Source organism: Chaetodon trifascialis, chromosome 11, assembly GCF_039877785.1.
Source record: "Chaetodon trifascialis isolate fChaTrf1 chromosome 11, fChaTrf1.hap1, whole genome shotgun sequence".
Taxonomy (NCBI): Eukaryota; Metazoa; Chordata; class Actinopteri; order Chaetodontiformes; family Chaetodontidae; genus Chaetodon; species Chaetodon trifascialis.
In genome coordinates, this window is record NC_092066.1 from 9,900,047 (window position 1) to 10,136,313 (window position 236,267).

A 236,267-nucleotide genomic window follows, 5' to 3' on the forward strand; every position below is an offset into this window, starting at 1 on the left:
CTAGACTCTGCTCCATTGAAAAACAACGAGGGACTGTCTGAGTGGAGTCGTACTAAGTTATGGCAGTCACATTCACTTATTTTGTTTGTGTTTCAGCACTGCAAAGGAGGCTCCTCTCACCTCCCTCTTGTCCCAGACCTCAACCTCTCTGGTCAAGGTCTACAATATTTGTCCTGCATGAGGAGTTGTTGCATCAAAGCCAGAATCACACTTCATATCAAGGTTCAAACTCTGATTTTACATCTCAATGGGGTCTTTAGAAAACAGTAGTGCTTCTTTCAACCATATCGCCAGACAAGAATGTCAATAGACGGTTCTGCAAAAGCCTGGATTTTGTCCAGAGTGTTTAAAATAATTGCTTTTTGCATTTTGACACATGGCAGCTATGGTTAATGTCAGGACAGTGCTTATGACAAATATTATGGTTGATAAAAGAATAATAAGAAGAACTTATCACTTCAACTTAAAATAAATAAATAAATAAATAAAATATATTTGTTCATTCTTTTTTTGCTGTACTTTGGACATAAGCTGATTAACATCTATTTTCCATCCTCAGCACACATTGAGGCTTCATCCACAGGCATCAACAGGTATATCAGCAACGCACATTTTCATTCTACAGGCTCTCTCTCTCTCTCTCTCTCTCTCTCTCTCTCTCTCTCTCTCTCTCTCTCTCTCTCTCTCTCTCACTTCTCCACCTGAATGCTGCGACTTTTTCCCCATGAACAACCACGCCAGGTGCGCGGCAGGTGTGAAATGTCAGAGTGACAAAGCCCGTGATCTGGTCACTTCGGCGTGTCGGCCGTCGTTCACCGGGTTGCTGCAGCACGTGGACGGGTGAGCGATTGCGCGGCTCTGATTGGCTGGGCACGCGGATCCCAGCAGGAGCTCCGCGCTCTGTACTTGACGTTACTGTTGCTCTGATTCACAAGCCCGAGGACACCGCTGGGCTCAGTGTGCGCATCTCTCCTGTCGGACTTGGGATTAATCTGCGGTTACTGACAGCGGCGGGTCGCACCATGGATGCTACCATTTATCAGATCATATTCGGGGAGCTCGGGGACTTGAATTGTAGTTTGATAGATGCTTTCCAGGACACTTTTTTGGAAAACGCTTCATTGTCATTGCTGAGCACTGATGGTAAGATGGAATTGCTTCCTTTTTACATTGAATATTAAGAGGTCTCGGATAAGGGAAGAATAAGCGTCCACCTTTTTTCTTTAATTTATTATTATTATTTTAAGGTCTATATTGCAATGCCACAACCGATGAGATTGGAACCTGCTGGCCGCGGAGCAGCACCGGGAGGATAGTGGAGAGACCCTGCCCTGAGTACATCAATGGGGTGAAGTACAACACAACGAGTAAGACCTTTATGTGCCAAAAGTTCTTTCTCTTGCATTTATTTGGATTAAAACATTTTGTGCACAACAGGTATGTCAATTATGGAAATAAATAGAATAAACGCACAATGCAGCCAGATGTGCTGGCTTCAGGTAAAAGTCAAATATTAGGAGCAAACACATGCAATAATTTCATGTGTCTTCGTGCAGCCATTTCATATTTTTTTTGTCAGCTTGTATGAATTTTATTTAAGCTTCTGTTCCTAATAGCTGACTCTCAGTGATCATTGCACCTCCTGCCACTGGAACAGCTGCATGAGAGTGAGCCTGTGTGCTGTTCACTGGATGTCAAAGGACAGAGCTCTGCAAAATCAGTGCAACATCATTATGCTTCTTGACCTGTTCTGTTGCATAGTTTTGATTGTTCCATCACATACCAGCTGACCAAACCTGGACTATGTGACACGTTGAAATATTTGCATTTCAGCTGCAGTGGAGTTTTATAAAGAGAAAGAAAATATAGAAACCTTCAGTGTTGGTCAAGGGAATATGGATATGCAAGTAGAGGAATTCCATAAACAAAGAGAAGAAATTAATCACAAGCAGAGCTGTGGATTTACTCACTGACAAGAGCATCAGTACTGCAGAATGTCACCCAGGTAGCAACATTTTCTGGCCACCTGAATGTGGTGCACAGTTGAGTCTATGAGGTCTCCTCCAGTCACGTATGTTTTGCTGAATCTAACAGACGCCAGCTTCAGCAGGCTGAATTTATGACAATGCAGCTTCACCATACCAGATAAAGTTTTGGTTTAAAGTAAAATGTGCAGCTGTTTCACTTTTAATCAGCTTCACGTCTTCAAGTCTCAACATCAAGCTGCAGCCGATGTCACAGGCGATATCTGTACTTCTCTGCTCAACTCGATTTCAGCAATAAGCTGAAGGGATGGTTTTTATCTGCTGTCTTGAAAGCCTGTGTAACTCCAGTGCCAAACAGTATCTGCCAACAGTTTTACCGAGAGCTGAGAACAGCATATCACAGCTCTCACCACCAACACGTCACGTTATGTAACCCTTCTATTAATCATAAGACTGACCAAGTTGTTGTTGACACACTCAAGAAAAAGAAAATTGGCGTGTTTATTTCCCAGCATTACAGCAGAAACGAACTCCTGTGATGCAGCGAGGCACGTGTGTTTCAGGGTGACAGCGTAAAAGTTTCACAGGCTGGATTTTTCATTTAGCGCAGCTGTTATTTCTGTAACCCCACCAGCCCCTGCAAGACACACTCATTCACACACCTTGCTCTCTGCGTAGTCACCCCTCATTGCATTGATTCACCCTTTGCTCAGCTGGTGTCTCCGTATCAGCCTGCAGGTTTGATCCACTCCGTGTGAAAAGTGCAGTCATTTGCCATGACAGCACGTGCCAACACCCTCCCTGGCGTATCCTGTCATTGATATGCTGTTTTTTTGACCAGCTGAGGAGGCGATATTGTGGTGAGACTACAATGATTGAATATTTCTGTATAATTGATCTTCCAATCAAATAGGCCTGTCAAATACACTGGAGTATAATGACATTCTGTGTTTGCTGGACATAATGGTGTAATTGCCCTACTTTTGTTGCCTCCTGATATTAAAAGAGGTTGGTTGGGCGAATTAAATTGGAAAGAATTAGAGTCAAAGAGAAAACAAAGCCCGCAAATCACATTAAGTCACATTCTTCAACATATTGCATTTCTGATTGATTGAAACAGGTGACAGATTTCTTTTGTAGGGCCCTTGAGTAAGATGATTACATGCATCAGTCTTTCTGACAGCAGAATGTGTAGGTTTTATGCTTGCATCATCAACAACATTTATTATTAAAAGTGTGCATTTTTATCTCAGATTGGGCTGCTGATTACTGTTGATTTGCCACATGCAAGCCCTCTCTGAAGTGCATGACACCACATGTTAGCCAACCCTTTAATTTAGCTCATTTTGCACAGTATGGAAGGGCTTTCAGACAAGGAACAAGATGAGCGAATTTTACAGTTTCTGCACTTTGCAGTCGTAACGGAAAGTATTTTACAGCTTGTTTCACACATTGACTGCGTTGTCTTGGGACTTTTGGCTGTTTCCCTCCTCAAGTCTCACTGTAGTGGAAAATAATAGACTTTTGGATCATTGGATTTTGTATCAGAGCTACTGTGGCAGACTTGATTGGTAGCTGTCTGGGATCAATTGTCATATGTGAACAGACGCAGGAGTCAAACTGGAATTTTGATATGCTGTTGAGAATTTGCTGTATGGGACTTGTTCATGCTTGATCACGTGACAGAGCATGAGCATCTCTGTAGAATATGGTCACGATGCATGAGCATAGAGTTTGCCTCAAAAAGAGGCTTGATTTTGACAAATCTATGGCACTGTTCCTCAAGCTACAGGAGATTTTATTTATTTCTAATGAACAGAAACTTGGCTATTCCTCCTTTGCGATCAACTGAGCATCTATAGGGATGAAAGCCATGTTAGGTGGGTACATGAGGGAGGGTCAGAGACGGGGCAGAGTTCGTATTAAAGGAATAGTCGCTCAATTTATCCATTTAGCTCAAATTTGATGATGGCTTCAGTGTGTGTGTGTGTGTGTGTGTGTGTGTGTTGAATGTTAGGTATAGCTTTCTTTCATATACTGTATGCTGCAGTGTCACAGTGCACCATGAGGACCTGTTGACCTTTTATGTCAGTAGAGCTTCACATGCACATTACCAAAGCAAACTACTCACAATTCATTTCCCATTCATCTTTCAAGGACATCCAGTCAGTTCAATTTACTATATTAGTGCAAGTAGAGCAGGGAAGCCCTTACAAAACTCTTAATTGCATAATTGAATTGGATGCTGCCTGTTTCTACAACAAAGTGACACGTGTCCTGAGATGGGGGAGGTGTGGAGATGATTATCTTGATCCTGCCGGGTCACATTAGGCGCACCCATTTGCAGCCACGCAGAATTGCAAATTTGAAATCACAAAATAGGTCAGACTAAGAATAGAAGTAGGCCCCAACATCGCAGGAGCAGGTGTTAATTAACACATTGCCGTTGCACGTGGAGTCTGAAATAAAGTCGAATTAGAAGATTAATTTGATGTGAAGCGACAGCACGCTGTTTTGCAAACGAAACCCTTAACTGTGTGTGCAAGTCTCCCATACAGTATCTGACCTGTGGGACTAACAATAGATTCCCCTCCATGTGCCTGCTAGGAATGTCTCGGAGCTAAACATTTAATGTTACAGGCTTACATATGAGAAATGCGTGACCCAGGGTGGGCTGCTGCGATATTTTAAGGACATGCCCCTGTGCTTTATACTCCCCGTTGCTCAATCTCTGGAGGATATAAATGCGGTATCCCGTGTGTAAGCTTGTAGGTTTTCTGTAGTACTTTAAAAAATAAATGGTCGAGCAAGTCTAATGTCAGCAAAGTGTTGGAATTTTCTGGCAAAAATCAGAGGTTACACAGACTTAACAGGCCCGCTCAGGTAAGGGGCTATAAATTCTTTTCCATTTCTTCAAGCATATATAAATATTAATGCCTTTTCAGAGTGGCTTAAGAGGTTTATGCATTTTTAAACCTTCCCCTGTCCCGTTGTCATTTCTTTCTTTCTCTGCTGTGTTTATTCAGCTCTCTGGTTTACATGGAATGCACATCACCGCAGTTGGCGCAGAGTTGCGACTGTACATGTGGCTTAAAGTCATTCATTGTCTCTGCTTTGTCACTAGCGTGTGATGTGCTCTCTGTAGAGCCTCAGGCCAGACAAGATGTTCACAGCAGTAGAGATGAGTGATATCATCATCAACATGTCAGTTTTTCAAATCTGAGCTATGTCTTGGTGACTTTGCCTGCTCGGACTCTCAGAGTGTAACTGTAATTATTCAGTGAATCTTGCTTTGTCCTTTGGTAGCCTCACCTCATCCCTGCGTGTCCCCGCTCATTGTCACAGAGGAGACATTGTGTCAGCTCATAATGTACCTCCCCAGTCAACACAGTTCAAAGTCAGGATCGCTGTTTCTTCAATGGGACTTTATTGATTCTCTTATCAGGATTAATAAAGTCAGCGACGTATCAGCGGCGTGCTCTGTATCTGGTTTGTGGAGAACAGCGAAGACGCTGCAGCGTTGTGTGTTGGGAATACAGCTACATGCTTTATTTTAAATCAGAGATTAGTCTGTCCAACATTACCTGGTCTTTCGGAGGCAAACATGAAGCTGAAATAGAGCGGTGAATAAACAGAGACAGGTGTCATTGTTTAAATTGAAAATTGTTGCCCTTCTCCAACTCAGGAGGTTCATGCTAAAAGATGCTTTTTAAATTACGTGTCAGAAAGCCGCAACATAAACACCTGCATAAGAAGAAACAGTTGCAATCCCTTAGATGCTTTATTTCAAGGAAAAATCTCTTACTAAAATTGCTTAGGAGCCACAAGTGGCCTTGGAGGACAGGCTGTGTGTGGCTGTGTGGCTGATTTAAGAAGTTAGGGATATTGACTTAACCAGCATCCCTCAGCTTGTCAAAGGCTTAGTCACTGTACTGGCAGCATGCCCTAAAGCTAAAGTTTGCTTACAGTCTAAATGAGCATAATAATGCCTTGCATTTTCTGTCATGGCCCCACAGTTTCCCTGTGGAAGGGTAGTAAGAAACCCATAATTCTTCTTTCTTCATTAGGAAAGCCTGTGCAGACTTACAAACTGCACATTTAAAACTGTATTTATTGGTTTTAAATGGCCAAACTGCAGAGCATCTTGGATTAGACACTCAATCTGTTGAACCAAGTGACTTCCCACTTGCTGTTTCCCATGTGAGAATCACACACTTTTCACTGCCACAACTCATGCATTTTTCTTTGCTGGGTCTGATGATTGCTCCAAAGACCTCTGTAAAGAACCTCTCCTGCCGCGAATCCAGCCCCTTGAAACCTTTGATTCGCTTCTCCACGGTGAGACTGGGTAAGAGGTTAGTCAGTCAGCAAATTCAGGTCAGCGTGGGGAGCAAACATTTCACTAGCCACTGCGCACCAAGTCCCTCAGGGGGACCAATCAGCACCAGGCTCCACTGGCTCCACTCACCACTGCCCCAACATCCACACATACAAGAATACAGCCATCATACAATACTCCCAACCTTGGTTACTGCTGTGGAGAATGGAGCTCTTAGCTTTTAGTTTTGGATATTGGGTATGTTTATTGTGTTATTTTAATCTGTGATAATTTGGTGGTATTTAATAAATGATTACTTTTTATTTTTTAACACACATTAATTTGTTTCCTAAGAACATTTTGATTTTTAAATTCCTCCCTGGCTCTTAAAACTTCCATGAAATCAGTGGTGTCTTGGCAGGTGTTTTCCAATCTTCCACCATCCTTCCAAATTGACTTTTTCACACATCAAAACTCAGAGGATGGACCAGCTTGCTTGTTAAGAGCGCCTAAAATCTCAGCACAGAGGTAACTGTGGTCTCAGGGGTATAGATCAACAACACTTGTAAACCCCCGCAGTGCTGCAGCCATCACATCTTCTTCTCTGCCTGGAGATGCTTCTCCCTCTTGTTACTGACTGTCGCCGGTGTCGTCATCGTCAGACAAAAGAACCTTGAATTGCACAAGTCATGCACATGCACAATATGTACAATTTTTAAGAATACTGTTGCCAAAATGGATAATAAATGCAATATTATTGCACAGTTGAAAAAAAAATTGTTAAAATTTGCACCAGATGTAAGGGATAATGTGAGCATATATTAGCATAGATAACAATAGTGCAAAAAAAAAAAACATTAGGTTTATGATGTGGAAATGGGAAAAACAACATCAACACATGCTACATTAAATGCTGCTGGAGTTTAACAGTCTGACAGCTGTTGGGATGGAGGACCTGTGGTAGTGTTTGCTCTTACACAATGGATGCAGCAGTCTGTTATTGAAGGAGCTGCTTAAGGAGCTGTCTCATGCAGCGGGTGGGATGGGTTGTCCATGATCGATGCCAACTTGACTGACGTCCTCCTCTCACCCACCTTCTCGATGTTGTCCAGAGGGCAGTCGAGGACAGAGGCAGCGCCTTTACATACTTATATTTACAGTAAGTAAGGTTTTGATGGAGGACTTTTACTTGCGCTGAAGCCTTTTCACAGGGTGGTATTGCTGCTTCTACTTAAGTAAAGGATTGTAGGAAGGCATAAAAATATACCCTCAAGCTGAGGAGTGGGCACATACTGTAAACATGTATATACAGCATGACACCACTGACTCACACAACTAAAAATTCATTTGCAGCACATTCCTTTGTTTCACTGACAGCACCTGCAGCGTGTCTTGTTATTGCAGTAGCCTGCTGTAAATTACTTGAATAAAGTGCATGTAGATTCTGACAGCATATGCTTTTTAGCTTTAACGTAGTATAGTATGTTCTCATTATCCAAACAAGCTATTCTCCATGTTTGGTTTGCTGGTCTGCCTGAGGGCCACCCACTTGTAGCACGCGGCCTTTTGCTCATTTGCTTTCACCAGCTGACTTCATCGAGGTCTGAGGTGAGTTTGACAGCAATCTCACGGCCAAACGTTTGAATCTATGACTTTCAATTAGAGTTATTACTAACGTGTCATGGGGGCATGAAAAGAAAATCGGAAAGCTTAAGAGACACGGCTGTGAGTAAATGATTACCCAGCAACTCTTCCTCAGGCTGTGTTGGCCTGTCTGCTTCAATGATCATCACTCAAGGCACTGTGCTTTTTAAGAGAGTTTTTTCCGTGCTAAACACTGGACTGACAGTTACCCAAACTCTGTCCTTGCCATTGTTCATAGTGTGATACTTGGAGGTTGCGCAGTGAAGCTACTTGTCAACCTTTTATCAACCAGGATGTTGAAATAATCAAGCCAACAATTCTGATAATTAATCATTTTGATCGCAGCATGGGTGGTCATTCCAATACTTTAGCCCTGACTAACATATCACAGCAGTGTGATGATGACATGGCTTCTCCTCTATCAACACCATGAAATCTGCTAGATGGGTTGGCACCAAATGTTGTACACACAATGTCTGACTTTGGAGAGCCCCTGATGTTTCTTGTCTGTATCTCAGCAACTGTTGCCGTGAAACTTGTCACAGACATTCATTTACCCTGCAGGCTGTAATAACTTTGCTTACCATCGTTATGACATTTTACCCGCCTCTCGCCCGTTGACAGCCGAGATAGGCTCCGGCCCCCCCGCGACCCCGAAAGGGATAAGCGGCATAGAAAATGGATGGATGGATGGATTGTCTAGTACTTTGGTTTATGAACAAAACATATGCAGAACTAATGACATTGCATCAGCCTCAGCTGTACTTTGTAATTAGTGCTAATTAGCAAATGCTAGCATTTTAACACTACTACTGTACCTACAGTTATCATGGTGACATTAACTTTGTGAACATGATAGCTTGCTTGTAGCCCTGCAGCCTCACGTGACTGTAGACTGTTCGTCACGTTCATGAAAAAGTCTGAAGCATCCCTGGTTCCAGCTTCTCTGATGTGGATATCTGCTGGTTTCCTCAGATGTCTAATGTTTGACTGAATACTTTTGGGCTGAACACAGTAAGTCAACATGAGCTTTGGATAATGGACATTCTTCTCTATTTCCTTACACTTAATTGATCAAACTGATGAATGGATTGATCAAAGAAATAATCACCACCCAATAATTGGTAATGAAAATAATGTAGCTTATGCAAATATTAGCAGGATAATTAGCAACTCTTTTTTAATAGAAATGCAAACCATTTATTTATTAGAAATAATGATGCAGCAATAAATAGCCATAAAAATCCCCCCCTTGAACTGTGCATCATGCCTCTGACATGTTCTCCAGCTGGGGTCATAAATGCTGCAATGACCTCCACAACCTTTAAAATCTGCATATTCTGTTATAAAGATAAACAAACAACATATTTACTCACAGGAATAATAACAGTTGTATGCCGTACTCTCTCCTTTTGAAACCCAAACAAAGTTTGGCCCCTTCCTTTGAGTTCAATGCAGAAAAATTGCTTTCTGTTCCATTTAAATTCTCTTTTTATAGAAAATAATCACCCTATTAGACATCTGACTAATACTGAGCAAATTCAAAAAGAACATATTCCTTTCAGGTTCATTAATGTTTAACCGGAGGGGGTATTTCGATTCTCGGATGTCTCTAATGACAAAACAACCTTGCCATAGGGCATAAGCAAGTAATACATTAGAACTTATGTCAAGTATATATGTGTCGTGCTCCTTCTCTTACTTCATTTATGAAATTCAATGAACCATCTCGTGTAATGAGAGTACTATATTCATCCCTCCCTTCCCTCACAGGGGAAATAGTTCTTCAGTCCCATCTATGCAGTTGACATAATCAGGGGCAAAAAAAACAAAAAACAAAAAACAAAACATCACATCAATAAAAACATCACACATGTGTTCAGTAACCTCCACTTTCCTTCTCCAAGGTGCATTCAGATTTGAGCTATTCTTTGTAAAGTGGCATATTTTTCACAAGATTACTCAATTTGTCCCTTGAAATAGCCTCTGCAGCCTGGTGGAGCAGCCCCGCTCCCTGATCAAGCTGCCATGTCACACAGACAGATGTTTGTTCCCAGTTCTTCAGAAAATGTAAGACATCACTCCCGACACAACAATATGTGACAAGCCACAATGCCAAAATATGTATTTGTTTTTTCCACTCTTTTCCTGACAAGACAGATGCACTACTTGGCTTGCAGTTCTGTAAAATTATATCATGGTATGCTAACATGCTCTTGATGAAAATGCCAACATAATGTTGTTTAGTTGGTATAATGTTTACCACGTATACCATCTTAATTCAGCAAGCAAACATTAGGTAATTAGCTCAAAACACGAGCGTAGCAATCCATCTAATAGTTGAGACATTGTCAAAATGGTGGCATGTAAAAATGCTCAAACTTTCTCCAAAATCTCTCAAAATTGTCAATTTAAGTGAAGTGGCAAACAGAAGAAATTCAAATAATTATTACTGATGTATTTGCTTATATATGTTGAAGTGCTCATTGATCATCACAAGTAAGGTAATAAGCAAGTAAAGCTTTATGTATATTGCACCTTTTAAAACAATATAAAACACACCATAATAGAGACAGACCAGAAATAAAAGAACCAAAACTAAGACAGGGATAGGGATCTTTATAAATGCTTGCTAATAAAGACAGTTAAAAGATTCTGCATATCTGATAGATTTGGGAAAATGGTTCAAGAGGTTTGGGGCTAAAACAGCAAAGTCACGACCGTCTTTTGTTTTGCAGTTGGAGCGGCAGATGAATAAAAGGCAGAGATTTGAGGATTGGAGTGGTCCAGAAGTGGAATACAGGACATGGAGATCAAAAATGTAACTGGGGGCAGGCTTAATAACGTGTTGGTCAAAAGTCATATGCTGATCAAAGATAATACCATAGAGGTAGATTTGATGTTGGAGTGAAATCAATAAACTGTTGAAAAGTTGTCAGAACCAGCTGAAAGAATTTCTGTTTTGTTGGGGTTTAGATGGAGGAAATTTAGACATCCATTCTTTGATGGCAGCTAAGCAATCATGGAGGGAGGACTGTTGATTCAGGTTACAAGTGAGCCAGAGGAATCAAGTTCAGTACAATGAGAAGAGGATTGGTCCACGGATTGACCCTTGAGGGACACCACACGTTTTTTGGTACAGACATTGATCTGGTACGGACATCTATTTTTCAAAAAGGAATAAAACCATTTTAAAGCTGTACCAGAAATGATAACCCAGTCACGCAACCTATCAAGTAAAATGGCATGATCAATGGCATCAAAAGCCGTTGGAGTGTTGGAGTATTCATCTTTGTCTGCATGCATAAAACCGTCCTTGGATAGTTTTAACGTGGTCTCGGTGACGAAAGCCGGATTGAAACTTTTCAAAGATGTTAAGTAATTACACAGGCGTACTTAGCTCATGAGGAGTGCATTTGAGACTAAGCTCTTACTGTGATGCATGTAACCCCTGGTCTGTGATGAAACTGTCAGTTATTAAGATATTCTATGCTTGAATGACTTAGATTTCTTTAGTATACGACAAAGATTGCAAAGATTGTTGAATGACCTAATAGGTAAAGAACATCTGGAGAGTAAAACTTTCATGCTCCCCTTAATTTGCAATTACATAATTTAAATGGTTTTCGCGGTATTTTTAGTCATCTCAAAGCTCTTTATGTAGAAAATACAGAGATAAACAGTATGGAGCTACGACTTTGGAGCTGTCTTACTGTCATAAAATCTGCCTTTCAGAGAACAATAACACTTAGCAAAAGAAACATCCAAAAGCAGAGAAGCTGTTAACAACTTCCCTGCTGACCCAGCTGCACACTTGCTCTATTCTCAAGAGAAACTACATGAAAAAAAAAAAAAATTTCAAGCCACTGAAAGTCACCGAGTGTGGTCTGGTAAATACATTTATTTTTCGTTCGAGGACTTGCAATTTTCTGTCTTTATTTTTGTTAATGTGCTACTAACTTGCAAGAAAGACGCCCCTGCACTCTCTATGCATCATGGATGTTTTATAAATGTAGCAGGTTGTTCAGGCAAGCAGCCAAAGCTTTTAGACTGACCCCATATGTCTCTTGTTGATTGGCTCAGTGGAGGTAGACCTGAGCTTATGGGGTTTGGTAGTTTATGAGGGTGCTCTACTCCCTGGAAATGCCTCTGTTTAAACCTGCTGCAGCATTTCTGGAGCCACATCTCCCACTGTCATCTCAATTGTCAGGCGTAGGAGGAAGAGCATGACACAGAATCTTAGAGTCACTCTGAGAAAACAGTAAAACAGTGGGATTTCTACTCTGCCAGGTTTCCTGCTCTGAATTCTACCCTGTGTTTTTGTCTCCTGCAAGCACAATACAAATGATCTTTTTCTAAAATCTGCACTCATGTTAGCAATGTTCCCAGGATGCAATTTAAACTACAAGAAGCAGAAGAAGTGGGTGTGTAATTTTCAGCAAAAATAAGTCTTTTTTTTTTTTTTCCCAAAAGCTGCAAATGTGCATGACACAGAAAAAGCTTGAATGTTTTTTTTTTTTTTTTTTTGAGCTCCTCCTTCCCTTGGGCTGCTCCCTTTATAGAAGCCATGAGTGTGTGTCAAAGTGTCACAGGAGGAACAGATGACAGAACAAAGACGTTCAGCACAGTTTCTCGAATAAGTGTTTCATTTCTAAACTTTTAAACTTTGCATACACTGTCTAACATTCACTTCAAATGCAACTTTTTGCGACACCCCGATTTTCCAGGACCACCACAGAGGACGTAATTAGATGTAGAAATAATCCCTGAAAACACACGCAGGGCAGGTTATGAGTTAAAAGGCTTTTCTCTGTTTAAGTGCTAATTACTTGAGGAAGTCAACAGTCAAATGCATATCTGCATCTGAACAGAAAAGCTCAGAGTTAAACTGCAGCTACAGCACCGGAAAGCTTTTACCCAGTGGAATAAGTCTAATTACTTTGTGATGTATGAGTGACTTGTGTCCTAGCATAGTGTGGGCTTTCAGTAGCTCCTCCGGATAAACCTCCCAGAGACGTAGTTTAGTTAATCCATGTGCTGATAATGCCAGGGAGCCAGGGATTTTGTCTTGCTTTGAAAAAGTCAGCACCTGTGACAAAATGTATAACAGAACAAATGTGACAAGGACGGGACAGTATTATTATTTTATTTGTGAAGTGGTTTAGCTGCCATGTTGCGTTAGATCAAACTTAGGTCAATCAAGGCCTTGGGAATAGTTACACTTTAATGTTGTGATGTTGGTTTGTTAGTGTTGACAAGTTAGACTCATTGGAGACTAACACTTTCTGATCTGAACCACAGGTCATCTGATTCATATATGTGAGATATTTGGAAACTGGAGGCAGTCCAGTCATTTCTCTCCAGATACAGAGCAGTTTGACTTTTTCATTATACCACACAGAGGAAGTGCCTCATGTTTTATATTATGTGTTTGGACAAACACATCATCTAGGGCATTCTTTCTCCAGCTAGATGATAAATGCAGAAAACATGTGAGAAAAAAAAAAAAAAAAAGAGAGAGAGAGATTTGCCCTTTGAAAAGGACACTTTTGCATATGAGACAAAAAGGGCAGGGGGGGTCACTGACACACATAAAAAAGGCAAAAATAACAGACATGGAGATGAGAAGCAGGCACCAAAATGGGAAGAACCATCCTGACACTGTAAAAGAAAAGCATAACCCAGAAACTTTATTATAGAACAGCTTCAGACAAATGTCAAACAATTAGTTCAACTCACCTCTTTACTTCCAGTTATTGCTGAGGTTACACAAAATAGATCAAGGCTGGCTGATTGATTTTAGGTGTGAGTATTTCTTAACCGCATTTCTACAGACCCTCCTAAATTGTAACGCACTTTTCCCGAAGCAGCTCTTAAGAGTGAGTACATCTGCTTGCCATTAAGAGTGTCTGAATACAGCTGTCTGATTTGCTCAACAAGGATACTAAACACACTATAAAGTAAAGTGCCGTATAGCTGTGCTATATTAAGAACAAAGCATTAAGCATAGATGACACTAAGAAATCATTTATACTTTTACACTGATTCAGCATTGCACTCCTACAAACTTGATGGGCAGCTTAAAAACCTACATCACACACAATACAACTCAACTGCAAGCAGTCAGAAATTGTATGCCATGCTCGTAGCGAGTCGTCGCCTCGAGCTGCTTGCATCAAACAGAGATGAGAAACGGGCGACAGAGGTCTGATAAACTCCCTTCTTCCTATCACCACACTTTTTATTAACTCGTAGTCTTCACACCCAACTGATTCAAGTGACATTGCTTGAGGGAATGCTCCATATTTTCTCACATAAAAGGCTTTATGCAACTTGTGTTCACATACTCCCCAAGATCTGTAGTCAAATTTTGACGTGTGAAGTTAATGGACTTCCTCTTTAATGTACAGTCAAATTATGATTCATTCCTGGGTAGAGGGCTTTGATTAAAGCATTTTTAGTTTTCTGTTCATCCTGCAGTTGTTAAGACACTCTCTTCATTCTACAAGCGGGTACAGTTGCAGTCATCTAAAATTGCCCCTGGGTCGTGATGGAGCCCATGCTGATCTGTGGCTAATCTCCACGGGGTCCCTGCTCTGCCCTTGGTTGGTATGTGACGTAGTGAATGCCCCAGTGAACCCTGTGGAAACTTCAATTGGAACGTTTTATCAATCCAGCCGGAGGTCTAACAGTTTATCGCCATCGGACTGCTGTGTGTGAAGCACTTGTTACGCTGTGATCATTCACCATATGATGCTTCTGGGAAACACTTCTTGAACTTAAATGCATTCTATGCAGGAAGTGTCAGTTATGGTTTGTAAACAGTTTCTTGGTGCTGTGCCTCTTGGATGCATGCTGGAACCTGGTCGCTATCTTTTTATGAAGTCCCGACTTCACATGGGTCCTGATTGGCTGGAGGCTACACACCCGCTACCCAAAGTTTGCAGCTTTGAATCCCGACCACAGGGAAATGAGAGGAAAATAAGAAAATACGGACCAGAGGGCAGAGGCTCTGAAGATAAATACACCGCCACACACTTCTACTGAGTCATAAGATTGAGAGGGATTACTTTTGTGTGAGTCTATACTAGCTCTTTGAATCAAAGTCATAGCTGCAGGTTGATTTTGGGAAATGTTTGATTAAAGTGTTTCATATTTGTGATGCCTACATTATGTAATATGTAATTATATATGTATAATAATACTTTTGCTGTGATAATTGTCATGTGATTATTTATTGTTAAACAAATGTTTAAGATACTTTCCCGTCATCCTGAATCTAAATCCTGTGTTGTCATGTTGTATAGGCATCCTCTTGCCTTCACGTCCTCACTTGCCCTCTGATCTCTACATATGCAACATGACAGATTTGTTCCATTTCTTGCTGCGAAATGAAATAGCAAACTGCAATGAGCTGTGAGATCCCCATGCTGTTATGGTATGTCCTAGTTTGCTCGGTCCCCAGCTCACGAAATTACGTTTCAAATGGCTTGAAGGAAGAGCTTTCGTAACCGGCGGCTCAGGTGTTCGGCTCGGCATTGACATATTATAGCCTTTCATCTTTACTACAATCTGAAATCTGCCCAAATAGAAGGCTGTAGCTTTACTGGGTATTTTTCAAAGCAACTGAAACAAGAGGGTCATTTGTGACAAGCTGTGAGCTGCCGCGTGGTGCTTGGAAGAGGCGTCATGGGCATGTCGTTTTTCTTTTGTTGTTTGAGTCCATCCATCAGGAAACTGACCTACTGGCTCAGAAGTAACACAGAACTAAAGAGACCAATGGCGGACTAAAGCACTGAGCAATCAAACACCAGACAAAGGAAGCCGGCTTACACAAGCGTTAAGTGAAAAATGATGTACTGTAATCTTCCAGTGGCATTGATGCAGGTCTCATGGTTGGTAACACAGAAAAAATCAGCTGAAGGAAAGAGGTGAAGCTCAGCAGCAGTGAAGGGATGGTTTGTCCTCCTGTTAAGTTCTGAGAATTCATTATTAATTGATGTCACAATTAATGACAGAATGTTTGATGTGTTTTACCCCCTCATCGAAGAACCACTTCACAAACAAACAAACCACACTAAAAGTCTGAAAGTCAAAGCACATTTACTCATTTATCTCGAAAATCAAGCTTCTAAATCATCCAATCCTTGGACAGTCATATGGTGTTGTGTACGTATTTGTGCATCCAAGAAAAGCAAGAAAGTTGGCGCGGTGGATGGCGGAGGAGGCGGGCAGTGCTGGCACAGAGTAAGCCGGTAGGGAATTGCAAATTTCTATCGTCTCATGTGTCTTTACACCAGTGAAGTGTGGTCAGTGTTGTGCTGCTTGGAGCGTCACTAACACCTTCAGCTTTATCCCTTGCTCAAATTCAAGAGCTGTGGATTCTGTGATTTTAATTTTAACTGTGTGAAAATAATTCACGTGAAGAGAGTGGCTTTATCAAGCGTAATGCACAGATGGCTAGTCAGAAATGTGCTCTCCCTGCACCAGTGCCTTGAATTAGTCCTGCCTCAGTAGAACAGCTCACAGGGACAAAACTCACAACCTGCTTCCCCTCCTCTATTTCTGCACCATCATGAAGTGTTTCGCAAACACAGTGTGGTATTTGCCTGGAGAAACTGAGAAGTTTATCTGGAAAGCTCTGTGTGCTGCTCCTGTAATAATAGCTCAGACAAATTAAAGGTACTATAAAGGTATTTTATTGGCTTTCATGAGGTTGTTTGCAGATATAATATGTCTCAGGATAAGCAGGGTGATTGATTATGTATTGGCTTACAACATCCACCCTCTGACTGGCTTGGCTGTCACTTCAGATGGTGCAGACTGATCTGACTGGAGGGATTTTAGCTGTTGATGACTTAAAGTGATTCAAGCGTAAGGATATCAGCTGACCATTAATTGGTTAACCACGGAGAATATTTTTGAGATGTTTTGCATGTCGGTCAATAGGTTCATTTGCATAAACACATGTTCTCCACTAACGGCTTCGCTAGCTATCAGTCTTAGGTAATAATTAAGCGCGCTAAGCAAAGCTCTGTGTGGGAACATTTCCTCCAGGCAGGAATCCAAGTCACATGAACATCCTGTGATGCTTCTATCCAGTTTAGTAGCATTAGCACTATGCTGTACCACAATAAGAACAAGCTGACAGGCTGACATGTCTGGTGGGGGGTGGGGGTGGTGGTTTGATGCAAAACCTCACAGAGAATCGGACTGATGTGGTGGAGACATGGAGCTTGGTCGTGTTGTGCTGGTCAGTCAGTGGAGTGCTTGGCTGAAAGCACCTCTTGTATCTGGGTTTGTTACAGATTAATGGGTGTTAATTGGTTGTTTGAAAGCAAAATGAACCAACACTGAGATCTCTTGTCCAGCGTCCCATTGATGCTGTAATACTGACTCTATCTATCTATCTATCTATCTATCTATCTATCTATCTATCTATCTATCTATCTATCTATCTATCTATCTATCTATCTATCTATCTATCTATCTATCTATCTATCTATCTATCTATCTGACTCTTATCTAGAATGTACTTTGTTTTAATTACTGTGGTCTTTGCTTATTAGTGGGTGACTAATACCCTGAAAGGCGATTAAACAGGAACAAGATGAAATATTTTTATTTCAATCATGCTGAAGGATACTTTATTGGAAAATCAGAGCATATGTTCCACATTACCTGGTGTGTTTTGTTGACGGGTTTGTTGCTGTTATGGATAACTGATCACACATATAGACAACATGGTATCACCTTGAAATATTTCTTGTGCAGGAAAAATGGAATTTAATCAGAGAAAGAATTGCTGTGATTCATAATCACACCTTCACAGTTAAATTTAAACTGCTTCCTGTGCAGAGTCAAACGTTTGGAAGAAAGTTTGATTACTCATAAAGATACCCACACATTTGATGTTAATAACAGTGCCTGATATGGCAGCTTTTATAAAGCGTTTGTGAGCTGTGTAAATCGCTTACTTATATAGTATAGGTTAGTTATATGCCATTAATAAGAACTAATTTTGCTGAACTTGTGGGTTTCTCTCTTCAGTCTGCAAAAACAAATGTTCTAAAAGTCATTCACAGTCATTGATAGGATTAATTATAATGAGGTCAGAGGTCAAACAGTCCATTAGAGAATCTTCCTAATAATTAAAAGAGTAAGAAGAGACATGAAGTGCCATGCTTGTTAAGTAAAGGAGGTTTTCATAACCTGGCAATCCAAAAAGTTGTTCTTATTAATGACTATTAATAAATAACTATCTCCAAAGCATTTCGCAGACATTAAGTAACTACTAAGAAAGCCATTAGTTCTATCTTATAAACTGTGAGTGATACAAATATTTTGATACATGTGCAGTGCATACAAAGAAGAGAATGTAAATGCCTAACAACAAAGCTCATTATAGTCTCACAGAGCTCTTAATTTAGCTATTTTTTGAGACTAATATATGCTGTTTGTTTATTGAAATTCAAATGGGGCCATAACAACAGAAACAGCCTTGAAAATCCCCCGTGCAGTTGAACCAACACCTCCCTCACTGTATTTAACTACATTACAATATAGAGTTTCAACTTCCTCTCTTCACAAACTATTGCATAAAACACTTCAGACTAATCTCATTTGTCACTATTATGGAGATGAAAGAAGCGGCGTCCCTCCTGGAAATCACATGACGTCTTACAGCCTTCGCTCTGCACTTTATCTGCTTTAGTTTACGTTCATATCATGCATGAGACATTAGCTGCCATTTCTCGTTCGCCCGACTGCACAGGAGCTCTGTAAATGCTACATGGCAACTGATCAATGAGCACGTTGAGGCTGTTTTTTCAGGCAAACAAGCACTCAGTGTTTCAGAGTGAATTGCAATTGACTGTTTTACTGCATCTCAAGAGATTCACCTTCCAGTCAGTCAAGTGCTTTGGTAGTTTAAGCGACTTTGATTTACCACTGCAATAAATAGCTCCGACTGAAATGGCTGAAAGCTGGGATTTTTCTTCATCAACAGCACAAAGCTTTGTCTCGTCATATTATAGCAAGTAAGTCAACTAAAAGCACACGATGAGCCCGTTTTAAAGGACCTTTTTTTCTACCTCTCTGTTCCAAACTGCCACAAGCTGCTTCCTGCTCTCTGCTCTCCAAATACAAATGTCACATTACGTAACATTAATTCGAATGCAAAGGGTCTTACTCTGCTGCTGCCGCTGCTTCAAGAGTCGCCGTAGGCATTTCTTAGGTGGATGCTTTCCTCACTTTCTGCCTTATTGTTTTGGTGTTGACAAGAATTGTTGAGTCAGGATGGGTGAATTTAAACATTACTACTTACTTACTACTACATTACTCATCCCCAAAGGAAAATAACAAGTATCATGCACCTTTCTGAAAAGTGAGACAAACATCTGTAAAGCATTTATTTAGAGCCGAATACACACTGGAGGCCTTGACCTGTGAAGGTGGAATAGTAACAGAAGGTGGAATGAATCTATTATTTTTAATGTTTTTTAGAAAAGAGCATAAATCAGACTGTTCAAAAACCATAATTGACGTGTCATGCACAATAATAATAAAAAGTAATAAAAGACCTAAATAAACAATGTGTATCTTGCAGAGCAGAGTGGGTTGAATTATCGCTTTAAGTGGCTGGCCGTAATTGAATAGAAGAAAATAGACTTCATACATACTACATTGCCACTCTTTATACATTTTTCAGTGTTAAAGAGATAACATGAATGCATGGTGAGGAGCTGCAAAATGAAAAATTCAGTTCAAAGTTGATTGCGGAAAGCAGGTTTTAAAAGATATGCAAATAAAGCGACAGGGTAAGAGGCTTTGCATCTCCCCACCATGAATTGTGCTGCTGAATTGGTATTCTGCCAAAGACTCAGACAGATAGTAGCACTCAAGTCTGAACGGAGCTCCAAAGAAATTACGAGGATGTTATAGCTCACCTGCTTGGCACACACTTCACCATAACCCCACCGCAACAAACAACTGGCTCACACCGGTGCAACTCTGCCGGCTCCACCGCGTGACGCTGACTGCGCATGAGAGACTCGAACAGAGGAATCAGTTCAACAAGTATTTGAAAACATCAGCGATGTTTGCAACAATGCTGCAATTTCATTGTTTTCTTAACCATGCTCCTCACTCTTTTCTTGCAGGGAGTGCTTACAGGGAATGCATGGATAATGGGACGTGGGCGTTGAAGAGCAATTACTCCAATTGCGAGCCCATTTTGGAGGAGAAGGTTAGTGTGGCGTCGCAGGAGTAGCAATCCTGCTACGTCCATCGTTCTGCAAGCAATCTTAGATAAATGCTCATTATGGTTTCTCAGATTTACCCTAATGACACACAGAGAAATCCAATCAGAGGAAACGTGCTGCTTGGATTGCTTATCGAACTGCATTTTCTATTGTGCATGTATGTCATTCAAACTGTATTTTGTTTCCAGACGACTTAACAAATATATAAGTACAATCTTGTCAGTGACCCTATGAAGAATGCACGAGGCCAAACCATAACACTGATGTATGTAATGAGTTTTTGGCCTGATTACCTGACTTCGTGTCTCCTGATTGTGTGTATTTCTGGGTCTTGCTCTATTTTCTCAGATAATTTTAAGCCTGACAGTCTGAAGTGTGTCAATGACATTTGCTTTCTATTGCTGAAAGTTAATCCTCAAAACAATGAAGCCTGGACAGATAAATAGAGACATGCACCCTGCTTCTGCTGATGTTTTTATGTATTCCTCACCTCTTCTTTTTGCTCTCTTATCCAGCCCATTAAAGAAGTAATGTGTTGTCTTTACAGAGAAAATATCCAATGCATTATAAAATAGCGCTGATCATCAACTACCTAGGCCACTGTATCTCCGTGGGAGCTCTAGTCGTGGCCTTCATTCTCTTCTTGTGCTTAAGGCAAGTACAGAAATAGTAGCCATCTAAATGTGTCCCGTATGCATGAGACCTCAGAGTAGACAATCAGGGGAATTCACGTGACATCCTCGACTGCCTATCATTAACTTGCTTATGTCAAATGAACAGAACTCTGCAGCTCGGCTCAGACGGAGGCTGAGAAAGACATAAAGTGTATTTCATAACACATAACATACCTCGTTTCATGTCCTCGTTTGAACGCACACAGGCAGAAACACACACACACCTACATCTGCAGGGCAGATGCTAACCAGTCTCAGCTGGGTTGTTCACTATGGTTTGATCGATGTGGGCCTCTTGAGGCAAGTATTGATTTCTTTCTAGCCGAAGACCAAAATAGTCAGTATTTTGTTCCGAAATGAAATCTCTCTAGATTTCACGGAACAATCTACGACCGCTTGGTGTTCATACTTTATTCTTCACTTCGATCCCTGTGAGCTTCTAAGTGGTCGCTAGTCTTCCTGGGGTCCACACAAAACCAATTAAAAAAGACAGCATTTTAAAATCACAGCATCAAGAAGACCAGAAAATTCAACATAAGCTTAATATAAAGATCAACACATGAAACAAGAAATATAATAATAATGAAAACAAAAAATGTCACGTTACCCAAAAATAAATAAAAACAAGCAAAAACATTTTGAAACAGTAACAGCAAAGTAACATCTACATGTGTCATCTGTATGTGACATTCAGCAATTTGTGTTTTTGTGACCTTTTGAGGGAAATTCTGTTTGATGTAATGTTTCATGTTTTCATCACCGATGCTTTTTCCTGACATTGTTGACCGTCATCTGAACCTAAAACTGACAAAATAAATCATTCATCTGTTAGCAGCTCTTTAAAGCATGATGACCTACCACTTCTACAGTACAGTACAGCAGTACTTAAATCCCAATTTGCATGATAAACTCCTTCTTCTCTGAGTCATATCTCAGTCAGATTTGATCACGCAGACATGATACATGTATTTTTAGATTCAGTGTGACTTCTTTTTACATTGTGGATATCAACATCTCTGATGTCTATTGTCAATGAACGCCCATGTTTTATGCCTAGAAACTATAAGAAAGATGCTCCCTAGTCGTTCCAGAACTTGCTTTAAAAATCATCACATTTTCAAGTTTTCCTCTGCTTCAGAGTAATCCAGTGACATTTGTCTGCACATCCATGTACAAGCTGTACTGCCTCTGTGAAAAGTTAATAATAAAACCTTCAAACTTTCATTCGACTTGTGGTACAGGAGCATACGATGCCTTCGAAACATCATCCATTGGAATTTGATCACCACCTTCATCCTGAGGAATGTCATGTGGTTTTTGCTTCAGCTGATTGACCACAATATCCATGAGAGCAATGAGGTAACGGTGTTGTGTGCTGCACAATTGTAATATATACAGTAAATCAATTAGATCTTCAGTTTTAAACAAGGAAATTATTTGTATTTCTGTTGCAATTGAAACGTAACTTTCTGTATTTTCTTTTTCAGCCTTGGTGTCGGTTAATTACAACGATTTACAACTACTTTGTGGTGACAAACTTTTTCTGGATGTTCGTTGAAGGCTGTTACCTTCACACAGCCATTGTAATGACTTATTCAACTGATAAGCTCCGAAAGTGGGTCTTCCTTTTCATTGGCTGGTGTGAGTATGTTCATGCTGACAGTGCATTAATAACGCTTCACTCAGCTCTCGGTTGTGTGTGATACACAGGGTTCACAGTTCAGCACACTTACATTATTTTTCATTTTGAAATGTACGGACCCACCCTAAAGTCCTGTAAGGTGATTTTCATAAATGTTTATCTTGTGCAAACAAGTTATAATCTTGTGGTCTTTAAAGCATTGGCCTGTCATGGAATTGCTGTGCAGATGTTAACTTGCTTCCACAATAAAATTAGCTTGTGTGCACAAGATCTTTAATGTCTTCCATACATAATAAACCTTTGCAGACTTTTGGGGCTCCATAACTTAATCATGAAGATGTAACAACATTTTCCTAGTTGTTATAATAATTTTTCTTTTGGATTCGAAAATGAAAAATACTAGAACCTGAGTTGACCAGGCCACAAAACCCAATTTAAACTGGACATAGACTGCTATGTATTTTAGGTTCTATGATCCCGGTCAAGATTATGATTTATGAGTTCATTCTTGAACGTGAAACAGTAGATTTCAACAATTTCACCTCAAGGTCTCACTTAGTAGCCGTTGAACCATATCACATGATCTTCATCAGCTGTCAGGCTGTCATGAAAATGTTGACGCTCAACATTCCATTTTCCATCTTTTTTTGTCCATGTTGGCTTGAGAGTTGAGTTCCTTGGCAAGGCAATGCAAATTTATTTGTATAGCACAGTTCATACACCAGGCAATTCAAAGTGCTACAGAAGCATAAAAATACATTAAAATCATACATTTCAAAGAAATGAGAAGAAAGAAAGAAATTAGAAGAGAATATAAAAATAAAAATAAAATACATTTAAAGGAAAATTAAAAACAGAAGCCAGTAAAAGACAATAATTTAGCATTTAGAATTATTAAAATCATTGAGCAGATATATTTACTTTAAGTAAAGGCTGTAGCAAATAATAATGTTTTCAACCCTGATTTAAATGAGCTGACAGTTGTTGCAGACCTCAGGTGTGCAGGGAGAATGTTCCACAGGTGAGGAGCATAATAACTGAAAGCTGCTTCACTTTGTTCAGTTCTGATTCTGGGAACACACAATAGATCTGTCCCTGATGACCTGAAAGGTCTAGATATTTCATATGGGCTTAATAAATCTAGAATATATTTTGGTCCTAGACCATTTAATGCTTTGTAGACCAACAGTAAGATTTTAAAGTCTATTCTTTGACTCACAGGAAGCCAATGTAGTGATCTGAGAACTGGTGTGATATGGTCCATTTTTCTGGTGTTTGTAAGGACTCGTGCAGCAGCATTTTGGATCAGCAGTAGTTGCCTAATTGTTTTTTTGTTTAGGCCAGTAAAGACTCCATTGCAATAGTCCAACCTACTGAAAATGAATGCATGTCTTCTTTGGACAGACATCCCTTAATTCTGGTTATATTTTTCAGGTGGTAATAGGCTGATTTGGTGATAAGCTTTAAATGGTTGTTAAAATTCAGGTCAGAATCAATAATTACACCAAGATTTCTGGCTTTATCTGTTGTTGTCAGTGACATGGAGTTAAGGTGAGCACTGATCTTTGACCTTTCATTTTTGGGGCCAAATACCATCACTTCTGTTTTATCTGCATTAAGCTGAAGAAAATTCTGGCACATCCACTCATTGATTTGATGAATACACTCACTCAGTGAAAGTAAGGGACTGTAGTCATGTGATGACACAGAAATATAAAGTTGTGTATCATCCGCGTAAGTATGATAAGAAATATTATGATGCTCCATAATTTGAGCTAGGGGCAACATGTAGATATTGGAAAGAAGTGGTCCAAGAATGGCACCCCGCACATCATCTTTTCTCGTTCAGACAAATGCTCACCAATTGACACAAAGTAGTCTCTATCTTGTAAATAGGATTTGAACCAGTGTAATACAGTGCCAGTAAGTCCCACCCACCTTTCCAGTCTGTCAAGAAGTATGTCATGATCAACCGTATCAAAGTGGAAAAAGTTGCTGGAATAAAACAAAAATCCCACCTCAAATTACAATTAGTGGCTGTTCTAGACCTTCACATAATTTTGAATTATTATAAATGTTTTGCATTCGCTGCGAATATCCATCATGATTTGTGACAAAATACATGTTCACATCCTGTCCTTTAAACATATTTCCGTTGGTGCTGATGTCTGGTTGTCTGTCCAGAATGGTCAGTTTCAGTCACAGTGTGTTTCAATTTTTTAAATGAAAATCAGGCTGTGGAACAGATGGACCACAGTATTATAAGATATTTTTCCCCAATTGCAAAGGAAGATTTGCCTGAATGAAAGCACTTAAGTGAAGTCTGGTGAGCGAGTCAAGTGGAGGGAGGCCCTTCAGTGCTTCGAGGCATTGATTTCATAAGAGGACAGAGCTGCGGTGAAGTGTGCAAAATGTCATTTTTTTGTGCTTGACTTCCAGTGATAGAACGAGTTTTGAACATGTTGCAGTTGCCCCGTCATGACCACATGAATTATCAATGCTCACCTTGACTTACAGTGAGCTATTATAAAAGCATATTGTCAGTCTATTCCATCTGGAAGCAGAAAAACGCACATGGAAACATGCTGGTACGCTTCCCTGAGTCAGTCGGACATTTTCTCCTTTTCCTTTTTTTTAATGGACATTGTGTGTTCTTGCAGGAAGAAAAATAAACACATACTGCATTCTACACTTTGCTGCATCTAGGTCATGCCGCAGTGCTTTAAGTAATGAAAAATAAATAGATAACTAGCAGAAGAGAGATGACATATAATTGGTAATGACACATGGATGACATGATTGGGAAGCTCATATTGGATTTAAAATAGAAGTAACTGAAGGCAGATATCAGACAAATCAATCTCGTTTTGCTGACCTAATGTGATTCTTATGATGAGGAAATTATGAGGGCGGCTTCCTCTTTGAGGAAGGTCAACTCTACTTGAAACTCACTAAGCACTCCTGCAGGGCTGGATTAAACTTGGTTTTCGTTTTAATCAGATATATCTGAGCAGCCGCACAGCCTTTAGGGTGTATTTTCAATGAACACAATATCTTGAAAAATACTGTTTTCATTTTCTGTAGTGCATATCATCTGTGTTCCATCTGTATCATTTGCCTGTGGGGAAAATTCATTTCACAGCAGCAAAAGAAAGTAGACACAGGTGACTGTGGCGGATGGACTATTACATAACATCAATATAGGTAAAAAGGTATCAGGTATGACGAGGTATCAAGAACAATGTACACAAATTCCTTTTCTCCATTGTGAGAACCACGAGGCAGTAAAGTGGTCTGTCATGGTGCCGCTGATATAAGTCTTGAGAGATTGTTAATTAGAATTCATTAGCACCTGATGGAAGTGGGGCAGGTTAAATCCGTCTTCCACCAGAGGCCTGATGTTAGCTGGGATCGAAATAAGGTTAAACCTGTGTCCTTCCACCTCCATTTCAGGTCATTTCACTGATAATTTTACCTTTCCGATCCACTTTGTTTAGCTAATACAAAAAGTCACATCTGGTCGGCTTTGTTTAACATGCAGCAAAAAGCAGCACAAAGTCACAAAAACAAATGAAGTTTTGTAGATTTGAAAGTGAAAAAAAAAAAAATGTATTGCATAGAAAAACCTTAAAAATCTGTTTTGAGGAGAGGTTCACAGCATGCCAAGTCCAAATGGTTTTATTTTATCACTGATGTTTCGAGCACATTTGATCAAATAGACTCCCTGAAGCCAAGTATGTAGACGTCCTCTCCTCAAAACCGCAGTGACCAGCACACAGTATGTGAAGGATAGATCTATCCTTCATGGGCTGCTCTTTTTTTGAGATGATTTAAATTAAATTTGAAGTCATTTAAAGTGAATTTAATTGATTTGCACACATATGGCATCTGTTTAGTCACTCATTTTAATCATTCTCATATTATTTTAAAGGTGGGTTGAGTCATTCTGGAGAATATATACCAGTCAAAAAAACAACATCACATGGGGGAGTGAGAGGGAAGGTGAATGTGAAATACTGGCATGTAATCGCATTGTGAAATCTTTGTCCAGAATGACTCACCTCACCTTTAAGTGTTACTCAAAGTGTATAATTCACTTTGTCAAAGCTTCTGAGAAGACCAGTACCCATTACACAACACATATTTTTTAGTTATACCTACATGAATCCATTATTTCTCTGCTCGACCTCTATGAGGGCAGCAGCTGTGGCTCCTGAGTGATGTATCATATGACTGTGAAGCCCTGTTTCCTTTTGTCTAAGTTTGTACTTTGTAGCAGGAGTCTTGTTATTTTTCTCCATTTTGATCAAGCTGCACAGCGGTTTTGGTTATGTTAGTAAAAAACAAATGCATTCTGTGATTTTCCCCTTCATTATTCTGACCTACTCACTCCAGTGCCACTGAGAAAAAATGCATTTTACTGCGAATTACAACATTAAACAACACCTTGAATTCATGCTTATCATTTCTTGCAAACAGTATTGTAAAGGTACAGCATGTAAGTTATGGCCATCTTAAAACACACTTCATTCATACAGAAACTAAATAAAACTCACCGAAACCGTCATGTCTTTCAGCTGTTACAACAGTCACAAACTCTGGTTTGGCTCTCCGAGTGTGAAAATATTTCAGCTGCTTTTCCATGATGAGCGACCTTCCTCTCGACTCCTTCATCCTGGCCTGCTGTGTCTTCATCGTCCCTGGAGTCAGAGTCCTGGTTGGAGCTGCTGTAAATCACCTCGGCACTGTTTTAGCTGTCATCAAACTGACCTCCTTCTGTCTCAGAGGTTGTGTTGATCCGGCCGTGTTCACTTGGAGGCTGCTGAGCCCGGTTCTGTTGGCCGTGGTGTAAACACCAACAATCCCCCGGTTCTCTGAGCTCTCGGTAGGGGCAGACTCCAGCCAGCTAATCATTTGTTTGCTCATTGCACATTTTCACTTCCGGCCCTCCTTCCGAATTTATCAACACGTGACTGCAAACAACTTACATGACCACTAGCTGCACGACTAACTGAGCCAACTAGCTAACAGCAGCTAGCGGCTACAGCAATTAGCATAGCAGCAGTTAGCGTTTACTGTGGTGATATGCTTCCCCCCGTTTGTTTGGAGTGACCGAGAGGTGGCCAATTCTTACATGTTGTACCTTTGAGAGTATTATCTTGTAAATGTTTTAAGTTATTATTTATTTCTTATTTCTTTATTCTAGGTATTCCATGCCCTATAATAGTTGCCTGGGCCATAGGAAAGTTGTATTATGAAAATGAACAGTAAGTATCCCAAAAAGGATTCAAGCCCTTCTAATACAACCCGATAAACAGAATGTGACATATACTCAACACACGATTGGATAAAGGATATTACCTGTTAAACAGTTTGTTTACACGTAATTGAATCCTGATTTTATTGATGTTTTACACAGCGTGTCAACTTTTGTGGGATCGTGTTGTATTCTCTTAAATGTTTTCTTTATTCAGTGGTGTTGATTCTTTCTTCTGTCAACAGATGTTGGTTTGGTAAAGAACCGGGAAAATATATGGACTACATTTACCAGGGACCAGTTATTCTTGTGCTTCTGGTGAGCAACAACACAGGAAATCATTGCACTGTACATCTACTGCTGCTATCTTCACCCTGTTTGTAAACTCGTTCTACACTGACATAAGATTTATTACTAATGCCTGCTTGTAGGTGTAAACTGATTTTTTTTTTAAATCTGCCCTGCAAAGAAAATGGTTTTATAATGAAACTCATTTTAGATCCTGCATCCAGCTTGTTGGTGGAATTAATCTTCCTAATGGAAATTTCCACTCATAAGAATCCCGAAAAATAAGAAACTATTCATAGAAATGTATCCGCTAATGGTTATGTACAAGCTGTTGCCAGCATGCAGTCGTGCGGTGACCATTTTTTATTTCTGTGCTCATCTAACACTGTCTCGTTGAGAGAGGAGGTGGCTCTTACTTGCATTGCTACTCCTCCCACTCAGCATTTAATGAGCGGAGTCTGTTCTCAGCAGAAAATGGCACTATTTCAGAGTAAGCCATTTGAAAAGGGTTCAAAACTAATTATTTTGTGTGTCTTTTTTTCCTAGATTAACTTTGTTTTCCTCTTCAACATAGTAAGAATTCTTATGACCAAACTAAGAGCGTCAACCACATCTGAAACAATACAGTACAGGTGAGTTGATGATTGTGTACGACACAGAAATGACCCTCTTTCTTCTTCTGTTTGCTCCTTAGCTTGCAATGTTTTAAAGCTGTGAATGCATGTAATTTCAGCACCAAAGTGATCAATTTAGAAAGCAAATTTCAACCTTTATAATTAGAGTCAGCATTTAAATTCTGACTTAATTTCATACAAATTGGTGAGCTTGATCACCAAGATACCCTCTGAGAGAGAAGATATATTTGGGCATCAAGCTCGCAGATGCTCAGAGAGAAGATGTGTGAGGAGATATTGAAAATGACAATCAAATCGAATCACTGTCAAGTCCTGTAACACTCATTGGCACCATCTATGGAGGGGCGCTGGGTTTTATGGCCCCCAAAGTTAAAGATTGTCACTGCAATCTGAATGCAAGGCAGGAAAAATACCCTTATAAATTCCAGTCACAAAATACACCCCCCCTGTGCAGACAAGGCTCGTAGGCTATGCTATTTGCTTTTCATCTATTTGTATCACATCGATATACTGTGTTTTCATTTCTGATGAGAATTTGCTGGGTCAATGTCTGCTGCCATGGCCTTTCTCGCTGACCTGATTGTGCCTTAATTAGGCTCTCATGCTGTTCCCTTGGTCAGCTTGGCTATCAAAACAACAAGAGATGGCTTTTGCTGCACCTCTTGCAGGCTAAATATTGCCTGCAATTGCAATTATTCTTTGTAAACACCTAATTCTTTGACACTGACACTCCAAGCAAGTAAATCATCTTCTCAGACAGTGTAAATTGTCAGATCCTCTATAATCTTTTACATGCTTATTTAATCAATTTGACTTGCAATATTTTCTTCTAATATTATGTGTTGCATGCTTGGATTAATTTCGAGTGTTTCAGTAATCTGAACAGACATCAAGCTTTGAATTTAAAGATACAGAAGAAAGGATCCAGACCAACAAAATGACCTCAGAGAACACACAGTAGTTGCAGTTTTTCTTGGAAGTGGCCATTTCATTTAGCCCCAGCAGGAAGGTGGAAAACCTCTCACGTGTTTGACAAGACTTGATGAGTGACTAAATGCAGAGCTTTGCAATGGGATTGAGACAGGAGAGCTGTGTGCAATCCTGCTTCGTGCTGCTATGTTGTGCATCTGACCGCTAAATTGTGAGAGTGCTTTCCCACCTTTTACTTTAAGTGTATTTTTCTCCTTCGGGGATGATTTAGAGTACAGTATATGTGGTGTTTACAGTGTCACAGCTCAGACAACTTCAATTCAGGCTTCTCAGGCTTGAGCTGGATTTACGGTTGTTGTGTGACAGATATGTTGACATGAGCCACAGAGATTTAAGTGAGTGGAAAAACAAGAGCGTCAGGCATAAATTGTTGACCTAAAAATAGAGCTGAATATTTCCTTCAAAATGCTTTAGTTTTACCAGAATTAGATGAACAATATACAGCAGTGGGGCTAATGTGTCAAGGAAAGACGGGAATTTCTGTGATCTTTCCATTGCGTGCTTGACACAGTAGGAAACTTATGTTTTAAAGAATATCACCATCATGAAGTCCCTGATCTTTTTATCTCACTCTTTAGTTCATCAGGAAAAGCCCTCCACTGGACACTTCAACAACCTTTTCCCTTGAGGAGCCGCAGAAACTCTGGACCAAAACAGTTTATTATAACTTGTCAACATTTACATCTGCTGACTTTAAAGATAATTGTAAAAAAACAAAACAAAAACAATTTTAATTACTTATGAATTTTATTAACTGCACATTTGACGAACTACCAAAAGGGTTTCTTGAAACCTTGTCAACCCCCAATTTTTTTTTTCTTAATGGCAAACACTTCATCTATAAAGCATTAGTAAATTATTTATTCACCATTTACACAAGCATTAGTTACATCTTTGGGCTCCCCGCCTCCTCCTGTCCACATGTCCAAGTGTCCCTGGGCAAGACACCCTGGTGTGCCAGTGCCTGAATGAAAAGAAAAACCTTACAAAGCGCTTTGGATAAAAGCTCTGCATAAATGTAGCAGTCTAGCATTTATAAACCCTTAGCAGAAAGTGCCTTAAGAGAACCTGGTACCCATATGGCAAACTAGGATTCATCTCTAATAATGTGTTGCTATTTTGTGAAGCAAAGCGTTGGTGTGCGTGTGTTTTGCTAATGACACAGTCATGCTTTTTCCAAAGTCAACTCGGATGAAATCCAAATTCTTTTTAGAGTCATTTTAGAAATGAAGCAGCTGATGTTCCATATCTGTCTTCACAGGAAAGCCGTGAAAGCTACACTAGTCCTGCTACCTCTGCTGGGCATCACTTACATGCTCTTCTTTGTGAATCCGGGGGAGGACGACATCTCACAAATTGTTTTCATCTATTTTAACTCCTTTTTGCAGTCCTTTCAGGTGAGGATGAGGATAGTGATACAGTGTGACACTGGCTAACGCTCGAGAACCCACACGCACTGCATACAAAGTGAATCATGCGGATATCTTAATGCGAGTTATCGCAGGGCTGTGTCACTTCTGTCGAGCTGACTTTTCAGATTATGAGCCGTCTTATGGGAAGATGATTTGAAGCAGCATCCCGGCTGTGCTCGCACACAATATGGCCCTCTTGCCTCATGTTCAGAGCTCTCAGCTGACAGGATTAACAGGGACCATGTGGGCATGATTTCTCCTCTGTGGCCATTTTTTTCTTTTTTATCTTTCTATCTTCTGCGCTTAAAAGTGAGACTGAGTGGGAGGAAAAAAGGGATTTCATGCAGAGCGACTTTAGCGTCAAGAACTATATTTGGCATGACAAAATGTGTTCCTGAGATTGAGCGCTTCATTTCTTTTGCCTTTTCTTCTCATGACTGCAATGTCTGAATTCTCTGATGTCTGATTAAGGTGCTGTTACACAATACAACTGCACTGATGACTTCCAGTCATAGTAATGTGTCTTATTCTGCAGGGCTTCTTCGTGTCAGTGTTTTACTGCTTTCTAAATGGAGAGGTGAGTCACTGAAGTTTTGCAAAAGTCAGTATTCATGGATGCAATTCAATTGCCAACATGTTTTCTTGATATGCGATCTTAATAGAGCCCCACATGGATTTCTTTGATGAGTTTAATGCTTTTCTTTTTCTAACTACACTCCTGGTTACAATTTTTGCGAGCAGAGGAAGTATCAGGTAGCTTTCATAAAGGACAAAACACTACGTCAAAAGATTTTATGTTACTGTTGTGAAATTGTAGCATGTTGATGATGGGCCTTTCATCTAATTAAAATAGAAACTGCTGGAATTCCAGCTGTTTGAAAGTCATTAATGCCATTATAAGAATCACTTTGTCAGTAAGGGAAAAATGAAGGAACGTCTTGCTGCTTTATTCCGACCCTAGAAATAATTGAAACACTGCGGGAGAGAGACACTTAACTGGATGAGGAATTGTGAATCGCTCCTCTTGTACAATTAGTTAATACAATATCAAGACTGTCATTGGCATCAGTGGTTGCATGGCATTTAGATATGGTTTTTAATTTTGGGCATTCCGATTTTCCCACATAGATGAAGTTAAATGAGAAGATTGATGCCACACGCCAATCTGTTTGTTATGTTAGCTTAGCATAATGACTGGAAATAGGGGAGAACAGGTAGCCTAGCTCTGTCATAACTTGTTTTCATACTTTATTTTTTTGTTTGGATTAAACAAACTAGATGAAACATGTTCATTAGTGAGCTTTACAGATGTTGGTAGATAATTTCACCTTTGGACAGAGCCACCCTAGGTTCTTTCCAGTCTTCATGTCAAAGTCATTCACAAGTGCTACAGGTGTCTCTTCTGACGGCTTCCCGTGCTGAAAATTATATATAATACTGCTTCAATCAAGTAAGATTCAGCTTGTTCAGGGGTCCATGTCTGGAAAGAGCTTAGCAGTCTACTGGCTATAGCTTCATATTTAATGAGCAGATTTAAGAGGGATGATGATCTCAGTATATTATAAATATACTGAGATCATCAAATATTTCCCAAAATGTTGAAATATTCCTTCCTTAAGACAACCTTCATGTTATAACACTTGTTATTTTTTTGCATATATAAAGCAGTACAATGAGAGCAATAAGATTTACTATTTTTGAATGTTTTAGGTACGTTCGGCAGTGAGGAAACGGTGGCACCGCTGGCAGGACAACCACGCCCTTCGTGTGCGGGTGGCACGAGCCATGTCCATCCCGACATCTCCGACCAGGATCAGCTTCCACAGCATCAAACAGACCACAGCTGTGTGACCATGGCAACGGGCGCATAATCTCCACCACGACATCTAAAGGAACAGACTTAAATCTTTTTGTTCAGTAAAAAACAATGAAGCGATTTACAGAACAGACTCCTCTAACAAGGCCACAATGTGTCCAGGGGGACTGAAGAAGCAGGCAATTTCAGTTGTCTGGGGAGAACAAGTAATGGCATCTAACAGTACAATTTAACAGCACAGGAAGTTTGATTGGACACATATGAGGATTTGTCTGCCCTGACATACTGTACATGAGGAGCGGGGTTTGAGTTATTTAAAAGACATAAAAATGTCATCATCGTCAAACTGTTAGATCACAACAAGTCTTATCATTTCACTTTACTGTGATCTTATCGCTGTCATCTTACTGCTTAGTGGTTATTAGTGGAGCAAGATAATCCTACAGGATTTGCTGCTGCAGGATATTGCAACTGTTCACGCACTTGGAGGCATCTGCTCCTTCCTTACTTAGTGGGAGGCTGACAAAGAAAACTTTCAGTTTAATTAGATGCATCCAGGAGGATGCACTCAAAATGTTTTCCAGAAAAGCCATTTCTATTTAGTACGATGAATATCAAAATGTAAAAATGCTCTCTGATTTAACTGCTCTTTGCTGTCAACAGCTGCTTTTGACAGATAGGAAAGAGGCTCTGGGGGAGACGAGGGTTCACCTGAATTAAATATCAAACACTATACAATATAAAAGGCAAGAGATTCAAGAGAGGTGCTGCTCTCTCTTGTGAAAAGGGATTAAAAATAGGTTTGTGTGCAGCAAACAGTCGATATTCACCTTGAAACATGTGGTGTCGGTCCATGTGTGATGATGATTTTATACAAACAAGCCATTCTAGTGGAGCCTTTATAATGTGTCCCAAGAGCAGCCTTCGCCTTTAAGTCTGTGCTCTTTTATACAAAGTTGATTTTTTCTTTCTCATATATATTTTTTCTCATATCGCACTGTTGTAAACATTGTTAAAACATTTGTTCACAAGCTATGCTTCCTTCCTGTTCCAGCTGTTTGTTTCTACCACAATTTTTCGCTTCCCCTCTGTTATAGCTTGCTTTCTCTGCTCTCAGAAGGAAAATGTGAACATAAAGAGCAATTTAATGTGTTATGTGTTTGACCACCCTGAGGCTGACGGATGAGCAGTCCCAAATTAAAGCTCTCTTCCAAACGGATAAAGCTAAGATTATATATATGTGTGTGTGTGTGTGTGTGTGTGTGTGTGTGTGTGTGTATATATATATATATATATATATATATATATATATATATATATATATATATATATATATATATATATATATATATATATATATATATATATATATATATATATACACACACACACACACACACACACACACACACACACACATACATACATACATACATACATACATACATACATATATCTTCTGGCATAAGGAAAGTGATTCTAAGTCATTTATGTAATGTATATCTTACTGTAAGTGCCAGGCACGGACTTTCATGCAGGCACGGTTGAAGCAGATTAAATTCTTTTGGCTTTTGGCTTTATTAAATCCTTGCGGCTTTCTAGTAATCAGTGTCACAATTAAGCTGCTGGTTCAAGAGAAAAGATGCTTGATGAAGTCACCACCGTTTGCCTGTGAAGCCAACTCTTTCATCTGCTCAGGCTGCTCACAGAATAATGGGAACAACCATTGATCTGCACTGCCAAACTCCAGAAATACTTTTGCTTTCTGCAAAAAAAAAAAAAAGGTTGTCGAGGGGGCAGAAAATATTAGTTTTACGTAGAAATCAAAAGAGTTGCAGGCTTAAGTTCTGACACTCCCTTGTGTTTCCCTGCATTTGCTGCACAACATCAGAGGACTATTTCTGTCTCTCAGGTGGTACGATTGAGAATGTTTAAAGGAATAGTTTGACATTTTGGAAAATACGCTTATTTGCTGCCTTGCCGAGAGTTAGATGAGAAAATTGATAGCACTAGCTTAGCTTAGCACTTGAAACAAGGGGAAACAGCTAGCCTGCTGGTTGCTTCATGGAGATAACAAGAATAGTATTGCGTTTCCATAAAAATGCAAATTGTTTTTACACTTTTTGTAAATTAAACAAGCAAGATATAAAATGTTAGTAAGCGAGCTTTAGAGTTGCTGTTTCCATCGTCATGCTAAGCTAACAGGCTGCTGGCGGCAGTTTCATGTTTAATGGACAGTCATTACATGAGAATTGATTTTCTCATTGAACTCTCAGCAAGAAAGTAAGTACTCATATTTCCCCAAAACTCAAAGAAGTTTTATTTTTGTTTGGTTTGGATTTATTTGTTTGTTCGTTCATATTTCTGAAGTTATATTATGATGAATCCACTGGCTCTACTGTGAAGTTTGAATTTTTAAAAAGTAAAATAAGAGTTTCTGTGGTCAGCTTTCATTGAGGGATATTGTATAGAACATAAAATATTTCATCACGCCTTGTTCTGAAATGTGAATTTCGTCTTTGTATTTCGGGATTTTTTGCTACATTACAGAAATGTTTCGTTGATGTGCTGCTCGACTGGACTGATGTTAGCCATAATCTCCAATGTTGATCACGCAAAGTGATTTTGATGTAAATATCTGGTTGTAACGTTAAATGAATTTCTGTTTCCTGCATCGCAAATTAAGCAGCTGTAACACTACACACCCATCCACGACCTCATCGTATCATGTGAACAGAAAATGAACATTACCTAATAGTTGTGAAGTATTTTCATACAGACGTGAGAAAACAAACCATTTATTCAAACTCGCCAAAGAGAGAAACCATGTTTACCAGCATCCAGAGTTTTCATCGTCTGCATATTTCTATTGTTGCCACTGCACTTTGTAGACCAAATCCTGTTGATTTTATTTCCTACACCATTTGTTGTCCATGATGAAATGTATTCAATGCAGTGTGATGTCAGGTTTGTTAACTTATTGCTGTACATGAATACATTTGGCTGATTTTATGGAAAACTACTTGTCGAACCACCCATGTTGCCTTACAAACAAAAGGAAATGCATTTTTTTGTGAGAAGGAAGTTAATGTTACTGTGTAAATGATATACCATTGTGTTTCTGATATACATTTGTACATGCACATGTGAGAGGAAAACTATTGATTTGAATTAAAACGATGCTGTATATATGTTTGCTTTTCATGCTGACGGTCTTGTATTTTCCAGGGAGCTTGTAAACAAGTGTGATCCGTGTTGACAGAGTATATGATGCATCGTGTTTATTCAGTTACACTGGGCAATCTGACATTAGATTCAGATTGCACTAATGGGATCTGTTTAGTTGATTCATTTGCTATCTATCCCCCTCTGTCTCCAAGCACTGTGTGAAATAAATGCAGAAGTCTTTTAATGACTCAATCAAATAATCATTCTTATAATAGAGTAGACTCAGCGGCACTGTGGCATGTAATTGTCTTACTTGTAAATATAGTTTTCAGCGATGGAAGTGAAAAACCCTGAGAGAGTGCCTGCTAGGTTATGTAATAAAAATGTGGATACAGCTTCGTACATCTCAGGCTGGGCTGGAGTGAAGTGGAGCAGAAACTGCTGTCTGTGCCCAGAACCCTCAGGGCTCGATGAGTTATACATCCCCAAACAATTAGCTGAGCCTCTGATGCAGCCTAATAAAAGCTTATTGTGACAATTAATGCTGTTGATGGTTGACAACAGTCTGAAAGGCGGACAGCGGATGTGACATTCAGGAGCGCACCACTGCCAGAGGCAAGCAGCACATCTGCGCTTCATTGTGGATCGTTTGCCCCAACCTCCTTTGTCTCTATATTAAACTGCATTTCACCAGTCATTACCTCAACTACACTGAATGACAGGCACGCCAGCCTGAGCCACTGCAGTTTAACGCTGCATCATCCTTTATACTGATATGATGAGGTGTTTCCTATTAGTCACAACACAACAAGCAGAGTTACAGGGGAAACTGCACACGCCATGCTTAAGTGAAATTCTTTTCTCCGCTTTTAACCCATTCGGCAAGTCCTTCCTCTGCGGCAGACCAGGAGCGGTGGGCTGCCAGCAGACAGCGGCGCCCGGGGACCCAGTTCCTTTTGTCACCATTGGTCAGGTGGTGATCTTCTTGCATGTTTTTACTGGGGCTTTTTTATGGAGGATACCCCAGGTGAACACGGGGAGAACATGAAAAACTCCAGACAGAAAGGAGCAGCAGGCACCAAAGGCATGGTGGAGGACACTCCTCCAGGCACCCACAGCGCCCCAGGCAGGAATCGAACCCGGGACCTTCTAGCTGTGAGGTGATGGTGTTAACACAGTTCCACCGTGCCAGTTTATCTGTCAGTTTAAAGGTCATTTTATCTGTCATTGTGAGCACCATTGCTGCTTGTCGAATGTGTCTCTTGAGGAGCTTTGTCAAGTCTGACAACAAATATGAAACACTGCACATAAAATGATGAACTTGTCTTTTACTGGACTTGTAGACTAATTGAAAACAGCCAGCACTGATGGCCTGAGCCAGGATCCAAGAAATCCTGAGGTCTTGAGTCCCACCCCCCCAACCCCAGTGTCCTGCATTCCCACGCCAACCACAGACAATTCTGTCTAGACAACAGGAAATATTTAATTATTTAATATTCACATCTCATTTGTTCAGCTGTTCCTATTCAATCTCCTGTTTTTTCCCCCTTGACAACATCAAGCATGAAACATTGTTTACTCACTCTAAGAAATACAGTTTGGGTCAGTAAACATTGAATTATTTATGGATTTATTCATTTTGTTGGCTTAAAAGCAGTAAAATTTAATTATATTGTTTGTAATGGAAGGTAATGTCCCGTTAAGTTACTAAAACTTAAGGGTTGAGAGGGTTTCACAAAATATATTCTTGGTTGCATTATGGGAAATGTAGGATCCAGCATCCAGCTTGACCCAACAAATGCAGTAAAAGAATCAATCAAGAACCTCGTTAATTGCTGATTATTATCTTAAGAGTAAAATGAAAAGTAAGTCTTAAGTTTCTATTACGCATGTGCAGCACAACAGTCTTTAAGTTTACCAGTAACAACAGAGGTAAAATGTCACAATTGACTGACGATCACATCCTGATTAATAGACTTCTTCTTCTTCTTCTTCTTCTTCTTCTTCTTCTTCTTCTTCTTCTTCTTCTTCTTTTGAACACAAACTTATTGGACAGGAACTGAACATGCTTCATTAGTTGCATCAAAGCAACATGACTGCTCCACGAATCACCTGTCACCAACAAATCGTCCACTAATGACAAATATCATTAAACTGATGCTCAGTATGGAAGTGGAATGGACTTATTTTATGTCTGTGACACTGAAGCTGTGAGTCAGAGCGAATGTCATGAGAATAACATACCATAGCACAATCCTTAGGCTAATAAAATGCACGGTGAACGCTGTAATATATGTATCTAATTAATCAAATAAATCGAGTCTAACCCCAGCATGTAAAAGGAGAACTTTTCATTTTGACATTTATTTTTCCCCTGTAAGGATGAGCCTCTGGGAGCTGAGGTTGAGTGCGTTTAAAGTGCTCTTTAACAAGAACAGCAGTGCTGTTTTACCTGGAATCCCATTAAGGAAATGATTCCATTACGATACAGCTGGTTTGCTGTATTACTCGGGCTGTGCAGAGTCAAAATATCCCAGAAACCACAAACTGTTGGCATCCTGGAGGTCCGGTGGAAAATTGGCTGTGCACAAATAAAGGTTATATATTTAGCCTGCTGCCGAGGCTGGAAGAGGAGCGCTGACGGACAAAGATTATGTGGTCTGATGATGGTCAGCAGAAACGCGCTATTTGTGGTGAACATGAAAGTCATATTAATGTGAGAATTGGAGTGGATTTGTTTCCATATTAGTTTATTTCCTAACAAACTGGTAGGCCAGTCATCAAAAGCCCATGCCAAACATTGCTAGAACCCACAAAACTTCACAATAAATTTATTAAGTTTTAATCATAGTGTTGGCTATACCCTGCAATTCTGGGGATATGTGTGTAAAATGACTCACAAAACATCTAGAATATTGGTATTTTAAGGAGTGGTGCAGCTTAAAGACACTTAGCTTTGATAGTGTTAACATCATATAGCGACTGTAGCTTCAATAAAGAGTTGAAACAAGCTAATATGATAGTGGATTGACATCATTTTTTCAAGTCAAAGTGACTGAAAGGGGATGATGTGAGCAGCTAACTAGCCTCTAGTTTCATGTTACAAACCTGAACACACTGATATTTGTTGGTATGGTTAGTAGCTACCAGTCTGGCCTATAACAAAGAAAATGATATTTCACACAGCTGAGCTGTAGCATGAAACACCGAACAACTGTGAATAGCAAAAAGTTCCCGCAGCAGTAAAACAGCACAACATGAATAACATTAAACTGTGTTATATGTGGGTTTGAAAGACAGAGGCAGAAAGACAGTTATTTCACAGGAAGAAGAAAGTGAAGGCATGTTATTCATTTTTGAGGGAAAAGCCTCTAGCATTTATGGCTAATTGAGTCTTTGTGTTGGGTGTTGAAAGATGTAGGTTCAGCAGTGTGACCTCCACTGACCACTAGCTTGATCTAATGGAAATCTGAATTTAAGTGATGTTTTGTGGCACCAGTGGGATGGATGAGTTGTGACTGCAGCTTTGCATCTGTACCGAAGGAGTCAATAACCTAAATCAAACTTTCAGGATTCCTCATATATTCAGCAAAGGAATGACATGATGTTTTTGCTGAATCCCTGTTAGCAGAATGAAGAGTTATTATTTGAGCAACAACCCACCCTGCTGGTCAAAATGGGGAATTACTACTACAAATGCCCCTCAGATGACCGATCCATTAATTCAAATCTGTATATGAATGCATATATTGTTATTTGCTAAACTGTGGGTGAGACTTGCTGGAATTTATTGTTTGAACACAGAAAGTGGAGACGCTGATTCACTGTGTGTCTAAAGAAATCAACATAGTCCTTCTGTGAGATGTCTTTCTTTTTTTCTTTCTCTTCTTGTTTCCCTCTTTAATTTGACCTTTAATTTTGCCTCTCCTTATACCATTTATTGTTTCTAGTGATGTAAAAAAGGTAACAAAACAGGTGGACAGATGTGCACAAAAATGAAATCATGCAAAAGAAAAACTTTTCATGTCCACATCTTGTCGGCATAAAGGTCCATAATGAAAAAGTTGTTTTTCGAATGAACTCAGTGCCAGAATTCAACTTCCTCATAAAGTGTGTATAATTCTCTCTCTTTAAGCTATGGAGCAGATCAGTTACATAACTTTGCAAACTATCTCCCGTGGAGGATACAGACAACAAACCACAGCTAAAGAGCCATCAAAATGATTTCATTTATTTACCCTGATCTACAAGATGAACAGGGGTAATGTGCAACGTGTACACAGCATCAACACATGCGGTCTTAGAAAAACAAGATGAAATATTGATGAGATATAAATCCATCTGAGACGCATGGAAATGGGAAATATACAGGATGGGATTGACAGAAACATAAAGATATTGTGTGGTCAACAATCCAGGGACAAGTCATTCCTGACTCATAGATTTCCTGATGCAGAGAGATGTAGCAGCAGAATGTCAGAGGAATCCTTTTTACGATGCCATAATGTGTTTTACGAAAGCTTCATAATTTATGCACCCATTGGCATCCTCTTGGTTTTGCATTAGCTGCTCCACCTCGTCCTCCCTCAACTTCTCACCTGTAATCCATGAGGAAGAAACCAAGAGAGGTGTCAGCTCAGTGCTTTATTATGACAGCTTTATAACAGTTTGCAGTAAGACTCACCCAGCGTTGCCAGAACGTGTCTGAGCTCAGCTCCCATGACTGTGCCATTCCCCTCCTTGTCAAATACCCTTAGGCCCTCCACAAAGTCCTCGAATGTTCCACGATCCTTTGCCTTGCAAATGTGCTGGTGTATGGGCAGAAACTGGTCAAAGTCAAGCATCTTGGTCTGCATGTCTGTGGAAAATTCAGCATAGAGTATTAACACCAATCTGACGAGCACACAGACAACAGGGGAATCACCCCTCATACGGACTGTGCGTACAGCTCACCTTCAGCCTTGGGCTTTCCAAGGACATGCATGATCTCTGCCTGGGTAGGATTCTGGCCCAAAGCCCTGATCAAATCACCACACTGGGCGTAAGTGATCTTCATCTCGTTGGCTGGAGTCCTGTCAAACAGCTGGAAAGCATCCTTGAAGTCTGTGAACAAAAAGAAAAACAGGTAATTCTTTTTGATTTCTATTGACTTCACTGTTATTCATGTATGTATGCAGTCTTTGATAAAAACCTTGAAGATGATACGCAGCAATGAAGAGTCAGACCTTAAGGTGTTCCATTCCTGACTAACTTAGATGGATTCTTATGGTAAAATAATAGCATACCACTGTGTCATCAGCTGTTGCTGAACATTTTTTCCACACTAACGGAGAGCTTGATCACACAAACCATTCGTTCCCTCTATAAATAGCTTACAGTCTACGCAACACAAATGACAACTGTAACACCAACATTACCCTCAAGCTGCTCAGGGGTGAATTCCAGCTGAAAAGAGACAAAGCAAACAAGACGGTTAGACGCTGCTCATCACTCAGGAATCAGAACAGCTCACAAGGCAAGTGAATGGGTTGACAGCAGAAGAAATGAATTAAGAGAAATTAGAGTACAAGCCGTTGAGCATGACCCCTGACTCTGTATCAACCCTTATCGTGCCATTCCAGCAGATCAAGTTACAGTCTGCATCTGTTCCCATCACAGTGCAGTGTTTATCAGAGACCTTGGGTCTAACACCCCCTCCTTACACTATGTGTATTGTCTGCTACTGTCAGCTTCATTTGAGGTTATGTTTAGATGCATTATGTGCCAAACATTTGTTGATAGCCGTAAACACCAGCAGGATGTAACCAACAATCTCAGCGGCGTTGATAATTCACAAGCCAGTGACCATGCTGCATATATGCAAATGTGTTAAAATTAAGAAAAGATTTAATGAAGTTCTGCTCAGTTTGACGTAGAACACGAGCTGAACATGTGCTGCTAATTCATCAATCACTTGTTGAACAAAGCATGATGGTTCAAAAGTTTAACAGGGACCCTGTTGAGGACTTTCACTTTTACAGTATGATAGAGGCTTCGCAAGACCAACACGATTTTTTGAAATAGATATATTTCATTCTATAACGTTAGACGCAGGCCATGCCAAGTTGGTTTTACAACCTGCATTACACTACAGTTTAATGTGTTATTCTAAATCTAAAAATAAATCATTGCTAGATTGTCCACCCATCCACAAATGTTGCCTATTTATAGTCAGTGTGTATTTTGGACTCCTGTCAGATTGTGCCCTCAGTTTCTGTCTGATGTGTGGATATCTACAAACCCCAGCCCCTCCATGAAGCTTTGTAAAAATATTATCCAAACACTTATCTGAGCATGTTTAAAGATGGATGGCGATGGATATAATTATCTCTATTTTTCTTCCTCCCGGGTTTTCCACCCTTTTGCCCTCAGAGGAATGGTGCGGGTGGTCTGCTATTCACAGACATAATGAAAATCATATTTTGTGGCTTTAACCGCGCTCCATTGTAACATGGCGGCTCTCTCAACCAGGAAAACATTTATCCATTGAGAAGGGGCCAAGTCAGCAGAAGATCTTTCCATGATGTCTAGTATCAGCGAGTTTGCCCTTGAACCTCCGTCTAACTGTATGACACACTTTGTTCAAGCATGTTTGAAGTTTAATAAAGAGCTGAACAAACTGTAAATATAAAAATTGCCAGCATAACCGTGGCCCATTCAAACGGCTGTACAGTCCTGCTTTGCTTGCACTGCCAACTTTAGGTCACAGGGGGTCTCTGATGCTCTTTGAATGCCAGCTTGCCAGCTTGAGGTTATTATTAACAGTATATAGAAATGAGCACTTTACTGTTTCGTTTCCAGGGTGAGTAGTCATTGGTCCTTTAAAAGGTCTAAAAACACTAATCTGTCTCAATCTGCAAATGATTTACAGTTTCTCCATATTTCTGAACATTGTTTGTTTAGTTTTACCGTCACTGATGCGGGGTCAAACTCCGGGGTCTTGGGGCGCTCGGGCTCTGGGGGCTTGGGGGGTGCTGCTGCGGCAGGTTTTGGCTCTTCCTTCTTCTTAGGGGCCATTGTTTGAGGCTCTCAGAAGACAATGGGGTGGACTGACACAGCAGAGGGATCCAGCACGCTGCGGATGGAGGGGGCCCATTAGAGGCTTGGTCCCTTTATCCACTGTCCAGAGGTGTCATCTCCACCCCCCCTCCATGTCCAGCCACACTGCCAACAATAGGGGGAAGACTATAAAAGGATATGCCTTTGTGCTTCTATTTAAGACAAAGGTTGTTGTTGTGTGTGTGTACATCATCAGGATATGGATGATGCAAAACTGTATTGGCTGAAATCCCGGACCTGGAACCTTCTGTTAGTCTAGGACATCTCCATCAGCACAAGACCTCATGTAATGTCCCTTATCTTGCACTGCTGACCTTGTTCAGTGAAGTGTGGTGGTTATTAGTGAGGAGGGGAGGAAGAAAGGGTGATTGCTGGACAAGAGGGGCATGAGGTTGTTTAAATCACAACGCCATATGATGAACTGCAATTCCAATCCCTGATTGTTATTCAAAAATGCCACCGGTGAGAGCATGTTATTCACTGCTGTGCCAGGACAAGCCTTAATGATGACCATTTATCTGGTCTGATCAGAGGGATTTGCAGGGCATTAAACTAAAATCCTCCCCAAAATAGGATTCACAGAAACGTTCTTTCTGTCTGATCTCGCTCTTTCGAGTGTAGCTACATGTGAACAGGCCTCTTGTGAAGCTGAGCGTCAAGACGGCGGAAGTCAAGAAAGTAATCTGGGATGACACTAAATGCCACTTTATGATCCTGCCATTCACAATTGAATGGAGATGTAGGTTGTGGCAACCACGGTGATGTCTTTGGCGTTTGTACTGTTATGAAATAATGATGATAAGAGTGCATATATATTAGAATCACAATTGCTTTGATTTTTAGAATCTACAAATGCCAGTTAAGATGTTCATTCAGAGGTCTTCTAAATAACATTTTCTTTGCAATAACATCTGTTACACTTCATCAACTCTGTATCCTGCATAACTACCTAGAAAAACTATAACCCCCCCCCCCACACACACACACACACACAATAGAAGACAAAGAGCATAAAATACGGAACAGCCATCCTGGTGATTTTGTGATTTCTATTTTTAATGTGTTTCAATACATTTTTGTTCAGTTCCTCTTTTGCTTATTACTTTTTTCCTTGTTGTGTTGTTTCCGGTGTGTATTTATGTGTGTTTTATTCATCATGGTCTGCTTCTGTAGGAGGTTGCATTCAAAAATAAACTTGAACTTAATTTTATTGCAGTTAATCAAGCAAAATCCTAATCAGATATCAGAATGATACTTACATGATACCTTACATGCAATGCGTGTTGTTAAAAACATACAGTGAGTAAAACTGATAAAAAGAAACTAAATCAAAGCGCTGACAAACACGATGTGCTTCGTCTCTGTAAGAATGTGTCTTTTCTTTGGGTCACAGAAAGCTCATTTACATTTCATGACAGCAGGTAAGACTGAAGTCATAAATAATAATTATAATAACTGTAATTATGAAGCCTGAGTCACTTCGTCGACAGCCCACAGTCCTGGAAGACTAAACATGGCTTATATGAGTCAGTGAAATATTGTTCACTGTGGTTAAAGGCTCACAGTTTGAGTGCAGTAAGTGCAGTCTGGACTGAAAAGGGACTGATTTGTGTGCAGAGATCTATTTCGATTGTGTATCTCTGGACATACGCACAATGAAATATGACCCATCCATGAATAAATAAGAGTGAAAGCTAAAAATACAAAACAATTTTCCTCCTTCAACCTCAAAGGCTCAATCGAGCTGACGTGAGTGTCTGACTTTCAACATCCATTGACAATACAGTCATATAAATTTGTTCTTGAAATTTCTTTCTGGATATTTTGTTTTTCCCCTCAATGGATTCATCATCTATAACCGCACAGATTTCATTCCATCCTTTTGTCTTCGCATTGACACATGTTTCTGAACAGCTGCTCTGATCTTGTATTTAAAGTATGAGCTCCCACCCATCTCATGTGACAAGTGACAACCAATCAAATTAGACTTGGCAAATCCAAGTTTTAGCAAATCCATTACCATCATTAGTTGGGCTTGCAATGCGGCACTACATACATTTCTCTTCTGTCTACACTTATATGGCCAGAGACATGTGGACACACCCCAGAATCAATTCATCTCCTTCGAAAAAAAGCTGACTTTTTCCAGGCGAATGAGTACACACTAAAAACACTGGGCTAAAACTGACGCAGGATGGGTCAATATAGCACCGAAGCAACACTGGGTTAACCTAACCCAGTACCAGCGGGGTGTGTTGACCCAGTGCTGGTACTATTTTTGTGTTACTGCTTGCTTACTGGAGCAAAATTAGCCCTCTGTTGAGTGGTTTCCCACCCAGGTCCACCCATTTCTACCTGTGTCCATGGCTCGGGGTGGCCAATCAGATTTCAGGGGTAGCCAGTACCACCCAAGTGCCACCCCATTATCCTAGTGTATGATTGGCTGTCTGCCCTGTGAGAGGTGGACCTTAGTTGAAACCATGTGGCCAACATGGTTGTAGCCTCTAGCCTACTTTAGGAGGAAGGTAGTTTCTTTTTGAGGACTATAAGCTTTATATTATATGTTTATGGTGCCACCCTGTTGTCTGGTGGTAGGCAGGGCTATTTACTTAAGAATGTAAGAAACTGTACAATGCTGTAATGTTAGTCATTAAAGCAGATATGAGAAAATAAATAAGCTATACAGTAAATTAATTCTATTCCAACTGGTGCATTTGTTCACATGTATTACTCATGCTGTTTACACGGTCACATTGTGGGGACTCGCTTACATTATGGGGACAAAAGTCCCCATAATGTAAATCATTAAATTTCAGGGCGAAGACTTGAGTTAAGGTTAGGTTTAGATTAAGGTTAGCATAAGGGTTATGGTTAGGCAAGTAATGCTTATGGTTATGGTTTGGGTAAGTCTCCAGGAAATGTCTATGTAATATAAAATCTATGTAATGTCCCCAGAAATTATGTAAACACAACTGCGTGTGTGTGTGTGCGCGCATGTACATGTACTTCATGCCACCCCTGCATAAGTCAGTGGTCCACTTGGGCCACCCGATCAAAAAGTCTGGGCACACCACTGTTCCTGTTCAAAATGAAAAGCAAAGAGTTTGAAGTCAATATGAATAATGAATGAGCTGTGAGATCTCCTTTGCTCTGCTATGACAAGCTGGAAAAACCAACAACTGGAGCCTGAGGAGGAAAATTTCACTGTAGTGGTGATCACCCAGTTTATATGCATGATTAAAACAAAATCTATCCACGTCAATCAAGCGCAGATCTTTATGAGCCAGCTGGAGGATTGAATCAATATTTTTGGGACTAGTGTTAGACATGTCATGAGCTTTGGACCACAATAGCAGTTCACATCACTGTGACCTGTCAGTAACAATACGTAAAAAGGATTTGTGATTTTTGCTGATATGATCCATTGATGCAGGGGACGACACTAAATCTCATTCTTTGAATACAATTAAGAGAAACACGCAGAAACATAATTAAGCTCGCTCTGCTTCTCTTGCTCTGGCTCGTGGGCCTGGTTTGCTGTGGCAGAGATCGGACATCAGAGCATAAAATAATCACCGGATTAGTGTGTGCTGGACGAAAAAAAGTCATGGCTGCAGTTTGTTCCTCATTATTTTCAAACAGCTCATGACTGGAATACTCAGTGTTTGGCCAGAGCTAACCTACATAGAGACACAGACAGAAACTGTGTATGTCAGTCCGAGTATAAATGGATTCAGCACTGCATAGCTCTGCGCCAACCCCCCTTTCAGATCCCACCAGGTGATTGCCATTGACAGGCTGCGGCAACAATTCACAACATGACCAACCGCATAGAGCCAAGCTCTTAAAACATCCAAGACCTGTGCAGTTTGCTATTTTGGAGTTAGTCTCTTGTCTGACTGGTATGTACCTTGGAAAGCCTCCAATCTGTGTACAATGCCAATTGTTCCTTGGACCCACCAGATGACCTTCAGTGCAGCTGTGGCCTTTTGCTGTATGGTGCTTTCATAGACTGATAAAAGCAGGGTTGGTATAAAATTGTCCAGAAAAGAATGGTAGAGCAATTCAGATGTGCCACTAAAACAATATTACTGCTATTTAATCGGCTGAAAGACACAAAAGCAAGAAATTAAAATCAGTAATCAAGAGTCTAAAGTGTCACTGCTATTCAGCAAGTCAATATATCTCACCCAGCTGAATGGGCTTTAATGAGCAGCCAGTGTGATATCCAGTTAGGGAAAACACAGTGAACACGACCCTGAAAAGAAAGAGGTGGTTGATGAAGAGGACAAACACTATGGTGGCCTGCTCACTGGAAAACGTTGCATTTAGAAGGTTAAATCACTCAGATCTGACAAATTTCAATGCTGGATATGACCTTCCAGTGCTTGCATTATTTATGGTAATGAGAATAATTGCTCATTGCCACAGCTTTTTGAGCATATGCAATTTCATTCGGGCCTGCTTGTAAAATTAGGTGCTCATGAGTATTTAATTCCTCCTTTATTTGTCTTTTATTCGTTATATTACATTATATAATTTATATTATTTAATACATGTTTTGCCACTTGTGATTAATAGTAAAGATTAATAATAAGAAATGAAAACGGTCCTAGCTTCAGCCTGGTGCATTAGAATTAATCTAATTAAAGTAAATAAATGTCACACAGTGCAAGTATAGATGATCATAGATGAAAACGTAACCAAAATGGCAATTAATCTAGATATATTAACATTAAGCATTTGAATACCAATTAGATATGATATCTTGCAATGGTTTTCAGACTGAAAATGTTGACATACAGGACATATATTGACATGGAGGATTGAAAAATTTGAATTATGAATTTAAACTCAGCTGTTTGTGCGTTTCTCAGCTGATCGTTATTAAACCATAGGCTTGCTTCCATAAGCACCGGAATACTTTAGTATCACAGAGGCGGTTGTTATCTTGAACTCAAACATCAATTTAATGACCTGCCAATCAGTTTGGAAGTGGCAGCAGGTTCCAGTCTTTATATTTACATTTAGATTACTCTAAATTGCAGTGTTAAGTCCGTGCAGTGCTCTATGGCTGCATTAAAAGACAGAATCTCCCCTGTGGCTCTAGAGCTGGGGCCACACTGTGATCATTTACCAGCACTCAGGATATAGCGTGTCCAAGTGACATGTTCATTATCAAATCCACAAGGCGGTCAGTGAAGTGTGCAAGCATGTAATTATACTGTCCCCTGTCCAACTCAGTCCTCAGGTGGTATCCAGTTTAGTGTGTAGAGGTGGTGAAAGTGCCAGTCTGCGCAGGCTTCGCTCCAACATAGACTGCTGCCATGTTGTTTGGCTGAAACTTTTATTTAGTAAAGATAATATAAACACTGTTTTTTGGGGGGACTCACAGCAGGATTTCCGTGAAAACATTTTTATACCAAACAGTTCAGCTTCAGTAAACAACATTTATGCTTTTCCTGTTTGTGCGCGCATTCGTGTGACTGAGACAACATGCAATTTAGTGAAGGTTTAACAAGTGTTTGGTGCCTTTCTCTCACAATCAATTAAACAGCTGTGAGATCAACGTGTCCTCAGTGTTCATGTATTAAAGATTACACTCTGAAGGGCAATTTGGGTGAAGTATTATGTGTTCAGGGGCAGGGTGTCAGTCTACAGGCCTTATTTCTAAGTTGACAACGTTGTGGCGTCAAACACCAGCAGCTGAGCCAGCAGCTGAGCCACAGCGCCCTCTTTTGGCCACAGGGATTGAATGCTATCATGAAAATAAACCTTCCTTTAAATTTAATTTGCCTTCTTTTGATTTTCTCTCACCTTTTCCACCTTGGATGTTTTTTTGTTTTTTTTAAAATCTCAGTTAACATGAGTTTACACACAGAAATGGTGACGTCATTTGGACATTTGGATGCTGAGCCCTGCTGAGCAGCATCACTGAATCCCTCTGACGCTTGTGTAAAAGTATCCTCACGTTAGATAGATGACACATCCTGTTTATTTGATTGAAGCCTCATTCTCCCTGCTCTCTGCATTATTATCTGCCACTATGAGCTGCTCTGTTACAATCTGAATTACATTCAGATTGGTCCTCATGGGGACACTCATCTCCTGAATTTGAGTCTGTGGAGCAGCGGGCAGCCCCTCTCCAGCACACTGTGACCACCACAACGGCCTTGCCGCGAGGCGACAGCACTAACAAGCCACAAGTCCCTGTTGACGAGCACTCGTTTATTCTGTAAAGGCACACTGGGTCGTGACCTCCTCACAGTGCAGAGGCAGCATCGCGGACGGTCTTCACTGCCTCAACTCTGCCGCTGCTGTTTGTTATTGATCAGTTAAATGAGAAGCTCTGCTCAGTCCATATCATGTTTGCTTACCAGGCAGACCTCTGCTATGGTCAGATGCTCCTGTTTGGGTTGTTCAAGCTGATGGTTCTTGTGTTGATAATAAGAGACGCTACCTAAAACTTGAAATATCTGAGTTTGTCTCAGTATATTGCTGGCTAAGGTTGTGCAGATACTCTCTAACTCTACAATGTGTGTCATGTAAAAAATAAGTTGTTTGTATAATTTTCTTTGTCAGTTATTGCATGATTATTTTGTATTTGTGTTGGTGCCTGGGTGCCTGGGTTTGAGTCCAGCCCGGTCCCTATGCTCCCTGCCTTTCCTGTCTCTCTCTACTGTCTTGTCAAAATGAAGAGAAATGCCAAAAAAAAGAGACTTCAAGGACTCCAAAATGGACCTTGTGCTGAGACTGTCCTGTCAACTGCTCCTTTCAATCTGAACTCAGAAAAAGAGAATAAAACATCCACAAACGGATGGAGGTTGTGTGCTGTGATTGAAAGCTGAAGAACAGCTTCTGAATGGATAGACTCTTTTCCCGCTTGCTGGACTTTGACATTTGTTCCACTCTCCCCCAGCTCTGTTTCTCTGTGTGTGTTTTTTTATACCAGCGCTGTCGTATTGCAAAACACTTTGGTTACTTAGGAATCTGTTGACACTGTTGGACATCATTGACTGCCAAACATTACAGCACATTTTGTGCTTTATGTGAGCGCCCTGCTGCTGCATTTTCTCTATTTGTGTTTTCTTGTGCATTTCAGAACAATTTGTCTGACGTTGGCTGGTGAGTCTTGTGTGAAGTTCTTACTGAACATCCTTTGCAAGGCCCCTTGTTTGGGTTTTAAAAGGTTGACAATAACAACATGTGACATTAAATGACTAAATGTATAGTTCGCCAGATGGCAAAATTTCTGGTTTTCAAACCCCTCGTGGAAAAAACTACTACTGGTATTTGCGTTAATTCCAGGTCACAGGACAATGTGTCAGACCTGTTGATGTTATGGCAATTTCTCAGTTGTATCTGGAGGTCAGTGAAAGTCACGCTGCCTTCTGAGCCATACATTTGACCAAAATAGCCTGTATGAACACCAATGTGGAAGAATGAGTTTTGTAATTGTAATCATAATCCTCCTCAGTTGTGTGTATGTGTAGCCGGTGATCAGGGTGTCAGGAACAGAGTTTCTCTCACCAGATTTGTTCCTTTACTCTATTTCTGTGGTATTCCTTTGGGAGACCTGAGTGGGTGAGCTGTCAAGACAAGAGTCGCTTCAGAGAAGATGAGCTGACCCTGGTGTGGCTGGAAATAGATTCTTCTGGGGGATTTCACCAATTGTTTAGAGACAAAGGAAGAGTATTATTGGATGTGTTATATATGACGTTTATTATCTTGAAATCATGACTTCAGCAAATGGAAATGATTAAGAAAAAGATTGAAGAAGAAGAAGAAGAAGAAGTCATTCCACTTTCAATCCCAACTGCTTTTTCAAGGAATGGAGGATGGTTGTATGGAAATTCCCGTTTCACATGAACATGACCATATTTTCACCCTTGAGTCATATTTTTGCATGCAAAGCATTCACGTGCAGATTAAATATGCAAATACAGTTTTTAGGGTTGTGTGATGAGGTGAAAATGTGAAAACATAAAAAAAAGCTGTACATATGGAAATGATCAAACTGAAAGTATAAATAGACATCTTCACATGTGAAGTCATGCATGCTACATGAAACCATAAGTTAAAAAAAAAGAAAAAGAAATGCCCACACATGAAAACCATCGTGTGGCCAAAACATACATGTGCTTTGAGTTTATATGTGGTTTTTTTACACGACGTCTGGGAAATGCGTCACGCACATGTAACGTTTCAGTTTCCCCTTTTCTCGATTGTTGTAGATATTTAGGATACGTTATATTGCCTCAGTTGTTTTTAGTGAATATGTCAAGCCAACATAAATGTAATCATGAATAAAACAAGTAATAAATGTAATGTATGAGTGCTGGTGTCAAATATGGAACATCAGAGAAAGCCCATTGGGCGAGGTGGACAACAGCATCCAATGAAAAGCCACCATCTATAGCCAACATCTATAGTTAAAAATCAACACATGATGATGAGATATGAGTGTGTATGTATATATATCACTCTTTATGCAATGTTCTGTAGATTTGGTGCACACTGACGTGCACTAACGTGTCCAACTTCCTGGTGCAATTTTCTCACTTTCCTTAGAACATTTTCATTAACACTGACGTCTGACTCATGAAGAATGAGTGAATGAAAAGAAGCATCAACAAATGGATTCACTATTGGGTGAGACTCAGGCTAAAATGGCAGCCTGTCAAGCATTTTCGAAGAGAATGACACCATCATTCTGTACACTGCTAATGGCTCAGTGAATGAACACCACTTACACCACTTAATATTTGCCCCATGTTAATAAGCGCTCTTTTGTTTTGTTGCCTGCAATGGATGACATTTTGCCAGGCACTTGGGATACTTACAGGAGATGGATATTAATCATTCCAGATGGATGTCAAGGATCAGAAGATTTCCATAGCCAGCATGAGTACCATAACCATGGAAAGTGACATGGAGATATGCTAACTGGCTTAAAGGCACATTTAACCTTTCAGAGAGAACGCTTGGAAAAAGAAAAGCTTGTCCTGTTTTTCTTAGCTTGTCTCTTGTTTGAAAAGAGAGGACAGATTGAAAAAAAGAGACCTTGACGGATTGGAAGTGGAATGGAGACCATGAATATGTCATGAATATGGTCCCCCTGCTAATCTCCTGCAGCTTACAGTATGTTCAGTTTCCCGTGGAGACACAGTAGGGTGCAATCATCTGCATGGCAGATGAGTATATATATGGTCACATGTCTTATTGCTGGCTGTTTGTTGATGACAGCTTTCATATTGTTCATTGTCTTTCACCGCAGGAATAATCTATTCATGATGGGAATCAAGCCTAAAAGAAAATATGCACCAGTATTCTCATGCTGCACAAACACCTGTGTGTTTCACATGTGCTGTTCATGCACGAGTGTGTGACGCAGGTGCTGCTGTCAGGTTGGTACTGAATGAGTTAAAGAAAAATAATAAAGAACATCACAGTTTTGTTCAGTTTTTGCTTCAATCATCGATTTACTGAGCAAAGCAACACAGCAACAGACATCAATCACATGCACATATATACACAAATATAGAAAAAAAATGGCATTAATTGACTTGCAAACAATTTCTTGTATCTCTCTATGCTTGCTTTAATTTCAATCCAGAGGCGGATCTGGGACAAATTTATTTAGCAAAATGCATCATGTACGCATAGGTTTTTGAGTGCATAAAATAAACACTTATATCTTCTTACAGCTACATTATAGTGTGTTAAAAAACATTTTTCAGTGTATACTAATATTTAAATACAGATCAAGTGTACAGCTTGAGGTCCACATGTCAAGTTATTTATTCATATATCCTGCAGTATCAGAACTCACTATTTGCCTCAAGGGGCTTTACAATCTGTACAGCATATGAAAGCTTCTGCACTTGGACGCTCAATTTGTATAAGAAAAAGCTCCCCAAAAAAGTGCTTTAAAGGGGAGAAAAAGGAAGAAGCCTCAGGAAGAGCAACAGAAGAGGGAGTGTGCATACTGTAGTGTAGCTGCACAGGTATTAAGTGCAGGCAAATCAAAATTTGATGGTGGTGCCATGTGACGATACTGTCAACAACTTGAGATTCCACAAGAGGATAACTGCCTCTTAAGTGTGGTTTCCTTTGTGCCAGATCTCTGCTCTTTGTGTGGCGGTAACATATGGTAGTGAGTGGCTCCGTTGCTGAAACATTATTCTCTCTGTTGGATAATGCATAATGTTTCTCCGTCCAAGACGGCCGTCCATCGCTGGGAGTCAGCGGTGAAAGCTTTAACACAAGACCTATTTTCAGTGTTTGTTTGCTGCTCGGTGTTACAAACAGTGGAACAGAAGAGTGAGGTGACTACTGAATTACACAATTATTCCACTATCATGGCTGTGGCCCTGCAAGGTTTAATAGATGGAACATTTCACTCACATCGCCACAGTTAAGTGCTTGTTCACTATTGAGACCACACATGCAAAAAGCCGTATTGCACCCTCAGCTGTTGGAGTGTAATAGCTACTAGAATGAGCAGAACTGGTTATGCACAATGCTATTTTCGCATTGTATTGTCACTATTTTTATAACAAACAGCTGTGATCGTAAACTGCAGAATTCATTAAGAGCATGTTTCTGTGCTCTCCTTGACAAAAGGCTGTTTTCTGCTGCAGAAGAGACCCCAGCTGTGAAAGTTTGATTTCCACATGTTCTGTGATTGGTGTTGACAGTACTTTTTAAGCTGCACCCATTGTTAGAAGAGGCATTCAGAGTCTTTATCTAAAGGAGCAGTGCGTAGCATTAGTGGCATCCAGAGTCAAGATTGCAGACAACAATCAACTGAATACCCCTCACGTCACCCCTCCTTCTTCAAACCTGTGGGAGAACTTACAGTGGCTGTGAAACTTGAGAAAATATTATATTATATATACATTATATTCTATTTCTGCCAATAGATCCCCTAAGACCTTACACACTGGTCCTTGAAATCCTGTTTTTAAATTACTACTCGAGCAAAAGAAGAAGTATTACTGGGAAAATGTTACTCATCAAAAGTAAAAATACTGGTTCTGTAGCACATTGTCTCCTGTGACTGACATTTTATCATACATGAGATTATTTGATTGTTAACACTGATGCAGAATCTTACTGCTGTGGCTCGTCAAGGTGTACAGTAGCTTGTTTTAACTCTGCCAGGTTTAGTTAAGTGGAACAGATTGGGCCCTAGATATCTAATCTTGGCTGTTTTATGTGAAATATTGATCTTTCACCTCGTCTCTAACTTAAACCATCCATCCATCCATTTTCTATACCGCCTATGCGGGGGGCTGGAGCCTATCCCAGCTGTCAACGGGCGAGAGGTGGGGTACACCCTGGACCGGTCGCCAGTCGATCGCAGGGCAACACACAAGACAAACAACCATTCACACTCACACCTAGGGGCAATTTTTTTTTTTTTTTTTAGAGTCACCAATTAACCTAATGAGCATGTTTTTGGTCTGTGGGAGGACCTTCTTGCTGTGAGGCACGCGCACTACCTGCTTCGCCACCATGCCGCCTAACTTAAACCATCTAAGAAATTTAGACAGGAAATCAAATTACACACACACACACACACACACACACACACACACACACACACACACACTTGGGTGCATATGAGGTCTAAAAGGAAGCTAGACTTCCTCAAACGTAAGTAATGTTACTGTGTATAACAAGATGCTTCTTTGTCTGTGAATGACTTTTTGGCAAATAAAATGACTAAATATAATGGTTCATGAATAGCCTGTTAGTCATTTGCGCATTATTTCTTTATTTAGAGCAACAACAAAGCTTATGGCTTTAACTTTTCTTAACACTTTTCATATTGGGTTGAATAAAGTCAGGAGGAAATATTCTGTGTGCAGTGTTGAATCACTTAATAATGTTGTGTTTTCATTCTTTGTATCTACAGAGGGAGCGTGTCCTCTTTCACAGAGTCCACCAAGATTCTACAGTAGCCCAGAACAGACAGACCAAACACTGGCTCAGGAGAGTGTCTTTTCACAAGTTTCGTGGCCACCGTAGATTCTCCTACAAGCTTCAAGAGGGAGGGGTGAGGTGAGCTGCAATCTGCAACCTCACCACTAGATGCCACTAAATCCCACACACTGGTCCTTTAAATCTGAAGTGAAAACTGGCTGCTTTTGCAATTATTATTATTGTTATTATAATTAAGGATGCAGCAGAGGGACCTGTTGGACCTCAATAAGGAAGTAAACTAATGTCAGTAACACATGAGTTAAATAAAACAGGCCAGGATCAGAAATGTCAGAAAATATGTATTTTAATTTATGTATTTATTTATTTATTTACGTCCATTTGAATGTTCATACATTCAATGCAGCAGGCAAAAATCACCCAGTAGTTAATTTCCAAACATAAGTTAGAGAGAATAGTTAACCAAGAGCTCTCAGTGATTTCAAATAAATCACAGTAAAGCAGCAGATAAAAACGGACATCTCCTGCATTATGTCTCGGTAATCCAATCCTACTAGATGCAACTTTTGAGAGACTGCAGGGGGAAAAAAGCGGTTTGGCGAAGGCCCCGCGATCTGTTGAATGTAGAGTTTGTTTGAGGGGTGAGAAAATATGTCATTTCGGAGTCGTGGTTTATTCCGACGTAAGAGAGCGCGCACCAATGAGAGGCCGTTACGCTCCACCCTACCTGCCTCCTTTCCGCCCCCCCTTTTCCATCCACATACTCACTACTGAACACGACCTGCCGCCTGCCACATCTGGAGCCGCTGCCCAACACCAGAAACTTCAACTTTTGCGTTCACAGCGCAGAAACACTCAGGCGTTTGCGATCTGTCTGTCCGCCAGGCTTTCTCATGATAGTAAGTAGAGATTCTTGAAGTGAAGTTGGCGTCTCTCTCTGCCTCTCAGCTTTTTTAACATCACCGCTGGTAATCAGAGCCCGTTTTGGGACTTTCATACATTCAGTTGCTGCACAGCTGCCACGCTAGATTCTGTTACAGCTGAACGCGATTTCTGGAAACAACATAAACGCCACATTTCCACGTTATGTCTCCGCTGCGCGTCAAAAAACACCCGTAAACAAGCACAGTGAAGCGCGGCAGTGCGTGGATTGAGCGGATTCGCGCAAAGCAAGTAGACCAATTTATGAAAAGTTTAATTTCACCCTCTGCTGTGTCACAAGTTTTTATTGGTTAACGCTAGAAGGAAACCCTGTCTGAGAGCCTGCTGCTTCCACAGAGGGCTGCGTTGATGGTGACATGAGTCAGAGGGAATCAAATTGTGAAATTCAACATCGACTGGTGATGGAGTGATACATCTCGGGCTTATTTTTTTGTCCAGCACTGATCTAACGTTTGGAGGAGAAGCTTGGAATAAGCCATAAGGCGCGCAGCTCCATACTGAAGTGTTTAAGTTAGTCTGAGGGGAAATTTAAAAGACCTAAAAATACAGCGTTGGTTTCTTCCCTACAAAGAATCATTTGAACTTCCCACCGCAGAGCGAGAGCGACATAAATAGTTCTGACATGTGGATGTAATTTCAGAAGAGGAAAAAAGACAGATGCAGAGAAATAAAGAGAGCGGGCTGAGCCTGGGCATATAGTAGATTATCGGAAATTAAATCGAGGGCAGAGCGGGGCGATTACAGAGTTATGATTTCACAAGCAGCCGCGAGCATCGAGAGGCCAGATGGAGTGAAAAAAACACAACTCGCTCCACTTTGAAGAGTGTTAAGTAGCTGAAATCATTTCATCTGAGCATCAGCAGCGTCTGTTTGAGCCCCGCAAGGACTCTTGGAGGTAGAGTTGCCTCAGGTCAGGGATGGGATCCGCTCTGCTGCTCCACAATCTGGACTTTCTTCTCATCTCGCTACTCAGCAGTTTATGTCTGGTAAGTCTTTTTTTAATTTTTTTTTTTTTACATAACCAGTGTACTCACATGCAGCCATACACCCTGTGTAATAACTGAAATGCTGATCTGATGTTGCACTGTAGAGGTCCTCCTCTGTGCCTCCTCCGTGCACAGATCACTGACAGCATGTCAGAGAGCAGGCAGAGGAGCAGCTATTACTGCAGCTGTTCACTGCTGGAAAGTCTTTTGCATGAGGAAATGTCGAGGAAACTGCAACGACATCTGATTTTTTAATCAGGCAAATCGTGCACCTTCATCACACCTGCACAGTTTCCCCTCAGCTTTAGATTTCTATTAAATCTGCTCATTGCATCTCAGCATCAAGGTGGTGCGTGTTCAAGCTGAGGGAAAGATGCTGACCTTCAGAGTAAAAAGGCAGAAAGGGAACCAGAGTCGACATCACAGACTTTGTGCTCAGGTCACCTCCACACTTTAATTGCTTCTGCGCTGCTAATCACACACTTCTTCTGACATCGGTGTGTTGTCAGTGAACACAGGCTGCCTTGCAAACAGATTGCATGTCAGCGTAAATTGTTGAAGACACAGTTTTGTATTGGCGCACAGTATTGCCACTTTTAACTGGACTGTAAAGGTAGACAGGGCTGCTAAAAAACAAGCTGCTGTGATTAGTGATTACGCTCTTGTTCTATTAAATGCATTGTCCCACAGTAACATTACAATAAAAGTGTTTGTGCAAAGCAGCGCCTGGTAACCTAGTTCCTGTAATAGGCAGGGCATTGTGTTTACTATGGATTGTTACACGGTTTTGTAAAGCTCTCACCTACTCTCACCTCACCACTGAAGTTATTCTTGCAGACAGAATGGGAGTAAAGATTTCATTCATAACTTCAGCAGCACCTGAACAATTTCACTTCTTTGGTTCACAGCTGTAATGATTTACGTCTTGCCCGACATTGTGATTTATAATTGCACTCTCCAATATTGCCATAGCTGTTTCCAGAAGGCCTGCTGCGCGCGCACACACACACACACACACACACACACACACACACACACACTGTGCAGGCAGAGCAGCGCACCAAGTTAGTTCTGTGTGTGTTTTGGCTGAGGGTCGTTGTGCATTCAACAGGCAGTTCGCCCAGGCTCTGAGGTACAGTGCGTTTTCCCAGTGATGTGGTCCATCACTGTACCGCAGTGGACCTGCAGGCTCATTGGTTTAGATGGCAGAGGAAAACAATTATAACATAGCCGTGTATTTATAGCTGATTCAACATTCACTCGTTAAAAGACTCTGTCTGTGAGTGATGTTTACCCGTTTTTAAGTTTGGTGTTTGCTTAGTCTTCCTCTCCACAAAAAGGTAATTTGTTTCCAAACTGTGACCAAACGGTACGTAGATTTCACTGAAAGCCAAAGTTAAGAGTGGAAAGTCTGTGTCTCTGTTTAGAGAAAGAGTACAAAACTTTTTAATTTGAGACATACGGTTTGTCAAACTACAGGACTGTGCCGCTTTCCACAGGCTCAGTTTATAAATGATGATATCCTGCTATCATGGAAGCAAACATTCACTGGTGCAACACTGGGAACTGGCTGGGTGCAGATGTGCTATCCAGCATTTTGGAGGAAATTGGCCGATACAAGAACAGACAAGGAATCTCTCCATTGTGCTGTGCACCTCAGCAGGCGCTCTGCAGCGACAGCTCACAGACAAAGCACGACCTCACAGAGCCTTTGTTCAGTGTGACTGGCTGCCTCACTTACCCAGTTATCACATTTATTAAGCGGAAGCGCTGCTTTCAGGAACCTCAGTGAGCATTTAATTTCTGCCTCATGACTGTGTTTTCCTCCGTGATGACTTGCATGTGTCCGGGTCCTCACTGGAAGGACGAGAGCTGTATCAGCTTGTTGTAGCCCTGCATTATGTCTGCTCTGCACAAAACATGACTGAAGGACTGTCATGTTTTGTAGTGCACAGGGCAGCTTTAATTTGAGTTTGACTACATGTGGAAAATAACTGTTATTGATCCCTTTAAACCGACTTTTTTTGGTTTCCTCAATGTGTCCCTCAATTGCTTTATGCCATCAATATCGCACATAATATATTAAGTCAAACTAAACTGAAACAACTGATATAGAAGTGTTAAAATACCCATATACAAACTCATCTGATGTTCTAGACATGAGTAATCAATTACCGGTTGCCTGTAACAGGAGAGAAATTTGCAATAAAATGCACACAAAAGATAACTTTTTTAATAAATGACTGCCTCACATTTGCCCTTATTTCATCATTTAAAAGGCTCCATGGCCCTAAAAAACACACACTGCATCCCCCTTCAGAGTAGCTATATCCAATTCAGGCAAATTACCCTCAATGGAACTTCATAACACAGATCAGAGTGCTGGATAATCTCATCTCAATCTGTCTCTGGTAATTAGGGGCAGCGGATTACTTCTCACTAATTCATGTGAACTGCTGGTGCGTTTGTGAAACAGGCTTTAATATTGAAATTCATTTTCTGCATGCCCTTTTAACTGATCTCCAGGATGACTTGTGATAATTTTGTTCCAGTTCGTGTCAGATGGAGTATGAAACCGAGGATCTGCTCAAATGTATGCCACCAATGTGCTTTTTGCTGACCAATTTGGGGAAAACTGCAGAGACTTCAGTCTGTTAGATTGCCTCTTTTAATTATACTTACTCTGCAGCTTCATACAGAGAGGTGTTATTATTTCCTTAATTAGAGATGATACAGTTGACCCTGCTATGCAAGCCTGAGTGATTTTGACTTCTTATATATTATTACTGTTATTATTATCATCATAATATTATTCTTCTTTTCTCTCCATATAAACACATTGTGGCAACATTCGTATTATAATTTAGTACATTTTAGATTCTAATAACAAACAGATTCCTTTGTAAGTCATAAGATTTTGTAAAAGCATAGCAGGATTGTTTACACAAAACACTATAAGTAATTTGACATCATGAGACACACAATTATTGTTGTGATAGTGCTGCAATATTTATAGCATCATTAATTGATTTCACATTGCCCACCCCCCAACGGCAATGCCTCATTATCTTTCAAGCCCACAAAAAAGTATTGTTTTCCAGTTTTAATGGGCCACACTTATCCATGGCCATTTAAAAATCAAATTACTCCTCATCCCAAAAATCACAGTTGACATGAATGTGAAGCTCCTCTTATCGTGGCCTCTTTGCAAGATATGTTACCTCTGACTGATGAAAATGTGCCATTTGAATGAATCGGGTTTCTCTTTATCAGAGTCTGATCATGTTCCCTCTTTATCAACAGCCTAATGGTCTCTTCTGAAATCATGGCTTTCGTCTCCATTATAAGTAAATCAATCCAAAATCTGTTTGAAAAGAGTGGCTGGGTGATGCAGGCGGCACAGACCACCAGTATTTTATGCTGTATTTACTCAGGGAGTTCAAACGGCTTGGACGCGGCCTTGATCTTGCTTCCCTCTCTCATCAGGCCCCATTAAGACACACAGGGACAAGAAAGACCTGCCACGAGCAATTGGCTCATCTCGGTGTACGTATCTGTCGACTGGCTGTCCTTTCTTATTCCTTTCATTGAAGGAAAAACCCACTGGCAGATATACTTACACAGGTATAATGAGTGCACAGTGTTCTCTTAAGGGTTATTTTAGGATGGAGGGCTCAGTTTTTGTTAGGTTTTTGTGTGCACGACTAGACTTTATATTGTGACCCTTACCACTCCCAAATCTGAGAAGAAGCGGTGGGAGGTGTGTCAGGAATGATTAAGTAGCAAAGTGTGATTTTGGTGTGAGGAATTAGCAGGATTTTGCTGTCTGCTTTTTTCTTTTTTCCCATACTATGAATAGATTTTACTTACAGGAAAAGTGTCTTTTACGGCAGTCCATCTGCGGTGTGCTTTTACGCTTGGCTCAACCAATCTCCACTGACATTTGTATCACAAAAGCTTTTACAGGGTTGGCATTGATCACTTCTTAGACATTGCCAGTCAAAGCCAATGAGAGACAGTGAGACTTGAGAGACTTTCTTTTATCCAGTTAGTTCAATTTTAGCAGCGGAGGATCGCTAATTGTTGCTCAGCTTGAGCGAATGTGAGCTGTCGCTTTGGGAGAAATCCACCAAAATCCACACCAGAAAAAATCACACAAACAGACTCAGTGATGATCTCACACTTGGCTTCCCAATCAGCATCAACTGTAACAGGTCATATTGGGATGAATGCACTTAAAAGCTATCAGAGACAGTATTTGGAAAGGTTTATTTTGAATTTCCAGGTTTGATTTTGTGTAGTTCTCACAGATTTTGATTAACTTTGCTTTATTATTTCAACTGGAATTCTTCCCCATTGGCTAACACCAAACAGGGAGTTAGCTTAAAACCAGCACTAAGGTAGTTGTGACATATTTCTATGGTGCCTAATTTTACATTGACACTGAAGGATGAAACACTTTTCATCATAGCTGTGATTAGGATTAAAGATCAAGTCCCACTGTCTTTTCACAGTGCAGGTGGACAATGTGTCGTGTATTTGTTTCATTAGCAGCTATTCGTCTGCCTAAATAAAGGTTTGAAATAAGTTGAATAAACTGTAGGGCCGGCAGAAGCACCTATATATCAGAAAGTATCGGTCTCTTTGCATCATCACCTAATCGTTGCAGGATATTTGAACAATACAGTGTTCAAATGTGTTATCTCCTGTTGGGGCTGTTGATTTGTACAGAGCATAACTGCATTTAAAGGGAGTATACAGGCAATTTGATTGGTCATCATTTCTTGTTTTCCTCCAAGTTTCGACCTGTTTTCAAGTGTGCTGCACGCCCCCGTGGCCGTGAAATCACCAGACATCAGTCACTATGTCCTCTCTTATTTCTGAAAGCAGAGCCTGAAGGGCTGTAATTAACCAGTTTGCTATGCCCACTTTTTCTCAGCGTGCTCCTCTACAGTTACTTCAAGTTTCATACAGTTCACAGAATAATGTTTGTTTCGACAGGACAGACACGTATGGAATTACTCCTGTTCACCAGTATAGCAATACAATATAATATAGCTGGTTTGTAGGGCTTGGCAATAATTCAGTATTATTGTTTAATGACCTTTAGCCAGAGTCATACGGTATTATGATGATATGCTGTTTTCATATTATCATTTTACAAATTCCTGTTGTCCTAATCAGCAGTTTCTGACATTAAAATCACCCATTTGTTTGTGTGTGACTTTGCATACATTTGTCAAACCGTCACGCATATTTCCATCATACTAACTTCAGTCTCTGGACATTAGTGCATGTCTGTGTACACGCTGAACAAAGCGTTGCTTGTGTGCCCACTGAAAATCAGGGAATGTTCTCCTTTGTGATAACTTCTGCAACTTTTTCCTACATTATAATAATAATATAGTATAATATGTATAACTAATGGTTAAAATTGAAAAAAATGTCAAACTATCCCTTTAAGTTAGGAACCATTAATGCTTGGTGAGAGTCTCAACAGTACTTTTGATGCCAGTTCTCATTTCCACTCATGTCACAGCAGACAGCCACTTTGGACTCCCAGATGATAACGTACAGTACTTAAATTATACTTTTTGAAGAATGTACTAAATACACTTTGTGCTATTTTTGTCAGCTTCAAGCATATTTAAGTGTTCTCAAGTAGTCCTTGAGTACCACCTAGGATATACTTACATACTTGAAGTGTAAATAGATGCTAAACTGGCACAACGTTTTTACAAGCTTTAAGTGTACTCACGTCAACCAGCGACACATGATTCATGAGCATTGAAAACACAGCTGCAGTACAACTGTATTGTATCATTATATAACCATTGTGTTGGAATACTTAAACTTAAAATGAAGTGAAATTAAAGTACTCTTTAATTAAGCATGCTAATAGTGTATGACAAGGGACTTGAAAATGACTACTTTTAATAACTAGGTTTTTTTTTTTACAAACATGATACTTGAAAGTATTTGTAATGTAGTACATTTTTTTTAAAAGTATACTTAAGTACAATTTATAATAAGTTCACAATAAAGCGCATGTTTTTAGTACTTTGGAATACCACTTTAAGTATTACAGCAGTAGTTTATTCATTATTTGTAATAGAATTTAATGACATCAATTTAGAAGTACACTTTTAAAAGTAAATGTCAGACATACTTTGAATCAAGCGCAAAAAGTAAAAGTATACTTGTAATGACTTTTTTTGTACTTAAATTAAATTTCTAATACACTACAGTATTTATGTTTTCTTACTGTGTAAAATTTTGAAAAAGACTACAACGGATTGTTATGTAAGGTATGTAAGGCATTTTAATTGATCGTAGGGTATTATGATCATTTCATAACGAGTTGCTACAAAGAAGTTTGGATGCTGAGAATAGCATCACATCAAGCAACCGCTTCAAATCACAACCCTCATTAAAAGCTGACAGTCATTACAATAAGTCTTTTAAGCCACTGCATATGTTTGAAATTATCACAACTGGAGTGAGCTTGTTTTTCTTATTTTTTTTCTACTCTATTGTCGTACTCGATGTGGAAAACTACCCAGAAACTTCACTCGACGGAGCAAGATACATGGCTAGATGTGAATAAACAGTTTGCAGGGGTGACAATAGGCCAGGAAAGCTTTTAAAGTTGTGTTTGAGGTGTAGTTATGGATAGTGCTTTAAACCACAGGAATCTGCAGCTCTTTGGAGATGGTGCACAGACACTGCGCTCACTTTTTGAGTAAAATGTCACATCATCCGGGCACTGAAGCAAACCGAAAATAACATGTTTACACTCTCAGCTTAGAGAGTATCATGTAATTGTGCTTGATGGACTGTGGGGAAATGGAAATCAGTGGTAGTATATAAAGGATTTGAGAGGGCGTATTCCAGTGCACAGACGGTATTTAAACCCACCTTGGCGAGATGTGACTTCTCCATCCAAATGGCAGATTTGAGACGTCCTGTGTGCAATTTTGTTTTACAGCACCTAATGTGGCTTTAAGCAGCACGGAGGTGTAAACTCTGTGTCTGTAGCCGCTGCTCATGGCTTGTCACTGTAGATTGTGAGTAACTCGTTGTCGTCACCGGTCGGTTAACATGTTTGCCTGAATTTTCCTGGGATCAGCATGGGATTGAGCTCACAGAGGCAACTTGTAGTGGGAAAATACCCCTCACACGCATATCATTATGCTCTGTTTCACTGCAGAGCCTTACAGTAGTTGGGAGGATTCCTGAGATAACTGCAGAATAATCTAATTTCTTGAACTTTCTCTTAGAGATGCACACATCTTGTAGCATGGTTATCTTTTTTATTTTTTGGACTGACTGACACATTGCTCCATTTTTAGAGGGCTTGCGAGTCAGACTCATAACATGTGTGTTAATAGCAGAGTCTTCAGTTTCACCAGCATGGTAAGGTTATACCATGGCAGTGTTTGACTCAGGAAAGGCCTTGTTTTTTTGACTTACCGTGACCTCTGCTTCTTTTTTTTTCCTAACTTTTCCACTTGAAGAATGCTGGAGTATGTGTAACTCAATGCCACTTTTACACCTCGCTGAAAAAGTTACACCTCCGACAGACACTTTAATGATGTGCCTCTGCCCTGTGAACTTCAGCATTCATGAAGATCTGCAGTTTGGCTCTGCGAGTCTGAGTTGGCGGCAAAGTCGGCATTTTCCTTTTGTTTTATGCCAATATTTTTTAACCTTGATGACATAATGATGCATTTAATTTGGCTTGTTTGTGCCTGGTGATCCTTTGAATGATGCATCTTCAAAAACTGATGAGTAGCAGTATGACAGAGATGAGTGGAGGCAACGGAGGCAATATTTAATGACGCAAAAGATGCTTCAGTGAACCGCAGCTGACAAATGCACTCACACGCCTCGCCCTCTTCTCTCTTTTTTGAGGGGCATGTCAGAAATGAAATGATTTTTCAAAACATCCAAGACATACAGTATGTGCTGACGGTTATCTCAGAGAAGTTAAAGCCACGGCCATGTGTCAAACATTTGACACATTTCAGAGTGATAAGCTGCCTCGCCACTGTCAGGTTTTGATAAGGTGTTCTGGCTTCCGTCTTCTACCCCCTCTCTGTTGGGAATGTCAAGCATAGACATAGCTTTCACTCAAACATTGTATGAAGAAATTATTGAAGAGAAGTATAGTAGTGCATTGTACGTCAACGGTTCAAAAAGTCAGGGACGCACTGATTGATTGCCAGCGCTATGATGAGCTTGTGGTCCTTTTTCATCAGTTACCTGCTGTATCAATATTGTGGTGCAGACTTCCTTGCAGGCAATATGCTTGGAATCCCAGAGTTCCTCTGTTGAGTTGACATGTGAAAATTCTCAGCTATGTAGATGCCTTTGCCATTGACCGACGGTTCAGCTCAGCCCTACCCCCACTGTTGGTGAAGGGATTGAGTTTCAAATATACAGGAGCTCCACTCTCATTCCACTCTGCTAAATGCACCAGGAATTGAGTTTGTAGATAGTGCCTAGTCAATTCTCCAAATTATCAAGCGCAGGAAGAGCAGGATTTCACACATCTGATCCAGTTGTTTACGTGATTTGGAAGCAGCTCAAATCTTGGGTAGGAATACTCCCCTGGCACATGGCTTATGGCTGAGAGGAGGCTGGATTTCTTAAAAGGACCTTTATTAGTTTCATTGCAAAACTCTGGGGCTTATGGGTTTGTAAGTATGCAGTTCACAGCTCCAGATTTTCCAGCAATAAGTAAGAAACCCTCACACTGCAGTATAGGGGAAATCTCAGCCAGTTTAAATTCAGATAACAGTGCAGAGTTTGGCTGAACGTTCCTGCTTTGGCTCCATGGCATTTAACGTGTGAGCCAATGAGAGCACAAACTCTGAATGTGGTTGCGAAGTTCAAGTCATCACATATCTGCAGTTAAACTGCTCCATATGAGTAAACTTGTATAATTCTGGAGGGATTTAATGTTTGGGACTGACATTTGCAAGTGATGTTAATTGTGTATTGAAGCTCAGATTATGATTATGATTAATTCCAAGAGTTATTGCACATTTTTTGCATGAGTTCTCCCTCCTGCATTAGAGGATATTGCTCATTGGCCGACATTCACTGTGGCTTTCTCTAGTAGACGTGATGTGTGTGCTGGGCCAGGCTCCATATGACCCTGTGGCCCTATATGTTCAGTGGATAGTAAGAAATGAAAGGGTGAGTGAGCAAATAGGTTATTTAACCAAGTCTAAAGATGGAATTTTGGTCGAATATATTGAAATTTTGTTGCAGATTTATGTTTGTTTGACAAACAAAAGCATGTTGGTGGATTAGTGCATTGTATCAATTATTCAGTGCTGAAGTCATTCGGTTATACGTCAAGCTGTCACTACGTCTGCTTTCATGTGTGTAAAAATGTGCACTTAATAGAGGCATTGTTTGAAATGGAGCCTGTGGATTCACTGCTTTACAGTATGTACTATATGGTAACCTAGCAGCGTTTTAATATTGAGTTTGATAATGTATCAAGCTTCCCATGTGACGCTCAAGCTGGTTTGCGGCTTATTTCTGCAGTTGTTTTTATTGGTGATGTAATGCGGCCTGGTAATTTTTGGAAGAAGCAGACTTCTGTGTGGAATAAGTTTATTTGATGTGTTATTATTGGTGAGGTTTTTTCAAGGATAGTTTGCATCATAAGGGCTACAGTGCAGAACTGCAAAAGCCAATCAAGAATCTACATTCAGCATGTGCTGTAATAAATTCTGGAGGCTACGACATCAACTTGGAAGATTTTCATCCGTTTATTCCCACAAAGTTATAGAATTCCATATCCAAATTTGTCTTGTACAAACTGTCCTTACACTGTATGTCTTTAGTCAGGACCATAATAAATATCTTGAATCTGGCCTCAAGTGATGTCACTGGAGTCAGTGTTGGTTGAGGCTGAAGACTACAAGTTTGAATATGAAAGAAATCTGGATGTGGAGTTAGAAAGAGTTGAGTTTACCAGACCTCTCCAGCCCACTCCTCATCTTTGCTTCAAGGTAGCAGCTCAAGGCTACATTAACCGCTACATGAGTTTCATCGAGTTGCATTGTGGGTAATGTAGGCACCATGAGTTGACAAGGAAGAAGAATGCATGGAATAAAAAAAGAAAATATCTCTGGTTCTGCTGCAGTGATTTCTATCCTTTTTAAACTGTTCATTGTGAGTATAAGAGTGTTATAAAGCGTAATGTTGAATTTGTGGAGTCCTCCTTTAAATAATTTGGTGTAATGATGCTTATTTTGATCTGCAAGGTAAAGTAGTTTGAAATTGAAACTGACTGAAAGGGATTGCTAACAGTTGAGGAAAAGCTCAGAAATAGGGAGGTCAACGGTTAACTGTTAGTCTGTTAATGACAGAGAGTATTTGTGATCTGTTCACATCTCGGTCTGTAGGTTAATTTGCACACAAGCACACACACACACACACACACACACACACACACACATGCATGCGCACACACACACACACACACACACACGCACTCCACTTATGGCTTCGCTTATCTTGGGGCTAACAGCTGCCTTATTCTGTGGCTAAATGCAGTGTGAAAAGCCTGTGAAATGAAAAATGTAGGGCGCTACATGAAGCTCATTGTGGGAACATTTCCACCAAATAGACATTGAAGTCACATCTAAATTGTGTGATGCGGATCACGTTGCTGCTAGCCAGCGGGACAAACAACGATGTGTGCCGGTCCAAGGCCATCACCCAGTAGATGTGAGACTGATATGCTGACAGTGGTGGCAGAGAGCGAGGGATTCAGAGAGCTAGAAAAAGACGAGTTAAGAGTCAAGCTAACCAGGGCAGAAAAGCTAGCTCTGACCACCGACAAAAGCTACATCACAACTACTTTGCACTTCATCAATGCTGACTGGGGGATGCAGTCCAGAATTAACCAGTTGGATCCTGGTTGATGGATGGAAAATGGGTTTTGGGCTTTTGAAAGCAAAATTGACAGAAACTGACATGGTGCTGTGTGATCCTTTAACGTGCCATGATTCAGTAATACTTCTTTCAAATTTAGTCCTGAAAGATGCTTTTCTTTTTTCAAGCTTCTTTTTATTGACCAACATGCAAATCAGCTTCACTTAAACTGTCACACAGTTGTGTTTACTGTGAGCTGAATGTACCTGTGATATCGACTTGTTCTCATCTGTGCACACCGTTTTGCTTTTTGCTACAGCCTTTTACCCAAGAGTTCAAGTCATTTTCAGTCAAATAAAAACGTGGTTCAAAGACCTCAGCGTCAGTGATCTTGTAGTAAGGGGAAAGTGGAAAGCCCATGCTGACAAGCCAGTTGCAGGCCTCTGAGTGGGAGCACACCGTCATCAGTGTAGTCCATGTGGGCTTGCAGTCAGTCTGGGCATCTTCATCCTCCACTGCATTAACATTTGTGTCTCAGATATGTATTAAATCCTTTAAATGTAGTTATAATGTGATGTTTCTGTCTATCTCTGTAGTTAATCCATTAATGGCTCAGCACCATCATTTAGTGGCTTTATAGAATCAGATTTGTGGAGCAGCTTTTTACAGAGTCAGCATGCCTGTGAGCAGTATTTGAAATGTAATATGAAAAGAATGACATAAAGTCAGAGACAAGCAAACATAACAGGGACCCAGTTTGATCAGCTGTTTTGCTTTTTACCTTTGTTTAAGTGTTTCAGACTGCACATTAATCTCTGTTTCAATCAGAGCTTGATTGAAGTGATTTTTATTTGTGTCGTGTGAATGAATTTCCCTGGAAGTCACGCCAGGATTTATGGCACATGTTATTTATGTTAAGCCGTGCAGCAATGCTTTAGGGGAAGACACAACATATGCAGATTTGAAATATCATTTAAAAGGTCATAGTAATGCTATCATGTCTTATTAATTTATACGCAGCAGGAAAATCTGTGGGTCAGTAAAAATATTAAGAACAACCTTGTGCTGGGCAGCACGGTGGCACAGCAGGTAGTGCGGCAAGAAGGTCACAGCAAGAAGGTTGCTGGTTCGATCCCTGGGTCGGGCGGGGCCTTTCTGTGTGAAGTTTGCATGTTCTTCCTGTGCGTGCATGGGTTCTCTCCAGGTACTCCGACGTCCTCCCACAGACCAAAAACATGCTCATTAGGTTAATTGGTGACTCTAAATTGTCCTTAGGTGTGAGTGTGAGTGTCGTGAATAGTTGTTTGTCTGTATATGTTGCCCTGCAATCGGCTGGCGACCGGTTCAGGACTTTGAACCTTGTGCTGAAGATAAATTGGAATACTTTGAACTAATTTGACATACTTCGTGTTGTTAAGACATAAATCAGAGTGTAATGCCTATTCTTTGCCGCTCTGTTAAAATTAGGGAGCTCCCACATTACTTTACCTTTGATTTGTGATTTTAAATTCTGTTGTGCCAGAACGAGTCCTTTAAAAAGCACCTCAATCAACGTGACCATCCACACGAGGTTCACTCTGAGCAGCCCCTTCAATAAGCAAATCAAAAGGGTGCAGTATTAGCAGGCAATGAGAGACACCTTGGGTGATTAAGCAGTGCCTAATTTGTCTGCAATTTGGAGGCTTTATTGGGGAGGCAGTTACAATTAGAGGTCTTACACAAACAGTGTCCTTGTCCTAGTTCTTAGCAGGCAGCGGGCTGCTTTGGTTATCAGTGGGAAAGTGGCTGATTGCTGAGTGCTGCCCTCTACATGTTTCACCTTTTTGTCCTGCTGCTTCTTCACTCAGATGTTAAACGGCATCCACAACGCTGATTACTGTGTTGTGCCCTGCTATTACTGGTAATGGCATCACCGTGTGACCTTCTACGCCTAAATTAGTTTGTGTATGTTTGATAGTTTTCTAGTTCATAATTTGACCATTATGTGGTCAAAATCATATGCTGGGCTGTTTAGGCAAGGCTATGTCTGGAGGCTGTGGTTCAGGAGGTAGCAGGTTGTCTGCTAATCAGAAGGTAGGTGGTTCAATCCTTGGCTCCTGCAGTCTACAATGCTGTGCATTTGGTGTAAGAGTCCATGAATTTTTATCACTCCTGATCAGCAGGTGGTAGCCTCTGCCACTGTACTTGTTTATGAATGTGTGTGTAAATGGGCGAATGCTGGCTTGTGTTGTAAAGGGTTTTCAGTGGTCAGTAAGACTAGAAAAGAGCTATATAAATGCTTTTCTCAATCAACTAATTAATCATTTGGTGTTTAAAATGCCACAGTAGTGAAGAATGCTCTTTGTAATTTCCTGAAGCTCATGAGAACATCTTCCAATGTCTTGTTTTGTCTGATCACCTGCAGGAAAGCAGCAAATCATCACAATGGAGAAGCTGAAACCAATGGATGCTTTGGTTGTGGTATACTGATTATTAAAATAATATAAATCAAAAGTTACCATTTATTTTGTTCATAAAATACCCAAGGGGTAATATTTGGTTCAATATCATATACTATATAAAGGATGGCCATAGTCTCTGTGACATCATCCTGGCAGGGCCAAACTCCCAGCTAACTAGAGTGTGGGTGGAGCTGAGGTGGGCCAAATGAAGCCTGACTGCTGAAACCTAACAGCTAGCTGTCTCTCAAAACGGCCATGCCCACAATCATGCAGGCTTAACATAATTTGTAATCAGCTTTTCAGCCCTGGAGGTAGAATAATCAATGTAGCTCGTTAAATTGGTGATAATAACCTGTACAATGCAACACTGTCCACAATGGCTCAATACAAGCTGAGCCATTAAAAGCTACGGCTACCTCAGTATAAACAATACAAAAAAATCCCTTTCTTCTCACAGGGAATATCATCACGTGTGTCTCTTATTGATGGTGATGCTGACATTTTTGTTTTCTGTGAACTGCTGCCTTTAAACCATCAATGCCATGTAGTTTTTGACACTTTATCAAACTGTTATTGCAATTATATTGTTATTTTGCCCTTCTCTATATGAAAATGTCAGTAAAACATTGTTGACACTGTCTGTTGTTGACAAGCTTGAACACCCTGATGGTGACTCGATGGTGGTGGACGTGTGAAAGCGTCTGTCTGAAAAGACACTGCGTCTTTGTCATGTTATACAAAGTGGAATATAAATTGGAAACACTCCCTGCAGGCACCTAATTGTAATATTGATGTTGACATCGAGTGCTCCAATACCAGAACAAGGTTCTGCAAGTTAAGTGGGTTTGCTCTTAATTAGAGGCTGCAACAGAAAAGCATGAGTGGCAGGAGTGAAGACGCTCATACGAATGGACAGAAACAAAACCTTTGCATGCTGAATGCTCCACCTGAACCACCGAATCAGGCCACATGACCTGACAGTCAATTCACTGTCATCATTCATTTATGAAACCTTTTGTGTAAAAATAAATTACCTTTGGAAAGCTTTCAGATATTTTCAGGCTTATCCTGTGTTTTTTTTTTTTTTCCTTGTAGCAGCATGTATTTTGGTGGAAGTGTAATTTAAAAATGGATGAGTCCATTAGAACGTACCTGCTGTCAATCCTAATAAATATTGTATTGCCCTACTTTCTGCCACCTCACGTATGTTGTTTTCATAGTTACTGTAGGTCAAGCGGATTTGCAGGTATGTAATTAAATTAACCCAAGAAGTGACAATTTTAGAATGGCTGGTCTATTTCTCAACATATGATGAGTGAATGTATTGCTTCTAAGGGATCGTCTCTCTCATGATGAACATCAGCATCAATGAATGATGCTTTTTGAATGATAATATGATCGCTGACATTATCTGGTGTTTTATCCTCAACTGCTCTGATTCGGAGGATTACTGCAGATGCTGCCAAGCTGTGTCTGCGAGGGTATCATAGGCCATTAATGCTACAGTGTGTGTAGGAAAACTGCACGATCTGTTGGATCTGAAAAAAAGCTCTTGTGGATTATAAATCCACTTTGAAATATATGTATTTTAACCTATAATCCCCATAATCTGTATATAAAAATGACTATATTTACATCCACTGTAACCCATTTTCCTGCCAGTAGTCTGCCACAAGTATTATTAGTTGACACTTCTGTGCATGCATTAAGATATTGTGAAATGTCTGGTGCATTTGATTGTTGCATAACTGTTAGTTTTTAAGCTTTTGATGAAAATTAAAGTGCCACATTTGCATTGCTTTATTAGAGGGATGGCTCATACTTTGTGTATTAAATCACTTATATAAGGCAAGAATGGTCCTTGTTAATTTGAGAGAACAACACAATCACAACTATCCGGCCTCCATGAGATGTATGCTGCCTCTCAGTGCACACACAATGTTTCCATCAGGGACAAAAGTGCTGTTCTTCAGGCTTACGACCAGAGCAGGGTATAATTAGGAACTAAATGCTGCTTTAAGTCAGAATGTGGTCTGCAAGCATTTCCAAAGGACAACCAGTCTTGTGGTTTGTGGTTTTTATCATCAAATGCAAATTGCACAGTTGAAGAGGAGTGGCACTGACTCATAGAGTTTATAATATCCAGGAACCTCATCCGCTAAAACATTCATGCGGTGCAATATGTCAAAAGTAACATATTCACGTTTTTTCCAGATAGTGGACAGGCCATTAAAAACAAGATTCAGCGGAGTTATAATTTTCGAGACCCCCCTATTTCGTGGAGAGAAAAAAAAATCGTACAGGAAAGTCCAAAAGCCCATGGGATCAAATTTTGACTATATGCCAACAACAAGGAAGTGAATGTTAGCCTATGGTGTAAAGAATGGCAAATGACCAAAACAAGTACATAAAACAAACATTCGACTGTATTCCCATAATAGAGGCGCTTTACAGAGACCAGAGTAAATATTATCTGTATATTATTTATCATCCATGTGATGAAGTGTGATCTGGAGAGGAAAGTCTCACTTTATATGACCATTTACCTAAAAATCTCATCCTCACTGACGGATCAGCCAACACAGAGAGGCATTATTGGAAGACTCTGAAGTGATAGGGAGAATTAATTTGGTTTGTTTTTCCACTATTTTCCAGGGAAAAGAGTAAACGAGTTGTGATCAGAGGTTTTATGTTAACAGTCCAAACATGCCAAAACACTGAGGTATAACACAGAATGTGTGTATCTACAGCTTGTCCTCCCCTTCGCATGGATAAGCAATTTAATAGTTGGGTTATTACTAATCTAATTTACAGCAACATCTACCAACGCACTCCAAGATGCTGTATCTCACACACAACATACGTCTGTCAAGAGTGTCTAACAGGAGGGAGAAAATATCTAATGTATGTAAAATATTCAAGCTCACATTTGGTTCACGTTAGCAAAGAAATCTTCCATGATGGGCATCTTGGTTTGTTCATTACAGGTTGGTCATAATACAGGAAAATTGAAGTACACAGCACTAACTGTTATATTTCCATTCAGCTGTAGCACTGTACATATGACATGATTACACCCATCAGGGATTTGATGAGCAGGATTGGTTTGCGGGACTATTAATGCATTAAAACATCAAAATCTGTCTTTTGTATGGCAGCAAATGAAATGTCATGTTAACTTTAATATTATTCAGTCATATTTTCCACACCTTCAACGTCCTGTTGCCAGTGTGCATTTGTATGCAGCATTTTTTTCATGTTGGAGATGGAGATGTAGAGGCTGTTGAAATCCGTACTGTTATTTTGGCTCTTAGCCAGTGACTGATGGAGCAGAGACAGCTTCTGCGCTCTCATTGGTCATTTAGTGCCACCATGAAGCTCGCCTTTCACTTGTCGGATGAACATATCTCCTGACCGTTCCAGTAGTGCCACCATTAGGCCACACTCTATCACTCGTGCAGCTTATTACTTTTGTCATTTGTTGGTCTTTTAGTGATAAAATGCTTCCAGTCAGACAGGTATCTGGCTTTATTTGAGGGATTTAAGGATGTTCCCTTGAATGACCACAGCTCACCTTGTGCTGTGTATTTCTTACAGGAGTCATAGTTTACTACCTCCTATGCTTCATGCTACATGGATCCTTCACTAAGAGTTCTAATTAGAAATATGCTTCTAAGCAGACAACTGTAACATTATGCATTTGTATATGCATATTTTCTCTGTGTGGAAATGTGGAAATATATCGGAAATCTGTGGTAATCTTGATGGAGAAATTTTCTTTTAACTTGACTTTAAGGGAGGTTGGTGCAAAGGTCACAACCCTCTGAAGCATCACTGCTCAGAAATACATGACCCCTTTAAGAGCCGTAAACCTGCTTTCTCTCTGTTGGCCAGCAGGAGGCGACTCCACTGGTTTTAAAAAGAAGTCCAAATGTATGTAAACTTATGAGAAAATTACCATACTTCTTACTTGATTTATTACCTCAGTAAACAGTTTCCTAATGAGTTTATGTACTCAGTAACTACTTTCAAGTGTTCCATGTTTATTTTATAAATTATGGTTCCATTTAGAGTAAAACAGACGATAAAGCAGGTTATGATTTAGGGCGTGGCTGTCCTGTGATCGACAAGTTGCTACCACAGTCAGTCAGTCAGAAGCACAGCAACGCCTTTCCAACCCTCCAAAAAACAAAGATGGCGATGACCAAAATGCCAAACTTCAAAAAGTGTGGTCCACAAACGAGTGCCATTACAGGGACTACGTCCACTTATTTGTTACGGTCTATGTGCTCTCCTCAATTTGAGTTCAGTCAGGAACTTTTATGCACAGAGACTACTTTTTTATGGTTTGAGATACTACTAATGAGATCACTGGGCTGTACCGTGACTTGCAATCCATTGTTGATTTATTATAGATAATTATACTCCATTGAACTCAGTGGTGTTTCTGTGGTTCATTTCAACTTTTTGGATACTCAGGTTTTTTGTTTTGTGCTTTCTAATGAAAGTCTACCTCACAAGCTCCAGCATTTGACTCTCACTATGTTATTCACTGTAGGGCATTTCAGGAAATGACTTTGGTCTACCACAACTTTCTTGAAAAAAAAAAGAAAAAAAAGAAAAAGCAGAGGGCTGTCCACAATCAAGACTGTTGGTAATGTACCGGAAACCCAGTGTCTCCACTCAATGTATGCATGGCGTCTGTCCACATGAGTCATTTTTGATGCAAGATTTTTTGACAAAAATCTTCCTTTTGATCCTTTTGCAATAAAATATTCAAAAATCAACAAATGCACAGTGCAGATATTCATCTGTGGTGCCAGACAAGCTTTAATTTTATAAATAAATGTGCCTCAGCATTAGGTTACTAAAATAATTTAGCAACCAAATGCTGGAATTATAGAAAAGTAAATGTACCTTCGCTCTCATCCTAAATAGTGTCAGTATGTATTCGTAGTGGTTCAACGCTGTCTTGACACACCAGCCTAAATACAGTTCTCTCAATATTGGTCTTATACCCTAGCAGAGAGCTGCAGTTTAAGTCATCAAGCCGCAGTTTGCAATGACAAATAGAAACTTGTGGTTTATTCAAGTGGAGTTTGTATTCTCGAGCGAGCAGTGATGAAAACACACATATTTATACAGTGTGTATTTTTCTAATTTTCATTTCATTTTTGGCATCCGCTCAAAAGCATTTAACAAAAAGATTACTGTGTTTAGAATGAAATGCAGTAAATAAGAATGTCCATGTTTCTCCCTGTGAGAGTTGTGTTTACTTTGGAGGTTTGGACTCTGGCCAGTGGAGGAGGAATAGTTTTCAGAAATAATCAGGGGGCACACTTATTACCCAGGATTCTCTTCTTAAAACGGTAAATGATACTCCTCCTCGTCCCTGTGAGCGGGTGTCTGCAGGCGAAGGAGAAATTTCCCTAGTTTTTGTGAAAGAAAATAAACCCTGAAACTCCACGCCTCATTTTAGTTTAACGTTTCAGAGGGACTCAAGCTGTGCTGTAAAGGTTAAGATATTTGTTCTTAATGTGTTGGAACATCAGCTGCTCTTACCGGGTTTGGGGAAAAAAGAGCTGAAAAAGGCAAACTGTAACTCGTGTGCACGCTGTGATTTCAGAGTGTTGTAAACTGGATGACATTTCACTCCTCTTTGAAGTGTTCAAAGTAGAAATGACCCCGATGACAAAAAAAAGCACCATGTAATATAAAGCAGATACATAACATATATAAAAAGCTTATTAAGTTCCATTCACACTGTAAAAATACGCACTTACAAAAGAAGCACTGATACTATGCTGTACCATATTTTAATGATAATGACCTTTCAGGGCAGTTACCATCCACATTCACTGTTTCTGGTTTCCTGTTGGCTCAGCTCTCACTGAGAGTCACACCAGCCCGTTATTGAGATGAAAATAGTGTGAACGTCTCAGGAGTGTTCAGTGGAATATTCTATATTGGCATAGTTAGTACAGTAAACAGGTAGTATCTATCCTTGTTCGCCTGCGGTCAAATGTTGTTCCATCTGTGGTTGTTTGCTGTGCAAAGCCATAAACGTCTTCATTCTGTAACCTTATTCAGCTCTCAGACTGGACATCCTTATTTCAGGGCCGAGAGTAGTGAAAATATTGATGGATTGAGGTATTATGGTTTTTGTGTGGAGCAAATCCACGACAGCTTGGTATTTACAGTTTAATTTTAAGATCACAAAATTAGGCATTTGCATCAGAGACAACGTGTACACGTCTTTGTTCCCAAATAAATCAGCACGCAGATTTAGAAGTTCCTCAACTATTTGTTTCAGTTTCTAAACAGGCACCAGTGAGAGCTTTAAAAGTCTGGAAGAAATCAAAAGTTTGCTTTGCCGCAATAGTCGGTTTGCATGTCATTGAGCAGCAAGGGAGCAGCAAGGATTGTTCTTACTGCAAGTATTTGAATATTTCCGTTTTCTGCTGCTTTATACTTCTACTTCACTGCATTTTAGAAGGACATATTTTGCTGTTTACTCCACTGCATAGCTATAGTCACTAGTTGAGATTTTACATATAAAAATACATACAAAATATGAAACATCATTAAAGCTTAAACAGCTACTTGCATATGCAACAGTCACAATAATCCATTAATGTGATCGGTGATAATGTTACACAAACAGGGGCCTTTCCTCTGCATAATAAGGATTTTCACATTTGATACATAAGGTATGTTTTGCTGGATTGCGGGACTTTTATTGTATTATGTTTACTGAAGTATAAGATCAGAATACGTCATACACTACTGTGTTTTTCATAGTGAGAAATAAATATGCTCTAACATCTATGCACGGTGGAATTTAATGTGTTAGATGCCTAAACACAAACATAAGAAGTTTCTCAGTTTATTGTCAGTTTCAAACTCTAGTTTGTCTCCAGTAAGTAACATCTGACATGCACTTATTTTACGAATGATTCATGTTTGCCAGATTTAAATCTCATTTATGAGGGAGACGTGGACAAATCAGTGGCATCAAATTGCATTTAGAGGCAGGACAGAACATAATAATTATCTTAATTAGAATATCTCCACACTGCTTTTGCTTTTTTGCAGTTGGGGCAGAGCATATGGTTAAATCTTCCATTTTAATTTGTTTTATATATCAAATTTAGACATGTAATTTGTTGAAGATGGATGTGAGGCATTTTTTATAGTTATTTGTGTCTGCGTATGCATTTACTTTAACCTTGTCACTCTCTCTGTCTCTTTTTTCGTTTCCTCCTTCCCTGCATGCTGTGACATAAATGCCTCTCTGCAAATTGATTTCTTCTGGTTGAGATAGAAGTATGAGCAGAAGAATTTAATTTCTTTACACCCAGACATGTAATTTGGGTCTGAAAATGACAAATACGGTACAAATGCAGCCAGGGAGTCAGCTGCTTCGAGCGAACGTCTGTCTTTAATTTGAACTGTTTGCTCTGCTTCACTGAACCAAAGAAACAAGAGTGGGAGTTTTTTTAGCTGTACCTCCAGGCACACTGTATGCCATACATGTTGGTTTGTTTTTCATTGTGTGGATACATATTACATTGCAGTGTGGCTCAAAGCACCATGAAAAGCCCTGCATGACAGAGTAGAAAATCCTGGTGATTTGTGCACTGATCTGTACTTTAGTTGTAGCACTGGCTTTAAATATGTTTTCATTTCCACTTTTCTTGTCACGCTCTGTTAAAAATAAATGTGGTCATTTTCAATAGAGTCACATTTGTCATTGCCCAAAAGTGATCCACGGGCAAACAGCGAGCCAGTCAGTGTGACCTATTGGAATGGAAAATGTTTCCTTGACTGGAAAACCACACCTGAGGTTCCACGCCACTCTCAAACACAATGTTAGAAAGCTGAGGAAATAGAAGGTGTAAGAAGACGTTAGGAATAAAACGTCGCTTTCATCCATGTTGTAACTTTGTCATGTCTGATTAGTGACCACATAGAGGATATAACCACAGGAATACAAGCAGGGACTATTAAGAACAAATGAAACTGATACTGTTCAGTCAAAGAAAAACAGTCTTTTAAAATGGTTTCTTTAGACAGACACTGATATGACTGTTGTCGTCGTCAAAATACAATCTAATCTGACCTTCCAGATACGGAACAGGCTGTCCAACATCCAGCCCACCCTGTTGCTTTCACTTGTATGCCATTTGTGAAAATGTTAGCAGTACATTTGGAAGATTATTTCACAGAAGGAAACTGGATTTAGAAAATGCTGTCCACAGCAGCATGGCCAGGGATGCAGACAGCAGTGGTTAAAGGGTTGTGAAGCAGCTGTGAAGCGGAAATCATGTCTAGAGATAGCAAAAAAAAAAAAGGTACATGGGTAGAGGTTGAAAAATCTCCTTTAAATTAACAGTCTACAGCAGGCAATGTTTACATGTTGAAAAATTAACCTTGAAGAAACATTGTTTGTGCTGACATTTAATCATTATTGTCTCAATGTGCCTGCTGTAAACTTTCCCGCCAAAATATTTTACATTAAATGAGGAACAAACATTTTAGGGGAGTGTTGGACCCATTCCTTTTAAATAAAGTCTTTCTTTGTAATACATGCAACTTGTTTGATTTTAAATGACAAAAAAAGATAAGCAAGACAAATAAATAATTTATATGTGATGAGGAAAACATCTGAAGGTCCTTTTCGGAGGGAAATGTCAAAGGTGTTGGAGAGTCAAGCCCTCCTCAAAAGTTAATTTTCATCATCTCTCACCCACCTGTGCAGGTAAGTTTTAATCTATTAACTTAAAGAAGGTGCTAGGTCACCTCAGAGCTGCATCACATTGACTAACAGTTGTGGTAATCGACGATCTGAGTGAGCAAACAACAGGCTAACTTACTCAGTCATGCCAGCTAGCATAAAGCTAACCATTAGCATGTCTAATGTTGAACTACAATTTCACTTTCATTCTCACTGACAGCAGCAAACAGCAGGCTTCTGCATTAAATACAACAAAGTAATGTAAGTTTTAATGTAATTTCATGGCAACAATTTATGCTACATTAGCTGCAAACTTGTTAAAAAGACCATTACTGCCGTTAGCTGTGCTATTAAATGTAGCCTTTGTTGATTGTTCTCAACTAATGAAATTATGTACGCCTATATTTTTTTTATGCTTTTATACTTTCATATGTCAAAAGATGCTTAAAATGTCTAATTACAGTTATCTGATTTCATCATTTAGTACTTGTATGCCATGCATATGACTAGCTCCCATACTCAGTCACCCTTTTATCAGTGCTGGCTACACTCAAGAGGCACTTGGGGGGACTCCAGAGTCAGAGTTACTGTGTCAAAAACTGTACATTTGTGAGGCCATTTTTTTCATTATTATTTCATGGAATTGCATTCCACAGTAAATTGTTAATTTGTCCACAAGCACAGAATGCACATTTGAGTACAGTACAGCAGCTGCAATCTCTGCATTAGGTAATGGACATATGTTGCTTTCTCTCTGTCCCTTTCGTGTCTCTAACTAACCATCCTCTCTCACTTCCAGCAGGTGTTTGGCACAAAATTCTGTACATAAACATTCTCTATGGGCACCTCCCTACGTCCACTCCCTGCTGCTCATTCTAGTATCTTCGTGGGCCCACCTCACATGAGGGCTCGATATACTCAGTCCTTTTCCCCCCCTCCAGTCCAACGATCCTGCTTTGAAGGTGATGTACTGAAAACTTCCACCGCTATTGATGGTCTACAGTCAGCTTCAGGTGGGAATACAAGGCAGACCAGTGCCCCATCATGGAGACAACAATGAAAGACAGTAGGCCTTACTATGTGAGTTTGTACCACAGTAAAAAGATTCAATGCCCATTGTGCAAGGTTGTAAGGTAGTTTTGTTTTTAGTTTTTTTTTTATTGTTTTAATTAATCTTGTCTCAGATTTGTCAGCAGGGAAAACATAATTCATACTGTTCATGACCTTGATAGAACAATGTTCTCCGATTTCTTGCTTTGAATGCCAACAAAAAAATGTCATATTTGATATTTGATCTGTAAGTATAGTTTCATAAACACCCCACATTCTCATTTTGCTTTAAAACGTTATGTAAATTTAGACTGATCCTACTGTCATTTACTTTTTGGAGATGTTATTGAGTTTTATTTTTCCTTTCAATGAAATAAAGGTTTGCTTGTGCGTTATTTGCTTTGTATGAATAAAGAAAATATAATGAAAAGTTCTGGTTTCTTTGCAGTTATTTATTCTAACATTGTTTCAGCTTTTCAGAAACAACTAAAATTCAGTCCCTTTTACATGGATATAATGGGGGAATCAGAGTTGATTCAGTGTCAGTCATGATAGAAAATCTGATGTTAATTCAAACATATTTTCAGTTTGGCTTCAGTGTCAGGCATCTGCATGGATTTAATATGTCTGCTTGACAACATTTCACTGTTGATTCAATGATATTTTGCTTTCTGGGAGCCAAATGATGCATTTCATGATAATGTTTCCTCAGACCTTTGCTTCAAAACCAGATGGGTCTACAAATTCTGAAAGTTCAGTAACACCCTGTCCTTTAGCCTCTTTGGACGGATCAAAACTTGTCATATTGCTCAATGGTGCTGTTTATTGAAGGCTTGGCATTTACATGCATCTGGCACATCACTTTAATTTACATGTAAATATTTCCCTTTATCAACTGCATGTCATTTGTTTATTTTTGCAGGCTTATGCAGATGATGTGCTGACAAAAGAGGAACAGATAGGCCTGTTGTTCAGGGCCAAACGGAAGTGTGAGGGGAACATTAAGGCAAAGCACAGGATTCCTGGTGAGTAAAGAAGCAACAGTAAGAATCTACAACCATGTCGGCGGCACAACTGTGAGCTAAATGCTAATGTCAGCATGCCAACATGTTCACAATAACAATGCTAACACGCTGTTTTGTCAGGTGTGATGTTTATCAGGGACTGCCTGGAAACCTGCTTTCAGAGTTTTTGAGGATGCAGCAGTGCAATTTCCAGCGAGCTCCATAATTGTCTCAGCCTGTGCTTTGAGGCTACTTTATAGGATAACCTGCATGCACCATTGCAGAATGCAGAACAAAATACTGAATCATAAGTTGGACTGAGTATGGACTAGAATATTAAATATGTGTTCTTTCATTCTTTAGAAAATATCTTTTGTAGGATGTCTCTTTGCCACTGATCAGAATTTCTTGCTGCAAAGACATCTGTAAACACTCAAGAGCTGGTAGCTTTTGGCCCATTGTTTTCTCCTTCATCCGGAATGTAATTTTCGTCATGCCATGGTATGAAAATAGGATGACAAAAGGATTACAGTGTTGATGTTTATCATGCAGATCACCCAATTAAATGAGTGTGTTGGGCAGCTAACAGATAAAATCCATAATCCCGCCCATTTGGGTATATTGACCAAGTACCTTGTTTTAGAAACGCTGAAGGAAACTAATTGGGAATTGCAATGTGTGAGATTTTGAGAGACTGTCCCACTTCATTGGGCCTGATTTGCTTTCCAATAGTGTGATTTTGCTCTACCTGCGTTGAGTTGCTTTGAAAAGATATCCGTCAAACATACTTATGTCAAAGCAGGCTGAACCATTTATCACAGCGAAATGGTTTCATTTGTCAGAAAGGCTCAGCTATTGAGGGAGCTCCCCATTGAATTCCGGCTTCAGTGGAGAGTGTAATAAGCCCCCCAAGGGCTACACAGACGAGAACCTCATGGGCTATTGTACTGGATTTGAAATACACATGATGCACAAGCCATTAGATGTAGGAGGAGTACCAGGAAAAAGTCTGAGTGATGGAGGAAGAAATCAGTCAACACAAACAGTAATGTTTACCAGGAACTGTTGGAGTAAACAGCATAACCACCAGCAGAACCACGATGATCACGGGACTGAAAGTGAGAGTGCGTCACACTGTGAAGACCGCCTTGTTGTCCTGATTGAATGTGATCGTTGATTATAAGAGCTCATACTAATCAGCTGATGTTGGGAGACAGTTTATTTCAACTTGTTGTTGATACGCTCGAGTCAGATGCCTTTTTTTTTCAGTTGCCCTGCAGTTGAACGTGTATTGTAAGTCGATGGTTACTTTGCAAAATGCTGCTCTGTTTCCTTTGTCCTCCTCGTGGCTTTTCAGAGGCTGGGATTGAAGGCGAAGCTGACCCTGGGGTGCATTTGTGTATTTATGGGTGTCTGAAGAACGCCATTTTCCAGCAGACCCCAGCATCTACTGTATCCCGTTGTGGTTACTGTCATTTTCCCAGTTGATTGTCCTGAGGAGACTTTTGGCTTCCACAGCCAAACCAATCGTATTATTTTCTCTTTAACCCCAGTGCATTGTGGTTGCATTGGATTCTTTGACCCTCCAAACGATACCCCCTTGTAAATGAAACACATAATTAAAAATGTTTACTTCCAGGGTAAGAACACAAAAGCTTTTGTTAACCGTTCCCACTAGTTCCAGTGGCCCCACAAGGTATTTCCCAACTTTTCATGGTTTTGATGAATGTCCACAAATCTCAAATCGGATTTTAAAAAATATGACAGAACTGCTGCTATTGAGAACTGCAGGCGCCAAACAGCAGCTTGCGTAAGATGTCCAGGGTTTATATAACAACGCTGTGCTTTTCTTCAAAGCCTGTTTAGCAGGATGGCCATAGATGCTAATGCAGAGCAGCCAGTCAAACATTAGGTTCCTCTCAGATGTGCTGCTCATCTGACCATCATCATGCTTAATCCTTCCTGACATGTTGTATTAAATGGCAAGCCTGGTGTCACACTTCAGCGGCCACCTCAAGCAGCTGTGTTTTCATTTGCATCATGTTTATAGACTGAATTTGAAGGGCAACATTTTTTTAAAATTGTTTTGGCTTTAAACCAAACTGTTTGCTTTCTTGTCGAAAGTAAGATGATACCACTCTCATGTCTGTGTGGGAAGTATGAAGCAACGGCTAGCAGCCAGTTAGCTTGGCTTTGCAAAAAGACATTAAACAGCTAGCCTCGATCTCTCTGAAGATTATAAAATTTCTTTGTGGTAAGCTATGCTAACCATCTGCTGGCGCTAGTTCCATATTTACTGTACAGACATGACAGTGGTGACAATTAACTGTTGGTAAGAAAGTGACTGAGTGTGTCTCCTAAGAATGCTGAACTATTCCTTTAATTATGAGTCAGTGCACAGGTAATTCCTGCCATTTCTCCATGCCATCTAGTTCTGGAATAATTTATCGATTAATCAATCGATTAAACAAGTTAATAAAAAAAAATGATCAAGAGTGATTTTAATGATTGATTAGCAAAGGAAAATGCCAGTTAAATTAAATAAATTGGAAAAATTATTGAACTTGTGATGGTATCGTTCACTTTTTTTTTTTTTTTTTTTTTTTACTTTTTTATGCTAAAAAATATGAATAAAAATGAATCCAAAAAACATAGAATAATCATTATTTAGATGAATCTATAATGTAAATAATAGTTAGTTGCAGCTCACTACATGCAGTACACTGTATGTACTGTTTCTTGGACATGACTCTGAAGCGCTTGAGATGCTGTTTTCGGGGTACATCAGCACACCTGCATTGAGCTGATCTGCATACCTTGATGTGACTCATCCTGCATGTGGTGGCTGTTTGTTTTCTGACCTCTTTCGGAAGGTTGCACATGTGTGTTCAATAACAGCTGAAGAAATTAAGATAAACATATTACCTTAATAAAGAGGGAAAAAAAGAGTCCCCAGTGTGGTTGCACTTAATGCCTGGATAAGCACATATGTGCTCATTTAACATGCTTGATTTGAGATTTTCTTTTTACTTAATGGCACGTGATTTGCTTTAACTTCACTTCATTTGAACTTGATTTGAACTTAAGTGTCTCGTATGGTTGTTTGTAATTTTGTAAAGTGGAAATCGCTTAAAATCTGAGTAGTAGTCTGTGTTTGGGTAAAATTTAAGAGGCTGTCAAGACTTGAGATAAAGTTCTAGGAAAGCATGAGTTGTGTTTTCTGATGACCCCGTAAGTGTTTTCTTTGAAGCGGTCATTAGGATTTGGACAAAATTCACCCTCGTAATTCTTTAAACATGTTCTGTATTGTGGCGTGACCTTGAGTCTGTGGGTTGAGGTTAACTCAGAGAATAGCAGCTAGCGTGCTTTTTTTTGGACGCTGGTTTGCATCTGTATTTGTCCTGCTTTTGTCCTGCCTGACCACCCCCAGAGTCTTTTTCTGGCACTGTAAACTTGTGGTTTTCTGAACTATTATAAGAGATGTGAAGTGATGACTATTTTAAAACCTGGTGTGACATGTGGGTTTTACTCTGAGTAGTGAACTGATGGTGCCGCTCGTCCTCATCGATCAAGTCTAAGGCTAAAACGTCATTTTTTGTTGTATTTCAACATTCGATCCATTTGTTTTTATTTCTCATTTGTGCTTTAAATACACAAAAGTCTCCGTTACATGACTGAGACAAGGTTTTCATTGAGGGAAACACTGAGGTTTGCCTGGAGAGTACAGTAGAGGGATGTGGGTTCAATGCCCCAGACCTTGCAGTGTGAAAATAGCTCAGCCTTCAAGCTTGTGGTCTGGGTGTAGAATAACACCAGCAATCATTATAAAAGGTTGCATGTATCATGAGAAAATGCAATATGTGTTTTGACATCTGCAGGTCAGAATCAAATGAGTCGGGGGAGGGAAAGAAAACCTCATTAAAAACCCCAGTGACATCACTAATACCAGAGTCCCCCCATAGCCACATTTATATTTAAATCGTGGTCAAGAAATATACGGGAAATTATATGTGTGTTAGTGTGTGTGTGTATGTGTGTGTTTGGTGTTTAATTTAAGCCAGTCAGTAGGTGGTCTTATGGCAATAAAATCTATGGCAAAAGTGAACAGCAATTCTACTTTTACTCCCAGGATGTGTGGTCAGTGTGATTTTCAGAGCTAAACGCTGTTTTTCTCCCACCAGAGATCTGTAGGAATCCGTCAGCTCCACTCAGTCTGCTCTTTAATTTTGCGCTCCAAGTGACAGGCAAATAAAAAGCATGTCGTCATAGCTTCAGATGTTTCTTTGTAAGTTTGATTACAGGAACGAGAAAATAATGGATCTACTGCAAAGAGAGGATAGTTTTAGTTTTATCCTTAGCTACTTATTAGTGGTCAAAGTGGGGCAGATGTTTTCAATAATGCAACATAAATGCCAAGCCATAAGGGAAGCTTTTGCCAGGAATCTGTGGGGAAAGGGACTTTGCTCCCACTATCAGAGGGCTGAGGTCCACGGTTTTGCTGACAATCATGGGCCTAAATGCTTTGAAATGGCATTTTTTCCCCCTTTGAACCTGCAGCTCTTTGTCTGTACTAAGTATAGATGTATTTACATAGTGTCATGTAGTGCGTTCTTCACTGAAAATAAAGATTTGGGAGGTTCAAGAACATGAAGAAAATGCTACATTTCACAAATGTTCCTCACCACAATCTAAAATGCTTTCAACTTTAATTGAAATCTGCTCTAAGTTTCATTTCACTGGCCGATCCTGTACTTGAAACAATAATGTGTGAAGTGTAAAAACAGGATGTTATAATAGTTGATTTTTTAAAAGAAAAGTTGGTTTGCCTCGTAATATTTATTTAGTAAGAAATACAACAATAACACGAGACGAGATATCCTAGAAAACGGTTTTATTGTTTTTATTCTGAGTATTTTATGTCTTTATTAGACAGTGACAGTAGAGACACTGTAATAAGGCTTTTAAAGCTTAAAAAATCTGTTAGTTGATCAATATAATTGACAGCAGTTTTGATAACTGATCAAATGTTGTTTAACGAAGCAAAAATGGCAAATATTCTATGTTGTAGGCTTCTCAAATGTGAAGATTTTTTTTCTGAGTTTTATATTATTTCATATATTATTTTTTTAAATGATTTTTACAACAAACCAGTAATAGAATTGGTAAAAGAAAAATAAGCTCTATAACATCACACTTTTATTTTGCCACATTCGGCTTCTGGGCTTTCTACAGTGCTGCCAGTGTTGCAGGGAATCATTAAATGAGATCCATACTGAAACCAATTCCATACGACATAATAACAGTATGACGCTATCAACAATGTCGCGGTTATGGAAATCTGCTGCAGCTCACAAACAAGCCTTAATGAACAGTCTAGATTCAATGGACAACTTGTTTTTGGCATGCTGGGAATTCCACGATTGCGAGTCTTAATTACATTACTACAGATGAGGAGTTTGTCTTCGGGTGACCCGTGTTTTCCTTAAACAAAACAAAACAAAACAAAACAAGAAAAGGTATAATTTACAGTCAGACTTACTAGAAATTACAAGGTTGTTCCACAGTGCAGCTTTGCATACTGGATAAAGTTCACGGATCTGGCCTACTTTTTAAAGGACAACTGAATCCTTGAAAACATGCTGTTAATGTTGTAAATGCCTATAGCCATGTCATGCTTGAACCAAGGGAGAACAGCACTCTGTGACCGTATTTTTAAAAGTCAGCACTGTTTTTGTCTCTGCAGATGGTTTCTGCTCACCAGAATGGGACGGCATTGTTTGTTGGCCTGAAGGGCCCCCAGGAAAGCTCGTATCCACCGCCTGTCCAGAGTATATCTATGACTTCAACCATAAAGGTAAGACCGGCCATGGATGAAGGCAGCTGTTGAAACCCTGCAGCTCGTTTTCAGTTGATGAAAGAGCACCAGGTTGAACGCCGTACAGTCATACCCCCATCTGAAACCCCTTTTGCATTTTCTACAATATTCCAGGTTTAATTAAGACATAAGCTGAGGATGAGTAGTTGACTGTGTTGGCAAACAACTGGTAAAATCTGTAATTAAAACTAGACTTTTCTGTTTGGTGTCTAGGACTAGCATACCGTCGGTGTGACAACAACGGAACGTGGGAGCAGGTCATAACCAACAAGACGTGGGCCAATTATACCGAATGTGCAAAATTCCTCTACCCTTACAACCCTAGCCATGAAAAGGTGAGATCCGTCTCATCTCTGTTTACACGCTCAGTGACGCAGTTATAGTGCTGTTTTCCACAACAATTCAGAGCAACAGCCTGTGTGACTGTATCAAAGCTGTGACTCTTCAGATCACAGCCATTTAGGCAACTGTTGCACCACAATTATAATCCCTTTTGTGACACATTTTCAGCATGTCTTCTCAGCAGCATACAGCGAGGGTAATCTTAAATCACATTTTATGAAATGACAAGATGATGGCGGTGGGAAAACACACCAATCATTAATAAACCTCAAAGCTGCCTTCGCATCAATGAGACAGTGATGAGAAGTGCTGCTATGTGAGGCGATGCTACGTCGTGTAACACACCTTTAAATGCTCTTTTTTTAAGTTTTTAGTTTCTTTTCTTCAATGAACTACATGGCCAAAAGTATATTAAAGCAGTAGAGTGCAGATTAATGTACAGTAAAGAGATATATAAGTGACACTTAGGGGTATATGTGAGTCCACTAAGATATATACAGTATGAGCAGTATTATGTGCTAAGATATACACTACTTGTGCAGCAGTTACAGCAGCCATTGCAGGTTTAAATATATAACATAATATATAGTGCAGGTATAAGAACGAGAAATGCTAGTAGACATTATATACAGAATAAAGAGCTGGGCATGAATATGGTGTATATACTATAGGGCAGATATGTACAGTATAGACAGTTGTATAATATGTATTGGTATGAGAGAGCATAAATAATGCATTTGAGTGTATGCTCAGTCGTGTGGCAGTGGTAAGTGAGTGGTAGCCAGCAGCTGGTGAGGCAGAGGCCATTCTAGTGCAGGAAATTTGCTCCCATTCAGTCACAAGAGCATCACTGAGTTTTGTCACAGTTGACTGGCGGCTCACAGTCGGCGGTCCAACTCAGAAGTGTCCTCAAGGTGTTTGATGAGATCTGTGCAGGCCGATCAAGATATTCTGAAGTCAGACAGCCGTTTCTTTGTGGACCACGGGGGGCATTGTTGTATTGAAACAGGAAAGGTTTTCTAAAACTGAGGCCACAATGTTGGAAGTGCACTATTGTCACTGTAATATCACCTGGAACCAAACCCTGTAAAGTAGCTACAGAGTAAGTACAAACACATAATTTGGGCCATATTGTGTTTCATTTAATTAAGCTATTTATTTTGTTATTGAATAAAACAGCTATTGCACAATTACAGAGCTAGCACAGGGATGATCCTTTGTTCATACCTGTCCCACCAGTAGCCTCACTTTGTATTTGCACACAACTTAAATACAGCGTTTTTGTGGGAGAGACTGCGGAAATCCTGTATAATGAGGGTCACATGACCATCAGTGTGTAACCTTTCCGCACATTTCTGCTCTTATCGACCATCACAGGCTTACAGTTTTAATATTAAGCCATACAGTTTTGATACAATCTAAACATTACAATTAAGCTGAAGCATCTATAACATAGAATCTAAACATCAGCATGTGAGAGTCAGACCTGGCATCATAAATACCACAAGCACTGACATCACCATCACACCACAGCGCATGAGAAAATTGCTTTGTAAAGGAAACATGGCAGCTTTTAATACCATCACCCCCATGTGACTAACAAAGGTTGTCTAGATGTGACCCTGATCGCTGCTGCTCCTGTAATGTGTCTCTCTGTGTCTTTTGTGTGAGGGTTGGATGTCAGAACATAATGCTGCCAGTGAATAGGTCAACTGGGTATTGTAAGAAGGGTGGAAAACAGCTGTAACTTGGCTGTAAATGGAAACACAGCACTTATTCAGCCATTATTGTGTATATATGAAGTTTTTCTTGTGTAAGTAAAATCACATTATGCGCAGTAGTGATGCTGGCATGGCTTTTTTGAAGCATTTCAATGATCTCATGTATAAATTTTCTATAGCCTTTAAATCAGGCATGTCAAACCTGTTCCACAAAGGGCCGTGTGGCTGCAGGTTTTTCCTCCAACCAATCAAGAGCACGCAGTCTGACCAATCAGCTGTCTGAAGACTGAGATCAGCTGATGAAATGAGTCAAATCTGGTGTGAGCTGCTTGGTTGGAAAGAAAACCTTCAGCCACTCGGCCCTTTGTGGAATAGGTTTGACATGTGTGCTTTAAATGATTGAGGTGTATTATTATGTTAGAGTTGAGTGATAAGAGGCTCTGTCTTTGGGTTTGTCAGTGAATAAGAGCGTAGAGTGATAGAGTGATGGGGCACTCATTCATAAGAGCATTCAAAGCTCACTCAGGAGGCTGCCATGGTTTGATTTCAACCCATTTTTGCCATGAAATGATACAAACATCGGCTGTCCCACCCACATTTTCCTCTCCCATGCTTCAGTGTGGTGTAGAGGATGTGGGCATCATGGCGCCCTTCAATTTCTTTCTGACTTTAGATGTTTGTGCTTATGGGCGGTTGCAGCAGTTAATGACAAATACATATGCACGAATGAAAGCCCCACACAGCACAACTGCCATACCGCGGACCACCACCACAACTTAGACACCCATTTTTTGGCACGAGATCCTCATGCTAAATGATAACAGCAGTGGAGTATCTGGTTACGTCACACGGGGCTGTTGGCCCCTTCAGCATGTTGGCTCACAGAGGGTCTGGTTCGTGGCTCTCCTTACAGTGTCCTCTGGCTGCCAGCTCACTGCTGGAAGATCAGACTGCCCCACCCAGCCTCTTCTCAGCCTCGCCACCCATGTCAAATGGCGTTTCCATCAGAAACCTCTGGGTGCCCGAGACATTCCTGTCACCAAGTGGCAATGCATGTTCAAACACAGTGAAGTTAACACATTTTGAAGCTAAGTTTTGGGTGGGAAATGCCAATAGAGTGTGAATACTTGAGAACTTTCCTCTTTGGCTGTACATGCAGTCTCCGTGTTGTAGAAGCTTTCTGTAATAAGACCACTTGTCAAAAGTAATGTGGTCACTAAAACTTAAAGCCTAAGTGTGCTGAACCAAATCCTTTTAACATCTAACGAAAAAATGTAAACCAATTATTTATAGATCACTAACACTGAGCAAAAACCCGCCAGTAAACAGGTGATTTTCCAAAGTTGATACATTTGGTGCTCACTGGGGTCCTATGATATAAGATTACCAGATTTTTTTTCACATTCCTTTAGTAAATGTTATGTTATGTTAGTAGATGTTGTAGTAGATGATTTGCTTGTAGTTATGTATAAACATACAAAATGACTTTTTTTTTTTACCGTGTATCTGTTTCCCACCTGTCCTGCTCATTGATGCTATCAATTAACTTTGTTACTTTTTTCCAACAAAAATGCAGTAATTTAACCAAAACCTGCACTCCAGTGAAGGGAGGATATGCTTTGAGTGGAGTGCTTTCATCCATTGCTCTAACATTCTGGTTATCCTCTTCCAACAGGAGGTCTTTCACCGTCTGTATCTCATCTACACAGTGGGATACTCCATCTCTCTGGGGTCACTCATGGTGGCTGTCCTCATCTTGGGATATTTCCGGTGAGTGGATGCCGTCAATGAAACTTTTGGAGAGGTATTTGGATGCAGGGTCAGAAATCAAGGTTAGAGCAACTGCAGACAGGATCAAAAAAGGAGAGTTTAAATGTTTGATTGCATGATGGCACAGTTTCTTAATGTTTTCTCAGTCGCACACATACAGTGAAGCAGAGAGCATATTCGTTTCATGATGACTTCATGGGGGAAAAAAGAGGCTTTATCATGAAATCATGCAATTCGCCACAGCTGCACAGCCATGCAATGCAGTTTATCTTCTATCACAGCAGCAACATGAAGCATGCAAACAGTTTGACTTTTACGGTGTCTTTTAACGTGACTATCATACATGTACCTTTGAGGAGGAGTCTGCCTCCAGGCTTGCGGTAATGCATTCTCCATTGTCTGATATTTAGGTTCTTTGTTATTGTCATGCTGATTTCAGCTTAAACAACCAAGGCTTGGGTATTGATTTTGTGATTCCACTAAGCTTACAATGATTGTAGTTCTTAAGACAAAAAAAGCGTGTGCTTCTGTCCCTTTTTCCCCCAATGAAACATATAAAGATGTGAAGAACTGAGTGTCATTTTTTTCCTTTCATACTGCAGAAATATAAGGAATAAAAGGATTTGCTACAGATGCTTTATACACCAGCCTTATCTCTTATACCCTGCTTGCGTTGGTGGCAATGGCGCTTATAGTGAAGAAAACCCCTAAAACAAGCTTGAATTCATTTTTTGTGCAGCGGTCTGATTATTTTTTTCACTTCTGATTAATGCAGGGCAGATGTGTCATTATTTGCTTATTTTGTTTAGCATAGGGAATATCAGGAATCAATGTGAAGGCGCTGTTTACCAATGCTCCCACCAGCGTGACTTACCATACAGGCAGTCAGTCAGAAGGCTTCAGGAACGCTCCCAACTGGCACCAGGAAATCTATGGGCCAAATGAGTTTAATAAGTTATCCCAGGGGCCCATCTGACATTCTGGCTCCGTGCTCCGGAGCACTCCAGCCATGTCTCCCCTTCAGCATGTCAGCTTGTAGACAGGAGAGCTCATAAATGTTTTCCAGGGGGAGAAAAGGGATATTTCACATCAGCAGTTGTGTTCGGTATTTTTCACCTGGGAAATGTACGCATAGATTTGTTTTTGCCCACCGCTCCTAAATCAGTAGTTCTCTGAGGGCAGCTTGTGAAACATTCGACTCATTGATGAGGCTTTAGAGAAAGAAAGAGTTAATAATGGATAGCACTGGGCTAATTTCAGCATCCAGTAATTGTGGAAGATTTAGATAAATATTCTAGTTCAAGTTGGCTTTTGGAATTCATTAAAATACTAAGAATATTCATAAATATTAATCGTTGACTTTGTAATGACGTAACCTTTATGGCCATTGATCCAGCAGCCTGATTCCAATGCTGGAGCGTGACCTCAAAGGCCTACTTCACAGTAAAAGCTCAAGCAGGATGTTTTGGAAGAAATTTTGACAGATAAACTTACGCTTGTCTGGAAGGAAATTTGCATGCTTTTCTCGACACATGCTTGCAATTTTGTTTTTACAGCTCGCTTTGAGCTTGGCAATTCAATATTTGTGCGTTTCGAGCCCCTAAATCTCAAGAATGTGTTATAGTCAGCGTGGAATTCAGCTGGCTCTAATTAGGATGAGTATTGTTCATGTGTATGTGAAAACACTCACATGAAGGTGTGGCAGCCCACATGTACTCGTGCACACAAACACACACAGACACCATTTTCAATCTTTTGACCTTGCCGCTCTTGTTTGTTTTCTCCCCAGACGATTACACTGCACCAGGAACTACATCCACATGCACCTATTTGTGTCCTACATGCTAAGAGCAGTAAGCATTTTCGTGAAAGATGTTGTGCTCTACTCTGGGTCAGCCTTAGAGAACATGGAAAGAGTCACAGTGGAAGACCTCAAGTCCATCACTGAAGCGCCGCCAGCCAACAAAACACAGTTTGTAAGTACAACGCAGATAAGTAGACACCCATAGATGGGTTCAACATAGAGACCTCTGTCCTTGAAAACATACAAAGACATGGAAAAACATTCACTTGAGCATCTTCATGAAGAGGAATTTTCAATTTACACTACATGCTATAACAAGGAATAAGACACATATAGGAGTTATTTTCATGTAACATACAGCATTTGTGTATGATAGGATAATGGTCAGTAATACACAATATGGTCAATGATGGATTTTTGGTTTATCTCCAGACAAAGTATAATCGGAATCGTACTTGATTGCATTACATGTGTAGCTTATTTGGCCTGTAGTGCAGTTGGGCGTTAGGCATTTTGCTTCCAAAGAGGAAGTGGTATTTTGCAAAGTCTCACCTGCTTTTCCAGTGCTGGAGCAAATAAACTGTACTTTTTGTCACCATGCCAAGCTTTTACTAGGCCAGTGCTTGGCTTTCCCTTTCAGAGTCAAGTTTAAAACATGGGTAAAGAATGAGTACTTTTCATGCATGCTTTAATACGCAAACAAACAGTTTGCGCAATATACTTAGTTGACACTTTTATCCTGGGCTTCTCCAGATTGAGATATACTGGGTTTAAAACTGCTTCATAAAAGTAGGTGACTTATGTGACACTATGAAGGAACATAGATGTTTGTACTTGTACATGCTGTCTACTGTAGAGTGCGTCAGAAGTAAGACTTTTTCAAGAGTTTTTGGGCTTAAAAGACCTAAAATGACTGTAGATGTGCCAATAAAAATGCATAGTCTTTGTAAATCTAGATGAAAAAGATCTTATATAACCAGGCTATTTCACCGATTGTGGTGCACACGGGGTTCGGCATTAGAATTAGGTTTTCATTATTAACCTTGTTTCACTTGTTGACTCATTCATATTCATCATATTTGATCAGCCTGTCTGATTCCCACACATCCATCTGTTACGTCTCGGCTTATTGTAGCTCGTCTATTCTGGGAAGTTACCCTACACAGGATTTGCAGCAAATCTTCAATGGCAAGCCAGTTTTTAAATCGATTTTAAAAAGGAAAGATAATGTTCACAGAAAGAGAAAATCAAATCACAGACCTGCATCTGCATTAAAGGTGCAAAATTCAAATAAAAAAACTGCCCCATGGCAAAACACCTGCTGTAGCTCAACAGTGCTTGTAGAATATAAACTGACAAGAAAGACTGTGTAAGACTGGTAATCAGTACGGAGAGAAAGGAGTGCTGGGAGGAGGAGTGGTGCTGGTCTCTAATAGTCAAGGCATGACAATACAGCAGCAACAGCTGGAGGCTGACGAAATCAATGGCTGACTAAATCAGTGTGATCTCTTGTGACTTGCACACAATACTGTCAATACCACAGCAATAATAGTCACTGCACTGTTATTAACCCCTCTAACACAGGGGTTAACACAAATAATTTATCGTAAGGCAAATGTCACTTTCAATATTCTATGTTAAAGGCAAAGTTTTAGGACGCTCATTCTCTCTCTTGACGTTTATCACTTAATTGATTAATGATTTTTATTTTTATTTATTTATTTTTTTAATTAACCCAATCCATATCATTAACATAGTGATGCACCTTTTCACTGCTGTTCAATACAAGCCAGGGGGCCCAGGGGAAATTCACTCAGCCCAGAAACTAATTAAAACATGCATCTTTATCACAAAAGCTGCAGCTTGCTGCTGTGACACCTGCTGGTTTCCAATAATCTCTGATTCCTGAGTACAAGGTGTACATTATTGATTATATGTATTGCCTTAACAATCATTAAGGAGCTGACATGTAGAAGGTTTCTGCACTCGGGTGACTCATTCACATCTTTTCACTTCTTAAAAATAAACACAGCGAACAAAACATTTTTTTTTTTTTTTTTTTTCTTTCTTTGTTTATTGTGAAGTATCAAATACACTCACTGACAGCTAAATCGTTTCAAGACTTGGTACCCTTATATTACTCTGTGCTACCTCCTATAGTTTCAGTACTGCATATCATACATTAACAGTGAGAGAGAGAAATAACATGCTGCCAGTAACACAGGTACAAATGCCTTTTAAATTGTTTAAAAAGTTTACTGTCAGTATACTGCAGGCTGATTCTCTCAGTGTCTTCTGTTCTCAAACAAATGCTTTATGTCCGTTCACTGTTTGTCCTTGCTTCATGTGTGGTACATGTGCTCTAAATGAACTTAAATATAAACATGACCTTAAGTACTACCTTTCCTTTCTTAATTGTTGCAGTTTTTTCGTTTATTAAAGCCAAAGTATTCCAGTATCCCCAGGAATTATTTTGATAGCGAAAGATTCTGCAGTACACAATCCATCCAATACACCCACACCACTATTCAATGCCAGTAAAGGAAGTATAGTGTGTTGTTTCTGTAGCGTGCTGAAAGCTCTGTGTGGTGAGGTCAGTGTAATGGATGGATGTGTAAAGCAGAGCTCAGTGTCCGAATTTGGCTTTAACAATGATCAACAATAATGTTTTTCTTTCCCTTCTTCTAGTTCTTGAAGCTCAACCCTCTCTGGGAGCAAGAAATACCTGCCTGTGTGACAATTTTGCCAATAGAATTAAATGTTGTCCGACTTTTCAGTTAAATTCGGCCCTGAGCAGGCAGTACGGCAGGTCCTTACTGGTTCTGGATCAGCCCAGTTTCGGCATGGCTTTAGAAATTCATGCAAACCTCTCTTTCATTCTGTAGCTGCTTTATTATGCTAATGCAAATGTTGTGATTCACAAACCACCTCACCCAAATGCCTCTCTCACCCAGCTCTTGATTACTTGAAATTAGTTTGAAATGCATAATTAGTGTACTGAAATTTTTCAGAATTAGCATTAAGGGTCTAATTATAATAAGTTTGAATTTAACAGACGTGTTATATGACTTTGTTCAAAAGCTGAACAGGCACAGACATTATAATTTTCGTATTTTAATTAAAATACAAATACAAATCTACATGCCAACACATGCTGTATACATCTTAGAAATCAGTACAGATATTGCAAATCAATATGGCTCACGTTGCATTCCTGCAGATGCTCTTTAGATATTGCCTCCTATCTGACATTTTTCTCTCTTGGCTCGTTCAAAGAACATTTTTATTGATTATGCAACTATTAGACATTAGAGTATGCCGTTTGTTTTCAGGCTGCATCATACTGTAGGAGTACGTACTGTGTTTTCCATACAAAAGCCGATTTCCTTCCAAACCCAGCTCACTTGATCGTTCACACCATCCATCATAAGCTAAGCGCTATGCTCACTGTCATGCTCACTGTCACTGTGAGCATGCTAACATGCTGACATTTGGCAGGTAATATTTACCAGTTTTACCATTTAAGTTTCACCAATTAGCATGCTAACACTTTCTTGTTAGCAATTAAGACAACGTTTTGCTGAGTTTGCTGGAAGTGGCATTAGTTCTTTGCAGATCATAAACCAAAGGCACAATCAGCAATTGGACATATGTTGTTGTTGTTGTTGTTGTTGTTGTTGTTGTTGTTGTTGTTGTTGTTGTTTTTGACAATTAGAAGAGAAGTCAGAGGATCAACTAAATTAGAATTAATTGTGTCTACACAAAATTGTGAGCCAATCCTGTGGATATGAAGCCAGTTCACTGACTGACAACTCTGACCCGCTGGCGGTGTAGCAGAAAAGTCAATGGATCAAAACAGTTGTCTGGGGACCGAGAATGTCTCTACAAAAATTTAATGGCAATGGCAATGGACTGACATTGTCACCCTTAGACCCTTGCTGCTTGTGTGGCTGAAAACGTTTAACCTTATGAGTGATTTTTTTAGAATTATCCATGATCAACCGTCTGTTGTAAAAAAAAAAGAAAAAAAAAAGCAATTTATGGTAATTAGTTAATGTTCCACTTACCTTTATTAATATAAGGCAAGGCAGCACCTTTCAACAGCAATTCAAAGTGCTTTGTAGCACATAGCAGGCATTAATACAAGATGTAAAAGAAACAAATGCTAACAATGCTAAGAAGAGTTCTGTTATGATTTGCAGAGTAAAAGGGGATACAAGCCTTACTTTTCCATCCTTTTACCTCTCAGGGCAAGTGCTTCCTGTTTGCTCTAAAACTAGATATCTGGGACACATCATTACTGATGATTTGACAGATGATGATGATATGTATAGACAGCGTCGTATTTTATATATGCAGGCAAATTTGTTGACCAGAAGATTTTCCTGGTGTTCAGAGAGGGTTAAAGTGGATCTTTTTAGGTCTTACTGTACCCCTTTTTATACTGCACCCTTATGGTTTAAATTTAAAAAGGCCAGCATCCGCAAACTTCAGGTTGCATATAATGATTGTCTGCGTATCTTGCATGGCAAACCAAGATAGTATAGTGCAAGTGAATTCTTCTGTAAAGTACAAGTTGTCACTTTTCATGCTCTTTTGAGACGGTTGATGTTCAAATATATATGTCGACTTAACAGTTCCTGTAATGCCATTTTAATGATGTTGACTAACCCTGCTTTCAGTGCTGTTAGATACCAGTCTGCTATGTGGAAACACTGGTATGACTGTCTTTTTTAAATATGGGTTGTATGTTTGTTTGTCTTTCTTAATGGACTTGAGTCTAAATAAAGGTTAATATTCAGAAACACAAAGCAATGACTGAATGGCGCCTAATTAAATAAAAGTCAATGGCAAAGAGAAAAGTCTTGATTTTAAGAACTGCGAGTTGGAGCAGATCTCAAGCTTCCTGCAGATTTCTCAGGATTTCTGGGAGTTAGTTGCAGATATGCAGTGCATAAAAACCAAATGCTGCTCCTCCATGCTTAGTTTTGACCCCAGGGGACAGAAAGCAAACCTGTCTCAGGTGGAGTGCTCATAATGCACCAGCAGGTCAGAAATGTTCACTGCCATTCAGATATTTTTAAACCAATAGTATTTTAAAATCATCTTCTTTGACATGCAGGAAGCCAGTGCTTCTGAGAACTGAGAACAGGAGGGACCTGATCCTTTCTTGGTCTTTCTTGGTCTTGTGAGGTCTCTAGCAGCAGAATCAGCTGCAGCTGTCTGATGTAATGGGCTGGGCTTTATTTCAGGTTACATCAAAGAGTTGTATTCAGTAATCTGTAGTGGAATATTCCAGTACAGATTACTGAACACAGACTCCACTTCCAAACCTTGTTGTTCCCTCCCAGCTATGTAATGACGTGTGACTGCAGTGTAAATGTTATGTTGTTTGAAAGGTGTTTTTTGTGTTCTGGACTCTGATTTTTGCTTGGCTCCACTGAGAAATGAGAGATGAAGACGATGCAAAGCTTAGTTATTAAAAAAATGTGATGTTTCTGTTCTCCTTGTCTGTTGCGTATAGATTGGCTGCAAGGTTGTAGTGACCTTGTTCATGTACTTTCTGGCAACCAATTACTACTGGATCCTTGTGGAGGGTCTGTACCTCCACAGCCTCATCTTCATGACCTTCTTCTCTGACAGAAAGTATCTATGGGGATTTACTCTGATTGGATGGGGTGAGTTCTGCTTCATTTACATTCTTCTCCCGTGCACGTGATTACAATATGATTAGTGGACTTAACACTATGCAAATTAAACCATAGGTAAAGTATTTCAGCTTTGATGGTCCAGTTAGTATGCAAAAACTTTTGCTGACACCGTGCTGATATCGTATTATTAACAAAGTGAGGAAAATGACTTGCATGAAAATGGGCTTTACAGTTCCTGCATTGTACACACTGTGCGTATAAGTTACGTAAGCACAGCGCATACAATGTGGATGCTGTGCTACCCGGGTTCTACCCATATCAGAAAATTATGGACTTCTTATGGAATTATTTAGTGTATTTTCTCAGAGTGATGGTTATACTTTTTGATGTTATTTTTCAGGAGTACCTGCAATGTTTGTGACAGTTTGGGCCACTGTGAGAGCCACGTTTGCAGACACAGAGTAAGTGATCTGTATAAATAATATACACATTATTATATTCTTATTAAGCTTTAATTCAGGAATGCAAAGGTGATGAGTTCAATGAAGCAAAGAAGGCACAAACAGAGTTAATGATAAAGTACATTTTGCATCAGTAGTTATATTTTGCTGATCTGGTATCTCAAAGACTTAGACTCTGAAACAAGTTTACCAAACACGCCATGAATTTCTGTATTGAAGATTTAGGGCAACTAAAAAGAGTTAAGGTGGGTTCACCTATCACTTTTGAATGGGCAGGCCTCGTCAAGACAGAAAACTGCCTCAAGAGAGTCCCTAAATCCCCTTTTACGGGCACTATCTGCAGTCTCCACACTGGTCCTGTAGCATGATTGAACACTGAAGACTCTGGAGCTGAGAGCTTACGGCCAAGCTGGTATTCAGACGCTGTCCAGCGAAACTAAAGCACAAATTTCACTTCTCAGTCAGGAGGAAAACAGAACATTTCTGCATGTACATCCAGCAATAGGAGTCAGTGGTGGCATTTGATTCTGCACATTTTGTCCATAGATCTATAAATCTTATTGCAAAAATAGAGAAAAACTAAAAAAAAAAGAGATGTCCTCAGTGTCCTCATTGGGAGCTACAGCCCTAGATAATGACATATGACAGTTTGTACTGAGAGAACTGTTTTCATACCGACTAAAAAAAAGCACAGATTTTGTTATTTCAAGATGTTGGTGCAAACTAAAGAATCCTCTCAGAGCTGCAAAGGGCCTGGATCGTGAGGGGGGCTTTATGTGAAACCCAGGAGGAATGAATCAATTCATGAGGAATTAAGGCTGTAAACATCTCATAAATAATTACAGTAGTTTGACGAATTGAATTAATTTCTGAATGGTTTCATATATTTGTGTTTGGAGCCATCAGATTGATCTATCCGTACAGATAGAATGAATGTCTTGTGTGAAACATTTTGTGAAATGATAGCTGTCATTCTTACAGCCCTCATAGTGACACAGATCGTCACATCTTCGAGTGTGATCCTTATTTGTCTCTTGCTGATCCATTTTGTTGTTGTTTACCTACTGCAGGTGCTGGGACTTGAGTGCAGGCAATTTGAAATGGATATATCAAGTGCCTATTCTGGCGGCTGTAGTGGTGAGTGCATGCTCACTGCTTGCACCTTCCCCCTGCTGTGTGGGAAAGAACAGTGTTTTAGAGCACCTGTGGCATTACAGCTCCTGGATAAAACACCTTGTTATCTTTGCAATTACACTTAAGTTTACCATTATGTTTCTATTCTCTCCTCAGGTTAATTTTCTGTTATTTCTGAACATCATCAGAGTCTTGGCAACTAAACTACGAGAAACAAATGCTGGAAGGTGTGACACAAGACAACAGTACAGGTACTGAGCATAGTGCAAGATTATCATTTTCATTTCTGAAACCCCCCCCCCCCCAAGACCAGCTGCTCACCAGCTGCTTCATCAGATGACGTACTTGTAACCCGCATCGCAACCTGCGTGATAAACCATGAATTTACTCTGATTACATTTGCATCATGAGGCAGGTTCTAAAATGGGGATTATAATCCGTCGACTGTCATGAACCAAAGAAAGGCTGCAACTAATAATTATCGTCTTTACTAATTAATTAGTCAGATGTCTTTCTCATTTAATAGATTTAGTCGATAAAATGTTAAAAGATGGTGAAAAATGCTCGTCATAGTGGCTAAAATATTGAGTTTAAGATGATTTAAAACAAATAAAAGCAGCAAATCCTCACATTTGACAAGCCAAAAACAGAGAGTTTTTTCTATAAATGGCTTAAATGATTCAGATTTGTTGTTTTCAGTTCCTGTTTTAGCTCCGTAACGAGCAGAAGGTTTGGCAAAGTAATGTATGCAATTTTGCTAACGATAATGAAATGTTCTGCTTTTTTGCTGTTACAGAAAACTGTTGAAGTCCACGTTGGTGCTGATGCCGCTCTTCGGTGTCCACTACATCATATTCAATGCCATGCCGTACACAGAGGTGTCTGGAGTTCCCTGGCTGATCCAGATGCACTATGAGATGCTGTTCAACTCCTTCCAGGTAAAGCTGCAGTGGTAGAACTTAGCTCTCATAGTCTCAATGACTATTAATGTACTTTTTCAACTTGAATAAATCTGATTGGCCTTATCAGGATTTTACACTTCCTCAGGGCTTGTCTTTATCAGCGGAAACACTGCCAACATTTCAAGAAAGCACTGGAAGGGATCAGTTTGTGCTTGTTGTTGGGATATTTGTTTGTGGTTAGATCTTAGTTAAGATAAAGAGGAAGAGATGGGTGGCTGATGATTTAAAATATCACAGTAAATATGAAAGCATGCAGTGCAAATGTCATTGTGCACACTAAAGATAGCCAGCCTGTAAGTTCATGGATGATGTGAGTCAAATCATTCTCTACTCTTTTCCAGGGATTCTTAGTGGCAATTATTTACTGCTTTTGCAACGGAGAGGTAAGAACTCTGAAAGTTTTGCATTTTAACCAAAAACTCCTGCATGATATTTCAGCTCTTATACGGTTAAATAATTTCTTCTCTTCTCAGGTGCAAGCTGAGATCAAAAAGTCCTGGAACAGGAGGAATCTGGCCCTGGACTTCAAAAGAAAAGCTCGAAGCGGCAGTAACACTTACAGCTATGGACCTATGGTGTCGCACACCAGCGTCACCAACGTCACTGCCCGAGGGCCACTGGCCCTCCACCTCACCACGAGGCTGGGGCCGGTGCCGGTCAATGGCCACCGGAACCTCCCCGGGTACGTGAAGAACGGCTCTGTCTCTGAGAACTCCATACCGTCATCGGGACAGGAGCTTCACATCCCTGACGAGGAGCATTCGGCTCACACGAGGCCCTGCGAGGACGAGAAACCCTCACCTGTGGTGGAGGAGGAGAGGGAGACAGTCATGTGACCTCCAGGACAGCTGAGTGCAGAGATGAAACGGGGGGAAAAAACAAACCATGAAACAGTCTCAGGATGGTCTGAAGGGGATGGCTGCATGCATCAACACTGCCAGTTTTTTCTCCTGTGAATTGAGCCAGAACATTGCCGATTGATGTGGCTCAAGGCGAAAAGGGTGCATCACTTTCGTGAGCTGGGCCGCCTTCATTTGACTCTTTCACCAACCACCTGCCACAGTGAATGTGTAAAAAGATGAAAACAGACTGCCGTTTTTTATTTCTTTCCCACTGCCGTAACTGTTGTTATCTTGTTCTTCTTCTGGTTGCTTTTTTTTTTTTTCAGCAAATCTTTGTGCTCTGCTTTTGTGCATACATCAAAAGTTACAGTGGTTCACAGGAACAGCCTTAACCACCAGTGTAAAAGCCAGGTGGATTTTGAGTGCGCTTGGTGTGCATCATCAGCAAGTTTTCAGATTAAGTCAGTGTGAGTAGACTAAATGTAGGCTTAAAAAAGTATTAATGCTACTATTTTGAGGCATCTGTTCATGCTTTCACAGCATGATATCTCATCTGTTCTGCATTGACTTAAATCCACTTTAGTGTAAAAGGGAAGGTACTCAGGTAATTGAAGTCCTCTGTTGTTGCACACCTATTTTTATACTTTTAAAGTGGTGTTTTAGCATGGTCAGCATTTCTCTGAGGATGTTGGTGTGTTATATAAGGCTGTGTTAAATCATTTTTTTTTACCAAAATGTTGTACAGTTTTCACTGTTTAGAAAAACCCAGTATTCATCTCTCTTAATTACAACAGCAGAAGAAAAGTTCAAATGAATGTTTCATATTCAAATTTTCTCCAGAAATACCCTCACAACATGATGCCAAAGTAAGAATATTTCTTTGAAGACTGTCTCTCCTTTTGGGTTCAGTGTCAAATGAGGTAAAACTTTATGGAAATCTGACAAAGCTGGTATCTTATGCTCCCACACATTTTTCAAAGCAAGAGACCCCATTGAAAAACACAGGGTGCAGGAAACGCTCGTATATTCCAGTGGAATGTTAATTAAATGAGGAATCCAAGAAAATCTCCTATTCCGCTGGAATTCCAAGAGTGACATTTGTGGTGGATATGAAGGAAAACCCAGAAATGAATAACACACAGTCATTTTTACAGACAGTCCAGTGTTATGCTGCTTTTTGATGTGTATATATACAAGTCATAATGTTTACAAAGATCAGAAATACATTCTAATTGTGAGCTAATAGTGTTCGTGTGTATGGATATGTTATGGATATGTTATAAAGTTATGTTTCAGTGTATATATATATATATATATATATATTTCATGTGTTTGTTTACGGAATGTTTGCGATATTTGATTATGTATATAGTCCTAAACAAAACTGGTGAATATACAGTATTTCCAGGTGACAGAGGGCATTCAGACTAGCATTTAATGAAGCATTCCACAATATATTTTAAACTCTGTAACTTTTTATTTCCCGCAGTAAACCTGCATGGGTTGCAGGTGAGGTCACATCATCTATTATACCAAAGAGAAAAGGCATGCCATGCTGCCAGAGAGAAGGTTATTTTGCAGTTTTTCTTTGTATGTTCATCCGTCATCTTGTTTACAGTGACCAAAAAGTCTTAAAATTGCCCTCCAAAATAAAAGAAAAAGAGAGTAATTGCTACTGGTAGGTGTGAAATAGAGTACCCTCACAGTTTGAATTTTCTATTAATAGTTTCATGTAAACAGAAGTGAAGCTAATGAGAAAACCGTTCCCAACACTCAGCAGCTTAGTAACAATGAGCTGAGACCATTAATATTAAAGGCAGTTTTGTTGCTCTTAATCCTCCACTTGGATTTTTGACTTAACTTGGTCTCAAGAGCTAAATTAGTCGTTATTTGCTTTGGACTTATGTGGCTGCTGGAGTTCTGATTTAGATTAGCTAAATGGAGTTTTAGCTTGCATTCATCTCAGCTAATATTTGCTCTTGTAAACACACACGTTATCCCACATTTTTTTTTACGTCATACAGTCGTGACAGCCACTGGATGGCAAACTCTTTCAGCCATCTTGCTGTTGTGTTCTTTTGGTGGCTGAATTCTGCTTCAAATCCCCTGATTCCCAGTTTGCTCCACCTGATGCTGGATTGATTAAGGTGTGTGATTTAACTCGGTCTTGAAAGGTTAAAGCCTGGTCTGTTCCAGTTTGTGCTGCCTACATCCAGCAGACTTATACTGCACATTACTTTAAATAAATCAGACAGCCTCACAAACACACTTGTTTCCCATGAAGCAGATGTTTAAAGGATACATCTGGTAATATTCTGTATTTTTCTTCTTGTCAACAAATTCCTTGAAAAAACAAAGCCAACAATGAACTGATTTATATTCTGAAATAGATTTTGCTCTGTGCCATAGGCCTCCATTGTTGTCAAAAACTGTAAAAAACAAAATCGAGAAGACACACTTTTACACGATGAATGTGGGCACTGTAGCTTATTTTGAGTTGATCTGCAGACACCTTCAGTAGCATACCAAATGTGTAATAATCCACAGCTGAAAATAGTCCCTAACAAAAGCGCCATTCACTCGTGTTTGGGAAGATAAATTTTGGATCAGGCAATCCCCGAAGTGCATTTTGAACAGTCAGCAGTGGAACTGCATTCTGGCCCTTCATGGACCCAACTTCACCATTTCCAGTGGGATCGGTCTTATTGAAGCTCGAGGTTGAGTGGATTGGCTTCAACACTGAAGTGGCACTGAGGTGGTTTCAGCCCACAGTGATGGAAAGAGAAAATGAGTGAGGTTGAGGGAAACCTTTGTCACTTGATAATACAGTATCTTACTGTCATGTAAGAATTTTGTATATTTAACCTGCTTCTTTTACCTGGTATTTACTTTCATTTCTCAGCATTCTCTGGAAACTTTATTATGAATTTATGCTCCATTCAGGAGTACAGCTGTAGTTCGTACAATATTTAAGAATGCAGGTGACTGCAGTGGTTGCTCTTCGTATTCAATCTGGCTTTCCAGGCTTTCTGGGCAAGTAAACGTTACGTTACTGTCGCATAATCCAGATAGTGTTTCATTAAAAAAGGCGGCTGGTATCAGAAAATCTTTTGTTAAAAATAAAACACTTGGAAAATTATATTTGAGCACTTTAATATGCTATAATACAGTATTTTGTTCTGATTGTATCATGTAAAATGATTGTGTTTTGAAATCAAGTGTACAGTAAGGCCAATAATCATAGAGCTAATGTTGTATTTCGTTGTTTTCAAATACCTCTCATAGAAGTATAATATGTGTTTCGTTGTCTTTTATTTATCTCGTGCTGAAATGTACTCAGTGGAGTCGACATTGGTCGTCATGCTTTAGATACGGTATGTGGGCAGTGTTTGCTGAAGACTCATCTCACCTTCTCATCACTCCATAGTGATGTAGGCAAGTTGTAGATATCTGTGCAAGCTTGGAGTAAAATTGGATGATGTTTTCTGGTCGCTAATGTTCATCAGTGAATTGTGAATATGACAATAAATTTATAATTTTACTGTACTCTGATATTCTTGCAACTTTCATGATTTTGGACTAGAAAAACAAACGATGCATTTTCTGATATATGAGTGTTTTTGTTTATTTTATATATGATACAAATGTCATTTTAGAAAAGTGCACAAAATACTTGCAGTGGAAAAATACGAAATGATGCAGTTTGTCCATTAAAAGCAGAGTTCACTTTTGAGCTTTTCTGCCTCCCCCTTTAGCCCCTGCTTTGCCTCCTTTTTCCTCTTTTTCTCCTTTACCTCCCTTCTCTCCAGATTTCTTCCCTTTCCCTTCACCAGCTTCTTTCTTGGTCACTTCCTTTTCACCCTTCTCACCCTTCTTCTTTGTTGATGCATTCTTTTCATCTCCCTTCCCCTCTTTGGCACCCTTGCCCTCTTTCTTGCCCTCCTTGGTCTTCTTCTCTCCTTTATCGGCGTCCACTTTCCCAGAGACTGTTGTCACCTCCTCAGTTTCTTCTGCTTTTGCAGCTGCAGGAAAATAAGAAAATAATAAAAGGTTAACGGCTTCATGGCAGCATCAGGCAGGTCCTGGCCCTAATGTTAATTGGAGGGGGAGCTGAATCCAACAGAATGCCAGCCTAAGTAGGTTACATAAGGAAGGAACATCTGTTTGTATCTGTTCTAATAAGCATGGTCTATTTATTATTTTAATGGGATTGTGTGAAGTGCACTCTGGGTGAGAAATGGAGAACAAAAGTTGTGTGTTGACAGAGACAAGGTTTTTCTCATTATTATTCAGGAGGGGACACCCTGAGGCTGCACACAGCTAACAGAAGAATCTCTCCTTAAAGTCACCAGACAGATGTTGGGGAAAGGTACATTTAATCAGCAAATGCAATGAAATTCAGATTTACAGTAGAATATCTCTTTTGGACTAAAATGAATAGTTTGGCCTTTTCAGAAATGTGTTTGCTTGTTTTCTTGATGAGAGTAAGACTGTTACCACTCCCATGTCTGCATGGTTAAGATGATACCTTTTGCTATTATACCTTTTATGAGACGACGAAAATGAGATGGAAAGGGAGTGTCAGGAGTTCACAGCTCTGTCTGACATCACACAATCTTCTCACCAATGTCCAGAACTTCAACACTCATCATCATCCATCCATCCATTTTCTATGCCGCTTATCCCTTTCGGGGTCGCAGGGGGGCTGGAGCCTATCTCAGCTGTCAACGGGCGGTCGCCGACCGGTCGCCAGCCGATCGCAGGGCAACATATATACACAAACAACCATTCACGCTCACACTCACACCTAGGGGCAATTTAGAGTCACCAGTTAACCTAATGAGCATGTTTTTGGTCTGTGGGAGGAAGCCGGAGTACCCGGAGAGAACCCACGCATGCACGGGAAGAACATGCAAACTTCACACAGAAAGGACACTGATCATCATCGTGCTGAAAATGGGGTGAAAATGAACGTGCCCACCAGTCATGTTTCCATCACTGCTGGTACAGTAGATGCTGGAGCTGTTAAATACCCGTGACTACTGCAGAGTCAGTAACGTGGGAATGAGTGCTGATTGCACCCTTTTCCACTGAGGACAAAAGCCAGATGTCAGTGGGTGTTGGTGGATTTTTGTCTAGTGTGAAATAGGCATTAGTAAGCTTTTCAGATGTGTAGTTAGTGGTAGGTGGATTTTGTTTATGTAGCTAGCTGTTAGCTGTTTCCCCTTGTTTCCAATCTGTGTATCCAAGATTGCTTGCTGCTGGCTGTAACTACATGTTTAACAGACAGATTTGAGAGCAGTAATGAACTTCATGCCTAAAATTATACATGCAGAGATAATCTTAAAACACGGACTGCCTGCATGGAGAGATTTTGAGCCAGTGAATGTTCAAAAGTTTTTAACCTTTACAGTAGATGCAGAGTATACCCTGCAGCCTTTTCCTTTCATAAATTAAATTATGCCTCATTTCATTTTTTATTTTTTTTTTATTTTTTTTTTAATTCTTATTATTAGATGTCCTTGTTGTTTCATGAAAACTGCAGGTAGTCTTTGAGTCTTTTCAGCTTTCAGAAAAAGAAAAAGGCACTCTCAGTTCATTCCTTGGAACATTTGAGGCCACAGCATTTTCTTTCAGGCGTCAGATTTGACGGACAGCTTCTCCGCATGAAAAACCGTAAATTAAAGCTGACACAGCTAACAGAAAAAAAGTATAAGGCTTCAGGCAGATTTAACAAAGTACACCTATAAATCAGCAAGAAACACTGATGTGATTTTACACTTCAGCAACAATTCCTTAAAAGCTGTGAAAATCTGATTCCAGTTGCTGTTTTTTGGAGGGGTATTGGTTTTCCCAGTAGCAAATGCTGCAGAGACACTGGATACACACAGGCCAAGAAACCAATTATTTTAGGCTTGTGTTCTACTGTGCTGGCTGAATCCCACTTACTTAAAATAATCAAACAACCATCAGAAGTTTGTGAATAGATTTCTTTGTGTTTCGACTCCACTCCCATGCATTTCTCCTGCACTCAAACGTTTGTCTCGTTCCATTATTACCTTTTGACAAAACTCGGAGAAATGGTCCATTGTCATAATGGTTTAAAATCTGGATTGGTCATGGAAAACTGTTGTTTATATGTTGTTTATATACTGTGAACGGTAGTGGAATAATTCATTAAAATGCCCTCACCTTCACACCATGAATAAATGCCAAAAGTTCAGCTCAGATGCAGCAGGTGGAATTTTTGGTAGCACTTGAGGGTATTTTGGTATTGTTTTTTTGTTTTTTTACAGTTCAGTCTGTCAATATGATTGTCAGAATTTAAAAGTAATGTCAGAAGTGACATGTCTGTTCACTGATATGACAAAGAATGCTTCACGAGGAACAGAACAGGACTTGTAACCAGACCAAATTCCTTTCCGCAAGTCTGTCACTCATCAGTCGGCGTGCTGTGAACCTCATATGACCTTTTCCTCGCTGCCCTTTCAGAGCTATTGGCGACAGATGTGTGAGAAATGTGTTAGAGCTTTTTAACAACTGTTTGGTGACACTGTCCCTGTATTTTATTTGATGGTTATGTGGGTGCATGTGAGGTAAATGGACAGAGAGGGACGGAAGTGCTTTTTCTCTCAGTGTGTTTGCAATAAATATTGGCTGTGAAGCTGGAAGGGCTCTCTGCTTTCTTTTCTCATATGTTGATGCTTTTATCAGCTTGGTCTATGTTGTGCAGTGCATATGTGTAAATGGAGGCACAGAGAAATTACTAATGGAGAATTTCAGGCGTATAAATGGAGTTTTCACTTTTATACAACTACTGCATGTATGAGGGTATTTTCCCCATTAACTAGTTGCTTATTAGCATGCATATTAGTATTGTTCAGGCTCTTTATTAGTCATTATAAAGCACTTATTAAATCCATATTCTGGGGATTAGGATTATTAAAAAAAGTTATGTACAACAATTTGCTTACTTTATCAATAAGTAGTAATTAGGAGGTTATTGGCTCTTCATTAATGGGCTTGTAGTCGTAGAATATAGTCATGCAGAATAAGGCATAATAATAAGTGCTTTATAAAGACTATTAAAGAGCCAATATGCTACTAAAATGCATGCTAATAAGCTAAACTAATTAATGATGAAATAATCAACCCTAAGATACCCATTCTTATTATCCCTGAATGCACCAAAGAATATTTTTTTGCAGACACATGAGTATATTTTAAAAGCTTCTGTTATGTGTGAAAGATGCATTCATTCACACATTGAGAAGATAAGAGGAAGCCTTTCTTGATCTCCGTTCGCAACATTTAATTGACTGCTAAGTCGCATTCTTTACTGGCTGCTGTGGGAGAACATTTCCTAATTGTGCTCTTGCTTTGCATGATTAAGCCTGCATTTTTAAATAGGAGAGTTTTGATCATGAATTTTAGATGTTTTCTATTCAATATTCAAAAACACTACATTCACTCTACATTCTCTATGTGGTCATTTGGTTTGTCGAGTCTTATTGCATGTTTCAGGGTACCCTAAGCATGGCTAGACAAAAGCATCTGCATTGCCCTCCTCTTTAGTTAATCCAGAAGCAAACATTACAGTATGGTTTGTTTTTCAGTTCATGGTTGAGAGCAGCTAACCTCACTCTCTCTGATGGCTGCAGTCACTGTGCCTCCCCTTCAGCCCCTCTCCCAGCCACATGGTCGATTAGTTATGTAGTCACAGAACAGCATTTACTCACGGGATCAACTCTGTGTGGTGACACTCGAGACTGAAGAGATATGGATGCTCTCACCACAGTAGGTTAACCATGTGATCTTATTTGACGCAGTTATCATGCAAGAAAAACTTATTGACAGCTCGATGCTTTTTGTCCCATAATTAATTACACAATAACCAATGAATGTATTTGTGCACATGACTGGGTAATATATCATCGAGAGGAACAGGAGAAGACAGATGTCAGTCCCTGTTTGTCATATTTTTAACCTGAAAGCTAAGTAACAGCTAAGCAGCTTCAAGACAGCACACCAAAGTCCTGAGAGAAAAGAATGAGAGAAACCAGAACATTTAATCACAGATGAGACCAGTGTTGTTGACATCAGTGATCATATTTAATTTACACTAGCAGGGGACGTGTGAATGATTGGCTTTATTCAAAGCGAGTCTTAGGAAAGTAAACACACAGGTACAACACAGAGTCCAAGCAGGCATGCGGCATGCATTACCATTTTCACTACTGACAATAATAGCAATTCTCTGTCTCATGACTTCCTCAGTGATATCAAAGCCAAAGCACTTGACATTTTCATGCAAATATGCATGAAGCAAAATACGTGCATCTATTTTATAAAGGTCTAGGCGCTGAGAAAGAGGCTCACAAAAATACAAAAGTCAAAACTACAAACGTCCAGCTGCTCTAAAGAAATCATATTTGCTGAAGCAGCACAATCTGTATTTTGTAGCCACAGTAAAAGATTCCTTTTCTACTGCACATAGTTATTGCTGCACTACAAACCCACCACCAGGCGAGAAATTTGAAATGGTACTTTTCTGGCTATACATTTCAAAACTGATGTGGAAAACATTAAAAATGAGATGTGTTTTTCATCTGCTTGGATTTTTTCTTACATTCCATTTGCAGCAATAGCATTTAAGTATGTATGCACTATGCTTCTGAATTCACATAGGCAATAAGAAAAAATAGGAAAGGTCCGAAAGAAGAAAAGTCATCCCGTCTCTGACAAAGTGAGGGAGCTGGGCTGTTCCTCACTGACCCTAACTACTGAGAGCTGGCTATTGTTAGCACTTTGACTTTGAACCTGCTCAGAGACTGTCTGTACTGCAGAAGCATCAGGGGTAGCTGGAGGAAGAGAAGAGAAGAGAAGAGAAGAGAAGAGAAGAGAAGAGAAGAGAAGAGAAGAGAAGAGAAGAGAAGAGAAGAGAAGAGAAGAGAAGAGAAGAGAAGAGAAGAGAACATTTAGTGCAACAGAGCAGAAAACAGAGCAGAAGAATTGAAACAAGTGCTGCACACATTGTGAGATGAAAAGAAGAGACAGTAAAAATTTTGGAAATTAAAGCTGCCCTAGAAAAGATGTTATGTAAAACGACAGCTGTCCTCTTAGCCTTAATCATAAAGTAGGACTACAACAGTCTTGTAAGTCTGCAGATTTGCAAAAGTGTAATTCTGGTATGTAATACATGTCTGTAGACCCAAATCCAAAACATAGCTCTCCATCCATCCGCAGAGAGCTGGACTCAGTTATCTCTGCTGTTTTTCGGATTGCTAGGTTGTGCTTTAATATAAAATTGATCTGTTTGTAGCCACCAGAATTTGAAGTTTCCTTCTGCAGCTTCACACAGCACATCAAAAGAAATGGCAGCACAACCGACAATCAACGAGCAGAGTCATTCAAGGAAAGCACCACAGTCAACATGGGACATCAGTGCTGGTATCTCAGCTAGTTAATATTACCAGTTTAATGTAGTTGTGCTAAAATTAGAAAGATATTAGAGGTACTTACATCCTGGGATCTCAGTCAGCTCATTCAGAGGTGGCACTGTCTCTAATGTGTTGGCGTATTTCTTGGCGGCCTGTCTTTGCGCGTGCCGTGCCTCAATTTCCTTTTTGGTTCTCGGGATTCGACATTTGAATATGCAGCACAGAGTGATAACTGAGTGGGGGGGGGGGGGGGGGGGGGGGGACATGGGCACAATTAGTTTATTTCAATGGCATTTTAGTAACGGCAACATTTTTCAAAATCTAAATTACAATCAAGGGCATGGTAAATATTATACATCAGCATGCTAGCGTTGTCACTATGTTAGCAAACTGACTTTAGCATGTAGCTCAAAGCACTGCCTTAGTGCAGACACACATAGCTGCATGGCGTTGGAGTTGCTGTCTTGTGAAACTGCAGTTTTAGACCTTCAAGTGCCAAATAGCACATTTATTTATCTCTATTTGGGTTGAGCCAGAAAACTCATAGGTGTATATGTCAAAAGCAAAGCTCTCGGCATGGCTACATATCACGAGAGACAGGTGAGAAAGTATTTTGTTAATTTGGACGAACTAGGCCAGATATCCTCTCATCAGTTTTGTAGCAAATCAGACAGCGTCTCAGTAATACCATATGCTTACATAATTGCACAGTTTGTTGGTTCAAAAATAGAAAACAACATCTGCATTTTGACCCATTTTGTCTAACCCAACATTAAAGCCATTATGATAAAAAGCAAAGTGAGAGTTTCTGCTTCCTCATTCTACAATGGCTGTTATTACACAGATGACTCACTTCTGGAAACACCTCTCTTTACTGACAGGAATGAAAACCACTAATCACAATGTGGACCCATAATTGACTGCGCAGACATCTTTGGCCTGCAGTTACTTCTAAAGATCGCTGCCTGCTTGGTTTGCCACGGTGATAACAAAAGAATTTCATGAGACATACTGACCAACTGCTAAAACAAACACCGAGAAGATGCCGATGACCTGCCACAATCGCAGCCCCCAGAAAACAACAGTCTCTGAGGTGACGGGGTCTGGCTTCTTTGGGGGATCTGTGGGTAAAAGCTGCAAAAAAAGACATCATTGATTTTTTGTTTTTGAGATTTTACAACAAAGAGCAAACCTCAAGGAGTAAGCGGGAGAATCATTGAAGAATTCTGCTCAGTTTTCTGCGTCATTCTTTGATCTTTAGGCAGCAGAGCGTTAGTAAAGTAATTAAGGTCTGACTTGAAGTGAAAATGAATTAATGAACTGTTTGAATGTATAAGGGTCATGCATTAACCAATAGAACACCAGTTTATAGTCTTCTGAACATGGATCCCTAATCACTAGTTATCACACCAGTGTCACATAGTCAAAATGTTAAGTGATAATTTCAGTTTCCTTTCCTGCATCTGTCCACGAGCACGCACCTGACATCTTTATTCAGCCTCACCTTTCATTGTGAGCTTGCATACATACATACATATTGGAATGATGTATTAATTTCATTTATTATTAATATAATTCTTTAACAGTTTCTGACAGAAAACCAGAGCTCACTTAAGGAAGATTTTTTTTTGTTACTAAACACGTGAAAAGGTCTTTAGCACTTCTGACACCCACATAACCTGCAGGTTTCTGTGGCTCTGTCACCACTTGAATCTCCCCTCACTCGGCTGGTTTCCAGGCTGTCTCTTCATTTTCTCTTCTCTTTTCACCATGGTCTTCGATGTTGTAATCCTCTGCTGCACAAAGTGCAGTCGATAGCGCCCAAAACACACTCTTTTCGCAAGTCAGAGCATCTCTTACCAGAGCTGGGGATTGGGGAACAATCAAATAAAAAACCTGTGTGTTTCTTTTTGTGTTAGATCAATAGCTTGGATCACCGCTTTGCCAACGGAGCATCAGTTCCATAATAGAATCATTGTTAGGATTTCTCCTTGTCTACAGTGTATCGATCACTTGATTGGATGATACAAGGTTGTCTTGGAAACCCTATACTTTAGTCCATAAACCAACAAGTGATGCATCAGAAAATGGATGCCTATTACAATCGCTTTCCTTATGTGGTGAAACAGAAAAAGGATTCGCGGGATTAGCCTTGATGGAGATATTTAGCACTGCTCTTTAATAATAACAATTTTAGCCTCAAGAGTGATTATGTCATGCTAAGTCCTTTCCTCTGGTGGGGCGTTCCATGTAGCGGGATTAGTGGCTGTAAGCCTCAAGTTTTCTTTTGGTGGAACAAACAATGCAAACTCAGAAGCACATTGACCTCAAGTTTCCTCATGTTAATCATTGCACACCCAAATTTATTGCATCAGTGCAGTTTGTTGGATGGTTAGTTTGCTCATCACATATTCAATGGCATGTTTGGACATTGTTTCTCAAGCATGTGTTTAGTTTTTTCAGAAAAAAAAAATCTTTAGGGACTAATCAAGGAAGATTAGCATAACTGAAAAGAGGATTAACATCTAAAAATAGAAAAATCAGCAGTGGGATACAGGCAAAGGACAAATTACTACATAATGGCCATCCTGTGTAAAGGGTGTGTACAAATGTGTACCATGCCTGAAGTGTTAAAATTCTCTTTCCTGAGCCAAATTTTTGAAATTGTGCTTGTATTTCTTTACTCTGTTGTGCGTTTTATCTGAAGAACCTTCACTGTCTGACACCTGTAGAGACTGGGACCATTGACGTGGCCGTCAGTATTCATGAAGCATCTTCTGCTGCCCACTCGAGCTTCTCTTTTTCCACTTTCTGAAAGCTGTGAATGCGTCACACAAGCAGCTAGAGGAAGCGTGTTTCTAGAAGTTTCTTGAGCTGTCTCTGACGTGCTATAATGAGTCTGAGTGTTTGTTTGCTGCAGGGCAAAGTTCAGTGGATGTCACATGTGTAGACCGGGTTAGTATATAATGGCCTCTATACTGCATAAAACTGTATGCAGAAATGTAATCTATGGCATTACAATCCATTTTCCCAGGTTTTTAATCATTATTTATTATGCAGTTTATTGTAATGTTGTGGCTAGTTTGTTTATATAATTTGTTTCTAACGTCAAACGATATTATGGCATGTGTTTCTACTGTACATTGTACTGTACAGAAAGTAAGTAAATTGCTTATTTTTCAGAAGCAAATTTATTTTATTCCCTTGGTTTTTAGAAAACACAACAGATTTCAGCTGTTTTTTGTTGTCGTCAGGTTTTTGAGGTCGTCATAATCTGTCCAACATAACCTTCATCCCAAAAGCACAGAAACAACTTGTCATACCAGGACTCGTCATATTGATCTTCCTGTTTGCGTCCGTTTAAATACAGTCCTAGCTGTTCACGTAAGACGGTGTAATGTATCGGGTTTCGACATATGTTCACACACTCCTCATCAAGTGAGACAAGCAACAATTCTGAAGACCACACAACAAGTATGCATCACATAAAGCTACCATTTAAACAGCACAACACCTGCACCCGTCACACAGAATATTCCTGAGAGAGACCTGTGGAGGACATGGGGATGTGTCAGGCTCTTACCTCAGGATCCGGGATCTGGGAGAACACGGAGGACAAGCACTGAGACAGCAGCACTGCTCCCCAGCCCCGCAGCAGGAGCTGAGGTGGACACACAGGCTGATCCCCAACCATTCTCTGCCCCTGTTTCTCCCTGCAGCCACCCTGCCCCCTCTCCCTCTTCCTCTGCCTCTTCCTCTCTTCTTCTTTCTCTCTGTCTGCCTGCACTGGCGCCGTATACAGGACAGGACCACAATGGCCCTGGGTGATTAATGGTTACTATGGTGCTGACGGCTTCCTCCCATCTACATTTGTCTGCTGCTCCACTCCTCTATCTCTTGTCCTTCTCTCACAACACATGTAGAAACCCAAAAACACACCGACGGTCACCACTGCAGGCAGCTGAAAACTGCTCCACCACAATGGAGGGAGCCAGCCCTGCTGTTAGGGTACATTAATTAATTAACAGACCTGGTGTGGTTTACAGCCATATCATTCTGCTGGGGACAGGCAGTTCACACAGTGTGTGGGGGGATGGGCAGCACAGTTAACCATGAGGTTGGCCTGCGCAGGACAGTGAAGCAAAAGACTGCGGGCGTCATCATCTTTATGGCCTCTGAATCTGGAGTGTAAAAATCCTCCCAGCCTCGTCCTTTCAGTGCAGCCAAGGTGCTGTGGAATCAACGTGCACCCGCCTAAAGGGAGCAAAAAAGTTTGAGTGAAATCGCTTTAGTTGCTGTCCTTTGTGTTCAACTCAAAGGTGAATTTTCTTTCAGTGTTTTTTGGTTTGTTTGATGTGTATAGTATAGCTGCTCTAAGGATCCTTTTCTGTCATGTTTCCTGTAATGGAAAAAGTGCTCCTTAAGTAAAAGAAGCTGCAGTACAATGTAAAAAGTATTAAAGTGCTTCATTCATAACTCATATGGAAGAATAAGGAAAAGGCATCAAAATGTCCTGAAATAATGACCTTATTTCAGATTTTACTGTGAAATTTTGATCTGTAAATGACTCAGTTCAGCAGCTGTCAGATAGAAGAGACAAAGAACGACTATTATATGAATATTGAATATTATGAGTATTAGGAGCCTCTGAAAAGTCAACACTCAGGCGAAGTACTAAGTGGTGCTTCTTTTTTTTGTTGTTTTTTTGGCCACTTAGGGACAGTAGTAGTTTAATGGCATTTACATATTATTATCGTATTCCTTTTAGATGTCCAGTGTGCTTGTACAATGCAGTTGTTCGTATATACATCCAACATATACGTTGCGAGATTAGCATCCATTTAAAGCTGCGTTCAAGGCAAACATTCGCGGTAGAGCTGAGGGGAACTGAGACAGGTGATGAATCCACGGGTTCAACCCATTTTACATTGCATTACACATTGTCATTTCATCCATTTGTTAAAGAAATGTTTTTACATTTTGTCACAATAAATATGATGATGATGACTGATACCACTCTTTGTTAAACATAAGGCTAAGCAGCAGCTGGTCAGTTTAGCTTAGCATAAAGACTGGAAACATGAGGAAATTGGACTGTCTCTGTTAAAAATCTGTCTACCAACACCTATAAGCTCACATCATGTCTTGTTTGTTTATTCAAAGCGAAAACCAAAAGTGTAAAAATGACACGTTGAGGCGTTACAGGGGTTGTGTGGACACCTTCCTGGAGCCTTTGCCGGTTGTCAACTGCTCAGATCCAAGAAATAGTTCTGTACATGACCCCCTGTAAAACGGTGAGTTGTTGTTTTTACACATCGATTTTTATACAGATTATGTAGATTTTGCTACCTTTGCATTGCCAGTCTAGCTGTTTCACTCTGTTTCAAGTTTTGCAGTGAAGCTAAGCTAACAATGTCCTGGCTGTAGCCTTATAGGTAACAGACAGACATGAAAGTGGTATCAGTCTCTTCTATAAAACTCTCAGCAAGAAAGCAACTAAATTTAGCTTTTGTGATTATAATCACGATTAGGGGAGTTTCAGGTACACTTTCCAACTATAGAAGTTTCCAATATCAGGTTTTCATTGTATGCCCATAATTTTATTTGTTCAAGCAAATTGCCAGCATTTGCTTTGGATCAATAATCCCATCTCATCTCATTTGTTGCTATTGTGTATATAATTCACACTTTTACACCCTCTGCTTTAACAGCCAGACATTATGCTTAATTTACATGTTACATTAAGGTTTCAGATAAATGACTGTAAAGAGACTGAGTGAAACATCCTGCAGCGAGATGCTTTCATGTAAAGATCATCCTCATGTCTTACAACAGGTCAAAAAGGTCTTTTAAGGAGAAATGTCATTAGTCAAAGTGGATTCTTTGTCATTATAGTTCCATTTGCACAACCTTGTCTCCATCCTGGGAAAGTCTTTAATTCACAGAGGTGAAATTACTTATTTTCAGAAATATTCTTTGCAGCAAAATACACTATGACTCACCCCTTATCACCACAGAAGCTGAAGCACTACACAATATGTGTACTGATCGAGACACATACACTTACATGCAGGTTGTAGCACACTTGAATCTGATGTCCCTGATGACAATTAATTAGAAATGCACATCAACAGCCTATAGCCCCATCCTGAGGGTTTTTGGAGATAATGAGAACCCTTGTCCTCAGCCTTAGTTGGAAATCGCTCCCAGCGATAGTCAGAGGTGATGAACACAATCAAATGAGCTAGATCAAATCCAACTGGTGGCAAATAATAGAGCTTGCTGTGTTGAATTTCTGTATTTTTGATATAGTTAGCAATGCAATAATGAGGGGTGTCAGAAAACACCATGTGGTGGTAATGCTTTGTCCTGACATTTCATTTGTAATCAGTGTATGATGGGAGAGTAAGCAGCCACTTCATCCCACTGATTATTATTATTACATCACATCTATCATTGTTTTTACCAAGGTCAAAGTATTCAAAATGATGCACCAACTTGGGTACCTGCAGCATTTCAGATGTGAAGCACATCATGGATCCACTCCCTCATTCAAATGCTTGAGTGAGTGCACCACTGTGCTTAATTTATTATCATTGCCCTTATAATGCAGCACTTATGATTCCCGCTGTGTGGTCTGGGTGTCTGCTTGAAGGGAAAATGCTCAAAGTAAGCTCAGCGACACAAATTGATAAAGCACAAAAGAATGATCAAAGCAATTTACTGCCACTTGATTCACCTTGACAACTCAGCATCGTCTGAAAAAAATCAATAAATGCATTCACCAATCTGACAACACGTACAGTATGCTGCACAAAGAAATGTGCTGCAGATACAGAGAATACAAGGCAACAGAGCCCAACACAGCACAACAGAGTTTCCAGAGGACTCTACAAACGGAAAAATACGTCAACCCCTTGTCAATTACGTTCAAAAACCTCCACCACAGGAATGCAAAGCTGAGAAAAAAAATGTATACACTGTATATAAAATAAAACCAAAGCTGCCGTAATGTAACCCAGACTTTAGACCGTGGACTTGTGGGCTAGAACTTGTCACATACTGGGCTCCTTCTATCTCCTTCTATTTACAAACATAAAACAATGAGCTCTTAAAAAACCAATGTTCCTCTTTTTGTAACAACATTTCAAACCTTGGCGGTTCTCTGTGTTTTATGTAAGAGTCGTGTGTTCTTCATTGACGAATGTTTCTTATTTGCAGTCTTAGTGCACCAAGAAAAATATTAGCAGGCTGCTAGAAACAGAAACTCTGAGCATGTATGAATTTTATTCTCAACAATCACCTAAAATAGCATTAGCTGTCTAGAAGTGTCTCTGAAGCCCTTATTTTAATGATAACCATAAATATTCTGGGGTTGTTTTGTGGGGGCTCTTTAGCATTATTATGATATAGACGGCAGGGGGGGGGTGATACATGGTGCGTGCTCTACCAGGTGAGGTACCAGGGTGCCCCCATAAATATTCTATTAGCTAGATGCACTCGTGCTTCATATACAAAATGGATGCATACTCTAACTCTTAACTAAGCAAAGCTGACCGGCCCAACTTTTTTGGAATAAGGGTTGTTCCGTTTTGATATACTATGGGTGTTTGAAAGCATCAAACACTGAAGGTCGGATCACTCTTGTCTGATTGTAATACATGTCAAAAGGCCTCCTACAATGGGACAAATTCTGAGAGCTTGACATTTTCATCCTATGGCTGTCTGCTGAGCTAGATTCTATGTGATAGAAGAAACGTGCTTGGAGCTATTAACGCCTGGTACGAGGGGGTAGAGGACAAGTAAGGTGGTGGAGCCTCCACTTCACAAACTGTCTTCATTTATTTTGCATGAGAAACAGAAGCAGAGCACCTTGTTAAGGGCGCAGCAGCCAACATGCTGAAACAAAAAATATGTACATTTTTGAATTGATTGGTTCTATTTTAATAATGCAAGTCATGTAGGAAAGCTTCAAAACATCTTGAAAGGTCTGAGCATCCTCTTGTTTCTTTGCTGCTCTGATGATATTTGATTGCATACCACCTTTACATAGTGCACAGCATGAGGAACGACAGTATGTGAACCTGTGCGGACACAATGAGGACCCATTAAGTGCTAATGAGTAGATGTGATTGTTGTGTCAAAACAAAGCCTCATGCATTTGTATTCATAAAGCATGCACACACAGTTTTTCACTGAGCAATAAGCAGCCTCCTGGGGCGTCGAGGTGGCTCAGCTGGCATGTCGTCCCCTTTTGTCTCTCCCAATTATTACTGTGTCTCTCTGCTGGGAACTATCACATAAAAGTATAATCCGAATCTTGTGATCAGCGGTGCCCATGCACACACGGGCAGAGGCGACACTCATGAGCAAAATACCAACGTCATCGAGTGCGTGCATGTTAAAGCTGGAGTTGGTAAAGGTGGCGAAACCGGCAAGAGTGAGCTAGTTTTTGAAAATCTCTCGAAAGTGTACAGCATCCAAAAAATCCCATCCCCTTCCTTCAGGCCTCCTTTCAAAACCACTCCAGATAACACATGAGCGCAGGCCGCCTGACGAGTCGACGGGAACTCGCTGGGGAGAGGAGCAGTGACGAGAAGAGTAGCTGTCACGATCACACCTTTCAGTCTTTCACTCCTAATCAGCTGCCCAGCCTGTTCACTGCTGCGGGTGCATGCTTTGTGCCACTGGGTTAACGTCACAAGGGGTGTGTACTAAATTTCAAATTTTAGCTGCACTGTCTCAAGACATGTCTTGCTCAATGAGTGCTGGGAAAGAGGACCCATCCAATGATTTCAATGACTGGATGCTACACATAAAGGATTTTTTGTCAGAGCATTTGATTTATTGATTGCTGCTGGGATGTAAAAAGAATTTCAACAAATAAACCCCAAAAAAATGAATATAATGACCTTTAAGGGACCTGCTAAACAGCTTTTCAGTCAGGGACTTGCCATCCCTGTGGCTGAAACATTAAGGATATCTGCATCAGTGATGATGGACTCACATGACACAGCCAGTGATTCAAACATCCCGCTCGGGTACATCTTCCTCTCATTCTGGCTATAAATAAATACTGTCTAAATGCACACACTGCATGTCTTTCTTCTTTGACAGTGGTAGTTTTTACGGTATATCAAATGCAACAGAGTCAATAATGCTACATATTGAGTTAAAACAAAGCAGCTTTTTAGCCTTTTCTTTTGTTTTATTTTTGGCCATGTGTCATCAGATGTGAGGTGGAGTGAATAAATTGATTATTTCTACATTTGACAGAATATGGTGAGCAATTCAATATAGAGTGTGTGGGTGAATGTGTGTGTGTGTGTGTCAGGGGAGCTGCAAAAGTGACAGCTAGGTGGCTAGAGGAGAAGGAAGCAGCCTTTAGCAGCAGAGCATGCAGGGCGCAGACTGTGATGAGCTACAGTTTGTCAAAAGATCATATCGCTGCACTGCTGTCACCATTTCAGAGTCACTGTGTTTAAGTGTCATTTTACTCTCTGTGTCTTTGCAGAGCTGTCCTACAAAGCATCTCAGTGGCAAAAATACAGCTGCTATATTCTACATTAATGTCACCACTGAGATATATTGCTGCATTTTTGCTATATTGAACAATGTGTCTCAAGAAGCACAAAACTACCGACCATTATTATATTTATCGTATTTTTTCACTCCACTTCCAGAAGCAGGGAGCTCACTTGTCAATTAAATAAACAAAAATGCCTAAAAAAGGAGCATGCAGTATTGGCATTACTGCACCAGGAAAGCTGCAAGCAAAGCCAAACTTTGGAAATAAGTTAAAAATCAAGATCAGATCATTTGCTGACACTTCTGGATATCAGTATCAGCAACAATTTCACTCATCCTGCAGACTTTGATCAACATTTCACATGCAAAAAAAAAAAAAAAAAAAAGCTCCTGACTGCCTCACCACTGTCTCAGTAAAGATAACAGCTTATTACTTTATTTCTACTTACTGTAAATGAGCACATTAGGACTCCGCTGTTTATTTTCTTTCCATTACATGTAAATGAGAGGCACTGGGAGATGAATGGACTCATAGAGGCACAAACCGTTTTCTGGCCTGAGTAAAGTTCACAGATCCCTCATATACTGATGGCTAACTTTAACCTCTGCGTTCACAGCTCCACTATTTACTTTAGTTTCTGGATGCAGTCAATGGTCTGCAGGAAGCATTGGTCCAGAACGAGGGAATACCTCTGAGGAGAAGGATGGAGAAAGGAGTCATTCAAACCTGGAATGACAAATAGGTGAGGCTGTTTACGTATGCTGTGTTTACATAAGTTTGTGTTTGGTTTGGTGGGTTATTGGGCATTTTGGAATAAATCTACACCTTTCTGCGTAATACAGCTACATAAAACAATATTAAAATTGTTTGGTGAAGTGTAATTTATTTGAAAGTGATGACACTCTTAATGACTGAAGTCAACAAGAGTAGTCATACTAATCTATGACAACATTTGGTTTTTCACTGAAATAAAACAGCAAAACGAGCGTCGAGCAGCAATAAGCTTTATTTAAAATCCAAAAGAGGTTGAAAAGATTCCCATTGTTCCTATCAACTACCACAAAATAAAAGCTTTAGGATACATGTTTGGGAAAATATTCTGCATGCTCATGAACAATGACTTCATTTTTACATGCAGTTGTGTTTAAGAAAAAAAAAATATTAAGTTAAACATTTTCCCTGGAATCGGATGCAGTTAGGGACCATGACAAGTATTTGCTCCATCAACACCCTTTCTGACGCACATTGCCGCATTTGATACATACTTGGCAAAGCTGCAGGGCCCGTCGTTGTTAAGCTTACGGTATCTCATCACTGACACATCTCACTCCACTACATTAAAGGGTGCCTCACCTTCCATCCAGGAGGTATTTAACACAAGCTGTTTTTTGTTACCCTGAGCATAAAGGCTTTCTTCATCACATCCAAACTCTGATATTTTTGTCTTGTGGCACTTTCTCGCTCAGTCCAATGGGGACCTGCCAATCTCCCACAGGGTCCTGGAAGAAATAGTGCGGTATTTGAAGCAGCACACTAACTCAGCCATGGTTTTAAATTAAGCGTGATGTGGAGGGAGAGGAGAAGGAGGAGGGGGCTTCTGCTGAAATCCTTTTGGCTACATCGGAAGAAAATAACTCGGACGGTAGTATGAATGTAGAGGCCACTCCCGACAACTCCAGACAACCTTTCGATTAAGGAGCTTAAGATCACATGCTGTACATATGTGTGACATGCTCTGGGGACTGGATGGAGGACTACAGTGGGAGTTTGTGCAGATTGAGTCCGCATTCATTTTCAACCACTATTCCCACACAGCTAGTTTCAAGTCAGAAATGATTAGCTGTAAAATTAAAAAGGAATATTGAAGTTTTTGGGCTGTTCAGTGTTTGGATTGGTCTGTCACTTTTACGTTTACCATCTGAGCCAAAAAAAAAAAAAAATGCTACAAGGGTCATAATCAGGAGGGAAAACAATATATTCTAAATGTTCGGTGAAAGTTTGGCTCCCCTTTTAAACGATTGAATTTGATGTCTTATCAGTTTATAAAAAAATGCCTTAAAAATATTGTTGCTCTTTCGAGCTGTAATGCACTTTGACCGTGGAGGAAAAGACATGCGTAGATTTAATAAAATGTGACGGCGACATTTCTAAAACAGCAAGCACACAAGATATGAAACCATGGGGAGACATCCTATCAGCGTCAAACATGTCTGCAATCACTAAGAACACTTGTCGGGTGCCATCAGGGTTAAGTTGAAAGCTCTGGTCCTCAAGGTACTCAAGTGGTTAAACTGAGGTCACCGCATGCACAAAGGAACCACCACAAAGCGTCTTTGAGGGTTCAAATGAGGAAAAAGACAGAGATCCGTATGATGTCTGTGTGGCGGAAGAGCCTGTTTTCTGCAGGCTGCTGTTTGTCGCATGTGACGGGAGAAGGTAGGGCTCAGCTGGATGTGAGGTTGAGCAGGGACCAGCCAGTTTCCCTGGTTAGTGTCTTGTCTGGGCTGTCACAGAGCCTGCAGGAAAACATGCTTGACTTCTCTCATCACGTCACTGCAGAGCTGCAGGTCACGGTGGAGAGTGCTCTTTAGCGATGCCCTCAGCACTTCTGCTTCCTCCAGCTGAATGATCAGCCAGGAGACAACATATAAGAGCAATATGAACATCTCTGTGCAGCCCAGACGTGAGGGTTAGCATGAGCACTGTCCACAAGAAGCGCGTCCATTGCCGTGCATTACTGTTTCTCTTGTCTGGTGTAACTTTTGTGGGAAAACAAAAATCCTGCATGTCTTCAGAACCAGTTCATGACATCTACAATGCTGTAACACTAGGAAATGAAATGTTTACAGATGTCAACGGACTTGTTGGACAGTTTGCCTGTAGACAGTTCCTGTCATTTAGAGACTCCTGCCACCCTGGAGTGGAGGGATGCTGCTCCTGAGGGTCGGAGTCATGATCGCCATGAGTGAGACAGACAAAGGAGAATTTGATGAGTAAGAGCATTGACAAAATGAAAATCTCAATGACATGCTGTCACTCAGTCTTAGTATACCACTTCTGGCCTTGTTACCTTTACACTCCTTACTGTGAATCCAAGCTTGTCTTCTCCAGCTGCAGCTCCAGGGTCGCCACCCTGTGGCGCTCCTCCTGGTACTTCTGTTCTGCCTCCAAAAACTTCTGGTTCATCTCGTTCTCTCTGGAAGATTTGAGCAAATGTGTTAAAAATAAGACCATTCCCTTTTGATGGTGACAGTAGAGATCGACCTTTGAACCTTCAGACAGTCATAGATAAATGAATAGATTTACTCACTGATTTAATAGTGAAATTCATTCACTTTGAATGGCCTATATAACTCACTTTTTAACAAAAGGGCAAATTATTCAAACACTAACTTTAGGCTGAAGGTTGTCAAAGAAACTGTAAAACTTTTGGTTTCAGAGCCAAATTCAAGATTTAGACTAAATAACTAAAATGTGTTCCTGAAGACCTCATGGAAACTGGAAAGCCTTGCAATGCTCAGAAAGCAATAAGTGTCCATGGCCTTTAAATGGGAACTCACTATGGCCTGCAAATCAATAGAAAATTGCAGTGTTGTAGTGTTGCAACGTTCCCTACCACCTTAGTAGAAAAAGTAATTTGGATTTTTGTGATGCACTGGAATATCAAAATTTCAATTCAAAATAAAATCTGAAAAATAACATTTCAAAGATTTTATGTGATTCGTTCTGATGCTTACCTGCCTCTCGACTCTCAGCCCATGTATACTGCCTCCTCTGGGGCTTGCAGTTTGTTCTGGCAGTCTTTCACCAGCAGCTAACATTACTGGCATTTTATTATATTAGCCTTCAAATCAATCTTTGAGTTACGCAGGCGAGCACTGGTATTGATTGATTATTGATTTTTAGATCCACGTTTCTCCAGGATATGCATTTAAACAGACACCATGTACCACTGACGTTTGTAAACTGAGATCAATAAAGTGGAGGAAAAAACCCGTCGACAGTATATATTACTTTGTCTGTAAGACGTTCACCAGCTCAAGCAGTCTGTCCCTCTCCACGCAGAGGATTTTATATTCATTCGAGTGGGTCATCACTGCGCTCACATCAGCTGAACACGGTGGGCATTTTGAAGAATTTGGACCTCTGCGAACAAAAAGTATAGAACACAAAAACATCATTTTTGTTAATTCACTTCACAGTGCTATTGCACATAAATTAATGAGTAACATCACAGTAGCTGTATGTCCACTTACTTGAATTCTATACTACTTCCCACAGCAGGCAGCACCAGTTTGTGACCAAATTTAGAAACAGACCTGGGAAAAAAAAAATTGACAGACATATTAACTGAAAATCCCAACAGAATACACTGTCGAAGCTGTGAGGCATCAAACAAAATCAATAACCTGATTAGAGAAAGTCTCCCATTAGCCACAATTTACCCTTATATTGCTAAAACCAAATGTCAGTAACTAATTCCGTTAAAGTTAACTGACAATACCGATTCTCCATCTCCTCTCCTCATTTACCATGATTAATATGAGCACACATACCCCGAAGATGCTATTCTCTTGTAACTGTCTCCATCTTCAGGGGGAGATCCTGAACTGCAAATTGTTGTCCCGAGGTTTGCCTTTCTTTCCACGCCTTCTTCCTGCAACAGATGTATGCACACATGTAAGGTTGGCTTAGCATTAAATGGTAATAACCAAGCATTAAGATGTTTTTTTTCCCAGTTTTTCAACTCAAACTTTGTGCTGTCTGCTAAGAAGTCCAGTAGAAAAATGTTTTTGCTGAGGTGAGTTTTGATATCATTCATGTGATTTTGCTGTCTTTGTTTTGTTTACCTTGACAGAGAGCTGCTGGATTTGCTCCTCTAGTTCTTTGATCTTGGCCTTAAGCTTCTGGATGAGAGTGCTGTGCTCTGAAGGCTCACTGCTGAGCTGTTGTCTCGGGCTCTGCTGCGTCTCCTTGCCCTGTGCTTCCTGCTGTCGGCTGAGCTGTCTCAGCACCTCCTGCATCCGCGTCTGCTGCTTCTGCCAGAGGTATAAGGGACGATCACTGTTGAGAGCAATATAGTAGCGCATAGGCCTATCCTCTTTCTGCAGCCTGTGGCTTATTTTAACCTGTATATGTGATGTGAAATCCCTGAATATTTATTGTCATTTGGTCTATGTAACAAGAACTGAATCCCCATTTGCCATATGGCCTTAATCACGTGACACACTCAGCCATACTTAACTCACAGCTACAACATTTAACATATTTCTCCACTCCGGATCCAACACTCTGAACACTTTTCTGTGGCTGACACAATTCCATGATCATTTGGGCTTAGATACACAAGTTAAAACCTTCACAAAACATCCAATTTTGCACAGGAGCCAACCAGAAAACATGTTGATGATTCGCAGGCAGTTTTTCAAATTATAATTCATCATGTAGTCAAACACGCTCTACAGTGTCTTCCAATACCTCCCATAAAGCTGATATAGATATTTTTCTCCGGTCTAATCCTTACCAGCAGAGCATCCACAAGCTCATCGTCATGTTTACCCTTCTCCAGGAGGGTGGAGATCTGAGCCTTCAGACTTTTCATTTCTGTAGACAGAGATTTGTTCCGGGCCTTTGTGGCTTCCAGCTTTTTCTTCACATCCTCGTGGTCTTTCAGCAGGGCCTCATAGTCCACTAAGATCCTCTGTGAGAGTGTGGAAGGACAGTAGGGCCTTGGAACATTAACATTCATATTTCAGGACATCTACAGTTATTGTACAGTATCCGCACCTCAAATGCCTCCTTCTTCTCCTTCTCGATGGAGCGGATGTAGCTGAGGTTCCTTTCTTGAGGAGGGGTTCTCTGAAGGACCCCCACACCCAGAAACTCTTCCTCTAGACTGAGGACACTCGACTGTCTTCGCTGGTTCAGCTGCTGCTCGAGGTCTCGCAACTGTTGCATGATGCCAAGTTTTGTTAATGATGAATTCAGGTGTTTGTTATTTGCCATTTTATATTTACGCTCAGTTTCAGGTTACTTTATTTGTACACGCAGGTAGATTTGGTTTGCAGTAGACAGGGGCTTCCATCAAGACATACGTTTTACAAACAACAAAAGCAATAGACAGCTATGATAAAAGTGCTCAGGACTTGTAAAATACAAATAAAAAACAGATAACCGCTACAATAAATAAGGTAAAATACAGGTTAAGACAAATAAACAACTATAAAGTCAGCCCACTTGGCCATTTAGCAATTTGATAGAGAACCAAAAACAAAAAAAAGAATTGATTCAATAAGAGCATAATATAGTGATAACAATATGTAATTATATTAGTGACTTTGCAAAGAACTTTATTAACTCTGCAAACAGTTTTCTAAATTTAATTTGAGAATGGCATTAGGACTTCAGTCGTAGTGTCATTTTTATCTTACCCTTGTCTGAAGAGCCAGTATCTGCTGAGAGCGACCTCTAAAGCTCCCTGGGCAGCTTAGCAACTGCTGAAAGTTGACCTCCTCTCCAACCTCACTGATCAGGACCTGCAGCAACAGCAGCAGCAGATTGTACTTTGGAACGCAGAAGTCACTCATACACGTATTTATTCAAAGGAATAGGTGAAAATCTTCTTGAGCACTTAGACTTAAAGAAGGATAAAAAAAACACACTACCTTCTGAGCTACTTTCAACTCCTGTTTGACGGCTTGAACCTGGTTGCGATACTCAGTCACTTTCAGCTGGGCAGCGGCTAATTTTTCCTGCAGTGATTTCACCATTGGATTTTCCTGCTGAACAAATGATACATGGTTCAAAAGGGCTGCAATCATCCAAGTTAGAATGACCTAAAATTTGCCTCATGGTGAAATACCTCACAGTCGTCAGATGACCTCTTACTCGGTGACTTTGTATCAATCTTCTGCCCAGGTGGAGAGTGCAACAAAGCAGCCTGCAGCTATAGAAAGCAGTATAACCTTACAATTATTCATTTATTTCCTAAACCATTGCACACATTGTAAACAGCTGTATCCAACAAATCAAATGAAACGAAACACCTAACGCAAAACTTTGTTACCTCTTTCTCAAGCTCTTTGATTCTGTTGCTGTTTTGCTTGGATTTAATCTTTTCTCGCTCGATTTCAGCAGTTAGCTCTCTATTCTTCTTGGACAGCTCGACGATCTTGGTGGCTGCTATATCCCCCGCCAAGCCCGATGTGCCTAAACACGGATGAGTCATGAGGAAGCTGTGATGTAGCTGTAACATCCCTGCGGTGCAGAAGAGGTGGAAGTTGTGGCAATATACCTGCTAAAACCAGTCGTTCTTCTTCTCTCTTCTTCTTCAGGTGTTTAATCTCAAAATCCTTTTCACTCAGAAGTTTGAAGAGGCGACCGTTTTCATCCTTAAGCTCCCTCAGCCGGTCCAGCAAATTCTCATCCTGTGGCAGTCTACGGGGAGGTTATTAAAGTAAACAATAAATAGATGAGACAGGTTGATTACCAGTGAAGAACATGATTCTTCTGTGATGTATATTCCAGTGAATTATAATGCGTGTTTTTTTGGTATAATCAATAAAGTATCAAAACTATTTAAGGTGGCACTGAGGAAAACAACCATGGTAAACATTTATCTCAGCCTCTGCTAGACTCACCTGCTTTCGAGATTGTCTGCCTGAATACCTTGCTTAGACAAATCCAAATCATCCTGGGCAGCACAGGCATTAAGCTTATTCGCTTCTTTTTCCTTTTTCCTATCCAGCTTTCTTTTCTCCTGTTGTTTTTGTAATGCTTCGAACTGAAGGCGCAGATCAGTCAGCTCATCATCATGCTCCATGATCTATAATGGAGAAAATACTCCACTTATAAAGGCAGGAAATGACAGTGATCAATCAATAATGTGGCTAAAAATTGTGAGGGAATTTAATGATACAGTAGCAATATCATGGATACTTGAACATACATTTCCCTGGACTTGAAGGCAACAACGCAGTTAAGCAGTAAAGTTTCAAGCACTCGCCTGTTTTAGCTGAATGAAAATGAAATTACTTTTATCAACAATCTTAAGTTAATTACACTTTTATAGCGGACCAAGTTATGATATCTGCTTAAATGAACGCCTTAAATTGGAGTTCATCCTTGTAAAAGTAGCAGCAAAACAAGAGTCCTTCTCGTCGTGGCTCCTCAACGTGTCATTTAGGTGCTTTACTTCTTGTTGTGCCTGATGTTATCATCGATGACTCCGATGGTTGTCTAAATTTAGCCAAGAGCCCAAACAGACTGAAACTAACGCATCCGGTCTCGTTAACGTGACGAGTAATTAGCGAGATAAAGTTGATGTTAATGACAATTCGAGTGAAAGTGGGTCTCAAAACTTTAACCCTTGTCTTCCAACGCCTCACTAAGTGGCTGTACGATGACAGTTGAATGAAGAGACAAATGCTCACCTGTCATTCATCCAAGCGCCGCACTTCTAAAGAATTCACAGGCTGTTTTGCTTTGGCAGGCTTTATTATTTTGTATGGTAGGTGTCCGTATCCATAGTGACGGTGCTCCACAGAGAGGACAAGATCTCGCGGGAGCAAGAATGTCGTCATCATGTGAACGTGACGGCGCTACCTGCTTAACAGTTCGACTGCTTGTCATGGCAAGATCCGCCCTACTCCACTACTGATTGGCTTACCATAATATATGTCTAATTTTATCCAATCGTACTCCTCATATATCAACCTAGCCAGTCCCACCAAAGACGGTAACCAATCAGAGGGAGAAAAGGGCATAACTTGGCGAATAAAGAGGGGAAATAAAAATTAAACGGTGAGCCGTAGGAAAGGGTTAGGGTTAACAAATAAAAAATTGTTCCTCGCTAAACGTTAATGAGTGGACGTTGCTCTGCTGTTCCCATGTGCTGGCACATTCGGTTTCGCTGTTGTGTCACTAATGTCGGGAAATCTTGACATGACATTGCAAAAGCGTGGGGGGGGGGGGGGTTCAACCACAAACATCTCAGCGACCCATTGGAAAATTGTGAGTAACAGTATTTATCCTATGGAAATATGAAAACTAGAACCATTGTGTTATATCCTATATAACCACAAGGGGGCGATATACTCTTTGGAGCAGCTTAGTAGAACTGCCAGTGGTAGTCAAGGGGGTGCTCAGTCTCCAAACATAATGAGTACATACACTATAGCACATTCGTTTTGTTTTGTCAGGTTGAAAGATACAGGTTCTAGGAGCATCTACTCCATGTACATAACACCCATTTATGTTCTTAGTTATAATACACTCTAGAAATAGAAAAGTGATATCCTGTTTCTCATCTGACAGCAAATCCCACAGAGGCTTCACAGGTGCCTCAGTCATGCCTCGACTCAGGTTTGAAGGTAAGAGACAACCTCAAGGATGCTGCTTTGGAATAACTGCAGAGGAGTGATGGAGGCTACAGGATCAGCACAGTGCTGGGAGTAACCTGATGCAGTTGCATAACATTTCCCGGATCTCAGATAGACTCATTGTGTTCTTTAGAGTGAGTAATACACACCATCACAGGACCTCCAAAGTCACAGTGACGCTGCGCTTTAGAGCTAGATTGATGGAATACATTTCCTGTTGAGATTGGATCTTAGGGTGGGGCGATACACAGTGGGGGAAATCACAGCAGTGTTATTTGATGGGAGGGGTAATGTTCAGAAATCAAATGGTGCACAGTGAAGTGAGCACTCAACATTTTGCAACAACCAGGAGTCACGAATAAGAAAGTCTGAGCAAACATACAATAACAAAATTTGTAATAAGCTGTACACTTAATTGCCAGTATGTTGGATAACCGAAAACGAATGCAGTCTTCAATGAATCCTACAATCATGAATGTGTTAGTGTTCACCTTTTGTTGCTGTTTTAGAGACTGAAGAGAAGTTAAGTGCCACTTTGGAAGCTGTTAAATTGTATTGTTTTATACTGAAGAGCATCTCCTACACAGACTAAACTGTTGACTCCTAATACATACATGAGACTGCATTAGTTTTAGCTTTGTGTACAGGATGAACCGGCAAGTGAGTACATGTCAAAACATATTTTTTGTGCCGCTTAGGAAGGCTTCAAAACACAACAGAATTTCAAAGTAGTGAGACTGGCCATTTTTATTTGCAGATAACCAAATTACAAAAAAAAATGTATTCGTACACAACATCCAAACACAACTTTGTGAATAACTTAACGAGGCATCTATTTTATGATGATATTTTACAGGTTACTGCGCAGTCTGTAGCTGTACCTCAGTTACTTTAGCTCTGATGTCTCATGAAGCTGCTGTATTGAAACATTGGACCCCTGTGTATCATAATCTAATGATAAAAATATGGGGGGAATAAAACATTTACAATCCATTTGTATGAGTCAATCAATTTAGTGGGATAATCTGAAGCTGTATTGAGTCAAAAGCCGTTTGTGTCCTTGTTGGTGACATGATTTGAAAGCACAGGCCTTGTCTGTGGACCAGGTGTCAAAGCCTTCCATAACATGCCTCTAATGCACTGGGATGCCCATTTTACAAAAAGTGGGCTAAGGTGCAAAGCATTTTCAATTTGGCAAATGTACATTAGTACATAAAAGAATACAGCTGGTATGAGACAGTAAAACAACAACAGCAAAAAAAGCTCAGGTTACCCACCATTGGTGGTTATTTTTCAAAACTAGGCTTAACCTAGGCATACTGTTAAAACTGATTTGCTAAATCTACCTAGTTTTTTTTTTTTTTAACATTTCACTCACACATCATCAATAAAAGTCCACACAGATGTCAGATCAGCTGCGTTTACAACTGCAAACACTAAGAGTGTAACAGGTGTTCAGACAGCTGAGATCAATACTTCTCAACACGGAAGTGACGGCCTGCCCCTCTGGTACCATTTAGAGGACAGGAAGTGTAATCAATAACTTACAGCTATTTACAGTGAGGGTGAGGTGCGGAAGGGATGCGTGCATACAAAAATTATGACACATCTCTAAAAATAAACACACCTTAATATGAGGTAATATTAAGGGACATAAAACATCAGAGTCCGTGTTCACTTGTGTTGCACTGCTTTCTGTTCTTCTCTGGGTTTTGCAAAGTAGTCTCTGTACATTGAATACAGGACCCCTAAAAACAAAGAAACAGAGCGATAAGTCACAAGACAGCACTTACACTCACTGAAAAATAAAAAGCTAGAAGGAAAGATAAGAACAGACTTTATCACTGACAAGTGAAAATGTTCATTATGTAACGAGCCACATCTGTATTTACAGGTCTCCAAACTAATTGAGATTACCAGGATTAAAAAACACACAAATCCAAGCAGTTTCGCGCAAACTGAAACAATGCGACTAAGTTCTAATCAGAAATGTGACACTCCCAGCTACATACCGACGGTCATGGCTCCAACCACAAAGCCTTGGGCAGCTACACGCATGTGGATCAGGTGAACCGACATTTTTGTGTCTCCCCGACTTTTCATCTTCAGCAGTCTGTATCCAACAATGGCAAAGAATCCAGCCATCCCTGCGAGCAGCAACAAGGCAGATCAATTCACACGGATGACTCGCTACAACAAAGCAGGTGTAATATCTGTTCGAGCAGGAAGTGTCCAAACAGTGGGGGACACAGACTTACTTAGACATGCCAACTCTGGTCACTTTGAAGTATTTACTCACCCACTGGGACAAATGGATTCTCCTTTGCTTTTCGCCAAAATTTGGACTCATTCTCATCATAAGTAGACATCTTGTCTAAAAATGACAGAAAAGAAAAATTAGGTATTAAGTTACATAGCAAGCCAGCACATTCATTGTAGGTGGGATCCGTTTTCTATGTTAAATCCTCGCCAAAAAAATGAAAAAGAAGTTAAAAAAAAAAAAAGAAGTACAGTAATTGATAAGGTTGAGATTAATCCTTCTAAATAATGATGAACTCTTTACATTCGTACCCTGGGCTGGTTTGGACCTCTGCTCAGAGCTGAGGAGCACTGAACTGCTCAGAGGTTACACATGAAGGGCAGCAGGAAGACGCATCCTTTTCTCTTTTATAGGCCCAAATGAACTTATACTGCACAGTGTGAGACACATCGACCATTGTGCAAAGCCATATTAGGCTATTTTGAAGTGCCTTACATTTTGATCAAAGGCCACATAGCAGAAACACCCCAGAGAATAAAATAAAACAATCGAGAGCGAGTTTTACCAGCTCATAAAACCTCCATTACGCCATAATAGATTGGACTGAATTCTTACCTGTTTGAGGTGTTTGTGGCTGTTTGAATCGCCTGTAATGAAATTATTCGGAGACGTTTTATGACTCTTACAACCCCAGGTCGCACGTATCCTATGGAGGAAGTCAGGAGCCGGCTACGTGATGTAACTACTAGCGACACGCAAGTCTGACGTCAACAGGATATCACGAGTGTGTTGCGTTCATGACGCAGGACAAAATAGTAAAGACAGGCCACACCTTGGAAATGTTTTCTATTTTGCACTAAATGGGCGTTCTGAATTTTAAAGATGGATCAAATGAGCTTGTCATTGTATTGTATGGAAATATAGCTAACAGATGCTTTACATAAGGTCCATATTTTTGTGAATAAATAAAAGAAAATTTGTCTTTGAGCAGGGATATGTCCTTGAATGTGAAAGCAATAACTTTTGGGCGCTATCAGTGATAATGGAGGACTATGACTTATTCAAGTCCACTGAACATGACCTAATGTCTAGGGGTCACTAAGGTCCATTGCTGTAATACATTTTGATCCACAGGTCATCACTATGATGAACAGTGAAATCAGTCATGGAATGTCAGTTTCTTTGCAACACTAAAACATCCCCTGACCTGCAATTTATAAGTGATATATTGTACAGATTAAAATACACGGAGTAGTTTCACATGTACGTATCATCCATCACTGTCAAATACAGATCCTGCATGCTGTATATTCTCTCTGTATAGACATGTATGGATGAATACACTGACTGTACGTAACCACCCATTTGTTGGTACTATTTGTTTACAATTTACAGAAATAGTGGTCTTGTAGACTTTATATGTGGTAGGACATTGTTACTCTTTATATATACTTATATATACACTTATGCTGTCCACCTACTTGAATGTATTAAATAGCTTTATATTTACTTTTTACCCATCTTTGTTCAACTTTGTTGTTGTTGTCTTTAGTGATGTATTTATTTCAATCTTGCTGTAAATTGTTCTTGGGACTGTGTGCAATACTGAGAGCAATTTAAAACCTGAGTAAATAAAGCTGATTTGTTATCTCTAGGCTCGGATTATGCTGATTAAAGGGCAACAGTGTATGGATGGAAATCCGACGTGTCTTGAACGCAGCATCAGTTGTACAATCCCCTTTCAAAATCAAAGATGGTGAAACGAACGTGAGATACAACCCCGGCTCAGAAGGCGTGAAGTGTGTTTCGCAATGAAACAAAAAACAAGTTTTTCAAACTATCAGCTGTTTTTTTATGTCATCATATTACACATTTAGCTGTAAATATCAGATTGCTTTCACTGTCGGTGAAACAATTCAACTAACAACGCTTCAATAGGCCTACTTCCTCTTATGAACGACTTGATCACTCTTTCTCTAGTCCGAGGTGATATTACCATCGTTTATCTTCTGTTTTATTACTCCTTCCCACGCTATTCCCCGCCTAAGTGTTTTAACACATTACGGTGAAAATGCCACAGCATGTCTTACCGGCATGTAAAGGAAAGTGGAAGTTGGTGGACGTGAATCCTCTTGACTCACATGTTGATCTCTGGGATGATGTAACAGTGGGAACATGTCGTGGAGCTCTTGGCTGCACGTTTCTGCAACGTGCTGGATCCAGATCAGAACAATGTGCTAATCAAACTTCTCTCAGTGACCAGAGTCGATGGTGCAGGTTTTTAAGATTATGACCCACTTTCAAACGAATTTGACAATTACATTTGGCATCCAGTTATATAACTGCTGGTTTAATGATAATAATAATCATAATGATAATATATCATGCCTGATTATTAGTTGTACTTCTCTCTCATATTGTTTCCTAATCCTGATGTGACAGAGCCAACTGAAAGCAATGTGGCTACTTAAAATAAACTTGTATAGGTCTACTCTTTCATATTGTTCATGAAGTATAAAATAACACCTCTAACAAGCAAAAGCAACAGAATACATTTTTTTTATCAATAGCAACTTTCCATGTCTTTGTGAGAGCGTCTGGATCGCGTTTAGCCTTCTTGAGAAAGGTAATCAAAAACAGCTTTGAAGCCCTAATGATCCTGTGGCTTTTCCTTTATGCAATTATGGACAATCCGTCCCTGCAGATCGTGCACCAGGCCCTGCAGTTCACCACAGATTAAAGCAGAGAGATAAAGGAAGGACTGCTGCAAACGGCTCTCACTTATCATCCAGGCAAGCCTTTAGGAACATAATTCAATATACACATTTTATATTTATGTCCACTTTCACTGTTTAGTGTTGTGTGGTGTCGGACCATGTACTCTCTGCTGATCCAACCTATATGTTTCATACAGTATGTCTTTGCTGGTCTGGACTCAAACAGGTCATGTTGTAAAGAAAGAAAACACCTCCACCCAGTGGTGAATCAGTGAATCAGGAGTGAATTGAGATGGTAACCCTTAAGTTTGACAGTCTGCAGAATAAAGGTGGATATCAAAATCAGTCATTCAGTCTTTACAGAATCTTTACATATTATTTTTGAATTAATGCACATTATGTGTGCATGCGTGTGTGAGTGTGCTTCAGCAGACTGCTTCCTCACCACATGCAGCTGGTGCCATTTTTTTCCACCCCTGCTCATCAGACATCCTGAGTCCACCACTGATTAGTCCTGATTTTCAAGTACAAAATTTCCCTTTTCGTGACCATCTGACCTTTTCCATCACGGCCCTCTTAAGTCTTTTTTTCTCCACCTTTACAAATCCGGTGACATCATAATAAGTACAAAATGGATGTAGCTTCAGTGGCTCTTAATTAATTTAGGTAAAAAGATAAATTGGTCTTAAATGATAAACAAGAACTACTGAATACATAAAAATGCACATCACTAGAATTGATTCCTGTTGTGTTGATGACAGAGGATGAATAACATTCACAAAATGAAGAACCACCACAAGATGGGAAGACATTTTTTTTGTCATAGCTGCAAGAAAGCTCAGAATGCTGAGTTTTTGCAGTGTGTTTAAACACAAATCAAGTATATTAGATCTTGTATATATACAGCTTACTAATAGATAAGATTGTGTGGTCTCGTAATGAACACCTTCTGCTTTTTCCATATTCTTTTCCCAATAAGATATCATTTCCAGTAGGTGGTGCCACACATCCACTTCTGCAGTCTAGCAGCAACAGAGAAAGCAGATGTCTTTCCACTGTGCAGACTTTGGAAATTAAATGACTCTTTACATTAATGGTCAAACTGCAATTGCAGACCGCAATTTTACGTGTAGTGTGAGCCATTTCATGCTACAAAATGCAAATACGTGTTCATGTTAGAGACTGATGTATATTTTAAATAGCCTGACATTATTTCACCATGTTAGAAAAAATGTTAATATAATAAAATATATAATATGTAATATGTAGGCATAACAAACTGGGGAAAGTGCATGAAATGGCAGTTTGTTAGTTGTCTAGTCAAATACAATTACGTGTCACATGCAGCATGCCTTCCTTATCAGAAACTTTCACATGACGTTTACCTGTTGGTCCAAAAACCATTACTCAGCACATTTTCTCTCCTTTTTGACTGAACTCAACTGTATTTGGAGAATGATAAGCAACCTTTTTTATCATGTCATCAGCTAGTGCTATGAATTATTGTTTCATGCTTGTGGTTGATGTTACTCATTGAAACTTGGCTCATATCTCCTCTGTGTGTTTCCAAAAGAGCACATGCACAACAGTGCTTTGCCTTTTTAGCAGTATATCCTATAGTTTCTCGTGATGCCTGTTGTTTCAGAGGTGATTGACTGCAGCTTTCTCTGCTAATGCTAAAATCACCTGTATAACCTTCATACGTATGCAAATAGTGTTAGAGTTGTAGGTCACTGAAAATGATAAACCATCTCTTAATACAGTTTCTGAATACATTACTCAAAGAGATACATCTCCATACCCCCAAACCCAAGAGGATTAAAGATATCCAAATGAAAAATATGACTTATTTCTGGTCTTTTGACCAAAAAGTGAATAGTTTTATAGATTAATAGTTTATGTCATATCAATGCAGATGACTGTATATGCTGTTTGAGTTAATTTAATTGTTTCCTGCTTGGAAAATAACCGCATAAGGAGTTCCTGGAATGCAGAAGCCTACCCAACAAGCAAAAGGAGGAGCAAAAGTCTGTTTATCATGCAGGATGTTGACCTTAACTCCAAGTCAGCGTGTGGCTGTGAGAGGACTCAGTCATGGGGCTGCTGCTGCCGATTCTTCTTGGCATTCTTGCCTGTTTGATTGGAGGGCTGTACCTACTCGGTGTGTTTCGACAACGGCGACCAGGAGAACCCCCTTTGGATAAGGGGCTTATCCCTTGGCTGGGTCATGTCTTAGAATTTCGCAGGGACACATTAAAGTTCCTGGACAGGATGAAGCAAAAGCACGGCGATGTTTTCACAATTCAGCTGGGAGGATATTATGTCACATTTCTTCAGGACCCTCTGTCATTTGGGTTACTTGTTAAGGAGAGCCGAGAAAAACTGAACTTCAACAAGTTTGCAGCACAGCTGGTACGCAGAGTGTTTGGTTATACGGCTATTGAGGTCGACCACCAGATCCTCCACCTGTCCAGCAACAAGCACCTGAAAGGGGTTGGCCTGGAGGTAATGACACAAGCCATGATGATGAATTTGCAGAACCTGATGCTGCACAACATTGGATCAGCTGCAGGCGAAAGGACCTGGTTGGAACGTGGTCTGTTTTCATACTGCTACAATATTGTTTTTAGGGCTGGCTACTTGGCCCTGTATGGCAATGAACCATCCAAGTCAAAAACCAGTGAGGACAAAGCCAAAGAGAAAGACAGAGCTGAATCAGATGCCTTATATTACGAGTTTCGTAAATATGACAAACTCTTCCCCAACCTGGCTTATGGGGTTCTGCCACCAAGGAAAAGGTTGGAAGTAGACAGGCTAATGAAATACTTCTGGAACATTCTGTCAGTGCAGAAGCTGAGGGGCAAGGACAACGTCAGCGGCTGGGTGTGGGACATGCAGAAGGCTAAAGAGGACGCAGGTATGCAGGAGCCAATGATCACCAGGTACATGTTTGTGCTTCTTTGGGCGTCTCAGGGCAACACGGGGCCTTCTGCATTCTGGCTGCTGCTCTTTCTCATGAAGCACCCAGAAGCCATGACAGCAGTGAAGGAAGAGGTTGACAAAGTTGTGAAGGAATCTGGGCAGCAAGTCCAACCTGGTGGCCCTCTAATCGACCTCACTCGTGAAATGCTTATGAAAACACCAATCCTGGACAGTGCTGTGGAGGAGACCCTCCGACTCACTGCTGCACCCCTCCTGACCAGAGCTGTGCTTCAGGATATGACCCTCAAGATGGCTAATGGACATGAATACTTCATTCGCCAGGGCGACAGAATAGCACTCTTTCCTTACAGTGCCGTTCATATTGACCCAGAGATCCACCCTGACCCACAGTCATTCAAATATGACCGCTTTCTGAATCCAGATGGGAGCAAGAAAACAGATTTTTACAAAGGCGGGAACAAGGTGAAGTATTACAACATGCCCTGGGGGGCTGGGGTGTCCATGTGTCCTGGGCGTTTCTTTGCCACCAATGAGCTGAAACAGTTTGTTTTCCTCATGTTGGTCTATTTTGAGTTTGAGCTGAAGAATCCTGATGAGAAGATACCTGAAATTGACTATAGGCGATGGGGCTTTGGAGCGATGCAACCCGACAGAGACGTTCAGTTTCAATACAGACTCAGATATTAGACCGTTCAGTCGCCTTTATTCTTCTGCTAAAGTGTTGATCATTTCTGCAGGCTTTCATTTGACAATTGTGTCTAGGAAACATGAGATCCCACAATGAAACATGATTTTATACTTGCAAAGCAGATGACATTAGTTGTTACATCTCATTAGTCTATAGAGGGAACAGGGACAGCACCCAGTGACCAGTGATGGGAAAGATGGCTGCAACAAAGGCTGAGAAGATGAGAGGAAAAGACAAAAAAAAAATATTGTGTATTCAGTGCAACTGATGATTCTTTTGAAGCTATTTGGTCTACATTCTATAATGATTTACACCGATGTATTTTGTGTTGATTGAGTTAATAAAATTTAATTTTACTCAGAAAAGAATTTTGTTGAAAGTTATTTTTAAAAAGTAGAAAAGAAAAGATGCCATGCTTTGTTAATTATCAAAATGCATTTCTGGGAAATGGTTATAGCGGGGGTAGTTAGGTATCCTTCTTCTGCTTGTGTAACCTTTAAATCAAGGTCAGGTGTTGCTGATAGTTTGTGTCTCTCATAGTGTTACACTTAATGTCTCATCTTAATCAAGACAGTAATCTGCTTTTAGTGCATGTGCATAAATGGAATGTCATTGAACTGGTTTCAAGGTCAAGGTAAGGTGTTATTTGGCACAAGAAACTGTACCTGTAACCCTGATAACTGATAATTAGAACTTCTTAGCGTGGCTGTGCAATAATTCAACCTGTCATAAAGATTTTATTTTACCAAAAATGACACAAGATCAACCTTTATGATGCCAGGCCCTGTTGATTTTACAAGCCTGGAGCAGGTTTATCTTTTAACAGATAAACTTGTGATAAACTGTGGTCTCTGAGCTTTAGTGTTTTGCTGTGCAATTGTTTAATAACCCATGACTACAGTACATTAGCATTTCTCTCAACAGTTGTCTGTTGTACTTACAATCATCCCAGTGAGCTCACTATGCAGTTTCATTCAGTTTTCATTGCAGTTTCACTTTTACAAGTTGGAGGTAGAGGAAGTGTTTTATTCTGTTAATTGCTTCATCACAGCGATCATACGATTTCTACATATCTATGTCCTTTATCAAGAGAAACGCTGTTTTGAAATCCAAAATATGATCCAGGAACATGGACATATTGATTTCCATTTCTGATTTTGTGCACCTAAAGTTATAGATGTGTTTTCAACAGGTGGCCAATTCTCACACACTGCACCTTTAAGAGTGTCTAAAAAGCTGATGTTCAGGAGAGGTATTGTCATCCCTCAGTCACACTCAGCTGTTCTGATGTGTGTTGAAACATTGGCTGTGATATACTGGTTGGGTGGCATACACACAGACACAAACTTACTTACGTCACTTCTGACAGAATAACATTGACCTACATTTGTTTCCAGGAGGCTTGCCCCAACCTTACCCCTAGCCGCTAATTGCCTAACACTAACCTCAAAGAAACAGTTTACCTCAAAATCAAGAACTTACCTGGAGTGCTATTTAAGATCAAGATAGTTTTGGTGTGAGTTCTGGAGATATTGGCTTCCTTCTGCACAGTGAAATGGTTGGTGGGTGTCATTTGGTAGAAAGAAAATAAATAGGAAAACTGCTAACAAGTGGATTATTTTGATTAACTGGGTCATGATTTCTGGAAAGAGACATTGGTTTTGATTTTTTCAAATGGCTTTTTTTGCAGCTTTAAGCGCCATAAAAACTGAGTAATAATCTAGTTCCATTATATTCAAAAGAAAGCAGACATCCCTACAGCAGATATCTCCAGAACTCAATCCAAAACAATCTAAACTAGATGGATAAGTAGCACTGAAGGTAAAAAGTCCCTTTGACTTAAACACAAACTTGGGAACATAAAATGGACAGGTCCAGTCCGACTCAATTATTATGCATTTCAAGCCATTGTAACATACTATTAAAAACTACAAAAACTCTCACTGCATTACATTGGTACTACTGCGGCAAGCAAATTGTTTCAGACTGTTGGCTTTAAATTGGAAGGAGATAAGATGGAAAGAAGGAAGGTTAAAAAGAGAGGAGACACACTGAAATTATTAACAGTGAAAGAAAGTCAGGACCATTAAACAGACTAAGTGGTCTGTTTAAAACACTCCACCAAAGGAGCTTAACCAGGCTGTTCATCTGATTTATGCCGCTGTGAAAAACAGGAAAGGTGAACCCTGTGGTTTAATAGCTGGTGCCCGAACTACAACGAGAGAAGATGTAGGCTTCTGACACCTTGCAATTAAAAAGCACTGATCCAGAATCAAATATCCCTGTACCAGCAAAGAGGAGTGCTAACTCAACTGAACACTGCTTCAACAATTGCACAATTACTGATGATATCCAGACAAACGTTAATAATCAAGCATGCTTTCCACTGCGTCTGTGTGCAGCTTCCTGCTAAATGTCACTGAAGAACTATTTGCTTGGCTGAAAAATGACTATTTGGTTTATTTTCTGAGGCCTTACTGGGTATATGTAAACTGTTCTAAAACCAGTGTAGACTATGGTTTATCACTTTATCAACCACCCAAAATGCAGCTGTTTTCCATTTGAGGACACAGCTCTTGTACCCGAATATACCAGTCACCCCCAATTAACTGGTCTTGAGTCTGAAAGGTGTTGTGGAATGTAGCCTACGTCACATCCACACACATACTAACTGCCACTAATGCATTCCATGTGCCATGGTTTAAACACACTCACATGGGCCTCTGCATCTCCATTTACTATTGAAAACACGGTCTGCACAACAGCAGTCAATGTGGATTCAGCTAAGGATCACTTTTCATTGCTTTCACACAAAATGCATTCAATTACTTTTCTCAACGTAACACAACATTAGTGTTGCATTCTGCCTCATCGACATTCACAAATAAATGAAGAAATAAAAATACGCAAACTCTAATAATTAGGCATACAACACTGAGCATCTGTTTTCATTCATTGATGGTTATAGTCTGACGCATGTTGCTGTTTCCTCCCTCCTTACCTTCAAATCCTCAACCCCTTACTCAAACTGGTTTCCTCATAGAAGTGGAAAGTTTCTGACCACCAGTGACATGATCATACATTACTCTCGGATGCAAAGAGGGGATAAGGTGTGATGTTGAATCAGGAAATGGTATTTCAATCAGTCCCGCTCAGTTGCAGGGTTTAAAAAAACGACAAACAGACTAGCAGGAAGGTGGTGTTCCAAAATAGTTGGCGTATTTAAATTCTAATCATGTTCTAATTGTGTGTCCTCTGGGTCAAAATTACCAGCTTTCACTAAACCCCCAAAATAAAGCAGTTTAATTGAATTTCAAACAACAAATCTCTTTCACCTGAAGAAACAAGGCTTGTTCTTTCGAACTGTGCCAACCACGGTGATCTTCCTCTTCAGGAGCTACTGTCCGAGTTCATAAGAGGCGAAGAAATTGTCACATGTGACATTGTGACCCCTCAGTCCCTCTCTCACATCAAGCACAACCCGCGTCCTCTGGTTCTTCTCTGGGCGTCCACTGGTCGGCTTCCCGGTGTAGACTTGCATCTTCCAAGCGTACCTCGATATGGCGTCACAGGCCACCCGTGACTTGATCCCATATTTTGCCAGCTTGCTGGGCATATACAGCCGGAAAGGACAACAACCTTTGTACAGAAGAGATTTTGCATCTCTAAACACTCTCATCTATAGTGCCACCCCCTTGGGTCAGATCCAGTCACAGGCAGTGCACTCTGTCGGAGAAGACCACATGTCTTGTCATGTTTATGTCTGCTACTGATTGATCTTAGACAGAACTAAAGCATGCTCAAATTTTTGTCAATTTTTTTGTACAGCTTACGGAAATATGAATAAAGGCAACATTTCACTTTTTCTAATGTTGGGGTCATCAAATTTCAAGTTTCCCTTTTTCCCCAGTGTCATTTGGCTGTCTGTCTGTTCGTCTAAGCCAGGCGTCTCAATCTCATTCCACAAAGGGCCGTGTGGCTGCAGGTTTTTCCTCCAACCAATCAAGAGCATGCAGTCTGACCAATCAGCTGTCTGAAGACTGAGATCAGCTAATGAAATGAGTCAAGTCTGGTGTGCTGCTGCTTGGTTGGAAAGAAAACCTTCAGCCACACGGCCCTTTGTGGAATGAGTTTGAGATGCCTGGTCTAAGCTGTCTTACACTTACCTGGCTCTGCCCTGTCAGCAGCGCACCTGGCGTGCATCAGCCTGATTAGGGCACAGGATAAAAGGGATCCTCCCTTTGTTACCTGTTGCCAGATTGTCTTGATGCATTTGTGGCTTCCTTGTTTGTTACCCAGCGTGACTACTCCTTGTTGCCATTCTCTCCTTGAACTCTGTATGTCATTGTTGGATTTCTTTTGTTTGGACTGCCATGCACTGTGTGCTTTTTGTTTCAGTGCCTACCTGCCTCGTCAGCCTTTGTGCTTTACTTCAACCCGTGTTACGGAGTTCCTTTTGTTTGATCGTTCATCTCCACTCAGTTTGAGTGCGCTTTTGTATCTTTTTTTTTTTTTTTAATTTTGTTTATTCATTTTTACTTTGTCTCTGGTCTGCATATTTGAGCCCAAACAAAAACTTATTTAAAGGTTTTCCCAAACCTTACCAGAATATTGTAAAATTAAAATCCTATCGACAAGCATATAAAAGAACACTCACCATAAAGCATAGAGTGAAAAAGAGGATGTGTAACTGGAAATTAACAAACCTCCTCCTGTTAACTGGAACAGCTGCTTTGATGTTGAAACTCACTCATCTGGTAGTGATCAATGCCATTTTCTGCACTTCTGCGTCATTTCCAGCAACTCATAAAACATCAAGGAGGCTTTACATGAACGGTTAATGGGTCATTTTGCTTGAGTCTGTCCATTTTGGAAGCTGATACCCGAGGCCAACCTTGAGACTGTGAGGCGTTTCTTTGAAAACCTGGTGATAATGCTGCAGTGAGTTCTGCCTTTGACACTGTAAGAGAGGTGCTTCTTAAACCCTGTTGTGTTTGTGGAGTTGTATCAGGCTCCACTATTCAAAAAATGTGCTTCTTATGTCTTTGCACCTCCGTTTGCAGAAATAAAGGGACAAAATATTAGAAACACCTTTCAACATTAATTCTTGTTGAAAAACTTGTCTTTTGTGTGTGTGTACTTTGCACTTGTTTATCTGACATGTTTCAGACCAGTTTAATCTTGATTTAGCAGAGTTTAATCAAATGGTTGGGAAACAGTCACATGCTAAATTATTGGTTTGGACTGCATAATCAATGTACCCATGACATGATAAATTGAATGGAAATCAACTGAACTATGCAATTACAATTGGAATATAAATAAATATATAGAGATTTTTTTAATCCTCCTTTTTTTCCGCCTGGAACTGAAATGTCATGTTTAGCCGAACAGTTGAGCAACAGTTTGTTGACTTTCTTGGCTGACTTTGGCTGGACTTTATACAGATCACCCAGAGTCATTAATGTCATTAATGATTGCATATTATTTTTCAGAATGTAGATTAAGTCATTCATTCATTCATGGGTGCTCACTTGTTTAGCCTTAAACTTTGACATTTATTTTCTTCATAAATATTGCTAGATTTACTAGCTGGGGATGAAAATAAAGATTGTGTCGGACGGAAGAAGAGCTCTCTCTTGAACTCTTGAATTTGTTCGTATAAACATAAAGTCACTGTGTATCAGATCAGTTTTGTCTGCCAACAAATTGCTCAGTTTTTTTCGGTGATGCAGGACAAATCAAGCACTGCAACAACATCCCCTCCGTCAGGCATTTACATTTTAGGAGAAGACTCTTTCTGGACAGAGTAAATATCACTTTAAGTTCAGCTCATTTTTTTACCTAAACACAGTCGTCCTCTCTTACCTGTAACACCAAGCTCCTCATGTGGGTTTATTGATATTGCAGCCATGATCAGAGCCCATGCTGATGCTATACTGATAAGATATGTAAGGGCCTTGCTTATCTTTATTATATGTTGCAAGTTTAAGGTTTTTCGACTGCAAAAGTTATTTACACATTTTTATCTATTTTAGTCAGCTGTCCGGGCCTCCATCTTTTTCTTCTTTACTCACAAATCAAAGACAAACTGCAGACCCCTAGTTAATGCAGCGTCAGATGTAATGGTATCTTTTTTATGCTTTTCAAACAGAAATTCTCGTAAAAAAAAAACCTTCTCATAAACTTTAGTCACCTTTTGGTAACCTTTCGTTACCTCAGATTAACAGTGAACCCCACTGTTTGAGCAAAACATCTGGCTCCCTGCCAACCAGGTCAGACATTGCTCTCTAAGGCTTTATCCTCAGATAAAGCGGGCACCATACTTTGAACCAGTTACTCATTAATTCAGTATTTCAGCAGACCTGGAGAGATGCAGATATCCAGTCCTTTGAAAACTGACCGGATTTAGCTTTATCGTGTTGATATACATGGTCACAGTTGTAGCGGTATGTTTCTTCCAGATAAGGGATATAAATAGAATTCATGTTGATTAAAAAAATCTGCGACTTATGTCATATATCTCGCTATCGATAGGGATCTAATCTGTGATCACCCTGACCTACCTGCTCACAGCAATAAAAAATGATGAACATGATTTCAGTGATGTATGTGCGTACTATAAAATGAAATCTAGTGTCCTTCAGCATGAAGTGGGTAGCGGGACACATTCAGAAGCATGTCTTTTTCTACGAATATCAGTGCAAGCTACTGAGACAGTATCAAATCTGTCAGAAAATATGTGCCCCAACAGGTCATGGTCTAGCTGAGACATGCTGTGTAGAGTTGCTACATGCTTTGGTTTGTTTTTCCTTCTGTAATTAGTGGATGACATATTAATGGGCAACACCCATGTTCAGCTGATTATATATGAGGCCTGACTGCTTTTAGTGTTCACAATATATTCGGTCATGTAGTAAAGAGCTCCCTGTTTCTGAGCTGCTTGTCCTGTTATTTTTTGTTCCTGTATTATGCTGTTAGCATAAACCCAGTGCTTCCTGTATTTGTCTCAGACTGAAAGCCCTCTAATGTTGCAGCTAATAGAACCCCTTCATATCTTAACAGGGATTTTATTATTAAATATTTGCAGCAAAAAGTTCAGTGACAAATTCAGTGACTTACACTTTACTTCAAATGTTGCTTCTGCCATCTGGTGGCACTTGTACATTACTACAAAATACAGGTTGAGACATTAACACATACATCAGTGCAAACAGGACAATAATACTGTTGATGAGCATTGTTGAAAATTGCGTGATTACGTTGTTAAATTATTAAATTAAAGCAATGGAAATGCACATTATGCTTAGTCAGCATGCACATTGATATACAGACAGCTTAATCCTTGTTTTGTTTTGTTTTGTTTTTTTCTCCTGGCCTGTATTTATTTGTGCCAACAAATATTTGAGACCACCCGCTTTTGTTTTATGAAATATAGCATTGTATAATACAACATTAAATTATTATTACTTGTGCATTTAAGTAAAAACAAGTTTTTACTGTAGTTGGTTGTAGGTGAACTATTTTGTATGTGACTGTAACTAATGACTATTTTCATTGTGGGTTAATATGCTGATTATTTTCTCCACTGATTGCTTGATTTGGTTTGTAAAAATTCTGAAAATACCCAGAGCCTAAAGTGACACCTTCAAAATGTTGGTTTTGTCCAACCACAATTTTAAAATGATTAAAAATGAATGAAATCACTAACTCACTAATTTTAATAGCAGTGAAGCAGAAGTGCAAAGTGTCACGAGAAGGAAAACGTTTGGAGCAAAGGTTAATCGACCACATCCTTTTGGGAGCAGAAAGTCCCAGCATGTCCTGAAATGAAAGCAGCAGTTGAATAAACAGTGATTAATAAGACTTACTAAAAATAACAGTCAGTTTGTTTTGAAAGGACAAATATTTTATGTGGATGTGGAATGTGGTGATATAAATATTTATTGTGCTGCTACAATCTTAACTCTTAAAAGGGGTGAGCTTATTAAAAAATGGATTTATTGGTTGGACTTTTGACTTGTGCTTAGAATAAAGCAATAAACATGACAAGTAGCCTTTATATCATCTTTTTTGTGATTTTATATCTAACTGCAGTTTAAACAGGAAAAAACATTTGGGTTTCAGACAGTCTATGTTGTCTGTTGTATTTTGTACACTTGCTGATAAAAATACATTTTAAGTTAATTGTTATCATACATGCTACTTTGTCTACATTTAAGTTCAATTTCATACAGTTCATGATACCAAAAGAGGACAGGAGGTCAAACACAATGCCAAAAAAAAGAATGTCTTTTGTGATCATCAAGTTTTTGGCGTGCCACGGCTCATCAGGAAAAGGACTTGTCATGCCATATTTCCATCACTTGACGAAAAACAACAAACAGCCCTCTGCATCCAGCTGAGGAAAAGCCTTGCACAAGCTTTCTTGGCCTTGAAAATAACCTTTGAAAATGGCAAAGAAAACCTGTGAATTCTTACACAGGCCCTCTTCGAAACATGCGTTAGAAGAAAGCTTTAAGTCAATAACAATATGTGTAGAAAACCCAGGAATGCAGTTGACTAAACCCCTAAAAATACTATGTTGGAAATAATGTGCCTAGCCGGTGATCGCTTTGGTTATAATCCCAATTATTACACACATAATGCACACAGTCAAAACAGGAAATGCAAGGTTCTGGAGGTCCAGAGCTACGTCACTGTTAATTTCTGGGTGAATGAATGGGATGGTAGTAAGAGTCACCCTGATTTAAATAAATAAACAGTCAGTGGTCATGGCAAAGCGGGCGGACGGGCTGGGGAACAATGGGGTCTTTGGCAGGATGCTGGTCTCCTGAGTGTCCTGCCTGTACTTGGTGGTGAGGGGTTTTGAAGAAAAATGACCCATTGTCTCTCTCATCCTGCTTCTGAGCCTGAGCAGTGAAACGATGCCTCTGGATGCCCGCCCAGGATGAGTTACCATAAAGAATAGAATAAGCTCCTGCTTTCTCCTCATGGACAGGTAGGCACAGCCTTTCATTGTGTTTTTTGTCACTGTGGTGCTGTGGATTATGCTGAACACTCTCACAGAATGCAACAGTTGTTTTTTTTTTGTTTTTTTTTTTGCAAAAACAAGGGCCTTGATTATTTTTACCAGACTCTGAATTGAACTGGATATGTAAGTAAGTTTACTCAATGTATTTTGCCTAAAAATAATTATATAATATTAATAGAGGTTGGTTAAAGAGACTCAAAGTGGGGGTTAACACCAGTCTGACAGGGTTAGTTTTTAATGCAGCTAACCATTGTTTCCCATTGTGCTGTTATACTCTTATGTGGTGTTGCTTTTAGCTTCATAATCCCTTCGCCACTAGTCTAGATATATTGTAACGCAAGATCACAAAGAGGGGCATGTATGGTTCTTTAGAGCCACCCTGTCACGACACCCCAAAGTGTTCCTCATTTGTAGGACCGGACTGTCTGATCCCTCTCCAACATCAAAGATTTCCTCCATTTTGAGTTATTCAGAAGATGATTTATTGCAACAAGGGTTAAACAAAGTGAATATGTGGTCGTTTTCTAGCACAAGCTCCATGATTTTGTTGCCATAGAGACCCAAACTAAAATCCGGTTCTACTAAAACTAACTACTGGTTTATGCTCTGTCTATAAACCAAAATGAGTGATATTTTTTTTAAATCAGAAAAAGAAACATAATCTATTTCAGTAATGCAGTGTAACAGGAAATCAGCCGCCAAACACTGGAACAATGAGACTACAGCACTTCCTGTTTTGGTATAGCCCATACGTGAACTTTAGCTATGATTTCTAGTTATAGTTGGTGAAAGTTTATGTGCGGTGCACTGTGGGAAACGACCACTGAGATGCACAGTATTAACTTTTTCCAGTCTATACACTACAGTCCTCAGCTATCACAATTAGATGCATTAAAGGCCTTGAAATACTGTCAGTCAACCCCAAAGTCTGTAAAGGATTCAGCTGTGATGTTTGTGTAGTCATGAAGATCTGACACAGGTTTGTTTTCACGTTTTCCATTTGACTTTACATGCAGTGCCAAGTGGGTAATTTCTCCCGATATCAGGACAGTTATCCTAGAACATAATCAGTGAGAGGAGTCCAACCTCAGAGAGTGTGCAAAATGTTTGGGAAAGTTCATGAGGAGCCTGTCAGTTCAATACATGATTGCCATCTGGTGGATAAAAACATCCACTGACAAAAGACACACATGTTAACTACACTGATTAATGTGTATTTATTAGTAGTGAATAAAGAAAATATTCATTGCATCCATCATAATCACTCGATGAGCATTAAGGTTAACATTTTGCCAAATCTGTTACTTCTAGCCATTAGCTCAGCAGATTGCATTTTCTTATCAATTCCACTGGCTTAATGGCCAAGCTTTAAATATCACATGTGTTATCTACCACACTATACAGTATGTGCACATGCAGGCTTTTGATCTGAGCTTTCGTTGCATCAGTGAACGACAAACAGAGAGAGGGTATATTGCTGTTATCTGTGGCCCCTCAGCCTTGCCAGCAGTGTCTGGAGTTCACTGAGTGGAGAAGGGCAACGGCACAAAGGCATCTGGAAGGAAGGAGCTGCAATAAACATATCTCTGCTAGTCCAAATGACCCTGACTAGGTCTGCTGCTCCTTTGGGCTTGCCCCAGATCAGCCCATGACATGGCCAGTTAAGACAAGATAATGTCAAAGATTAAGGTCCTCCAGCTCTGCAAGCAAAGCACTGTTATTTAGTTTTATTTGGATGCGAAGTAGTGTGTTTCATTTTACTGCCCTGATGGACAGAAACTCGTGAGAGTAAAAATAATGTGAACTGAAGACTCATTTTATCGATTCACTTGAGTGTTCAATTATAATTTTAGAGCTTAAATTCACTCCAGCCCCCCCCCCAAAAAAAATAATAATAATAATTTCAAAGAAAAATAGAAAAGTTGGGATGCTGTGTAAAATATAAATAAAGACTTATTGCAAACAAGCTGTGTTTACCAATAACAGTTTTACTATGTAGTAATATCCTTTGTATAATCATGTGTTCACAACGTGGTGCACCTCGCTCCACCCTCACTTGTGAACAACTGAGCCTTTCCAGGATGCCCCTTTCATACCCAATCATGATACTATCACCTGTTACCAATGAACCTGTTTACCTGTGGAATGTTCCAAACAGGTGTTTTTGGAGCGTTCCACAACTTTCCCAGACTTTAGTTGCTCCTGTCCCAAAAAAGGGTTAGTTTATGTCAAAAAAGGTTAGCAAATTATACCCAGCGGTCCAAACTTCTTGGAATCCAGGGTGTATATGGCCCTGCTTTTTAAATACACATGATCAGTGATATAGCCTACAATATTGTCAGTCTTTTCAAGATGTCTGATCCTCGATCACAGGGGTGCTCTGGTTGTACTCATACAATCCACTTTTACATGAGTGGGACATGAAAATATAGTATATAATATAGTACTTTTTTCCTCAAACATTATCACTCTAGGTGACATGAATCTTCAGTTCTTGATATCTGCCCTATAGGTCAGCCCAACACCACATGTAAAGTACATTGATGGATATATTAAAAGTTTTATGTAGCTTTACTACCAGAATGATTGAAGTACTGTATATCAGGCCAGTAAAATAAACCTCAGGAACAGGAAACAGACCTATTTTATCCATGACCTACTTTTATGACTCAAATATTGCTCTAAATCTTCATTTACAGTTCTTGAGGTAATGACCAGTGGAATGAAGATGAGGGACTTATCTGTTATGTTAAACATTGTTGGGATGCGATGGAATACCTGATATAAGTTTATTCCCTTTACACATTAATAAACAGACAAAAATTGTTTTCTTCAACCATACAGTAGTGGTGTGGCTAATTTCTAGCAACTGAACTAAAATGCATTCGTTATGAAAATGAAGTTTCCATTGTTTTGTGAGTGCAGTGCTAAAACAGTGTAATGCACACTCAACACAAGTTGCTCTGCTCTCATGTGGGAGACGCAGAGCCCTGGCTGAGGGAAGTTGTCGGCATCCACCTCAAGGCTTTTCATCTCAGTCGCTTCAGTGGAGTCCAGCCTTAGTAAAACTGGCACGGGATGCACTCACCCCGGGGGTAGGATAGGCTCGGCTGAGAAACTGGGAGAAAAATGAACAAATGAGATGGGACTGCCACCACTCTCAGGCTGCCTATGGGATAGCCCCCCACAGCCTGGTAAGAGCAGTTTAATGATAGTAGTAGGAGAGATGGGAGAGAGGAGGCGTCCAAACACCAAGTTGCATGTTTTTGCTTTGGTGTCTTGTGTCACTCTTTTCTCTGAGGGTGGGGGCACATCCAAGTCACATGGTGAAGCTTGATCTGTTACATAAACACAGACCTCCACAGCCCCCAGTCGGCTCGCATCAACTTTGTTCAGTAAATACATGTGGTTAAAACTCTTGTGATGACATTGGTGGCGGCCAAGGAGAGTTGTTGAGATGTTCACTCCTCCATGTTGCATCATTTCAACACTCAGCTACGCTGCAAACCCTCACAGCCGCCACTGACCTCTTAAAGGTGAAACTGTCTGCGAATAAAACAATCTTTCTGTCAAATTACCTCTGTGTAGATTAAAAAAAAAAACATATGCAAAACAATTCAGAAATGGTTCATACAGGAAGTGCACCACAGCAATTTCAAAGGTAATTTTGTCTTAAAAGTGAGTAAAGTGTGTCGATGTGTTTATTTGTCAGCTGTCATGTCAGGTTTTCTCAAAGTTGTTCACATCTCACAGATGCTACCACAATATTAAAAAAAATCTATTTTACATTGAACACTAAATATAACTTTAACCTAATGAATATTAAACACTGTAGTTTGGCTGTCACATGATGCCAGTCCTTGTGACAACAGCAATGTCAAACAATGTCTTACAGGGGAATACTGTAACATTTTACTGGCTCTGGGCCGTCCAATCAATATTTATCAACGTGAACCACAGTTTCCCAAAGCTAGAATAGCCTGAATTGTTTGAGGACGCAGGGACAACACATTCAAAACTAGACTACCCATTTGTTTGGCTCTCTGTATTGTGTGCTTTTCTTTTGAGCAATTTCAGTGTCAAAGACTAATTCATTGTTGATAATTATTAATTCTGCATAATTTTATTTTTATCAAAATGGTATTACATGCCATCATCACATAAGTGCTGCTCTATCATCAAATAATAATGACTTTAGCTGCCCAGAGCTGAGTCATGTTTTAATGGTAATCCAAGTCCTGACTGATAGTTCTGAACTATTTTTCAATTATTAAAATAAAAGGCAAGGATAGATTGTAATAAAGCATGTTTTACTGGATTACTGTCCATGGCCTTAAAAGGGGTATTTTAACCATGTGCTGTGCATACATGTTACCCATAATTGAAAAAAATCTAAGAAATATAAAAGAAAATCTGTAAAATCCATTTTACCAAATATATCTTCAACCAAATGAATATTAACCGCAGAAATGTATAGAAACGTCTTTTATACTGTATTTACTGTATTATACATGTCAAAGAGAGATCAATCAAGAGTATAATGAAACCTCAGTGAGTCTTAATTGTTAATCTCAACCATGAGCAGCAAGTTCTCCCAACTGTCTAGGAACATAAACTCTAATTGACTTTTGGCTGAATGCTCACTTATCAACCGTCTCCACTGGACCATCTGTGTCTTGTGGATGACGGGAAGATTTTGGACGGAGAGGAATGCACTGCAACTTCAGCACACATGACCATCTGTCCCTTAGGGATAGCACATGTCCAAACCCCAAATGCTCTAGTCATTCCAGCAGCATCCCCTGTCTCCTTTTCCTCAGTGCTGCACCAGGGGTGCTCGCTACGCCACATCTCCTCAGTCAGACGGAGAGGAAAGCCTCGGAGGCGAGGCCTGCGGAGGATGGGTCCTGCAGGCCCAGATGGCTGGGCTCTCAGAGCTTTCTTTAGACCACAAACTACTCAAACAGAATAAGATCCAAATGCAGAGACCCCCATGTGCTTGTATTATCTCATTCTCGTGTCTTGCTGCAGTTGTCTTTTCTCTCTGACTAACGAAATACAGTCTCATATTCTCACAATCTATTAAGACACAGGAAATCAAGAATCTCTCATCATCAATTTTAAAACTTTCGTCTGATTTATGGGGGCCTCACTGATGTTGTTGAACGTTATTCTTTGCTTTATAGCTGCATACAGGTCATAACTAAGGGTTATTGAGGGCCTTGTGAAAGTAACATTATAATAATATGGTCACTGTGACAATGACCAGGCACATTTCACTGATGCAAGCCAGACGCTAAGCCGTTTGTCTGTCCTCCATTAAAAGTAGTTCAGTTAAGATCCCTTCCCAAACTTGACAGCGAGGTCTGGCACACGGAGTAAAGAAATGGAGACATTCCTTTCCGATTTTAATCCTGCATGAATCACCTCCTCATCTGTAGCCTACTTTTGTTGTGTCATTTCAGACTGATGAAAATGCAATGAAGTAATGAAGAGAGAGAGAGAGAGAGAGAGAGAGAGAGAGAGAGAGAGAGACTTCTGTTCTCAGACAGATGCTCTTGCTCTTAAATGAAAAAAATCCATCACGTGCCTTCACTAACAACGATGCCACTGCGCTCAGCAGGCCGAGGTGAAAGCTTTAAGAATAAACATCAAGTCCCAAAAGATGTGTAGCGGGAGTGCAGAGAGCAACCCGTCCACTGCTCCACTATCTGGCCATCTGCCTGGATGGAGGATCTAAATATTATGACACTTGATATGACTGAGCGTACCTGCTGGTTACATTCTAGCGGATCTGCACTGAGGCAAGGTGGCTTATGTCTCGGTGACACTTCTGTCCTCAAACTCTGTGTCTTTGTCTCCCCAAAGTTGTGTTTTCATAACTGTCACCCACTGTAAACTGTTATGTAATTGACAGATAATATAGAGCTTGTTCATCCACATTTACTGTGGTTGGTGTGTGCGGATGAGTATTATTCACATTGTGGGAATATACATCTGTTTACACAGTCACAATGTGAGGACTCGCCTTCCTTATGGGGACAAAACACAAGTCCCCATAACATAAATCATAAAAAGACTTGGGTTAAGGTGAAACTAAGGTTAAAGTTATGGTCAGGGTTAGGATTAGGAAAGCAGTGGTTATGGTTTGGTTAAGTCTTCAGGAAGTGAATGCCAGTCTTTGTAATGTTCCTAAAAGTGATGAAAACATGAGAGAGAGAGAGAGAGAGAGAGAGAGAGAGAGAGAGAGAGGAGGAAGTGGGAGGTGGGAATGTTTTAAAGACCTTTCTTAATGCATTTTTACAAATGTGTGTGAATTGTGCCATGGCTCTATACATCACCCTGTCTGTCAGAGTGAGCTATTGCTTATGCTGCAAAAATGTCCAGAGGGCATGAAGACATGAACCTGCAAGAAGCTGAGATACATAGATGGAGATACGCAGAGAGAGAGAGAGAGAGATAGAGGGAGAGAGAGAGAGACAGAGAGAGAGAGAGAGAGAGAGAGAGAGAGAGAGAGAGAGAGAGAGAGAGAGAGAGAGACAGAGAGAGAGAGAGACCCTCATCATCTGTGTCACAAATGTTGCACATTGGGCTGGCTGAGCATTGGGGGGAGGTCGACTGTGTTGCGATTAACACGCTCCCTCAGCTGGGTGTTCATTTCAATCTGCAGTACGATATCCTCAAGTCTGAACCCTTGGATGAGGGTCACTTGCCAGAGGAGGATTTTTTTTCTGCCTCTCTGTTTTTTTATACTTCCTTCTTGGGCAGAAGGCTGGTGTAATAGAAACCAGACACAAGCCAGAATGTGAGGCATTCACAGCGGCAAGACCTCACTTCTTCACAGAGTGGGAAAACAGGATAAATAGAAAGTCTAGGCCAATAAGTTCCGTCATTGTTTCTCTTTTTTGCTGTTCTGGAAGCTGTCAATAAGACAGAAAAGGCCAGGACACTGGGATGGAAGGGTTATTCCATGGATCAGACTATGCAGGGGATATCTAGAGAGGGCAGAGGAGACCTTCAGGATGGGAAATGCATGTGCAACTTTTCCAGGTGGGTTGTTTCGGTTAATGACTTTCCCCTAAAAAACAAAAAATCAAACTATATCAAAACTATATCATTTTCTGTTCAATTGTCGTGTCAAATTATTGAAGATGCACGTTTTGTTACAGTGAACCTCAGGAGTGTTTGTCTGGTCTGAAATGACACCGTAGAGACATCATTTCATTTCAAACATGAAAATTCTGCCTTAAAGGCAAAGTAATTGAACCAATGTTAAAAGAAGCTTTTGTTATATTTTAATTTAACATTATGATGCACGTTTAATAATGTAAAATATATCAGGCTAACACCTGCATTTATTAATGATGAAATACCAGGTCCTACAACTGAAAATTATGTTTTAACCGTACAATGCTTGATTATACGTGTACTGAAGTCAACTAAAATATTGTTACTCTAATTTACAGTATAAATATTCATTTGTAATACACCTTTATTTGAAAGTGGCTCTATTTTGTGGAATTTAAAATTCAAGAGCGAAAGTATTTATTACATTTTAATCATTTCTGTAAATGGAATACCTCTGTTGCTAATATTATCAGATCTGTATTTCTGAAACATTAAATCCTTAAAAGGATGGCCTTTGTTTTTTTTTTTAATACATGAAAAAGTCTATCACCTGGAGCATGATGCATTGCATGACATTTCAGCTGGCATTAAAGTATAAATATATATTTTTTAACTAAGTTGCACCTACATTGCTGCATGTTAACGTGTCACTCTTTATCTTTACTAAAATCTCATATTTATTTATTTATTTATTTATTTATTTATTATGTGTATATATAAATTACCCAATTAAAAAGTGGATATCTCACTTAAATTATAATGATATAATATAATTAAAGGTTAAGGTGTAATGTGGCTATGATACACAGCAGATTCATTCAAACTTCGGTGTAAATCCTCAGTGTAGCAGCCCTCCTGTCATGCCATCCCGGGGCAGACATGAGTTGCCCACCATAGGTGCCATCTGTCTCCGTGTGGCTGTACCCCTCCCCAGCGTCAGCAGTGCTGGATCTGGAGGGGAGGCCTCGTGGCGGAGCAACAAGCCTCTCCTGTTCCCTCAGATGGCAGGGGAGACGACACATCCCACGCCAGGGAACACAGTGGCGCAGTCATGAGATCAACATGAACCCTGTAGCTCTGCCCCATGAATGAAGGCACAGACGCGCTCTGCTGTCTCCTCGTCGCAGCTTCATTCACCTCACAGAGTCAGTAGTGACCATGACTGTGAGGAGATGACTCTGAGGTTTCATGTCATCTGTTTTTCTGCGTGTGTGCGTGTCCCTTGGCATGAAGAAACACTGAGTACAGTATGTTTCTGAAGTGGCACTCTGTGTGCAGCACACTCCTGTAGCAGACTGGGCTTATCATACAGTCCGAGCTCTGTCAGATTCGTTTTGTGTTTTCAGGCTGTCACCCCTTTGCAGTGTTCAGCGTGTTCTTGAGTCAAAGCTCTAATCAAAGCGGTTGCTGTTGCTGGTGAATTGTTTCAATCTTCCCTTTGCTATTTTTGCCATTTCGACCCTTCCGTGAAGTATGTGTCAGACTGGAATATTAAAAATACTGCATGCTGTGTGTTTAGACAGGCTGAATGACATCACCCTGGTAACTGACATGAATGAGCACGAACCATTGTCTTGTGTTTGGCTGTGCAATCAATTGAAAAAGAATATCTGCTTTATGTCAGGTCCTACTGTGCAGATGAGTATGGTTGATGTTTGAGACATCAGCAAAGTAAGATTTATTGCAAATTAAAACTGGTTTTATTCGCCATGATCATCAGATTCATCAATAATGAAAATAATCAGTTGCACTTCTCAACTGGATTTGGTTGGGCGACTACACAAAAACATCACAGGCATTTGATATAAGGGATATAACTGTAAGAAGCCTATACAGTTACAACATGGTGCTACAAATTAATAGTGTGATTCTGCACAATTCTCAAGAACTTTAATCTCCAATTCATAGCTTTCAACGGATCTCGGCTTGGATCTTAATAAATTCTTTATTTTCTCTTTACAGATTCTAGGTGAAAAGCTTGTTAGAGCAACATGAGCTGGAGCTTCCTCACTCGTCTCCTGGAAGAGATCCACAACCACTCCACCTTTGTGGGAAAAGTGTGGCTGACCGTGCTCATCATCTTCCGCATCGTGCTCACGGCGGTCGGCGGCGAGTCCATTTACTCGGACGAACAGACCAAGTTCACCTGCAACACCAAGCAGCCAGGTTGTGACAACGTATGCTACGATGCCTTTGCCCCTCTCTCCCACGTCCGCTTCTGGGTCTTCCAGATCATCATGATCTCCACTCCTTCCATCATGTACATGGGTTACGCCATCCACAAGATAGCCCGTACTTCAGACGATGAGCGCAGACGGCATCACAGGCTCCGCAAAAAGCCTCCTCCTCACTCCAGATGGAGAGGGAGCCACCATCTGGAGGACGTTTTAGAGGAGGATGAAGATGATGATGCTGAGCCCATGATCTATGAGGATACACTAGAGGTGCAGGAGGCCAAGCCTGAACCAGTGAGCAGCACTGGCAAAGACCCACCAAAATATGATGGTCGCCGAAAAATTATGCAGGAAGGCCTGATGAGAATCTATGTTCTTCAGCTGATGTCACGGGCTATTTTTGAAATCGCTTTCCTTGCAGGACAGTACCTCCTCTATGGCTTTCGAGTTAGTCCTTCATATGTATGCAACAGGATCCCCTGTCCACACAGAGTGGACTGTTTCATCTCCAGGCCCACGGAGAAAACAATCTTCCTCCTCATCATGTATGTGGTAAGCTGTCTTTGTCTCGTGCTAAATGTGTGTGAGATGCTTCACTTAGGAATTGGCACTTTTCGGGACACCCTTCGCATGAAGAGGAACCGGGGCCGAGGGATGTCCTACAGCTATCCGTTCTCTCGCAACATCCCAGCCTCTCCTCCGGGGTACAACCTTGTGATGAAGACAGACAAACCAAGCAGGATCCCCAACAGCCTCATCGCCCACGAGCAGAACGTGGCCAACGTGGCCCAGGAGCAGCAGTGCACCAGCCCAGATGAGAACATCCCTTCCGACTTGGCAAGCTTACACAGGCACCTACGGGTCGCCCAGGAACAGCTCGATATGGCCTTTCAAACATATCAAACCAAAACCAATCAGCAAACCTCCAGAACCAGTAGTCCTGTATCTGGGGGCACGATGGCTGAGCAAAATCGAGCCAATACAGTCCAGGAGAAACAAGGAGCAAGGCCAAAATCAGCCACAGAGAAGGCTGCAACCATTGTAAAAAATGGAAAGACCTCTGTTTGGATCTAGATATAAATCTAATTTTGTAAATTAACGGTCAAAACTTTTAGGACTCTGGGACTGCACTGTAACACAGCTGGAGGATATGTGTGTGTGAGAGAGATGCGACTTTGGACAATAACAATTGAGAATTTCAATCACACGAGCTGAAGGAGTATGATACACAGTTTTTGGGAATAAAAAGGAAAACACACTTGATGAAATGATGAAATCTAGTCTCACAAATCTTCTTTGTTACTGTTGCGTGTGATTTTGTGCTTGGCATATCTTTTGGACATGATTAACATCTGCTTACTTAGTTAAACATCTCTAATTCCAGCTTAAGTGTCAAAGTGTAAACAGACTGCTTCAAGCTATTTATCTGATACCCTTGACTGCCGCTGAACTGGATTCATTTGAAGAAATTTAACTTTGTAAGTGTGTGATTGTACCCTCAATCCAAATTTGAGAATGCAGTGGAAAAACACTGTACAAATGCACAATGACTCATTTCTGAAGAACGCTGATTGTTGTTGGAAAGATGCATGTTTAGTATTTGGGGAGGTATTTTTGGATGTAGTATGGATGAGTGTTGCTGGAAGCAGATTAAATGTGAAATATTTTGATAAAGATAATGAAACAGGGCTGTGTCACCGTAGGCTTTACTGGTAAACATCTGCTCATCGTGATGATCTTCAGTCATTGCGTGCAAAGCCTTTATCTATTCTATATTTTCCAAAGCCTTGCAGAGTCACATCTGAAGAGGAAGAGGTAAGTGAATAGAAAATCTGATTATTTTCTAAACTAAATACTGATTTTCTGCAATCTGTAGCAGATGATGCATGCTTTACAACTGGGAACATACAGTATACACACTACAGTAGAAACCCCATCCTTAGCTATTTGATTAGCTCTATGTTGATCTTATGTTTAGGCATGTTAGGTTTGTCTGTCATTGAAGCAGTATGTTTCTAGATTTGGTTTCAGAGTAATATTTAATCCTGCCTTCTGTTGTCATACTTCAAAGTGCCTCAAACTTTTAAAGACTGTTCTAGTATTTTATTCATGAAGAAATAAACTTGTTTGAAACCTCTGATTTCTTGCTTTATACTAGACATCTGCCTCTCTGCTTCATCACACTGTTAGCAATGGTGTGTTTTTGAAATTACAAAATGAAAAGTCTAATTGGAAGTTAGGAGCTGGCACTGAAAGACAAGTATGTTGTTATAGTGAGAATGTTTCTTTGTAAAAAGAAGAAGGTCCAGTTGCAGCCTGAACAAAAGACATTGTAGCACATACCATTGGACAGACTGTAAATGCCTAAATTAAACAAACTGATTCAATTTTATTTCCATACTCGGGATGAGACTTGTTGAGATTGTTTTGTTACAGTAATTGTCTTAAGTGTGTGTTCTTTGAGAAGAATTTTTAAATGCATGAGGTAGTGAACCTGTAATGAGAAGAATCGTACCTTCAGTAGTATAGAAAAATGTTGGTGCGGGAGGGGCATATACTTTTTACAACCTAAGAAATCACCCAGCATTTTATTGTCCTAAATAAGGGAAAATACCATAAAAAGGGAAAAGCAGCACTTTTCCAGAATCAGCTGCACCAATAAAAAAATAAAAAGCTTATTTTTATTATTAAAACAAGGCTTCGGGTGTGTGTGTCAAAAGATTGACTCATAGAGACAAACACCCATTTTTCCATCCACTAATTATTGGATAAGCAGCACCAGGTGTCGACTGTCACTCATAATAACCGACAGTACAGTGGAATAGCTCATTGTATAAAACAGCAAACCCAAACAACAACCCCATCACCAATCCACTTAACTCCATCTGAAAAGTTATCACTAAGTTGTCCCTACCCACAAACAATCCCTGTACTCCAGTGGTTTCTGGCAAACAATGAATATACTGTAGTATATCTAAAGTCAACACAATTTCCACAATCTGCACGCCAGTGTAGGTTAGGTTTCTTTGTGTATAACAAGTGGCACTCCACACCTGCTGCATCAACCAATCATTGACAGAGAGAACAAGGGTGTCTAAGCTTTAGTGAAAGACACCTTCACAAATTACTGAGCCTGAATTAGCTGTCCTTGTTATTTAAAAATAAAAGTATTGAAATGTTGATCTGGAGAGCTGCTTCTTTTCCCTTTTGGATACATTTTTCGCCAAGCATCCCTACCTGGAAGAAGCCACATGGTGTGCTTTCATATCACTCCACAGCCTTTTATTAACTATTTTTGACCAGTTTTATTTTGTATCTTTTAAATCTTCTACCTTGTAATGAGTTACACATTTTGCTCTGTAACACATAAGACATGTGCGTGCTAGTTTTTTCTTTTTTTTTCTATTTTCCCATCTGCTAAGGAGTTTTACTGAGCAGTTAACATTTATAGAGCCTTGGGGGGAGGCGCACTACATTGCATACAATGCCTGTTCAACATTTTGTCACTATAATTAGCTGACAATAGCAGTTGTACCCTTCATATTCATAATAAGTTGAGCAAAGTAAATCTTGTTCCTAACAATTATATTGCCATTACAGACATGTTTGAGCTTTTCAGTTTAGACCTTTAGCTTGTTAAGATGTTGTGGTTTGTTATGTAGCAACACAGTTGTTATTCTATCAGGTTTGTCCCTGCTTACTAAAACCTCCAGAAATAATTTTCAATAAAATCATTATGTACATGAATCCAGAAATAGGACTTGCATCCATGTGGTAAGAATGATGCGACCTCTAAGAGGTAAAACTGGTTCATCTTTTCAGTATATGCATACCTAACACAATACAATATGCTGTGTTTAATAAAAGTCCAATCAGGTCAGTCTAGTCTCTCTGTGTGTTAACTTTTTTCTGGGTAAAATATGAAAGCTTTTTGTTGTAATGACATTTCAACATAACTTGTACATATTTTGGTAGGGTGTATATAAAGACTGTATAGAAGCTGGTGTAGCATATTAACAAAAAATATAACAGTAACAGTTCTTATTAAAATGATATAATGGCAATTTTTTGTTGTTTTCATTAAAGAAGAAAAGGTATAGTTTGTTTACATGTGACGTCACAGATGGAGGGCAGGAAGTGTTTTTTGCATACAAAGCACTATAACAGAAATTGAGAAACCTCATGGTTTCTCAGTTTGCTGCAGCACTGAATGACTGTTGCTAGGTTAATCTACAGGAAAATAAAACGTAATCACCCTAAATGAAATGACAGTCCTTAGTACCAAGGTAGTGAACCCAACCGCTATTAAAAAAGTGGAATGCCACCATACTTTTGTTTGCTTTCATTTGGTTTCAAGAGTAGACCGATGTCTGAGTGACCAGGCAGCTGGTTTAATGTATTGCCTCAATAGCAGGAAAATCTTTCAGGTCGGTTGAAAAATCACTTCTCTCCATAACGTCAGTGTCACATCCTACATACCTTGTGATTTTCTGTCTTGTCCATTGCGGTTTTCACTTCAAGCCCTCCATCTGAATTTCACGTGCCATCAGCATCACGTGACTGCAAACAACCTACTGGACATACATTGCTTGACATTACCTGTTTATACTTATCAATGGGAGCCAATGTGCGATAAATGCCTGGCAAACTTCACATTTCTCCAGTATTTTCACTGAATTATTCGTTCTTTTTCAGCGTAAACATACTCAATAAAAACGGCGTTATATGAAACCTTATCACTGAAAGTTTAGAAACAATTAGTGGACATGCTGCCCTGAGGCTAACACTGTAAATGCGTCACACACAGACACACGTGCTCCAATATTATCGAGCAATGCATTGTGGGACTTCAAAATGGAGTCCTTCCTCCGGGTGTCAGCTGCTATGTCCTGTGTTATGTAGCTAACTACCTACCGGTTACAGGCGGAGCAGCCTCTTAATTTGCACGCGTAATACACTCCTATGAAAATATACGGTATGGGGGTTTTGTGTTTGGCCAGAGGAGCGTTCACGTCCGCCGGTTGCCTCGGTGTTCACGCCAGAAAATACACCGGTCGGCACTTGTGCGTAACGTTTCTCTCCGGTAGTTCAGCTCCAGCTGGGATCCGTGTCAAAAGGTACAGCCAGCAGACGGGTCATGGTAGAGATGTCCCTGGACAGTTCGTGTGCTATCACCTCCCTCACAGGACTTTACTGAAGCTCCAGGGACAAGACACAAGCCCGTTTCTCCAGGGCATCATAACCAACGACATGGGGCTGCTGGAGGAGCCTGGACGCACAGCCATGTACTCACATATGCTAAATGTACAAGGAAGAACTCTATATGACATCATGTTATACAGGTACAGTACAGCTTCATTATACCGTGTAAACACTTGGACATGTTTTCAGTAAGCAGGGTGTGGCTGCTTATCTTGTAAAGCAGCTGCAGGCAGTGCAGTTAGGTTCAAACAGTCCGTACAAACAGACTCCAGACTTTAAGCTTTTTTGTCTAAGTGTCTTTTAACTGAGCCGGATTAAAGGACAATCCGCCTTTTAGGACAGTGAAATGGAAAAAGTCTTTCACTTTGCAAACTAATGTGTTGCACTTGAAAAAATATGGACCTGTTTTACATTAGATACAAAAATTGTATGCACTTCTGTGTTATATTTCAGATTTTCTAGTTTTGTCCTCCTTATTTGAATCCTCTGGAGAAGTGTGTCCTCAGTTTTGACCTCATGTTGCAAATCTACATTATAAATCCCTGACAGCACTGTCATGAATTTTAAAGGGACGATGTCCCCGTGCCTTCATATACCCAACTGATCTGTGACCCGACATACTTTTCAACAGGAACTAGCCTTCACCAAAACAACAACAACAAAAAACAATGACCTGAGATGCTGTCAAAATGCTATTCCATCCAGGCTTTAAAACAGTGTTTTTCATTGCTAGAACAGTTATCTGTGAATAAACTTACCTCCTATATGAGGTGTGTCTGCAGGTAATCACACATTGAGATGTTTTCAACATAATACAGTGACATTTTTTGAGCATCTGTGATATGATTAAAAACGACAATACGCTTATGTAACTCACTGAAACCTCTTTAGTATGCCAGACTGCCATTGGTAAATATGCACGTTTTGGTGCTAATCAAAGGTTAATCAAAACCAGCAAAGTGAGGAAACTAAATTAACTGATAGTATAGTTTTTATAGTTGATTTTGTTTTTTTTGTTTTTTTTACAAGTCACTAAACTTGCTGTATTTCCTTTCAGTCTGAAAGAGGCTGATGCAGGACATGGAGTTTTCCTGGAGTGTGATTGCACAATCAGGGACTCAATTTTGAAACACTTAAAGATATACAAAATCCGCAGAAAGGTCAACATAAACCCCTGTCCAGAGCTCTCCGTATGGGCGGTGCTTCCCAAGCAGATGAACGCAGGTCAAGAGGCCAGTAAACCAGAGCTCTCCTCCCCAGACAAAGCTCTGGTATGGGAGACTGATCCTCGAACTCAGGAAATGGGCTGGAGATTGGTGTTGGATAGTGAAGTGGACCCCTTGGATATCATTGCATCATGTCAGAAAGGTGACACAGAGGATTATCACAGACATCGCTATGCAATAGGTAAGACGAGAATGCATGCAGTTTTTATTTGTATTACAAGAGAAACAGGGCGTTTGTTTGACAAGTTCTGTGTCTTCACTGCCGTCATTGCTGTCTAGGACTTCCTGAGGGAGTGAAGGACCTTCCCCCTGGGGTGGCGCTACCGCTAGAGTCAAACCTTGTCTACATGCAGGGTATTAGCTTCAGCAAGGGCTGTTACATTGGTCAGGAGCTCACAGCCAGGACTCATCACACTGGGGTGGTTCGGAAACGCCTGATGCCAGTACGCTTATCAGCTCCAGCCCAAGACCTCGAGGAAGGACTTGCGCTGCAAACACAGTCGGGCAAGCCAGCTGGGAAGCACCGAGCAGGGGTTGGAGAGCTGGGGCTGAGCCTAATCCGCATGGCTCACGCCAAAGAGGTGTTGACACTCAAATCTTCTGACGACACCACAGTGACACTGGAGGCCTCTGTGCCAGACTGGTGGCCTCAAGATGTGAAAATCAATTGAAGAGGACGTTTCAGAAATCCCTCAAATGTGACATGCATCACATCTGACAGATTTCTCATAAACAGAACCCTGAAGTACAGTATGTTACACTGTCATTGCTTCGCAGCTGAGTGGCACTAATTCATATTTGTGAGTATATTTGTTTGCTATAAAACCTACTTTTACTGTGATTTTTTTTCCCCAAGTTTTATTTACCACAGAATTATGCTATTTAACAGATCTATTGCAGCAATGTACAACATAATATACCAGCTGTGATGTGGTATTGGTGGTTGTTGAATAAAAATGCAAAATATCCAAACAAAAACTCAAACAACTTGTGTAATTTTTAAAATGTATTTATCCATTTCCTATTTCAGTGCAAAAACAAATTCCAAACGTTCACAAGCAACATTTGAGACTGCTGTTCATCTCAAATAAAAGGCATAACAACACCTTTATCACCATCTTTTTTTTGCACCATACAAACTGGCACTTGGCATTCAAGCTATTTCCAGGCGATCATTACATTACTGGGTCGTCACTGAACATCTCATTCCTGATAAAGGAGATGCTGCCCCCTTGTGGATTGTATGGTGTCCCGAATTTGCTGTAACATGGTTTCTGGCTGCAAAGTCAAAGTTGAATGGTCGAGCCGTTTGAAGTCCTCATTGCAGAGGAGGCATTCAATTATGTGGGCCACTCTTTGCAGGTCAAAGGCAGCATGGTAAGGTCCAAGTGTGGTTAGGGTCTCTGAGAGATGCCGTGGGTAATCGGAGGAATCACCAGAGGAACAAGCGTTCAGGAAAGTCATTCTGTTGCTCGCAATGATTTTCAGAAATGACGCAAATTCTCCATAGTCGATACCCGAGCAGGCCTTCATGATGACCTGAAAAGTAACAAACAACTATGACTTTACAGATGATACTGCAAACATTCAGGGTAACAGCACATGTCTTACAAGAATACAGGCTGAACGGTCTTATCCATGAAGTACCTGGCAGTGTTGATGCCATGAGTCCATCGTGTTTCTCCACTCATTTATCTCTTTTTGAACAGACGACAGCTCATTCTGAAGGAACTGCCACATGATGTCTATGTTGCAGCCATTCAACCAGTTATGATTAATAGAGATAGTGTCTTCCTGTAAGACAAATATTAGACAGAATTCCTATGTTATACTTTGATAACAGGCAAGAATGTTTCTGTTAATTGGTAGATGATTTTTCTCGAATCTTTGCATCTCTTACCAGATTATAAACTTGATGGTGCCAGCCGCTGGGCACGAAAATGATTTCACCTGCCTCTTGAATAATTTCAAGAGGCTGACAGGCTTCTTCAGAGCGAGGAAAAAGGCCTCTGTCTTGAAGTTCAGCCGACGTTACATCATAAGGGAGGTTGCCGTGAGTGTCTCGTAAAAACTCCTCCTGACCTGGAGGATACAGGAGCCATTTCTTCCTGCCACAGATGTTCGCAGACCAACTGTAGGAGCGGAACACATCAGCATGGAACGGCGTCCTGGTGATGAGAAAGTGCAGAAGATTAGAAAAAGATTAGAAAAATCTAAATAATAAAAATATGGAGATGACTTCTTTATTTGACAAAAGTAATTAAAGATGAAAAACTAAACTATAATCTGGCTTTGAAATTGTTCCTACCATGAGCCTTTGGGTCCCATGTAGACAAACCGGTAATCATCCACTTCAAGTGTATCCCAGTATTCATTAAGCCAGTCAGAAGAAAAGAAGACTGGTGTGGTATAAACATTGTGTTCTGGAAAGTCTCTGTAGAACAATAATATAAAATTCATCATGTATTTTGCACACTGTATTGTATGAAACAAAGTGTTGTTCAGTTGCAATTAACAGATACCTCGACATGTGCCAGTCTTTAAGATAGAGGCATCCTTTAGGCGATGAGTGGCCATTCTGGATGTATTCCTTCCAATAGTGTATAAATTCTTTGAAAGGCATAACTTGCTTGGGGTTAGCATTGTACTCCTTTGCATTGCAGTTGGCAACAGGAACAGGGGTCTCATCTGTAACAGAACAAATACATTGCAGCACATGATGGCAGTTGCACAATGATGTATGGTAGTTAACAAACGCATTAGTAATAAGCTCATTTACCAAACTCCTGCAGCAGTTTCTGGAAATTAGGTTTCCCCTCCTCAGACACCCACTGCTTTCTACACTTCCAGTCCTCCGTGAACCTTCTTGAAAACATGCAGGGGTGATTGGGAAGCAAGTATTTCTTGAAAAACTTAGAGTAGCTCAGCTCCTTGTCGATGTAATCTACAAAATGTGAAGACCAAAACTGTTCATACGACTGTCTTGGTATTTTGACCAGACTGCAGCAGTTTCGGTACGCCTCCCTGTCCATGATGGTAAACAAGACCTCGGCTAGTCGGTTAGCGAGCTTAGCTGTCAGCCTGTGAACAGCGAGAAACGGTAAGGACAAGCTAGCGAGTCGCTTGGTTTGACATGGTATACCTAAAATCTTTTCACTTTCGCTGTCAAACTTGAGCTAGAAAACTACCATTATGCTAAAACGTATTTTTCCTGTTTTGACAACAGCTCGCTTTATATGCTCCATCCCGAAGGTTGCAGCGTCTGGACGACGAACGTACAAAACCGTTGCTGTTTATTTACTGTCAACGCCGCCTACGTTAACGTTTCGGGTTATTTAATACTTGTACTACAAGCTATTTTCACTAATTCAGAAACCGCATTCTTAGCTAACCTCAATTATTTTTCCCCAAAACCTTGTCGTGATTTCCCTGTCTCACAGCAGAATTTTCAAGTCGGACAGTAAATACGGCCGTGCTGGTGTGTGACGTCACTTCCGTAAGCAACATCACCGATACAGAAACCTGTGTGGGATAACGTAATGCTTAGCCCAGTGTTGTTGTTTACTGCGGTTGGGACGAATATAATTTCTCCACGAGGAAGTGACACGAGCCAAGAGGGTTTCTAACATCATAATGACGCAGTCGTAATGCGGTCAGTCGGATAGAAAGGTCGATTCTCCACAGCTGAAGCTGCCAGTGCGAACGCCTCAGCTCAGCTCATCCTCTGCTTGGATCTCTTGAAGGAAGTATGTTCACTATGAGGACAGACAGGTCACTCAGTACAGTGTCCTTATGGTGTAATTGCAGATGAACACCGCAACAGTGTGTGTATATGTATGATCCATGTAGAATATTGAAGCTGATTTGTCCTTCCAGGTGAATCACTGTATCTCCATCCAAAATGAGCCGGGACGCCCCTATCCACAGCTGGCCCGGCTCCTATTACATCAACAGCGAGAAGCGGTGGGAAAATGGCACCCTGTCCCTCACCAGGACCGTGGTGCGCTTTGTCTCCAACCAGAGTAAGGAGAGCCTTGCCAGCTTCCGCCTGTCCAGGATCATGGAGATCAAGATGGAGTCGTCCAGTTTCATCTTCAGCACCCTCACGGTGCTTGAAGAGGGCAATGTCAAACACTGGTTTGGCTCCCTGAAACCCAACAGGGTGGTGGTTTATAATGTGTTAGAGCATTTCTGGAGGGAGCGCCTTCTGTCTCCCAGCTCAGAGGCCCGCGGGGCTGAATGTCAACCCTCTAAAGGCAGAGAGCTGATCAACCTGGTGGCCGGGGCCCAGAGAAGACTGGAGGACACTGGCAGAGTCCTCAGCCACCAAGGAGAGCAGTTTGACAGCATGATGCAGGGACTGGAGAAGATTGACTCTGATCTGGGCGTGGCTGATAAGTAATGATCTAAACATTTCCTGACACAATGATCACTCCCAGCTCGTCACATACGGACGCTTGGCCAGGTTCCCTTGGCGTCCTTTAAGCTTGATTAGGCTTAGGCAACAAAACTGCTAGGTTAGGTGTAAGAAAAGATCATCGTTTAGCTTCAAATAAATATGTTAGTTACATATGTTAACTTATGTACGTTACTTCACTTTCAAAACAATTTCCTACAAACATCCTTTTGGTTTCATATTGGTTTCAAAGTTTTGTCTTAACCCATCCAACCAGCCCACCTTCCTCCAAATGTGGACTTTTCTTGCTCTTTATACTACATCATTTGACACGTGGGGATGATAACGGGCTGTCTATAGAAGTCTGTTGAACTACCTTGCATGTTGAAAAATGATGCTAAAGGGGTACCCAGTGCCTTAACAAGTAACACCAAGGTGTCCTGACCGAGCATCTGTACGTGCTGAGTTGGGAGTTATACACTTTTTTATTTGGAAGTCTTTTTCATATTTTATTCATATGTTGTTGACTGCTATAATTAAGTAGTTAGCACACAAAACAGCCCTAATATAATAGTGCAACAAGTCATACACTCTTGTGATTTCCTCCTTTCCTCTTGTCCTCTGTTGCAGGCTTTTGTCAGAGCTGGAGTCTCCCTCCTGGTGGCCTTTTGGTAAACTACCCTGGAAGACTCAGCAGGAAGCCAAAGCTGAGGATGCTGCAAGGGCCGCAGCAGCAGCTGCTGCTGCTGCTAGCAGAGGGTCTGGTAGAAATAAGCTTATCACAAGCATCCCAGCTGTACTGACCAAAGGCGGGGATTCGGACTTGAAACCGGGATGCTTGTTGGTGCTGGTGTCCTCACTGGAGGTGCGAGACACAAACTGCCAACTCCTTCACCGCTTCGAACGAAATGAAATCGATGAAATCAGGGTGCACAGTCCTTATGAGATCACTGTTAGACAGAGGTTCATTGGAAAGCCAGATATATGCTACAGGTTCCTGTCTGCCAAGATGCCAGAGGCGATGTCTGTATTAGAGATGCAGTACAAAAAGAAGGTGGAGTTCACAAGTGAATATACTGCATTCAGGGCAACTCCAGCTTCATCTCCATGTGACACAGAGGGGCCAAACTGGAATGAAGGTAAGGCAGGTATAATACATATGTAAAGGCTGAGTTATGTCACAGTTTCCATGTCTAGTTTAAAATCGACCACTAAGTGGCAGTAAAGGTCTATGTTTCCACCTCTGTATATTTATAGGTGTGTAGCCACATGTAAAAACATTTCATCTACATGAGTTATGGACACGATTATTGGTGTCTCTCCTTGACAGAAACGTGTTTTGATGAGTCACTTCATCCTGATTGCCTCAGCTGCCATACTTTGAGTTTACTGTCTGGTTTCCTCATAAACAATATATGCACTCTGCACTTTTTCACCATCTCCACCCATGGAGTCAGGTTTGCAGCAGAGGTGCCAAGAGATGGAGCTCCCGCTGGAGGTCCCAGCAGGAGATCTCTCCCAGTTGCAGGTGCATGTCCTCCAGCCATCCGTCAGTCAGGCTGAGGCCCAGGAGCTCAAACAGGTAAGACCTGTGTGAAAATATGACTTGCACTATTGTGACATTTATATTTTTCCGATTTGTTTATGCATTCATATATATTATAATAAATAACCCTTTGGTTTTAGTAACATGTATTTTGATAGTTCCATTCCAAACCACAATTCACCATAATGATTTTTATTTTTCATACTGTATGTTTAAAATGTTATTTAGTGAGACCACAAACCAAAATCCATCCTGGTTTTAAGAGAGGGAAAGAAACCTGTTCAGTCATTTGGTCAGACTTTACAGCGTCTTTCCATTCAGAATCTCGCTACACCGAGAAATGCTACAGACACGGTCTGTGGTGGCCAGACCTACACAGTGACTCAAATCCAAATCTGTGATTCAGACGCACTGTTCCAGGTAGCTTTGAATTTGATACAGTATTTTGTGTACAACATTTTTAGGAAACTACTTGTTTTTGTTACATCACATAGATGCACATCATGTATGGTATTTAGAATAATGACTGAAGGGGAAAACTGGTGCCAAGATTATATTAAAATTTCTTGATTTAGGGGGCAGACAAAATAGTGTAAAAATGCACAAAAACATAATGTAAACAAACATCAGTCATAAGAATCCCTCAAGGTCACTTTTTAAAGAATCAAAGTATGTGCCGAGCAGTACAATTAACAGTTAAACAGATAAGCTCGCCAGTATTTCGCCAATATTTGAATACTCTAAACAACTTCAGACTTGTCTTTGGTGTCTCTGTAAAGCCATTTCTTGTAGATTATCAGCCGACACATAACATCGGCACCAATATATCTGTATTAAGGGAGCTGATATATCAGACTTTCATTTAGGTTGCAAAATGCATTTTGCTGCTGACCCGGTCTACAGCACTTCATAGCTTTGCTTCCCTGCCAGTACTACTCTTTGCAACCCGTCAAACAAGCACCATGATCCCACTTCAGAATACCTGAACTAACCCGAAAGCTGCAAATTCCCTGGCAAAGAGGAACAGCAGTCACAAGCTGAAACCAGCAGCGAAGAACAGAGAGCAGAGAGTACTTGGTTGCAGCCTTATATGACCCACCTTTGTGCAGTGTTTTCCATCACGGTTTAGTGACTTAAAAGCCTACTTCATAACACAGTGTTTTGTCTACCACTGAGATATGATATATATCTCTAACAAGGCATTCTTAACACTTTATACCAAATATTTAGTTAATTATTGTACATAATAACAGTGTTCACTGTTGTTTTTGCGTATATAATCATTTTTCAAACAAATTTATCATAGCAGGAACAGCACTGGACCTCTCATACAGGTTGGCTTGTCTATTGTGTTTGTAAATGGCGTATTGTCTGCAGCTGATAATCAAAGTTCAAAGGCTGCCAATTTGGACTTAATGCTACGCTTCTGCACACACCCACCTCTTAATGTAATTCATGTCCAGATTAGAATCTACAGTGGGGCAACTTCCACAGAGGGTCACTCAGTTTCATGTCCTGCCCTAAGTGCTTTAGCAAATATTGCCCTTTGTCGCAGCATTTTTAGACAAGTATTATTGTTGGAGGCTGGGAATTCCTACTTGTTAACAGAACAAACTCAGAAGAATGATAAAGCTTTTTTTTTTTTTTTTTAGATTTTGTGCTGTGCTTCTCTGTTAATTCACAGGCCTGGAATTACCCCACGCACACACGAGGCATTTTAGCTCATGTCGTTTTTTTCTATCAGCTCTAGCCTAAATGTTTAATTTTAGGGGTTTCTACATGACTTGAGTCCTCTAACCATTGTATAAGCAGCAGCTAAAAATATTCATTTTCTGTGTTTTTCTATGACACACCAAAACTCCTGTGAATGTTAACTGCAAGCTGTGATTCAGTCCCCCTCTCCCAGATGAATCTGTAAAGTCATAGACCTGAGTGAGTGAATACAGTTGTTCCACCGTGTGTATTGACATACTATCTGTTTTTCAAACTGCTGTCTGGAACTGTTTCTGTGCTCAGTTGCAATGTCCGCGTGTACCCGCCGCCAGTGAAAACTGACATAATGTCCGTGGGTGTGTGTAGTATGTGTAGCATAACATAATATTAGTTTAGAAACCATGGTGGTGGGGTTTGGAGGAGTGTTTATTAGGTTTTGCTTGGCACATCATCGTATATTTAAGTTGTTCCATCAACCATAACATACACAGTTGTTGGACTATGGAGATGTAGTCACAGTATTCCTTAAACCCACAGAGAGCAGAAAACAGTATTGTATGATATCAGTGATCCCAGGAGATAAGCCAAGACTTCATATGCTGCATAATGTGAACTATTATCATATCTGCCATGTGAGTGGCTGTTATTGAATCATGGTTGGTGTTGAATTGTAAAGTTTCTCCCTCATCTGCAGACATTAAGCAGCAGGCGATTGTCTTTGTAGCCAAAAGGAGAAGAAAAAACTAACCGAATTAAATGAAAGTTTCGCTCTCATCTACTCCTCTTTCACTAACACGCTCGCTTTCTAACTCCCTGACCCCATCTTTACACCTCACCACATATGGTCCACATGTTCCACCCTGCGACTGCTCACCAATTTTCTATAGGTATTTAATCTTCTTTTATTTGTGTCTTGCTCCTTGGTTGTCCATGTTCACCGAGGGCTGGTTTGTAATTACTCAAACAAATGAGTTTGTGTAAGTATTGGACTGTGTGTTTGCAGATGCTGATGCAGCTGAAGAACCTCGCCCTGGAGGCAGAGACAGAGCTGGAACGGCAGGATGAAGTTCTGGACGTCCTGACCAGCTCCACTGACCTAGCCACCATGCACATAGAGAAGCACACCTGCCGCATGAAGAGACTGCTGTAGCTCTGACAGTCCAGCAGACATAATGCAGTCACCAGGTCCTTCCTGAGAAACGCACTGTAAGCTTCCTCATTGTCCTCACGGGATCGATACAGTGTGAGAACACTGGAATACAGCAGTAGAGACTTGCACGTACTCTAAATGGTTCATAAGGTTTTCGTTGCATTTGATGTAGTAATCATATAATCACATGGGTTCAAGTGTCAGTGATTTCTGGGAAGCACATTTCTAGACTATTGTTCTTTCTTTCAGAGAAATGATGCATCTCATATGTGGGCTCATATGTTTTCTGCAGTTAATCCTTTGTGTGCAAATATGAATGAGTCTTTTTTAAGCCATAGTTTTATTTCAAACAATTCAGGCATGTGTGGCCGAGATAAAGGAGCCCTCTGAATGTGCGTCTTGCAGCTCTTAGCAGCAGCGGCTAGCTTTGTTAGCATTACATTTGGTTTGTTGGTTGGTTGAAAGCACATTTTTCAGTGTTCTTACTTTCTGGAGTTGCCATGAGGAAGCAAAATACTTGAACACCACTTGATTCAGATTCTGTGGAGGGAAAGAAAGAAAGAAAAGATGACCAGTAGTTTTGGTTAAAACCAAAATGGACACTTGGTTCAGTGCCTGGGAGTGGTGCTTATGGCCTGGCTCAGCCGATTGAACTCCATAGGTGTTCGTGGTGAGAAGCCAGTGAGGGATCACATCCTTGTGTGTGCACTCCTACTGATTGGTCGTGTCATCTGAGTGCTATTTGGCAGAATAGCATGAATCCTTATTGCATGTCATGCCCTTCCAGTGAGGCGAGCAGGTGGAAAAAATGAGTTGATGAGCCTTCCTGGTCCCAGTGGGAGACGGCAATGACAACGACTGCAGGGAAGGAGAAAAGAACTAGTCTATTTTATTCTCTCAGCACAAATTTTAGACAAATTGCATGTTGTTTCCATAGTTGTTTTCAAGACAGATGTTGTGAAATAACAGGTTGTAAGAATGAAGGATAAGCCTGTAAGTTGGGTGAACAGATTTTCCAATAAATTAACAGGCAGGTAATCAACTGACAGATAAAGTTTTCCAGTGTCATCACAGTAATATCTGTGTTTCTGATGATGTTCTGCCATTCTTCCTTTTTATAGCCCTTTCAGTCCTGATGACTTGTCTCTCTCAGGTCCTCGCTGTCCCTTCCCTCTCTGAACAATGTCTCCCTGTGGCTGAATGTTGCATGTCTCAGTATTACTGCTTCGTATTGCATCAAGTGAAATGTTCCATCACTATATAGCAGAAGACTGTAAATGTGCAACTAAGTTGTGGGACTTGAAAACAAAACAGAAAGCACTCTCTCTTTGTTTTGAAATATTATATGTTAAATACGCCACGTTAAGGTCCACATCTACCGTGTATGTCTCGCTAAAGACTGATATCTAAATCTGTATTATCTGTAAATGACTGACACATGTATTGTAATTCTGTGATTTTATTGTGGTCTGTTATCACGGTGAACTTGCAATTAGCTGTCAGTTTGACTTTAAATATCGACCATGTTTTTAGAATAATGATCTCAGTGCTGTATCGAGGGTTCTTTTTGCTGATGATACCAAATTTATCTTGACACTGGATACATGTAAACTGTTAGCACTAAATATAAAGGGAAAAGTACACCTGCATCTTTCTTATACCAAACACACTAATAAATGAAGCAACACAACTAGCATTGTAAGTATCAGTGTTATTATTATTTTCATATTCATAATGAATTATGAATGTGTATATGAAAGGTGTCCGGACTCTGCAGTCCCCCTCAGGTCTGCCGAACATTTTAGCATCTTTGAGCTCATTGTTTCGGTTCACTCAGTGCTCTGATCAGCATTTCTAGCTGCTGCTGTTTTTAAAGAAAGCTCTGATGAAGCCGCTGTAAGCTCCCGACCCAGCACCAGACAGCAGGCGGACATACAGTAGAGATGAACCACTGATGAGTGGAGCATTTTATAGCTCAAAAGCATTATTTCATTCAGGAGTTGGCGGAGACCAAAACTGAGCTAAAAGGCGAGCGAATATTGAACTCTAAATGAATTTTGCGTCAAAATTAACAATGCAGAATGTAATTTGTAGAGTTTCCTTTAAGAGGAAAACCAAACAGGGTAACACGTCATTGTTTTGCATTGGCTTCATGGTCAATTGGCATTACAGCTTCTGCTACAAATTCTGCAGAATTTGTAGCAGCAGATTTTTTTCTGGGAAAAAAAAATCAACTTTCAACATAAATTGCTCTATAATATGCATAATCTGTATTGCAAAGTGTGTGTTTATCTGCTGAACCTAAGGTCTTAGTGGTAAATAGTATCAACAGGCCTGAGCATCCTCATAGTGTCTCTATAAAGAAACAAAGCCCAACAAACTGTATTCTACAAGCCATTATAAGTTAGCTGTTGTTTTCACACTTACTTTCTTAATGTGATTTGGAAGATAAATCATCATCAGACATGCATACAGTACATAATCCTTAACTAGATATATGGCCCTTGCGGATCTCACTAGTTAAAACAGTTAAATATGGGGTTTTATCATTTATAACATCAGTTTGAGACGAGTGTCTTGGAAATATTTTATGAAGGCAAACTGAAGGTTTTGAACAACCAGCAGCAGAAATCAGCAGAACACTTGTGAATAGTATCCTGGCAAAAAATGACCATTACAGCCAAAGAAACAGCATCATTTATTAACTGGGAAGAAATTAGGTTGAGCTAGTTCGGAGGAACTCAGAGGCAGTGAAATGACTCTCCTGACTTCTAACCAGGCTTCACTTCTCAACAAAAAAGTCAGCAGGCAACGCCCCTCATAGTCGGCGCCCATGTGACAAATTGCAACAGAGGATATCAAAACACGTGCAAACTAGAAACGGATGTTAATTACGGTTTCAGCCGCTGTGCATGCTGTCGTGTGGAAGTGGCTCACTTTATATGCTCTGCTATTATAACATCCTGTTGGCACCGAGACTGTTGGCATCAGCTGACCACCTCCGTCGGGCTGCTTTCACTGAACTGGGGGACTACTTCATGTCAACAGTGGACCAGATTTGATTTGGCAAGTGGTTGAGTGCTCAATTATGAATCAGGAAGACGCCTCACACCAAAGGGTTTGAAAGGAGACCGACAGCCTCACTCAACAGTCTGGTCCCAGTTAGCATGAACTCATCACTTCTATTAAACAAAGCCCACCATGAAAGATGTGAGACTGAAAGCACAAGCAGTGTTAACACTAAAGGGATGCCTAGTTATGACATGAAAAGTTCTTCCAGCACAGTTGAAAATGTTTTCACTGTGAACTGTTTATTTTTGTTGATTTGAGTGATAAACAGTGAGATTTTAGAGGTCCCAAACTCCAGAAGCACACCACATGGTTATGTGAATTCCAACCCTTAAAAAAGGTTAGGGAAATGGAGCACACACTGGCGTGGTTTTGAAACAGCCTTGCAATACGAGGAAGTGGTGGCGGTCTTGTCTGACCACAGATACATGAGATCCGGCTTTGCCTTCCTAACGGATGGTATGGAGACACGAGGGATTTTGCTGGCCTTGACTTCCAAGCCTGTTTACTCGATAGCTCTGCGGCGAGCGCTCTCATTCGAGGAGCGTGTCTCCATTGATGGCCAATCAATCAACTCTTGCTGGGAAAAAGCAGCATCAAGTTTGTGGGCTACGAGGGCACATGTGGGCTGCACTGCGCTCCAAAATATGGAGCCGTGTGACTGCAGTACAAACAGAGTGGAGTCATCATCAACAGGAATATGTTTTTCAAGGTCTATTTGTAACAGATTTGCAAAATTAAAGCACTGCACTCGTGTTTCTTGGTTTATTTGGCAATGTTTAGAATGCAGCAATTGACTTTTGGAGTCACGTGCTTTTATTTATATTCTGCATATGAGTGTCTGTCATCAATTACGCTCATGAGTAATTGTTGATGTTGAGCAGGCCGAGGATATATTAACAAAATATTAGAGAAATTTCACTTCCACTGCACTGTTTGACTGTGTCTCAGTCTAATGGCCTGATTTTTGACTCACGTCCTGGCCGGCTTCTTACTAGTGCAGGTGTTGCTGGGTTTCCTTTTGCTGAGGGAGTTTCTGGTTTCAGGAAGTCAGGCCTGTTGGTTAATGTTAGAACTGGGAGAAAACATTCCTGGAAGGAAGGTGCTTGAGTCCAACTAGGGGGTGTATATGTAATCTACAGCAGAAAGTGATCTGACACTCAACATCAACATCATCTTCTTGTCTCTGGCTATCAGCGTGGTAACATTTCTCTTCTGTTTTAGACAGACGTTATACAGGCAATAAAATAACCTGTGGATCTACATTTGACTTTATTTCTTGTGAATATGCATTCTTTGCACATACGTTGTTTGGATTTAGATCCTTCTTTGGTTTAGTCAAACCATAAACGCACTCTGCATGGCTGTTATGGTACTTTCCCAGATGCTGAGCTGCATGATGATATCATGTGCTCTTGCACTTATTGTTATATTTTCCTTGGTCTTTGAGGCGCACTTTGGTTTTCTGGTTTATGTTTCACAAACTTTTCTCATTTCTGTGCGACAGAGTTAACAGCTAGGCAGCCAAACCAAACTTGGCTGTGGTTTTATACAGTAGTATCAGTCTCAAATCAACTCCAGGTGAAATCCCATATTACAACCTGAACTCCGCTGAAGTGCTTGCCTTTCTAGCATATACGCACTGCATTGCGTGTTACTTTGTTCAGTTTATTTACCTCAATAAATAGGAATTCAATTAATATCATTTAATATCTGCAAGTGTAAGGGACGGTCTATCAGAAAAAATAACTCAGACGTTGTACCCTATGGGGTGTTTGAAGCCACTCAAGTCAGATATCTTGTCCTGTAATGATAGCCCACTGCCACCACCCACCAAAACACAGGGTTAACTTGTTTAACTCCTGTTGGCCATAACGTGCTCAGATAGTCCATCAAAAAATTTTATTTTGGCAAAAATTATTATATATTATTATATATGTCATTATTGCATTCAGTAGAGGGCAGCAGTGAGTCGTTGATGATGAGTTTCAACTCATTAGCTTCAAAAAGTTTTTGCATTATGACCTTTGACACTTGACATGAGGACAGTTTTATTGGAAATACATTGTGTGTGGTCAGGTGGGATACTGTGCTGCCTACTGGGTATGAAGAATGCATGCAAATACTTGTCTCTAACTAAATTTGGAGGGAATAACGTCCAAAAAAATTTTTCCCAAAAGCATTTTTCTTTATTTCCTCCCTTTCATTGGATTCATTCATTGGTCATATATTTGGTCCTAGTGGTTAAAACTAATGGCTGCCCTGCATTTTAATCTTTGTGGGTGCATAAGCACAGTAACAGTAACCAACAACAGAGATTTCTTTGCAGGTCTTGTTTATTTTCTTTGGGAACCCCTTTTTAAAAATGCATCCCACTTCTCTGCATAAGGTGAATAAGAACACAACAGCCCAGAGTTGCAACTTTGGCATGTGTGAGGAGTCCTTTTTGTGATGACTGGATTATATACTCATTAAAACCCCATCTATACAGCTCTGCAAACAGGTTGTCAGGCCCTGAGCCAGCGCACACTGCATCAGTACTTTTACAAGCGGGCCCCCCAGAAACCTTCAGCGAGTCTGTTTTTAGTGGCTCTCACTGCAAATGGAAACACTTAGCTCCCACAATAAATTACCCACCCGACTGATGCCACACTGCATAGACCCCCAGCTAGCCGCAGACAGACTATGGATTTATATTTTAACATTAAATCCTCTTGGAATCTGCTATGTTATAGTGACTTTGGGTCACATGAGCTGACAAGAGAACAGGAAAAAAATTAATCACACGAAGGCTGTTGCACTAGCGTGCAGCCTGCAGGGCCGGCGGTTTGATTAAAGTTAAGGATGTGTCCCCCCCTCACCTCAGTGGGGTTGACACTGGGGTCATTTCAGGATAAAAATAGACTTTCTTAGTTACTTATTTTCCCTGGAAAGTAAATAGCCATTAGTGCAGCAGGCCAGTGATCTCAAGGGCAACACTAGCGTTCAGCCTAAACTATTGTTTATACTGAGGCCGGATGATTAAAAGAGACAACAGGGTATAGCAGGCCTTGCTGTTAAATAGAGCATCCCCAGCAAAAACAGTAATGATGGTGCTCCTGTGAACACTGTCCAGTGGGGTCAAGTTCAGACACTGTGAAAACATACTTAAAAGCACTTGACTTAAACTTCTGGATTAAATGTTGAGTGTTAGGACATAAGAGCAGCGTTTAGGACCCTTGCTAAGACTGCCCGTGAAATAATCCTAATTATCATTCCACCAAACTAAAGTGTTTGACCACCTAGTGATGTAATTGCAGCTGACCAAATAGATTGTTGTTGAAATATTGCCCCGCTGTTATAGCTACGTTGTGACAGCGTTGTGTGTTCACTGAGGGCCGGCGCAACCATAACAAACACAGCTGAATCTGGGGTTTACATTTCAGCAGGATGACGGCGCACGCAGCGTCTGGGTGGAACTTGGGAAAAGGGGCCTGGGCCGGCAGCCTCGTCTGGCAGGGAGCCAGCATGGTAAGAACAGCCTTGACAGCGGGACCTGTGAAGTCATTGTCCAGATGCACCAGTTTCTGAATGCAAGTGAATGAATGGAGGGCACTGGTTACACTGCATCTTTGCATCAACACAAGGCAAAGAGCGTGTTTGACGAAGGAGAGCCACGCCAGGACATTAGATTGGGCCTGTGATGAGGGCGTGGACCATTAAGTTCAGGTTGGAATCATTGTGACGTGTTCTTTGAAGAACTTCCAAAAGGAAGCCGCCAGCCAGCCTAATACCATGGGCTGCGGCTTTTGAAGTCAATAGAACCACAAACGGAAAGAATAATTGTAACCATCTTTGACTTGAGAATGGGTTTGATTTAGAAATAAAGTGAAACTTCTGTAATGCTCTCAGTCCAACAATTCAAGCATATCCTCTCTTCTTCAGTGCAACTAAAAACATCATAAAAATATTTGTCTGTTTTTACTTGGACGTCCGTTGAAAGATTTTGCCTCTTAAATTCTTCCACTTCATCACAGATTTTGGAGAAGAAAAGACAAAAACTCTTGGTTAAATACCCAGAAGCATGCCCATAAGCTCATTCTCCCAAGTCTTCTCAGTCTCTGTATCGCTTTCCCTTTTTGTGGGTTTATTTCCATAACTGCAAGGAATTTTTGGACAACACCTATTTTGTGGAAACTCCTTCCGCAATCCCAAATGGTTGTCCACGTAACCTCAGGGGAGCAGCCAGCAACTATGTAATTGGAGAAGATTGAGTACACACAGAGAGACCATAGCCTGGTGAGCTGTTGAGAAGCTGAAACAAAGATTACCAGATGTTTACCCAGCCCTGCCATATGTGAGATGGTTACTGAACTTATGCGCAAAATGTGTGAGTGGCAGACAGAAGGAGTGTGAACCTTTGACCCAGTGTCCATTACAGGTACAGAAAAAAAGCTGTAATGCCAATTGACCATGAAGCCAATGCAAAACAATGACGTGTTACCCTGTTTGGTTTTCCTCTAAAAGGAAATCTAGTGTTCCTCAGGATATCACTCAGGAATCCCCTTTTACTGATGGAAACCATGGAGCCGTCAAAACAGAGCTCTGTCATTCTGCTGCCTGGTTTCAATTAAAGCATTGAATATCAAAGACAATCACTCCCATTTTAATGTGCTTTTTTTTTTTTTTCATGTGTTCCCAGTTTATTTTGATGGAAAATTTGTGGGTGGAGCACTTGCTAATTGGTATGGAAAACTTGCACCTGTGGTAGACCAATGTTTTGAGTGTCAGAAACATTGAATATTTGTGTTCTTTTCTTGTGAGAAGGAGCCCAACTTCATCCCGAAAACAATTCCAGACTGGATTTGATGTGTAAGATTGTCTGGAACAATACAGTTACAGGGTTTTTCGAGTTTTGACTTCATCACAGTATCATTTGCTATCCATCATGGCCATTTACAAACCATTTAACCATTCACTTACTATGACAGACTGGCTTTGAAAAGAAACATAAGAAAACTTTGATATCAGGCTCTTTGATTCGAGACGCTTCAGCTCGTAGAAGATGTAAAGGATCACATTGGTGGTTTTGCACTGGTGGTAGTAACAGTTAATGGTGATGCCATGTACTTTGATTAGACCATACCCTGTCAGAATTGAGTGTTAACATGTATTAAGTCATTGTTTTTGCAGCACACGTCAACCTTTTTGACACATCCTGTATTATGTCATAGCACTAATGGAATGAAGTCTGTGTGATTTGCACTGCTGCACTCTCACGATACACTCCACTCAATGCAACCTATGTCCAACTCACTGTTCACAACAAGGCAGCCTATTTTCTGCTGCCTGTCAGTCCAGTCATGTTGCTTCAGGATGGCTCTGTGGAGGAAATCATCATGTCTGCACTGCCGCTGCTGCCAGCGTTTGGAGGCTATGTTCATATAAGCTGTCAGTCCACCTCAAGCTTGAAGCCAGAGTTTTCCCGTCTGAGCCATCAAAGCTTTGGATCATGACAGTCCTGGCCGCCTCTGCTGAAATGATGAGAATCACTGCTTCACCAAAGTATTTTCTGCCTGATCAGATAAGCTTATTCAGTCGATGTCTTGGCTCTTTTGTCAGTTGGCAATATGGCGTGGCTGCCGGCTGTTTTATTGCTCTCCTGTAAGAGATCTTCTTGTGGTAATATTTTGCTGTCTGCTGGCTGTTCATTTTTGTTATTATGCTATAATCTAACACCTACCACCAGGAGGAAATTTTTCTATTCTCCCCAATCTCTGCTATGCTGAAGTTGCTTTAAGCTTGCAGGCAGTTTCAGAGCCTAGATGCGCATATCAGCTCTGTACATACACACTTAAAAACTGTACATGTATTCAATAAGCATTATTTTTACAAGAATGGCTGCACATTAATTTTAGGTTCTTCTGTATGTGTGCATGTGTGTGCGGGGTGGATCTATGAAGACATTCCTTCCATTCTGGTGAGAGAGAGAGGTGGAATCACCGTGTCTATATATACAACAAAGTGCGTCACTCTCCGCCCTCCTCTTCTCCTCTGTGGTTTTCAAGACTAGAAGGAGATCTATAAGTTACTGTCGTGTTCTGTCATTAGTGGTGAGCTTTAATCTCCAAATTAGACGGGTAAATCATTAAATGTTGCTTGCATCTGCAAACAGGAGCACATCTGATGAGAGTTTTTGCAATGCAGCAGCATCACGGTAAAGAACAGTCTGGAAACACAATGCTGAGAATTTATTGCTCCATCATTATGTATACAGACATTTATTTAAGAGTTTGATTGTAAACATCTGTTTAAAGTGCACTCACATTATGTGAAGGATATTCATTATGTGGTCGGCTACTTTCAGATTCAAAGTAAGCAACTGTATAACCTACATTAAATTTGACCAATTAAGGCAGTTACATAATATGTCCCAGGGATTATTATAATAAAATTGTAATATATAGTCAACCTAGCTAAGTCACTTTGGACAAAAATAAAAATAAAAATAAAAATAAAACTCAGTAACTGGTGAGTGGATCAAATCCTGGCCTGTATTTTAAGGTGTATCATCATGCAACAGTCTGAATGAACTCATCAGCATTCTGGCAAATTGAAAGATTTTAGCAGCAGTAATTGTACATGCCTTTAAAATGGGTCTCTTGAATAAAAAACTATTTAGTTGTGTATCTCTATACAAAGAATATCTTAGCATGCTACAGTAAAGGATTCATTTCAATTCATTTCATTACTCTAAATCATTCGTATAAATCTGAGTGGAAGATCAGACAAATAAGATATATATTCATGCCAGAGTTAAGAAACAGCAAAAATCAGTTTTAAACTCCAATTAGTTGACATCGTATTGCAGAATATCTACTGCATTTTATGCATTCTGTGCTCTAATTCATCCTTATGAAACTCCAGTGAATGAAAGTTTGGTGGGTCACTAACTTGCTCACACCCATTGTTGTCAAGTTCCTTAACCTGATTTATAGTGGTCTAACATTTCACAATGAATTAGAGCTAGAATTTATCGTTTTTTTGCTCCCAAATTGTCTTCCGGAGAGACATGATGGACCTCTGAGAGAGGATGAAAAGTAAATTTTGCATTTGCTCGATGAGTTGCAGAGTTAGGAAGCAGCCAGGTCCGTCAGGGTCTCCAGTCCTCGGAGCACAGAAACACGTCATTCAGTGACGATATGGGAACATCACGCAGCAGTGATACCAAAACCAACCACTTAATCGCAATAACATCACGTCTCCCCAACGAGCGGGCCAACATATATGTCAGAGCTTTGCGTAAGCAGTAAATTGGAGCTGACCATCCTCAAGAAAATGACTGACTTTGTTGTAGATTTGCACGATATCTGAACTGTTTTGCACTGCTTAGCAATAATATTTCCCTTCATGGCTACAGACTCCTATTAACCTTCTTGGACGATTGTTTTAGTTTCATATGCCCACTGCGCAGTATTATTTTAAAAATGTCCAGGTGTTGAATAAAGCTATTTAATCTCTTCATTTTGCAAAGTCATATGCCATGATTTTGCTATGGTTTTTATACGTGCACACCTGTTCTTGATACATTCTCCTTGAGGTCTATGGGGAGGTAATAACCACCATCGATAATGTGAATTCATGGGACACATCCTGCATTTTTACAGTCCATTGAAAAGGTACTGAGAACCAGAGAAGCAGTAAATGAGTGTTCAACTATGACACCATGTCTGGTTTTATTATTACCCTCATATGTCAGTTCACACACTACTCCCTCATAACAAGTGAATACTCTGTGCTCATTGTCTTGCACATAATTTAAAGTAACTGCAATGCATCAGATTTCCTCTTCCAGTAGATTTTCTTGCTTGAATCAGAGCCATCTTTTCTGGCCTTTCCAGTGACCGAAGGATTCACTCCGTTCTGGGCTCCCAAAGAGCACAAAGGACAGCCCTTCCTCCGTAGAGTATTTGGGGTGATCAAGTATCATCTCTCTGGTTCACCCCTGAAACTAAAGCTACATCTGCGAATATTTCTCTACAGTGACCAAGCCGTAATTTAAGACTTGCAACTGACTATTGGAGATGATGACCTCTTGTGATTTGGGCTTACGCTGCAGCTTACACAAGGCCGCCACACCAGAGTGAGGGGGGGACATGGGTTTTACAGGCCCACCCGCAAGCAGAACGCAACTATTTCCTCTCCATAAATCAAAACGGACACGCTCTGTCTGGGGGCTTTCAATAGGAACAGAGCATGTTCATTTTTAAAATGAAAAGAGGCTGAAATTAACTTTTTATGTGCTGCACTCAATTTGGCCTGACGCATGCACATAGCTTGCATATAGCGTGCGTGTCACTTATTTTTAAAGAAGATGATCGTCAAATATTTCATTGGACAATTTAGTACACCAGAGAAAACCGCAGGGGATTCTGTGAAAGAGCAGACGTGTAGAAAAAGCAGTAACAGCGAGAGAGTGGAATAAATCAACAAAAGTCTATTTAAAGTCATCAGATTTAATATCCATAACCTTTAATGAAATAAGTGCTGTTTAAACTGACACTAACTTATTTAATTTGACAACATTGGGGCAACTATGAACACAACAATGACATATTTTAACCTGTTAGCGAATAAAATTAGCAAACGTACCTTTTTTCACATCCAGCAGACCGAGAACAACAGTAGCATTTAGTTGTACTTGTGTCTCCATCTTCACCAACTCTTGAGGGACATATATTGCTCTTAACTTGTTAGCTTGCTGCTAACTTTGTTCTGTTTGGTGGTGGGCAAGTAGTGCACAATGTTTTTATTTTTTTTATTGTTTTTTTTTTTGCTAAAAAACAAAACTGATGAATGCAGCGAGAATGAAGCAAGGCTCCATTCATGGGCCATGTAATCAGAACAATAAGCTAAAATATGCTTAAACATTCTGAAAAGCTCTGCAGAGTTGTGTAATCTCTGTGGGTTTGTCACTCCGAGCAACACCTTTTGCACTACGCACTTGATTGATCGACTGTGAAAATGAAAATATTGATTATAGTAGCTTTGGGGATTTTTTTTTATCAGGCCAGTAGTCACAGCAACCTTGTGGTCACGTCTGGCCGTTAATAATACTTCCACTCCGCAGACTTTCCAGCACGGTGTTCGTCTGTGCTTTGACATATCTAGATTCCTCCTCCGATCACAAAAAAACAATTACCACCATTTTCCTTGTAATGAGATTCTCTGCAGGGACCAGGGGTTATGGAACACACATACAGACGAGTCATGACATGACTCACCCCACCAAACAGCGTCTAGAAGTATGTGCCTGATGTCAATGACACTATGTCTCGGATACTAAAAGCATTCACGTCCCTGAGAAAATATCAGGGAGTAATTACACATTTCCTTTGAGATATGAAAATTATTAGAATATGTTTCAGACATACTAGCAGTGATGTGTCACTGAATGCCCCGTCGGTGATTATAAAAGGAAAGAAAAGAAACGGAGGAATAATTATTGCCACAATGCAAATTCACGTCTGCCAGCCACTTACTGCAACTGGCATGTACAAAATCAATCCCTCGTGTCCTCTGTGTATTGGTTAGTTGAGGAAAAAATGTCAGTCAATGGCAGCCCATACTTCCAATGTAAACCCACAGGAGGATGTCCTGGAACAATTCAGCCAAAGCGTCTGGCTGAGACTCCGCAGAGCTGCGTGCTAGAGTAATTGGTCGAGCAGCAGAGGAATGACCTTAAGTTTAGATTCAGGCAGTTAGGAGACCTTGGAGACAGCCTCGATCCCCAGGCTGTCCCTCACATGCTTATACTTTGAGACTGTGCAATGACAGCACAAGGCCGTATATGATATAAGTGCTGTAATAATTCCTTTCTTAATGAATTCTGAGTACTTACTGAATGGCAGTGGAAAAATACAGCTTTCATTTCTCAAACTATGCAGCATGCACTCACTTTTACTGGCTCTCCTGGTGTCTATAGGAGCACATTTTCAACAGGAAAATAGAAGAGAGCCCAGTCCTCCCAGTGAACAATCTGTGTTGAGGAAACAGTTCCCTCTGGATGACCATCAGCGTGAGGCCCTTATAGATGCACGACAGCCAGTTTCTTACTGGGAAAACTGGCTCCCACTCAGCAAAGAGCTTGATGGAAGAGCAAATCTTACCCCCGGCGCTCCTCCTCCCTTTCGATTCGGTCAATATACAGCACCAGTGGCGGCTGTAAGTGCAGGGAGCTCCCCATTGATCAGTAGTGGAACAGAATCCAGATCCAGCCAGCTGGGGCTGTTAGCTGGGGAAGCCGTGTTCTTTGCAGTGAGGTAATACCTCAGACATCTGCAGCAGGTTCTAATTATGCCAGAACAACTCAGTGTCTGGCTGCGTTTGGCTAGAGGAATAGCCAACACAAGCCATTCTAGTCTTCTCCGTGCGTAAGACATAAAGGCCAAGGGGATGCCCTCATACCGCCCAGCTTCGTCATCGGCTGTGTGAGAAATTCTCAGGAGCAAAAGTCGCCTTATACTAAAAGACACTCAGGAGTGATTATGAAAGTATGTGATACACCTCCGGTCTTTCCTTGCATTGCTGGTGAGCTTGCTTTTTATTTCTCTTTATTCATCTTTAATGTTATATTGTTGGTGTTTCATTCATTCTGAAATGAACTTTCCCTGTTAACCTAAAAAAGGATCTAGAAATTTTTTTTTTTTTTTTTTTTCAGACCTTTTAACCTTTGACTGTGCCACAACACAAGGTGGTGCTACTGTATCTTCCTGTTCTGCTGCCATGCCACTTGCAGCACAGCCAAACGGGCAAACGGGGGAAAGGCCGTGTGTTTAAGGTCAGGACTGTTTTATAATCTCAGCATCTGAATTGACTTCCTGTAAGTGGGGAATGATTAAGAAAGCCATCCTGCACTCAGACTGCACTGCCTGTGGGGTAATTCACTCCCAGCTACAGCTGATTCAATCACTCCTGATCTTTACCCACCGCGGCGTTTTCTCTCCTGAAGGCACAGCATGGAAAGCATTTCAATTTCATAATTAAACTGATATTTCCTTCCACGTGGCAAAATTAAAGGTTAGCGAACAACGCCCCGGTCTTAAAATAAGATGGTAATAAGAGCAAAACTGCACTTTGCAGTGAAACCCTTGATTTGAGTAAGCTGTAAACCGTGAGTTGACAGTGATTAGCACAAAAACATTTGCTGCTATAGTAACCGATCAGCGCTCGGTGTAACAGAGATGTCTGTGTTGTGGTGGAGACATACCTGGCAATTATGTTCAATCTGTTTTGATTGTTCTTTGTGAAGGACTATAATTCTGCTTTATTAAAGAGCTGTGGATTTACAATCAGTCAGTCTGGTAAACTTTCTGCTTTCTTTTGCATTACTGTATGCGTTTGCCCTCTTTAACCTCATCCAGCACACACACACACACACACACACACACACACACACACACACACACACACACATGCACACATATGAACAACATGTGCCCACAACACCTCCGCATGCACATACTCACTGAAGCTCAACAGTAGCTGCAAATGCAATCTTGACTCTTGATTACACACATAGCAAAGCGGCTGACTGACCTCAAATCTCATCATTACCAGTGCTACAGGGGACGAGAGAAAGCCCTCTGTAGTCCCACCACAGAAATAGAGTGGTGACAGTTTAATGGTCTCCGGGCTCAGAGCACCACACCCTTGCCACTCGATATTGCAGACCCCACTCCCACCCCAGTACGTGACGTCAGGTGCCTGAACCTGCTCTGCAAAGCTTTCTGGGATTGTTAATCTACAGGGGGGTAAAATCCCCTTTAACTGATGGAATTACTGTGCGTGACTGCAAATGGAAATTTTGCAGCCCTCCATCTCTGTCAAGGCTTCTAATACTAACATTTACTTCTCATTTATTTATGCTAATCAGTAACAACTGGACTTTTCCTTTTTTTGTTAGTGATTTTCAGTTTGATATGTCTAAATGACGAAAAGCTGGAAGGACACGTACAATTTTATCATGCTTTGGGAATTCTTTCTCTGATGAGACGAGAAGCTCATTCCATCAAAATCAATTCTCTACGCCTGTCTCAGTCCCCTACATCCACTGTGAATATTCATTAATTTTCCCCTTCAAGGCTTCTCCAAATAATATGACCAATTTTTTCTGTGCACTCAGCGAGCCATCCGTATGGAGAATTACAACCCACAGACTTTCTGTCTCTCTAAGCCCCATATTCCACAATGCATGGACCTGGTGGAGACAACTGTTGAAAGTTTGCTGGAGCCTCGTCAGCCTCTGTGGCCTGACAGTCTTTTGTGTGAGACACTCCAGATGGAATCCCACACTGTGAGCTCTCCTAATGACCGGCAGTATCACCAGAACCATAAGCTAAAACCTCTGATGTGACAGGGGGGGAAGAAACATCATTAAAAGAGATAATGAAGCAGATGGGTGCTCTAATGGGTGGCTGGAGTAAAAACTGAGAAGTCAGTCAGAGGTGAAGGCATGGGGTGTGCTTGCTGGAAGATGCTCCGATATAGTAACCGGATGCTTGCCAGTGCCTGTTTTTGACCTTGACTAACTTCAGAAAACACATGTCAGCCAACTTTGCCAAAGATGAGTCAATAAATATGAATTTAATTGTCTTGGTGGCCACATGTAACTGTTTTCTATCTCTGATATGACAAGCAGTATAAACAAATTAATCAGTTCTGTTTTTGTTTGTGCCGAGGTTTGTTCGAAATAAGCAAAGGATGGGTCCCAAGAGCCCAAGAGCAGAGGGGGTCCAAAGACAGACTTTCTGCATGGCATGACTTTAACATTTCATGCCGGAGAGTCAAAGTATTTCAAAACTGCAGCAAAATGCCAGCAAACGCAGAAAAGAAGAAGCCTTTTAGCCTCTTAGTAAGTAAATATGTAAGCAATGCAAGTTTCAGATGTTTCACAAGGAAGGAAATACACTGAAGACATTTGTTAGACCTCAGTGATGCACAGTGTGTTTTGGTGAGTAATGCTGGATATAAACAGAAACTTTGTATGTTTACAAGAAAACTCTACAGGGCATCTTAAGTGGTCTCTTAACTTTAACCCAATTTACAACACAAGACAAACATTTGAACACACCTTCTCATTCAGAGGTTTATTTTTATTATTTTCTGTATTGCAGATTAACACTAAATACATAAAAACTATGAAATAACACATATGGAATTATCTAGTAAGCAAAAAATTGTAAACAAAATCTGGTTCATGTTTCAGAGTCTTTAAAGTAGCCACAGTTTGCTGTGATAACAGCTTTACACACTGTTTATTGTGTATTTTGTATTTCTGACACATGCCACATGAAGCTGCACAGAGCAGATCGAACCAGACAGGAAGTCAGACACAGGAACGACATGAGGAGTCTGGTAAATTTTACTACATTAATTGAATAGAGTTATTAACTGGTGCCACATACATTAAGAAAGCAAGAAATTCCACTAATTAACTTTTGACAAGGTACACCTGTTAGCTGAAAACCCATCCAGGTGAAAGCTTCATGAAGCGCTTCAGAGAATTACTATTTTGAAGAATCTGAAATACAAAATATATGTTGCTTTGTTTTTTGCTTTTAAATAAGATGTTCATGTTCATGTATGTGTTTCTTGGGGGGGGGGGCTAAGTTCTCCAGCAGAAACCTTGTAGCTGTCCACATCCATTGAGAATTATCTCAAGGAGCAGAGCCTTTTTCAGTACAATGTGACAATGCAAATAATAATAATAATAATAATAATAATAATAATAATAATAATGAGATTGTCACCCCATTTCATCAGCCAATTCACCTTTATAAGCATTTCCTTTTGAGCCGTGCCTTGTATACAGAATGCCTCCACATTTTTAGCCCTGAGGCCGGGAGATAGAGCCCTCTGAGAAGGGAAGCAGTGTGTTGATACGCCCAGGGGCAGTGGAAAAAAAGGCCTGTGTGAACTGTCAGCACCAGATAGACACAGGAGCAGCTAATCTGCTCCCAGGCCACCATTCTCGACCATGTGCCACTTGCACTCTCACTGACCGACTTCCTCCATATGCACACAGAAGGAGGTGGAGAGGGTCTGGGTGTACCCGCGGCTGGAAATCCTGAGTGTAGATACACATGCATGAGGAGATGATTACCAAACATCAGATGCAATTGAATTCTGGGAAACACACTTCCTGGCGAAGGACCCCCATTTAAAACACCACTTTGGATGCAGACTTAAGTGCGGTTTGCCTACACATTGAAGACACAATGACATGCGAACACAAATGTATTATCTCATTCTGTACACTGGGGGAGGTGTTGACATGCAGTTGTGCTTTCATTAAATATATCATTTTCCAGACAATGGAAAATGGATCATTTAATCAGTGACTCCTGGCTGAATGAAAAGAGCAAATAAAGAATTGTTTGCTCAGTGAGTAAGATTTGGAGATGATTGAAGATGGATCGCTACGAATTAGACCAAACCCCATGATATCATATCCTTTTACTGTAAATCTCCTCCATGAAACTTACTTCACGATTCATTAGTGCTGAACAGAGTCTGTCTTGTCATTAAGACTGTTTAAATCTTTTGATTGCTGTTGAGTGATCAATAATGAATCAGGCTTGATTTGGATGAGGAGGGAAGTTGTCATGACACTGAACAACATAATATCACGTGTGGGTATGCTTTGGGATGATCTGTCAGTCAGTTACAGTGTACGAAAGGTCGACAAGTCTAGAAGCGGCATGATTTTGAGTGCACCTGTTGTCATTCCACTGGATGCACAATGTTTTTGCCTTTTATCTTGACAGGTGCTGTCCAAATATCATGCTAGACCCTTTGCGGCTGACACATTGACCTTATGGCTTCTGCTGCCCGCAAGGCGGTCCAGGAGCTGGTCTGCAGACAGATCAAAGCGGGAATCATGCCCCACCAACGGAGATAAATACACACTTCCTCTCTTCTCTTTCACACTGGTTTTTCCCACACTCCTCAAACCCCCATGCTGTAGCAAGGCCAGCTCAGAGGAAATGACAGACCACATCAAGAGGCTCAGTGTTGCTTTGACAGGAGTGCTCGCTCCAGCCTTCAGGAGAGAGGGAGACGCTCTTGCATTCATCACAGGGTTGCAAGTTATTTGTGTATCTTTTGCAGGTGTTGGCAATGGCAGCACAGCACGTCCAAACAAAAATGGTTTCATGCTCATTTTGAGCCATGCATGACCTACATTCATCATATTCACACCAGATGCTGCAAAGGAATGCCGTTAAACCTGTTTTGTCAATGTTTTCATACTGTAATGAACTATAATTTGGCCATCATTTGCTCTAATGTAGTCCCATTTATTATTCTGTTTGTGCTTTATATACCTGCAGAACCTGCAAACTGAATCACTTCAGTGGACAAAGAATAGAGACAGAATGTGATCATTTGCTAATCTTTTTTGACATATACACAACTGAAAGCTGTACAAATACAATATATTTAATGTTTTATCTCATCAGCTTCATTGATTTTGGTAAATATCTGCTTATTCTGGTTCTGATGAAGCAACACGTTTCAAAAAAGTTGGGACAGGAGCAACTAAAGACTGGGAAGATGTGGAATGCTCCAAAAACACCTGTTTGGAACATTCCACAGGTAAACAAGTTCATTGGTAACAGGTGATAGTGTCATGATTGGGTATGAAAGCAGCATTCTCCAAAAGCTCACCTTTTTTGGAATCCAGGATGTACACATTAAGTTGCTTTTATTGCAAAAGAAATGCTTGTTTGACTTTCTTTCTAAGAGTAAAGTGAGAAGACTGATACTGCTCACATGTTTGTACATTAAAAATGAAGCTACAGCCAGGAGATGGTTAGCGTAGCTCATCACAAAGACTGGAAACAGCTAGCCTATGCTAGAAAAAAAAATCCACCTAGCAGCATCCTTAAATTTCTCTCATTACTTGGCATTACCTAGCCAAGAAATTGTCCAGAACATAAACCTACATATCCACAACTCCTTTTTTCACATTGATTTTTGGACAGATTAAACATATGAGACACGTGTTAATTAATAAGTTCTAGAGGTGTTCTCAGGTTTATTTTTGAACGTTAGACAGAGCCAGACTAGATATTTCCCCCTGCTCCAAGTCTTTATGCAAAGCTAAGCTAACCAGCTGCTAACTGTAGCTTCATATTTAGCATACAGACATGAGAGTGGTGTGGATCTTTTCATCCAACTCCCAGCATGGAAGTGAGCATAGTTCCTAAAATGTCGAATTATTCCTTTAACCTTATTAGTTGTGAGATTGCTGGAGACCTTGTTGGAAATACAAATCTTGGTTAACTGGTGCTAAACAAAAACCTCTGACAAATAAATAAAGATCAGTTTTCCTCCTCCAAGGTCTCCAGTCATTTTATTACCTGTCCAACTGTCCATCACAAACTACTGCACTGCAGACATGCCTCTGTCCTTGACGTCGAGAAACAGTAGCTCAGACACAAGTTGTTTTTCTGGTTTTGGCCTTGATACCTACCTGTTTCCTCAATCTGTGTCTAGCAACAAAGCCCCTCTCATTTTGAGCAACTCATGGTGTAAATCAAGTGCACTTCAAGCCAATGTTTCTCTAACATGATCCTTCTGAGACATGTACTTGTCAGGGCAAAATATGGCAGCTGCAAGGAAAAACCTCTCCTCAAGCAATGAATTATGTTCGGGCATTCCCTGTACAGCGCCTGTTTATATTTTCTTGGGGGGATATGCAAGGCCACCCAAAACAAAATTGTGTAATGTTATATTATTCCACTGCTTTACTACAAACAGGAGAAAACGCCAGATCCCCTTAACAGGGCTGTGCTGCTTTTCCAGTTTTCTGCTCTATTTTATGCTTCTCCTCAGGAAATCCACCCATGCTCATAAGTTTCTCCACCTGTTTGGAAATATCTTTGAATCGTTTCTGGTCCCTGTGAAGGATCATAAGCAAGGCCCTTAATGAGCAAATAAAGTTTGGCAATGCTTTGCACCCAAAATTGGAGAGAATGAATCATTCTGCAGATTCATCTTCTGCAACATCTAATATTGTTTGTGATTCATGTCGACATGTCAAAAGGAACCAGTGGGAGAATGGGAGAACTGAGCCTTGGTGTCCTGTAGCTGAGTCCAGCTCCATTAAATCTAACTGAACATTTAATGTTTGTCCGCATAAAAAGTTCACTGCTTATGGCTGGAACAGATCTGACGAGAGTGCATGTGCTCTGTAATGACAAGTACAATTTCTATAAACCTTCTGATACGATATAGGATAAAAACCTTTAACAGATTCAAGCATCCATAGACCCCAAAACACAACATCATCATTTTGGACAAAACTAATGTAAGTAATGTAATCTTGCTATGATTTTTTTTTTTTTTTTTTTGGGGGGGGGGGGGGGGGGACTTCATATAAGACAGTTGTCCCATGTAATTGTTTTGAAGTGTTTTGTGGCAAGTCTCAAGTCAGTTGAGACAAGTGTTAATCAAGTCTCAACTCTTATGAAAGCAAGTCTCGTCCAGTCAAATCTGAAGAGCTCGGGGGCAAGTTTAAATCAGGTCTCAAGTTCTCATCAAATTCAGTTTCACATCTTTCAGACCAATAAATGCTTACAAGAAAAATCCAACAAGTCCTCCAAATGAAACAACAAAATACATAATTGGCCCATGACCTTTAGAATCACACACAGAAGCATTATCTGATCTGATGCCACTTTCAACAGGACATCATTTTTGTGTGCTTTCCAGATTCCTGCAAATCACTTGTGAAAAATACATTTGTTTTATGGTGTGACGACGCTATGGTTAAACTTGGTTTGGTTTAAGGAAAGATCATGGTTTGGGTTAAAAGAAATTCTTTGTTAAGGTTAAGGAAACATTATAATTTGGGTTCAAATGACTACTTCGTTAAGGTTACGAGACCCTCGTCGTCATGGTTACATTAATAAACATGTGGTTAAGGTCAGGGAACGATTGTGGTCATGCTTAAGAAAGCACACTGACTGTTGGTTGGAAATGGGAAATGAAAAGTGGTTTCATGTGTTAAAGTCTGACACTGATTCGTCCATCCAACCTCCTCACTTTGTGGATTTAGTCGCTCTATAATACGAACAGCTAGCCTAACGCTGACAAGTTTGTTAAGAGTATGGTCCCAAAAAACACTGTATTTGAACATTACTTTCGAACTTGTGCTCGCATTTTTGTTGAACTGAGACCTCTCAATCAGCCAGGGCTAAAGTCAAACGCATGTCATGCAGCTAATTTCTACCACTAGGGGTCAAAAAATTAACTAAAGTTTGATGATGTCACGAGGTAGCGTGGGATCATTGGAGTTGTTGCCTTCATTGTTGTACAGCCACCAATGTGGATGAAAATCTATCAGATGTGACTCGGGAATAATAATGTATAAAAGTTTTATTGACGTAAAATTTAGTCACGTTCACGGACTTCCCTCCTCACTCTCTGATGTATCACCTGGTGTTTGTCAGATTTGACTGAGCAACGACCAAATGAAACGCACCATTACCTTGAATAAAATTACGTATTTCTCTGGGTTTGAACATTGTTGGAAGCATCTTGGATAATGTAAGTATAGAGCACAACAAGACAAACAACATAACAAAGGTCTAGTTGTTTTTGAATATTTCACAGTGGAGATGATCCATTTAATACCCTTAAATATTCAAGTTGTGTGACTATGCAAGGCCTGCTTGTTGCAGTGTTTATTTTTATATTGTTTCCATCAAAACTTGAAACTTGAATGTTTTTGCATAAGTCTCAAGAAAGTCAAAACTCACAGCGGTCAAACCCAAGTCAAGTCTCAAGTCCACAGTTTTGCTAACACCTATTGTAATATTAACAAAAACTATGCTTGCATAGAGTCAAAACATGATTAACAACATATAGGAGTACCTGATCTGTGGCTTCACCGAAATGCAGATCTAATTTATTTTGATTCCTGCACAGTGCAAGAGAAGGCCTTTGAGAAACCACTATGAACTGTACTTCTGCCAGCCAGGTTTAAGCCATGAGAGCAGAGCGGCTGCCTCAGCTAAGAGGTGTGGAGGGATACCAGAATGTCTGGCCAATGAAAAACAGGTGGCTGGACAGAAGTGAACGAGTTGTAAGGACAAGTGTGAATTGTCGTTGGCAATATTTGAAGGACTTTAAGGCTGGGTGGGAGATGTCCACGGAGACAAGGTATTCAAGATAGGACCATGGCCTCCTCGTAGATGCATTATGTAAGACAGTGGAACAGGTCACATTGATGCTGACTGTTCATCTTCATCATTTTCTCTACTCATAGTCCACTTAACTAATGGGTCTAATGTCACTCTTCATAATCAAAGAGTACCCAGAACCCCAACCTCAGCTACTTCTGCTTCAACAGTCAATGTCAAGGGAATGTCAGAGAAAAAAAAGTGGCAGGGTTTTTCAGCAATCTGTTTGTTTATTTTTCTTTTAGTTCCTTTGTGGCTCTTTTAAAGCCTTTGGCACGGGATGATTCCGCCTGGCAGGCCCCCTCCTCTCTACCACACACCTTCCCTCTTGCCATCCGTAATTACCACACTGTTCGAGTCCTAGCCTGTCCAAAAGCCACTGCAGGTCTGATTTTTTTTGGCTTGGCTCTTCTCTGACATGCCTGGGAAGGGCAAGGAAAGGAAATGGGTGGACCAGCCGCTCTCCGTTCCCCCAGAGCAGGCCTGGGAGAAGCCAGCCCAGTGTTTTTCGACTCGGCCAAGCTTGTAAGGGAGCACAGCCCATCTGGTTCTAATAAATCCTCCATGCGGCTTCGCAACTGGAATTGCCTGACCTGTTTGGGGACGTGATCACTGATACAGTCATTTTGCAAAACAACAGGGAAGAGCTTGAGAGCAGTTGTGAACGTCATCAGACTTGTGGTCCCTAAACATCTTTGTTCTCTGAGAGAAGGCAAAGCTCACACTAAGCAGACCTCCCCAAAACTCTACAGGCCCAGGTGATGGATGTGTGGTGTAATGGTGACCATATTGTAAGTATGCATTCCTGCCAATGGTGGGCAGTGTGTCACTGTTTCTTGCTTCATGGCTCTTGGTAATTTATCAAACACAGACTAAGGGGTCATGGTCAGACCAACACTAATTTTTATAATGAGTCTTAAGTGCTCAATTAGCCAATTTGTAATTCCATTGCCATAACGCAAGTGTTAGGTCAAGGACATCTTATTGGCATGACCCTTGCAAAAAGTAAAAAGTATAAAAACACTTTCCTGCCACGACCATGTAAGATAAAATGTTAGAACTACAAAAACTCGTACAATCTTGGATTTGTTTGACCTCAGCTTCTATTAAACTAGAACAGTAAATCTATTTTGCTGTGTGAATGAATGGTAGTATGGGCTCACCAACACAACACACTACGCCGTCTATAGCTTGCCAGATCATTAGGTCATGCAGCGCTATGTTGGTAATGTCTGCCTCCCGATCCCAGGCATATATTTATGACCTGTTGGCTACGAGAGTCCTGCTGACTCGCGCTTATGAGGTCAAAGCCATCAAAGTGACCTCACCATCAGAGACAACACAACATCTGTCCTCATCTTTCACACCTTCAGTGGCTGCGTTTCCTCAGACCTCCCTGCCTCTCCTCCTGCACTCACTTCCCTCTAATTAGAAACAGTTTGATTTAGCACTCTGAACACGGAAGATAAAATAACAGGAGTCAAGCCCATTAAGACTTAACGGGGAAAAATTTCCAGCGGCGTGTTTTACAGATCAGCGCAATGCATTTAAAGTACACTCTACATTTAGCAGCAGAATCAGAAATGACTTAATTCACCATTCACATGCCATGAAAACAGAATGAACAGTTGTTGTCTTCCAATGTAAGCTTGTCCACTCTGTCTGCTCACATCTGACTGCCAAAGTTTGTGTGGAATGTGTAAGATTCAACAGTAGTGCCATTTCCCATTTAAAAAACACATCTACTGTTTGAACAGTAGCAGCCTCTGTCCACATATTTGTCTTCTCAGGGGTGAAATGGCATCTCAAAAGCAAAGCATGTGATGCAGGTGTCAATCAGTTGTATATTAATAACATTAGCAACAATAATGATACAATATCCCACAGGTATTATCCTGTAATTAAAATGGGTAATAATAGGATTTGGGTGGGGGTTTAGGCCAGGAGACCACACATTGGGTAAGCTTGTATTGTACATGCTTAATCTGATTAAAACTTTAAATGTGATTATGAAAAAGAGTGACACAGACTTCACAGGAGTGTTGACATCCACCGGGTTTGTTCTTACAGTCCCTCCTGATAGGGCAGGGCTATTAATATTACTATAATTCTCCTCGCTGTAGCTTTAAGAGACATTTTTTGGAGGATTTACTCTCCAATATGGGCTGACAGAATGCTAGTGAGCCGCCGGTATGGATTTGCACATCTGGTACTGGATCATTTGGGTTCAGTAAAACACAGCAAAGCGTAATAGGACTTGCGCTTTGAGGCAAGGGAGTCCACCTAAATGATTCATCTGAGTCTGATGAGGACGGGCCTTTGTTATTGCTGATTTTGGGTGGTGAATCATACTGGGCTGGTGTTTGGTGTTACCTACACTAATTAATGTGACAAGGGCCTTTCCTGGCAGCTTTATCTGGTGGTAGACATGACCATTACGTCACTTGTGGAAGTCATGCAGCTCAGTGTCAAACACCCTCTGATCTGCAGGGACTTAAATTAGCTGAGAAATTAAGTTTTTCCATCATACCACAATGGTATGACAGCTATGAGTGTAACGCTGTGATAAATTCAAAACAGCAGAACTTCACCCCACATTTTCCATGCATTTTTCTGTGAAGTGCGTGATATCGACCACCCCATAAAGGAGACACCAATCAGCACAAGCTGACAGGCAATGAACAAAGCCTCTCATTCCTTCACTCTTCTCTGTTCATAATCTCTGTATCCAGTTCTTTCATGTGGCCGGTTTTGTTCATTTTGTCCATTGCACCATTCGCCTTCGCAGCATGTCTGTGGAGAAAATTTGCCTCTTTTCTTCACTTTGTGTCCTGGAACTCTGCTACAATAAATTGTCTTAGCATAGTGGTAATAACAGAAACATCTGAGGGCCACATGGGATGCAACAGACCCCTTTTGCCTTTTAGACAAAGAAATTAGAATTCATTTCTGCCACAGGATAGCATAATATATTTAGGACAAAAGGCAGCCTCTTTCACTGGAGCACACCAATATATGTGGTTTTTTTCACTTTTTTTTTTTCCAGGAATGAAACCTTTATCTTGAGAGGGCGACATGAAAAGTATAACACCTGGTATGTATCAGTAAATTGAAGGGAGGAAAGGGAAAGCCATATGTCCACCTTCAGTCTTCAAAGCAGCCAGAATGTGTATCTAAGTGCATTCGAAGATTGAAACAATCCAAAAAGGAAATTTATCACTGAGCTGAAATTTCTGGGCTCTTAAGGATTTAGTTTCATAAACATTGCATGCTGAATGTTTTTCAGCTCAGACTGATGCCATTTGAGCTCAGGCATCTGCAACTGTCAGGATATTTTCTGTGTATTCACCAAAGCAATTCAAGGGATTAGTAATGCCATATTGATCATTTTTGTCTTTCCACACACTCACTCAAACAGACTCTCAGGCTTATAAATATCTGTTTTTTATCATTCAAACTGTTGGAGAAATAGTTTTTATTATTTGAAATATGCTTATTCATTTTCTTGTTGCCAGATAAGTGAGAAGATTGATGCCACTGTTATATCTGAGCTGTAAATATGAAGCTACAGCCAGCAACCAGTTACTGTATCTTAGCTTAGCATAAAGACTGGATGCAGCTACTATGTCCAAAAGTTAAAAAAAAAAAAACCTACTAGCACATCTGAATGTCATAGATTAACAAGTCACATCTTGTTTGTTTAATCCACACAAAGTACAGCGAAAAATTTGGCCCTCACCATCAGAAATCCCCAAATCTGATCGTCTCTTCAGTTGCCTTCTTCATGTAAATGACCCTTCTTTTCCTCGCCCTTGGGTGTTTGTATCCTTTCAGTTTTGCAGTTTTGCGCTTGTTGCATGATAGAAACATCTTCAACACGCCCACTCTCTCGCTCTGGATTCTCCTGCTCTTTTCACACATGGGCTCAATTGGACGTTACACAGGCTTTGTGCTCAGGAGCTGGAGTGAAAAGTCGGTTTAATGTCCATTCCAACTGATTCAGACATTCGCCTTCTCACTTGTAACTCCTCCAGGTAATGTCTTTGGAGTCTTACTGTCGCCTTAGGGCTGTCAAGCAACAAACAAGACTCCAGGAAGTTCCATAAACTGACATTTTCACACTTGAGTGAGATACAAAATGTTAATTAGATAGCTTTATAGAAGGTAATGATGAAATTTGTTGACATAGGACAGAGCCAGGCAAGCTTTTTTCCCCCCACGTCCAGCCTTTGTGCTAAGCTAAGCTAAGCTTACCAGCTGCTGGCTATAGGTTTATATTTACATTGCCATACACAGATAAGAGCAATATCTAACTATCAGCAAGAAAGTGAATAAGCATATTTCCCAAAATGTCCAACTGCTTGCATAAAATTCAGATTGTTCTCATGAAATGTAATCATGTCACATTTGGGATAAGGGTTGGTGTCTTGATCTGGACTCCCCATTAGTAAAACAGGCCGGAACATAAAACTTCTCGTTGGCTATCCAGTTTCCGCCTCGTTGTCCACCAATTGCGACATGATGTTGATAGGATTTTTAATGGTCTTCCTGTGTCTCATAGTCTGCCTCCATGAATCATGCCCACCGCAGTCGGCTCTCCGGACAGTGAGGTGTCATTTCATAATAAATAACATGAGCGGCGGTGGGGGGGCGGATGATAAGTGGACAGAGAGAATCATCATTTACTCTGCTGGGGAAAACAAATACATATGGTAGTTAGATAAACTTCAAACAGGGGACAGACATCCTGAAACCAGAGGGCTGCTCTGCGTGTCTCTTCGGACCAGAGAGGAAAGAGAGATTTGGCTGTGTTTAGAGAGCAGAACTCCCTCCTGATAAGATATATTTAAGATGTCTAAACAGAGATAAAGGTTATTTGTTGTGTTTTGCTGCTTTGAATGATGCAGTTTTGTTTCGCAGCTTTTCAAAATCGCTGTAGCAGTTCAAATATTTATCATGCTGAATTTACAATCTTTTTCGGTTTTAAATATTTGTTTCCCCCCAATTTAGAGGGTTTGTTTAAGATATCCATCTCATAAAAGATGTTTTCATGGGATTCGATTTGGTATAGTGTGGAAATAGAATTAACATGTTGTTACTGATTACATTTCTGTTGTTGCCAGTTGTAATATTTTTTATTAAATATGCCCTGTTGCCAGTTTACTAGGTACACCTAATAAAACTAATGCACTTACACAAGAGTCCTGCAATTAATCCTGTGGCACTTTATCGCATTATACTGGTATTTTTGTTATGTAGCTTACCATCATTGATATAGAGTGGACAAAATAATAGAAACACCCTTCAACAACACCACACACTATAGCCACCAAAATGACCATACAGCTGAATCACCACCTCTATAAACAGCTTCAACTAAAACCGATCAGTATTAGGAAGGTGTCTGACAGATGGAGATCATTCAGATTTGAGCAAACAATGAGTCTGTAAACTTAGTCACCAGTTCAGTTCCCATGAATCTTGGTCACATTAAAAATTAAATTATTGGTGTTGAGGTCTTGAGCAAATTATTGACTGAGGGCATTATATGCATTTCACCATAAAATATAGTATATTCCCTTCAAAATGAGGGGAAAATTTTTTTGACCTCATAAGTCAGACGCCATGCACAGAACTAAACAAACAACTAATTGGTAAAACAAACACACAAACACGCTGATGGACAGGCCTCACACGCTCCCTGTTCTGCTGTCTGTTCTGTGTTTTCACTTTATGTCATCTTCTACCTCCTGCTGCACCACCTTTGCCTCCTTAACTGGCTCAAGGTCCACCCTCACAGGGCTCGCAACCTACATGTGTGGCACCCGTCAAGCTAACACCAACAGATAGCATCATTGCAATCCTGACAGAGGCAGACAGTGAGCGATGGTTTCCCCTGTAGAATGTTTGGCCCACAGAGAATGGGAGAGCTTGACACACTGCAAAGGGAGTTTCCCACTGTTTTCTCCCACAGTGTGCATGTTTGTCTGCTACCTGTGCAGTCAAAACAAAACATAAATACACCTATTAGTGAAATTTAGGCTTTTCAGTGACCCACAAATATGGAAACATGGCGGAAAACAGCACGTCACAGAACGTGGGATACCCGCAGAGTCGCCATAGTAACATGATAAACATCATGCCTGCCATTAGACAGAATAAAGCAAATAAAGTGAGTCACTGATTCTCATTTTTCATTCCTCTATCCATCCTGCATCAGCAACATATACGCTAAAGAAAACACGTGGGCCAAAAAGCACTGGGTGGGTTTGTGCTTCAGTTTCAACCTTGGCTTTGCTCTCATAAAAATTGGCGGGGGAAAATGTGAGCCGGGGACGGTCACGCCCAGTCAGCGTCAGGTGAGTCATGTTATGTGGCAGTTCAGGTTGCAGTCGGTCCAAACCGCCCGCGTCTTCTTGTGGCCAACGCAGGTCAAATGCTGGTTGGGGAGAGAAGGGGAAAAAACGAGGTAGACTTAATTCATGCTGGCCTGTGACAGGTGTGTTTTTATGTTTTTGTTTTTTCTAGTTTACCTAAATCCCTCTTTGCTGGACAGGGGGGCGAGTCCCTGGTGGCACTGCCAGATGACTGCATCTGTCACTGTGAGGCTTTCAAGGTCTCTTCACCCTTATTTTTTTGACATCCTGCTGAAAAATTACTTTGAGAGAAAGTTTGGTCAATTGAAATCATTACTCCTCTCATACCAGTGGAGTTAGAGACGGTGCACAATCAGTTTTGACTGTTCACCTCCAATCCAGTTTTCATAGACACGATCATGCAGGTTTGAGTGTATGAAATGCCAACATGTTCTGAAGACTAATGTTAACACTGTGATGTTTATGAGATATAATGTTCAGCATGCATGTTGCTGAAGGAAAAGTCAAGGGAAGTTTTATGCTATTCTATTCAGCAGAGGAGATTTTTCACTGGATAAGTGAAGATCTTGGCCTACTGGTGGCACTAGAGGAAAAGTCGGAGGATCAGCAAAGTCTGTGAGCTTCATCCTCTGGAGAACATGAAGATTTGTACAAATTGTTTTAGCAATCCATGCAATTGTTGTTGAGATATTTCAGTCTGGACCAAAGTGGAGGACCAACCTACCTACCAACCTCAGAACTGCCAACCCTGGAGCCACGCTGCTCGGCTAAAAACATTGATTACAATAAATAGTTTCCCTGTAAGCTCTGATTGGCCAATTAGCTTTCAGCAGTGTGAAAACTTCAGTGTGTGTGAATTTCCCACAACTATTAGTGTAGGAAATATGTAATGTCTTCCACTAAGCAGTGTCCAATTAGACAAGAATTTTCATGCAGATTATCAAGTGCTGCTGCTTAAAACCAGGCAACGACCATGAGAGGAGAAACTGGTATGAGAAGAATTGTGTGTGTGGGGGGGTTCCATCCATGTGTTTTTATTTTAAGAGAAATTTATAAAAGTCTTTGTTTTAGAATCCAGGGGTTGACCAAGGGCTGTGCCTCCCCCATTCTCACCCTCTCCAATCACGTTTAAGCCTTTAATCAAACGGACATCTGGATTGAATTGAGTGTTGTTGAGAGAGAGGCCTGATTGCTGTTAAGCAGACCACGCGATGATGTCACTTTTCATTAATAATGATGCTGCCCATAGCAGTCGCATTTATCTTCCTGTCTAACAATGCAGGGCCCACAGGCTGAGGACACGACAGTGACCGTGGACGCTCCACCGGCCAGCTGAGAAAACAAGCGGACGCTGCGTGACAGCTCCACGGTGTGATTGACTGAAGAGGCACAACCATGAAACCAAGTGACCACTAACAGCACGAAGATAGAGTCACTGTTTGTGAGTCACATGACGTGTAGCTAACGACTGTATCACCAGGATGATGGTAAATGGGGAGGAAAATGTAACTGTAGCCTGTTTCAGCTAAAAGAGCTATAATTCTTCACATTGTCTCAAACTCTCACCATATTTTCATCCTCTCAGCCCTACTTGTGCCGTGCATGGGGCTTTCAGCAGCGATTGCAGTGTTTTCACCAAAAGAAGGCCCTTCCACTGATATCATCTGGGTTGTTGTGGTGAATTCTTTAATGATTTTCTTTGGAACCAATAATTGCACAATTCATTGATAGCAGAATGTATTATGAAACAATTGGGAAATAAAGTGAAAATCAGTAAAATGCTTGTTTTTCTTGAATCTGGAGACACATTTTGGTTATTACTTCTGTGTTTGTTACATTTTAGAGTTCACATCACATTGCCAGAGCTTTGATGTGACTACAAGTAATCAAATCCAGAGCTGATTTATGGTGGCATTTAGGAAAAGGGATAAAGATGTACGCAGGTAACGTGCATTCCTCAAAATGAGCGATGCTACACGCGTGGAATCAAAGTTCATGTGCACACAAACTGGATGACCCAGCAAAAGTTCACTCCCGACACACAACTACTCTGTGAACTCTCTGAGCCTTTTCTCTGCACTCAAGTTTCATTTAGTTTTGACAGTCAGGGGTGGGCTCAATTTTAGGCCATTGTGTCCATAAATTTAATCTGTTACTGTTAAGTCTACGCCCTTTTCCAAAACTGTGTTATGACTGGCTTATATGCTGTGCAGCAGCGTCAATGCAGATTAAAGCAAAATGAAGAAGAAGGGGGTAGAAATACTCCTTTTTCTCTACTATAAAAAGTGGCGCTACGGTAGAGGAATAGCCAGTCGCAACTGTCTCACTCTTTTAATTGATGTTCAAATGAATTTATTTCTATGGAGTAGAGTGAAGTAAATAACCTGCACATAAACCCTCTGATAACATAAAATCGGCTCATTTACGGTGATGTATGGCAGCACCTGTTGCCCTGCCAGCCTCCCTTCAGAAAGCAGAACAATGATGAAAATGTTCTGTTGCCCACTTATTTCTGTCAGATACTTACTGAGGGTCAATGAAAAAAACATTACACTTCGGAAAGTCTGCAGTCCAGCCGATATGCATTTCTGTATGATGTGGGAGAAAGCTCACGCACACAAGGGCTGTATTTCTTGCCAGCAGGAAAACATAATCACGATGTGCTAATCACATATTAGAGCATGTTTAATTATTTTTTAGCATTTTTACAGCCTGATCAGAAACAGTCGCCAGTCACCCTGCTAACAACACCGCCTTGAAAACTGACTGACCGTGATGACTTGGCAAGCGATGATGGATCACAAACACATTGTAGAGTTTTGTGAGGCGGCTACATTTGGAAGATGCCAAGCCCTTCAACTGATGTTTTCTTACATGTTTCACTTCAACCACAACACATAAGTGAATATGGAGAAAAGAAAGAAGTTTGCAGTTTTAAAGGGGAGCAGATGTACAAACTGTTTACTGAAAGTCTGGCCTTGGAATTAGAAATCCGAGAAATTGTGCTGAGGGACATTTCGGTTTGCTTCGTGTCCAGGTGAAAGTTATATACTGTACATGGCCTCCATGTAAACCAGATTAGATATTAGGAGAGTTCATTCTACAATAAGCAATAGATGGCAAAATTAGAGTGGAGGGATTCGACTTTCACTGCCACCGTGTCTCCTTTTGTTTGAGATGAAGGTGGACTTGGAGCCTCTCTGTCATGAGCAACATAAAAATCATTCACTTCATATGTTTGAGTTCATTGTTTGAGTTTTGAAGTGCACTACAACATTTGTGAAACAGCTGAAGGTTCAGATAAAAGCAGTGGTGGAATGTAACTGAGCACATTTATTCAAGTACTTACTGTAAGTTGGAGGTACTTGTTCTTTACTTCTTTTCATTTCATGCCTGTTTTGCTTCTACTCCACTACTTTTCAGTATTAATCCAAAATGAAAATAATCATTAGTTTCACTCCTTTACAAAATAGTTCAAAATTAGCTTCACTTCAACCAATTATAACACTGCATTTCTGCTTTAATACCAATGCATGGGTAACATATAATGGGTAATTATATAATAAATAATAGTTGAACAGTTAAAGTCACACATTTTCCTGCACTGAGTACTTTTACTTTAATACTTTAAAAACATTTGCCTGACTATAATTAAATACTTACATTTGCAATGCAAATGGTTTTTAATTATAAAACAATAGTTTTACATGATGGTATCAGTACTTTTACTCAAGAAAAGGATCTAAATACTTCCTCCTCCACTGGACAAAGGGAAAGAGATCACACACGTAGGTTTAATGAAAAAAAAAAAAAAAAAACATTTACACAATCAAATTACCAAAAAAAAAAAAAAAAAAAAACCCACAAATTGTACATAAATATAATGTGTAAGTTGTAGCTCCTGTTGTGCATTCAAAAGACAGAACCAGACCAAAGAGTCAATAAAGGATCAGAGAAAGAGAAAGTGGAGGCCACCAGGTCGGCGGCCCAGGTGAAGTTCGTCTCACTAACGAGCCACCGCCGCTCTGCAGGATCACTTCCTGAGAGGAGGAAAGAGCGTGAAAACTGAGCCAAGCCAGGTCGGATATACCACTGCCACAAGTTTATGAACAACCTGTCTACTTGCTTCCACCTGTAGCTAAAATCTGTGCACTCTTTCACATGTTCTCAAACTAGTGTCCTTCAATATCACCAGATGATCCACCTAAATACATGTTTTTCTTAGGTTTCCTGCTTATCTAGGTACAACACAGTGGAAGAAGTATGCTGCAAAACGAGCTTACTGGTAACATGCATTCAAAATAACCATTTGGAAATACATTTTTTGGACCATGTTCACCTCTAGTCTGCACTCCTTTGGTTGAAATTAGCTAAAATTAAAGTGAAATTGGCTTTATGTAATTGTTTTTAAAGAATTCCTACATTTTATTGGCTATGTGCAGTCATGTAGAAGCAATTTCTTTTGTAAAAATTACATTTTTTCCTATTATCATACCATGAAAAATACAGCTACATTGTCTCACCAACATAAAAAATGTTTACAGCTGGACAAAGAAAAAAGTACAGCACATATTTAAGTGTAACAATATGTTGTATTGTATTTCAGTTTGTTTGAATAACTGTAGAGTGTAATTGAAAACAGCAGGAGGCCTCATGTTGGGTGCTTTTAATTTGACTTCGGCTGATTGCTAACAGCGGAAAAACTTAATCTTCACTAAATTAAATATTTCAAATGTTTTTGGTGTTGAAAAACAGTTCTCGGAATAAGTGACGGTGTAAAGCACTAACTCTCAATTTAATAAAGGAAGCTTCAGCACATTTGTGTTGTTGAATGACCACATCCAAAGACACAACACATGTTAAATGCCATGTTTTTTTTTAAAGTGATTAGAAGCTTTTTAGGTATTTAATATATTTAAAGACCGGAAGCTGTGATTCATGAATATTTTGCATGTAAATTTCACATCAATAGAAAGCGCAGAAGTCTTATATCTGAACATCTTTTCAACATTTTTAATACATTTCTCTGCCATCTGCTTTTGATAGTCATTAAGTTCTGTTTCCACTCTAAATTATGTCCCGCTGTTTTGTTCCGTCTGTTGTGAGACTTGAAAGTTATGTAAATGAAAATTCAAAAGGATCGTTTTATTTAAAAAATGTGAATCTGCAGCTGGGATGTTCCTTTGTAATTCTGACATAAAACACTTGGGTAGATACAAAGCCAGATTTATTTATTTTTTATGTGTGTTTCATTTCCACATACAAAATTCCTGTTTTATGTTATTTATGCCAAAGCCAAAATAATTGGAGTGACTGACATCTTTCTAAACCCATTTGCTGGTGAACAATGAAGCTTCAACTCTTCAAAGGTTCAACAGAGCATGGACTATGTCCAGACTGTCTTGGGGTACAAACAAGAACGTCCTGCTTCAAAGTTTGCACGAACATTAATGAGGGAATAGTTTTAAAAAGTGTTTTGCTGATTATGTTGCTTATCCAAATGAGGAGTGGGACCTTTCAGAAGAGGAAGCCATTTATCTGCGCAGGGACAGCAGAGCTGGTCTGGAGAGCCTCACTGTGCTTCTCTTATCACGAAAAAGTTGTGGAGATTCACTGCATAATGGCACCCATTTGATCTCGATGGGGTGACTGTCTACTGTCAACTGCTGACCCTATCAGTTTTATATATCCAGAGTATTTCACCATTCCACCAATGTGATAAATTGGACAGTTATTGTTTTGCAATATGTGCACATGGGCCGAGCTGTGAAAAAGACTGGCAGCTTCAAGCTGGAGGAGTCACTTGGCTCGCTGTCGAGAACTTGTCAATAATAGCGTGAAAGGTTTTCACCCCATGACTAGCAGAGAATATTTCCATGAAATATTCTCCAGATTCAGAATAATAAACAGCGTGCCTGCTCTGTCCCCGAGCAACAGCATGCTATGATCATACACAGGCTTTCTGTCAGTGCAGAAATCATCATTACCGCAACTGTGCTTCTAAAAAAAGATGAAAGACGGCATCTGGAGCGGCGAGGTGGCCTTTTGCAGGTCTGTTGCACCGTTGCGTGCTATCTGCTCCATCTTCTAAAACCTCAAGGTGAAGAGGATGAACAAAAACACATGTGACCTGGCAGTGATTTCACACTGCGGAGCCGGGTCAGGTCATTCTCCATCTTCCTTTGTTTCAGGATGGTTCTTTGAACCCGGGGGCCAGAAGCCTGCTAACTCCATCATAAACACAACATGAATCTTTCAAGCCGTTCTGGTATGCGGCCAGAATATTTCACTCGCTAATACGTTCAGATTTGTAATGTTAGAAGATGTTACAATAACCCACAGCGCTGTAAATCAGCTCACCTGTACCACAAAAATGTGAGTGGATCGTTCAGAATACAGAAAAATAAGTGCATAAAAATGACAGATGTGCATGCTTTAGCCCATTTACTACCGTTAATGTATATATCATGTCACAGCCAACCATTTCACACACCCTGCTGCCACACAAGTTTTCAGTGTGTTTTCTTACTTTTCAGCCAGCCATTAGCTTCTATTAATTTCTTTCTTCTTGATGATACAATTAACAGACAGTAAACACTACTGTGGTAAATTCTCCAACATGGCTCACCTCCCATCTAACCTGCGTGCCACATGAATGCCTGACCATGCATGTTTCAAGTCTGACACAAGGATGTTCCTGTGTTCCTGCTTTTCATGAGTGCGTTCTGTTTTCTTTGGTCTTGGGGGGAACAGGTCTGACTCAGCTGTAGTCGTGGGACTGGATTCTGCAAAGTCCTCCAGGGAGGCTGGTGGTGATATTAGCCGTTTGGCTGGAAGCCTCTTTGGTCCATGGAGAGTCTGCTTGTCTGTTGATGTGTGTAGCTCAGATTTTATGATGCGTAAAAAAGGTAAAATCTTCTTCTTATAATAGCGAATTGCAACTAAGTGGAGCATTTTTGCCTCAAATGACTGTTCTTATATCCCTGTTACCATTTTTCTATCATATAAGTAACTGCAAAAATATGTAAAAGCTTTCTGAACCTTTTGAGAGGATAGTTTTGAAGTTCCAAATTCCTTACTGACATTTCAGACAATTAAAACTAATATGATCCATAATGTCCACTTGGCCAACAAGTCTTCCATATTAAATGTCAAAATACATTGTTTTTCCTTGCGCTGTAGAGTGATGGATCTAGAGAAGTGATATCTGATCTACTGATCGTAACCAGCAGGATGAAATCACTTACCTTTGCCTTCAAAACCATTAGAAATCACTGCTAAAAAATAAACCAGTTTTAAGATGCAACGACTCAAAGGTAAGATGTTCACAGAAATGCCTTACTGGGGATTAGCATTTGTGTTAAAATAAGTAATATGAAAAGGTTGGGGAAACATGACGGTTGGGGCTGAAATGACTTCTTCGTTAAGGTCTCGGGATGTTTGCTGTTAGGTTGCAGTAAAAAACACATGGCTACGGTTAGGGAACAATGGCGGTCATGTTTACAAAAACCTGATGTTGATTATTGGTCAGTAAGAAATGGGAAACAAACAGCTGTCGGCCTTAAGGTTGATTGTTTTTTATCCATCCATCCACCCCAATGTCCTCCACGCAAAAGACTGCTGTCTTTGTGTGACATCACCTGAACTCCACCTGTGTGTGTCATAATTACTACGGCCCCTCGATGTCTATGCCACTTAAATTTAATGTTGTTTTGGGGCTCTTGCTGAAACAAGTGACTGTCATTCTTGGAATTACAGTCTCCATGTGGTTGCAGACATCAGTTTCCACTTGAATGCTTTCCACTGAGGAGCGATGAATTCACTTTGCTCTTGTCTTCCAATGCAATCCACCGTTGCTTTCCATTCGTTCTGCACATTCAGTCTTCTTCTGGCATGATTCTGAGGTGGACCTGATGTTTGTTTTGCAGCTGTCTATCCTGAAAGAGCAACCACAACAAAGTTTTTCCTAAAGGCGCCCATCTTTGTTTTTTTCACTGTTACTGGTGTTTTTGACTGGTACTGGTGTCAACTCAAGTGTGACCTCATTTCCAGCTCCAGCTTCCAAGGTGCTAGAGCACACAATTACTTTCTACCTTAACAGGTGTAACTAATAGGAGAGTCGTCATTCAAATAGTCTGTATACGCCCACAGAGTTCTGAGAAGTGGTCCAATCAGCTGAAGGTGAACACACCTGTGTGGCAGGACCATGCGGGTGTAGGAGCTTTGTGTTGTGGCTGCAGACATGCACATATATTCTTGATTTTACAGAAATCTAAATGCCCCTTTTTACCATTCACAAGTGTATGATGTAGTTGTAGCGTCCCGACTTCATTCTGTTTTGAACTTCTAAGAATAGATTCGACTATAAAATATCTAAATCAATACTGCTTGTTCAAACCTGCATCTTTTTTGCAATGGGGATTCAGTTCATAACGATATGGAAAAGAGCAAAGCTGCTAATCTTCAATGGAGCAGCAGGAAAGTAATAATGTTTGCCATTTTCAGTTAAAAAAATAACCTTAATGTGTTTGGGGAAAAGGGTGATTTGAGACTTCATATCTCTATTGCTGTCCTTCTACATCTCTATTACTTGCTTTCGTCCACTGTATGTAATTGTGTTATCTCTGTTGAGCCCTTCCCTTCCCAGCTGGTTGGCAGAGGCGAGCTTGTAATTGTTTGATGAAAGGCATCCAATTAAGAGGAAACATGCAGGTCCTGATGTGAACGTTTGCGTCCTGGCGACGCTGGTGGTCACGGAGGCCCGCCGCGTAGCAGGCTCTCATAGTGTGGGAATTTGCCATAACCCTTTGAGACATGTCCATGGCTCAGTATTAATTCCTTTAGTCATTAATGGCCTTTGCACAAAGTCTTTCGTATATTGTTTTAATAGGGGAGCAGTGCTGACGTAAGAAGGGAGCAGTGTTCTGACTGCTCTAAAGGGAGTGGAGACCAAAAGGTTTCCATTGTCTCAAATGAAGTTGGCAGTGAGAGTGGTTTACTTAGATTCTCCCTGCATGTTGTAATTTGTGAGTATTATATTGATAACCTGCATTCAGCTTCACTCAAGTGTTCGTCTGTACTCTGCTGTAATAAGAAATGATGCCATATGTAACTGAGGCCAAGGGGAATAAGATTTCAGCCAGACGTTTATGTGAATCACCGACTGTGTTGCATGTGAAGTGTACATTTGCGTGACTTGTTGTTTATTGCCCACATTCAGCTTCGTGACTGTCTTCCATATTTATGCCAAGTCTGAGACCACGTTTCTAAATCTCTCCAGTTTGTTGGTAGAGAAAGTGACTTGTTTTCCTCACTGGATAATTCTGGCCCATCTCACATCCGCTATACACTATGTCCTGGGACACATACCTAGTGTTATATAAATACAGTTCTTTCCCAGTGTATGGCATAGAGGGTTAGAAGTCTTACCTAGTAGTTTTGACTTTGGCCAGATTTTGGATTCTTCCTTTGTAAGTTGTCCTTTTTCATTCTTTTACGTTCTCATTTTCAGGGGTTTTTTGAATTTTTTACACCTGCCCAACATTTGGGAGCACAGCAACTAAACCAAGATCAGGCGCTTGATGCTGCCACAAATCAGATTTGTGCGGCAGATTGGCGGCAACCATAATCCCATGTAGACAAATTCGTAAAGACAGCAGTCACCTCAGTGCCTGATGGGTAGCCCATTTATCATTTTATGTTGGAACTGTATTGCTAGAATATTTTAATTTTCTCTTTTTTGGTATAGGCTACATAAATTCAACACTGGCCTGTGGACAAGGTAAAGATGGCGATGCAATAGAAGCTCAGAATTGAGAACAAAATCAGTCAAAATCAGATCTGAGGTGCTAACATATTTCTGTAAGAAATGAATAAATCCTATATTGATTAGATTTTTCTGTTAATGGGCCAGTGTGTAGGATTTAGTGGCATCTAGTGATGAGTTTGCAGATTGCAACCACTTGAACACCCCTCGTCTCACCTTCTCCTACAGTGACTCCTAAAGATGTGAAAAAGGCAAAAAGTGCAGTCAGAAACATGGTGGTGCAACATGGCCGACTCTGTGGAAGAGGATCCTCATTCTTTGATTGAACAAAAAAACTTGTTTTCAGGTGATCTATCAGCCAACAGATCCTCTAAATCCTACACACTGGACCTTTTAAAGTTAATAAATCACATTTCCAAAATCTGGGTTTGTCAAAGGAGAAGTTACTGTGAATCCACATGTGCCACTGAGATCCTCATTCAAATCTGTCACATTACTGATAGACAGCAAAACAAGTGAAAGAGAATGAAGGAGATGAAACGAGTAAAAGAGCAGCTTTAACTGAATGAAAAGGGACCAACATTACGTTTATCCATCACTTTGGTTGGCTGATGAAAATGCTTAAAAGTGACTAGTGGTAAACCTGTTTAATCCACTGCGATCTCACTGTTTTTCATTCTGTTACAGACACTCCACACGGAAAGGTTCACATTCATATTGCATCCTACAGATGATAGTTTTTTTCTAACCTTTTGAAATAAAACTGAGGAGAATGTCGTTGGAGTTCTTGTTCCGATGTCTAGGCCTCACTTGCAGTCTTGTGGATCCACGTGTTGTGTTTGGCGCACTGGCTGAGCACGTAAATGTGTTTGGCAGATCCATAGCATAGTTTTGTGACTCATTCACAAGTGTTACATGTTAGGTTTGAAGAGGCAAACTCAGCTGGTTTACAATTTGTCAAAGGTGCCCCTGCCAATAGGTCCTTTTAATTTTATGGCAGTGCCAATCAAATTTACAGGAGGGACCTCTGAACACTTCTGCAAACTTAAAAGGGTCAGGCCTTAAAAATGCAGGGTCTTAAAATCCGATGACATGTATATCTTTCCTAAGAGGATTCTACTATTTGCTTCACTAAGTGCTGTCAAGGGAGGAAGTGTGGCCACATGCCAAAAACAATACCTTAATTATCTCTATTGCTTGTTAATATTTGGGGTTTTGTCCTGTTGTTTTTTTTCCAGTGACGGAAAGCATCTGCAATCTAAGTAACGTCAAAACAATGGACTTGAAAGTAGAGTGCACAAATACTGCATAAAGTCTGCTAACACTGCCATTGTGGGCATGTTAAATGCTGAATGATGGCATGTATTCTCCAAAGATGTATCTTGTGCATCCAATAGAGGACAGTATGTTGTACATTTTGTATAAGTATAACAGATATGGAAGTGTTGGAAGAGACCATATATCAGTGTTGTGCATTAATCAGTCCATTTAACGTTGTGCGATGGTGCATCTTTTATGCTGACTAATCTAAATATCCATGAGCGAATGTACCTACACAGATGCATATGTCTGCATTTCAGCTACAGATAACAATTTACATATTTTTAAAAATCAAGTCAAAACCACGTGTCTTTTTAATTCTTAGCTGCGCCTCCGTCTCATTGCAGGCTGCTGAGAAACGTGGGTAGTTAATGACTCCAAGGGACACATCAGGTTTGTCCTTTTCCAAAGCCAGGCCGCTTTCTGACTTTTGGAGCTGAGGGAGTACAGCTTACATCAGCAGATGATTGTTAAGAGCATCAGCGTGGTTCAGACCACAGTGTCTCTAAGACTGGGAGGAGGTGTTCAGACAGCAACAATTAGAGTCCCATCAGAAGAGTGATCATCATTTCAGTGCCACTTTTATATACTTTCCCACGGCCTGTCCCCTGCCCACTGGGACAGCCGATGCTATCTGCTAGCAAGTGTTTATACTTAAAATGTCAAAAGAAAAACATCAAGAAAAAAGAAATTATGTAGACCTCATGAAGTAAAATATATGTGACAGCATTATACTGAGGCTGTCATATGTCATCTGTAAAATATCAGGTGATTCTTTGGGGTTTGCATATTTATAGGAGAAAGTTAGACACCACACAAGTCCATATTATCTACAAACTGATACAAGTGGAGCTAATCCAAACACTGACCCACCCTGTGATTGAATATAATTACAGATGGCCTTCCCGACATCTCGTTCACCAAAGTGGCTTTTGCGTCAGATTTGAACTAAATAATATTAGAAAAGAAGTTTGAAAAGTTATCATTTGTCCATTTCATCTGAGCTACTGGAGCTGCTTGTATTATTATTTTTTTTTCTTTTAGGGATTACAGTTTTGTTCGTCAACCCAGACTGACCACAATTTCGAGGTAAGGTTGGGTTCAGCTCAGATCAAGAGGTCACATCCTTCAGTATTTGTCAAGTTGATATACTGCTGGCAGCATAATTGAAAGGCAGGAGGTTGTCGGGCTGGCGGCAAAAGCACTTTACAGAGTGTTGTTTTCTTTGGGCGCATGGTGAATCTCAAACTGCATATTTTTCTTTTTCCTGTATGGATTTCACATTTGCATGGAAAAATCTTTCTTGTGTGTTTGGATTTCCATTGTGTGGACAACATAAAGGGCTCTGGGATGGGATGTGGGAAAAGGGAGTGTGCAGTTTGCCTAAGTGCATGTTTTTATGTCTATTTGACAGCCTTGGTCAGTGGCTGATGTCAGAACATACACAAAGTTAACGGCCATCCTCTTTCCTACTCTTAAATTCACTGAGGGAAACCAATGAGAGGCAGCTACTGCAGATATCCCACAATATAAAAATGTGGACCACTTCCAATACATACAATGTTCAATCATTATGCTAAGCCTGGAGCACTTTAAACAACCGAAAAATTAAACATTTGTGGTTGCAATAATATGAAATGACTCGAGAGCTTAAAATTGATCAAGAATCTCAGTAATGTGGACTGTAAATGTGCTTTCCCCTTTAATTTGAAAATAAGGGCTGATTTTCATATTTCAGTGGTTCCCTAAACACTATTTTGAAAGGAAGTATCTCAGTCATATGATTTGTCCTGACAAATTGTGGTCATGGACCAATTGGCCAAACAATCACTATATAACTTTCACAGAAGTGATTTTTATTATTTTTTTTAACTGGAAATGGATGTCTGCTCAACATGTATCCGATTTTATCCTCAGTGCTAATTATTTGTATAAAGCTCAGATTTTCCCATGCCTGTTTTTTGGTCTGCTGCAGCAGACGCTGAAATGAATGTGGATGTTGGCATTAGTTTAAAATGAAATCAATGAATCTTTTTTTTTTTTTTTTTCACGCGCACATCTGTCTTCCTCAGTCATCTCTGTGTCTGGGCTCGAAGAGAGTTTGCTGTGGCTGACCCTCACGGAAGAAAGAGCTTCAGCCGAGCATGAAAAGTACCTGAGCGCTTTGTCACCTCATCAAGTCTGCATCATGACCTTAGTTAAGGCCTTTCACAAATGCAGGGTGTTGTTTCCAGATTACACTTCCGAAAAAACTGGCGCACTTACTTTCCCCATTCTTCTCTGGGTTCCCCTCTTTATATTGCTTTTTCCGGCTTTTTTCATTGTTGCACAAATGTCCTGAGTATGAGGTGTTTAATAAGTGTCCATGTTTCCTCTGCAAGAGGAAATAATAAATCCCAAGCCACTATTTCAATAAACAAAATGTACAACTATCCCTCAGCAGCTAATGAGAGAAAAGTGTGTTTGGCACATGCACGTAACAATGATATGCCAGGTGCTGCTATTCTGTTATTGAGCCTGTCTGGCAAAGACGGTTTCTTGGCGTAAACCAAGGCGGTCATATTTTTGCTTGACACTTAGCAACTGAGTGTGAGGTTGTTTTTTTTCTGGGTTATAATAGGAACTGACCTTGTGGTCATAAGTATGGAGTCATTGACTAAATATTGGAGCATGAGGTAAAGAAATGTCGAGCTTGAAGCGAACGTCATCAGTCCAATTGTTCCTGCTCATCTCTATACACCATTACTCAGATATGTGTAGCTACCTGCAGCCAGATTTGCAGGCCTGGATCAAGGTAAAAGTCAACCCTGACGACATCAAAAGTTTGAGGCTGTTGGCATGAAGGGTTGAAATACCTTTCACATCCCTGTGACTGATGTCACCTCCACTGGCTAAATAAAGCCATCCTGGGTCTTGTTACACATGCAAGTTATCTGAGTGATTAAACTTTATGCCGCCCACAAAAGTGAGATGGACTACAGTAGACAGTTTTCAGTATGGATATCACAACAGATGAACTTGTCATTACTTAATTGCTTGTGCTGAATTTGGAGTGGTGCACCAAGAAAGCAGCAATACCACACTGTTAAAATACTCCATTGCTGTACAAGTAAAAGCATTCATAATTAAGTAAAAGTACAAAAAATATTAGCATCAAAAGGTATTTAAATTTTCAAAAGTAAAGGTAATTATAATGCAAAATGACCCCATTCATGGTGTTATGTTATCAAATTATACTATCATCATTGGATTATTCTTATTTTTTACCACAGAAGCAGCATTTCAATATTGTAGATAATTTAGTGAAGTACGAATAAAGTAGCATTAAATGGAAGCACAGTGTAGTGTATAGTAACTTTCTGCCACTGTGAATATTCTTAAACCATTTAATCACAAGATCTGAGTCACGAGAAATCGACAAATTCAAAACTCAGTGACCCCAGTTTTCTTTGTTGATGCCTCTCTTCACCAGGAGGTCAATGTGCAGAGTCAGCAACAGAGGATTAAGTGTCATCCTCAAGGACTCTGCAGCAGGGTGGATGTTTGCCAAAACCAGGGCCTGAACCAGGCCTCTCCAGTTAAAGGACAGCTGTCTCCCTCCTAACCGCAGTAACTCTGGCAGCAGCGGTATCACCGCCAACATGGGATGGAAAGAGAATCCCTGACCCAAGTGCAAAAGACAATAGAAAATATGACATGGGAACGTCTCAGCTCTCTGGTTCTCCAACACTGAACACCACGAGTCAGACCAGTCAGGGGATCCCCATTTCCAACCTGGGAGCCTTCGCTTTGTCGAGGGAACTGCCCCTCATCCTGTTTTTTCTTCCTGTCCTCCGGGTGACCATGGCCAGGGATCCCCACACGTCTTGAAAGTGGAAAATCATGATCCTGTGTCATTTGTCTGGACAGTGACTGACAGTCTCTCGGCATACTCCAAAGCTGGGAGGGAAAAGGACTTTCCATGAGGGTAAGCAGACATGGGAAGCTCTGTTACAAGTCGGAACCAAACTGAAGAGATGTAGTCACTTTAGCTTTCGTGTGAGATGCTGACTCCTTTGAAACATCTCAGTCGTAGGAAAATTACAGTGAACGGACCTCACGAATCAATCACTTAATCATTTAATGGCATATTAAAGTTATGAGAGCTCTGGCTCGTTTGCAGGTCTTTTTAATATCGATGAGATGAGATGAGATTTGGACGGTCTCTCCTCAAAGGTGTTAAATGAATAAGAGTGAAAAATGAGAGGGAAGATCCAACCCTGCCTTTGTTCACACCTGTGGGAATTACTGTCAGATTTTCTGTTTCAGAAGCAGCAACCCATGATTCTGACAACGGAAAGGGTTTTTTTGGGGGCGATCCATTTTCAGCATACTGAGACCTTTAGTGTCATCTCCTGAATGAATCTTGTTGATAGAAAATACAGCTTTCTGACTCACTGGTATGTCTTTATGTTTTTCTGTCACCTATCTGACTAATCTCCATCTGGGTCCTGTACTCAGGATTTGACTTTGTTATTCGGAAAGTCTTCCATTCCTCCAATCTCTTCATCATCTATTTGCATTGGACTCCACTGCTGTCTGTAGATATTGGCTTAATATAAACATAGCTTTCATCGTACCAGGGGGTCAGTTCAATGGTCAGGTCATAGGGGTGGACACAAACATCCCACCCCCTCAAACCTAATTCTCCTGCCGCTTTCTCTTCCAAGACCCATACAAATCCAACACCCAGCAGCCTCCCACAGTCCTAAAATGCGTGCTGCAGGAGCACAAAAAGGAACAAGAGCTGCCTGACCAGTGGGGCTCTTTCTTTTGTTTAATCGACGTTGGCATTCTTTCTCCCAGCCCGGGCCTGCTCTGTACTGCATGGGTGCAGCTCCAGTGGCTTAGGCCACTGGTGGCACCTGTCTCCTCTTCAGCGCCAGGCCGGGGAGACTGCCCTGCCTTGATCCCCGCGCTAATTATTTTCAAAGCAGCCGGGATTTATATCACACTCATGCAGGCGCCAGTGGCGCTACAGCTCCCCCAGGAAGCAGCTTTTCTGGCTTTTCTCTCTTGCTTGGTGGGCAGAGACTGTTACCATGGATGTGAGCGGCGCTCGGGCACCACAGAAGCATCTGGCCAGCTGGTTGGATTTGGAGGTTTTCCAAATCTGGATTGTTTCAGTACATGTACAAATGGTCTCAGCATTCGTTCCTCAGCAACTCAACAGGGTTATTCAATAACAGAAATCATTTCTCCCTCTCAGACAAATGGACGTGTGTTCACCATACATTTACATTGCCATGGGAGCAGCTACAGTGCAATGTTAGAGGAATACGCAACAGTACAAACTGCAGTGGAGACTGACCCCCATTCAGCAAGTCAGTGGGATCATTAAAAAAGGCTCAAACAAGTTCATTGATCAGGCAGTTTTAAGAACTCAACCAAAAAAATCTTAACTCATGGTTCACTCAAACTGCATCTCACGGTTTACAGTTCTCTCAACTAACAACATTTTTGAAGTTTCAGGGAAAATGTACATATATTTAACAGCATACAGTATTATGATGTCTGCATATAACATTTCATACTAATTTGTTGACTTATTATTGAACGTACTTAAAGGCCATGGGTACCTGTCAGTTTATCTCTGTGTGAATGAACTTCATGCAGCAACATGAACTCAGTTCCTTGAAGGATCTTAATCCAGTTGCCTTGTGGAAAGAACGGTATTTTAAGAAACACTCAGAGGTTAAAGCCTTGAAAAACAACAACACAGCAGAGGAAGAAAAGCTTCTCTGCGTCTCTTCCTAGCAGACACTGTGGCAGACGTCTTCCTAATCGACACTTACAGTAACATTGTGGCTATAAATAAGACAAAGAAAGTTAAGCGTCTTGAAACAGTGAGGAAATTTTGACCAAATGCTTAGATTTACTGCATGAATCATAGAAAGCAGTGTCCTCTAATGGCAGTGTTTTATAATTAACTTTGTCCCCACAAAAAAAAAAGGCTCAGAAGCAGACAAAGTATGATTCTACTAAATGGATTTGCAACATGTCCTTTAATTATCCTCTTGGTAAGCCAATATGAATTCCAAGCAGTTTCCATTTTCTTGGCAGGTGCCCAGATTCTTCCCAAGCTGACGCCACAACCAGGATGTAAAGCCTGCCCATTTTTAAATAGGTGAAACATTATGGTTCAGCAGATTGTAAAACACACAGAAACGTGAACTATGACCTTTTTCATACAGTAGCCTTTTCTCTCCTCTCTTTGTTTTGCGCAGAAGTCATTCTGGATCATTAATTTTATGGGCTCCTTGAGGCTCGCTGCATTCTTTGATGTTTTCTGATACGCTGCACTTAACATTCCACATGTACTTCTCGTCACTCTCAGGCCTGACGTGACTGACAAATAAGTTATATCCCATGCAACGCGCACTTATCTAAGCACAGAAGAAAGTAAGGAAAGGCATGTGTTCTTGGCTTGTTGCCATCCCACAGTTTACCGCTGAGATAAGGTCTCCATTTGATGATGTTGCTTGAGGAATGAGGCTGACTTGGAGGGGTCAGTGTACACTTGACTTGGGCAGCACACAAGCAGCCACACCTACAGATTATAATGGACCAGTTGACCAGTTCAGTTCTGTGGCACGAGGAATCCCCTCCTTGTTCTGTGGCATAACTGAATATCTTCTCATAAACTTTTCATAAAGCGAAAAAAATCACGATACTCACGTGCTTTTACCACACACAATGTTGGTCATGTGACATGAGCAATTTAAGGCTAGGCTAACTAGCCTCTACTTGGAAAGTAGTTGGCCTCAGTTGCTAACATTTGCACTGATTCTGTTCATGTTATTTCCTCTCCTGCAGAGTTAAATGCAGCAGCTGTGTTGTGTTAGTTGCATACAGTATTCCACCAAAAATGGGAAACTCGCTATCTGTTTTTAATGGGGCTAGCTGCAATGACGGCAAATGACCAGACTATCAAAACTCATAGCAACAAGAAATCCTGTTATAGTTTTGACCAAATAACCAAAAATAAAATAAAATAAAAAACACTGCTAAACTGTAAAGGATTTCTAAGCAAAAACTGATTTTTCATATTAGTTTGATTTTAAAGCAAAACTTTACATTTAACTGTGTACTATTGACTGTGAAAAGTAAATTGATACAGATCCAGTAATTTCTCCTTAATCTCCTCTCTCTCCTCATTCATGTTATCCATTGTTATGAAATGTTTACACTTCCTAATCTGGCAGGTCCATAAAGGCATGTTTGTCTCTAATTGACCAACTGGCAAGGGTGCTGTTGCTCCTTATTGCGTACAGGTAAAAAGCCCCTTAAAGTTATTCACTCTGCATCCCAAAGGAATCCTAGAAAAAACAAACCACCATGTTTGACCTTTGCAGAGACTCTTGTAGCAACAGGCTCCTCTTACAACTCATATCAGCTTCCATTGAAGTGCAAACAAAGGCTCAGTAATAGTAACCAAATAGACAAGCTGAGCAGAGGTCTGGCACAGACGGGAGGGACATTATGCACATGAGGCAAGACTGCATTTAGACATTCATTATAACCAAAAACAATAAATAACATTTACAGTGGATTTCCATGTATGTCTAGTATTTGTGGACAGGTTTTCTGGTAGCAAGACAAATTTGATCACTTTCATCAAGAAAAAAAAGCATTTTGTCTATATTTTCTGGATAAAATCTGATCAATAGAAGTTCACATTTGACATCAAAAGTCACAGTTTTCCAGCTTATATCCACAGTGACACTGGGCAGGATGGTACTGCCAGGGGGGTAGCCCATTACAACTGATTTTATAAATATTTAGGCTTAGCCACATTAAGCTGATTTGGGTACTTTACTCTGCTGGTCTGCCGTGAACACTTGAGTCTAAATCAGCTTAATTCGTACTGTGCCACTCCGCGCGAGTTTAGCATTCCCTTGAGATAATATAAATGCCTGATTTTGCAGTTACGTCATGCATCTCTTTATATTCAACATGCGATTCGTGGATGCTGTGAGGCTCTTTACTTAGTCGCTGATGACAGTTTCTTAGAATTTGATCTGGTGTTTTTGGAGGCTCGGAGTACAAGAAAGGCTCCCGTCATCAGCTGGGAAAGTCTGAGCAGATCTACAATAATTGATTTGGGAAGCCAAAGACCCGAGAAATCCTGGCAGTTGTGAATTATGGGTGATAAGTATCCAATACCAGGTTATTGTGGCGAGACAGCGGAGATGTTGTGGTCAAGGGCTCGGCTAAACTCTCTGGGTGAAGGGTAGTGATCCTTGTGGTTGACTGGGAGAAACAATTACTGGAAGATTAAAAAGGAAGAAAACATGATGAGCATTATAAAGGGCTGAAATAGAGATGTTTGTCTTTCCACTAAATGCTTTGCTCCATTCTAGATGTTAGGCATTTTTGTGGAGTTCAATCAAAAAAGGGGATGCAGACGAAAAGACTGTGGTTCATCTCCGATCCCTGGTCTCAAGGTGCTAGCTCTGACCACACCGCAAAAAAGGAAATCTGATTCTGTCATGAAATGAACCCCAGTGGGTGTGTTTCACACCAAGCAGTGGATGATTTGTAAGAAAAAAAAAAACATGATCTATTTCAACCAGACTAAGGTTGAAATCGAATAGCCTTTTTTCCTAACTGAGTGAAATGATCCAGAAGCATCAGAGTGGCAGCCATTCTAAGATCATGTTCTCTAAATGCTGAGGGAAGGTGCTTCAGAGCTGCCGCTCTCATTTCCTGTAGCATAGGATACACATCCCACAATGCTTTGCAGGAGCAACATTTAAACAAAGCACCATTTGGCCATTCACAAAAACAATCACGTCACATTAGACATCCACAGCTTGTGTCAGCCATAACAACTTCAACGCACAACCAAGTCAGCGTTTCAACGTGTTTACTGAGTTAGCTGATGGATCTTAAGATATTATATGCATAGGTGTAAAAGCAGATTGCATATTAACCATTTCACTGTCATTTAGATGATATGTATTATTGAAGATTTGTAGGTCAAACAAGTTCTGCCTGTCTTGCATAGATTTAACAATAACTTTCGTACAGTCATACTAGCTGGTTTTACATTATGATCAGACAGCAAACTTGAGCACCAATGTGCTTTAGCACTTTAGCATGCTAGCAATAGCTAATCAGCACTAAACACAAACTACAGCTGGGATGGGATTTAGTTTACATGTGTCATCGTTTTGCAAATATTTTGCCATAAACCAAATGATGGTGATGATGGCATGCTATAGAAAGTGACTGGATCACCAAAGCTGTTACAATTCATGCTGATGGGGCAGGTTTGTTTGTACCAAATTTCATGGTAATCCATCCAATAGTTGTTGAGACATTTCACTCCAAACACAAGCTGTGAAAACTCACCAAAATCATTAGGACTCATCCTCCAGGAACCACGAATGTCTGTACCAATCCATCCAAATGAAAACCTTGACCTGCTTGTGGTGCTAGTAGAAAAATCAGGGATCACCAAAGTCATTATGATTCATCCTTTGCGGGCCACAAATGCACAGAATTTCATGGCAATCCTTGCAACTGTTGTTGAGGTATTTCAGTCAGAACCAAAGTGGGAGATCATCCCACGCTGCCATCCCTAGAGCCACACCACTGGCATGGCTAAAACATTACTTTTCCTTTAAGTATTGCATGTTTATATTTCTGCAAAAAGGCACCCAAAATATTTACAGTGATACTCATCGAAAGCCCCTCCTTTACCGTGCATCAGCGCTGCAATTCAATCTGTGGAGAGCCTGTTACCCTAACTAGCCTCTCCCTCACTGAATCTACTATCTTGGGCGAAATTCTTAACACAGCCACCGAAGAGCCAATGACAAGCTGGTCACACAAGTATTATGTTTTATGTTTTCCCCATTGCTGTCTAATGTTTCACATTGAGGTTGGGACCATCAAGCAAACTACAGCTCACAAAAGAATGGGCCCATTGATTCCCAGAGGAATAATTTTAGTGGAGGGAGTATTTAGCACAGGCCCAGCTAGAAAGAGCTATTAGCTGCTTCTCCAGCTCTGTGATCCATGACTGGAGAGGCTCAGTGTGAGGAGAGAAAGAGGACCCTCGCCTGGCACCGCATCCACACTCATTTCACCCTGCGCAGGCAGTGTGCTGAAGTCATGTTTCGTGGTCTCATATCAGCCATAAAAGCACAGCCAATATGACTTCCTTCTCATATTTCTTATCTGAAGTTTAGCCAAAGCGTCTGATTTCCAACAACATCACTTTACAACAGCTTTATCTCTTGATATGATTGCAGATAGAAAAAAAACTCTGGAACTGGTCTGTTGCCTCTGAACAGGAAACTTGCAATAGATATGATATAAACAATGTCAGCACGCAGGAAACTATTGCATTTGCTTCTGTGCACATACAGGTCTTAGTCAAGTCAGGACCCTCTGAGATTGGGCCTGAATTCCTATTTCTCAGGAGAAACCAAAGTGGTCCATCATTACCTCCTCCAAACTCCCCCTTTCCCATTTCAGCACCACACTGAGCTAAGATATCAGCTAACACATTATCCTCTTAGCCCTGGAGACTGATAGCCAGTAAGGGCCTCGAGCCAGGAGCAGCCATACAGGTCAGGGAATAAAACAGGCGTCACAGCTACAGCAGCAGTAAATTTAACACAGATCAGATCAGATATTGCTGACTTACTGATCTTCCAGTTGCAATGCATGCAAATTCCCCTTTAATTTCTCCCCTTTTGCAATAACTTTAGTCAAAAAGCAGAAAATGTGTGTTTTTCTAGCAATCATCCATAAATACCTCTTACCCCGAGCTTACAATTCTTATTATTAACTTATTTTGGATTCAATAATTGTTTTTTTAGGTCTATAAAAAGCAGGAAATATGTGAAACAATTAGCAGCGGGACAGTGAAATCAAAGCAGAAGCATTTGTCATCACAATTTGTTGTTTTTTTTTAGTAATCAACCCTGAGTAACTTAGAAGAAATTAGTCCCACCCTGTCCGTTGTAAGGCTACACTATCTCATCCACCATCAGAATGAGACAGTAACCTCAAATCATTTTCCCGATATCACTGAATATCAGGTGACATTATCCTGTCTGTGTTGCCCACCATGACTGACTTTTTGAAGAAAATTTGATTGTATTTCTTGGCTCAGACCACTCTATGTCAACACAGGAAGCCAAACCCACCAGGTTTTTATGATTAAGTGGACAAAGTCAGAGGGGTTTTATTCCAGACTTCTTGCCAAGCCATTTTATATCTCTTCAACGAGCCAAAAACCGTGCTTATGAAATTACATTAATAGCTGTCAATGTAAGAGAAACAAAAGTCCATAATAGCTGAGATATGTTTTACAAGCAAATCTGGCATTCCTCAGGCATCGTGTTTTTCATCAGCGCTCGGAGGCATTTTATGTAATAGCTTCAGACCTAAAAGTGAGATGTCATGCAGCTAAAAACATTACAGCAGCCCCACATGCTGGCAGTGGTCCAAGATGCACCTGCACATTCAATTACTCAGCGAGTGCACTTCTCTCTGCTAGTCTAGACACCCAACACCTGCTGCACATTAATCTGTAATGGGCTCCGCTGCCGGATATTCCCGCTTAACAAGACAACATCTGATTGCCACACCTTTCCCTCGTTCCCAGCAGGGCCACGCTACGCAGCCTGCTCTGTTCTGCACAGGCTGGCATGCTCAGCTCCGCTTGTAACCAACTGATACCTGTCGACGAGTGTGTGTTTTGGGGCTCGGCGAGGACAGCCAGGAAGGTGGCAGGCCCGCTTCACATGAATTTGCCATTTTTGGCAGGGGCATCGTCAACTTGGATGAAACCGAACACCTCCAATGCTCCAGTGGAAGGTTACAGTTTTTCTGGATGCGGTTCATGGGCTTGGTCCTCGCCAGCCACCCTCTTCACCAGCAGCACAGCGACGTCATTATCCCCAGTAGTCTCAGCTCAGGGCTCGCTGCAAATTAAAAGTAATCACAATTTGAACTGCGTGCTCACATTTTAATGACCTCCAATTTTTAAATACTGCTAAACTCAGCATGCATTCTGCTTTTGCACATGTACCGCATATTAGCCACCCAAATGTTCTGGTAAGTCAGCTGGAACTGAATACTCAGTCTTAAAAGGAGCTTTATTATGAAAAAACAGTGACGTGATGCTTTTTCAATGAAACGCTATTCGCTGTCTTTTTGTTTGAGCTTTATTTTAAAGCCCTGCAGGAATACAGTGGAAGAAATTTACTGTTTTTTAGAACAACAAACCTGGAAGAAGAAAAAGAAAGCTCAGCAAAGTGCTGGTAGACAGCTGTGCACTCTCACAGGAGTCAACACATTACTAATACTAGTGTATTAGTGGCTAGTGTGTGTGTTTAAGTCAAATGTCAGAGGTCATTTTACAGAAACCACACCTGTTTTATAATTATTTGTATTTTTTGGCTGGACCAACAGGTGGTAGAGTAATAGCTTGCAGCATCAGCACAATGTTTAACAAGTTTTCAAAACTGGCAGACACCAGAGAGTAAATTATTCTGTTAAACATGAGCATGTTTCACTCCCCACAATCTCAGCTGTAATGTCTAAGAGATAGATGAAACGTAATAACAATGAAGAGCCTCCTTGACTAGTAATTATTGTGATTTTGAGAATAGAAAAATGTACTGCTGAGATGCTCCATCCCTCCCATGTCCATTCAGAAGATTTTATCAACAAAATAATAACAATTGATGAATTGTTTCAGTCATATATCAAGCAAAAATGCTAAACATTTGCCAATTGCTAAATCTCAAATGTGAATATTTTCTCTGTTTCCTATGATTGCAAAATGAACATCTGGATCGGAAGATGTCACATTAGGCTCTGGGAAGTTCTGATGGGCTTTTAGTACTTTCTTCGAACATATTTATGACTAAATGATAAATCTATTTGTTGAAAAATCATAAATTGATTCAAACATGATGAAAATACCAATTAGTTGCTGGTAACTGAGGCATCAGTCAATTCAGAATGGTTTCACTCACTGACAGCATTTATGATATTATCTCTCATATCTGGCAGCTGTTGCCAATGTTAGGAAAGATGGCGGTTACGGTCATCCAGTCATCCAACATGGACCTAATTCCCAGGATTACTTGGGTGAAACTTGCTGTTGCCGGGTGAGCTTCTCGTGTCATTCGACTGGTGTTTTGAGGAGCAGGATGAATGATAACGACCTGAGGTCACTGTGATCTGAGCCTGCAAGGTGCACTCATCTACCCTGGCTGGCTGCAGCCAAGGAATGGAGCGCACACTGACAGCTGCAGCGCCGTGTTGAGAATAGTGAATGTAAGGAAACACAGAGAGAAGGAGACAGTTGCTCAACCTGTCGACAGCTTCTCCATAATTCAATAAGTCAAGGTGGAGGACCATTCCTGCGAGGCTACAGCAGCTCCGTAAATAGCTGTCGAGCATGATGGGTGTTTTTTTTTCCACGGTAATCTTGCTTGTCTCTCTCAACAAGCCTGCTAACATAATTGAAAACACGGACGTGAAAAAACACAAGTTTCACTGACACGAGGAATGTTTCTTTGTCCTGGACGGTTACACTTTCACTGTCCTGTTTTAACATGTTCCAAGAATCTGTGGATCTGTCTGCAGGTCAACGTGTTCAACAACGTGCCCCTTGTTCCATTATCTTTAAAATGAAATTATTCATCACTGAACGATGACAATATTTCTCGTGTTTACGTTGCCAAGGAAATACTGTTCTGTCAGCGTGCTACAAAGGAAAACATTTATCTAAGATTTTTGGGCTTGATTGTGCTGTTCGTGAAATTTGTCTTTTCGGTAAGTCTGCTTACACTGCCAATGTTTTTTTTGTTGTTTTTTTTGTATGCCAAAAGTCCCTTTGTATTTTTTATGTTTTCCAATCTCAAAATATCAGCAAAAGCAAGTGACAAAGGGCAGTGTGGACAGTACTTAAGGACTTTTCGACAAACCTACCGCAGACTGTTGCTTCAATTTCGTCTTCAAATTCCCCTTTTTGTCAAAGAAAAGCAGCATTTCAACTTTCCCACCATCTCCCCTCAATATATCTGCCCACTCCAATTGTGACTTAAGTCTCTGCTGGACCCTGGCCAGCGTGTTAACTCCAGCTAAATTAATGGATTAACAATTTAGCCCAACCCCACCACACACACACATACATACACACACACACACACCACCACCACCACCACCAACACTAATCTTAAGGAGCTGACCTCGGCCAACAAATGACCAAATTCACACAAAATGAAGACCCGCCCCCACCGACAATGTGGTCTTTCCTTTCTTCTGTCCTTATGAGAGGCTGCTATTGAAGCAGCCAGCCACACTTGTTGAGATTGTGGTGACAGATCCTCAAGTACCTCTCTGTTAAACGAAACCCCACTATCCTTTGGGATTCAATTTAGTCGGCAAATGCTTGTCACAAAAACAGCAAGGGTGGGAATCCGACTAAAGCAAACTATCTTGCATTTATAGACGGGATTACTATCTCTTTTGCTCATATTCCCACACCAAATTAGTCGTTGGTGTTGTAACGGTAGAAGTGGTGAGTGAATGAATGAGTTGCCTTTCCGTATGCCTCACGACTTTAGCCTATTTGTATTACACTGTCCTAATTTATGGGCAATAGCACTGGTTTCACCGCCTCCAGTTAGCAGGCAGCGCTGGTTGTGACCCATGAGGTCAGCGTTACTGTTGAACCCGTGCCATAGCGTCTGGTACAGTCAAGCGGGCAATGTGCAGCTGTGCAGGACTCGGGGCTGGAGGGCCGCTCACACACACCATGTTGTCACGCTGTTTGTCATTCCACATGTCAGTCATTCTGAGCTCTCCCAAGCCAACATGAACACATTTTAGTAAGAGGATGCAGGAGGAAAGGTTCGGCCTCTTCCTGCGTTAGCATCAGTGTTTCCCATATTTTAAAGCTTTCCCATGCCGTTCAGTGTGAATGTGTTCCAAGAGCTACCATTCATGACAGTTAGTACATGTATGAGCCTTTATTTAGCTCAGGCATGTTTTACGATCCTCATAGATCATGCCACACCAAGAATGCATGATTTAATACACGTCTCAAGCAATTGGATTCAAAGAATGTGACATGTGTCCTAAGCAGATTTATAAATGTTCTTTAAGAGTTACAGAGCAGCCATAGAGGCTACATGTGTGGCTCTGTAGGTTCACCATAAATAACATGCACCTTCTCAAAAGTCTTCCTGCATCTGGGCTACAATGTGGATGGAGAAACCACCAATTCCATGTATCTGTAATTCCCTGATCGTTTCCCAGAAATAAGTATGTAATTTTGTAATAATTGCAGGGAAAACTGACTGAAGTCTGATTCATTATTGGAAACTAAACGCTGCATACAGTTGAATTGTTAACAAATGTCACATTTTTGTAAGCTCTGCTGCCATACTGTGCTCTGAGTTAAAGACCCTTTAAGGGCTTAAAGAAGAATTCATTGCAGCCTCATAGATGAATATGACGTTTACAAATTGAACACTGTCTCAATTTACTCAGTAATTTTCCCATCCCAAATTACATACTTCTCTCCAAACTTCCTTAGAAATGATTAGGAAATTATAGACCGGTAAATTAAAGCGGTACCCTGCATGTTTCTGATGATGATGGAGATTCTGAATGAAGAAGAAAACATCAAGCATATTGAAAAAAGCTCAGTAATTTTCTACTCCTTGTGAACATGAGACACATTTTGTGATCCAGCAAAGCCATTTCCATCAAGGGTGACAGTCGTTGTCTGCCACAAAGTGAATGAAATAACATGAACGGGATTACTTTGGCTATCAATGAATGCAAAAGTCTCATGTTTAGTAACATTGGCAAAGCAACCCAGTGCATTGTACACTACAAAGTGGCTGAACAAATGAGGACAGGGTACCTTCGAGGTATATGCAATAAGTATGACCTGATGTGTATATAACACATTCATCTTGTGTTGCAGTGATGGACACACAAGTCCAGCTTGAGGAATAAATATTGGTAAGAGTCAAATCCTGTTTTTTATGTTCGTCAAGTCACAAAATATTCAGCTGTACGCAACAGGCTTATTTTCTGTCCCCGGGGCTCAATAAACCCAGATCTTATATTGACTGCTCAGTGTTTGTGGCCTGTTTGTCAGCGGTTTGTTGCAGCATCACCCGTCCTCTATCCTCCCATCCCATCTCATTGTACATTCTCTGGGTCAGAGGCGCCTGGTCTCGCCACGGTGCCATGTATCCTAATCACATAAGCACACGGGCTAATCCGTAGGACAGCTGGGGAATCTTTACTGCACAATTGAAGCATGAGCTGGACAGCAGCTTCATGGCCCATCTCTGTAAACCCCCTCGCTTTCATCAGCCTGGCATTGTAACCCCGCTCCCACACAGACACACACACACACACACACACACACACACACACACACACACACACACACACACACACACATACACATTCACCACAGCTACAACCAATTTCCCATCACCATCACCCCACACGCAGACACAAATGAGTGGTCGTAGGTCAGCGCAGCTGCTGATAGAAACTTCCAGGACCTCCTCGATTCACAGTTGTACAACTTTCCCTTATGTGCTTATATAACATCAACATTTTGGGAGAAAACAAAACCCAGAATTTGTCCCAATAGTTAATATTTCATACATCCCTGATGCACAAAACAGGTGGTGACCTGGTTGAAGCAAATTTCTCCTTCACGACTGTAAATGGCTGTTCTACTCTGACATTTAATGCAGTATAGTTATGGTATTGAATGTCCATTCAGTGATCTCCGAAGTACTTACTGTCTGGGTAAAATTGATGGACTGAGGAGTATATGTCCATCGCATACATCCTACTGGTGATACAACAGAACACTCTCTTGTCTGCGATATCTACCATGATGAACTGTTTTCCTCCAAACAGTCTCTGCTAGAGCAGTTAGAGCATCCATCTCCTCAGAGATTCTGATGAATAATGGAGTAATAGGAGGAATTTCCTCAAGAATAAAATGTTTCTAACCCTGCACCTCTCCTGGCTAGTGCTCCAATTCTCCTGGTGCATTTGCAAGTGCGGCAGGCTTGCCAAAAAAGCCAGGCGTCTACGCAGATCTATGTTTATCCCATTCCCCTAGAAACTCCGCTATGGGGTCTCTGGGGCTTTCCCCCCTCTCTCCAAGTATAGTTGCCAATGAAAGAAACACATGCTCCATTATTATTTATAGAATAATTTGTTTGTTTATTATTCTATTTTTCCAGAAGGAGAATGTCGACTCAGGTCCGCTCAGATTCAGTACAATTTATGGGCTGTATTAAATTCTTCATTTGGACTTGGGTAGGAGTGCAGCGTATCATAACAGAAGGAGGGGTATTTGAAAAATGAGCTTTGTCATGCGAAGCTGACATTTTTATGACTGTGAGCAAGTGTTGAAAACCTCCTGAGCCGGTTATCATCATTATCCATCGCATCTTGTGAGGAGGCCTCGGACGTGGTCGATGAGCTGACTCCCTAGTCGAGGGGAGAAAAAAAGGCTGCAGACCTCCAGTATGGAGCAGTTCACTTCCAACGAAAAAAAAAAACCACTGATAGTTTTTACAGTGCATGTATCACAAGACATACTGAAGATTTATTACACTTGAATGCTCTTCCTGGTGTTTAATCATTTGAGCAGCCTGTCCTGTAATCTTAACCGAAGTGATTATTGAGTTAATATTGCTGTTACCTGAGGAGTATATAAATGAGAAGTGTCTCTGTGTCATGAACTCTGCTATAAACCTTTTCACTCAATTTGAATGACAGTCTGCATGCTGATTCAGACAAAGTCATCCTTGTTTGAGCAGCAGATTCTCACCACCAGATACATACAGTATACAGTACACTAAGTATTTTTCCTTAATGCACTGCATTTTCTTAATTTGCTCCTGTTTAGAGAGATGCTGAGCTCACATGTTTTTCCAGGCACGACGGACAAGCGGGAGCTCTGACAGGTACTTAACAACAATCAAAAACAGTTATAAACAGGGTAAGCTATTGGGCAGGGCGCAGGAAGGAGGCGAGGAAGGCACATACCCTTCAGACCCCTATCACACTTTCCAGAGAGGAACTCGCTTTTTCCCAACGTGCTGAAAAAAAAAATCATAAATCTGTGAGTTCCACAGACCTGCGGCATGAGCTAAGGTGTTTTTATAGCGCACCGCACATATGTTTCACCCTGCAAGTCTGTCTTTGAGCAGCTAATGCTTGGATTCTCATTAATTACCCTCAAGTCTTACATTTTTGTTGAGACCTTTGTCAGATTTCATTGTATTCAAGTGTTGTTCTCATGAAAACGAAAGGTTTGAATTCACAACTAGCAAATAGTAGTACTTTAGTATTCCCAGTAGCTTTTGATGGTATGGCTAAGACTGCTGTGAATCGCTTTGTTAACTTCTCAATCTTTTCTTGTGCTTCTGCTGAAAACTTTCATAGACTTTCAATCAATCTCACAAAGTATTTCTACATGAATGGTTTTGTTTATTTCCACATTTTCTTCTTTTCACAGGTTTATACGCATCAGTCCGAAACTGGCAACTTCATATATATGTGCACCAATCAGAGTTTACAGGGGCGGGGCTTGCGAACAAGCCGGCCACTAGGGGGACCTCTGTTGGTCCCTGGACCACACTTTGAGAACCACTAATCTATTTTTTCAGTATTCATCTCAAATGTCCCAGAAATTGTCGATTTATGTGTGCAAAAAACAAATTTCTGCGGCATACACAGGTGGGGGGCCCAGGGATTTCTTGCTTGGAGCCCCAAGAGAACCTAGCAATGCCACTGAGAGTTTATGTACATTTAGTAAGGTTAATTTAGTGCCTGACTATTTCTTGACCGAGCACAGTAACTTCCTGGAGGATTGTTGTTACTGTGAGGTTCTTTGCAGTCTTTGTGCTAAGCTAAGCTAACAACATTTATCATCCAGACACCAGAGTGGTATCGATCTTCTCATCTTGGCAAGACAGCGAATGAGCTTATTTCCCAAAATGCTGAAATATTCCTTCAGTGCATTTAATGCGATGAAGTCTGCATCCACTGACATGACCCAACACAACTAGATCACAATCAACACTCCTCAGCATATCCTCCCCAAGGCAGCGCGCATACATCCTGTGCAGTGGGGTGATGCTGGAATAACAAATCCTCCGTCACCTCCAGTAGTTCAAGAATTATCTGACTATCCACTCTGCTTGACAGCCCTGCATGCATGTCCGAGCAGACCAGGAGGATGAGAGTGGGAATGGAAGGTAGTCAGGAGGAGGTGGGGGGCAAAGCTTGCTTGATTTTTTTTTTTTTTCTGCCTTTTTTTCAGTATGTGCTTTAGTTGCACCCACTTCCTTCATGGTAACAGCTGTCAAAACATCGTCGGATTTCAGCACACCGCAAAGTTACAGCTCATATTAGAGCCTGGTACAAGGCAGGAAGTTAGGAGGAGCCTAGCAAGTGGGGTACATTAAAGCCTCTCAGTTTCTCAGAGCAAAGCAGCTAGGACCCGGGGGAGGAATAGCTAACACCAAGAGGGTGCCGCTCCCGCACTGCTAATTTAGGTACACGTGTCAGGGATATCATGGGCTTTTCTACTGATGTTTTAGGTATTAGAAGAGATACATGCTGTAATTGTGTATTGTTTTCGCAACCGGACGTGAAGTTCCTATTCACAGCCTGGGATCACAAAGCCCCTTTTCTCTTGGATTAGTCGAGCTTCAGGGCTTGTATGATGAGGCCGCGAGATATTTGCAAGATTGTTGAGAGAGAAAACTCCCTGAAATCTCCACTCATCTGCTGAGGGAGTAGTGCTTGTTGAAATAATATCAGTTCAGCAGGGTAATTCTCCTGCACATACGTATGTCCCAACGCCATAAACTCAAAACATAAATGTTTATGTCTTGCACTAATGAGTTTCACGGTAACTTTGTTTGACAGTGAAGTAAAAACATCATTGCTATGGTACTGTGCAGTGTAATATGACAGAGGCCTTGATAATCAGTTTACACTAAATCAATATAAAATGTCATAGCAAAGTGAGGGTGATCCGGCGTGAAACTGTGAAAATCCAACAAGGTCCGTATCAGATTCCCATAAACACTTTAACCTCAACAATGACGTCTGATCACATAGGACGAAGGCTTTCTTGCTCCAGTCACTTTTCTTCTATCATGAGGTGGGCCTCAGCCAGAACAGGGATTTGAACAGGAGACTTTCTGGTCATGTCCCATCCCATCTGCTGCTGTAACAAAGGGGAAAACCCCTAAATGTCTGTGTTTTTTGGAGGTGTTTTATCTGTTTCTGATTTCTTTTGAGCTGGAGGAAGAAAATGTGCGAGTGATAACAGGCCCTCAAAGGTTTATATTCTGTGCAGTTCATTGTAAGCTTGTGACAAAACATTCTCAACTCAAGCTCCACTTGTTAAGGCCTAAGGGTTGTTGCCAGTGCTGTGCATTTTTGCAGAAAACTGCATGATTTGAAAGGCATCACATGGCTGCAAGTGGAGAATTACTAAGCATTTAGCCAAGAACATGACATGCCTCATAGCGACTGACAAGAAAAGAAATGTAGATGAATTTCCATGAATGATCTTTTTTTTTGTCGACGTAAAAGAGAGGTAAGTGTGCTGAAGTTAGTTTAGACGGTTCCTTTTAAAACCGACCCTAACAAAGACTCGATTCTCCTCAAGACTGACTGACCCAAACCTGGAAAAAGCAGCTGCAAGTAGCATCATCATCATCATCATCATCATCACTACCATCTGACATCAGATTGCCTTGCCAAGGAGAAGCAGTTCCAGCCATCGCATTAGAGCTCAGCGTGATATATGTGTTCAATAATTTAAGACGGCCCTCGAAGGATGATATAAAATTTTAAATGGCCCTTGGTAGGAAAAAGGTTCCCCACCCCTGCTCTGTAAACTGTCAAAGTTATGAAAAATGCTCCTCACTTTTCCTGAAGCCAAAGAGAACATTCAGACTTGTATTTGTATTGTTTAATTTGTCTGATTAACAGTCCAAACCCTTGTGTTTTTGCATTTCAAAAGACATAAACAGCATTTTTAAAATGATTGTGAATGATTTTTTGTTGATCATCTCAACAGCACTACATGTCAGTGTGCCTTTCCATCAATTTTAAAAAAGACTATAAAGACTATTATTTCAGCTTTATCATATTATATTGAATTACTTCAGGCTAATGGACTGATTAAACCAAAAGCTCAAAGCTCCACTGAGGAATGAAAAGACACCAGAAATAATTTAAAAATTCATTTATTATTTCAGATTTTTTTCGCCTTTGTTATACAAAGATGTTAAATAACTTAAATACATTCTTACCAGTCATTTGTGATCTGTTTATACCTACAAGCTATACACATGAGGTAGAGGAAAATAATTTAGGGTTCCCATAAGACATGAATAAGTGAACATGGACAAAGCTTTGTTGGTGTAGTATCATCACAAAGGGCAATACATGGTTGGTGTGTTTTATCTTTGTTTTACAAGCACAGCACAAATCCTAACAAAAAGTACATGTACATGTAAAGTGATCCAAAGGTGAGTATAAACCAGGCTACGCTGATGCAATCATGAGTTTATACCACATCATATGGTGATAACCAACATTACAAAGTCTTTTCACAAAAGTCGATTATACAAACAGATCAAATCCTATAAAAAAAAATAATGGAAAAATAATGATGACTGTGATTTTGGACACTCTCAAAAATGTGAATGCACGAGTAAAAGACAGCTAAAGGTGAGTTGATTCTAAATTTGTTAGGATTTGTTAGTGCTTAGATAACAGCAAATGATGAGATATGAAATGAAATATGTATACGCTGCTTCTCAAAGCCTCCACCCCAAAAAGGAACAAACACCAAAAGAAAAACAGAGTAAAAAATACAGGATATAAAATCAATTTAGACTTTGACGTTATTTACACTAAACACATGCTCATAATATATTTAAAAATAATTTATCTTTTATTTTTTTTCTACAAAACAGAATTTTGTACATGATCCACTGACGACTAAACAGTGCAGAGTTTTGGATTTGAGAATACGGACGACTGTGACATCTAAAAACCGACCGGCTGCTGCATCATGCTCCTCGTTCTCTGGAGAAATTTTTAGGCCTATGTACAATCTATAAACAAACAAAAATGCACTCGCTGTGCATTTGGTATTCCTGTCATGCCTGTTTTGAATCTGTTCAATAGTAGAGCGCCTCAGCGTGTTTGGGCCGAGGAGTGTGTGTGTGTGTGTGTGTGTGTGTGTGTGTGTGTGTGTGTGTGTGTGTGTGTGTGTGGAGAGCATGCACACACTGAAAGCTGTGGGAAGCAGGCATTTATGCTTCAAGTCTCAGCATAGCTATTATGGTTTCCATGTAGCGTGCAAAGTTCTATGTATATGTTTTGACCAGTCTTTATTTGGCATGCTTTCTCATATCAAAATGCTTGGAATTCATCTCCTCAGGACAAATAACCCACGCAAGGCTCGCTTCCTAAAGCCTGATATTGCTGTCGAGGACTCTGGTGGTTTAATATCAAAAATATTGTGATCATCTTTAAAGGCTAAGCCGTCCCTTAAAGGTAAAAGCCACTTTTAAGGATGTTTGGCACGGTGCCGTGTCGCTGATTACAATCTGTAACCGTCTCGTTCCAGCAGCTGTGTGCTGTCCACGAACGTTTCTTATTGCCACCAATTTCTGTTTCAGTTGCTTGTGAGAGTTGAACATGTGCCTCACTTTTGTCACTATACCACAGGAGAAGAAACCTTTGCTATTTACAATTTCAAAAAAAAAAAAAGAGAGAGAGATTCTGCACTGCACTGTAATAAATACAGATCTTAAAATACTTTAAAAGGGCTTTTGGGCTTCAGTGCGTGAATGGTGCTATAATACAAAGCTGGGTCCCTCACTCAGTAGTTAATTCACACCCATCTTAAACAAGGCATATCTTATAGTATATAACATAATGTACTGCGAGTGCTGAGAATACAATGAAATAATGTTGTCTGCATTGTTTGAGACATTTCTCATAAAATTAAAACTTTTGACTTCATGGTTATCAAAGCAACACTTTTTTTTTTTTTTTTTAATCAACATCTGAAGCAATGTTCACTTTCTTGCCCAGAGTGAGATGAGGACATTGATACCACTCTCTGAAACTACACCCAGCAGCTGTTAGCTTAGCATAAAGTTTGGAAACAGCTAGCCTTGCTCCGCTGTGCCAGCACCAACATGCTAATGAGTGAGCTTTAAGGGTGCTGATTTTGTCGCCTTTGGACAGAGCCAGGATAGCTGTCTCCGGCCTTTAGCTACGCTAAGCTAACTGGCTGCTAGCTGTAGCCTTATATTCACTGGACAAATACGAAAGCGGTATCAGCCATCTAACTCTAGGCAAGAGGGTGAATAAGAGTCAAACTATTCCTTTAAACCGTCTCTGTAGTTGCATGGCAGGGTTCAGTATGCTGCGCTGTGTTAACTGTGTCACTTTGTGCAAAGCAACGATATAAAAAAGCAAATTAACTCATGTATCATAACAACTTCACCCACTTCTGAATGAAGACAGCCAATTTGCGAACCCCCCATGTTTGCATTCAGGCATCAATTAGCCCAACATTACACAAATATTAGTCTAGTAAAACACATTTATATTAGCTATGAGACTTTTGCTTTCATCTTCACTCGAGCAACTCTGCAGACACGTCAGGTTAGATTACCGTCTCCGTTGCCTCACGCTGTCTGGACTGACTGACGTAGCTCCCACTGCACATGCTGCATGTCTACATGTGTTGAATATGGCTCAATCAAATCGTGGCAGCTGAAGAGGAAAGAAGGATGTGAAAATGGCAGGGGGCTACATTCCTCCAGTTCTCCACAGTTTTCTTTACAACTTCAAAGTATTAAAAGTTAAACAAAAAGAAGGAAAAAAAAAACCCTAATAAGTGGATTTAAGGTCTGCAGAGCTCCACAATTTCTGATCTGAGTCACACGTGGACCGTTCGCTGGTCAAATGATCACCGGTTGCAATGATGTTGGCGGTAATAACAAGGCCACTGTCATCTCCAACTTGGATATCATTTGCATTTGCACAATTTCTCTCCTACTTTGTCCAAATAGTTATAGTGGTTTAAGTTATTCCCTGA

At 40.4% G+C, this 236,267-nt stretch overlaps 11 protein-coding genes across 15 annotated transcripts; 6 read left to right on the forward strand and 5 right to left on the reverse strand.

Moving 5' to 3' along the window:
• The first annotated feature begins 938 nt into the window (after window positions 1-938).
• Window positions 939-34,167, forward strand: LOC139339280 (corticotropin-releasing factor receptor 2). Its single transcript, XM_070974822.1, has 12 exons — window positions 939-1,143; window positions 1,248-1,367; window positions 20,109-20,194; window positions 20,758-20,864; window positions 22,126-22,243; window positions 22,372-22,525; window positions 27,733-27,793; window positions 28,029-28,101; window positions 28,618-28,703; window positions 30,958-31,093; window positions 31,644-31,685; window positions 32,819-34,167. The coding sequence occupies exons 1-12, from the start codon at window positions 1,023-1,025 to the stop codon at window positions 32,957-32,959; spliced, it is 1,245 nt and encodes a 414-aa protein (XP_070830923.1). The 5' UTR covers window positions 939-1,022; the 3' UTR covers window positions 32,960-34,167.
• A 6,389-nt stretch (window positions 34,168-40,556) lies between these two features.
• myl13 (myosin, light chain 13) lies at window positions 40,557-43,196 on the reverse strand. The gene is made up of 5 exons (XM_070973807.1): window positions 43,041-43,196; window positions 41,510-41,537; window positions 41,046-41,195; window positions 40,777-40,950; window positions 40,557-40,690 (listed from the first exon to the last, which is right to left on the reverse strand). The coding sequence occupies exons 1-5, from the start codon at window positions 43,146-43,148 to the stop codon at window positions 40,584-40,586; spliced, it is 567 nt and encodes a 188-aa protein (XP_070829908.1). The 5' UTR covers window positions 43,149-43,196; the 3' UTR covers window positions 40,557-40,583.
• Window positions 43,197-56,772: 13,576 nt separating this feature from the next.
• On the forward strand, window positions 56,773-102,964 carry pth1r (parathyroid hormone 1 receptor). The gene is made up of 13 exons (XM_070974430.1): window positions 56,773-57,067; window positions 81,117-81,219; window positions 86,942-87,052; window positions 87,287-87,408; window positions 90,812-90,906; window positions 92,696-92,882; window positions 98,235-98,388; window positions 98,762-98,822; window positions 99,893-99,959; window positions 100,113-100,207; window positions 100,753-100,894; window positions 101,260-101,301; window positions 101,392-102,964. The coding sequence occupies exons 1-13, from the start codon at window positions 56,999-57,001 to the stop codon at window positions 101,752-101,754; spliced, it is 1,611 nt and encodes a 536-aa protein (XP_070830531.1). The 5' UTR covers window positions 56,773-56,998; the 3' UTR covers window positions 101,755-102,964.
• Window positions 102,965-105,365: 2,401 nt separating this feature from the next.
• tmie (transmembrane inner ear) lies at window positions 105,366-114,968 on the reverse strand. Its single transcript, XM_070974550.1, has 4 exons — window positions 114,784-114,968; window positions 112,217-112,334; window positions 111,283-111,432; window positions 105,366-105,782 (listed from the first exon to the last, which is right to left on the reverse strand). The coding sequence occupies exons 1-4, from the start codon at window positions 114,892-114,894 to the stop codon at window positions 105,484-105,486; spliced, it is 678 nt and encodes a 225-aa protein (XP_070830651.1). The 5' UTR covers window positions 114,895-114,968; the 3' UTR covers window positions 105,366-105,483.
• An 8,564-nt stretch (window positions 114,969-123,532) lies between these two features.
• On the reverse strand, window positions 123,533-129,228 carry ccdc13 (coiled-coil domain containing 13). Of its 2 annotated transcripts, none has more exons than XM_070974333.1 (15): window positions 129,162-129,228; window positions 128,370-128,576; window positions 128,024-128,166; window positions 127,796-127,938; window positions 127,592-127,675; window positions 127,395-127,508; window positions 127,161-127,265; window positions 126,517-126,678; window positions 126,254-126,430; window positions 125,580-125,768; window positions 125,286-125,386; window positions 124,986-125,048; window positions 124,744-124,875; window positions 123,815-123,925; window positions 123,533-123,666 (listed from the first exon to the last, which is right to left on the reverse strand). In XM_070974333.1, the coding sequence occupies exons 2-15, from the start codon at window positions 128,549-128,551 to the stop codon at window positions 123,627-123,629; spliced, it is 1,746 nt and encodes a 581-aa protein (XP_070830434.1). In that variant the 5' UTR covers window positions 128,552-128,576; window positions 129,162-129,228; the 3' UTR covers window positions 123,533-123,626. The 2 variants fall into 2 exon arrangements, with proteins under 2 accessions (XP_070830434.1, XP_070830433.1); XM_070974332.1 differs by having other exon boundaries at window positions 127,395-127,511.
• A 1,605-nt stretch (window positions 129,229-130,833) lies between these two features.
• On the reverse strand, window positions 130,834-133,115 carry higd1a (HIG1 hypoxia inducible domain family, member 1A). The gene is made up of 4 exons (XM_070974900.1): window positions 132,985-133,115; window positions 132,409-132,483; window positions 132,122-132,256; window positions 130,834-131,857 (listed from the first exon to the last, which is right to left on the reverse strand). Exons 2-4 carry the CDS (start codon window positions 132,476-132,478, stop codon window positions 131,784-131,786), a joined length of 279 nt encoding a protein of 92 aa, XP_070831001.1. The 5' UTR covers window positions 132,479-132,483; window positions 132,985-133,115; the 3' UTR covers window positions 130,834-131,783.
• A 4,052-nt stretch (window positions 133,116-137,167) lies between these two features.
• Window positions 137,168-138,746, forward strand: LOC139339338 (7-alpha-hydroxycholest-4-en-3-one 12-alpha-hydroxylase-like). The gene has a single exon (XM_070974899.1). It carries the CDS (start codon window positions 137,181-137,183, stop codon window positions 138,714-138,716), a length of 1,536 nt encoding a protein of 511 aa, XP_070831000.1. The 5' UTR covers window positions 137,168-137,180; the 3' UTR covers window positions 138,717-138,746.
• An 8,868-nt stretch (window positions 138,747-147,614) lies between these two features.
• Window positions 147,615-160,934, forward strand: gjc2 (gap junction protein gamma 2). Of its 2 annotated transcripts, none has more exons than XM_070973342.1 (2): window positions 147,615-147,718; window positions 156,842-160,934. In XM_070973342.1, the coding sequence occupies exon 2, from the start codon at window positions 156,871-156,873 to the stop codon at window positions 158,125-158,127; it is 1,257 nt and encodes a 418-aa protein (XP_070829443.1). In that variant the 5' UTR covers window positions 147,615-147,718; window positions 156,842-156,870; the 3' UTR covers window positions 158,128-160,934. The 2 variants fall into 2 exon arrangements, with proteins under 2 accessions (XP_070829443.1, XP_070829444.1); XM_070973343.1 differs by lacking the exon at window positions 147,615-147,718 and adding an exon at window positions 154,686-154,801 and having other exon boundaries at window positions 156,842-159,186.
• Window positions 160,935-161,893: 959 nt separating this feature from the next.
• iba57 (iron-sulfur cluster assembly factor IBA57) lies at window positions 161,894-164,579 on the forward strand. The gene is made up of 3 exons (XM_070973344.1): window positions 161,894-162,395; window positions 163,313-163,662; window positions 163,761-164,579. The coding sequence occupies exons 1-3, from the start codon at window positions 162,016-162,018 to the stop codon at window positions 164,150-164,152; spliced, it is 1,122 nt and encodes a 373-aa protein (XP_070829445.1). The 5' UTR covers window positions 161,894-162,015; the 3' UTR covers window positions 164,153-164,579.
• Window positions 164,331-166,940, reverse strand: jmjd4 (jumonji domain containing 4). The gene is made up of 6 exons (XM_070973337.1): window positions 166,261-166,940; window positions 166,004-166,169; window positions 165,790-165,915; window positions 165,382-165,649; window positions 165,129-165,275; window positions 164,331-165,020 (listed from the first exon to the last, which is right to left on the reverse strand). Exons 1-6 carry the CDS (start codon window positions 166,511-166,513, stop codon window positions 164,685-164,687), a joined length of 1,296 nt encoding a protein of 431 aa, XP_070829438.1. The 5' UTR covers window positions 166,514-166,940; the 3' UTR covers window positions 164,331-164,684.
• snap47 (synaptosome associated protein 47) lies at window positions 166,304-173,976 on the forward strand. Of its 3 annotated transcripts, none has more exons than XM_070973340.1 (5): window positions 166,304-166,581; window positions 167,358-167,879; window positions 168,508-169,016; window positions 169,335-169,459; window positions 172,140-173,976. In XM_070973340.1, exons 2-5 carry the CDS (start codon window positions 167,383-167,385, stop codon window positions 172,284-172,286), a joined length of 1,278 nt encoding a protein of 425 aa, XP_070829441.1. In that variant the 5' UTR covers window positions 166,304-166,581; window positions 167,358-167,382; the 3' UTR covers window positions 172,287-173,976. The 3 variants fall into 3 exon arrangements, with proteins under 3 accessions (XP_070829441.1, XP_070829442.1, XP_070829440.1); XM_070973341.1 differs by having other exon boundaries at window positions 166,390-166,495; XM_070973339.1 differs by lacking the exon at window positions 166,304-166,581 and adding an exon at window positions 166,972-167,227.
• Window positions 173,977-236,267: the final 62,291 nt, after the last annotated feature.

What these genes read in the sequence shown, in the direction of transcription:
- LOC139339280 (XM_070974822.1), top strand. Translation starts at nt 1,023, where the DNA reads ATGGATGCTACCATTTATCAGATCATATTCGGGGAGCTCGGGGACTTG. An exon ending in CTTCCTTTTCATTGGCTGGT is followed by an intron (nt 22,526 to 27,732) that starts GTGAGTATGTTC and finishes TCTTTATTCTAG; the next exon opens with GTATTCCATGCCCTATAATA. An exon ending in ACTGCTTTCTAAATGGAGAG is followed by an intron (nt 31,686 to 32,818) that starts GTGAGTCACTGA and finishes TGAATGTTTTAG; the next exon opens with GTACGTTCGGCAGTGAGGAA.
- myl13 (XM_070973807.1), bottom strand. Translation starts at nt 43,148, where the DNA reads ATGGCCCCTAAGAAGAAGGAAGAGCCAAAACCTGCCGCAGCAGCACCC. An exon ending in CACCCCTGAGCAGCTTGAGG is followed by an intron (nt 41,196 to 41,509) that starts GTAATGTTGGTG and finishes TTTTGTTCACAG; the next exon opens with ACTTCAAGGATGCTTTCCAG. An exon ending in ACACGTTCTGGCAACGCTGG is followed by an intron (nt 40,691 to 40,776) that starts GTGAGTCTTACT and finishes CATGGATTACAG; the next exon opens with GTGAGAAGTTGAGGGAGGAC.
- pth1r (XM_070974430.1), top strand. Translation starts at nt 56,999, where the DNA reads ATGGGATCCGCTCTGCTGCTCCACAATCTGGACTTTCTTCTCATCTCG. An exon ending in GGCAAAGCACAGGATTCCTG is followed by an intron (nt 81,220 to 86,941) that starts GTGAGTAAAGAA and finishes TTGTCTCTGCAG; the next exon opens with ATGGTTTCTGCTCACCAGAA. An exon ending in CTCATCTTGGGATATTTCCG is followed by an intron (nt 90,907 to 92,695) that starts GTGAGTGGATGC and finishes TTTTCTCCCCAG; the next exon opens with ACGATTACACTGCACCAGGA.
- tmie (XM_070974550.1), bottom strand. Translation starts at nt 114,894, where the DNA reads ATGGTTGGGGATCAGCCTGTGTGTCCACCTCAGCTCCTGCTGCGGGGC. An exon ending in CCCAGATCCCGGATCCTGAG is followed by an intron (nt 112,335 to 114,783) that starts GTAAGAGCCTGA and finishes CTTTTTTTGCAG; the next exon opens with CTTTTACCCACAGATCCCCC. An exon ending in GCTGACTGAGATCCCAGGAT is followed by an intron (nt 105,783 to 111,282) that starts GTAAGTACCTCT and finishes ATTTTCCTGCAG; the next exon opens with CTGCAAAAGCAGAAGAAACT.
- ccdc13 (XM_070974332.1), bottom strand. Translation starts at nt 128,551, where the DNA reads ATGGAGCATGATGATGAGCTGACTGATCTGCGCCTTCAGTTCGAAGCA. An exon ending in TCAAAGAGCTTGAGAAAGAG is followed by an intron (nt 127,676 to 127,795) that starts GTAACAAAGTTT and finishes TGCTTTCTATAG; the next exon opens with CTGCAGGCTGCTTTGTTGCA. An exon ending in AGTTGAAAGTAGCTCAGAAG is followed by an intron (nt 127,266 to 127,394) that starts GTAGTGTGTTTT and finishes CTGTTGCTGCAG; the next exon opens with GTCCTGATCAGTGAGGTTGG.
- higd1a (XM_070974900.1), bottom strand. Translation starts at nt 132,478, where the DNA reads ATGTCTACTTATGATGAGAATGAGTCCAAATTTTGGCGAAAAGCAAAG. An exon ending in GAATCCATTTGTCCCAGTGG is followed by an intron (nt 132,257 to 132,408) that starts GTGAGTAAATAC and finishes TGCTGCTCGCAG; the next exon opens with GGATGGCTGGATTCTTTGCC. An exon ending in GGTTGGAGCCATGACCGTCG is followed by an intron (nt 131,858 to 132,121) that starts GTATGTAGCTGG and finishes CTTTGTTTTTAG; the next exon opens with GGGTCCTGTATTCAATGTAC.
- LOC139339338 (XM_070974899.1), top strand. Translation starts at nt 137,181, where the DNA reads ATGGGGCTGCTGCTGCCGATTCTTCTTGGCATTCTTGCCTGTTTGATT.
- gjc2 (XM_070973342.1), top strand. Translation starts at nt 156,871, where the DNA reads ATGAGCTGGAGCTTCCTCACTCGTCTCCTGGAAGAGATCCACAACCAC.
- iba57 (XM_070973344.1), top strand. Translation starts at nt 162,016, where the DNA reads ATGAAAATATACGGTATGGGGGTTTTGTGTTTGGCCAGAGGAGCGTTC. An exon ending in TATGACATCATGTTATACAG is followed by an intron (nt 162,396 to 163,312) that starts GTACAGTACAGC and finishes ATTTCCTTTCAG; the next exon opens with TCTGAAAGAGGCTGATGCAG. An exon ending in CAGACATCGCTATGCAATAG is followed by an intron (nt 163,663 to 163,760) that starts GTAAGACGAGAA and finishes ATTGCTGTCTAG; the next exon opens with GACTTCCTGAGGGAGTGAAG.
- jmjd4 (XM_070973337.1), bottom strand. Translation starts at nt 166,513, where the DNA reads ATGGACAGGGAGGCGTACCGAAACTGCTGCAGTCTGGTCAAAATACCA. An exon ending in GAAACTGCTGCAGGAGTTTG is followed by an intron (nt 166,170 to 166,260) that starts GTAAATGAGCTT and finishes GTTCTGTTACAG; the next exon opens with ATGAGACCCCTGTTCCTGTT. An exon ending in ATGGGACCCAAAGGCTCATG is followed by an intron (nt 165,650 to 165,789) that starts GTAGGAACAATT and finishes TCTCATCACCAG; the next exon opens with GACGCCGTTCCATGCTGATG.
- snap47 (XM_070973340.1), top strand. Translation starts at nt 167,383, where the DNA reads ATGAGCCGGGACGCCCCTATCCACAGCTGGCCCGGCTCCTATTACATC. An exon ending in GATCTGGGCGTGGCTGATAA is followed by an intron (nt 167,880 to 168,507) that starts GTAATGATCTAA and finishes CCTCTGTTGCAG; the next exon opens with GCTTTTGTCAGAGCTGGAGT. An exon ending in AGGCCCAGGAGCTCAAACAG is followed by an intron (nt 169,460 to 172,139) that starts GTAAGACCTGTG and finishes GTGTGTTTGCAG; the next exon opens with ATGCTGATGCAGCTGAAGAA.